Genomic DNA, 288,358 nt, shown 5'->3' with positions numbered 1-288,358 from the left:
TCAAGGCTAAAATTACCTACTCTAAATCCCTGCTAACTACTTCACTTACAAAAAAAATGATGAAGAAAAAGATCTAGGCGGGGTTTTTTTTGTTCCTCCAGGATTTTCCTGGGCTAATGTCCTCAACCCCTAATTGAGGCTAAGGGAAATTAGATCACAAAAACCTATATTAAAGTAACACTAAGAATCTGAAGTGAAGTTGCAATAGTGATGAATTTCAAAGATGGAGCTGAAATTCCCACTGAGCAGCCTCTCCTTACTGCATCCTTAAGCCCACAGACTTTACACATTTGGAGTGTACTGCCTGTAGATTGGAGACTCATGGATCTGTCCATACTGGGAAACCAAACTGGGCTGGGCTGGGCTGAAACTCCACCTGTGAGTATCCACAGAGTTTACACCTTAAATTAAATTCTTGATTCTGCCACAGAGCATCTGTGCATGGTCCAGGAGCAGCACTGAAGCCTGGCTGCCCTTGTTAGGCTAAATGGGAGAGGATTCCCCTCCCTGGGAAAAGAAATCACATCAGTGTGGGAGCAGGCAGTGAGAAAGAGCTTGCTCCTGTCTGTTTTCTTTCTCAAAGCAGTCATATCTATTTAGTAATTTTATAATGATTATAAGAATGATAGGCCCATTAGGTGACAGTTAACACCTTTCATTTTGGATCTTGTTTCTGAAGTTCCTTTCATTTTTCTCCCTCCTGTCCTTTCTGCTTTGCATTTAGCTGCATCCTTCCACTCCTCTCGGCCTGACAAGAAACTTAACTGAGTCTGACTGTGCTTGGATCAAGCACAGCTCCTCAAGGGACCTGTGCAACCCAAATAAAATTAAATGCAGGGATTAAGATGAGTAGGGGAGGATGTGATTAACACAATCAATTAACCCAAGTTCTCCTGTGTGGAATGAGACCTACCGCATCCATGGTAAATTCTCATTAAGTTACTAATTTTATCGTGGATGAACATAGAGATAACCCATCTCAGGCCCTTTTTGTAGCAGATGTTCAGGAGACACCAGTGAAAACGCGCAGAGCCACGCTGGGCCTGGTGCCCCTGAGCTTGGCCAAGTGCTCTGGCAGGCAAGGGAGCTGATTTGCCCTGTGACAGGACCAGCAGCAGCTCAGGTACTCACATTCCCAGACCTGGAGAAGTCTGTCTGTGCACACTGAGCATCCTGCATGTTTGTGAGGGGGGAAAAGGTAGGATGGGGAGCAAGAAACATTCCATTTTCTATTTCAAATATACATGAACCCCAGCATCAACAAGCATTGAGAGTTGGATGGAGCTCTGCCTCCAGGGGCTGCAGGGACAGTAAATATTGTTTTCTTCAACTTTCACATCTTCCAGAGAGAACTAAAAAAACACTTGGATAAGCCATTCACAGACCTTCTCTGGCACAGGGAAACAGGGGAGCAGAGGAATTTGGGAATGACAAGAAGCAGCCCCAGACACTTTACTGACTCCTCTCAGTCCCTGGCCCTTTGCACTTCCCCATTGTCCCATCCTTTTTTCCATTCTATTCCCTCAAACCCTGGCTGTGCTGTCACCCCTGCTCTCAGCACCAGTTCTGCTCCTCTCTTCCCAATCCTGGCTGTCCTTTTGTTCTCATCCAGCCACTGCTGCCCTGAGGAGCTGCCAGCCCCATTTCAGCTTCTCCTGTGCTGCCTGTAGTGCCCAGCAGCGTGAGTGTGAGTGTGAGTGTGTGAGTGTGAGTGTGAGTGTGAGTGTGAGTGCACATTGCCCACACTGTGCAGTGCAGCAGCCTGCACCAGGTCAAATAATTCCAAAATAGGCAAAATTGGTTCCTCCCCCTCTGATGAAACATTGAGAATTTTATTTCTCTCCTCACCTACTCTTTCAAAAAGACACAGAGATGGTGCTCTGGGGCTTTTATAATCATATCACAGTTAGCATCTTAAATAAGTAACATTTACTCTGATTTCAAGTTCCTGAGGAGCTCCTCACATCCACCACCCAGCAGACCCCAAACAATGAGGTCCTGCTGGCCTGAGCAAGGGTTGCTCCAGAGGTTTTCCTGAGGAACCAGGAGGTGCTGCATGAGCAAGATTTGGGGTTTCAGTCCTGATCAGCTTCACAAGGGGCCATTTCTGAGCCATGACAGTCCCAGCCCAGCTGCTTTCCATCCCACAGCATTTCAGCTATGCCAAATATGTGATAACACTTAAAATTAATGCCAGTTCTAGAGTTATTCACAGGGTTAGGCATATTTATTTCTGTAAATTGAGATCTTATTAAAACCTGACTGCTTTAGGAAATACTTTGAGCACACATGGTAAAAGAGACAGTCTCTCCAGAAGGACTGAACATGGGTTAAAAGCCAGGTAGATATTCTTTCATAGAATATGTAGATGCATCAAAGGGGGGCAAGGCTGTTTTTCTGCTCTTTTTGTTTGTATAAAAGCTGTTTGGCACCTTTACTGTATGTGTTTGTTTGTTTGGGAATTATCTGCCATATGGCTTTTCTCTTTTCTTCCAACCGCAGCTCTATGTTTCCTAAGAAACAGAAATCAGAATGACAGGTAAAATAACTGAACTTTTGTCAAAAATAGATGCACCTCCAGTCTTTTAAGAGCATGTTGATATAGCATGCAGATATAACATGCATACACTTTGTTTTGGAGGGGGTCTGGAGAGAGACAAATTCACTTCCACCCCTCCAAAGCATGATAAAATCCTGTTTCTGTACCCAGGATGCAGGTTTCCTTCTTCTTTTCACTTCTTTGCCTTCCAAAATGTCAATCTTTTAGGTGAGTGTCCAAAACACCAACCTTCTAATCTGCTCCAAAAAAGCAGAGTTAAAAGCTTTTGTCAAAATCCCACTTCCTTCCATTTTTTGTGTTTGTTTTGATTTGTTCCATTTCCCTCAAAATAAGCCAACTTTGCTGTTCCAGACAGTCCTCCTTATGAAAACAGCTTAAAATATTTTCCTCAATGAAACCTGGACACCTGCCTTATTTCAATAATCTCTCAGTGCTTCCAGTGAAGCAGATGCTGTTGAGTCAGACCTGCAGAAATTGTACTCTTCCCAGTCATTTCTGCTATCTAGAGTCTGCCTTGGAAAAATAACACTCTTCATCTGCATGCCACCTCCTTCTCTGAGAGGGCTGGAAGAGACCACGGGAAAGGAAATAGAGCACAACATCTGGAGGCTGCTGAGCTGCCCTGCCCTGCCTCCTCCCCAGGCTGGAGTCAGCTGTGCATCCTGCTGACTCAGACCTGCCACGTTTCCAGAGGAGTAAAATACAACTGAAAAAGTGCTAAAGTAAGAGCTCATATATAATTAAAATTTGCCAGCTATGCCTAAACAAGTTCAAAATACCTTTTCCAGAAATCGCTATTCCTATAAAATTATTTTTTTTCTTTTCAGATCAAAGAATAGTTTTAATAAATGAGGACATTGGTGGGAGTGTTTCTTACTAAAGACAGTGATTAAACTTCTCCAGTTTCTAACCTGATCCCTCTGACTTATGGGAAGGATTTCCTGGGCAGGTGCTGGCAGCAGCCCATCCCTTGTGGGGTTTCTGTGCTGTGCAGGACCTCCAGGTCTGATCCCATCAGCACCACCAGCAGCGCTCAGGGGCTGACCCAGGGCTGTGATCACCAGAAAAGGCAGCAGATGAAGTCAGTGCCTGCTTTGTGCCTCTCTGTTGAGTTATTGATATCAAAGGTCATGCAGCTTCAGAGAACACCAAAATGTGGCATCCTTGCTCCTCCAGAGCTCTCTCAGACAATTGCCCTCATTTTTCTCCATCACAAAGGAGGCTCTCCCCCAGTCTCAGAGCTCCTGGAGCTGCTGGGGGAAGCACCAGCAGCAGTTTTGCCCCAGAGCAGCTGCAATACCTGTGCTGCAACCACCAAAGCCAGGCTCCAAGCTGAGATATTTCTGGGGAGGTTTCACAGAGGCTGCTGTGCAAAGTGACCAAGGTGTCTCTGGTGCAATAATTTCAGCCAGCTGTTTTCCCAGACATGTTTTGTAAAATCACTATTTCTATTGACCTCCAGCAACACAAATAATTTTCCTCTGTTTTATCATGTTTACCCTGTGCTGGATGGCATGAACAACATGCAAATGATTAGAGGGGGAGTTGTAAGGACTTAAGGAATGCAGTTTCCTGGCTCAAAACACTGTCAAGGCCACAGAGGGGCCTTGCCACAAGAAAAGCCACCACAGCAAGAACTTGAGATAAGCACAGAAGAAAGGAATTTGCAGGAGGGCACTGATTCCAGGCCTGGTGAAGCAAATCTGGGGAACCTCCCAGATATTGCACCTGGACAAAAATACCCTATGGCAAACTGTGGGAAAGAAAACAACTGTTTACACTCATGTAATCCCAAGTTATGACACCCATGCCCTGTAGATATCCAGAATTTGGACTGTATAAAGGTGATAGCCCAGAAAAACAACTCTGGGACTCCCACCACCAAAAAGCAGGCTGAAGAAGGACCAGTGGAACACCACAGCATCCGTGGGATGGTGATAACTTTCTGCTTAATCTGTCTCTCCCTCTCTTTGACCCCTTTCCTATTTCTTCCTCTCTTTCTACCTCACATTTACTGTTAAATAAAATCTCTACCATTGACTTCAGCCTGTGGTCTCATTTACACCTTGATTTGGACAGAGGCACCTTTTAATAACTGAATCACAGCAGGAATCTCTGTCCTATTGACATCACTTCAACAGAGTCAGAACAAAATCTCAAGGTAAGCATTTGCTCAGGTGTCCAAAAAGCTATATTAGGAATACAGCCTCAGAGGAATAAAATAAATGGTTCTGTTTTATTTCAAGTGTGACAATTTATTTTTTTATAATTGTTCCTACTGCTTATTACTGACCCAAAACTCAGGGCAGATTAAAATATCAAGAGACAGGCCCATATGGCAAACATTCATGGTTATGCTAAGCATTAAATGGCTGGATGAGCAGAGGGAAAGGGAAGAGCTGCAGATTCTAACACTCAAAAGGACATTGGGCATATTTTCTGGTTTGAGAGGAGGGAGGAGCATGATGAGAATGGTGAATTGGGACTCATAAAATCATAGGATGGCCTGGGGTGGAAGGGACATCAAAGGTCATCTACTTCCAACTTGCCTGCCATGGCCAGGGACACCTTCCACTGGAATGGGAGGCAGGAGCTGAACTGGGACCTTCTCTTCTGCTTTCTGTTTTTTGATGAGAAAGAGGTGGATATGGGAAAGGAGCTGTGCAGAGACAGGGCAGCTGAATCCCATGTGTGCCCCGAAACAAAGAGCTGGAAAAGCAAGTCTGCATTTCCAGAAAGCAAACCAATCTATTTTCAGGACACAGAAGTCTGTGAGTCAGGCTCTTGGGAGCTGAGTGGGGCTCCAGTCTCAGCTCCTTGAAGGCTGAAACCCCCAGGTGCTCCATTCAGTGCTCCTGTGCCCACCCTGGGCTGGGTGGGAACGTCTCAGCAGAGGAAGCTCCACCTGGCACAGCTGCAGCACATCTGGGCGGCAGGCTCCTCAGAGCATGCTTAGCTCTGTTCACCTACAGCAAAGGCCCTGAAGGATTTCAAATGGTCAAGCTGCATTTTTTCACATGTTTGAATCATGCACTATGTTTCCATGCCTTATGTTAATGATGAGGTGGCTGGCCAGCAGCAAAACCCTGCCCAGGCAAACTCTTAAAAGCCACGATCGTGTTTGCCTGCAGTTTGGCTTGCAGAGGTAAAATAATGTAACAATAAATCCTCCTCCCTGAGGAGCTTCAGTTTTCCAGAATTAAATAACTTGGTGGATTGTGGCAGTACACAATTTACCCTTTCAGCATGTGAGTCACAATCCACTTTAATTACTTCAGTAATTCAGTCCCCAAGCCTCGTTTACAGTGGGCATGCAGGGCTTGGCATCCAGCCCGTGATTTGCATCTGAATCTCCCACATGTGTGCAGTGCTCCCCTACATAAAACTTTATATATTCCTCCACTCTTTCCAGGAGTTATATATTATTTACATCATCTATATTGCAAACATACCAGAAGAGCACTGAAGTTTTCTCTGGAGTTCAGCAGCCTTTTCTTGTTCCCCAAGTATATTAAACATTCCTGCTTCCTCTTGTACCTCTGCTTTACTAGGTCCACAGCATGTTTTATGCAGGGGCAGTGCTCCCCCTCTGTGTAGGTGAAAGTTTGTTTACTCACATAATGCAGCTGTAATGACAGTGAGAAACAACAGAAGGAACCAGGCAATAGCAGCATTTCTTCCTTTGAACATTTGAAAGGGTTTGGCTAGAAGTGAAGGAGAACTAAACACCAAAAAGTTTTATGGGATCACCAGCATGAAATCGAGCTGGGATTGCTCCTGCAGTGGTGGCAACTGGTAGGAGCAGTGGCGAAAGGCAGCGTGGAGAAAGATGAGGAAGGCAGCCCTGCAGAGCTCCCAGTGCATGGCTGCCCTGCAAACCACCCCTCCTCGACTGCCTCGAGTTCTGGGAAATTGTTTATGTGGCTTTCGGAGCCTTTGTTCTCAAATGCATCCTTTGCTGCTTCAGATATTGATCAGCTTACAAGATTCTCTGGGCAAACACAAGAGGAAAAATATTGTTTGGGAGACAAATGGAATATTGCAGAAAATAACATTTCTAGAGCACACATTAGAACCAGATGTTCCACTCAAAAGTATTTGTGGCCAGGGACTATGCTGAGAAACTGGCTGCTATAAAGAGAAAAACCCAGAATTACAGCACACTGGATATAAGAAAAAGTTACACCAAGAGCAAAAATACTGCAGAAGGATATATTAGGTGTCTTGCAGTCTGACAAGTCTAATTACAGGTTACTATCCAAGCCAGAAAAGGGCTGGATCCAGCTCCCACCTCTTCCACAGATGTACTGCTGGATTTTGACCAAACCACGTAGGCTTCACTTCAGTGTTGACTGAGGACTGGAGGGCTTTGCTGCACTGAGGGGTTTTATTTTCCTCTCTCTCTGTGCCTTACTCATAAGAACTGGATGCAGCCCAGGGCTGGTTGGGAAGTGCTGGCATGGCAGGGTCTGCATGGCCCTTTCTGTGGGGAGCCACACAGAGTGTGGGGAGGAGGAGGAAGGTGGCTGTCAGTCCCTCAGGACCTTTCCAGACCCATTCACAAAGGGATTGTTAACCCATGAAGAGCCAGCAGACTCTTCCTGGGTCAACAATCCCTTTATGAATGGGGAGTGGGCTGCTTCTCTGCCATTGGGATGAGCTGCGAGCGACAAACACACTGATGCATCTAGGCCTCCCACTTGGGACAGTGATGGAAGATGTGGGAAAAATAAAAATAAAAATAAAAATGTCGGTCATACATTTTAAAAGCATAACAGATGAACAGAGTTGTCACACCAGAGAGCAAAGCCTCACCTGGCTCCATGCCCTGAGTGTGGTAAGACAGGAACACTCAAGGGAAGCACACAAGAAATAGTGCAGGCACTGAGTGACCTCCCTTCTCTCACAGCTTCTGGTGACATGGGAACTTCTGGGGTTTCACCCTGGACACAATTTTGAGCAGAAACCGATGGTCCCATCCTCTGCCAAATTGCCCCACCATTTTTTGAGCCCATTTGTTATTTTGGTCTCCATAATATCCTGTGGCCATGACTTGCACAACTTCAGCACATGCTGGGTGGTGAAGTGTTCTCTTTTTAAAAGCCCAGCTGATTTCATCAGCCCTTATATTGTCAGGAATGATAATTAGTCTCTTTCCTCAACTACCCATTACCACTCATGACGTTATCAGGCTCCATCTCTTCCCCAGGCTGAAAATACCCAGTATATTTTGCTTTTCCTCGCACAAAACTCCATTCACTGAGCTTGCTTCTTCCTTTCTCTGGGGCACTTTCAGCTCTCCATTCCAAGCTGTGGTGATGAGTTCACCGCACAATATTCAGGATAAAGACACATCATGAATTTATGTGGTAGAATAACTAATTTTTTCTGTTTGTTCTCTATTCTTTCCCTAACAATTCCTAACAATCTTTTTTGACCACCGCTGAGCAATGAACTGATTTTCACAGGGACTTGTCAGTAATGACTCCCAAATCTCTTTCCTGAACATCAGAAGCTAATTTAGAAGCTGTCATTCTGTGTCATCCTGGAGTGGTTTTTTCCCCCCATATGCATCACTTTGCATCTATTGGCATTGAATTTCTTCCATCATTTTATTGCCCAATCACTAAGCATTGTGAGATCCTTCTCTGAAGGTGAAAATCAGAAAATTGATATGGGAATTTGGCCAATTGCATGTGAAATGTATTTGTAATTTCACGGGAAGCACAGTCAATATGTGAAGAATGCAACTCAGAGAAAAACACACCTCTTGCTGCCAAAAAGCCTGGGAAGTTCATTTCATGGAGGATCTGACTTTTAAAGAACATAAATTCTTTTCCTCATTTGTGTGTGACTGAAGGAATTACATCTTTCCAGTCTAAACTTTGGATCTGAGATACCTACAATACAGGGAACGTGGAATTTGCCAACCAGGGAATGTCTCAGGAGCAACTAACTCAGCCTATGGAATTCAGAAAGTACATCCCAGTCAGGATAGCCACGTCCTGACAAGGCTCTGTCAGGTATGACAAGGCTGTGGGTTGGTGTCTGATACCCTGGTGCAGATGCACCTCTTGCTTTCCTGTTTGCATCCCCCTGGAAGGACACTTTGAAAATTATTTTCATTAATAGCTTTCTCTAATGATTTTCGAGCCACCTCTATAGGTCATCTGCACCTCCAAGCAGTTATTTGTGTCACCAAAGGGCACTTCCCCCTTGGAGAAGAGCAAAAATGTTCTCTCTGCACAATGAGAGAGATGAAAAGAACTTGTTTTCACTGGAAGAAATGAGTTTAAGTGTGCACAAGGTAAACCAGACCTTACACTGGTATGGGGGTGCCTGCATAAATTGCGAGGTAGCTCTGACTATAGATTTACACAAATAAATCCTGCCCATGAAAAAGTGACAGGACTTGGGAGAGATTTGATGCTGCCTCCTGTCCTTCTCTGCAAAATATTTTCAGCTGCCACACATTTCCTTCCTTCCTTCCTTCCTTCCTTCCTTCCTTCCTTCCTTCCTTCCTTCCTTCCTTCCTTCCTTCCTTCCTTCCTTCCTTCCTTCCTTCCTTCCTTCCTTCCTTCCTTCCTTCCTTCCTTCCTTCCTTCCTTCCTTCCTTCCTTCCTTCCTTCCTTCCTTCCTTCCTTCCTTCCTTCCTTCCTTCCTTCCTTCCTTCCTTCCTTCCTTCCTTCCTTCCTTCCTTCCTTCCTCCCTTCCTCCCTTCCTCCCTCCCTCCCTCCCTCCCTCCATCCCTCCATCCCTTCCTTCCTCCCTCCCTCCCTTCTCCTTCCCCTTCCCCTTCCCCTTCCCCTTCCCCTTCCTTCCCTCCCCATTGCCTTGACTCTAGGAACCTTAATTAAGCAAATGAGCAGACCTCTGCTTTAGCACACACTGTCTTTTACCCATGTTGAATGAGTTTCCTGCATCCAGTATCATCGCAATTCTGAAATTCCACATGGAGCAGTTTTCACTGAGCTGCATTCAATTATTTATTCAGGCTCTGGTTCCATCCCCACTGAATGCAAGAACACTGACTTCAACACAAGGAGTAGCTGGCATACAGCTGGAAAGGGAAAAAATGTGAATTAAAAGTCATTTAATCTCCTTTAATCACATTTCCTCTCCTCCTTGACCAAAAGCTTTAGAAAATAAACAAACTCTCTGAAAAGGAAAACTATTAAGCAAGTTTAAAAGTCAAGTTCATGCCAACTAATATTATCTATTTTAGGACTTCCTGCCCTGCTTATCTCCTTTTAATTAACCTATTTCTGACCTGGAGCATGTGTTTGCCTGGCAGACACAGTCCCACTCTGCAATTGCTCTTGGCTCAATAAGAGTCTGTGGTGGTGTTTGTGATCAACATTGCTGCTATGTATTTCCTGTAGCAGAGCTAAGGGCAGCCTGAGAGGGAGGCTGGGCAGCAGATGTGGAGCAGGAGCATTGCAGAGGGGAGGCAAAGCTTTCTACTCAAAATGCTGCACATTGGAGCCACTGTTAAAACAACGCGGTCAATCTGCTCTGTCTCCCTTTTCCTACAGCTCAGATGTCTGGGCACAACCCTGGAGCCAAGGGGAGCACAATCAGCAGAATTTCTATTCATTCTTATCTTCTAAAGTGCAGATTTAACATCCTCCTGTGCACAGTGACAGCCAGGCCATGGAGGGTGATAATAAATTTGCTTCCCAAATGGAGTCCGTCCCTTTATTTAAAATCTGAAAATAAACCCGATAAAATTCTCAGACTCCAGATAACACCTAGAGGTCTCAAATGTGTGTTATTCAGAGGGCAACAGCCCTGAAAATATGTAGTTTTAAGTGCCAGAGATTCTATCTCATGATTTTAGTAGCAATTTGATGCAGCCCTGGACAGCACAAAGAAAGATGTTAATCCACTTACCAAAAAAATCCCATCCTCCAAAAAGTACAAAGGTAGGGAGGTAGGAAAGGTAGGAAAGGTAGGGAGGAAGGTAGGGAGGAAGGTAGGGAGGAAGGTAGGGAGGTAGGGAGGTAGGGAGGAAGGGAGGAAGGAAGGAAGGAAGGAAGGAAGGAAGGAAGGAAGGAAGGAAGGAAGGAAGGAAGGAAGGAAGGAAGGAAGGAAGGAAGGAAGGAAGGAAGGAAGGAAGGAAGGAAGGAAGGAAGGAAGGAAGGAAGGAAGGAAGGAAGGAAGGAAGGAAGGAAGGAAGGAAGGAAGGAAGGAAGGAAGGAAGGAAGGAAGGAAGGAAGGAAGGAAGGAAGGAAGGAAGGAAGGAAGGAAGGAAGGATTCTGATGCAAGAAAACAAACAGGAATGAGTAGGATAAAAAAAAATGATTGGTAAATACAGGAAACCAATGCTATGAAAAGATAATTTCACAGCTGATTCCTTTTCTCCCAACTCTTTTTCTTAATGTGTTCCAATAATTGAAAGAAAAAACTGGCTATTCATTGCAAGAAAGCTGCATAAGTACACAGCCAGCTATGAGCAGTGATTTAAAAGGAGGAAAACAGGTAACAGACAGTTTAGAAGAAATTCCTGCCAGGAAGGCAACTGATGCCAGGATTTAACCACATTGTGGAAAAAGGGTGTGCCTGAGCTGCCTTGGAGGTGATGATCTCACATTGTGGCACAGTGTCCTTGTGGCCTCACTGCACTGTGACTCCCCTGAATTCCTTTGTTGGACCCCAACACCTTCCATCCTGGACCAGCCACAAGCACCACAGAGTCTTGGAATACAGACAACTATGAATGTGAAAGCTGAAGATAAAAATAAGCACAAGCCCTTCTTTTGCATCCTAAGCTCAACTGAAACATAACACAGTCCCAAGCAGAGAGGAGATAATCTTAGATGCCAGCCTGTTTACTTACTTATTGTCAGATGATAAATGCTGGCAAGCCCTCATCTCCTGTTTTTCCCTTGGAAATGTTGATTTCCAGAGTTTCTCCTGTCAAAGCCATGCTAAGGTGGACATGAGCTAGGGTGGAAGCACAAAGCCAAGCTGTGCCCTGCTAGTGGTGGCAAGGCTGCTCCAGGACCATGCCCCCAGGACACTGTGAGGCTCAGTATGATTTCCTCACACTTCCCTTTCTTGTTCAGGGTAATTGTATTTCCCAGGGATAAAAAATTGTATTTCCCGGGGATGGGAAAATCTACTCTGGCAGCCCAAGATGTCTCTCCAGTGTCAGGAACAGGCTGGGCTTGAGCAGAGCCATCACAGCTTTCACCTCTATACAGGGCAGCCACAAATGAAATTGAAATATTAGAACACTTTAATGCAAAGTAGGGTCTGTGGAAACAAATTGCTCAATGCCAGCTGCTGTACCAGTCAGCAACACAGGTATTTTGTGCCTTCCCTCAGAGCTGAAAGGTAAGGAATACCAGTTCCTGAGAGCAGAATGTACAAGAGCATCATCCAGCATCACTAAAGATGATCAACTGCTTCATCAGCTGCTTGCCTCCAGCACTGGTCAAGGAAGAAGAATCTGCTTCTCAAAATACTCTTTTGTCTCTCTTTTAGGAAGGATTTTCTGTCATTTCTTTGACTGACTGCCACCAGCCCATGCCTCAAACAAGCAAAACATCCCTGGGAACTAAAAAGTTTGTTGTGTAACAGAGCTGGGAATATTACACCAAAACACAGTGTTTGGATGCTGCTTAATCAATGTTTCATCTCAGAAATACCAACATGTTCTGTATGACAACAAAGCAAACAATTTCTCTGCAACACTATTTATCTAAATAAAATCTAAAGCAGAAAAAGGTTAAAAGGATTAAATACTCCCAAAATGAAAAATCTCCTTTTAGTTTAAATAAAGCATTTGAGTTTCAATAAAGAATCCTTTAAAATACCATTCTTGGCTCAGCATCAAATGAACATTTTTCCATTCTTTTGCTTCAATTGCCATTCTGACAAAACTAATATTCACCTCTCTCTTGCACTGCACAAATTCAAAGCAGGAGTACCCCTATCTTCCTAGACAATACTTCATGCTCTCCTAAAAAGGATTTCTTTTGAAATTGAGATGTTTTAAGCAAAAAACCTATAAATAGATGGTGAGGAAGGTAACTTGGGACAGCTGTGAGTTGTATAAAGGGCAATTTTCCTACTCAATGAGAGCAGCAGAATTGGATTCAACTCATAGCCACTTATCCAGATGTCTGTAATTTTTTTGTCTGTAAAATTACCTTCCCAGAATAAGTAGGAAAGGTCCTGCAGGTCAAGGCTTAGAGATATTCATAGAAAGAAGAAGGAAAATGTTATTGTACTTTAGTAGCTGTAGCTTTGCTAGTGAGTTATTTGTGATAAGTCTATCTGAACAGCCAGGTATGATGGAAAATGACAGATTTTAAATAAATCCTCTCACTTATTACCAAGAGAAAAAGCAGCTTTATTTTACATATGTAAAGAGCTTCCACTTAGACATCATACTCACACTGTAATTTCAAATAAACAACATTTAAAACAGCAGCTAACAAGACTTAGAGTTAAAAGCCTGATGATTAATCCATCACTTCACCTGTCTTCCCAAATTATACATGTTTAGCCAAATAAAGTATTAGTATTCTGCATTTTACATACAGCAGCACAAGGTAAAATAATCTACTGTGACAAATATTTCCAGAGGGGGGAAAAACCCATTTACAAACTGTTGAGAAAACTGATGTAATGCACAAGAAGCTCTTGGAGATTTCATCAGCAGAAGGCTGAGCTTTCTAAACACCTCACACCTGTTTTCTGAATGCACTTGTGCTGAATTACACCATTGTGGGTTTGCTTCTGCTGTTCCTGGCAAGGGAGAGGAGAGAGAACCCTGGGATGGTTCCTGCACCTTTCAGTCTCACATCACACTGAAAAAAGACATGGCTGGAGATGGGAGAGGTAAAAACTGAGGGGTAGGAGAGCTGCAGAGCAGGCTGGGGATGGCAGAGGCTGCCCAGCAGCTCCTCATCCTCCCAAAGGCAGCCTGAGACTGTGCAGAGACTGACTCAGAGCAGACCAGGAGCGAGCGCATTAAAAAAGCGACGCCAGCTTGAGGAACACAACCAGAATAGCACAGAGTGCTGTGACACACAGGCAGGGAAACAGGCTCATTACCTCATGCATATGTTTGGAAACTGTTTTCAAGACAGCTTTTCTGGTGGTAGGTACAGTTTGTTCCTCATACTCATTTAGCTAGGTAACATTTTCACTCATTAGGGGAGAAACACAAACCAGTTGGGGCAAGGCTGAGACACATCCTGGCTTGTGTCTAGGCTTGAGCTGGGAGGCTGAAACTGTGTCACCCATCCTGTGAGCTCTTTCTGGGGTATCAGATGTGATGGGGTCAGTCTGCCCACTGAGGCAGACCTGAAAGGACAGGAAAATCAAGATATATTTTTAACACATTTATGCAGCACATCTTGCACTTCTGTATCAATATAACATCTTTAACCCTGGGAGGGATGGTGTACAAGCATGTAACAGAAAGGCAGCGAGGGAAATGGTGTTTGTTGAGGAAAGGCTGATCCTTGTGCTGTAAGTCATTCCTTGGCCTTGCTTATGCTTTTTGCATATTGTTTTGAAGTCATTAATGTGGTCTTAAGAAGAGTCCACAGTTTCACTGATTTTCCTGCAATGATGCCATCATGAATGTTAGCAAGCTCTAAAAACACCTAAAACCCTCTCTAATAGACAGTGTTTTAGACACCTAAAATACTGTCTAATACAGCACATTATAGCTGTATTAGACAGTGTTTTAGGAAATGGGTGGAGTGTGCCATGTTCTGGTTACTCCTCAGCATAGTCTTTCTCAGATGGGGCTATTGCCACCTTGCTGGACCCTTTAACTGAGCACTGCAACCTCAGAGGCAAAAAATCTGGTGGCATTTCAGTCTGTGAACAGCCAAGGCACCACTAATCCAGCTCTCCAGTTTATTCTGGCATCAGTATTTCGAGTCTGTTACAAGGCTTGGTGATTTCAGAGTCCCAGTTTTAGTGCCAGCAGCACGCAGAGTTTACACTGCAGAACGAGCCTGAGGTGCTGTCATTGTGTTTTAGTGCTCTTGATGGAAATTTTGTTCCATTCATTTATTCAAGCACCTTTCGAGCACCAGATAAGATTTCAGCGTCCTGCAGCAAGTCCCACCACTCAGAGAGGTGCTGAAAATCTCCTCAGCCTTTCTGAACCTGCCAATTGTCCCTTTTCCATGCATTGCTCCCCTGTCACCTGGTGTCACCTGGCACGTCCCTACGCCAGAGTCACATTTCAGTGCAAAGTGAGAGTGGCTTTCCAGCCCTTTCAAAAACTTCAGCCTTTCTCAGGCATATTTGTTTTGGCTGTTCCAAAGTTTCCTCTCCCTTTAATAGATGGCAAATGCATTATCCAGCACAAACAGGGAGCCCATATGATGGGGTGGAGGGACAAAACAGATGGCACATGAGTCACTCCCATTCGCGACGCCGGCGATGAAAACATGCTCCTGCTTTAGCATCCTGCTGGAGGCTTCTTGCAAAAGACAATTGAGGAGTTCAGTGCCTGGCACTGAGCCCCCACAGCCTTCCAGGTGACAGAGGGATTGCTGCTCAAGTCCTTTCTGTGTGCATCCAAAGCAATCCAGGAAAGGGCTGGGGCCTGTGGCAAGCCCCTGGTAATAAACTGCTCAGAAACAGCCAAACTCTCCCAGGGCCACAAGATCCCTGTACTTCTTCAGGGTATTAAACTTCCTTGTTGTATTTTTTCCCACCAACTTTGCTGTTTGCTTTAACTCCCTGTGCCTGGAAACGTTAGGAATGCTCCCTGTTTTCTTTTCTCTTTTTCTTTTCCTCCCCTTTCCACAATCCTTCTATGGGTAATGGATTTTATATGCTAACTCACATCACTGAAATGCCATGAATTACACAAGTAGGAGTAGAAGGCATTGGTTATGCTCTTGCCAGGAAAGATCCTCAACCTATTGGAAATAATGATTATTTGCACTGTATAAATTGGATTTCTGCCATGAACAATATTAGAAGGAAAAGGCAGTGAGCAGTATTACTCTGCTTCTGAGTATTCATTGTGTTAAAACAAAAATAGACATAATATCAGATAGCTACCACCTGGAAACTGCATTATATATTTGGGTGAGAATACAATCCCAGTCTGCAAACACATTTGCACATGATTACTTTTACATATTGCAAGAAATTTCCTTGAAATTCAGTGTGTGTAACATTATTAGTCTTTATTCATATTTGCAGAGGACAGCTTAGAGGAAGAGGCATGAGATAGTTCTTTCTATCAAGAAGGTTTAATTAATTTTCTCTCATAATTCAGGGAAGGAGGATTGTTGGAATCAAAGACATATAATCAATGAACATATTATTAGTTATTTCTAACTTAACTGTCCAAATGTAAAATTCTTTAGACATCAAAAGGCACTTCACTGCATAGCTAGAAGGGATTCTTTTTTCCTGAAAATAAGGCAGACTTATCCTCAGAACTCTCTGAAAATTAAAATTTGTATTTCAAAGAAAAATTGTTATTATTGTAAAAAAGGAAAATTTTTTGTGAAACAAAAAGCAAACAATGTGAAACCTGACAAATTCAAGATACATACACAGAGAGAGACTTTCTCCCTTTTTTCCTGTTTCCCTTTCACACTGACACTGTAAAATCGATAACATCAAAATTGTTCTGCTTTTGCTTTTCATTTTCCTTTTTATTGCCTTCAATAATTTTGAAATTTCCTCATCTTTGAAAAAGAAAAATGGAAGAGTCCCTTGTTTGTGTCACATTTCAAGCACTAGAAAGACTTTTTAAAGTTCCAATAGCAACCAGCAGCAGAAACATTTGAAAATGCAAAAAAAAAAAAAAAACAAAACTTGTTTGTGTGGGCAGAGCTGCCTGTTCAGCTTTCATTTTACTGTCCCCAGTTTCAAAGAAATATTTGACACTGTTAAAACTTCAAAGCAATCAGACATTGGTGTTTCAAAGGTTTACAAGAATTCCTTTTGAAGAACTGTGTAGTGTCAGACAGAACAATGTTCAGACAGAAAACCCTGATGGTGGCACATGCTGCTAATTTGAATTGGAGTCCCAATACCAAAGAACATCAGTAGAAACAGCTCTTCCCAAATACTCAGAGCAGCAATGCTCCAATAAAATAAAATAACTTTTAAAAACCCTATAATTCGTCTCTTACAGTGTCTTCTAAATGAGGAGATCTGGCAAGGAGAAAAACATTTGTAAGTCGTCACTGATCCTGCATGAACTCATCTTTAGATATCTAAGATGAAACTTTACAGGGATCTGATTTTCACTCACCATGCAAAATCAGACCCTTAAATGTGTTCCAAGTTCAAAGCCTTGAACACAGCACATTTCTTGGCCCATGAAACACAGTACATGGAAATTACACCATGATATAGACATATCTGCACAAAATTCCACAGTACACTGGAAAAAAAAATCATAAACTGAGGGAAGAAATTGTACAAATGGAATATCAGAGATACAAAAAAAAAAAAAAAAAGGAAAAAAAAGGTCTAGAACCAAAGCATCCTCTTTTTTTTATTGTTAATGATGCAATCTGATTTTGCACCAGTAAATTTGCTCTGATCTTTGATCTGTGTCACCCTCCTATGCAGACAAAAACAGCAGCTGATTTCTGCTGCGGCAGAGAGGGGAGGGAAGGGCTCGTGGCTCCTCAGGCTGGGGCTGGTGCCTGATCATGGATCTGCTGCCAGACCCTGCCTGGGATGGGTATGCAGGAGTCACAACAGCCCCTGCACAAGGACTGCACCTGCACAGCTCAGAGAACTCAGGTAGGACTGAATGTACTTTCTCAGCTTCCACATCCTTTGTACACAGCCAGGAGACGGCCTGAGCCTCACAAGCTATGCTGAATAAGCAAAAGAGGGGAATTTTAGAGTGGAAAATGTAAAAGAAAATCCTCCTTTGTGTCACATGTGCACAGGTGAAGGTGCATTCTTCAGCCAGCCTGCAGCTCAAAGCCTGTAGGACAGAGAGGTTACCAAAATCAGAAAATATCCCAGATTTAAGCAGACCTGGTCCATCTCAGAATGGCACTATAATTTTTGAATCTAAGCAAAGCTTTTTTAAAAAATGGAAATTGGACAAAAGTGTAACTGGGAGGCTTACACAAAAGTAAATACCCGCAGAGGTGTACCCTAAACCCACCATGGTTTCTGCAAGTAGTACAAAATGACACTCTAAGAGACACAAATAACCTTAATATATCCTCTTCAATAGATGTAACTAAGGCATTGACACCATATCAGTGCTTTCAGACTTAATGAGATGTCAATGCCTTTGTTGCATGTATTGATCTGTTCAGACTACAGAATAAAGGCATGTGAGCACATGGGGAACATCTGCACTGCCCTTTTGGATGACTTTTCCACCTTGACTTTGGCATGGGGAAAACTTGATATTCATACTATGATTTCATTAACATTTCCTCCATCTCATCTATGTGTTAAGGAATCACAAGTTGCCATGTTATTAGTGCTTCTACTCGGGAATTCTTTTTTGGACAATAAATCTTTCCTTTTCATGTTGCTCCACATGAAGAACACTTTCTAAGCAAATATTGCGTGAATTTTTTAACTTGATTTGAAGCAATGAAGGGTCTGAACATGTAATCCTGAAACTTTAGCACCTCCATCTGAAGGTGAAGAAATGCAGTCCCAAGATGTGTGGAGTCCAGGAGTGTGGAGACTCCCTGCTAAAGTCCAAATAAATTTCAGATTATGTCTCCAATTCTGACAGACCTCTTGCCAAAGGGTTAAAGCAGCATTAAATGTTCATGTCCAGTGCCTGGCTTGGCTTTACAACTTCCTTTCATTGTATGGTCAAAATCCACATGGAAGATTTCAACTCAGTCAAATGTTTGTTGTCATTAGGATTTACTCAGCTCCCTTCAGCTGTAAAGCAGGAAACAGACCAAAGGATCACCAAAGGATCACCAAAGTCAGGACAAGCCTCTCACTGACTCAAACCACTTGGCAAAAGTGACGTCCTTGGGTCTGGGGATGCATCCCACAAATGGCTATAAAGTAATAAAAATGTAGAGCCTGCAGGAATACAGTGAAATACAACAATGAACTCGAGCTGTTGGATGACCAGCATGGCCAGCCACCCCCAGCCTGGTTCCTTGGTTAGTCAACACCAATGCAGAAGAGCTCCACGTGGATAATTTATGGTTCACATAAATATCACATTATTATAACATTTTCCTGTTCTCTCAGAGATAATAAGAGACATACTCCAAATCAATATTTATTATTTTAGCTTTCCTTCCTCCCTGATGTTAAGCTTGACATCCTTCTCCTCCCCCATTTATAGCCTGCCATTGCTTACTGAACCCCTCCACAACCTCTGAGATAAGTATCTGGAGGAGATTCATATATCATGATAGCAATAAACCAATCCTTCCAGACACATTTAACCACAATGCAATACTGTCAGGCTCTGAAGACAAGTTGCTCCCTGAGGAGCAGAACTACTGAACCCTGATTTCCTGCAGTTCAATGTCCCAGAGCTTTCCTTTTTAACCCCAAACATCTCTCTGCTTCCAGCATTGTAAGTTCACCAAATGCCCCCTTGGACCTTGCCCCTGGAATATTTTGCCTTGCAGTTTTCTCCAGTTACTTTCATATTTCCCAGACTTTCTAGTGACTCCATTGTCCTGATTTAGGGCAAATTTGGTAGAGAATTTCCAAAGGGGGCCCCTCCAGAAAGCAAACCCACATGGCCCCTCCCTCCAACCGGTTCAGGAAGAATTCCTCGGAGAGAAGTGGAAAGAACCTGTTTATTTAACAGGCACAGCACCCTCAGCACACAAAATGAACAATACAGGATGACACCACTCTTTCACCACTCTGGAAAAAGATGACAAATTCAGAAAGTCTCTCTTGGGGGTGGTCGCTCTGTTCTCAGTCCCTCCGGCGCTGGGGCAGCTGCTGCCCAGAGTAGGCCCCGCTGGGCCACAGGGTGCAAACTCTCGGTGTTCCCAGGGCCCAGCCCGGAGCAGGTTTGAGTAGGTCCAAAAAAAGGAAAGGAGAAACAGACCAGGAAGAAATTTGGACTGTTTAGCTAAACTAGCTAATGAGCAGAAGCAAGAGCAAGCAGGAGCAAAGCAGGAGCAAGAGCGAGAGAGCAAAGCGAAAAGCAAAAGCAGCGAAAGCAAAAGCCGCAGTCTCTGTGTCCCACCAGGCTGATAAGAAAACCAAAACAAAACTTTCATCTTCAGAGCCAGTCTTAAAGGTACAGAGCATAATATCCAGCATTAACAGAGCACATGAATGGGAATACAAGCCTCATAACGTCACCCTAGGACCTCCACTCATTTCTCCTTCCTGCCCTTGCTGCTCTTTTCCATCTTGACACTTGGGCAGGAGACAGTGGGACTAGGGTGGAAAAACAGCTTGGAGATTTGATCTGCCACCTGGCCAGCTGTGGGGCCACCAAACCCAACACAGAGCACTAATTTGTTCAGACAAGAGATGAAGAAAACCTCTGTCCTTCACTCACCTGCCAGGTGGGATTGATGAATTAGGATGGCTGGAAAAGCTCCCCCTTCCCAGGTTTGGTTTGAAGTTCCCACGAGGGTCACAAGTTCCCAGAGGGCCACCAGACAGGTGACAGAAAACCCTCACCCTCTTCTCACAGTACCACAGAGCCAAAAACTTGCAGACTCACCCCAAACTCTGCTTTTCAGTCAATAATCAACTGACTCACTCAACTTGATCTTCACTAGACTGACTGCTTTTCTTCTTGAGGCAGTTTTACATGGCACCAATCACCTTTTTGTTTTTTTGATGTCTAGTAGTAAATTTAGATTGAATATATCTGTTGGTTATTATTGTCAAAGTTGTCAACCCAAATCCATAAGAATGTCAAACTTGGTTATGCTGCTGATGTTTTGCTGTCTCTGAGGTGGAACATTTCTTTCATTGTTGTGTTATTTACACAATTTCCTTGTTCAAAAAGAAGGGAAAAAACCACTGAATATTACTTGGTGTATAGGTAAAGCCTTAAAATGCCCAGTTAAGACAAACAAGGCTGCAGTGTGCACATTTACTGGTGCTGCTCTTACAAACAAAGTTTAGCTGCCTGAATCCTAGTGATTTATACACTTTGGGCAAATATTGAGCTAATATGTGATTCATGTCCCCAGGCACACTCCAAAGCTGCACTGTGTTCCCTCCACTGAGTTTGAGATGCGTGCAACAGAATGTTACTGTTTGATCCAAAACATGTGTTATGACTTGGTTCCTTTTCCTTTGGTGCATTAGCAGAGGTTTTTGGCAAGCCTAACTCCTTTTCAAAGATTATCAGACTAAAAGGGTCAGATTATCATTTCATTTGCTTGGAGGAAACTGAGAGGGTGGGAAAAATAAATTTTATGTCCCTCTGTGAGCCAGTAGCTGTCCCTGTGGGCACTCTCTGGCCCTGTCTTTTCTCCCATGACTTAAGTTTCACCTTCAAGTCTTGGCTTCCACCAGGAAGAAGTGAGAACATATCCTGAAAGATATTTTGACACCAATTGATCATTTTGCTCACCTAAGACTATCATTTATATGCTAACAGAATGTTCAAGGCTGCCATTCAGCAAGTCCCCAAAGATGTTCTGAAGTTTTCTGGGGTCACCTCAGACTTGGCTCACTCCAGACTGACAGATCAGCCAGGGCTCTTGCTGCAGTTGGGTTTCTGGGAGGTGAAATACAGCCTGGGTGTGGGAACCCAGAACATCCCTCTGGCTGTCCAGGACAGCCAAGACTCCTGCCAGGGGGCTCAGAAACCCTGGCACAGAGCCCAAAACACCTGTGGGTTTGATTATGACCCATGGGGCAAATTACCAACTTTATATGAAGATCAGCAAGCCACAACAGTTTAGGCAGAATAATAGTGAAGTTTAAAAAGTAGATTTTGGGGGTTTTGGTATGGGGGTTCAGGAGGCAAGATGGAGGGATCTGGGTGTGTCCTGCCTTTCTCCTTCTTCTTCTTGGCCTCCATCTTCTGCTGTGATGTTGGCACTTTTGGATTGGTTTAGAGTAGAAGCTCACTGTCTAACATAGGTGATAGGTATTGGAAAGTAATTGTAAACATTGTACACGTAGTTTTTAGTATAAAAAGATAACACCTCCCTGGGGGCAGGCAGAGTGCCTGGAACTGTCCTGCTGGATGGAGAAAATTGGCCCTTGGCAGGGCAGGAGAAAATTTTTATAGATGAGAAACAATGAACCACCTTGAGACCGAGAAATTAAGAGCTCTGACTCCTCCTTTGAGCACTGGGCTGGGAAAAGAGACTTTTAACATTCTCAGGGTCACAGTGACCCGAAAGACCCCGAGACCTGGGCTCAGTGGCCAGCTCCAGTGCAGCAACCAAGCCTGGAGAGGGACAAAGAGCATCTTTCTGCCACTGTGGTGTGAGGCAGGCTCTTCCCCGAAAGGAGCAGCCTGGTTCTGCTTTTTCCTCTGCTTCCCAATTCCCAGCAGAGCCCCTGTGGATATCAAAAAGCTGCTCAAGAATGTCAGGAGACACTGTGCCAGTAGCTGATGAGTTAATTTCTGGAGTGAGACTCAGGAGGAAAATAGCTGAGGCTGTGGTCTCATGGGTGGTGACAGATCAACTTCACCCAGCTAAAATCATTGCCAGTGCTGTGCCCAGGGCAGCACAGCTGTGTGTGCTCACACTGGGAACACATCACGGAACAGATCCAGATGGAAACAGCAAGTTCCCAGCATTTTTCAGATCATTAGGCATTTCTGTTGGCAGCCAGACACAGGGTGACAGGGAGACAGAAGAGACAAAGGAGGGTCAGTGGGGAGGAGTGGAAATGATGCTTAAATGGCATCATGCTCAGACAAGGGCACACAGGCCAGCAAAGCCTAAATGTTACCTTTAAGTCACTTGGCATTCTCCAGATATCACTAGAAATGGGGATCTGAATTTCACAGGCACACAGGATTTTTCTTTAATATTGCCCAGAGTCCATATCCCTACATCACTGTCATTTCATTTCAGCTTTTGGCCTGGAAGCACATAGACTATATATATATATATATATATATATATATATACATATATATGTATGTGTGTGTGTGTGTGTGTGTGTGTGTATATGTATATGTAAATGTATATGTATATATATATGTATGTATATATATATGTATATGTATATATATGGGTATATATGTGTGCGTGTGTGTGTGTGTGTATGTATGTATATGTATATATATACATATATATATTCATGTAAAAAATGAGCAACAAAGGTAGAAAACAGACAGGATCAGACTGAAGTTTGCACCTTCTGTGGGTGTCTTCAATAAATATATCAACTTTTCTGGTAGGGACAAGCCTTAGTTGATTGCAGTTCACATCACAGTATTACTGTATAGCAGATGTTTGACTAATGTTTGAGCAAGCTATAAAATATATGAGATTGTCACTTATTATTTGTTGAAAAACATGCCTACATCACCGAGAGGAGAGGAAGAGGAGAAGGAGGAATCCACACTTCCCTTGGCATTGTGTGATGCATTTGAACAGTGGGCTTTCCTCACGCCTTGTAAGGTGAATTTTCAAGGATTCCAGTTATTGAACAGCCTATAAAATCCTTTCTTTAGCTTTAAATAAAAATAAATCCAAGCCCCACTCTCTGCAGAACAAAATGTGAGAGAACACATACTGTGCAGACACATATTGTACAGTGCTGCCAACAGCTGTTGCCATAATTAAAGAGAGGAGTATTTGAAATAGTAATAAAAATTAGAAAACAGCATGGAAAATGTGACTTTTCACTGGTTTCATTCTGGCAGGCAGCCTCATGTGACACACCTGAAGAGTAAGAGGCTGTTGCTTATCTTTCTGCCATTCTGTGATTCAGCAGCTCTTGTTATCTTCAGACTTCTACTACCCTTTATATTTATATGTTTTAGAAGTAGATGAAATTCCTATCAGACCAATATGCCTTTAGCTTCTGTTGAACAGCATTGCCTCCATGCTAGATAATATGTGTTGCTCATACATCCTCATAAAAACTTTTTTCTTTTATATAAGATTTTAGGAAAAAGAATATTTTTTTAGTCATTACATTAGTATGTTGATTAAGTTTGTCAGATTAAAACAGCAACACTTACATTGAAAGATCCAGCAAGTCCTCACAGGCATTTGGGTTAGACTGACTGTGGATATTCTGCTGGCATGATATCACATGAAAATTTTTGCTGCTCTAATGATAATCATCACATAAAATCTCATATAACTGTGCCTAAAAAGCAAACTACTGAATTTCTTTCTACAGCCTATAATCTGAAATTACCTGGCATGCTTTTACTGTTTATGGACTGTATTGTCCCATTGGTCTGAATGGCAGATCACAAATATAAACATAAAGTCTTTGTCCCAGGGAATTTGCAGTTTACTAGATGTGTTATCTTAGACATGATAAAATAACACAACCAGTAAGCAGGGTTTGGTTGGTTTTTTTCTTGTTTCTGTTTTTTAGCAATAAGATATCACCATATCACTAACAGGAATTTGCTACATTTTCATTTCTACTAGGCTAACAGCTCACTAGTGCATCTGAGAAATGTTACCATTACAAAAATATTTCTGATAATTAAAGGCAATGATTAGCTCAACAAGTGGAATATGACATCGTCAGCCAGCACTGGCTGGATTTAGGATTTCTCATTTTAGATGCCATAGTTTTCATAGGTGATGCTCTGAGTTACCAAGGAATAATAGATTCTTCATTGAAAACCTACTCAGATTTTCCCACCTGGGAGTTCTAAATGAATCTAGACACAGTTTGTGTCTTGTTTCTATCAGCCAATATGTATTTTTCAACTAGAACCCAGGGTAATTCTCCAGTGCCTGAGAATTAAGGAGACTTAACATGTCAGTTTTTATAACTCAGTGCTTTACAATACAATCCCATTGCCGTATAAATCACCAATAAATAATAACCTCCTTAACACTATCTTCACTTTCCATTAACCAAAATGTTCCTAACTTTAAATTGGAAAATTAAATAAAGGAATATTGCTGTGTCCAGCATTACCTGCACTGTTCATCATCTCACTATTCAATAAAATAGAATGTAACAGCAGGATTCAACCTGTAGGTTCACTGTTAGAGAATTCTAATCAACTTCCATGTTGCACTATTTCAGCAGGAAACAGAAAAGTCTACAGACAAAATTTATATTTAAAAATATTTCTAAGTACAACCACAATTTTATTTGGGTGACTATTTGGAAAATGCAGTTATTCTGTAAAAGTGTAAATCAGTAGTAGCTGTCCTTTTACATATTTGCTGTTGACATTACTGTTACTTTCAGTATTTTCAGTAGCTACTTTCAGCAGCTCTGCATCTATTTCACATATGCCAATTACATATCATGTGGGCATATTTGCAATGGATTATAACCAAAAATGCCATGTAACAGCCTAACAAAAATAAGGCAAATAACTCCAAAATACATAAAACATATCAAAACCTTCAAACAGGCCCACCACAAAACAAAACTAATGGCTAAAGAGTGTGCATTCAGGCCTCCCTAAAAGGTCAGCAAATTCAGCTTTTGATAACAGAAAGGATGTTCACTATTTAGTTGTGAAGTAAGGTGAGAAACTTTAGCCATTGTCACTGTTTGTCATGAAAAGTAAGAAAGATGCGCTTTGGTGGTAAGTTTCTTAGCAGATTTCATCTAGATATAACCTTTTCTAAGAGATGGTTTACTCATGATGAGAATATACCTAATGGCAGCAAGCCCTTAATTTGATAATGGTTTTTTTTTAGTTTTCAAATATGTAGCTCAAAAGAAATTCTTAAAAGACATGAGTACCCCATAAAATTCACTGCTTACATATTCAGAAAAACTCCACATATTTCACTTAATTTCCGCTCTACTTTTTTTCCTTCTACATCTTCAGTGAAGTTATTCTGAGCTCCATCTCGCTCTTGATAATTCGTATTTCAGTTGCATCCTCCAGTTTGTAGCTTCTGTATTTTTTTTCACTTTTCTTCATAAAGAAGGTACAAAAAGTCCTTGTCTTGGCAGCCAGGGGTGCACCTGCATTTGTTAGGAGTCACAGTAGCTGTGGATGCTGTAGCCCAGGCATTCCCTGGCTGGGAATTCTCCCTGGCATCATTTACCCCGCCATTCAGGGCTAGGATAGGTGAGAGTAGCTCACCTGTTGCAAGCACCATTTCCAGCCAAAGGAATTAGTTTCCAACCTCGTGCTTGGGAGAGAATTATCAGTGTAAGCTGCATTAAATTTCCTTCATATGGCAGAAGATTATCAGGGCCTTTTCCACCCCATTTGTCACAGCAGCTGCAATCAGCAGTGGTTGGTGTCTGCTGGTGCAGCTTCAGGGGTGCACAGATGACTCAAGAATCCCTGTAGATCTTGAAAGCTGTGCCAAAAGCTCCTGTGTTTGCTCGAGATCAGCAAAATTCTATTAAATATAATCCCTTTGCATGGGTTTTAAATTGCCAGAATTCCTCTGGCTTCAAAAATATCAACAGTGTTACCTCTCTAAAAGGCACACAGACAACCAGTGGCTTGTCTGTGTGCAAGTACCAAGCCAAAATATATTTTATTATTCTAAGGGAATCTTTCCCAAGTCTACCTTCTGGTTTTCCAGTGCACTGGCAAGAAATAGATTTGCTGAGCCCCAAAATAGATCACTGTTTTCAGCAGTGACTATAACTGTTTAAATCCACCATCCCAGAGCTGGAGGACAAGCACAGAAATTTTCTCACCTGCCTCCTCACTGCAAGGTTGGAGAAGTTGGGTTTGTCACAGTGATTGCTGCTTGGCTGGGAGCAGAGACATGTGCCTGAGCTCTAGAGAGTGATGTCATCTCTTTTATCTTCCAAATGCCAATTTTCCCTCTGTCTTTGAAAAAGAATTGGATGAGAAGTGACTGATTCAATTTTTCTCCACTACTGAGTCTTGCAGCCCATATCTGCAACCACAGACTGTGTGTTTGCACATCAAGGTATTCCTCAGCAGCCTCTGTGCTCCTCATGCTATCAGTCATTTTTGAAATGGTTTTGCTAACTGACTGGCTAATGAGTAGATCTGTCTTCCAAAATAGTTTATTATACAAAAGAGTCCAGATAATCAAAGTAGTGATGGGGTTTTAAAATCACATCTGGCCTGCTTCTCCAGACAACTTCATTCATTCCAAAATAAAGTCTATGACATGAATGTAAGAAATGCAAAACATTATTAGGTTTTGGGTTTCAACACCTTTTCATTATCTGCATTATACTCTAAACTGATGCATGATTTATAAAAATGAGTGAGTAAAAGACTCAGTCAAAATGGTCTTGGCAGATATTATCAAAAACATTGTTGATCCATTCAAGCATCACTTCCAAGCAACATCAAATATAACTATTCTGTAGCCAAGAAAGGAATTAATTCCATGCTAATCTAAAGAAGCACTTCAACTCTAACTGTGTCAAGCCTGACAACACAGGTATTATGCCATCCCTTCAGCAGCTGCTGGATAAAGCCTCCAGCTATGATGCCAAATTCTACACATACTCCTCACAAACATCTCCTGGAAATGTTTGCCAATAGTAAACACAAGATTGCAAATGTGATTTTGAAGTCACCACCCTGGTAATGCTTCCATGTATCCCATGAGGTTATACATGAGGTTGTATCCCAAGCACGTGGCCTCTGCACAGAGTTTAATCCAAAACATTTATATTGGCAGATTCAGTATTTCCAGACATGTTGGTACTTAACATCCCTGCCTCTTCCAGAGGAGATGGCACAGGGCAGGTGGTCAGCAAAATGTTGATTTATTGTGATTTATTGCTGGGTTGCTTTTAAGGTGACAACAAAATAATGTCTTTGTCAGGTCCCCTCCTGCATGCACTACATCCCTGATGAGCTCTGTAATCTGAGAGGGCCCATCCCATCCCCAACCCTGCTAGTTGTCTCTGACGTTGAGTGTCCCCTCTTTACATCTTACAGCAATAAATTGCAAGTTTTCTGCATAGAGTGTGAAATTTTCTGGATAGAGTCTTTCAAAGAGCAACAGAAAAAGAACTCCCCTTACACAGTATCAGGAATTCTCCCAGTCACATCCTGAAGGCTACAGAATTCTCACACACACAGTTCTGGCACAGAAGGAAGCAGCAGCACAATGCCTTGCTGAGAGTTGATGGCAGAAGTTGCCTTCCTATCCTGTTCCTGAATGAGGCACAGGATGGCCCAGTCTGTTTAGTGTTTAAATGCTGTTCACCTTCCTCATTAACCTCAAGTTGAGACTTCCTAAAAAGCAGCAGTAAATGTGCTTTAGGAGATGAGTTTTTCCATGTGGTACTGTAAAAACTGTAGTGGCTGAAGAAGTCAGTGTCTATCAATGGAGACTCAGGAGTCACACGATTTCTGAAGATCAAACTTCAGATCTGCTGACAATGCTGTAAATTCAGGGATTACTCTTCTGAGAGCAATCCCCATTTACAGTGGTGGGAACTGTTAGTTATGTGATGAAGAGTTAATCAGCACAAGCACAGTACCAAGCAGAGGAAGCCCCACAGCACCTGGTCCTGGGTACTCCCAGGGACCTCAGCACACACAACCCAGCTATGGTCTGGGTGTTGGACAAGTCTGCAGGAGCTGCTGCCACCAGACAGCCTTGCAGACTGAGCAGGGTCATTGCCTCCAGGTGCTCAGGGCTCACTGTGGGATGGGCATTTGGGAAATGATGTGAAATGTACTCCAGGATGTCTTAAAGGAGTTATTGGGAATGTGTGAGGCTTAGGGGTTTTTAAGGGTAAAGACCAAAGGCAAGAAGAGGAGGGTGAAGGCTGCTTGCAAAGGAACAAGCATTATAAATACAGAGATAAGTGGATAAAAAGAGCCGGTTGCATGTGAACAGGCTGCTGGTCATTATGCTTGTTTGGTCATGCCCTGATTTTCTTGTTAAATTGCATTTCTGACCGCTTGCCTGAGTCAGGGACCACGTCCTGTGTGCATGTGTGTGAGTGTTTGTGTGCAGCAGCTGGAGTCAAACCGTGCAGCAGAGGGCCTGTGTGTCTGGGCACCAGCATCTGGAGAAACCAGTGTGTGTTTGTGTGCTTTTCCCTAGGGAACGTCAGTGCTGGGAGTGCCCATGCAGGATAAGGGGTGTGGGAGGCAGCTCTGGGGGAGGCTGGATACCAGAGAGACACCAGAGGTCTGGCAGTCAGATCTTGGCATGGCAATAGGTCTGCACAAGTTACAGAGGGACCCGTGTGGGATAGATATGTGTGTGTGTGTGAGCTGGAGCTGCAGACCCATCCCTGCAGTCACATGAATGTCCTGGCCTCCAAAAGATCAGCCAAGAATAAATCCCTGGCAGAGGCAGAGGTGGGCAGGGCACAGAACGGTGCCATGTGTGACCCTGGGACTGGCACCCACCCTGCCCAGCCATCAGCTCAAAGCTCCCCACTGAGCCAGGCACAGGAGGCTGCAGGCAGAGCTCCACTGGTGGGGCAGTCACAGCTCCAGGAGACGGGGAACACAGAACTGCCTGTGCAATTCCTGCTGTCCCAAATCAGAAGGTCCCAAAGCAGAGATGGCCATGCAAGAGCAGCCCTGGGGTGGAAGACATGGGTGGGAGCTCAAGTGCTTTGCTGTAGGGGGATACAATACAAGCAAATAAAGGTAGTATAGAAAGTAATCTTACCCCCTAAAGAGTTGCAGCTGAGCCAATTATTACAGATTAGGAGCAGGCCTGACTTTAACAGGCCACACCTGTAGCCAATAAGAAGAGTGTTATAAAAGAGTGGATTGGTTGGTTGAGGAGACTGGAGTCAGTTGGCTGCTGTGAGAATGAGGAAAAGTTAGTGCCTTGAGGAGCTGCCTACAAGAAACATCAAGGAGGTACAAAACTCTGGCAATATGGAACCCTTACAATCTAATGATAACAGAACTCTTGCACCATAATGACAACACTTTGCAGTATTGTACTGCCCAGGGACAGCCTGGTGGAAAGCCTGGCAGTGGCACAGCCAGGTGGGCCATGCTGTGTCCCAAGGGTGTGTTGGTGTTGCAGTGATTTTCAGCCCTTGCCTCGCAGGACAGTGCTCAGATATGAACTGAGGCTGTCCTTCCATCTCTGGCTGTGGTGGCACATCTGTCTCCTGATTTAGGGGGGGCCAGCAGGGCCAGCCCTTCTCACCCCACAGTTTGCTGGTACAAAACAGGACAGTGGGAAGTACAAAACAGGACAGTGGGGACACTGCCCTCAGGCTGCCCTGCTGCTCCTGTGCCTTTACAGCAAAGCCCTGTGCTTGCATTCACTTGTAGCTGGGGCACTGGTGCTGAATTCCCAATAAAACAGACTCTGATAGGTTCCAGCTGAGATGCAAGCAGATGGCAGAAGGCTTTGAGCTCAGCTGATGTGAAGAGCTGTCGGAAGGAGCTGGGAAGTGCTTTCCATTTTCAGGGTGGTGGGACTGGGTGGCTCCAGGAGATGCTGCACATCCTTGCCAGAGGCATCACAGCTTCCCACTGGTGCATCTGCAGCTCTGGGCTCCCAGGGAGCTTCCTTGGGAGCCAGCATGGGGTATCTCTTAATGCAGGGAAGGTGAGGGACAGGAGATTTGCTTCCTTCAGCAGTTGGCCTCACTCCAGAGCTGCAATCTGATCCAGGACTCTGTTTCTAGCTCAGGAGTAGAGGAGGATTTAACTGCCCTGAATTTTGTATGAAATGGTGCATGTTATAAAATCCTGTACACATCTGAGAAACCACAAGCCTAGACATTAAGAAAACATGCTTCCTTAAAACTTACAGAAGTAAGAATGTTCACCTTTGAGCTCTCAATTACAAGTGTTCAGGGGACAATAGAGCTGTGCAAGGAAAAGGCAATTTGTAATTGATGTGATTTATTAGATTGTTTTTCTGCTTTATGAATATCCATAAACCTGCTGCAACTGTTACATGCATTTGTTTATTCAAATACATTTGACTAACAGTGTTCAGAATCTTTGACAAGGTAGATTGATCATAAGTAATCAAAAGCTGAATGGTGCTGCACTAGTAATTTGCTAGGAGAAAAAAGAAATGTTTTAACAAACCTGGAAACCACAGAAGTATTTGTAGGTAGTAAAAGCTGCTTTCAATGTTTGCTTTTTGTGGTTTCAAAACTGACTCCCAAAACTCCTGCCAGGATAACAATTGTTCCTATAGACACAGCATGCAAACCTTGAAGTTGGTAAGCATGTTCCCTCAAACTGAATTAATTTAAAAACTCTGCCACTGTTTGCATACTTTTAATTACATACAAAGAACTGGCAGTGCAAGTAACAGAAAATTTAAAAAAAATGCAGAGAGAAAAGTCGTGCCTCAAAAATTAAGCTCCTTCTTCAAGCCCCAGCAGACAACATCAGAGCTGGCCCTGAAGAATAATGAGTGGAAAAAAGAAAACCAGAAAACAGCTCTCATTTTCCCCAACTTCCCAACTTGCATCCAGTGAACACTCTTTGCTTTGCTCTCACTTTGTGCAGACCACTACTGTGATAGTGAAGGCATTTTCTTTGCCTGCAAAATGTGAATATTCCCTCTGAAGAGCACTTGAAGCATAGCAGGAGGAAATACTGCGGGGAAGAGAGGTTTCTCTGAAACTAACCATAATGGATTCCTTTTCATTCCTGCACTAAGGGACTTGCTTCAGAGCACAAGAGTAGCCTGGCTCCTTCAGAGATAATGTTTCTTGTATCAAATGGAGACTGAAAGGGGAAATATTTTTTCCTTGGAGCACCTGTCTCTGGTCTTCAAGGTCTCTGCATTGTATAGGGCCAAGGCAGGTGAAGGATTTGTGGTCTGAGAGTTAAAGCAGGAGGAAAGAGAGATGGGACCCCTGGATTACAGCCTTTGCTCTGACACAGAGGTAAACAGTCAAATTCAAATAAAAACTTCCCCTTTGAATTATTTTTTCCATTCCCTACCAATCCCAGCTTATCTTCCCATAATGGTCTTCACTTCCAAAATCAATTTATAACCGATCAGACAGCTAAAATAACTTCTTACAGTAGGTGTCTCTAGTCAATGACTGATTTGCATTAAGCAAGATATGACAGCCAAGTGTGAAGAGAAAAGAATGATAGTTTAATTTTAGAAAAATTCCACATTCATCTGAGAAATGATTACTAAGCACTGTGTATATTCATACATAAATTACTTCTAAAAATGAGGAAAAATATATTAAAATGCTAAATATTTTCTTGCAGTGGGAGCAGGAAGGCCCCAGATCAGATGCTGTGGTCTTTTTTTGTGGGAAAAAAGAGGGGAAGCACACACATCCAGTGGCCCTGAGCAAGGACAAGGGGAGCAGCTCAGGGGGATGCAGGAGCAGAGGGAGGCTGGGAGAGAGGGGCCAAAGCACCTTCCAGCCTCTCTGGGGAAGGGTGAGGAGCCTTGTGCTCTGTGTGTGTGTGCCCTGGGACACCTTTCCTGCCGGCCCTGAGGAAAACGGGGACGTGTAATTATGGGAGCAAAAAACGAGGCTCCCACCCAGGGAGTGCCAGCCCACCCCAGCTCCAGCCCCTACAGAGCCAAAGGCAGCTCTGGGGAGTGTGACACAGTCACAGGGGGACGTGCCAGGAGCCAGGTGCCAGCTCCCAAAATAAGCCCTGCAGCTTGTCAACAGAGCTCTGTCATCTCTATCCAGAAAAAGACTAATAGTGGGCTGACGCCTGGCACTGACAAATTACCAGGTTGCTGGGACTGGGATTTGGATTGGCTGCTGAGGTTTGTTTTGATTTTTGAAGTGTATCTTTATTTTACCAGGAAAAGCTTTTTTTCTTTGTCTGCTCGTGGTCCAAGCTGGCAAAAAGCAGCCTGGGATGTCCCACAGAGGAAGCCCAGACCCTGCCAGGGCACTCAGAGGCAACAGAGAGCAGGAAGATAAATTGTGGGCTCACAGCCTGCAAGGGAAGGGAGGAAAAGAGTCAAGAGGCAAGAAAGGTGCATGAGGAGGCAGAAAGACAAGGAGAAGGTCAATGCAAGGCCATTAGAGCATCCATTATGGTTTTTTACTGTATGTGTCTCATTTTTCAGTGTCAAGAAGAGAATGTGCATGCAGACTTTGTCCCACGCTAACAAACCCTGAGAGAACAGACATCAGTCACCAGCTGTGTCACGTTTTTATTAGCTAAGTTTCACAGAATCATCCCTCCAAGTAGGGAATAACTCCATGCATCACAGCTCAGGTTTGACAGGAACATTAAAGGCAATATGTGCTTTGATATATCAATCCAAATTTGTAGGCAGCAGAGGCCAGACTTGATGTAAAAAATTATTATTTCTTATTAAAAAGTTAAGTTTGTGGCCCTCTAATGAAGATCTCACTACCTTACATAAAGGTCTGTTTCAAACAACCATGGTTGTGTTATCTGACATTTTAATTAGTTCCATTTCATTGCCTTGGATTCACCCAGTCTTCTTGCATTATAAGTCCTAGAGCATTTGACACTCTAATGTATAAGATCATCTTAGAAAGACAGCAAACTTTTATTAATGTTGACTTGGTTTCTACACACTGGAGCTCTGTTATTTGACATATCTGCTCTGCACATCACTTAACTTCCCTGAAATGTAACGGGAAACTCTTTCCTGGCTTCATTCAGGAGAAGAAAATTACTGTATAAGCAAATCACATGGAGGACCAGATCTTTTAGTTTTTTTTTTTTCTCTTAGGAGACAACAGAGAACAGGAACTTCCCAGAAGTGCATAGCCATGAGTGCCAACAGAATGGCTCCAAGTTCCCTCACACAGAATTCTCAACGCTTTTCCCACCAGAGGCAGGAATAAGTAATTCTTTCATAGATGGACTGGTGCAAAGGCTGAAAGGCAAAAGGAATCTCCTCAGCAGACGGGAGAGCTCAGCTCACTGAGAGCAACGTGGGTCCATCATCCCAGTACAACTGTACAGAGCAGTCAAAATACTATATAACAGAATGGTTCTGTGGTAAAAGGATTATGTTGGCTTACACCAAAATCTCTATGTCTAATTTAGGACTTAGGCATTCTGAGCAATAAATTTTTAAAAATCATGGGAAATTAAATTTTTTTCAGTGCCAAAGGTTTCCAGACGAGTTTGAGTCAACTGACTGAAATTGGACTTGAAAAGCACCATTCCCCATCCAGCAATGGCTCCAGTTTTCCATGGTTCAGGGCACAGCCAGATTCCTGTGAGAAATTCCTACACAGAAATTCAACTCTCCAGATTCACATTTGTTAAATCTCTGTTGCTAGACACAATGTATGGATTTTCACCCAGGACTTCTCTGCGACAGAACATCCTCACCGCCTTTCTTTCTGTTGATCAATTATTGCTGAAATTACATTCCAGTGCTTCTGAAAACAGCTCAGCTGACTGAAACCTAACAGGAGCCACATGCCAGAAAATTCCTCAAAGATTTTTTTTCCTCTCTGGATGAAGCTAACAGAAAAACAACTTTTCCTTTCTTCCCCAAGTAGAAGCCTCTCAATTGACCATGTGGATCGGAAATTAAATTAAGCCTTTTCTTTTTAGATGGTTTGCTCTTTTTTTCAGGGCTTCAGGAGGAGTAGTTTGCTCTGGACCCCTGCCTAACACAGTTTCTTAAGGCACTTAAAATATATTTCTGTTTACTTAAAACTTACATTTCTATTTCATGTCTCTATGGCTTAATGTACTTCAGCTTCTCTAAAGGCTCTAATTCAAACCCTGCATTTCTTTGTCTCTCTGAAGGACTCAGAGAGGCTTCTATTCCATTCATTCCAACATGTGCCCTAAAGATCTGTGTGATTAATTTTTGTTCTTCATCTGAGAGCACAGAAACAAGGCAAGACCAGCTCAGGCCTAAACCCCACCAAAGAAATGGGAATTTGAAGAAATGGGGAAACCCTGAAAGTTTGCACAGGACACACACAGTGGAGGACTGGCTGCAGCTTCAGAGAGGACATCTCCACCATCTTTAAAGGGCAGCTCTGTGAGGACTCTAAAATATGACAAATTTCTTGCTCTACTCTATTTCTTGGTATCTGGAGACAAACAAAATAAAATATAATCCTGACATTGCAGTGCCAAGTCCCTGCCATGGTGTGGTCCTTGCTTTGGAAGCCTCCTCCTCTCCTCCCTGATGCTGCACTCTCACAGTCAGGGTAGAGGCTGAAAATCCAGCCCTGAGCACCCCCCGCAATCACCTTAAATGACTGTCTGGCACACTCAAACAAACTTTTCCTTTCCAGGCACATCTGAACAGAGCTCTGGATTTTTCCTTTGCAAGGTGACATTCTGTTATTAATATGTGACTCTGGGAGCCAAAACCCTGCAGGGCCCCACCGTGACCATGAAAGGCACCTGGCCGCATGAAAGTAGCACTGCTCTTCCATTTACCCAGCTAAAACCCAAATATTTACTCCCAAATTGGGCTGATTGCAGCTTGTCTATACCAGCTGGTTATCCCATTGAGCAAAGAAAGGAGGGAAATGGATTTCTTCCTGTTTTCCTTGCTGGTCAAAAGATTAAAAGCAATATAGTTGTGTTGGTCCCTAGGTATTGTCTGATTAATATCCTGCTAGCCTGCTGGCAAATTGCCAGGATCACTTCTCCTTAAATGAAAGACTGTTCCATGAGCTTAAATGGATTTTATTAGCATAACACTAATAATTCAGCACTTCAAACCCAGAGAAAATATTATAAATAAATCTAAGCATTCAGTGCCTACTAAGGTTCCTTCCTGCTTTCTTTCCATGTGGGCAAAGAACTGCAGATATTTCACCACTACAGTCAGCTCAGAAGGGTCTAACTTTCACAGGAAAGGGGCTAGGAAGCTGAAAGAAGAGCAGCCCTAAAAATTCCTTTTTCCCAGCAGCACCTAGCAACTTGTCCCTACTGGTTTTTAGTGGTGTTGATCAGGTAAGATGTAACATAGAGAAGTTTTCTTCCCCTACCTTCAGGTTCCTTGGCCACAACTTGGATTCCTTCCCTCTCCTGACTCTTCTAGTATGTTTCCCATTAATGACCGTTCTGAATTATCCAGCTTCTCATTTCCTCTACTCTTCTTTGTAGTTTGTTGCCAATTTCAGTTTAGAAACCACTGGCACAAGGCTGGAGTCAGCAGCCCATAAGGAACCTGAGATTGCTGCATTTATTCAGTGTAATTCCTGTGTTTGGGAATGCAGCTATGGCAAGCCTATCTTCTGCCTACTGTCTGCACCAGCCATTCCTGTCAACAGGGATTTCAGAGGAGATAACTCCTCCCTGTCACCTCCAGCAATGGTTGCTTCCCAAATAGTGCTCCCTGAGGGACTGATATGCCATAGAAGAAGATAAATGTTCTGAGGACACTCACTAAAAATACCGTGTGTTAATCCCCCCAATTAAAAGCCTCTGGAGGAGAATAATGAGTGATCTGTTAGCAGTTCTGTAGGTTTTCAGTTGTCTGATATCCCACATCTGGGAGCTACTGCCCTCGGGTAGCAGCTAATTGGCCCCAGTTACCACAGAGCCTGCAGTCCTTAATGCATGTATCATCACTGCTGCTCAGTAAAGCAAAAAAGGACTGATTTCAGCTCGACAGACTTGGAGCTGCATTTCAGAGAAGGCAGGGAACTGACTTTACAGTATTATACTCCATGTATAAATCACAGGACGAGGCAAAACCCAGGTCCTGACAAGCACTTTCTACCCAAGAGAGAAACTGGCTGCAGAAGATGTTTCTTTGGGTCAAATACATTTATTTACGAGGACTGCAAAAGTGCTGCTTCCTTGTCAAAATCAAACAACCAGCATGTTCTTCACCTAGCCCCTCTTGGCCAATTCTGTAACCAAAAAAAAGCTGTTGCAAGGCCTTTTCTTGAGCAGAGATACAGTGATTGCTCTGTCTCCTTAGGTTTGCGTTACTTTCTGCCTCTGTCCCTGCAGAAGTCCTGCTGCTCCTTTGGCAGGCACAGGAAGAGCATTACCTCTCCCTCCAGGCCTTGCTCTTTTATTCCCACAGGCCTGTGTATTTCAGCCTTTGTGGATCTTAAGAACTTGCTCCCGTGGTTTTGGAGGCTTGGTACCACCAGAGAGCCCTGTTATTTGTAAGGCTTATCTCTGAGCCCACTCACCACCCCCTGCAATGCACCCAGGCTGTAGCAGTGCTGAGATACCTCAAGATTTTTTTTTTATTTTTTTTTTAAATGTTCCATCCGCATTGGTTTCAACAGGAGCTGGATGCCTAATCTGCTTATGCACTTTTGAAAATCCTATTAAGTGTCTCTTTACTGCTCTAGGTTCCTAAATATACTTTTCTTAATTTGGCTCCAAGTGATTTGCATCCATCATCAAGATTTTCGAGAGCGCGGCTCGAGGGGAGAGGCCTCCCTGTCACAGCCCCTCCGTGCAGTCTGTCACTTGCTCAGATACCTACACTGGGAGCTGAGAGGATGCTGTGGCAGTGTGAAATATGTGAAATATTAAACTGTGAACACTCTTGCTGAAATAAACACGGGCAGGAGATCTTTCTCCTTTTTAATGCCTTTATTAAAAGTGATCAGCTCGGGTGGGGAGAACCGATGGGTTGCGCTCACACCACCACTGCTCCCAAGAGTGACTCAGAGAAAGAGTACAGCTTTTTCCACTGCTCTGTGGGCAGAGCTGGGGCTTCCATCCTCAGGAGAGCATCAGGAGCTTCCCTTGATTTTTAGTTCAACATTCAAGGTCTTTTTAGGTTAGGGTCTGGGGTAAAAAGGGTCTTGGTGGCTACTAGATTCTGTTCCTCACGTCTACACATTGCTTTGATTCATCAATTCTGCATTGGCTCGTTGTTTTTAGGGGTTTTAGGCTAGCTTTGGTGAGGGGTCTCTCCCATTGCCTGCTGACTCCGATGTCATTTCCATGTCAACTCCAATGTCCCCTCCTCTTCACCATCTGGGTGCCATCCTCCAGGAAGCAGCAGGGTGCCACTCGACAAAAGGGGGAATTCTTAACCATCAACAAAAATGACATGTGATTACAATAACAAACAGTTTGAACTCCACCCTGACAGCAACTGGCCCAACCTGTGAATTCTGCAACTTTTTAATAAAAAATGAGCAGCTTTTCCCACTCATAACGCTGCTGCTGCTGCATCCTTGTCTCTCCTGTGCTGAGCACACACATCTCCTCCCACCAGAGCCCTCACCACAGGCTTGTCACAGCCTCACCTCCCTTCCCACCACTGCCTCAGCCACAAACAGGGTCCTGCAGCAGGTCCCAGCTGCAGGTGGAGACGCAGCTCCTTGGTGAAAGTGGGGAAACGCATTTTGGGAGCAGGGAGCAGGACAGCATCAGTGTTTTACCTGGCAGTCCTGGAGAGTTCAATGCCTGTGGCTCAGAAATGCCTTTGCTCAGCTGTTTTCCTTTTCCTCGGTTTGCACTTCCTAAAAGGAAGTCACAAGCAAGAAAAAAATGTGAGGATTTAGATCAGAGAGGCTGAAAAGAGCAGTTTGTGCTAAGCACTTCTCAGTTTGGAGAAAGGGCACTGAAAATGGGTCTGTGCCTTTAGGACCACCACGGGATGCAGGAGCTGCTTCCTGCACTCACTGGACATTGAAGTGGGGCCAGGGAAGGAAAATGGCCATGGCCAGGCTGGTCCCCACCCATGGACAGCTTGGGGAAGATGGGCCCTGCTGGCATCCTCAGCAGCTCTGCAAGTCTCAGCAGAAAGGAGAAAAAAGGAAATTAGCACCTCAAGAATTACAGTTTAAACAGTCCTCAGAGCACCTTTAGCTGTTCTGAAGATGAAAAGAAACTTTGAAAAGGGATTAAAGGTAGGATGGTCTGGTTTTGATACAGAAGAACAATGATTTTAAAAGAGCAATGAAAAATGGGAACGTATTTCAGGATCTAAGCATACATTCAGAGGAATCTAGAAAAGTGCAAATATGGAAATGTTCTGAATCTGGTCAGATCTTTCTCCTCTTACAGGCCCTATGCTGCAGCCCAGAAGGCCTTAATAAATCAGAGCCTAAAAGTCCACTTGGCCTTTGCTACTGATTTCTCCCAGTATTATTTGTTTGCTATGAATCACAGCATCCTGGATTGAAAGATGATGTGTGTATTCTATTGCCATCTGTCAGAGGTGGGGCAGTAATCTCTGTTAATTGGGCAGTTTTTCCTTTATCTCTTCCACACCCAACCCTCCCTTCAGAAGATCTCTTCTGTCCATGGCCAGTGAGTGTCCCTGCATGGCTGATCAAATTCCATCATCCCACTGGGAGAGGCTCCACCCAGGGGAGGAGCCAAGCATTCCTACCTGGGTACAGTCTGAGGTTTGGGACACCACAGCAGCCTTTGCCCCCTGCATTGCCAGAGGAGCAGCTTTCTGCTGCCCTGCATGGCCAGAGGGAGCCCAGGCCCATCTGCAGCAGCCCTGGAGCTGCAGAGGAAAACTCCCCCCTTGTGCAGGATCCCTGCTGCAGCAGAGCCACAGCTGGCACTGCAGGAGAGCTGAGCCACCATGGGATGGGGCTGGGACACCACCCTGACACACAGAGGGGCAGGGCATGCTCTGACTCTGTCAGTAGGCTTTTTTGTTGTTGTTGTTGTTTGTACTATTACATTTGCATTTTTATTTTTCCTCGTAAAGAACTGTTATTCCTATTCCCATATCTTTACCTGAGAGCCCCTTAATTTCAAAATTATAATAATTCAGAGGGAGGGGTTTTACATTTTCCATTTCAGGGGAGGCTCCTGCCTTCCTCAGCAGACACCTGTCTGTTCAAGACACACAGGCAGCAGCTGAAGTGCACCAGCACTCTCAGGAGCCCCATTGAGGACCCAGCAGTGCAGGATCCAGCCTGGGAGCTTCAGTCAGCAACTTCTGAGCTCTTGGGTCTTTCCTTGCAAAGTGTCAGCTTGGGCAGGCCTTACAGCACATCTGTGCTCCAGTCCCTTGTCTGCAATGCTGCAGTAATAATAACAGTGGATCCTATGCAATCCTTATGGATTGTTTAGCTACCATTTGCAGTGGATGGTCACAGCTGTGCTGAGGACAAATCACCTTTTTGCAAAGAGTGAGTTAAATGTCCATGCAAAAAAATCTAACCATTTACAACTTGCTGATACATACTGAACAGGCAGACAATCCGAATCCAGAAATAAAAAAAAAAAAATTAAAAGAACAAAAAATATTATTTGCTCATCCTGCCATTGCAACTGTGCAGTGAGCAGAGAGAGGAAGAAAAGGCTACCCTTGTTCTCAGTGGAAAGTGGCAAGAATATTCTTGCCCTTGGATCTGTCAAGCTTTCAAGGAAGATCCCGGAGCTGGATATCCTCAAGGAGCAAATGTTAACTAACAAAGAGAGAGTTGGACAGGCTCTCGTTCCTGGGGGAGGAGCAGGGCTTCCCTCAGTGCCACTTCGCATGAGACCCAGAGCCAGCGGCCAGAGCATAACCTAATTAGGCCAGAAAGGGTGATTAGCTGTTTATTTTGAGGATGTTCAAACCATGCACTCACATTATACACTGCCCTGGGAGAAAAAGGATGCTGTTTATAGTTTCAGGCCTACGGGATCAGCAAAGTTTATTTTTCCCTACAAACGAAGGCCTGTTCTACTTACATTCTTTCAACTCAGATTGGATCTGTTTATTTTCACTCATCTGCAGGAAATGGGAATATTTCAGTCTATTATTTTGAGTCCAGGGAAGCAGTTTGTATTGCTTAACCATGGGCAAAGGCAAATTAGTCACAGCCTTCACATATTACCTCAAAATGTTTGTTTAATAGTAGTACTATTAGTGGAAAAAATATTTGCAAAACCCCATAGTGCAAATTCTGCTTCTTGAACCTTTTCTAGAAGGCATGAGAAACTTAGTTAAACCCCCCAGATGACTGGTACTCCACTGTGGAATATGGAGATGATCAAGTTGTCCTTCTTCCCAGCAGGCACTCCATGTATTGATGCTGAGCTGAGGGGTTTAATGCAATATTTTCAAAGAAGCTCACTGCTTCTTTATTGAATTTAGCTCCTGATTGTCTTGAAACAGAGCACTGAGAAAGGAAAATGCTGGTGGGAGAGAAGGGAGGTGCAATGATGATCCACACATGTGGCTTCTGGTCAGAGCAGTGGCAACAGGACAAAAATGTCTTCATAATATATAAAGCACACCCTGCCAAAAGCTACAATGGGTTCTGTCTTCAGTGTTTCCAAATATTTGTTTGAGTTGGCTTCATATTTAGTTATAAAACAATCCCTGTTTGTTAGGGTATATTAACAGGATTTGTTTGCGGGCTTTGATCTTCTATTTTTAATCATCTCTCATGTCCACGAAGCCTTTAGTAAGATTCCCTGTTGATAAAAGTGCTCAAATTATAGCAAATGGACTGTGAGGTGCCAATATATCTTAGAGAGGGTTTTAATTCCTTTGAAGTTAAGCTTTTTGACAGTCAATTAAATTATTTTAATTGTATCTTACTTATTTTAAACTTAAATCAAGATTATTTTTCAACTGCTGTAATTTAAAAATTCTGCAGAAGCCAGGCAACTGCAAGTGCTGTGAATGTAAATTTTATCTGTTGCCTGCATTCAGCAGAAGAAACAATCAAAAATGCACCAAATACTGTGATGAAAACAGAAATTACTGGCAACCAATTATGAAGATATGGAGCAGCAGAAGGTACAGTGTGTTACATACATTATGGGGCTGCCAGAATAGGCTACTTAGGGATGTACAATAATAATTTAGATTGTTGATCATAATAATCTCATGCTGGCCATAACTGTCTGGCTGTTACTTTATGCTTCCCCAGCCTGTTTGCTGAATCTGTTTGCTGATTTCTGCACTTGTTTATAGTTTGCAAATTGTTTGAGGCAAAGTGAATTTTGCTGTTTGTTTGTTTTGCTGGCTCTCGAGAAGGGAACGGGAACCTCCGCGATCTCCTTCGCTGAAAATAATTTAAAAATCCCAAATGGATGCTATGTAAAAATTCTTCTCTAGGAAAAACAAACTCAGCTGAACTCTAGCTAAATTAACTGATATCCCTCATGATCCACCAATTTTCATGATGGATTATGGGGAAGATTTCTGAAGTTCAGAAATGGCCTCGTGTTTCCTCCCTCCTCCTCCTCCTCCTCCTCCTGGCAGGGTCCTGCCAGAGATCGAGCAGAACTTCCCCACTGCACTGACACAATCCTCCACTTCACTGGGTTAAGGGAGCCTAGAAGGATCCTTTTTCAGAGTAATGAGGGTTAGATGCTTCCCAAGAAAGCAAGAGAGCCTCCATGGGTTTTTAAGATGAGCCAGTGCATGAGAAGTCAGTGCCAGTAGACTTTACCTGGGTGCTTTTTTCCCTTTTCTTGCTCTGAGACATCCAACTTCCTGTGAGCAGGTTTATCATGCAGACCCCTGGGAAAAAAACTTCATGTTTTTCTTGCTGTTTTCTTCCAAATAGATTCCTTTTTGTCCCGTTCTTGTAAAAAAAAATAAAAATTAAATTATATCTGTTCCATTCTCAAATATCCCCTGTGATTGCCAGGACAACAAACCATACCAAGGTAGAATCAATTGATTTGCAGGGTTTTCAAACAGCTTTCTTGTGGAATTTTGGTTGTTCCTTGTATATGATCAAGAGGTCCAATGCAGACAGTAATTTAACCAGAAGCTTGGTATCAGCTCTTCTGGGGTAGGAATATTTCAATATTTCAGATTTTTTCTATTGTTCATAAGAAAAAAGTAGTTAAAATCTGATTTGCTAGTTAATTCTCCTGCAATACATGACTGACAGGCATTCATAATATTTACTTATGATTATTAAGTCATTTCTAGCCTTGTTAAAAATTTTCGACATTTCTGTTGAATTTACTTGTAGGTTTTCTGAGGCATTTTGACAAAATCCATTGGAGTATAGCTGCTTTCTCCCAATACACGTAGGAATTTATGCTAAATTGGATAACAAAGCTGCATGGGTTGGAAAACAAATTAATCCACCCAGTCCTATATGAAATGCCCAGAAGAAACAGAAGAATAACAGCTTTTCTACATTTTCCTTCTGTGAAGAGAGAATGAAACATTCTTGTCTCCAGGGGTCTTCGAGTCCCTGCTCCCATCCTTCAAGCTTTATCTTCCCTCCCCAGATTCAGAATTGAAGGAGCAGAATTAAATGTTTTAATGAGAAGAGGTGATGGTGGCAAGAGGGGATACTGTCAATCAAGGAACAAGTCCATGGCCACATGAACATCCAGGATAAAATGCTCAGTGCAGCCAGACAGGCACTCCAGGGGCTTCTGGGGGAGAGCAGAAGTGGGATCTGAAGGTCTGATAATCAATGGCAAGGTGATCAATGCAGTGCTGGTGGTCTCAGGCAAAAATAGAAGCTTAAATGCAGGTGTTTCTCTCCAGTGACTTGGACCTCTTGCTCACATGAAAGCATCCACACTTAGTAAAACAAATCCCACCCTCTCCTAAGGCTGCTTGCATTCCCTGAATTGCTCAGGAGGGAACACACTTCCCTTTCTGCTGCACTTGCAGCTGCCCAAGAGGAGCCTGGGTGCTCAAACTTTGTTTGGAAAGAGCAGTGCCTCTGATGGGGAGCGCTGGGGAAGTGCTTGCCAGGATTAAAGGAGAAAGAAATTGCACGTGTCCAAGTAAAGAGTTTCTAGCAGAGTACAACAGAGACACAAAGGCATCAGAAATTCACCTCCGGGGAAATCCTAGGCTGTATTTTCTCTGGAAAAAAAAACCTAAGCTTTACATCACGGATGTGCCTGACAAAGGAATCGGACTGGCAAAGTTCATCCACATCTGCTGTCTTTTAAGAGAGGGGTAAAAGTATATTTGATGCAGCATTCAGTTATTTGCTCTTTGGAAATCCAGTTCCCAGGGAGTTTTTTCTCTCATTCTGCTTTATTGGTTTTCACTGTCTCCCAAGATCTGTGCAGTTCAGCTCCATGGTAACTCAGGAACTTCCTCAGTCACTTACATATTGATGTATACAAGGAAAGCACAGAGCTAATACACTGCTTGAGCATCTCTAAGGTATATTTAAAATATCTAAGGAGTGTGGCAGAGTAGGATTTATAGAGGATACAGAGCAGTGCTGCCTTGCCTTAAGTGGTAGTGATTGTCTCTCGGGAAGTTCTACCAAGTCACTCCAGGCTTTGCAACAACTACTCATGCTAAACTCCTGTCCACACTGTTAAGCAACATTTGTTCTCCCTGTCCTTCAGAGACTACAATAAAAAATACTAGGTGATTAAAAAGGGGAAGCAAAACAGAGGGAAAAGGACTGGCCCTGCAGTAATTAGCCTTGTCAAGGCTTACTAGACAGGTGCTACTGATTTAACAGCCAGGATATGAGCCCTGTAATCCTCATTCTCTGCTGATCTACAGCCCACCACCACTCTGCCCAGCCTGCCAGCCCTGGGGTTTTTTTACAAAGAACTGAAATGCTAGAGAGGCTGGTGCCTGTCCATGTTCTGCTCTGACATGTGCATGCATAATCAGAAAGCACTTCAGGCATTAGGAAGCAGAAAAGCCTTAACAATTCCCACACGGGGCTGAAATCAGATCCCTGCTTCCTAAGCTTTCATCCTGGTGCCCAGTCACCAGCTGGCTGCTCCTGAACATGACACAGGTGCAGTTACTTTGAATGTCTGTGTGTTGATTTTTACTAATTATGATGGGGTTCAGACAACAAAATGCTTACTGCAAGCTGCAGTTCTTGAGGTGCTGTGGGGATTCATTGGTTAATGCCACAAGGACCTGGTGTAGAGCATTTAAAGCTTTAGCAGTATTCTGCACCTTCTCACTGCTGTTAGCTTTGAATATCCTTGGGATTAATTTTTTAAATACTTCAGAGAAGATGACTCAAGAAGTAGAAATTACTATCAGAAGGGGGGAAAAATTCCCACATATTTTGGGAGAGAAATAAAGCTGCATGTTGCCCTTTAAATCTTGCACTGAGAACAGGAGAAGGATCACCTTCTACTATTTCAGTTGCAGTGAGGGACCTGCAATGAGATATTTGTACAAACACAAGGGCAAGGAGCTAAAGATTTGTATCAACATGTCCTGAGATCCTTTGGAATGGGTAATTTTTCGAGGAATTGTTCTACATTTTAAAGCCCACCTTTGAAAATTGGCAATGAGTAACCAAGGATGTCAAACAAAAGACCATTGCAGCTGGCTATGCTGTTGAATATATCAGAGCAACCACAGGATCCCCACTCCCTCCAGTCACAGCAGGCAAGCACCACTCTGCCTTCAGATCTGGAGATGGAGATGTTCCCTGGGGATTTTCACAGAGCTCCCAGCTGGTCCACATCACCCTCCTGCTCTGGAAGTGTTTGCTTCTGAAAGACACAACATCAGGGTCATTCAGGGTGAGGTTCACTTGGTGGAATGCAACTTTCTGCATGGTGTATATTTATCTGTAATCCCACAGCTAATTTCTGAAGCTGAAACAAAGCCAAATGCAGGAAAAATGAAAATGGTTGGGTTTCTGTCCACATTATAAAGTTTGTATGGACCATTAGCACAAAGCTCTTTATTCTAACTGTTACTACTATTGTTATTATATTTTTCATTTTGAAGTGAAAATGGTAAGGAAATAAGTAGGAGTTCATAATTAGTTTGATTAAAAGAAGGGAAACTCACCCAAGTATATAAAACATATTTATGTATAACTACAGAAAATACATTTACATGGTCAGAATCCTGATCCAGCCTGTGCAGACAAAAATGGTGAAAGAAAGCCCACTTCACTTCTGGAGACATCTGTTGTCTGCTGCTAAATAGGGAACTAACTTCTAATTAGATAGATCTTACAGAAAATGTGTGGCAATACTGGAAGCATCCTATATGCTGCATCTTGTTTGAGCTACCTGACTCATCAACATTTTGCTTTTGCAGTTAAGTTTAGCCACACGATGCCAATGCAAAAATAAAGAGTCATCTGACCTGTGAGTAAATAATAATACAGTCACAGGAGCTACCTCTTATTTGAGGTTTCAGAACAATTTTGGTCTTAAAGTTCATTTCATTAGAATGCTTCAGCACATTCCTCTCTGCACTGCTCCGTGGTTAGATCCCAATCACAGGAAAATGTTTGCAAGTTGCAGGTTTTAGGAGGAGCTGCTCTTTCAGGACACAGAATCAGCAGTTTGTGACTTTCCATACTAAAATTTGGTGCGTTCATAATTCAAAATAGGCAAAACTGAACAGAAGATTTCTCACTGGTCATGCTGGCAATGAAGATATGGAATATTTTTTGCCAAGAACCTGGGGGACAAATAGGTATAAAAGTGATCTCACCCAGTATAACCCCATGAGAAGTTTAGTAAAAGGGTAAAAGTAAATCACCTGTCCTGTTTCTAATTCTATCCTACTTTGATTGCTGGAGATACATTATATTTTATATATGTCTGGGGGATTATATTAATCAAATTTCCATAAAAGTCCCCTAGCTCTGCCCTTGTATCTCTCTAATGGAAAGTGAAGGCCTCAGCCTCCAAAGATCATCCTGAAATTCACATCTTGCCTATCTCTTTTTTATGAATATTCTTGGCAGATGCTGGCAATGAATACACTCAAGCAGTCATTTAAATTCTGCTACTTTCTCAGGAAGGGAATCCTTTACAAATTATATTTGGTAGCATCTACTAATTCATTCATTCATTCTCTTTCAAATGCCAGCTATAGCCTGATCCTGTATGAATGTTCATGTAAAACTTCCCCTTTAAACATTGAGACTCTAAGACTCAGCAGTGAAAATACTTGAATTGCTGATTTTGTTTTCTAAAAAAAAATTATCCTGAAAACAGCACATTCCTATGCGATGTTTCCACCTTGATTAAATTACACACTTCCCACTGGAAAAAAAAATCCATTTTCCACTCTCTATTTATGGAAGCATCAGTCCACCTTCCTGAGGTTTCTCTGCAGCTCAGACAGGGGAAGTTTGCACTTTGCACCAATCAGCTGTTTAAAAAATTTGGCTTCCATAGGATGAGTCACCAGGCCCTGGAAATCCAAAGATCAGTTCCTTGGTCCCAACCAAGGGAACACTTTACTGTGCCTAATTTCATTGCTAAAGTATATTTAAATCCTTCTCCAAGTTGGAGTTCTCAGTTTGGACCACAACATTCAATGGACAGCAGGTTTGGGTAGAAATGCCATTGTGCAAAAATCAAAGGCACACTCTGGAGTGACATTTCATTTAGTGACAGCTAATTAGGAACTTCAGCTGATAGATGATGGACATAGGGTAAAATTTAGGACATTGCAGACTTTGCACTGCCTGCTTCTGGGATTTCTAATGCTTTTTTCATCTTTGTTAAACAACCTCATTATTTTGAAGAACAATAAATTGTTCCTATTAAATCTTCTTTACTGTTGTCTTGTTTGGGAACTTTTTTTATGGATCACAGTGTTTCCTGAAATTACACTGTGCAAATACTATTACTTTTGAGATGAAATTAAGCTTAGTGAGTAAACCAAATAGATGCACAAATAAATAGACATTCTTCAGTGAGCAACTTATTTCTGAATAGTTTTGGACATGTCGATGAATTTGTCCTTCTGCAGGCAGTGAACAATAATTTCACCACCCCAGTTTTGGACACTGAGGAGCAGAAGGCTTCAGCAGTCCTTAGGCAACCTTTTATAATCACCCACATTTTTAATCAGAACCTGAAATACTTTCTAAGCAAACATCTCACCATAGACTGCAATTGTTCAGAAACATCCATGTGGTTATCATCCCATAAGTGCAGTCTAACAGGTAATAAAAATCATAAAAACTTCCATTTTTGCATCTGCTGAATTCCTAAACTTACCCAATTGCAAAGCTAGTTATGAAATGAAGAGAGAGAAAGTTATAGAAAACTGCAATAAACTCTGAAGTCAACACTGACAGAAAAAGGTGGCAGGTGTCAGATTAGATAAAACAACTTGTGATTGCATACCACAATGTGACTTCATTAAAGGCACAAACAAATTTAAGCCTGAGGTTATGGAATTTACTTTAATTTGTCTTTATAACAACACCTAAAACTTTCAGAAAATGTTGGCAGAAAAAAGCTAAAGACAACTGTAAAGAAGCTCTTTTTTTTTTTTTTTTGTCAGTATATAGTCAAAATTGAAATAAGTCTTTAGGTTGAAAATCAGAAATAAGGTCTGGTTTCTAATTAATTGGGTAAAATCATGTAATTAGGTAAAACTTAATTTATGCTACTTTGAGTTGAAAGGAAAAAAAAACATAACTAAGTGAAGAAATGCATTTTACCTGCTGTGCTCAACTGAGTTCATGTTGCTCATCTGTTCAAAGGTATTTATGTTTTTTACGTGAACCATGTCAGCAAAGGGAAATCTGTACTTTTAGAAGAAGGAACCCACTGACCCAGTGCAATCACTGATCACTCCTGATCATTCAGCCCAGTTAACTCCTGGGACATTGCCTCACAAGATCAGTTTTGGGCTGTCCCAGCCAGGCATTTCCAGCACTTGGAATTGCTGCTGAGGAACACACTCTTAGCATTTTATAAATTCAGGCCCTTCCACAGAACTCAGCTGCAGAGTCCTCTTGGTCTCCTTCCACTGAGCCATCCAGGCACGGTCAGGGTAAGCTCTGTCACTGCTTTTCAAGGGGTTTTCTTCAAAGGGTTTTCTTCAAATAGTGATCAGAGCAAAGCTCTGCTAACTCAGCCACCCCAGCAGAGATGCTGCAGCCCAGGGATGCTGCTGCACTCTCAGCACAGGTAGGATCTGCAGGATCTGGTTCATTTTGCTCCAGAAAGCAGAGCCACGGGAAGTTCCCAGTGATTTTGTTTTGATTTATTTTGCTTTGCTTTAATCAAGTTAAGCTGCAACAGCAAAGTTGAAGTTGCACAGCACAAACAAGGGGGGATTTCTTCAGCTCATTCCCATCCATTGCATCAGGCCACACTCTTGCTCATTCCCATCCATTGCATCAGGCCACACTCTTTCTAATGTGATTTTAAAAGCCAAAAATTTCCTTTCTGACTGCCTCCTGTCTTAGACAAATTCCACACATCTGAATACAAAGATCATTCCAGTATTAGATATGAGACTTCATTATTAAACATTACTGAGGTATTTAATCTCTGTTTGACAAACAATATTAAAAATGATAAACTGAAGTGTCTGACCCACAGGAGGGTCTCAAAAGGTTCATTAGATAAAAAACAACAGGAATTTAGCTCCTAACCCAGAAGGATAATAGCAAATTGCTTCTGTTGGCATTTCAGATGGATTTTTTTCAGATTTCTCTACAGGTTAAGAAAAAAAGACTTGGAAACAGTCACTCCTAAAACAAACTGAACAAAGATTTATATCTATTTGCAGAAGTATTAGTTCTCAGTGGGTCTGTCTGCATTCAGCAGTTTCTATATTATTACATATTTTCAGTGTTGCCAGAGTCTGCTTGCTTACTCTAAATTTCTTTTGCTCAAGTATATATTTTATATCTCTTGATGGGAAGATCTGAGGCTTGTGACTTCCTGGGCTACAAATTCATAAGTGACAGTCAGACACAAACAAAATTTCTGCATCTCTTCATTACCTCAATAAACAGAAACGTGGACATTTTATTTTAAATGTAAGCAGAAAATACTCATGTTAAAGTGTTTCAAAAACTACTAGGAAGAAACAAAAAAATCACAGGTATTCAACACAGAAGACTGAGAAAGGGGACTAAATTAATCTATTTTCAGCCACAGAACATGACACATTTCAAGAGGCCCGCAAAACCAAGCTCATGAAATGGGATTCCTCTAGATGGACTCTTGAATTTGAAAGATGACAGTTGTGCAAAAAAAGCATCAAAACTTAGGAAATTATTCTCTTCCTCCACTGATTATTTCTCCTTCTGAAACACCTCCTTAGAGGAAAATGAATGTATCTCACCTACTCAGCTCATGGCAGCTGAGATACAGCTCTCCTGTGCAGAAGACTTGAATTCAAAGGACTTGAATAATGCTGTAAAATAAATAAGGTGATGACTACGACAGAGGTTTTGACAGGTGCAGAGAGCTCTTTATCTCTGTAGTTCTTTTCAGAGTAGCATTAAAGCTGCTAAACAAAGATTCTAGATTTTACTCAGCTCTTGCCATTGAATTTCCTACTAAGACTTGTAAATGTGCCAGGGCTAGAAAAAAGAATTTTTTTTTAATATTCTTTTAATTATTCTGAAAGTGAAACAATTATATAAAAAATACTTGGGAAGGTAATGGACAACAAAAAATCAAATTCACTTAAATAGAACATGATTTTTTACAAGTAATATGAAGCACTCACAGAGCCATAGAAGAATATTCTACACCAATTTTGTACACAGCATCAGAACAGTTCTGCAATAATCTTTAAGTGTGATATCTTTTAAAATGAACCATTACAAACATATGGGAGAAAATGGGATCTATCTACAGGTCCAAGTGGTATCCTTCAGCTTCAGAAAAACACAAAGGTGCCAGCAGTCACACCTAGACACCACAAATATATTCAACGAGAACACAAGAGCAGATAAGGCAGAAGTGCTAAAACAACAAAGAGCTTTGCAGGATAACACGTCCCAGCTGAAGCACTTGCAAGGTAAAATAAAATCCTGTGAGGCAGCTGCACTTAAAGGCTCCACACTCACACTGAGGGCCCAGGGATCAGCTGGAGGTCAGGCCCTTGAACCCTCCATCAGCACTGCAAGGAAAGGAGCTGCCACAACCGAGATCTCTGTGCTCCAGCACAGCACACGCTGCGGAAATAACAGAGGCACATTAGAAAGCACAACGTGATAACAGGTAGTGAATGCTGACCTCTGCCAGTGACTGTGCAGTTTTTGTTCTTTGCATTTTTAGCTTCACATCTTGCCTGCTGAAAAACAGGTTTTTCTCCAGGCTACCTTTGAAACGTGCAGAGAAATCTCTCCTGGCAGAGAGCATAATGTGCGTGACCTGCTGTGGGGCACACGAGCACGGCTGGGCTCTCTCCTCGCTGTCTGATCCCTTCTGGCTGCTATTAGAGGTGCCAGCTGCCCCCCTTCTGCATGTGGAACACATTTATCCACCAAATATTGTTTCTCTCATTGAATCTCTCCCAGCACAGCAGAGCTTTGGCTCCTCTGGACACGTCTGGAAACGCCGGTAGCCACAGAGACTCCAGCATGGGCCATGCTCCAGGAGCTGTCTTTCCTCCCTCAGGGCTCCAGAGAGGATCCCAGCTCCTGCAGCCAGTGAAACATCCAGCTCAAGATGTACCTCACAGCGAGGACTAAAACCTTGGGATGCATGCAGAGAATCATGCCAGAGACAGCCCTGCACAGCACACAGGGCCTGTGCCTGGGGCTGCCATCCCACCCCAGCCCAGAGGCAGCCCCAGGCACAGGCCCCGAGAGAAGCAAATTGGCCACGTGTGGGACCATTGCTCCAGTGAGGAACAAAAAACTGCACAGGGGAGAAAATGGAGCATCAGACACAAAATATATTGGCTGATCTATTTCTATTCTGACCTGAGCACTAGTGAGGACCAAAGCCAGCTGCGTGATGTAACAGAGACCTCTGTCACTGCTGCCAGAGGAAATGGTCCCTGCCCATGGGTCACATCAGGCAACCATGGTGCAGAAACTGGTCCCAGCTCTGATACAACTCAAACCAGAGTTTGGGGTGGGTCTGGGTGATCAGCAGGTGCTCCTGAGCCAGCAGGTGCCCATCCAGCACACACCATGCTAGGTCCTGGCTGCTGCTCCCCCGCAGTGCCGCAGGGATGGGGATGGCTTCTCAGGAGACATTTTTTAATTGCCACCATGAGCTTCACATACAGCAGCCAGATGCCTGGGGGGAAAGGAAGGGGGGGAACTATAAATGAGTGACTAAGTAATGGAGTGTTGGGCTGTGAAATCCATAGGTTACCCTGGGAGAGGCTCTCTGGGCAGCTGCATTAAGGCCAGCACAGCGTGCAGCTGTTTATCGCTCTGAAACAGCTCCTGCCTCTCACCACAGAGGCTGCATGGGGCTTGTCTGGCCTCCTGGAGGCTCTTTTCATCTTCACCTCTGGCCATGAAGAATTAATTCATCACTGGAATGTTATAATCAGGATCTCAGGCTCCACTAACACCTGCTTAAATAGTATGACTGTGCCTGGAATAATATGACTATGCCTCATGTTTCACCAGCCTCTCTGGTCTCAGGGTGCAGCCTGGTGCTCACTGCCTCTCTGAGGAGTTTTGGGGGAACAAGAGACACAAAGGACCACCTAAAATCTGTTTCTCCTCTCACACTGAGCCTATCCCTGGCATCAGACACCCCAAGGTCACAGCAATATTACACACACTTGAGATAAACCTGTAAGAGGATTTACTGGTCTTGGAGAATCACTTGTTTTGGATGAACCACTGTTCTTGGATGAGCCACTCCTGGTTGTCAAGTAGGGACTGATGTAAACCTGCAGCCTCTCTAGGTACTGCGTTTTCAGGGAGGAATTAAAAACTCCTTACAGACACCATCAGCAGGCAGCTGCAGGCTCAGCAGGTGCTGGTGCTGTGCATCCTGGACCACCCAGCAGAGCCACATCCATCTTCCCAAAGATTCCTGCCCCACAGCCCCCTCTCCCCAGGGCACTTCTGGGATTGCTGGCACCCCTTGGGCAGCAGCTCACCCGGTGGGAAGCCCCAAGCCTGTTTCTAGCCCCTCTCATGCAGGGACAATGCACCCTTCTCCTTGTCCTGCTGCCCAGCTCAGCACAAGACCCTCTCCCATGTTTCCTTGCTGAGGGCAGAGCCCATGGAATGTGGGATCCTGCACTGAACAGCAAAAGAACCTCACTGTCCAGCACCCCAAACCTACAGCTTCTCTCCATCCACATTTTTCCTGTCTCTCACCTATTTTTTAGTGCTTCTCTGACTGATTATCAACTTCCATCATGAAAATATCCATGTGCTTTGTAGTTACTGGACTTTATTCCTCTGCCAAGGGTGCTCTCAAGCTCCTGTCACTGGAAGCACCCTGTGTTCTCTTTGTGCCACAGATCTTTAAATGCAGTAGTTATACATTACTTAGGCTGCACATATTTATCCCTAAAATAACACAGGCGTCTCTGCAGACCTTCACTGGGCCTTTGATGCACTCCAGACATTGCTCTCCAGTCTATTATTCAGTAGCACAACTAAAATAATTGGTACTTTCCAAGCCTTTGCTGTGGTTTTTTTGACTCCTAACAGTGTGAGTGATCAGGTGTGATACTGAGCTCAGAGGAAGCTGAAGAAAAGAGAATAGATGAGTATGTGAGGAATAAGCTAGTTCTTGTTGTTTGCCTCTGTAGAGGGTGCAAGGCCTACTGAGCAGAAAATCACAAATAAATACCATTCTGAAAGCAAGTGAAGAAGGTGAGTGAATGACTTGGAGTTAAATGTTTATTAATAAACCAGAAGAAAGTCAATACATATCTTTTTAATGCAGTCAAGATTTGAAGTATTCTAACTTAAAAAGACAAATTAAAGTGCTGAAGAGAAAAACCACAAAATATCTGCTTAAAAAGACCCAGGGTCTGAAAAAGATATGTACTGGTTGCAAACATATTCCATTATTTAGCTGTACCAAGGAAGATGCCGTGGGATATGCTCCTTACATGCTCTGCTCTTTGCCAGGTTTAAGGCATCAGAACTGTGGAAGAAAAGATCCAGCTTCATCCAAGGCTGTCAGATAAATGAGATCAGGAAGTTTTTTGCTGAATTTGGGTAAAGGGAGCTGGGTAAGGCCATAGGATTTCTCCTCAAGCAAAGTGTAGCATGCAGTAATATCCAAAGCAGAAAATGCTCTAGCCATTAAAAAAAAAAAAAAAAAAAAAAAAAAAAAAAAAAAAAAAAAACAAAGAGAGAGAAAATAACTCTAGAGGCAGGCTCTTGTTTTATTAGGTGTAAATCAGACGTGATATTAAATCCATATGGTAAAGGTTAACATGTAAGAAGGATTGCATATTGATTGCAGCACTTTAGAATTGGACCATTTTCCATTAACATTTTCTCAGCTTCACAATAGGCAGCAACAGTGATACAGAATGCCTAAGAATTAACCACAACAGTAAATGCTAATGCAACTTTTATAAAGATAACAATGCCTCCCTTACATTTGTGATGGCAGCAAACAACAGAGATCCTTAATAGCAGCATCAATTCTGCCTCAGAAATAAGGAAAAACTAACAGCAGAAAAAAAAACTATCAAAACCTACTAATAAAATCAAACTGAAAGTAAAATGATCCAGCAGCTGAAGAAAATACAAGATCAATATAAAATATACTAATTATTGCATGTTCCATTCTGCTGCATATATGTTCTACTCTGCTGCTTGTAAAAGTAGGAAAGATTGTGATATCAGTGCTCCAGACTCTAAAGCTCATCTTTCTGTGACTGAGCAATTGTCCCTGAAGGCCACTAAATTAAACAGAGGGAGACAGAGCAGTAACACTTTTTTCCCAAGGATATCAGGGGATGGCAGGATTAGACATCTCCCTGGCACTCCCCTCTGTGCCTGCCCTGTTTCCCCCTTTTCTACGTGTTAATATCCCAAACCCTCCAAAATACCTCCCCAGTGGGTGAACTGGACTCCTCCCAAGCCGAAAGAGTAAGGTCAGACCCTGTTGTTGTGCATGTAAATCTTGGAAAAATTCTCTTTTTGGCCTGCTTTCCACCCATCAGCACTGAATTTCACCTGCTGTTTCACTGCATGGCCATGCAGTGTCAGCTCTGCAGACAGATCTGCACTGCCCTCAGTAACTTGGTGCCATCAGCCAGAGATGAAGTTATTTTGGCAAGTTATCTGAAATGTCTCCTTATCCCCACAAAATAAAATCATTCTGTCAAATAAACAATCTCTCTTCTGTGAGCACACCACTCCAATTAATGGAGGTTAATTGTCTATAACAAACAACCATTCAATGTATTCATTACACTAATGAGATTTCCTTTTTAGAGGATTTATGAGTTGAAAAGTACAGTTCTGTTCAGTCAGCTTTTAACTGCAGGAAGGAAACGTGCTTGAATTTGGGAGAAACCTTCACTGCAAGAGAAAATTACAACCTCCTCTTAAGAAAAAATAGATATTCATCCACTAGTTGACAATTGGATATACCTGAGCAAAAGCCCAAAAGAACTGATTTCAAACACATTCATTTACTCTGTTTTTAATATGTGTGATACCACAGTTGCACCCACTTGTTACAATGACTATGAAGATTTTTTTAAAGCATAACAGACCCTGATGAAGCAATCTGTGTTCCTGTGGCACTTTTAAATTGCCACCACAGAGCTGAAGTCACCTGGCTCTAACAGCAATCTGCTGGAAAGCAACAGCTATGGTATTTCCAGTTCTCTTCCTTTAATGTTTCCACAATGGAAATAATTTGCCTGATTAACCACTGTCTATTAAAATTAAAAGGCAAGAATCATCAGAGAAATTACACTGAGCTTGGCACTGCTACAGCCAGACCACTGCATTTTGTTAATTCACAATTAGGCTGTGGATTGTTGTTCTGCTCTCCACTCACACCCATGTTTGCAATGCAGGCTATACCCCAAATCAGAACCTAGCGCTTTCAAGATTAATAAGGGTATATTTAAGCTAGTCCAAAAGGAAAAAATAAGTTATTTTTGTACTGGAGAAAAGGAGGCTCAGGGGTGACATTATTGCTCTCCACAACTCCCTGACAGGGAGAGTGTAGACAGGTTGGGGGTTGGACTCTTCTCCCAGGTAACCAGAAAAGAAGGAGAGGAAATGGTCTCAAGTTGTGCCACGTTAAGATTGAATATTGGGGAAAATTTCTTCCCAGAAAGGGTGGTCGAGCACTGGAAAAGGCTGCCCAGGGAAAGGGTAGAATCAGTCCTTGGAAGCATTCAAAAAGACACAAAGGTGGGGTGCTTGGAAAAAATTTAGTGGTGAAATTGACAGGTTAGTGATTGGGCTTGATGACTTTGGAGTTTTTTCCCAACCTTAGTGATTCCCTGGTTCCATGAGTCCTTGCACAAATGCCTGTGCTGATCCCTATCCATCAGTGCGGGCCAAAAACTGGGCCACTCTCACCAACAAGGCTCCAGGCTAAGCAAGGCCAGGTGCTCATTCTGCAAAGGCCTGCAAAGACACTTTATCCCAAGAAATATGAAACTGAGAAACCTGATCACAGGGATGATAACTTTTATTCTTATGCACATGACTTTATGGTATTTACCTGCCACTGGTTTAGATTGTGCTTGGCCTCACATTTGAGACAAACTCCACCATGAAGGAAAGTTTCTCCAGTGAGGTTGTCCACATGGAAGTGGACATGCAGTCATCACTTGTTAAAGATGTGTAAAAGCTACATGACAGTGTGTGAGGGAGGTGCTCTACAGTAATGAAAGCAATTTCAATTTGACGATAAAAAAAGACATTTGTAGCATGGCAAATATCAAGAGAAATGGGAAAGAAAAAATAAGAGTGCCCCACCAAAAAAATAGATTAAAAATCTCAGGTGTTTCACTATGCCAGAAGTCAACTCATTCTGAGTCACTTTTACAGGGCCAGTTCCCCTTATCTTTTCTAAATAATCTGTTTTCAGCTTGGCTGAAAAGACTGAAAAGTAGCATGGGCCACAGGGCAAAGAATGGTGCATGAATGTTTATAAGTGTGCCTACTTAAAAGTAAAAACTCACTTTCATTGTATGTGCAGGTTCATTTCCCACTCTAGCTGTCTGTGAAGAATAGATCATTAAGAGCACAGGCATGAGAGATGAAAATATTTGACTGCAACTAATAAGATGTTAAACTGAATGAGATGTGGTGGGGAATGCACCTCTGGGCATGGCATGGATTCCACCACTGCTCCATCTGGGCTGAGGGAAGCAAATACCAGCTTGAAATAAATTGTTTTAGTCCAGGAAAAACTGCTGTGGCCTTATTCATGATGCTCAATTGTTCTTCACATCTCACAGACAGCTCCAGAGAAGAGCCAAATGCCCTCTGTCAATTGAAAAATACCTTGGTATTTTTACCAAATACGAGTTCCAATATGCTCTTCCAGACAATTCTGATGCAGAAATAGTTCTAAATATAATCCACTTCTCTCAGCTCCCCTTTCTAAAGCCTTCCCACTAGTCCCAGAAGCAATCAGTAAAACTAACATGAAACATTACCACATCCAAATTTACACTGAGATTACATCCTGAGGGTCTGCTGCCACCCAAGAGTTTCCCAGAACTCCCATTTCCAAACCAAACCTTTATCATGTGCCTTGGATATATGATACCTTCCAGGTGAATGGGATTAGTAACATTTACATTTTATTAATGCCAATGAAACAGCAGGAGTAGAAAAGGCATGTTGTTCAAAAATGAAATATTTAGTAAGAGTAAATAAAAAGAAAAAAGTAGGAAAAAAATCTCCTCACTGTCACTTGATGAGGTGATACAACTGTAATCAGCAAATTGCAATCTTATTTCAGACTGAAGATTGTTTCCATGCAGAGCATAAGAACAAACTAAATCATCTAACACTTATTTAAAATGCTGCAACACCAGCAAGCTTATTGCAATATAATACAGTAGTAAAGCAATTACACTCTGAGATTAATATTTATAGAACATAATCAGGTTTTCCTTATTTAAAATTTTATTCAATAATTTGTGCTCCTTAAAAGCATTTTCAAAGTCAAAGACGGGTTTGAAATAAGTCTTTAAGGGAAAGTATCAAGACCCTGGCAGGAGTCTGGAACAATGTTCACTGCCCCAGTGCAGTGTGGGCTCTGCAGGTTTGGCACTTCAGGATTGAGGATGTCCCTTTGTGACTTGAAGGAATAATCACAAGAGAGATCAGGGAAGGGGTTGAAAAATGGCATTAATTAGGTGATGTGAAAGGAATTTTCAACACAGGACATTCCATGACAAGAAACACAAAAACCCCAACACAAGTCAGATGTAGAACCTCACCAGGAGGAGGGAAAGGAGGGTAATTTTTGAATCCAAAAGACTGTGGCAATGACACAGCAGCCAGAGCCTCAGAAAATCAAGTGTGGGCCTCCAGCATGACACAAGGACACGGTGACAGAGTTCTCCAGGATTCTTTCCTCCTGGCTGGTTCCTTTCTCAGGCAAGAGCTGTTGGTCACTGGGTACACAGTGCACAAAGCTGTGACTAGCCTGAGCAAAAGCCTCTGTGGGCTATTGGAACACAAACTGTGGGCAATAATGGCTATTATTCCTGGAATACAGTTAAAACTAACATCAGAGCACTCAAAATATTCACTTTTAGTGTGGAAAGCTGTGGTGTCCTCATCTGAGTCAGAGCAAGAACAGTGCCCAGATCAGAAAAAGGCAGGTGGAGCTACCAGGTAGCAAATCCCTTACACCCACAGCACAGGGGATCGGGGTTTGCTTTCTGTCAGCAGGAACTGACAGTATTTTAAGGCTCTGATTGTCAGTACTGCCAATTCTGAGCTAAATGTCTTCTGCTGCAACAAGCCCTGCTTCAAATTCCAAAATGCACACACACTTTATAACAGGGTGTGGGAGGGCTGTTAATTGCTTAACTGCACTCCTCAGGACGGCATTTCTTATAGTTGAGTGTGTATAAATCCTGATCATTTTAATTTTTATCTTATAATTCTCACTTCTTTTCACTGTATAGTAAATTCCCAAGGTGCCTTATAAACTTGGTATGTAATAGAACTGATCAAGATATGATCTTGCTTTACAAGCATGTGGGGAGAGTCCTTCAGTTTCCTTGTCTTCAAGGCAAGTCCTGCTTATAGACAGGACAAAATATCACCTGGTTCTGGGCTGCTCAGCATCCAGTTTATCTGGCATTAATAAAGATTCTCAAATCTCACCCCTGGGACATCTCAGTCACACCCAGCACCCAAGTACTGCTGGTCACTGCCCAGTGAAACATGAGTTCAGCCCAGCAGCCCTGGTGAAATCAGGGGTGAAAAGCCTCTCAGTGTGGTGAAAAGCCCCTCAGCGTGGTGAAAAGCTCCTCAGCCTGGTGAAAAGCCCCTCCTCTTGTCTCTGGAAATGGTCTGAGGCAGCAGTGGAGCAGAGACAGACAGAGGAGCAGAAAGTGCAGCCAAGCATCTTCATCGGGTATAATGATAGGTCACAGCAGACACAGAAACTGAGAAAACAGAACACTTGAGATTAAATGAATTAACTTCATTGCTGACACAGCTTCTGGCTTCAGCAATCTCGTGTTTTCACATCTCACCAAACACACAGCTCCCGAGCCTCCCTTTTTTGTCTTCAGACTGTAAGAAGGCACAATTTCTTGTTTGTATTATCTGCTCAGCTTCCTGGCAGTGGCTGTCAGCAGTGGACATCCCTTAACACCAAGTGACTAATGGAGACAACTTGCAAAGCATCAGTGCAATTCAGAGCAAAAGGAAAAGAATTTAGCATCCACCACATAATTCCCCTGTACAGTCCCTGTTCACTGCTCAGAGGTTCTCTTTGGAACTTTGGAAACCATTGGGATGAAAGGGCATTTCCCTCCTGTGACTTGATCCAAACAGGCCCGGGCTGATTGGGGTTGTTGGTACAACTGAAAACAGGGGTTTTTTGCCCTCTGCCTTTTTTAAAACAGCAGCCAGCTCTATCAATCCAGCGTTGTTTGTGACATGAGTAGAAGCTACAGCCAAGGCACTTCTATTGTTTGGGTTTTTTTTAATTTCCCTCCATCAAACAGTACTTTATTTCCTTTCACCTCCATATCTTGCCAGCAATCCAGTAATTCACAAATGTATCTTTTCATATCTTTAGTAAAGATATTCTATTAAAAATATTAGCTTGACTTGGGTGAACAATGCTGAAGTGTACTTCCAAGTGTTGTCTGGATTGAAAATCAGGAATTTGCTTGATATTCACAGCATTTTTTGTCCCTGTAAATATTCCTAAAAATGTTTTATTTCAAAAAAGGTAAAGGCAAACAATATGTTTGTAAGTTCATGTGAAGATATATGGTTATAAGCAATAATTAAAAAACAAAACAAATGGCAGAGGGTCTAAGTGGCTGTTCCAGCTTTGGAAAGAGTAAGGTACAAATGGATGACGATATAAATATTAACACATGCAGGAAAATAAGGTTGTGACTTCTCCTCACCTCTGTCAATGTATTAATCCATATGAAATGGATTATGGATGAAACCAGAGAGGACCTTGTAATTCTGTTTTCAGAAAATGAACCAGACTGTGCTGGATCACTGATTCTGCACCAGAGCTCACATTTCACACAAGCACAGAATATCTCAAGTTGGAAGTGGCCCATAAGAATCCCCAAGCCATTCTCCCTGCTCCTTTCAGAACTGCCTGCAACTAAACCATATGACTGAGGATGTCATCCAGATGCTCCTTGTACTCTGATGCTCTGGCAGGCTTGGTGCCACGATTATTTCCCTGGGGAGCCTGTTCCTGTGACCAACCACCCTCTCCTAATGTCCAGTCTGAAGTTCCCTGACACATATTTAGTTCCATCTATCAGCAAGCTTTCTTTTCAACTTTTCATTTTAATTGTTTCTCCTTTTCACCTTTTTTTTTTCTTTCCCTGTCTGAAATAATCACTTGTGTTTTGTGTGTGACCCTGGAGGGTGCATCAGCCAGAGCATATTCATTCAGCAGTTTGACTGGAAAAGTGCATTCCTGAACGTAGACTCATTCCAGAATGTCAGCTCCTGGTGCCTTGTGGAAGGCAGGGAGAACACTTCATGGTTTGTCACCTGCATCCTGAAGGGAGAGCCCTCACAGAGCCTGATCCTTGTGCACTCCCAAGGAAATCACACCAGGCTGCAGACCCAGCAAGGGGCTAAACTTGAGTTCTTCACTTGGGGGGCATGAAGCAGAGCAAAGCTGCACATGGCAGTGCCACTGCAGCCTGCTCCTGGTGTCTGTCCCCTTTTCCTTCCCCCTTCCTTCCCACTGCTTCAACAGTGAGGATGATGGCACTGATTTGTGACATTTTTTTGCTGCCTATGAAATGCTTTCCATGAAGTCTTTTTGACAGGTAGAAACTCCTGTGCATCCAAAGCGTTCTTTCAATTTTATTTTATTTTATTTTATTTTATTTTATTTTATTTTATTTTATTTTATTTTATTTTATTTTATTTTATTTTATTCTTTTAGGAATTCTTGATTTTAACAGGAGGATCCTGACTGTTGCAACCAGGAGAAAGGTTACATGGTGTCAATCTCAGATGTGATGTACAAGGAACTTGCACAGAAAAGACTGCAGGCAAATTAATGCATGCTGTCAATCTAAACTCACTGTTGCCAGGCATTTATAGCCTGTATCTAAATTATATTAATTTTTGACTGTCCACACTGCCAGTTTGACAGACTACTGGTTCATCTAATTGTTGTGTTTTCTTCTCATTAAAAGATACTTGCAGAAGCCCCTCTAAGCAAATACACAAGCTGCACAAGAAGAAAGCAGTGTTTTTCCAGCAACCTTTGCACTGCACATTTCTGACAGGTTTTTTGCACCACATTCCACATCAATAATGCTACAGCAACCAAAAGGCCATGCAGGCATTTAATCTCTGAGTGCTGAGGGCACACAGCTACCGGCCCAATACTCTGCAAACATTCTTCAAAATGTGCTTCCGCTCCCGGGAGTTGCCATTGGAGACTCCTCAAAGTCTAAGTTGGACTTATTTTAAAATAAAGCACTTTTTTGACACTAAATAAAACAAACTCCTAGCTTTATTGGAATACAGGCAGTGCTAGAGAAAGAAGAAAAATTATACCTTTAAACCATATTCTTGTGTCATCTGAGAACAGCTACCAGGAGAAGAATTAAAATTTCCAAGTGATGGCAAGTAAAATACCCTTTGTACAATTTATAATTTGTACATATCTAAATAAATACAAATATCAACTTTCTTACTGCACCCAACAGAGCCAAATAACACAGGTCAGCAGGGCAAGAGACAGTGGAGAAAGGGAGCAGGGCTATGGAATGAAGAGAGTAAGGGACAGACAGATTTTCTCTCATCCCAGGAGACTGAAGCAATATAAATTACTTTCTCCAATGGTGTCTCCCAGACACAGCTGGAGATGCTTTGTTTGACCTTGCCCTATGCTTTGAGATTGTTCATTTCATTAGACCAATACACAAATACAAAAAGCAATTATTTTCGAGAAACGTGCCCCAAAGAGTGAAATATTATTGACTATAGCTGGTATCCATTCTATACACATTGCCAAAGTGCAATTAATCATAGGCAGACATTGTAAACATTGTAGTTGTCAACATTTAAAATCTATATAAATGCTTTTCCAGGTAATTAATATAAGGAAAGCATTCCCTCAGTTAAGGAAAGAAAACACCTAAGGAATAGTATGGTAATCTTATGTTCTCTCAAAGGCAAAATTGTAAAGATTTTAGTGGTGACACTGTCTGAATAATAAATGTAGGCTGCCTGAGCTGAACACAGGAGAATACACATTTTCATATGTATACACACACATATATACACACATATATATATCACAAAATTTTAAATAAAAGTTAGGTTGTTGCCCTCAGAAAAACAAGGGGGTTTTCTGGGTTTTTTTTTTTTTGTTTCTTTTGGTGCTTTCTGACTCCTGAATACCATGAATTTGAAAAAGCATTTAATAGTAAAAATTTGCTGTCATCACATAGTGAATAATATAATATACAATGCCTCTGACACTAAATCTTAAATAAAAATCCAGTACACTCAGAGGACCTCATTGGAAGTGGTATTGTGCAACTGCAAAGAGGGACACACAACCCTTGGGTTTTCTTCTCAGTCCCAGGAGCAGAAATAAAAATAGAAACTCCAGGGGGAGCAGGGCCAAAACAGCTCAGAGGGTGAGGAACTGGGCAGCCTCTTCCCTCTCACAATGTCACAGTCATCTGCTCCTGCTGTGATCCTAAGGATATTGCCACTGGAAGGTCAATCCTTTAGAAAAAAAACACACTGTGGTTTACCAGAGGGAAAAGATACTGAGAGTAATGAAGTGAAAGGAAAGTCCTTCCTACCCATGAATACACATACTGTAATTTATGTGTGGTGTTTCCAGAACACCCAAGAACTTGGTCTTTGCATGTTCTTTGATAAAACAAGTGTACATAAACATGTGGCAAACATGCTCCCAGAAAGAGAGGCAGCTGCTAATAAACAAGCACTGAATGAGGTGACAAATAAACGATTTAGGTGAATTTGTCACTGAATTAGGTGACAAACCCACTGCAGTGGAAAGATGAAGTTGTAGCCCCACTGCAGCCCTGGCTGAGGGAGCTGGAATTGCTCCTGGCAGAGCAGCAGCGCAGGTCTGGCTCTGTCTGGGGTGGGCTTGGCAGCCCCAGCTGTGCTCAGAGCTGCAGCAGCAGCAGCTGAGAGGTGACTGGAAACCGACTTGAGCATCCTCCCAGCACTTCAGTTACTATTAAAAAGTATCATAGCATTACACATAAAATAATGATTCGTGTACAGCAGGTAGATGGATGTTCCTTAATTACTTTTTCACATAAGCCAGCACTAACACAGTTTCAGTAAAACAGAAAAGAAACACACTCAGATTTGCACACGAGGCATAGTTGTTGATAGAGTTCACATTGCTAGGCATAAAAAATTAAAATAATTCCAGAAAAGCGTAGAAGTTTGTATAACTTCAAAGAGACAGATCACAAAGCATTGAAAAACACTAATGCAAAGCAAACAGCAAAAGCTCCCTTTTAACTCTGCGAATTTAGGAAGACTACACATGAAACATTTCATTGTTGTTTTCTACACCATTTCTTAAATTGTTTGGAATGGACTGGTGTCAGAAACTACCAGTGTACTGGAATAGGGGAGTTTCCACCAAGGGATTCTATGAAGGAAGTGCTAATAATACTGGGAATTAACACCACAGTTGCTCAGCAGGAATTCCTGGTGCAAAGCAAGTCCGTGGATGCTGCTTGTGAGCACAGTTCTCTGCTGTGCAGTGCTACACTCAACAGCCCACTCCTTTCCTGTACTGTTTTTATAGTCTTTAAAGGCCTGAATATGACTCTCCATCTTTCCAGCAGTGCCTTTTCTTTATTGCTTGCATGAGTTGTTCCATTTCATTATCCAGTGGCATAGTAGATCTTCCTTGTTTTGACAGGGACTGCTCTGTTACAATTACCTGCTGTCGTTGTGGTTCAAGTGAAGGCGCTGCCAGCTGGACAGAGCTGTAGAGCAACATGAGAGAATTTCCCAATGTTAAGGATTTTTTTTTTAAATCCAGGAAGCAATTAGCCACTGCTATATTTAGAAGCCTGCTTGTCTTGTAATGAGATGCTGCCAGAGGTTGGGGGCAGACAGAGCCTTGATGCCTCCCAAACTTCAGAGATGCTTCACTCTTGCATCACATTTAAAAACTCTTCCTCTCATCTGGAGAATGTTTAGCATACAGGAACATGTGACACTTTGCCACAAAACCACATGGGGATAAACTGCACCAAATCTTTCAAGAAGGATGTTGCACATGAGGGGAAACAACAAGTTCATGGCAGGCAGCAGAAGTGGCAGAAGGTGTCTGTTCATCTGATGGGCTCAGCACCTCTTTTCCCAGCTAATCAGAGCAGGAACTGGCAGGGAACAGACTCTAGGGATGACCAGCATGACAGGTGTGGAGAGGAAGAGGAGGAGGAGGAGGAGGAGGAGGAGGAGGAGGAGGAGGAGGAGGAGGAGGAGGAGAAGGAGAAGAGAAGGAGAAGGAGAAGGAGAAGGAGAAGGAGAAGGAGAAGGAGAAGGAGAAGGAGAAGGAGAAGGAGAAGGAGAAGGAGAAGGAGAAGGAGAAGGAGAAGGAGAAGGAGAAGGAGAAGGAGAAGGAGAAGGAGAAGGAGAAGGAGAAGGAGAAGGAAGAGGAGAAGGAGACGAAGGAAGAGGAGAAGGAAGAGGAGGTGGGACATGGCAATGTGAGCTCATACAGGTCACCTGCTCCTCCACCAGTGGAAATTCCTCATGGCCCTGTGCACTCTCCTGGAGGGACACTGCCTCAGGACATACATGGCCCCCATCATCTCTTTAAAGGCTTGTTCACACACTAGAATCATGAAAGAAAAAAATTAATACAGCCTCATTTTAAGAAATGAACAAACACAAGATTTCAAAGCTACTTTTCTAAAAGACGACTAGAGATATTTGGAGACCATGACAACCCCAAAGCCTTCTACCATTAAACCAGATGAATTTGCAAACAAAACATGCAGCTAAAGAATCTGCAAAAGGAATTTTCAACAAAAAGAATTTGCAACAAAACATGCAACTTCAGCAACAGATGAGTACAGAAGGTTGAAGCCACACATGAGAGGCCATGATCCTACGCTTGAAGAAAAGGAGGAATTTCAGCTCTAATGTGGCAACTGAAGCTAATCAAAGTCTGGTACAATTATCTCAACTTTTTCCCAAATGGACCTCAATTATATAAATTATATTTATTTTCCTCAATAAGGCATAAGAATGGTTTTTGACATTTTTGCAACTAGTTTCTATTGAGCTACTAAGTACAGAAAAAATCATTACCACCTGAAAAATGAAAATTAACATAACTTACTAGTTCCCTCTAAAAGTTCATCTGTTCATCATAATTACAATATTTTCCTTTTGGCAGAATACAGTAGGAAATATTTTCCTTCTCCAAAGCAGCTTTGGTTTCAGAGAAACCTAGAGAGATTTCTGTAATTTTCCAACTATTACAATCCCCAAACACTTAACTGTTGAACATGATTATTAGATCCACCAGTTTTGTCTTTTATCTGTGTGTTCCTAACAGATGAGCTGGTTTTGTGCCCCATCATAAGCTTACAAATTAAACTCCTACATGCTCTCCTGCTTCCTAATTTGGTGCTTTGGGACAGCACTGCTGTTAGCTCTCTTAAGAACAAAACCATTATTCAGATGAGCTACAGCAACTCATCTTCAAACACTAAACTGCAACTTACAAAACAAAATTGGATTGCACTCAGTATTTAGCTCCAACATTCAGCACCACACAATACAAGCTTTAGAACACTCAATTTAACAATACATGGAAGAAATTCTTGCCAGAGAAGGAAAGTGAAATTTTCAGGAGAAGTCTGAGGGAATCTTGTGCTTGTGAAAATGTTTTTGATGGGTCTTTTACATTCAGGTTCACCACTGGTGCCCCTTGCAGGCAGTGATACAGGCAAGGGAATATGGGCAACTCTTCTCAGGAGCAGCCTATAATTGTCACTTGTTACAGCATAAATAATGCTTAGGCAGCAATAAAAAATACAGTCATGTGTTTTCCCTAGACTTTAAATTGGACTATTAGTTTTTTTTCAACCTAGAGAGACATACTGCAGACTCCCATTGGAGTGTGGTTTAGTAATGAGGTAAAAGAGTAAGGAGACAAGTTAATCCATAACTCCTAAAGGCAATTAGGGTGCCTAAAAGTGCCAACAGCCAGGATGCTCCCAGTGGTGTTCCAGTGATGCTCAGTAAATAGAAAGTTCAGGGATAGCAAGAGCCATGTCTTCACAAGCTCCTGTATGTTCCAGGCCCAAAGGCACCAGCCATTTTAGGGGAAAATACAGTGATATTGGTGTCCTTGGTTACATGAGAACTGGAGTGTGCAGGGTCAGGCTGAATCTTGCTCTTTCCCTCACCCTGCACTCTTGTTACCTGTGGTCAGTAACTGGTTGGGAATATTTAGCTCCATTTTCTAACACTTGCATGACTACAAAAAGCAAAAATTATTGACTGTGCTTCCAGAGGGGTTTGTGTGCCATGGAGAGGGAAGCTGTGCTGGAAAATGTTTGGTCCTTCAGTTTCTTCCCAGAGATATGAAAAGGCATGCAGCAGTCCAGCGTGGGTCTACAAACTCAGAGACAGAGGTAAATTTGATCTCCTGGTGTGAGGTTCAGAGATTAAACCAAGGACCCTGATACCAATGGCAGCCAGGATGGGAATGTGATGTTACCTGAATAAAGCCTCCATTTCTTCAATTAAAAGTTGTTTTCCTTTCAGAAGAGATCTGGGATCCAAAAACCTGAGTACCCAAGCTCAGGTCCTGCCTGAATGAACAAATTCATCTGTCCTGTGTCCTGCCAGGATGGCTTCTGGACAAATCCCAAGGCACAGGGGCCAGAACAGCACCAGGCTGCTGAAAGAAGTACTATCATGAAGGAAACAAACCAACAAAAAAAAAAAAACAAACAAAAAAAAAAACCCCAAAAAAAAAAAACACCCACTAACAAACAGAAAAACCCACAAAAAAAACAAACAACCCTCCCATAAAAAAAATATAAACCCAAAAAACCAAACACCAAAAACCAAACACCACCAAAATGAAAACAAAAACAAAACAAAAATAGAAACAACCAAAACCTCCAAACAAACAAACAAACAAAAACCAGCCTGAAAACCCAAACAACCAACCTGGCCTTTGTTAAAAACTCCGGAGGTAAAATGTGGAACTTTGATTATAGAAAGTTAAAATCTTTCTGTTTCAAATTCTTCTTAGTAGGAGTACAGGGAACTACATGGAGGTTTCCATAAACCAAACAGCACTGCATTTATGAGGGCTTATGATGCAGCAATGCCATTTTAATAATAATAGTGATGATTATCATTTTAGTTTTGTAAAAATTATCTCTTAATATGATTTGTAACTCTGCAAAGAAGCCTCTTGTCTAGATTGCAATTTAATTTTTCATAATAAATTATCAACAGTGTTAGAATTTGAATCAGTTGCTATTGAAATAGACACAGAGCTTTGAGCACATAATTTTTCACATGATTTAGTTTCATACGTGTGTATATATCTTAGAGGGGAAAAAATGTCAATTTTTTCTCTTTGGACTGGTAGTTGATGGGTATGGCTCTCTGCACCCTCATCCAGGTGAAATCAGGTAATAAAATCACTGTACCACAGGGGTCTGGGTACCTGTGGTAGGCTGAACCTCCTGTCTCCCTGCTGTCCCCCCTGTGTCTCCCCTTCCACCTCTCATCTCTGTGAATCCTTTATTTAAGAATTATCATTGCAATCCACATTCATCACACAACCTTCATGTATGTCAACAAACCCAACCAAGAAACCAACAAAAAGATTTCCCCACCATAAAAAACAAAATAACATCAATGCAACACAGAACAATATGGGCAATTTACACAAAACCAAAACCACCCCTTGTCCTTTCACCACAATTACAACAGAAGAACCCTTTGATCTTCCTACTGTCTAACATTGTTCAATCTGTTTTCCCCATTATCTCTCCAAATTACCATCCTTTCAAAATCCTCATGATCCTGGGTTTCAGCACCCAAAACACTGTGGTGGGTTGACCCTGGCTGGATGCCAGACAGCCACCAAAGCCACTCTGTCACTCCCCTCCTCAGGTGGACAGGGGAGAGAAAATATGGTGAATGGTTCATGAGTTAAAGACAGGGAGAAATCACTCACCAAAAATTATCATAGGCAAAACTGACTCGACTTGGGGATATTAATTGAATTTATTAGTAATAAAATCAGAGCAGGAAAATGAGAAATAAAAATAAATTGCAAACACAACTTCCTCCCCTCCCTCCCTCCTCCCTCCAGTAGCACAGGGAGATGGGGAATGGGGTTATGGTCAGTTCATCACACACATTGCTCCTGTCACTGCTCCTTCCCCTGCTCCAGTGTGGGATCCCTCCCATGGAGACAGCTCTCCATGAACTTCTGCAATGTGAGTCCATCCCACAGGCAGCAGTTCTCCACAAATTGCTTCACTGTGGGTTATTCTTCCATGGGGTGAGTCCTTCAGGCACAGCCTGCTCCAGTGTGGGTCCCCACAGGGTCACAAGTCCTGAGGAATCCTGCTCCAGGATGAGCTCCTCTCTTCATGGGCCTCCCATGGGTTCACAGCCTCCTCTCAGCATCCCTGTGCCCCTCTCTGGGTCTCCTTCCTGGGCTGAGGTGATCTCTGCATCCCTGTGCCCTCCTGGGCTGAGGTGATCTCTGCATCCCTGAGCCCCATTCTGGTCTGGGGTGATCTCTGCATCCCTGAGCCCCATTCTGGTCTGGGGTGATCTCTGCATCCCTGAGCCCCATTCTGGGCTGAGGTGATCTCTGCATCCCTGAGCCCCATTCTGGGCTGAGGTGATCTCTGCATCCCTGTGCCCCCCTGGGCTGAGGTGATCTCTGCATCCCTGAGCCCTCCTGGGCTGAGGTGATCTCTGCATCCCTGAGCCCCATTCTGGGCTGGGGTGATCTCTGCATCCCTGAGCCCCATTCTGGGCTGAGGTGATCTCTGCATCCCTGAGCCCCATTCTGGGCTGAGGTGATCTCTGCATCCCTGAGCCCCATTCTGGGCTGAGGTGATCTCTGCATCCCTGAGCCCCATTCTGGGCTGAGGTGATCTCTGCATCCCTGAGTCCCATTCTGGGCTGAGGTGATCTCTGCATCCCTGAGCCCTCCTGGGCTGCAGGGGCACAGCTGCCCCACCAGGGTCTCTCCAGGGCTGCAGGGAATCCCAGCTCCAGCACCTGGAGCAGCTCCTGCCCCTCCCTGTGCCCTGCCCTTGGTGTCTGCAGGGCTCTTCCTCTCACACATCCTCACCCTGCTCTGCTCTGGCTGCAATTACATCTGCACTATGACTTTTTTTCCTTCCTAAATTTGTTATCCCAGAGGTGTTTCCACCTTTTCTAACTGGCCCAGCCCTGACCAGCAGTGGGTCCATCCTGGACCTGACAGGGATGGACATGGGAGAAGCTTCCAGAAGCTTCTCACAGAAACCACCCCTGCTACCAAAACCAGGCCATGCAAACCCAATATAGTGCCCAACCTAACAATGACATCTCAAACCAATGCCAGGGAACACAGCACTGAAAATTCATTGTCCAGGAAGGCACAAGCTGTTTGGGAAGGAACACTCACACAGTGACTGATGTCCATAGATGTGCATCTCCTTGCCCTGGTTTAATCTCTGCCACCCTTAGCTCCCACTTCTACCCCTCCCTGAATTAACAAGTTGTTCTATTTGATGCACCTTTCTTCCTCCCCACCTCTTTCTCTGTGTACTTATCAGCTTCTATTTGCTGTAAACCCACTTCTTATTTCAGGATGAGAATTGTGAAGTTAAAGCATTCTTTTTTTTTTTTATTTCAAATCCTGGGAAGAGTAAACATTCTTAGACTGGATGAAGCCAGGCAAGGAAGAGTTTGCATTTTTTTCTTCACTCTGCTATTTTTCCTTAGGGAATAATATTTTCCCCATTGTTACATCTCCCATGTAATTTTCCTTTACTGCCCTCTTCTGATTTAGCACTTGGATATTAGGCAGATTAATAGTGAATAGATAACCTGCAAGTTGTCCAATATTGTAAATAAATTGTAAATACTGCTGGCACTCACCTCACTCTGCCCATTAGCAGTGCTCACCATTTCATCTCCAATGATAGCATACACATAAAACACCACCAAGGCTGCTAGACAAAAGAAACCCCAAGCAGAGTGGATAAATCAGAAAAATTTAAACAATATAAACAGGAACTTCCATACCTTCTACAAAGTTCCATTACTGCCAGCAATACATTTTGGGATGATGTCATAACACATACATCACAAATACCCAGATAAGCAAGGCTTGTAGCAATCTCTCTCCCAGACAGCCAGCCAGCATGTGTATTTGAATATCTTTTTGACAGTACTTAGGCTGGAGGAAAAAACAACATTTTTTCCAGCCTCATCAAAAAGCAATTGACTTTTAAGCACAGGGGTTTCATCCATGGCTGTTTATTTAGGGGACTTTATTGGGTTTAGTATTTTGCCATTTCACATTGATACAAACAACTTATTCTATCTATATTTCAATTTTTTTTCTTTGCTCATTATGAAATTAAATAGCCTGGTATGAAATCTGAAATTACATACTTTTATTTCTGTGTAAACAGCATCTCCCAATAAAATAACCTGTAATACAGTTATGGAAGGAAATTATTTAAGAAATTGCAATTCTCAGTTGAATTTGTCTGCTTCCTTTATAGACTAAGTCACCAAATCTTTATAGACAAATGTTAGTCTTCACTACATTTTGCTTTTGGAGTACTGGGAGCCTAAACTGGGGTGTCTTTATCAATCAGTGGACTTCAATAATCTCACTGAAAGTCATTAACTGTGTCCCCAGTTCAGAAATGCTGCTGCTGGTCATTCAGAAGCTAGAGAGAAGCTCAGTCTTCACTTTCTGGATACCTTTGCTGAGCTGATGTCTCACAAAGCATCTGACACACACAGGAACAACAGGCAGGCTTCTGGAGTTTATAACCTTTATAACCCAGTTTTATAACCTTGTCTCAGTTTAGAGCTGCAGGGTCCTTACAGCACTTCTGGCCAGGGGTTTATTGAGTGCACAGCACGCTGGAAACATCCCTTGGTCTGGGTGGCAAGAGCCAGGCTGAACGAAGGCTCACCCACATAGAACTGGGAACTTGGGGCCTGACTCTTGGGAATCCTTATCAAACCAGCTGGATTTCTGGGAGGGGATTGTCTGAAGTCAGCCCAGACAGACAGACAGACAGATCCTTCCCCAGCCTGCCAGACAATCTTTAAAGCAGCTGCTTTAACCTTGCTGAACCAGATCTAATCAGAGCAGGTGAGACTCACCTTCTAATCACTGAGTCATAAAAAAGCCTTTGTGGCACCATGTGAGAAACAATCCTGTGAGCAGACAGGACCGGCAGAGAGAGGCAAGGGGGCACTGAACAGCACAGGAAGGTGGACATAAAGAAGCTGAAAGGCCCTCACTACACCCTGATATGAGGTGAGTGCCTAAAGCATGGTGGGCTGTGACCTCCTGCTGGTGGCATTTGGCCCTGGCAGTGCCAGGCAGCTGCTCTGAGCCACAGCAACCATCCAAACCAGGTAGGGATTGCTCACACCCCACTGCCACCCTGAAAAAACTCCCACGCTGAGGGCTGGAGCGTTTCCAGGGCCCCAGGCAGTGTCTCACTGACAATACTTCTGGTGTTTAGAAACCACTCTCCCCTAATAGCCAAGTTAAGATGCTGTGTATTATTCTTACAGCTCTCACTCTCTGACTCTTTAATGGCCCTGCTATTAAAACCAATGGGGTTTAAATGCAACAAAGGTAGAGCTTAAAAAAGAATCCCCAAAGCCCTACTACTGGTAGGCAGTAATGGCTGAGTTAAAAGGGGAGGTATTTCTCAGAAAAGATTGCTCAGAGGGAAATTAGGAAATTCTGGAAGCCTGAACTGCCCATTAAAGAGAAGGCCCTGACAACGGGAGTGAAGTGTGACAAGGCAGACACTGGCTGAGTGAGGCTCATGCAGGCTGTGGGATAAACTGAACAGAGGGAGAAGGGATTGTAGGGAGGTATGAGAAAAATGTAAGAAATCAGGTAAAAATCAGAATGAGGCACACAGACAAAGACAGGAATATTCCCTAGAAAAGGTTTCAAAGTTCAAAACTGTAACCTTTATCAGGATTGATGTGGACAGAGGATCACAGACACCAGGATTAAGAGAAAAAATGTTTTTATTTATAGGTAAGACTAAAGAACAAAGCTATGCATTTTTGGGCCAAAGAGAGGTCAAAGGGAGCTTAGGAGTACTAAAAACCTGAAATTAACTCTGAGGAACTGTAAGTACAGAACTAAGAAAAGACTAGGTATAACTATAGGCCTTGTTTCCATAACAGGAGACCAAGCTCTCAATGCAGAATCCCTTCAAATTCAAGGAGCTCAGCTGTGAACATCCCAAAATAAGGATTCACCAGCTTACGTCCAGTCAACTTCAGGTCTCTAGAGCAAGAGCTATAAAATGCCATAGGGGATGAAGGAGTTTTTAAATAAGCTTTAACACCTGAGGAGGTGTGGAATGACACTTTTATGGCTCCAGGAATGCTGTGGAAATACAAACTGGTGTTTTGGCAGAGGTAGAGCACATTCATGGAGCGCACTTGACACTGTAGAGCAGCAAATGGCTGAGCAGACACATGCCCATGTCTTCTCCTCTGCCTAACACCTCCTCCTTCATCCTGGTGGAGTCTGAGCAAATTCCAGTGCCTTGGAGCACAGCAGTGGAGCAGGATCAGCTGTGGCAGGAGAGCAAAGGGGTCCCAGTGCAGCTGCTGTGGGGCAGCAGTCAGCTGAGTGCTCCTGACTGGAAGCTGTGACACTGGCACATCCTCAGCAGAAGTCCCTCCATACTGGGTAATACAGCAGAAGATAGGAACCAGCTGTTTTTCAGGAGAAATTAAAAAAAAACCAAAAAAGAGAGAAAAGGATATAGGTATGGACTGAAGAGCTACAGCAAGCTACTGAAATGCAACTCTCTAAGTGCTAATTGAGCTATGTTTTAAAAGCAAACTATTCCTCATTATGAGAAAAATGTAAACTCTTCAAGCTTCTGCTGAAACACAGTTCTTTCGTGGGGGCAAGGTGACTACTTTTAATAAGGTGTCTAGGTAAAAGCAGAGTGGGGGAAAGGCTTCTGTAACACCTGGGTCAGGAAACTCTGGTTATTTATACCCAGTTCCACTCAGCCAGAGGCAGCCCCAGGCACAGGGGGGGGTCACAGCCAGGGCAGTCACTTCTGCCACCAACCTGAGGTGCTGCTGAGTTTTATGTGACCAAAAGGACTCAGGTCACCACACAGGTCCCCCTAGTTATGTATTCTGCCTGCCCAGCACCCATGACATGTGAATCTCTTTCTGAAGGCAATATATGCTAAAAAATCACATCTGTGCCGCTTAATTCTTGCCTCCATTCCAATTACATCAGAAAGTGAGAGCTGTCTTCCAGGAGATTTATGGCCTTTATTTCACATTGCATTGAGCCCATCAAAATTTAAGATCAATTGACAAGACACAGCCCATGAGACTTCTCAGTTTGTGGACATCCACACTGTTAGGGAAATGGAATAGACACAAACTCAGCAGCACAAAAGGACAAGGTAATGGACTGGGACACACCTGAGGCACATTCTGCTCCCTTCTGCAGGGTGGAAAACCCAGCCACTAAAACATTCAGGAAGAAAACAAAGATGGAGACAGGAGTCTCCGTGGCTCTGTGGGATAACCTGCTATTCTGCAAATGATTGCTTGTTTTAAATGGGAATATTTCTGACCTCTGGTTTGCTCAGATAGCTACAGCAAAACCACTTTGTTCTGATCCTTGTTCTGATGTTTATAAGACAGTTGAGGATTTCTGGTTATTAATAAATTGGCCTTTGCTGCATTTCCTTTCTTTTATGAAGTGGTTGAGTGAGGCAGATTTACCTTGGCGTAAGAGATGGGCAGATGGCAGGGTATATAGGTCATGAGCTCCTCAACCTGATAAAGGAACTGCTCTGTGCCTGTACACTGACTGTCTCCTGCTGACTGAGACTGAAAATGTCCATAAAAGCATTCTTTACAAACAGAAATACCTGAATCTAAGTATAAGCATACTGCCTAAACTAATTATTATAGTTAATTTTATATACCCCTTGTGAAAATAAACTCCCTGGTTAAAAAGAATGAAGCATCTGACTACCCCAAATATGAAAGTGGTTCAATCTGCTGGTTTTTTCTATTGTTCATTTTCATTCTTCTAATTAGCACCTTTGACTTCCAAATGGGTAGACTCAGACACCAGCTCATCTAGGATCATGTCAGCAGATGTTGACAGTCCCTGGTGCTTCAGATGAGGAAGGCAAAATCCATTTTTTTAATGCAAAGATGAAATAGCCTCTCCATTTCCTTGTTTTAAGGTTTGTTTTTACTATCCTTTCTCTTCAGTTCTATGCATCGTTTAGTATGTTCTAATTGAGGACATAAATATCTTTTACATTCCTCCATCTGGTTCTGCTCCTGGCCTCAGAAGTATAGTACAGTATTGCATCCATTGCTACCTATTATTCATTCTTCAGTTAACTATGATGTTTTATCTTTTTTGTTTGATGTTTGGATTGTTTGAACATCTTTTTGCTCTTGTATTGCAATTAAAAATACAAGAACATGAAATATCTTCCCTTTTTTAACGTGCACTCTACAGCTATATATTCTCTTCTAATCTAGATAATCCTAATATGGAAATCCTTTATATGGAAATTTTTCCACGTCATTTGTCCCAGTTGCTTCTAAACTCTTCTTTTCTGCCACTCATTCTTTTCATATGATATGTAGAACTGCAAGGTTCCAAATAAACATACCACAGATTTATTCCATATAAATCCATAAATTCTTCCATGCCCCTCCTAGGTTTGCACCAGTGTTTTCACTCAATTTTTTTTCTTTTTACTGGTTGTCATTAACTTTGACCTCTGACAGCAGTTCAGGTAATTCTTCCAAACTGCAATACCCACATTAATTTTCATCTGATGCTCAGTGACCTAGCTGAGCTATCTCTGTAGTGCTCTTTGGTCTTCTCTTGTTTTAATTATCCCAGACAATTTTGTCGTATTGCAAACGTTGCCACCTCACTGACCATTCTTTTACAGATTGCAAATTACATTAATCACCAAGTACTGGTACTCAGCCCCAGGCCATTCTGACATTTCTGTATCCGTCTCTCCGTGTTTCTGTAACAACTTTCTCTTCCTCCACAACAACTAGCTTTTATTCGCAGGTTTCTACAAAGAATTTTTCATAAATTAAGTATTTTTTAAATTATTATTTTCTGTAGAAAATCTTGCATCTTCCTTGATGGAAAAATGTTTGTTCCTACCACATTATATCCTCTTAGGTGCCTCGTACCTATTCATAATTGTTTAATCCCATTTACCCAGCAGTTAAGCAAAGCTCACAAGGGCTGTAATCACAAGATTGTCCAGAGCACTTACAATCTGTTCAGCTGTCTAATACCTTTGCAGTGTCTCTCATTTCCCATTTGAGCTGCAGCTCCCTGGAATAAAAGCCAGCCTGGTGATGAAGGCACAAGGCTCAGAGTCAGCTCTGGATCCTTGCTCTGCCAGCTCCTGGCAGTGTCACCTTCAGTAGGTTTCCTGACCTTTCCACACCTCTCTCCTTTCTCCAGTGCAGGTGGTGCTTTAAAAAATCAAGATTTTCCAGGTCCCTGTTTGTCTCAGTGCTGATTCCTGCGGGTTTTTTCCATAATTCCATCAGAGCATCACAAGCCAGGGGAGGTGAGCACAGAGCAAGCAGCGTCCTGCTCATCTGCACATCCCTGAATGCTCTGACAGCTCTCCAAGGATTTCCTCTCTGGGTGGAACAGGGAGCACCAAGCAGAGGCACAGCTTCAAACCACCCACCTCCAGGAGCAGACACATCTGGAAAAGCTGTGCTTTCATTTTTTTATGAGGCCTGATTATTAATGTTCTGTAAAATTCTTGGGGATTCCTGGTAGGAAAATTTTACCACCTGGTAGGTATTAGACTTCTGTAAATATTTCCAAGCAGGGCACAGTTGCCAAATGTTTGGGTTCAACTTTAACCATTCTAATGCTGGGCTGAAGGAAAATTCTTATAAAAAACCAAATATTCTTTCTGTACAAATGTTTTACATCACTCATTTTTCTAGTTTCTGTGTCAATAGCCCCACTGTTTGCTGTCCTTCAACTGGTCCTTGTAATTGTGTATTTAAATATTTTTTGTCAAATCTTCCTTTTCAAATGCAGAATTAAAGCACTGATATGCTGCAGATATTAGTTTCAAGGTCTTGACATATTTCACATAACAAAGAATCTGAGCAGTTTGTTCCAGTATTGCCATTTTAGCACTGTATTGGCTTTTGACTACATGAAGTGTTACACAGTACCCTAACTGCAGAAGATCTGAGATACATTACACCACTTGAACTTTTAATATATTTACCCAGGCAGCAGCTTGAAGGAAAGTTCATAGAAGCAAATCTATTAGGCAAATCAGGGTTGTAACTTTTTGGCAGCTTCATTTAAAATATTAGTCAAAATTAGTGAAGCAATTTAGTCCTATTCAAAATTATGCAAGACCAATATGCAAATAGAAGAGAGAGAGCTTTAGAAATGTAGAACAATTACGATTTGAATACACAGGTATTTAAATAAATGCACCACAGAGAGACCAGCCAATGACAGCTGGTTATCCTACAGTGTAGGCTGGCTTTGATCTCCATATTCCATGAATTTCTTTCCTTATTTCAGAAGAACTTTTGACTTTCTCTCTGCCAAAGCATCTAAATGGCTGACTTCAGAGCAAACTTTTTCTTTTCCACATGCTGATACTTGAATCAGAAAATATTATTCTGATTTTGTGTTATATTTGTGTAGGACACAATTCCTCCTTACCTCTGTATGCTGTGTTAAAAACAGATTAGTAAAATTGTTTGATCATTCATGTTGAGTTCCTGGCAACAGCCCCTCATACTGTAAAGATAACTTTTCACTGAGTATCTCTCCCATAAGTGCATTAGGAAGACAGGAGAAAAAATAAATAGCATTGTAATAATTTCTCCATGTCTGTGTCCAGTCTACATGACCAGAAGGTGCACTCTAAAGGCTTGGTGTATCCAGCAGCAAGAAGCAGCAACGAAATAATCCAAGGCAAGGCTATATACTGAATTTGGTGGGGGATTCCTCAGTTAGTATTTCCCCTGCATTATCTCCCCTTTGGAGAAAAGTCTTTTTACTGCAGCGGTTGAAAATGAGCCAGGCATGCTTTCAGAGGGTACTTGGATTAAATTATCACCATCCAGAGGGCTGATTCAGGTAAACAGACAACACAAAGTTTTCAGATACTTAAACACACACTTAGCCCTACATATTAGAGGTCCCAAGTTTAAGAAGCAGATTACACATGTGATCTTTCACTGTGCTACAGAATTGAACCCCAGGGGTTTAGAACTGTGTGGGAACAAGCTTTCTCTGTGCTATTTCTCCTCAAAATGTTTTCCAGGACATTGTGCCTATCTGCCAAAGAATGACAAAGGTGCTTAAAATTGACCTTGAGTCAAACAAAGAGGAAAAAAAAAGATTTAATTTTTAGTCAAGAACCAAGTTTAATCAATTATTTTAATAAGATTAATTTAAGATGGTCTCATGAGCAATCTTCTGCTATATTTAGGGCTACTGTGTCATTTTTGTAACATGGAAAATCAAAGAATAAAGAGGAAAAGGTAAAATAAAAATCAGGCAAGTGCATAATCCAGTATCTAAGAAACAGGGCAAACAATGTTACCAGCTTCCTCTTATTTGAAGTGAGAGGTTAAACTTACAAGAAAACAAAAATCAGAAGTTCTTTTGAAAACCTTTCTATTTCAAATGTAATTCCAATAAAAGCAGGGTCTGCTCTGAGGGTGACAGCTGCTGAGACCTGCGATGTTTTTGCATTGAAGATGGAAACCCTCAAGTGTTGAAATGGAAAATTTTTAATTACTTTTAAATTGCCAGCAGGTTTTTTTTGCCTACCCACAGTAAATTATTTCTGTAAACACTTTCAGCATTGGGGAGAACGTTTCAGAGATGAGTGATTAGTTATGAGTGACATCCAGAGACTTCAAAGGGCAAGACCTGAACATTTTCTGAGCCACAGCTACTGTGGGCTGACAGTGGCAGCTGTAGAGCAGCCAGGGCAGGGAACCACAGCTTTCCAGAGATCTGGAAAATGCCAAGAGCTGGAGCACAGAGCCAGGTTAAGCCATGGCAGGAATGAATCACTCAAACATCTTGGCTCTGTAGGCTTAGAAAATAAAGCCCAGGACCAAAAATAAAACTAAGGGTGTAACTACACTGAAGGCTGCAATGGACAGTACAGATACCTGAGGCAATTTGAAATCAGAGAGCTTTCAGGGGAGCAAATAAACCCATGCACAGCTTTGTGCTTTCATATACAACCAGCTTAACCAGTGGGCACACTCTCAGAAATTTTGTCATAGCTGCTTTAGTTAATGAGGTTTAAACTAAAGCATATAATCTTAAAACTGGGATGTGGGGGATGCTTAGAGACCAATAGACATCCATTCTGGTTGTGGCAGTCATGGCAGAAGCTCCTGTGTTCAGTCAAAAAGGAGCTGGGTACCTTGAGCAAATTAAATAATAAGTCTTCATTAATCCGTCTCATTTTCTAGAATGGTTTAGGAAATGATCACATGAGGGAGGTTGATGTTATCATTAGTACACCTAGCCTGACAGACAAGAAAGGGTTTGAAGATTCCTTGAAGAGACAAACGTTGCATGCAAATTTGTGCCTGGCAGAGCTGCCAGAACCAGCTTTCTAAGGCTGGCACTCTGCAGAGCAGAGGACACAGCAAAGCACTCCAGGAACAAGTGCCACTGCCAGTCACAAAGCTCTTGAGGAGCTGAAGCAGTGAGAGGCCTGTGAAAGCAATCACAACATCAAGTTTTCCTCCTCCCACTCCAAGAATGAGAATGGTGCAAGCTCTCTCCCAGGGATGGTGCTGAGGCCCTGGCACAGGCTGCCCAGAGAAGCTGTGGGTGCCCATTCCTGGGAGAGTCCAAGGCCAGGTTGGATGGGGCTCTGAACAACCTGGGATAGAGGAAGGTGTCCCTGCCCATGCAGGGGAGCTGGAATGAGATGATCTTGAAGGTCCCTTCCAACCCAAGCCATTCTGTGACTCTGTGATTCTCTTTCAGCTGCATGTGGGTGTCAATAGTTGCCAGCACCACAACTAAAAAGGTTCATGCTCCCATTCCCCAGAGATAAGTTTTGGCTGAAATTGGCTGTCTGCCACAGGGATCTGGGAAGTAGTACTTTAAAGAACAACATTCAGCTGCAGAAACATGATTTGCAAGTTAAAAGTAAACCTAGGAAAGTTTTGGTGGCTGCAGGCACACTCACCCACTTAAAAACTGAGCTGTGGTTCAAGGTCCAGAGTCAGATTTTACATGAATCAAGCAGATTAAAAAAAAAAAGTAAACACAGAATGCAGACTTTGTTTGTCAAACCTGCTCTTACAAACAAGTTTTTACAAAACGTAATTAAAACTATTTACATACTGTGCCTAGTATATTATTCTGTCTTTACTGATAATCTTTATCAAGCTCAAATTGGGGGGTGCTCTTAATGTCAGATGGATGCTTACAGAGACTGGAGTGATCATTTTTAAGATGTCTTTGAAAAATTATAAAATGAGGGAAGGAAATTCATTTAGGGATTGAAAACTCTGAGAAAAGGGTACAGAGATTTGTCCTGATCCTAAACAAATGAATTCATCAAGGAAGTGGTGAGACTTGCCATATGATACAGCAAGTACTTGTTCCCAATGCAAAGGAGAAACGAGCTAGCATGTCCTGGCTGGAAAGGAAAATCTGCAGTCAGCAGTCCCTTATCCTAGATGCGCATTGAGAGTATTCTCATTTTCCTGGGACAGTGCTGCTAGAAAAGATAACAGCTTAGAAAGATGGCATCCCAAATTTGAACCCTGATGCTAGGCCTGGCATACCTGATACAGAAATGTCTGACATCTATTGGGATCCTGTTTAACCATTCTATTCAGAAATATAAGTTTAGTCATATAACCATAATCTCCATCATCTCCAGCCTCTACAGGCCAGCAGAAAATGTTAAAGAACACACAGGAATGGATGCCAATTCTGATCTGTACCTAGTGCTGTTAATAATGGAGCGGCACCATTGTAACATGACTTGTTACTGCTTACATTTTATTCAACTGAAAACTGAAGAGTGGCTGCTCTTGAGTGCTTACTAGGAATTCATGTCAAAGTCACAACAACCAGCAGATAAATGGGAAAAAATATGAAGTAGGGGAAGGTAAAAGAGAAGCATAATCTGGGATACAAGGAGCTGTCACCATTTTGTAAGAAACAACGGTGGGAATGAAGAGCAATGACTGCAAACAGCAAAGATGTTATAAGAGATATCCTGTGGCCAGAGACAAAGCTTGACACAGCAGGTGGACAGATGCAGAGGAATATGTGACACTTTCTCCAAAGGAGGAGTCCCAGCACTGCCATCTCACCTGAGAATTTCTGACAACCAAGAGCCACAGCAGACTGTGACACTGCCATATTTTCTGAAAAATCCCTTTGCCAGGATTTCTTCTCCTGGGAAGCTGAGAAACCTCAGAGAAAAATGAAAACAATAATTATCTGATTAGCTTTTCCTGTGTTTTGTTGCTTTGGAATGTGGTTTGGACATTGTTTACCAACTGGTCATTGATTGGTTTCATGTGAATTGTTTTAATTTAATGACCAATCAAGATCCAGTTGTGTTGAGGCTCTAGAGAGAGTCACGAGTTTTCATTATTACCTTTTAGCCTTCTGTCTGAATCCTTTCTCTATTCTTTAGTGTAGTTTTAGTATAGCATTCTAGAATAGAATAGAATAGAATAGAATAGAATAGAATAGAATAGAATAGAATAGAATAGAATAGAATAGAATAGAATAGAATAGAATAGAATAGAATAATAAATTCACCTTCTAAGAACATGGAGTCAGATTCATCTTTCCTTCCAACGACAGGGACCCTGGAAAATCCCACAGGCTGAGATGAATTTGTTTCAGGACATGGCAGAAGTGGAGCTAACAGACCTGCTGCCATCTGACAGCAGGAGTATTGATACTCTGGGAGATATTTCCAACTCCATGAATCAGCGCAGAGCACCTCAGACTAATTGAACATGTGCTTGTTCATTAAGTTAGATTAAGTTAGGAACTGAACTTCCTTATTATGTTAATGTTTAATTTCAGGATGCAGAGGGAAGTTGCTGAGAACCTTGTCTTTAAGAGGTTCTGGCTTGAACCAGTTGTTAAATACAAGCTACAAATTGCACTGCTCTTGTTAGGAGCTCACACTCCAAGTCAGACAGATCCCTATCAAACTCCGTGGTGCCTGCTGGTTCCAGAACAAGGGAATATTGAGGAGACATTTTTTCATTTCTGTGAAAGCCAGACAAGGAAAAAATACCTTTCTCATTACTTTTTCAAAAGCTAGTAATCTCCTTTTCTTTTAGGGCATCTATTACTATATTAACAGAAGAGTTTAAAGCACCCCCTTTTGAAAGATCAAAGGAAAAAAATTGCTATTTTTTTAAGGGAAACTTGCTGGAGCTCTTTACTGCCTCCCCAGCACATCCAGAGTGATTATGCCTCAGAAATGTCTCTATCTGTTGACTGTCTGTCAAGGAAATCCAGACAATTAGCTGAGATGGAGACCATTGAGGCCTAAAGTTCATGAGATGATTTGTATTTGATTCTTTGTTAGAAACTACAGGATGAGAAAACAGAATTGACCACTGCTTGTCAAAATCTTGGTTGACCTGACCGGCTGGGCACTGGCTGTATCTGCACAGCAGAGGCAAACCAAGTGCCTTTCCCTGTCTATAATTCATTCCTGGTCTTTGTGCCCTTCACATCCTTGAGCTGACACGATTCTGGACAGGTACAGCTACTCTGGGCCACATCTGCTCCCTGATTATCTTCATGCTTCCAGCCAAAGGCACCAAAGGAAGGACAACACAACCCCGTGTAAACCTCTTAGTACTATGAGTCACAGCTTCCTCACTTATGATGGGATTTACCCACTGATCTGACAATTACTGTAAATAAGTACTTAGAAGATTTTTAGACATCTCCTGTCTTCTGAAAGGAGAAAACACTTGGTCCTGTCCAGCCCTTGTTTGAAATAACCAATTATTACGACAGAACTCAAGCTTCCAGTCTAAGAAGCCCTTTATTGACATCAGGCACAGCCAAAGTCTGTGGGTGTGGAGCACAAAATGGACACCATGGCACTGCAAAATCCCCAAAGAGAAGTCAAACAGCAAGGGATACTGAGGGATCTGAGGGAGACAGCAGGAGAAGGACACAAGTGTGTATTTCTGTTCTGTCCCTGTGCCTCTTATAGGACAGAAGTTTGGATGGACTATCAGCAACATGTGTTACTTCTGGCTATTTTCTTCACAGAAAATTTAATTATTCCTAGAGCTTTTTCCTTCTTAAGTTACTGTAAAAATATAATTCTGAGAACTTAGTTCTGTAAAAATATAATCCTGAGAAGTTAGTTCTGCTAGATTCTTTTGTATTCCTTGTGCTAAGGAATCACCAGCATCAAACAGAGCTTCTGATTAGGAGTCACCATGCATAACATGAGGTTAGAACAGGCATTTGCAGCTCTGTATAAAGTGTTTACATATTTCCATGATCCTTGGTTTTCCTCTGCTTCTAGGATAACATATTTTACATTGGTGAAGGAGCAGAGAGATGTTTGATGATGCTGTACACCTGGAGCTGAAAGAAAATTGAGGGCAAGTCTTGTCTCCAGATGAGCACTGATGGCCAAAAAAAGCCTGAAGCTGAGCATATTGGCCTGATGTAAAAACACCAGGCAAAGCACCACTGAGGAGCACACTTTACAGCATAAATAACAATTTGCTCTCCTATGTGTCACTCTCCTGTCCTTAAATCAAGATCCTTCTCCCACTTCTTCCCACCTCCTGTTACATTCTCCACTGATGTTCCAACAGTGAGAGCAAATAGGGCAGCAATCACAAAAAAAGGCTCATACTTAGCACACAAGTGCCTTTTCCCAAGGGGAAAAAATGCCTTAGTAGAAGCATTTCCTCCTTAAAAATGAAAAGGCCCCAAGCTACTCACAGAAGTCTCTGCTGAGATTTGGACCCTGTGCAGCACCCAGGTGACCATCAAGGGAGAGTGGCTGAAATTTCTTCAAAATAAGGGAGAGCCCATAAAGGGAGTGATCAGAGAGAGGTTGTCTACAGGGTCTAGACAGAGCTGTTATAGAGTGTGGCAGGCTTTTTCTCTCCCTGCTGTCTCCAAACTTCACTTTCACAACAGCTTTTCAGCTGCAGCCAGAGTGCCAGGCCCCAGCACAATGGGAATGCTGAGGACACTGCCAGGGATGAGGCTGCCCATGGCCAGTCCCCTTGGATGGCTCTCAGAGCCCTGCTGCCAACATCAGCCAGAGGAAAAAAGAACATTTTTCTCCCAGTTTTTCCCTTTGACAGACATGAATAGAATTTCATGGGACATGGAAAACCTTACCCCTTTGCCCTCCAGGAGTTTTCCTCCTGCTAAATTTCAAAGATCTGTTGCAAACCATCTTGGATTCCTACAGGTAAAAAGTTTTACAAGAATTTTCTCAATGGCAACTTGGCCAGTCTGAATCAGGAAGTCAAAACCAACTCTTTCCATTGCAGGTGGTTTTACTCATGAAATATAAAACAACCTTGAAGTCTGGGTGTGAATAATCATGCAGTCCCAGCATAATACTTCAGAAAAGGAAAGCATAAGAGAGAGGAGGAAGTGGGAAGTAGCTAAATGGTGAGGCAGAGGGTGTTCACTCTTCTGTGAAGATTTTCCCCATCTGAAAGAAAAAAAGGAGGCTGAGAACACCAGGAGAAAAAGAAAAAAGCTGGATAACAAAGATGAAATACTTAGTAAACAACGACTTACAGAATTAGTATTCTCTTCTAAAGTTTTAAAATATGGCAAGCTTAGCTTACCCTGAGGCTATAGGATAAGTGGTAAAGCCATAGCTGTGTCTTAGAAGCCTTCAACTGTAAACCTTGTCAGCTTTTGTATTGCATTACTGCACATTAATGGTGATCTGGGAAATGCAGTAAGAAAAATTAGGTATTTTAAACCTCATAAAGAGGGTTTGGAAAATAAATTGGTGGCAGAATGGGGACAAAACAGAGGACAAAGTTTGGAATGAAAAATGAAATACAGAATAAAACTAAGAGGCTGAGAACACAAGAAACGCCCTAATGGGTTCACCTAGCCCTCGCTAGCTGGGAGGGAACACTGAGATCAGAAATGTGGCCTTCCTGGGTAAGGAGATTAATTGAACTCCAGGTGTGCTGACTCTGGGGACTCACCTGGATGTGGAGAAGCTGACTGTATAATTTAAAGTGAAAACTGAGTTTACACCTTCAAAAATTGAAACAGAGCAGTGGCACTAGGAGATAGCTTTGAAAGTGCATGAAAGCCTGGTCCCAGCCTGCAACCCTTCCTTTTCCCAGCACCTTCTGTTGTTGTACCAGGTCTGCTCCACCCCTGCCTATTCCATCCAGGAATTTTTATAATGATGTGTCATTCCTGAAATGTTTTAATTCTTTTTTGAACTATTGGTGTCCACAACTTCCTGTAGCAGCAAATTCTCAAAAAGTTTGCTATCCAGTGTGTGTGTATAATATTTTTTGAAAGCAGGGTCTGTCTTAAACTACCTTCCCACTTCCTTTATGGATCATCCCTTGGTTTCAGTAGTGCAGGGTTTGAACACCAAGTCTGTTTTCGCCTTCATGCTTTTGTAAACCTCAAGTATACCTTACCTCAGGTGTCTTCTCTGCAAATTGACAGATCCCAGCCTTTTTCCCTCTCCTTGCAAGGCAGCTGGCTCATCCCTGAGTTGGTTTTGTTGCCATTCTCTCTCTGTTCCCTTGCAAACTCCTTTGCCATCATCCTGGAGATGGGAAGGCCTAAAACATCCCAGGCCTCCAGCTGTGGGTGCACAGGAGTTTTATGTGCAGGTAAAATGACACTTTCTGCCTTGTTTTCATGCTTCTCCTGACACACCCAACACTGCCTTGGCTTTTTTTTTGTCACTGTCACTGCACCTCACAGCAGTGGTTTCAGAAAAATGCCTGGAAAAATGAGTCTGAGGGATCTTCCCAAAGCTGCAACCACCAGTTCCAAGCCCAGCATCCAGCAGTGATGGTGTGGATGAGGATTTCCTCTCAATGAAGTGTTCCCTGCCATTTATCCACATCAAAGTTCCTCATTTGCTCTGCTTTGTGGGGCCCTTCTGGAGTTTCTATGAGGGTGGCACCTGTCTAGTCAAAAGAGCTTAATAATCTTGTACAGAAGACAGGAGAGTGACAAATGCAAGGAAGAAGGAAAGACAGACATGAAAATAAAAAGGTAACTAGTTTTCTTTTTTTTGTGCTAGTACTTAGCATTTTGATATTGTCTTTATAATGTGATTTTTAATTATTTTTCACTGTATAGGTGCATGACTGTAGCATATGGTTGCAAATATGAAAAGATAACTGGAATTTTCAGTTGGTTTTATTACCTGGTTTTAACCCCTCTAAGACATTTTTAATTTTAAAAAGTTTCAATAAAAGCTTCCTGGAGAGATTTCCTCTACAGTTCTTATAATTTAATCCATACTCATCAATGAGGAAAAGCTGCAGCTGTGGAGAAATAAATAAACACCTCCAGTAATGCAATCAAGACACAGCTATATGGTACACAAGGAAGGGGAAAATCAGCAGAATGGCAAGGAATAGCTAAAGAAACTCAATTAAATAAGGGTTTGTGTAATTTTACACAACAGGAATAGCTAAAGAAACTCAATTAAGTAAGGGTTTGTGTAATTTTAAAGAATTCCTCTCTCTTTTGATATTGTCAGCTGTTCTTACCTGGGGCTGTTTCATCTTTGGAAGTTGATTTTGAAAGGTGACTTGTGATACAGAATCAGATTAGGTCAGCTTTGTCTTAGTTTAATGCCCATCTTCAATAGTGTTACCATAATTTCTGTTTAATTATGAGCAAAGTCTAATTGCAGATGAGGAAAGTGACCAAGACCTGTCTGGTTACTGGGTCAGTGTGAGCCATGCCAGAGGAAGGGAATGTGGCCACCACGTCTCAAGGGCAGTGAAAGCAAATTCCTCATTCCAGAGGCAGCTCCCAGCCTGCTTTCCAAGGAAAGGAGGTTTTGCCATGCTCACACTGCACCCAGCTTTCCCAGGAACTTTTGAACCTGGCGGTCAATTCCAACAGAATCCGTTGGGGGCAAGGTGCAGAGGCCTGAGATAAGCTCCAACTGCTTTTGGAAGAGAAGTGGCTGCAGAAAAGAGACCTGGTGGTGGCTTGAGAGAGGAAAGGTGGCACAGAGAGTCCCCTTCTCACTGAGCAATGGAGAACTGACACTGTGAGGGAGCTCAAAAACAACTCCACTGAGGGGGAAAATGCAGCTGGAGATATTCTTCGTAGACAAACTTCACTCACCTGTTAAGACAAGCATTCAGGGGAAACCTGGCCTCCTTAATTACAGTGTGGCACAACTTGTGTGCTGCACCTGAGCTCTGCAGCTGCAGCCTGCCCTGCCACATGGCAGATTCTGAGCTGATTTAATTACAGACTTTTGCAAGGAGTCATCCAGACCTACTCCAGGTCAGATGATGGCTTTTGAGGGTTCTTTTCACTAACAGTTTTTACAAGGACTGAAAATGTCTGTGCCTGTGATCAAAACACCTTCTCTTTTCATTTCAACCCAAACACATTTCTACTGCCCAAAGTATGAACTGTTTTCAGCTCATAAAACTTGCACACCTAAACAACATTGCAGTTTGTCACAAACCTGGTAGGCCTGCAATGTTCTCTCTTACAAATTACTAACAGCTCATACTCATCTTCAGGGTTGTTCTCAAACCTTGTAAGAGGGAGGGAATTATCAAAGCACCCAGGAACCTGTTACAGTTGGAATTCCTGTTATAATTGGAATCTGAGGAACGGGATTTGGTGCTTCCTACATCTGTGGGATAACAGAACGCTGGCAAACCACTGAAATTTCTTGTTCTTCATCATCATGTACCTTTTACCTCAAACTTCTAAGTGAAAATACCATAAAGATTCTTTAATAACTGATAACTACTGTTATCAGTTAAACCAACTTTTGAACAACTTACCTGCCCTGTGGTTCGTGCTGTGCAGACTGTATGTGTAAACCCTGAGAAGAACCTGAGAGTAAAACTTGAAAACCCCACAGAATTTTTAGAAATGAGTTTTCTAGTGCCCAAGCCCACAATCAGCTAGTCCTTAGCATATTTTGAATGCAAAACTGGCTAACCTAAGCATACACAACCTTAACCAGCCTGTCCAGAATCTCGCAGACAGGCAGCCCAAACATGTGCAGTGCTCTGGGGAAGGGCACCAGGGGCTGTAGGGCATTTCCTCATGTGAGCACTCAGTGTCCTTCTCTTGCTCCTTCCTGATCAAAAAGTCCTTCTCCCACCTCTGAAATAACTGTTTTCAGACCATTACCTTGCCAGTAAATCATTTCAGGTCTCAAGTGCAAAGTTTCTTCTGCTCCTATGTCAAACGTTATGGTTACACACTTTTTGATGAGATGTTAGATGTACATGTTTCAGATTTATTCATTTAATCCCAGAATCTATGAGGATCCACACTGGATACATGGGTGAAAATCAAGAATGCTTGTTTATGAAAGGGAATGACTACTTTTGAACCTGTGGCTGGAATTTCTGATCACAAACACACCGGTAAATGCTTTCCTTGGATTATCCTGCTGCTGGGTCCTGGCTGCTGGCAGGCAAACGCTCACATTTTCCTGAGCCCATTCAATGTGAAACAGAGTTACAGCACAGTTCTCAATTGTTCTAGTAACTGCTGATGCAGTGGTGTCCTTGCTGCGTTTGCTGCCTCGCCGTGCAACTTTTTATGATCCAGATCTGCTCACAAACCCTGCCTCAGAGAGATTCTTCTCATGCAACTCCAACGGGAGGCAGCACCCGAGCTCACCCTCCCCTGCACTGGGCATGGACAGCTGACAGGTTTGATGGACCCACCTTGCTTCTTGCGAGCCTAGAGAATGCTGGGGCTGCTCTAAAAAGCACATTCTTTGCTCAAGGGTGGAAAAAAAAACCAACCAAAAAATAAACAAAAACCCCTCAAAAATTAGTAAGCTCAGTCCATCAGATTAAAAAAGCAGCCACTGCCCTCGATCCTCAAGTAAGCAAGATGCCAGGGAATGGATCACCTCTCTTCAGCAAAAGCCTATTTTTGTTCCATGTCTTCCAAGTTCCTTCCCGGGAACTTCCTTCCTTCATTCCCAACTAACCCCCAACCTGGGCCTCAGGACCTTGTCCTTTAGCAGAAAGCCATGTTTATTTGTTTCCTATTCCCAAAATCAATCCAAGGGTCTTCCCAAGCTCTTAAAGGGTTTAAGAACTTCTGTTCTTTGCTCTGTTACAATATTTTGGCACAAAGGCCCCCATATACTATACCTGGTAAACTTTTATTCAGTTTAAGCTGTTGCATCTGGGCATTGTGGCCTGGTGTGACACCAAGAACTCGGCATCCAGAGGAAGCAACGCCTCAGGTGATGCTACTGGAGCAGCCAAAGCATTTGCCCCAGCTCAGGAGGAGATCCATCACCAGCAATTTTCTTCCTTGTGCACTTTTTGATTTTTTTTTATGGTAACTTCTCACGATGGCTTTGCAGACAACTTCAGCTCAAAGCATAAAGTGAACACTCACCCAAATTCTAAAAATTCTTACTGAGTGACCTGTGTGGGACTCAGCCTTGTGGGCCTGCAAAAGGAAAAACATGGGTGCCCACGTTTAGCTGTGCGAAATTTAGAAACAGTTTAAATATATCAGCTTTTTGTTTGCAGTCCAAAGAGCAGATGGTGGTTTAAATATTTTTAAAAGGTTTGTTATGGGATGGGGCACAGACCCACAGGAATGTCTCTCACCCTGGAAGACAGCACTGTGCAGTGATGTAATTATTGGACATAACTAATTAGATGTAATTATTTTCACTACATTTTCTTGGGTTTTTTTCCTTTCAAATTTGCCTGGAGACAGGAACAAGGTAAAGTGTTGTCAGCTCTATGTTTCAAAGCCAACCTTTAACCCATTTCATCAGATAGTTCCACTCTGACAGTTTTTTCCTTTGTCTGGGGAACAATTCCATAATTTACCTCTGTTAAGGAGCTTTAGGAAGTTGCACGTGTGCTAATGTATCTGGAGAGAAACACTTTTTGTAAACTGCACGAGTTCCTGACTAATTCCTTCAAAAAGAACTTTCCTTTCTTCCACAAACCAGCCGAGTTTTCAAAAACTTGGAGAAGCACACCGGTGCAACATGTTAAAAACCGTGTAACCATGAATGGGGAAGGCACTGGGGTGTTTTAAGGCTCACCCGGTGTCTCGCACGGTGTTTTTGGGGCTGTTGCAGGAACAGCAGCCAGCGGTGCCGCACAGCTGGAGCAGCTCTGAACGCGCATCCCCAAAGGTGAATTCGCTGCTCTCGGGGATAAAGAGCGGCTTTCCCTGCGACAAAGGCGGCTCAGAGCGTGCTGCAGAAAACACTCACATCCCGCTGGAATGCACTGAATGGGAATAAAGCACTGCACAGAGCTGTACGAGCCGGGTTCGCGCTGAGGTTCTTTATTGCCGCAGCCTGGTTGGTGCGCACGCGGGGAGGCGGCGGGACTCCCCGTGCCTGCCGCGGGGCGATGGGGGCGATGGGGGCGATAAGGGCGATAAGGGCGGCCGGAGCGATAAGCGCGAGCGGCACCCGCGCCCCGACCCCCTCCCCGCGCCATGACGTCACACCCCCCCCTCCCCGCGCCATGACGTCACCGCGCCCCGCGCCTGCGCGAGCCCCCACCCCACTCTCGCCTCGCGCCTCCCCGGACCCCTCGAGCGGGCGGTTGGGGGCGTGGCCCCCCGCGCGCGTGCGCGCGCGCCGCCGGCGGCGCCCGCCCCCGTGACGGGTTTGCGTGACGGCGGCACCGGGAGCACGCGCGCGCGCCCGCCCGCCCTTCGGTACCGCGAGCGCCTATCGCGACCGCCTGTCGCGACCGCCGCCTCTCCGCCGCCGCCTCTTCTTCGCGCCCGGGAGCAGAATCAGCGCCCGCGCCTGGGCTCCCCCCGCCCTTCCCCCCGCCCTTCCCCCCTCCCACTATTATCCTCCCTCCCGGCGCTCCCGCCCGCCCGCCCGGGAACGCGCGCCCCGCTCCCGCCCGGCGAGGGAGTGACCCGGCGCTGCCGCCCGCCCCGATCCCCTCCATGGCTCCCGCGCCGCCCCGCTGAGCCGGAGCCGCCCGCCGGGAGCCGCGGCTGAGCGCGGGAGGGAGGGGGCGGGAGGGGGGTGGGAGGCGGGGGCGCGGGGGGTGCGACACGCGCGGGGAGCGGCGGCGGCCGCGGCAGGAGGCGGAGGAGGAGCGGCAGGAGCGGGGAGTCCCGGCGCGGCCGCGGGAGCCCCGGGCGGGCGGGCGGCGCTGGGAGCGGCCGGGATTTACCGTGGTGGCGGTGGGCGCTGAGCGGCGGGGGAGCCGGGCGTCCCCGGGGCCGCCGCCTCTCGGGCTGAGCCCCCCCGCCCGGACCATGGCCGACGACGACGTGCTGTTCGAGGACGTGTACGAGCTCTGCGAGGTGATCGGCAAGTGAGTGCGGCGGGGAGCGGGCAGGGCAGGGCTGGGCTGGGCGGGGGGAGCGCTGCCCCGCGCCCCCCGCCCGCACCGGGCACCGGGATGCTCCGCCCGGGACCCACCTGAGTCGCCGCCGGCGGGTCCGTGCGGGGTGCGGGTCCCCCCCGTGGCCGGTGCCCACCGTCCTCGTCACACGGGAGGCGGAAGGGGGAGAAGTGACCCCATGTTTCCTCAGCCACCATGATTAACCACCTCGCCATCGCTCAGCCTGGCTGCAGCAAGCGGCAACCACTTCCCACCCCTTTTCTTCTCCTCCCCCCCGATATCCCATTCCTGGCACACCCATCGAGGATTGCCTCTTGGGGAAGGGAGAGGGAAGATAGCTCTCTCCGTAGATCCACCTATTCGCTGGGTGTCTGCATATTTGTGCGCCAGGTGTTGGGTTTTCCTCTTCTTTGCTGCATAATAACCGGCTTGCTAGTGGCGCTCGGGTAGTGCTCGGTTCTCGTCCAGATCCATCACTGTGGCTCGTGTGGAAATGGAGATGTACAAGGCAGGAGGAGTGCTTGGCCTTTTGAGTCTTATTATGCAACTGCTGTTAAACCGATGCTCGAGGCTTGTATGAAACCTGGGAGTTGAGGCAGCGGCTGCCGTTCCCCAGCTGCTGTTTCGGGTTACCGCTGTTGGATGAAAATGACAATCCGAGTCACCAAGAATGTGCAGAGACTCCCCCAAATCAGATGGTGATAAAGAATTAAACACGAACTCCATTCTCCCCTGCCCCCATATTTCCGTGACTGCTCAGTTTTGAAATCCGTTCTTTATTTCTTCGTCGGTCTTTCATGTATTTTCTGTAGTTGTGTCTGTGTTGCAAAAAGGACAGGGAAGATACGGTGATACTGAGACTGCCTGATTTTCTGTGTGTCTGATTCCAAAGCTGAGATTGCTCTGCAAGCCTTAGTAGTGACACTGTTCAGTGTGCCTGGAGTTTTCTTCTTCATGACAATGGATTTTATGAGAATAATTGAGCGTGTTTTGGTTATAAACAAAGAATGTTTCCTGCATGTATTCTCCTGCCCGCTCTCCACCCTGATGCTTTTCAGTGTATGTGGAGTGCTGTCTGCTTTCAAAGCCAGGGCTAAAAATATTCCAGAATTAATCTTTTCTCAGGATTATACTGAAATGCTGGTCTTGGACATAGCAGGTGGCTTTGTTGTCAGCAGAAGTTTCAGCACTCAGTTGTGTCGTTTCACAAGACACCACCACCTTGCTCCTAACACAACTTTTAAAAATATTAAGCTCCAAGGGCCTTGTTTGCCATCATAAATGGTGTATTATTATAACTTGATGCTGTTGAGGGGCTTCTGTAGGAGCAGAACTGTTGCTATTAAAGGTGTTTTGACTGCAATTTTTGGCACACTCCTTTCACAAGTGGTTTTATGGTGAGCACTGCAGTTCACACTGGGATTCATTCCTGCCCGGTTGCCATTAGCAGGAAGGTGCAGTGCTCATGCATGACCGCACACCCTTTCAGAGGATGGATGATCGATTCACACGGGGCCAGATGTTTGCACATCTCCACCGACTTTTTCTTCTGAGGCTGGAGAATTTCGAAGGGAGAGCTCAAAACCGGTGGATTAGGTGTAAGCTGCACAAGTTCCACACGAGATTTAGGTATTGTAGAGAGTGTTGTGATGTAACTAGATGTAACAGATAAATATTGAATCACAGCAGCAGGGTGATGCCAAGAACACTGTAGCAAAAACAGGGTGTCTCACTGAAAATAGCAGCAGTGGTGGTGTGAAGGGCTGATAGCTGCTTGTGATTACTCAGGTTTTTCCGCACAGATGTCAAGTCCATCCTCTAAAAAAACCCAAACATTTAAAATATAAATACACAACTTTCATGTACAATTCATGAGTGGTATTCCTGTTTCTTTGCAGTGCTACGCAGGGATTTTTTCCAAGGGACCAGAGGTGCAGCATCTTTATTTAGTTTACAGATTCTGGCTACCACCTTGTCTGTCCATAAGAAACATCAGGAAAGCTGCTGTAGATCTGCTTTGAATTGCTCCATATGCATCTGACCAAACATCTTTCAGTGAAACATACAGTAAATGTCTGCATGTCCCTGGGATTTGTTATTGATTGATACAGTGATTTGGTTCTTGCAGCTAGCACATCTGGCTCTCATTTGCATTTTGGACACATAAAATACTGAAATGTAATTTATCTTTCCTAAATAGGTAGTTACCACTGTCACTTAAGGTAGTAAAAGGTATTTTCATAAAGGATGTGGGAAAGAGGTCTTTGCCTGTAAAATGTCTGAGTGTTTAGTCAAAGTTTTTATACAATTTACTAGAGAAATCAGGAGATACTTTCTTGGCTGACAGTAGACAGTCCAATTTGTTGAGGCATATTCTGATCTTTAGGATAAGCTTTAAACACTTCTAAATACAATAAACTGATAAGACTGACTTTGAGTAAATGCAGCAATAATAGCTTTTGGTGAGGAACAATTACAGGGTAGTAGTATATGAATGAATTGATGGGAATGACAATGATAAACTGTTTATTATGTGACATTTAGGGTGTTTAAGTTCTGCAAGCATGCATTTTTCATTTTTAAGGGGTGTGGGTGGAAAGAAAGGCCAGGAGGGATAGAGAGAAATTCTAATTCATGTTTTCATTAGAAGAAAATGTTAGGGGAAATCTTATTTTGCATATATTTCTAGTATACCTTTCCATTGCTGAAAGCTATTTGAAAATACAAATTGGAATAACAATCCCAATTTCTTATTGAACTTTTTAAAGCGGCATTTATGACACTAACATTAGTCATGTATTTTTACTTAACCAGACATGTTATGTTTGAGGTTAGCATCTCTTCAACTTGGCTGACACAAACATTCTTCAGAAAGAAATAAATTGAGGATTTCTTTTTTAGCCTTCAAAAATGTGTTAACATATCTCAGGATAAGTGATGGTGATGAAAAATACAAGTGTGCCATTTTTTTTTTCCTAACTTGCTTCCAGGTGACTTTGAAGAGATCCTCCCTGTGTATTGGTTGAGAAGTTCACAGTGTAAAATCTTTAAGGCTGTTCCTATGTGGATCAGACCATGTGTTTGATTGACAGCTCACGGATAGTAGTGCTAAATGTACATGTTTATTTTTTATTAGAATTTTCATTCAAAATGCTTGGAGTAGTTTATAAAACGTAGTAGATGTAAAATTGAAACTTCTTGGCTACTCATCCAAGGTGCAGACTGTTCTATCAGAGAAGCTCCACGTACACATAGCAGGAGTTTTCTTTATGCCAGAGAGAGAATGCCTGTCTTCAGTAGGTGTTGAATCTAGAAGAATGAGGCAAAGTTTTTATGATAGAGCCTTGTTCTGCAAGGACTTTATTTAAAATTATCTGGTTTTATGTTTCTGTACCTCTTAAGATCCATATCAGTTTATGTTAGCATTAAAGGAGAACCATAAAGATTGTCTGACCTTTCTAACAGTAGGACTTACTTAAAATTTCTCCAAATGTTTAAGTTGTAAATACAATGGGATAAAGATGATAGTTGTTTATTTGTGTTTGAAAGGGCTTTGGTCACAATTGAAGTCATTAATCCTGGGGTGCATTAGGCAGAGCATGGCTGGCAGCTGTAGGGAGGGGATCCTGTGCCTCTGCTCAGCCCTGTGAGGATCACCTGGAGTGCTGTGCCCAGTTCTGGGCTCCTCAGGACAGGACAGACATGGAGCTCCTGGAACTGATCCAGTGAAGGGTGACAAAGATGATGGAGGGACTGGAGCATCTCACTGAGGACAGCCTGAGGGAGCTGGCCCTGTCCAGCCCCGAGAAGGGAGGGCAGAGAGGGGCCCTGATCCCTGTCAGTGTCTGCAGGGGGGCTCAGGGCATGGACCAGGCTCTGCTCCGTGGGGCAATGGGACAGGAACTGATGGCCAGGAAGTCCCACCTGAACATGAGGAAGAATTCCTTCACTGTGCAGTGACCGAGCACTGGAACTGATTGTCCAGAGAAGGCATGGAGTCTCCCTCACTGGAGATATTCCAGACACATCCTGTGCCATGTGCTGTGGGATGACCCTGTGTGAGCAGGGAGGTGGGACCAGATGACCCACAGTGGTCCCTTCCAGCCTGATCCATTCTGTGACATTAATAGTCACTTAAACTACATTTTTGTATTTTTTCTCTTCTGTGTGTGGGCTGTATGTGCCATCACTGTGTGTGTAGTAGTGCAGTTGTTGGCGTTTCCAGTACCCAAGGATACCATGATGTTTGGTGCTAATGCTGTCAGAGCTTCCAGGACATTCTCTGCAATCTTGGTTGAGGCTAATCCTCTCCTGCACTGCACGTGTGAGGATTTTAGTTTGTTGTCGTCCCTCTTTGCTCTGTGATGGGATGAATCTCTCTGCTTGGGCTCTTCCATCTAGTAAAGAGTAGTTAAAGGGCAAGAGCCAGCAGGCATTGCTCCCTTCTCCTTCCAGACTGATAACACAGCTGGAACACCACAGATGAGAGCTGAGGATGCAAATCATGGGGCAGGGTTTATTTAGTTGTTTGGTTTTTTTCATTAAAATTTGAAGGCCTCTAGCCCACTGAAGTCAGACAAGGGGATGGTAATTGTAATTCCATCCTAAGCTCTTAGCTGGAGTTGGAGATGTTTTGGGTTTATGCCTCAGTCTGGGAGTGTTCAGGAAAAGGATGACAGAGCTTGTGGATTCCTTGTCCAAGAAATACTGAAAACTTTTAATAATTGTAATTATTGTGGTAACAAAACTATGTAGGGGTATTTTGATGGTTTCAGTGGTATTGTTTTTCATTATTGCCTCCATTTTCACTCACAGGAATTAGAATGCTGTTGACTCTCAAACATACTTCTAGTCTAGTACACTGTTGGGATTTTGCATTTCCTGTAAAACCAGTGCAAATAACTGATGGGTGTAATTAATGACAAATCAAATGGAAATGTGAAACAACTGTAGTATGTACTCACTGTTTGTAAAGGGGGGGGAAGGGAGTTTCTTTGGGGTATGTCAACTGATTTGTCTAGTTCAGCTTTTGAGTTTTTTAGTGCTGTTTGAAACTCTCTGTTAATAAAACATTCTTGGCTGTTGTCACTGTTACAGTACATAAGAGTAACAGATTATAATAAATATTTGATTTAAGCATGAGGTCATGATGTGCACTTCTTCAGGAAAGTAGTGGTTGATTATTTGTAGTGTATAATTGCTAGAGTATAACCTTAGGTAAGTTATTCTGCCATGGATTTTAGCTGTAGCAGTGACCCATTTCTACTTAAGAGGCTCTGCCTACTTAAGAGAAGCAGCTGAACACAGAATAGAATGAACAAACCTGGTTGCAGAGTACATTTCAACCACTGCTCTCTATTTGTGCAGCTTTTTCTGATATTGATGACCAGCAGCACTCCTGTGTAGCTCCTTCTTGAGGAGAAATTCCTTTGTGGAAAGGGTTGCTGAGCCTTGGAATGAGTGCCCAGGGGGTGGAGGTGTCACCATCCCTGGAGCTGCTCATGAGCTGACTGGATGTGGCACTCAGTGCCAGCCATGGTTGAGTTGACAGGGTGGGGATCGGTCAGAGGTTGGAATTGATTATCTTGGGGGTTTTTTTCCCAACATAAATGATTCTGTGATTCTTGTGATGTGAACAAGACAGCTGTAGTGATTGGGAAATTGAGGATTGCTTAAGAGGGGAGTTTGGAGGAACTCAATCTGGGAAAATACAAGCTGAGAAAGGTTGTGTAGGGGCTTTGTAAATATGTTTATGTGTTTAAACACCCAAGAGAAGGAATCCTTAAAAGTGAGCAAATCTGAGCAGACTAGTCCTGTGTAATTTCAGCTTTCAACCTGAAAGTTTGAAGATTTTAGACCAATTCACTACTGAGATTCTGGATCAGATGTCTGTGAGAAGTTGTGGGATGAAAAAAGTGACCTTGACTTGAAGATTTGATAAGTTAGGAGTTTGATCATTTTATTGAAATAGTATGAAGCTTCAGAAAAATGGGGGCCAGGCTTCAGGACCCAAGTAATTCTTGATTCAATCTTTTGAATTTCAATTCAAACATAGTACTTAAGATAAAATGCTCTAGGATAAAGAAATATTAGGGAAAGAAGAGAGACACATTTTATGTCAACAGCCACTCACCTACTTAGCCCTCTGTGTGATACACTGTGCTTTTTTATAATCTTTTATGCAGATGTCACTACTATGAAAGGTAATCAAGCATTATTAACCTCAGTATGATGTTTCCAATGATCATTTCTCAGAAACTTGTAGTCATATTAAATGTGTCATCTAAAGAAGGATGACTCCAGAAACGAGTGGTTGTTATAAGTAGGTATTTCGCGCCGAATTGAGGAGTTGATAAAAATAACTCTCATGAATGAAGGGAGTATTTTTTTTAATATGCAGCATGACTATCAGCATGGCCAGAACTATCATCCCTACCTGTTTAAAAAATTAAACTTACTTCTTGAGATAGTGTGTCAGCTATTCCTACCAAAAGAACCCCAAGGAGCTTTTATTTTTCTTTGCCTACATCAGATAAGTGTGTAAGAGGAAACCTTGGTGAGACATGTAAAGCATGGGGAGAGAGTGCCTTGAGTTCAGCATGGCTGTAAACTGAACTGTGCTTTGTGTGCCAGGTTAGTGCCTTCTCTTCATAAACTTGTGCTGCAGTCAGGGTGGGTTGCAGGGTTCCTTGGGAGGTGTCTGTTGGTGCAGGGAATGCTGCCCTTGTTGCAAGCAGCAGTGCACAGCAGAACTGTGGCTTTTCAGTTACCTCTGTGTTGCTGGGTATTTAAGATCTCTTTTACCAGTATCTTTTTTTGGAGGTGGAAACAGTGAAATAAGGTTAGAATAATTTTTGGAGCTTGACCATGAAAGACCTTTACATTGTAATAAGGTTTTATTTTTTTCACTTCAGTTTGTATGAGAAGCAAAGTCTTTCTGGAGATATTACTAAAAACCTTTTACAGGATAAATTTAGGACTAAAAGGACTGAGGACTATTGCCTAATATATTCTCACAGGACAGAATTGAATGTACCTTGGTTAACAAGTGCCTTGCTCTTTTATTTTCATCACTTTTTTCTAGAATAGGATAAGAAGGGGTAGCCAGCAAGTTAGTCCATATGTTCTGTCTTTGTTGCAGTGGGGCTGTGCTTTCCTTCCAGGCTTAGGATTTGTCAGAATTCTTGTCTTATCAATATTTTGCCAATTTCTGTTTTGACTTCACTTTTTCAGGAGTCAGTAGTTAGAACATGTTTTCAGCACCTGAAAACATCAATAGTTGATGCATAGTTCTTACAAACTCACAAAGTTCATTGTATGTTTAAGAAGTTCTGAATATTTGCCTTCCACCAGGGATTCTAAATAGCATTTGGTTGAATAGATTTTTACTTGGCTCCTTCACCTGTTTCTTTGACTACCCAATGGGAGGCCACTGCTTGCAGCTACTCTGATTTCATTTTTAACTAACATCTCCATTTTCTTTTCTGGATTATGTGGGCATAAGCAGTTACTCCTAGCATTTAATAGTGAGTAAATTTCCTAGGATATGTGGACTAAGAAAGTTGTACAAAACTTTCCTCTGAACAAATTTTTTAGAAGTAAAAGCTGGGGTGTACAGGCATTTACAGTGGTTCAAAATGTGTTCTGTTCAGTTGTTTGGAAGCACTTTAAGGCAAGTTGCAAAACTAGTTTTATCTTATCAAAGTGTCAGTTCTGCTGCAGCTGAGATTAAGAAACCCTTAGAATTTCAAAGTGTGCCTTTCCTAGGAACACGTTATTCTAGGGTAACTTGTGACTTCATGTAAATTCAGCTACCAGAGTTTGGAAGGCAGTTGGCTTTTTGCAAGTTGAATTTTTGATCCAAAGATCACTAGGAGTAAGGAAGGAAGTCTTAGTTGTAGAGAGGTTGAGGCTTCTCAGGTACAGTCTGTAAGATATTCAGAACTTGATGAAATCTTGAAATCTTTTTCTAGATGTCTTGTTATTTGGGCCTGTGAAGTAGACATAACACCATCAAAAGAAACAGACAAACAAACAAAAAAACCCCAGAAAAATCTAAAGAACTTCTCCTAAAAGAAAGTTCAGCTTGTCCTGACCATCTCAGAACTTAGGCATGTTCCTCTGCCTCCTTTTTTCTCCCACTTTCATTTTGGGGACAGGGTTTACAACTGGAACCTTTGGCTGTGTAACTGCTTTACTTCCACACTGCTCCAGGGAAATCCTGATCATCCAAATGGAGTTGTCAGCTGCCCACTTTCTCCTTTGTATTTTGGCTCCAGATGTTGCTCCCATACTGAACAGAGGGGAGCCGGTCTGAACCGTGGGAAAGCACTCATTTACACTCAATTAGAGGGATCAATACACCTGTAAATGGAAGGGATAGTGAGGAAGCAAGTGAGGTAATCTTATCTCCCTTCTTCAAACCACTCCTCCACCCCCCTCCTTCTGGTTAGGTGATGATAGAGGAGGTGGGAGTGAGGGTGGCCCGTGAGGATGACAAACAGTTTAGGGAATTATGTATTAAGTGATATGATCTTTTCTACATCAGTAGTGATCCAAGCTAGTAATTTTTCCTAGAAAAGAGCTTTGTGCAGATCTTTATGTTTGCCAGGGTTGAACTTGAATGCAGCAGCAGCAGATAGGTTGTGTTGGATGTGTTTAGAAGAGACCTGTCTGCTCAGCACTGGTCTGGCTGCATGCAGAGCAGGAACCAGGGTGGGAATTGAGGTGAAATCTGCACCTCTGTGATCCTGCAGCCTCAGCAAGTGTATCATAGTTCAGGAAGGAGAGCTGTGACAAGCTGTAGCTGTGCTGGAGGTTGTTTGTGTGAACAGGGCAGTGGTACCCTTTCTCCTCCTCGTGCCCTGTGTGAGCAGTGTGTGAGGGCAGCTTGGTGACAGGAGCTGAATTCAGTTTGCTGCTGCTGGAAGGAGGAGGTGTTGCTCTCGGAGATCTTGCTCTCTTTATGTGCCCTGAGTGATCCACCCTTCCCCTGTGTACACTCCTACATTCACCTGTCTGTATGAGCCTGGTGCACCACAGAAATTGTGGTTTTTCTGCTGTTTTCACTGGCTTGACCAGACCTACAGTGCAGTCAGGGCTTGCTCAGGGATGGAGAGAGATAAAGTGTGCAGGCACCTCTCCCCTCTTCTCACCTTTGGCAGCAGTGAATTACTATGACCATATCATAAAATGCTTTGTGTGGTTTTTCTTAAAAGTATGTTTGGGTTTTTTTGTATAATCAGGAAGTTAGCTTCCAAACCCTTTTCTGCAGTAATCCAGACAATGGTAAGGAAAGGGCAAGAAAAAAGGGAAATCGATTACTTTTTTAGAGGGGAAAGGAAACATTCCAAATTAACATGCAATTATTAACACACACAAAAAAAAAAAAAAAAAGAATTGTTTTTATGGTCTTAATTTGTTTTTTTCTTTTTCCTATACACATATTCCTATTCCCTGTAACTAAAACCAAGCAATAACTTTACATCAGAACCTCATTTCATTTAGGATTTTAATTGGTGACACAGCCAATTAAAATTAGGAAGGTAACTGATTCTGGCATTTTTATTTGTTGAATATTTGAATTAATTCTTTGAAGTATATTAGCTTCTGACATGGTTAGATGTTCTTCAAATGTGCATGTGCCTTGTTGGGTCCTTCAGAACATAAAAAGTTCACAGTTGAGTGTGCTCTGAACAGCAAGTGTGCTTTGATGTTTGTGGGTATTTCTAATCTTTATAGAAACCAAATCTGTTACTTCTGCTTCTGGTGTGATTGTGTGCAAAAGCTCTGATAGCATATTTAGGAATGTTGAAGAAATTCAAAACCAAAGTTTTCCCGAGCCACCTATTTTCAGATTTTGTTTTGCTCTAAACTTAAATGTAAAATGTATTGTATTGATCAAGAACTTGTTTCAGTAAAAATATCTGCCTATCTGTCAATTTGTTTTGTTTGGGTTTTTGTTTCCCCTCTTTTTAGTAAAAGTTCTGTGTTAGTGCATCTGGATCAAGTTTAGATTGAAAAGTACCAACTTCCATTTACAGAAAACGGTTTACCTTTCTACAGCCCCTAAACTAGGAGTAACCTTTTTTCTTAGTGTGTTTCTACAACTATCTTAATTTCAGACCTTCATCATTACAGACATTACAGGAACAAAAGGAGCTTCCAAAACAGAAGGTCAGACAGAACTGTATTGCTCTGTTAGAGCTATTAGATTATTTCTCTTACTTTTTCCTTTCTGGAGAAAGCAGTTATCTGTTGGCTGAGGTTCTCGGATGTTCAGCCCTTAAGGTTCAATTATCTTTAAAAGCATAAAGTAAACAGGGTGCTTAAAATATCAGAAGTTCTTTCCCTAATCTTAGATCTCAAGTGTGTCAATTTTTTTATCAGCTGCAGGCACTTGTAATTGTAAAGTATTCAAAACTTCCTAGCTGCCATTGAGATACACTTTGAGGATGCTTTCTCAGCTCTTGCAGATGAATCTTCTTACTTGGATTCTTGGTTTGAAGTTTTCAAAAGTTCAAGTTGTCTGTTTGCTGTGTTGATAAGAGGTGTTTTCAAATAGATTGCTGAGTGTAGAGTTGTTTAGTGTTGTGTGTTTGAAATACTTAAAATTTGCTCAGAACAGGGACTGGGAATGGGATTTTTGCTTTGTGAATGTGATGATCATGGGTGCTTCGTTTCCCTTCTTAGTGGGTCTGGTGATATTTAAATAATTCCATAAAACATCAGCTGTGAGTTTTGATTCCCATATTTCCTAGCCTGGTGAGTGCTTTCACAGGCACTGTGTTTTGGGGAAGGGTTTTAATTTGAGTGTCCTGATTTTGGGAGGATTGCTCCAAGCACTGGTGATGCAGTGGCATGGGCTGGCAAGTTCTGAGAACATGTCCCAGGTAGCAGAGGCAAAATCCACAGCAGGATGTTGGTTTGGGTCTTCTCCATGAGCTCCAGTGTCTCTTGAGATGGTGCTTTTCAATATCCAGGATCCTTTAGGTGTTGTGTTAAACAGCAAACTCAGAAGTATAATCTGAAATTATTCTCAGGGATGCAGTTAAGCAGAAAGGGATGAAACTTCTGTGATTCTTTCCCTGAATGTTAGTTGTATTTCACAATGGGACTTAGTTTCTCATATTGCTAATGTATTTTGTGAAAATTTAAAGTGTTCCAGAAGACTAATTTGGGAAATTCTCTTCTCAAAACCCATCTGTATCCAGCTTCCCAGTATTTGTTAAAGCTGCAAAGACAAGGAAGAGTGTAAGAATAATACCTTCCTGAAATGTGGTTTCACATATATGGCTGGAACATTCAGAAATCAGTGATTTGTGAGAATATTGATGCATATTAGGATTTAAACATGTGTGCTTTGCTGAAAGCTGCTTTAAAATTCTTTTTCTCATATGTGCTAAAAATTGATCTGTGATGTTTTTGCATTTAAAAATAGAGCTTTGCAGTGGTTTGTAGCTGTTCTTACTGATAGGTTTCCTTTTTTTGTCACTGTTTGTAAAAGGATAAAAGAAAAAGCAACTTGAAATGTTTACCATTTGGATAAAGCTGTAAGAATTACTCAGAACTTTCCTTTTCATTTAACTTTCCCTCTTACACTCAGATGCTAGCTTGAGACTTTGCTGCCATCTCTAGTTTCTTGATGAAATTTATCTTGAGCTGCTGTTTAGTCCTGCATTTTCATCTGTATTCTTAAAAAGACAGATTTTGGCTGGATTTCATGGCTGCTGTTAGAAGAATTTGTTTTGTAAAGCTTGTATCAGTGAGGAAAATAGATGTCCCCTGTGGTTTTTTCCCCTGAGAATACATTAGGGAGTTTTTCTAAGGAGAAATATCTTGTATTCTTAATATCTTGTATTCTTCTTTGTTTCACCTTCAGATACAGCTTTAGTTAATAAGCCAACTTTCTGCATTTTTGCTCTCGTTTTGTCTGTTAAATTTTGTAAGTCATACTCCTGTTACTGTATTTACTGTGATAAAGACAGTAAATTCTGTTGGTTGGTTATTGAATACAGAACAGTTTTGGGTTTTGCTGGTCTCTTCAGTACCAGCATTTGACTTCCAGTTTGAGTGTCAATACACCTGAATGGTTTTTAAGTATTTCTTTGCCAGTTTTCATTCTTTTAGCATCTCCTTTGTAATGTGACACTCCTCGGTAGCTCTGCCAAAGCTTCATTCTGGATTTTTTTCCCTTGCTTTGCCTCATATTTCTTTTCCTATCAGTGACAACTTTTCCTAACAACTTCTATACAAAGTTTCACATGGTGTGTTCTGGCTGAGATCTCCTTCAGTTTTGTTCATTCTCCCTGGGCTCCCAGCAGACTCTAGGATGGCTGTCAGTCACAATTTTGCTCCCATGGAAACTGGCTTGCTGCAAAATCAAACTGCAGTTCCAGTGTCTGAAACCTGAGCTAACAAAAGGTTTCTCAGAGTTACAAGAACCTTTGAAGAAGTGTCATCATTTTACAGTTTTATCTTTGAATCTCCAGCCAGCTGAGACTGTAGTGTTGAGATGCTGAGACCTGTGTTTGTTTTCTGTGGAGGGGGTGGTACAGGGTGACCTGTTCTGTTGCTGTCTCCAAGTCCTGATGACAGTTCAGGTATTTAATGTGATATTTAATGTGATTTTTTTGTTGTTGATTTGGTTGGGGTTTTTTTCCCTGTAAAAGCTGTAGAGGAAAGTGCTTTTCTTTTCACAGGTTGACTTTGCCTCTGCAGCATGGAAAAACTAAAATTATGTGGCTTCAATGCTTCTGCCTATAATTCAAGGAGGAGAGATGGTTCTCTGCAGTGGAATTGTGTTCCTGTGAGCATGTGTGGAAGGAGGAGGTTTATCTGATCTCTTCTCACCAGGGGGAAATAAGATCTTGGCCTGCTTGTCTTAGCAACCATTCTTCTCTACCCAGTCAGTTTCTGGGAAAATAAGGGTTTTTCAGCAGCAACACTTATAAACCAAGTGTTTTATACCTAAAAAGTATAAACCTGTAATAAAGTTTTAAGAGTGGAACCTGCTCCACTCTTTCCTGTATACTCTAATTAGAAGAAACCGCTTTTTGTATTTTTCACATTTTCTACCTTTTCTAATCACTGTGATTTTGCATTAAAAAATGCTGCTTTTTTTTTTTTTTTCCTTGTTGCTTTCTTTAGGCAACATAATGTCTTACAGGATAACTCTTGAAATCTCAGGAAAACTTACATACCTACTGCTCAAGTTAAAGGACTTCAGAAATACAAGTCTCCAAGAGAAAGGAGAAAGTTGTATCTCCAAAGTCTGAAGCATATCTTGTGCAGGAGCTCGTGTTTTGTGGAAAATATTACAGCAATAAACTCATTGGAAGAGCTGTGTGATCCTGCCCTGTTAGTATGTCAGAGCTGATACCAACACTGTATGTTGGGTTGGGTTTTTTTTAATTTATACACATGTAAATGGGCTGGTAAAATGCTTCATTTTTTTTGCCCATTCTCCTTCACTTCTAACAAACATAAATATTACCTTCTATCCTGTCAGCTTAAATGCTCTTTGGAAATGTGTTGTTTATAAAGCTTCAGAAAATATTCTGTTCTTTAATGATGTGCAAAAGTCTTTAATCAGCATTCCTTCAAGCAGCTCAAATGCACAGAGGTGTGCCAAGTCCAAAATCACATTTGACTGAGTGCTAATTAAGTAATTTCACTTGTTTCCAGTCAAGACCCTGCAAAACTTGCAGAACCCCTATAGTTTTGTCTGCTTTAATGGATGGGAGCTGAGTTGTTACAGCCAGAATCAGGAGCACATTGTTGATCCTGGCATCATTACTGCATGCCAGGAGTGAGAAAGAGGACAGTGTGGATCTGATGTGAAAATATCCTCTATTTTTGTGGTTGTTGTTTTGTTCCCCAAGTAGTTCCAGGTGTTTTCACAGTCCTCTCTAGCTAGTCCTGTTTCTCAGTGGAGCATGTTTTATGTTATTCCTTTTGAACAGGTAGGTTGGAAAGGGCTATTGTTCAGTATTAGTGAGCTAGTAATCAACAAGGTAAATATGATGATAGTGTGGTTTGGAGTGACCCAGTGTCCAAAATTCTCAGTGTATTTATGAATGTTTGGTACTATTCAGAGTGGACTGAAAAAAGGGTTGTGTTCAGCCTGCTCAGTTTTATGTTGAAGGTGAGTTGCTAATTAAAGTTGATTAGCATATACTCTTTTACCAGTTAAAATGGTTTCTTGATTTAAGTTCTTGAGAAAAGGTGTGTAGTAGTAGAGATTCTAACTATAGTCAGACAGTTCTTATAAAAACAGTTCATTTAAATTGTAGTCCATGTTAGTTTATGTAAAGAGTTGGTAACGTTTATGCAGTGTATGAAAATCCTACAGCTTTCTGTAGGCAATTCTGTAAAATGGGAATTATCTCCTTGTGAGGAAGTTGACAGCAAGTAGTACAGATATTCACAATATTAATATCACAGCTCAAGTTTATCTTTGTCTTGTCCAGGAAGGAGTTTCTGTGCAAGTGTTCATTTTCAAGGCTTTTTATGTAGTAAAGTGTGTCCAATGAAGTTCTTAAAAAACCCCAAAAAAATCTTATCGAGCAGTGTTCCTTGAGATGTTTTCTCCCACCCCTTTTTCTCATTTTTGTTCATGTTCTTGCTCTTTTGGGTGGCTAAACTAGACTGATGAAAAAAAATCAGGATTAAAAAATGTCTTTCTCCTCTCACCCCTTTCATAAGTTTCCCACTCAGTCATTCTCTTCAGGGACTTTGGCCAGTTTTCCAACTACAGTGCAATTACTCTTAAAACTTTAATCTTCACCTGGATAGAAATTAGGGAGCAATGGAAGCCATGAAAACAGTTAAACCAGGAAACCAGTTTATCAGAAAGAAGATTACAAGTCTGTGTCTTTGGAAGGAGAGCACAGATTATAATTTATTTTTTTTTAATGTCCCAGACAAATACTTTCTGCTTCTCAGTGGATTGATTACATGTGGTTGTCATGTGCTGGAAAACATCAGTGGGAGAAGGGGCCTTTCAGTGGAGCTGCCTTAGTGGTACTTGGAATGTAATTTGTCACAGAGGGGTATCACATAGTTAACACAATTATCTATTCCTTGAGTGTCACATGTGGAAATTCATTTGTTGAGAACCAGACCAGCACCTTTCTTGAATGATCCAAAGGAAAAAGAAAAAAAAGTGTGGAGGAGGATCAGGAGGTCATTAGCAGTTTTGAATATACTTATTTTTTTAAAGTGCTTTTAGTTTGGCATAGCATTCTTCCTGCTTGTATTTGAAGTCACATTTGGACTAAACCCTTGAGAATAAAGCAGTTGTTTTAAAGCTTTGTTTAGGCAGATACCTGCAGAAAGGACAAGACTGTAAAGATGGAATTTTCTAGCCATATGGAGTCCTTTCTCCTTAAGAGATGAAATGAGCAAACAGTTGGAAATAATCAATTTTTTAAGTGTGGCTCAACCCCAGGTTGCTGCTACCCTGGACACACAATTGAACTGTGACATCTGTGAACTATCTAAAATGATTTCTAGATTCCTTATAGCACTCTTTTCATGGATTGTTTTCTTTCTGGTTTTGGCTATGGCAGTTGGTGTTGAGTAAGATTTCCATAATAAACTGGGGAGTGGGAATCACCCTCTTGGTATTTGGAGAGAGCAGATCCAAGGTATACAGGAGTTTGTATTTATTTTGCATTCCAAGTCTGCACCCAGAGGGAAGGGAAGAAGCAAGATCTGACTCTCAAGAGTTGTGTGCAGTATTGCTTTAGTCTTTTCAGTTGAACTTTAATTTAAAATTGGGGAAGGGGGCTTTGAGTATTCAGTCTGTAGTATCTGTTTGCATTGGGAATCAGAAGTGGGATCTCCATTAGTAGGGGTAGTTGAGGTGGCAGCTCTTGACCTACTCAGCTGCTTCTCACTTGAATGTGGAGAGGAAAAGCAGATAACTGTGACCATCATCCTTCCTGGTTCTGTCACTGGGTCCTCAGGTAGGAGTAAATCAGACTCAGTTTTTTGCAAGGTAGGGTAGAATTGAAATAAATGCTTGAACAAACTGATGAAAGAAAACCTTGCTGAGCTGCTGCAAATCCTTATTTTAATTAGTACATTCAATTCTGAAATATGGCATAAGCTTACCCAAGAGAGTTTTATAATAAGCTGATAATGTCTGTGGGGGCAAAAACGAGTTTGTTCTTTTGCTTGTTTTTAAAGCACATGCATAGCATAATTTTCAGCATATTGGGGGAGAAAAACTAAGTTTCATACAAACTGCTTGGCCATAAATCCTTCCTTTCAGCATTCAGCCTTACTCCAGCTGGGAAGGTTCGTGTGGAACGGCCTTGAAACTTTTTTCTGCTTGTTGTTGCTGTCCTGAAGCTGCATCTGCACCGAAGGCTGTGGCAGATTTACATCTCCTGCCGTGTCTATAGAAGTCTTTCACCACAGTCCCAGTGTGTATTTCAGTTGTCTTTTGCCACTTTCTCATTGCTGAGACTGAGCCTTGTCTGCACCCAAATTTGAGGCAGGTAGATGCATTTGCTCTAGCATCTGCGAGCCTCTTTTATTTTGCCTTCTACTGTTATTATTGTTGTTATTGTTATTATTGTTATAGAGGTAGCTGGATGTTATGTCTTGTGAGAATTTGTTTTAATTCCATTTCTGGGACTTCCCCCCTCCTTTGTCTTGTCTTCAGGTCTTAACAATGGCTGAACACTATCAGATACCTTACATCAGAAAAAATAATATATACTCAGAGAAAACTACCTGCTGAAATATTTTCATGCTGCTCTGTCCAGGCCAAAGATGTCATTTTTTGCTTTTTTTAGACCTATCACTCATACTGTGCTGCCAAGTTTTATCTTAATTAGTATTTTGCCATTGCTGCTTTAAGATGAATAAAACAATTATGTTTTTCCAAATATCCTTAGTGCAGATGTTTTTGGAACATATTCACATCTCTTATGGGTTATTACACATAAAAGCAAATTAAAAGTTTGAGCTTTTTTATTGTGACAAGCTGAAAGGATACTTATCTGTGGTTTAATGGCATTGAGTTAGTCATTGGGCTTTTTGGCCTGGTAGCAGTAAATAGGCAATTTCTAGGGATGAAGTTCTACATTAAAAAAAAATAACACAGCTTGATATTTCTACATTGTCATTTCATTCTTTTTTCCCCTCAGAATTAGCTTTAGTCCTATAATGTGCCTGCTAAAGTAATTAGTGAGTTCCAGCCACTGCTTTTGACAAAGAATCTACATCTGTGTATTAAATGGAATTGATTCAGGGCTGTGTTTAGACCAAAGGTTTTGCCCAAATTCTACTTGGAGAAGCCTGGCAGAGCCTTGGCTGTAGGCTGTGGTTCACTTTGTAAGTGTTCTGGTGTCTTTATGTACTTTTTTAAAGCTTTCTATGTACCTTAATTTCACATTGTGTTGAAAAGAATTGATAGTAACATTCTGGAGCAGTCAGGTGTGGAGCTCTACAATCCTGCTGTTCTAGCTGGGTGATTCTGTACCCAAAAATACACAATTCTACAGGTAGTGGGGGATTTAGGTTATATTCTTGCCTGTGAAGGAAGCTGCAGTTTACAGGTTGGAGCTTCTAATTCTGTTTATTCATCTTGTTCTGTGCTGCTCTAAGGAGGAGCACTTCAGTCCATTAAAGTGTGATGTGCTCCTTCTGGCTGTTTGTGTAGAGTTCATCTCATGAATGCTGGGTTTTGGTTTGGTGTTTTGTGGTTTGGGATTTTTATTTGCTCTGAGGAGTCCGTTTGGTTTATTAATTTTTCCAGGTGAACTGTCTTTTGTGCAGTAATAACTGGTTTAGCTTGTATAAAAAGATATAAGGTATATAGTAACAAAAGTAGTAGAGGTTAATACTGAAGAATGTTATTGACAGTCATAAAGAGAGCTTTAACAAATCCAGAAAAAATGGTAGAAAAAGGAGAATAGATGCCAATATTTAAAGAAAACTGACCTAGAATTCTTTAGAATTGATTATAGTTGCATTTTAGATCCAACATACAAAACTTCTATAAGGTGGATAAATACAAAAAATGAAGACTGTAGGAAAGCAGAAGCAAAAATGTTCTAGAGCATACAAGAGTAAAAATTCCTTTGTTTTCTCACTCAGAATTACTGTGTTATAATGTTTTATGGAAAGGTATGAAAAAGCAGTCATTGGTACAGACAATACATGGGAAAAATAATAATTCTAAAAGTTCCTGCAGCAGCTTTTAAATAAGTGACTGATTCATTGTTTATGTGTGTTTGGTAAGTGAAGGACTTCAAGGTTTAGGGCTTCTTTAACAATTTGTGAAAAATCTACATATTTTATTTTAAAACTAAAGCCTAGTTTAAAAAAAATTATCACGTCTCAGTGCTTTGCCTTTTCTCTTTTTTTTCTGTTATTCCTGAAGGGGAAGGAGCAGGAATCATTGAAATCCTGGCCAAGTGGATTTTTGGAAGCTTGTTTTTTAATTGGAGCATGGTCCAGCTTCTGCTGATGCTGCAGGATGAGAAAGAAGGGGAGCAGAAGTTGGATTAGGAAGCTGCTGAGAGAAAGATTCCTGCTGAGGGTGACTGTGGGAGGAAGAGAGAGGAAAAAAGATGAGTAAAGTAGGTTTATAAGAAGGAATAAGGAACAGTTTGAAAAGTGAAATTGAACAACCAACCAGAGGAGATCTTGTGATTGCCAGCCTGCAAGGATAGACAAAGTGGGTTGAGGGAGAAAAGCAGCAGCAAGTAGAAATTGATTTACTGGTTAATAACAGGATATTTGTAAAGGTCAGGGGGAAAACATCCCAGATGAGCTAAAGATTGTGGAAAAGACACAGCTGGTGCTGGAGAAGGGGGAAGAGGAATGGAAATGAGATTCATGAAAGACAGGATTAGGATTAGTGAGGTGATAATCAAACATGAGAGAGACCATTTTAGCAAAGTAGAGTATGCAGAAGGGCACAAAGACTGATTCATGAGTAGGGATGGAATGTTTGACAAGGTTATTGCCATCAAGTCTTCAGCATTCAGTGGCTTTTGAGTTGAATGTTATTTAATTGCAGAGATTTATTTCTTTATTTGTGTGCCATTTTGCCAGAGGAGCAAAGAGGGTAGAGATTCTTAGTATGTTAAAATAAGAACAAAAATGTTGACTTCAAAAAATTGTACTGAGCTGAATCATGGGATAATTGTGTGTGGTAATAGTTGATTGTTGTCAGCCATCTCAAGTTATATTTCCCCTGTTTCTTAATCCTTATATTTTAACTGATTAGATTACTCCTGCTAAATCTTCATTCTTGCTCTTCCCTCGTCTCCAGTGCTTGTGGCACAGCTCCCTTCATTTTAAATAAAAAAGGTTAATTTAAATGTTTCACAAATTCTGTGATGTTAGCCTAGCTTACCAGACTAAAGCAGGTTAGGGAACAATTGCAGGAATCCCAAGGTGAGGAATGGAATTGTGTTCATCTCCAGTACAGGAAACAGCCCTTGGTTATAGCTCTGTTTGAGAGCATGGATTACCTGATCCTGTTTGCATGCACTCTACTGCAGCTGTCTTATGAATACATAGAAATTCTCAATTTAGCAAAAGTCATTTGGGCCTTTTTTTATTAATGCAAACTTGCTAACATGGTATGAAAACATTATTGGCACAGCCGACCTTGAAGACATTCGCTGGACAAAATTTGTCAACTCATGCTCAGTTGCCAGACTTATTTTTAGACAGTGTAGAAAATACAGAAGAATTTTGTACCTCTTGACAGACTTTTCTAAAAATCTTGCTGTCAGAGCAGACCTTTCCTTTGTTTGTTTAGTTTGCTTGAGTTTTGCTGGGGTTTTTTTTGGTGCTTTGGGGTAGGGGTTTGTATGATGGTTTGGTTTTTTTTAGTCTCCTGAAGTTGAGTGATCAGTGTATTCTCTATTAACATCAAAATTCTGAGTCCTATGAATTTCATCTATCTACCTACTGGTAATACTTCTGTCTTTCTTCCAAAAGAGTAAGTTTCTCCACTTTTTGAAATTCTTAGTATTTTGGTTTTCGTTAACACTTCCATATGACGCATGTAAGTCATCAGTTTTAAAAAAAAAAATCCTGCTAGCATTGCAAACTGAAAAATTATACAGGGCTACTTAGTAAGTGTGACTTTTAAAATTAGCAAGTATGACACTTTCTTCTTTTCCTGTGATGTGCAGTGTGAACACTGTAACCAGACTGGCTTTTCAATCCAGTGTCTGGAATTGAATGAGTGGCACAGGAATCAGCATAAGGCTGATTTGAATCCTTGTATCCTGATTTCCTGTATCCTCACAGTGTTCCTGAGTAAGGGTGGGATTGTGCAAGGTCAGCAACAGACAGAATTCACCTTCAGCTGCTTTTGGCATCTTACAAAGAAAGAGTTGATTAAATGTTCTTGGAAGGATGTTGCCATGTAGAAATACTTATTTTACAAACATTAATCTGAAAATTAGCTTTTGAAGCACTGCTTTTCTGTAAAAGAACCTTCTGTATAGACCTAATAAAAAATAGCCCTCGCTCATATAGTATTTTTGTATAGTGGCTTACCAGAAATCAGGCATTGTAATTTTACATTTCCTTCTTAGAATTGTGCGAGACACTGTGATGCCATTCAGCTTTCCATGTCTCTATAGAATTGTGTGATGCTCTTATCTGTCACTGAAAAGGAAGATTCCAGTGTATGGATGTAGTCAGAAGATGGGGTTTTGTGTCAATCAGACAGTTATTTATATTCGGTCAACAATAGAAAATGGTGCTCTGTCCCTCCTCCCTACAGATTTTTTCTGTCTTTTATGCTGCTGGAAAGAAGCAGGGCATTGTCACCTCTGCCTCAGACTAATAAGGCTGGAGATGCTTAATGTATTGTATAGTAAAAAATGCAGTGCAAACTCTCTGGCTGCTGGCCTCTTTCAGTGTCTGAAGATTTATTGGTGGGGGGGAAAAAAAAAAGAATATCCCTTTAAACCTTTTTTTGCAGTTGCAGTTTTCTCTCCTGTATAGTGACCCATCATTCCAGAGGCAGTAGAGTGGATAAATAAGATTTGTGTTGCATTGTTGCTTGGGCAAAACAAACAAGAAAAGCTTGAGGACTCAGATAAGTGAATGAAGTTTTGGAAATGAATGAGTTACACCATGCATGATCACTGTGTGTGTGCTGTTGGACCAAAGCAAAGAGCTTGGCTGTGTATTCCTGAGAACCTCTTAGCTGCTGAAAGATTGGTGCCAGCTAGTCCTTTACACTTCCTCTTCTCTAGGCCACACAAGTTCATTTTCCTCAACTTGCCCTCATGGAACAAATGTTTGAAATTTAATTGAACAGTTGATTTGTCAGTTGTTTTCAGGGATCTTTGGTCTACTCACAGCTGGCTCATCTTTTTTTCCCTGTAGAAAAAGAAATCATGGTAGATAAAGAGAAAGCAAAGCATGTTGCCTCTCTAGATTTCAGAAGGGCCTTTGAAAATGTGTCCCTTAAGATTCTTGAAGAAAATGAAGGAATAGGGGCTGGTTGAGCACACAGTGAGGAGGATTGAACATGGTGCTTATCGGTGCCACAAAGTCCAGCTGGAGGCCAGAAACCATCATTGTACCCCGTGGTCAGCCGTGGGTGCAGTGCTGCTCAGCACCCTCATGGATGGTCTGGGTGATGGCACAGTCTGCCCTCAGCAGCTCTGCTGGTGCCACCAAACTGGGACAAGGGTCTGGTGCCCCAGAGGGTGGTGGTGCCACCCAGGGAGTCCCTGGCAGGCTGGGGCCATGGGCTGGCAGGAGCCTGGTGCAATCCCACCAGGATAAGTGTGGAAAGTGGGGAGGAACAACCCCAGAAACCAGACGGGCTGCAGGGGGTGTCTGCAGGACAATCTGGGCTGGTGGCCAACAAGGTGAACACCAGCTAGCCATGATCCCTGGTGATACAAAAGGGACATGTGTGGCATCCTGGGCTGCCATAGGAGGAGTGTCACCGGGAGGCTCAGTGAGGTGAGAGGAGCAATGGGCTGGAACACGAGACTGTTGGGGTTTTTGCTGTGAGGATGACTGAGCGCTGTCCCAGATTGCTCAGAGGGGTTGTTGAGTCTCCATCCCTGGAGATGGCTCAGAGCAGATGGATCTTGGCAGCTCGCTGTGTGTGGCCCTGCTTGATGCTGAGGGGTGGACCAGATGACCTCCAGAGTTTCCCTCCAGCCTCAACCATTCTCTTATGTGTGCACATGATTTAGAGAAACATCACTCCAGGTTTTTATAAGGTCTGGGACAAGTTTCTCAGCAGGAGGCTGAAGCATTGAGTTTTTAATTGGATGCAGCCAAGGTTTGCATGTGGCAGCTGGTTTTGATGTTTCTAAGGTGGAATGGCCTCTGTACTTCATTCAGTATCTTGCAGTTTATAAAACCAGTGGGAATGGGATGCACAATTCTGCATGCTCAGATTTGCTGAGATCAGAAATGCGTTCAAAATCTGGCTGTAATAAACCTTCAAGTTTGTCATCTTAAGTTGGAGCTTTCATTTATTACTAAAAGTTATTAGACAGTACTTCAGACCTCATATCCTAAACCTGAGGGCCATACACAACTTGGAAAACATTTGGAAAGTTTTTCTTATGATGTGTCAATTCTTAATTGTCCTAAACCTGAGGGCAATGCACAACTTCCAAAAGATTTGGAAACATTTCTTATGATGATGTGTCAGTTCTTAATTGCTGCCTCATTCACTGTGTGTATCTGGCAATGCTTTCTCCCACAGTGTGGTGCTATTGTGTTTAACTCTGTAAAGCTGGTAACAACTGGAATAAATCATTCTTTAAAAGGGTACAAGACAATAAAGCTGCAGCTAACAAGGATCCTGTTTTCCTCCATTTGAACAGCATATTCCAGTTAACATTTCTTGTAGAAGCTGAGACTAGACAAGGTTTGCATGCAGTTATGTGATAGTAAACCTAATTATTTTAAAAGTTTTAGTGGCTTCTCAGCCTCCTCTAATTTTGCATTGTAAAGAAAAGCAAAAAATCAAATGTTTTTCAGAGCTTGTGTTTCACTGCACCTATCACAGAAACATGAATGAACATGCATTGTCTCTTGGTTTTCCATGTGGAATTCTCTCAGGAGGGGAGATAACACAGGTAAAACACCTGGGTACAAGGTAGCTTTTCCACTGAAATCTCTGCTCAATTAATGTAGACATTTGACTTGGTTGCTGGACCATCATTGCTAAACTAGAAGTAAATAGTCTTCTGCACAGGAGTGGAAAAAGATGAGCTTAACTTAAAACCATTATATAATTATGGAGTTGATTTCCCCTTTCCTCCCCTTCAAATGATAGTGAAATTTAAACTGAAATGTAAACCAGAGGGATATTATACAGGGATACACCTCACTTTGAAAGTCAGGTGTAAAAAAAGGGTCATCATTAGTTGTTTTATTTCCTGTAACAAAATGTGCTCAGCTGCTTGCAGTTCATGGTTTGTTCTGCTTGTTCTTTTCTTCTTTCTTTTTTTTTCTTTTCAGCCTTAATTGTGACTCAGGAATTTTTGTTTCCTAAGAGGAAGTTGTTTCTTTTGACTGATTTACAGTAATGTGTCCATGAATGATTATTAGGGCTTTATTTGCCTTTCTGGCACACAATTCAAGTATCTTATTTTTCACTCCATTGTATAAAACCAGTTCAGATTATTTTTAATTTTTTTTTAAAATCTGATCATCACATTCTTCTTTTTCCAAGTTGCATCCTTCTGCCTCCAGTGGCATCTGTGCAGCAGTAATGTTTACTCTCCTCTGGTTTAGCCATGTGGGTCTGTGAGTTTAAGATTCTTTCCTGCTACTGAGACCTAGTGCCAAAGACCAAAATTAGCTTATTTAAATCCAGTTACAAAAAGGTATTAGTTCTTGAATTTGTCTTGCTGATTTAGTGTGCACATATAGGCTTTTACTTGAAGGTGGTGTAATGAAAGGCTTGTTTGCTGTGATTGTTGGGGTTCAGGAGGTCCTTTAATGCAGCAATATCTGCAGTTATTAAAGGTGTGAAAAGCTTTCAAGGGTAGTGTTGCTAACAACCTTAACAGGGTGTTGCTTAAGCTTTAAAATGTTTTGAAGAAACTGAAGCTTATGCAGTTATTTTTAAGCTACTGCATCTTAAATAAACAGATCTTCAAATAGCTGTTAAATAGGCTAATGAGACTTATCTGGCCTTCCCCATGTTTATGCTATAAATAGATGTAAAGCCAGTCCTTGGCAGCAGGCCCCTTAACAGGCTTGTGGTGCTTTACAGCCTGACCTGTGTCTGGGGGACCCGCCTGGTGAGTTAAATCACTTTTTCAATGGACCTTTTTTCAGTGGTGAAAGTAAATTAGAAAAGAAGTAAAATTTTTTAGTTATGAGAAGAGGAGGAGATGAATCCATCTAGTGATTTTAGCTCTTAAAATCTTCAGGAGTTAGCAACATGCCTCAGTAATTAGTTGGATAAATTCATTGTCAAATATCCAGGGAGTGTTCAGCTCTTCTCTGAGTATACCATGCTTCACCCATCACAAATGATATAATTTATAATTTCCTCAGTGATTAAAAAAAGATGTAAGTATAAATTGATATGTATAAGAGCACAAAGGATCACCTGTTTCAAACTTGCAGCTCCAGAACAGTAAATGTAAAATACCTTTTCCATAGTTAAATTATACTTGAACTTGTGTGGTAATTGGAACAAATGTCCTCAAAATTTGCTACACGAGAGTGGGAGACCAGAGATCACCTGAACTGTTTATATATATAATTTAAATTTTTACAGAAATGTTAAGGTGATAGGGGGGTTGTCAGGTAGAAATAATTTTCTTGCCAAGAGAAAAAATTTAAAAATCCTTTTCAGGAAAGCATAATGCTATTTCTCTAATTTAAATGACCTTGTAGGCACTTGATGAGTAATTAGGTCTTCAAAGAAGGACTATTTAGATTAATTTCGGGAAGTGGTTAAACACATATGTATACAAAGTGGCAGAAGTGCATCAGAGTTATTGTCTATTATGCTTTATCCATTAAAAATATATTTGTGATGATGTGCTGTGCGGTGTAATTGTTTTATGCAAAGCAGCATGTCTTGGTTTCTGTGCAGTGCAGTGACACACACAGGGAGGAATTCCATGGGGGGCAGAGCAGTTCCTTCATTATCAGGGCCAAGATTTGTGTTTAGGTGCTAGCAGTGCTGAAGCCTGTCAGTTATGTGCTCTCTGCAAGCTGGTTTGGTTAATAGTGGAATTAGTTATTGTAGTCACTTACTTGGAACTCTTGACCATGTAGGAGATTAAGGCACGTTTCTGATTTGCAACCCAGTCTCAGAGAAATTAATTTTAAAACAAAACTACTGAGACTAACAGCTGGAAAACTAATAATATCTCTTTATGCTTATGAGCTGAAAAATAGTATGGCAGTAAATTAAAATTTGGGAGAATCTGGGTTTTTTAAATCTGTGCTCCTTTGTGCAGTGAGTATTAATGTGTGCTTGCATTTCCCCCAAATGTAATTTGTTTGGGGTTAAGTACATGGTTATAGCCTTAAATGCTGGCCATGATATAGAAAATACTGATATTCTGTAACAAAACTGTTTTTTAACATAATTGTGGCAAATACTTTTAATATCAGTACATAAAGACAATTTCAGGAGCACATTCCCCCTGCCAATTCTTACAAGTCCTGCTTTGGCAAGTACACAGGGAAATAAAGAAAATAATTTCACTAGTAATTGGAGAATGTATTATTTGGGCATTTTATTTAGAACTCTTAATTTTTTTCTAGTATAATTGAGAAATAAAAAAGACACCAGATCCACATTGGTATCTCCAAGCACAATATTTTAGAGCTGTGTTTGTTATGTGTACTGTGTATGCATATAAACATAATTTATAGGGTGTCTAATCTGTCTCTTAGAAAAATATACATAATTTTTTCAGAAGGTTCATCTTATAACATTATGGAGAAAAATTAACATTTGTCATCACATTCTGGCATGGCTCTTCTTGGGAGCTCTTGGTACCTCTGAGAGATTTTTGACAAGGAGCATCACTAGCAGAGGCAAATGAGTGTTATAAATAATCAGATTCTGTTGTTTTGGAAATAGTGCAACTTATTAATATAGACACTGTTGAAGTGGGTTTGTCCTGTGTATGTTAATGCCTTAGAGCTTAGTCCTTGGGCAGTAATTTTAGTGGTTTTATTTCTTGTGTTCAAGGTTCTCTAAACCCAAGGTTGTGGCCTGAGCAGATGCTGCTTATAAATGGCAAGACCATTTTCAATTAAGTGCAAACAGAAATGAAATATTTTCCAAATCAGCCACCAGTGAGCAGAGCTTCTTTAATATAAACCAAGAGTGCTACTGGTTTTGATTGCAAGCACAATGGTGTAAGTTAGACAAAATGACAACTTTCTTAGCAACTTCCTTAACTCTGAGTTTTTCTTCTTTATAACTTTTCCTGTAGCTGCTTTTCTTATATTCCTTATGGGTCTGTTAATCTGTCTGTTCAAAACTGAAGAATAATTTGTGATACTGAATAAAACTAGATGCGAGTATGTACCAAAGAGCTAATGATCATTGAAGTGCCTGTGGAATTCCTGTACAATTTCCAGGTAATTTTATTGCATGCTGTAGAAATTTCTGTACTACTGCTGTTTAGTAAAATAAACTTATCTCCATACATCATCTTCAATGGCCAAAATACATCTCAAAGTAATACTACAGGTTTTTTTTCTAAAAGCAAAAATGTTTATCCTGTGCACAAACTGAAAAAGGATTTTCAAACACAACAAAATAAAAACACAACAAAATCAAACAAAAAAAAAACCCCACAACAAAATAAAACCCCACAAGCACACACAGCATCCAACCCTCCCTGCATTTCTTGTTGAAGAGCCACATTATGTGTGTACAGAGGCTGTGGAGTCATTCAAGTAATGAAATAACATTAAATGCATTAGGTGACCATAAGGAATATGTGGAGAATTTAGTTCTATGTATTTAGTTCTCAGTGTGTCTTAAATTAAAATACATAGCACTGCAAGGGGCTTTATTTTGTTGTGGCTGTTGAGGGTAGCATCTTATTTTCTGTGTTAGATATGCAGACTCCTGGTCTCTAAACTCCTCTTTTGTGTGTGGCTTTTCTAGCACTGACAGATGGTTCAAACTGGAGCAGAGGAGAGAGTGCCCCTCTTTGTGTGGTTTAATGTAATCATTCCTGTCTGTGAAATTTTGTGAGTGAGAGCTGCTTAATCTTGTTTCTGAGACAAAACTATTGGTTTCCTGGCATTTTTATTAGTTTTAACAAGGATTTTGGCCTTGGACTTTGTGTGTGTTTTGGGAATTGTTAGAATTACTGCTTGTTCATGATAAAATATTCAAGCAGAATTGGAGTGCAATCAGTAAAATGCATGTTGTTATGGGATTAGAGGTACATTAAACTCTACTGTCAGAACTCATTAAAGGAAGTATTGTCTTTATGATTTTTCAACCTATATGAATAAAACTTGTATAACTTCTTCCTACAAGCATTGTTCTTCCATAGTTGTTATGGCTTGGGCATATTACAGTGTTGGTAGAAGTATTTGCTTTATTTCTTTAATATTGGTAACACTAAGTCTGTCATTCAGATAAGCAGTAGGACTAATTCAGATAATTCAGGTATATAGACATTTCAGGTAAATCAGGTAATTCAGGTATACAGACATTTAAGGGATTTCACCATTTCTGGACTATGGCTTGCTTTACACCTGCAGTTCACATTCTTTGGGTAAATTGAGTTACATCTTGCTCAAATAGAATTCTGTATTGTCTCTTTTACATACGTAGAAGTAAGTATAATCTATCTCAAGGTTGTGTGAATATAACTTAGGGTTGACATTTTCATTATAAAAAACCCTTTCAATGAGCTGCATTGTTTTAAATAAAAGTTGTGCCCTGGCAGTACTAATAAATTGAGAAATGTTATATCTGGCAAACTTGGCTTACTGATTTTACTAGCAAAACAGGTCTGTGTTTTAAATCTCTAACATCCTACGTTATTCTGTTTCTAGTATTGTCTGTACATAGCTCTGCAGCTCAAAGCTGATCAAGCATTCAGTGCAATACCTTTTGTTCCAAGCCCTGGTTACAGCAGCTTGCTCTTTGCTTTGACTGACTCTTCAAACTGAAGAACAGAATGAATTGTGTGCTCATTTTTTGAATTTGTGGCACATACTGAAGTTGCTTTCTAGCTGAAACATCTCTTGTTAGCTGATTCTTACATCCTGATGTTAACTGAGGGGGGAAAAAGCACATCAAGTCTGTGACTTGAGCAGCCGTGCCTGGGACCAAAACTTCTACAAACTTCTGTAGTGTACAGCTAAACAAATCCCACTTTCTAGAGTGTCATTTTTGGAAAACTTCTTTCTACATTGGTCACTGTCCTGCTTTCAGCTGGGATAATTTTCCTCCTTGTGCCTGGGACAGCACAGTGTTTGGGGTTTGGGATCTTGGTGCTGTTGCTGAGCAGCCCTTCCAGGGAGCCAAGGCCTTTCTGGTGCTCAGCCCATCCCAGCAGGGAGAGGCTGGGGCTGTACAGGGGATGGGAGGGGACACAGCCAGGACAGCTGACCCATGGATATCCCAGGCCATATAAAGTGCTCAGTGTACAGACTAAAGGGAGGAAGATGGCAGGAGGCTGCTGCTCAGGCTGCTGATGTCAGCCAGCAGGTGGGGAGCAATTGCATTGTGCATCACTTGCTTGGCTTGTAATAATAATAAATAATTATAATAATGATTATTATAATGATTATTAATACTAATTTCCCCTTTTGCTTCTGTCCTATTCAGTTGTCTTTATCTCAACCCACAACTTTCCTTTTTCCTCTCCCCCATCCTGCTGGGGATGGGGAGTGAGTGAGTGCCTGTGTTTGCTCCTTGCTGGGTTCACCGGATGCCTTGTGAAGGCTGGCTTAGAACAGAGACTAGATGGAGCTCAAGAATAAAGCAGGGATTTATAAAAAGGCCTCAGTGGATCCACCTTGGGCAGCACAAGAGCCCAGCCAGGGCTGCACCCAAGATGGTCACAAAATGGACAACCAGTCACGGGGTCTTACACTTATATAAAATTTTGTCCATTTGCATATTGGAGTTCATAGTCCAATTACAGATTTAGATTATAAAGTTCTATCCTTCTTGTTTTACTCTCTTCAGTCTATGTTGTTTATGCTCTTGGGCCTGAGATTTGGATCATTTGTCCTTGGTCCCCAGCTACAGAAGGAATTGTTTTGTCTCCCTACTCTCTGCAGAGAGCTCACCATCCCCTCATATGAGGCTCAGAAATACACACTAAAACAGCACAGAATATGAAAAACATCAAAGCTAAAAGCTGAGGCATCAAACCCCCAACAGTTACCAACATAGTGCCATTATTACCTAGTACTGAGAATATGAGCCTGTGAGAGTAATTTTCTTAATATATCTGTATTTTATACTCATGCAGTGAATGTGGCTAAATTTCATACAAATTGCATGAATCTTGCCCTCCAGATGCTCCAGCTGGATATTATGATTTAGGACATATACCTGTGATCCTAAAAAAAGCCTGGAAATAAGTTCAGATAATACTGGAAATGTGAAAAGGAGTGTAACTGTTTCTGCCCATAGGTTACATGGTGTGTCTCCCCATAGAGTGTTTTTAGAAGATTGCTGCCAAAGCATTGAAATGTTGAAGTTAATTTAGCATTCAGGTTGTGAATTCAGAAAAGAAAAAAGGAAAAGCAAGAGATTAATTATGCAATGTAAATTTGAAAAAGAGCAAATTGAACTCTTCAGTCACTTCTTAATATTAATTCTTCAAAGGGAAACAATTAGATTTTTAATAGGTGTTACAGTTTTGCATTTATCTGATATTTTTTCTTTTTAGTTACTGTTTCTTCCAGATGTCTGCCTAAGAGTGGTGTGACTTAATGTTTCCAAGTCACATCACAGTATCTTAATGGTGTTTGAGAGGAGGATGGATATTAACATGAGATTTTAACAGAACTGTGTAAACTATGTGACACTTCTGGCTTTTCTCAAAGCATCTTTAAACACTCCAAAATTTACCCATCTAGTTCTTGAAAATGAGCCTATCTTTCCCCAAGAACAAATGTGCAAAAAAGATGTAACAGTGTTAATCCCTTTGTGTTTGCAGTTTAGGCTGTTTTGAAGTGATGTATTTTTCTCTGTTGCCAATATAAGATTTAGATTTCTTTTTAACAGAGAAATATTGTTTAAAATCAGTAGACCTGCAGTGTGTCTCCATTGCTGTTTCTTCTTTTTTTCTCAGTTCACAAGTGCTCTTTTGAATTAATTCTCTTGACCATCCAACCTTAATGTGTTTTTTGGTTTGTGACAACGCAGATGTTGGTTGTGGTGTGTGTCAAGACTCACACAAACCTGATGGAGTGACATCAACACAGATGTGAAGAGACAATTTAATGTGTCCTGCTAGCAGAACAAAACATTGTGGTTTAGTGCTCTGTGCATTCTCTTGTGTAAATATTGTGACATTACTGGAGAGCTGGAGAAGGGGAGGCTCAGGAAGGATCTCACTGATGTACAAATATCTGAACAGGGGGTTCAAACAGGGCAAAGCCAGAGGCACAAGCTTGAGCACCAGGAAACACTTTTCAACTGTGAGGGATCCCAAGCCCTGGCACATCCTGCCAAGGGAGATTCTGGATTGTTGGAGACACTCAGAAGTCACCTGGTCATGATCCTGGGCAGGACCATGGCTCTAGGAGGCCCTGCTGGAGAAGAGGCTTGGACCAAATGGCTTCCAGAGGTTCTTTCCCACCTGAGAAATGCACTTTACAGTTAAAAAACAAATATGGAAGCAAATGTGGAAAATGCAGATGGTCCAAAGTCTGTGGGAAATAGCACTGGATTGCTTTAAATAGTTGGTTCTGTTCTAAAAGAAGGGGTTTGTGCACATAATTTAGGAATTTGTTTATATGTACATATTGGAAAGTCTGCCAAGTAGTGCTCACTTAAAATTATTTTCTATTTGGCTTGTGACTTGGGAGATTTTTTCAGGCAGGTGTTATGCCTAAAATAACTTCTGAACTTGCATAATTACAGAAGTGCAGTGTGGGTTATCTAATTGATAGTGAAATAAGTGTTTTGGAGAGCTGCTTTTTAGTGGTCATCTATTTGTATACTAAATCATTAAAATTTCAGGATTTTTAATAGCTGTAGGAAGAGCAAAATGGTTTTGTTTCGGCATTTTGTATCCTGTGATTCTCACCTCATTGAGATGTGGTTTTGAATGATGGGTTAACTCTTTGAATCTAAATTTTAGGGATAAGTGAATTAGCTTTTGATAGAAATGTCATGGGATGGGAGTTTTGCTTTCATATGAGTGAGATCTTAGCTTTTTTTAATAATTAAGCTTCTGGCTGGAATAATCTTGGTGTAATTTGAATTAGTGTAAAATAGAAGAGCATCAATATAAAAGAGAAGCCAAACCTGTTTTGTAAATAAAATTTTTCAAATATTTTTGAGACCTGTCTGATTCTGCTAACAATCTTTTGTCCTTCAACGCTGGCAAGCACTCAAGTTACACTCTCCTTTCCTTATTCCAAGCTGATGGCAGTAACATCTGTTTCTGAAGGAGATGATCCTTTTCAGGGACCAGAATAGAACTGAAAACCAACCCACAAATGCCCAGTTCTTTGTGATGGTTTTGTTTTTTACTGGGTCCCTTTCTTATCCGTCTCACCCCTGTGGCCACACCTTTGCCCAGGAGGAACCTGGCAGAAGGGGAAGGACAGGATTTCCTCATTTGCTGAGGAAATGGGATAATAAAACCTGTATAATATAAATAAATATATTTAAATTTATATAAATATAAAACCTGTATAATAGTTCTTCCCGAAGCACCCACCCAGCCGTAGTCCAGGTGGCAGCTGGAGTCACTTTTGGCATTTCCCCAACTTTTCAGCTCTTGTAAAATGTCCAGAGGTGCAGCAGAGCACAGAAAAAGAGTCATTGAAGTCTGGCCAAAATAATCTGCTTGCGTGTAAAGTAGGTACATAAGAGTGGAAAGCTCTCTGCTTGTGCTGGAAATTCATGTTCAGTAATAGAGTTTTTTATTGGTGGTATTTGGTTTTGACCCAAAACAGTGCCTAAATTGCATTTAAATTACTCTAAGGCATGTACAAAAATGTTTATACTCTCTTTTTTTAGTAAATGTGTGTTCTGTTTGTTATTTTAATGCATTAAGGACAGCTGCTCCTGCAGTCTGTCCAATGCTCAACCTGCTCTCTGGGTGTTCCTGGGAAGGAAGGCTGCTAGGAAGGCAGCCAGCCCTGAAAGACTTCTGTTCAGAAGCAGTGTGAAAGGTTTTGTAGCTTTGTTTTGTGCATTTGGCTTTGTCATTCGGCCACAGCTGTAACATTCAGGCACTTTGGTGTGGCCTGTGTTGATCTTAAGGTGCAAAGAAAGATGCTCTGTGCGAGGCAGAGAGAGCTTAAAATGGAAAACAATGCATTTCCACGAACTGCAGTTGATAACCTGTGACTAATTCAGATTTTTTTAGTGTTTAGCTTTTAAGGATAACTTTTTAATTGTGTTACAAATACAACAGAAAAAACATGTACTGAAACTGTAGCTCTTGCATATAGGAAGTGCCTTCATTAGTGAGGTGTCCTTAGTCAACTACTGAAGGAGCTTATCTCTGAAGATTTCAAGAAAATATAGGAGTTTTGAGTGCTGCAGGGAGGCAACCGAAGAACTGTCGAATTAAGCTTCATGACCGTGGAGGAGAGAAGAATTTTAGGAGCTTACTACAAAGTTCTAATATGAAGGAAGTGAGAGCAGGTTCTCATCTGTTGCTGTGTTGGCAGCTCTGGTTGTTTTCATAACTTTCAGTATGACTTTTGGCAAACAGCAGAAGACTAAAATGCTCTGAGAAAAGGAGTCCCATCCATTTGTGTTTTCTCTGTTGGTAAATTTGTGATATCTGTATTTCTTCTAGTGTACACGAATGCACAGAGGTACCTTTTTCTTGGTTGGTATCACAGGACTTGAATTCCAAATAAAAAACTTCATAAACTGCTTTTTTCTTCTCCCAAACTGGCCTTATCTGCCCTCAGTAGAGCAGTTGGAAACTTTAATTTAGGCAGGCTGTGAAGTGGCTTTTAAGATCTTTGCAGTTTTTTCGAGAAATTTTTAAAAAGTAGGGAAGGGCTCTCCTATGTCATTTTGGTGGATGGCAAGGTCCTGTGGCTCTGCATTTCACTCACAGCTCCTGAGGAGCTGAGAGGTGAAGGAGAGATGTCCCCTGTAATTTCCTTCTGTGGCTGGAACCAGGGGTTTAGCCAGGGAGAGGGGATGTGAGTACCAGATACCATTGCATACCTGCAGTGAGCTCCTGTGAATATCTGTGCTTATCAATGGGGAAACATAACCAGTTTTCAAAGCCTTTGGCACAACTTTTTTTTAAGAACTTTGGAAATGAGAATTTGTGGTACTCAGATAATTTGTTGTTGTTAAATTATGCCTGTGGATTTAAGTAACTTAGCTGTTGCAAATAGTCTGTATTCTAAATGGATCCTTCTGTTTCACTTCTGCTGTCTGTAGAGAAATTTTCTTTTGATTCAGGGCCTGTTGTTCCCAGATAAAGATCTGATGCACAACATAAAAATATTGATTAAAATATTTGTGTAGGGCTGTCTGTTGTTAGATTGTGATCTGAAGCTAAACCTTTGTCGATAGATGGGAAAGATTGATAGGCAGACAGAGAAGATGGGACAAAACTGTGCATTCTAACCAAAAATCCAGATCTGTGCTGGACTAAAGAAACTATTATAAATCATGAATATAAACTTCACAAAACTGGCATGGGCGCCTTGTGTTGCTTTTTAGCTTGCAATTTGCAGTAGTGGAGCTTTCCATGTGCTAAATAGTGATTTCTGCAAATTACACATCAGTAATTATTAGGAAGAATGGTGGATTTCAGCAGTGCCATGAGTTTACACTTTCATTGGGATTTGACTTCTTTAACTTTCCTGAAGAAACAACAAAAGTCTGTCCTTGTTTTTCTGTTTGCACTAATGTGCAGATTTTAGCTAATGGGTGAAGAGAACACAGAGTGCCAATGAAAGAGCTTTTAGCAGCTGACAAGAGATATCAAAGTCAGTCCTGCTGAATTGGGTTTTTGCTGTTCTGAGAAGTTAAATCTTGATGTGCTTCAGACATGAACACTTCTCTGTCTTTTATTCAGCTAAAGTCTATCACTGCTGAATTTTGCTCAACTCTGATTTTTACAGGAAGGCTCAATTTGTTGTCTGATCAGCACTGCATTGTTGATAAAGGCTTTCAAACACTATCACATTTAATATAACTTAAATTACTGAGGTTTTTTTTCATGGTTGACCCATTGTGTGAGATGTTTTTGTGCTGGTGTGCTATAATAATTAAAATATCTAAGGTAGGGGAAATTGATACCTCAGATGTGCATTTTATGCAAGAGTAAATGAAACTGAAAACATGTTTGTATCAGCCTTTTTTGTTTGTGTTTTTTTTTTTTTTTTTTGTTCAGAAGGCAATAACTTGGTCTGGTATCTTGTATGCTTGGTCTTTGAAGAATAGGAACTTCAGTAAAATTAAAATATAGAAGAATGATCTGAGCTACTTAATGATGGCCCGGATGCACTTAATTTTCAGAGAAGAAAAGCAGATTTTAAATTGATTGCAAGAGATTTGACAGGAACGTGTATTTGAATTGCTTTGCTACACCGCATTTTAATTATGTGTGCATATATGGGGGGAGGTTTGGGGTGTGAATGTATGCATCACATATATTTATGCCAATATACATTACAAAAAATGTACTCATTCAACTCTTGGAGAGGCTAAATCTGGCTTGGAAAGGCTAAATCTTTCAATCTCCTTGAAATTGCTGTTGTTTTGAATGAGTTTTGAATATTAGAGCAGTTTTACCAGGGAATTTAGTATAGGAATTTCTCATGGTGTGCAGGAACTGCTGCTTTAAATATGTTGCAATGTGTTCATTTTGGTTAGAAACTTATTTTAGTGCTATCAACCAATAAAGTTTCACCCTTCAGGAGATTGCTGGGGTTCCAGTGAAGCCATCCCTTGTTGGAGGAGTTTATTTGGGGAAAGCTCACCTGCAGTGCTGCTTCCAGCTCTGGGTCCCCAGCGTGGGGAGGATTTGGGGCTGATGGACGAGGAGACACCAGGATACCCAGAGGGCTGGGTCAGCTCTGCTGCCACGAGATTTGAGGGTGTTCATCTGTGGGATCTCAGCACCTCAGGACAGAGGTGCAGAGTGACCGAGACCACCCTTGGGGGGCTCGGGAGTCCTGGAATGTTGCCAGAAGTGTCTGGTGGCTGGACTTTGATCCTGCATGGGAGATGACACCTGTATGAGGACTGGGAGGATTTCACTGGGGTGAATGGTGAAGGGATAATTAATTAGAGTGTAAAACACAGGGTTTAAGATTTCGGTACAGGGGGGTCTAAAGAAGTAAGATGGAGGAATTGGGGTGTGTCCTGTCCTTCTTCTTCTTCTTGGCCTCCATCTTCTGTGGTGATGTTGGCACTTTGGGATTGGTTATTACTAAAAGTGCACTGGTCAATAAGGGTAAAAGGTATTGGGGAAAATTGATAAATATTGTATACATAATTTTGAGTATAAAGATAGGTGACCGCCCCGGGGGCTCTCAGTGTGCTCATGGCTGGCTGCTGTGCAGACCTCTGTCGGGCTGGGAGAAAATCTTTTAGATAAATAACTAATAAACACTGAAGACCGAGAAAAAACCTGAAGCCTCTTCTCGTCCTTTGAAGCGTGGGCTGTCCAAGGCCACCCCGGGCCTTTCCAGGTCATTAAAACAGCCGAGAAACCGACATTCATCCTGGAAAAGGCACCAGGGCAAACTTATTGTGGCCTTTCAGTGCTTCAGAGGGGACTGTAAGATGTAGAGAAACTTTTTATTGGCTTATGGTGACAAATGTGTGCAGCAGTTTTAAACTGAAATAGAGTAGGTTGGACATAAGTTTGGACATTCTTTGCAGTGAGGGTGGTGAGACATTATGCTTTGGTCCTTATTTCCCTCTCAGTCCCAAAACACATATTAGCTGCTATGAAGAAAATTAACTGTCCCCAGCCCATGAAAGCACAAAAGTGTACAGTGCTCATTTTCCAGGGTGGTTATACTGTTGGCACAGCTGCTTTGCCCTGGTTTTGTGGAACCTGACCCTTCCTAACAAGCTTGAGCTGTCAAAGTTGATCTTGTGCTCCTAAAGGCCAAATAAAGCTTTGCTGACAACTTCACCTGCATAAACAGCTGCCCAGTTATTGACTCAGGCAGTGCTGGATGGGTGTTGGAAGGGACTAACAATCATCATAAGCTTTCAAGAAAAGTTTTGGAGGTTGGTTGTGGTTGGGTTTTGGTTTTCACTTTCACATGCATCACACAAAGTACTGAGTGTTGGGTATTTATATTTTCACATCTTTGCAAGCAGTGTTGTGTAGTTATTTGAGAAGCATGCCAACAGGGAGTTGTGTTCTGTGGTTGAGTAATGCTGTGTATTCTCTGCAGTCTATAGCACTTGTCTTTCTCTTTTTTTTTTCCCCTCTTCAAATTGTTTTGACTAGAGAAGCATAATAAAGAAAATATAGTATGATAATTTGATTTCTTAGTCCCATTTCCCTCTCCCCCGTCTTCAACTGCCAGCGCATTTCTCCTCGTTCACTTTTCCTAAATGTTGCCTTTCTTAGCAGTTAACTTCTGGTTCTGTTTTGTGTAGCCTTCAATTCATCTAAAAATATGGTTAGGCTTGAATTTTCCATGCAATTTCTAGTGTAAAACAGCAGGCTGCTATGGTAGGGCTCCATAGTGTAGGTATATACTATTAGTCCATAAGCAATTGGCACTTCTAAATCCTGGTTTTATTCACATTTGTAACCCTATTTTTTTGTTACTTGGGCTTCTTTATAGCTTCAAGAATACACCATCATTCAAATCAGAGGAGCAGTTGAAATCTCTGGTTTTGCCTTTTTGCAGCCAGGGAGGTTGGTGTGGAGATGTGCTTATTTCTCATGTGTGTGTAGCCTGGAACAAAGCTGGAAGCTGCATTTCTGCTGCTGGACTCCTTTCCAGTGACAGCAGCACCAGCTGCTTGTGGCAGCCAAGTGAGCAATGCTTGGCAATGTCTCAAATAGGCTGCAGAAAGTTTCTTACTGATCAGTCTCTTAATTCTTCTTCAGGACTTCTACCAGTGTCACTGGATATTTTAAATTTTGTTTTATTTTAAGAGCATCGGTGCACAGGTGGTTTGGTGCTTTGAGACACCAAACCAAATTCTAATTTAGGGAAGGAATTTGATTCTGTGGCCCAAATGAGGAACCACAGCATTTATCACTTCAGGTGAAATCACTTTTGGTTTGATTTGAATTTGAAGTGACATTACTGAAAGAATACTTCAACTTTCTGCTTTTTGGTGCGAGAACATAAGGAAACAAACTGAGATCTGCTCAGGGACCCAAGGTGTTTCTTGGCTGCCTCGTTTCACTGTTCAGTCCTTGAATATAAATAAAGGGCAGCTGGAACCTGGTGAAATGCTGGTGCTGTTCCTGACCTGGACCATGGATTCAGTTTCCTATTTTTGTCAGTGTCCCAAAGGTCAAATAATCACTTTCCGGAGTCTGGGGTGTTTCAGCATGAGCACTTTATTTGGTCGTGCACTGATGGAGTCAATGGTCTGATTCCTGCTTTTTGTATTTCCAGGATAAATTTGTTGTTTGGTCTTTTCTGAAAAGCAGTAGTAAAGGCCTTGTCCCCTCCTGGCACCCTGTGCTTTCCTCACAGTGGTTCTGGCACAAACCTGAGTGCAGCTGTGCTCAGAGCTCACTGGGAAATTCATCCAGGCAGATTTCCCTTTTTGTAGTGGACAAAAAAAGAGAGGAATATTTTATGTGGCTTTTAAATAAAGGCTTCACTTAAACTAAATTAGTTTCAGTTAACAGTTCTGCTAAATGTTTAGCCATTAGAAAACATTGTGGGTTTTTTAATAAAGGAGTTGTGAAATGCTCATGTAATGCATTGTGCTGCATGTGTACTAATGATTGTCATGTAGGTGGTTATAGTTCACACAGGAGTAATTGTCCTGCAGTTGATATGACAGATTCTCTACAGATTCTCTTCATGATGGCAAGATTTTGCTAAGGACAGACCTTAAACTTTACTTTGGCACTTGGAGAGAAGAGGTGAATTTAAAATTCATGAATGCTTGTTTTACAGGAAGCTGTTATTTTATGTTTAAATGCTTAGGGAGGGTATTTGTTACCATCCAGATGTTTCGTTAGGTAAATAGTTATTTTCAGCGTCAAAGTTTTTTCTAGTAGCTGCATTAGCTTTTCCCAAGAATTGTAGAATCATGCAATGGTTTTAGCTTAATTTTTGAAGTTAGCAAGAGAGATAATATTTCCCAGAATCACAAAATATTCTGATTTTGAAGGGACCCCTAGGGATCATAGAGTCCAACTCTAACTAAACCACTTAAATTAGCTTATTTGGATGCAGGAAAAGGCTGAACTGAATACAGATGATGTATAGACTAATATTTTTCTCATAGAGATTCCTAGACTGTTGAAATATAATATATTCTTAAAAGAAATTTATAATCTATACTTAAAAATTAGAAAAAAAACACCCCAACTATAAAATAATACTTTGACTTCAAACAGAAGTTTAAATGCATTAAATATTTAAAAATACAAGAAACTGCTGTTCAGAAACCCAACAGATCCAGACAGAGAAAATAAATTTTCCTCATCTGTGACAGGTTTTTCATTTCAGTACACTGTTGAAAAGTTCAGACCTTAAGAGGTCACAATTCATTCATATCTCTCCTGCAAAGAGAATTCAGCAACCTTCTGTGAAACTGGAAAGGTTTTTCCCAATATTCAGCTGAATGTTCTTAATAAATCCCATAATCCTTCCATAATTTAAAATGTTATCAATGACCCTAAAGGCTCGTGATTTGAGTAGCAAATTCAATTTCTGAAATACTGGGAGTCTTCCAACATTTTTTAAAGAAAACCTCAAGTATTTGTGCTTTCCATCACTTCATACACAATTTTGATGACAAGTTATGAAATTTAATAGTTTTGAAACACACAAGCCAGACTTTCTTTTCAGGATACTTTTCCTTTTCCTAGCACATGAATGTCTTTGGCATTTCAGAGGCCACACTCCTGTAAGAAGTACAGGAAAGTCTGGATCAAGATGTTTCAGATAATTTGGCTTTACTGATCAGTGCTGCAATGGAAAACATCCTCACTTAGAAACTTGGCCTCAGTAATTTCTCTTTATTGCTTCTAAAGGGTCTTGTGAATTGGGATGCACATGGAAATATCCCTGAGCCTGGGATTGTTAGTGACAGCCAGACTGAACTGAGTTGTTGGGTTTGGTTTGCTTTTGTTGGCTTTTTATTTTTAAAATAAGAATTGATACTGAGCTACACAGAAAGCAATTTTGATTAAACTGACTATCAGAGTGAATTCTGTTTAGCTCTATGTGTGTGTTATAAAAGTATTTTGTTTGACCATTACTGTTTTTCAGGTTTCAGACTTTATTGTGGTAGCAGGTTAAATGGCAGTTTTGTTGTTAGTCAAATACTGGGAACAGAGAGGCCCTTAAAAAAGTGCTGATTTTTTTGCATATAATACAATATAAAGGTTATACATCTGCAGTTTTGAGGAACTGTCATATGTTATCACAGGCATAATAGCAATATTTAAATTAGGTTATTTCCATTAAAAATGTTGAGTTTCTTCTCTGCTTCTGTGTTGGCCTCTGCAAATTAGATGTAGCTTTGTCCTTTTTAATGAACCTGTAGGAAGCTTCTGATTTTGTAAGGCATTAGTGTTGGGCAGCTGAATTAGTGCTGGTGTATTTCAAGCAATAAAAAAACCACTTTTATGAGTCAGATCTTTCAGTGCTTCTCTCTGACTTCCCTCTTGTACTTTGAGCTGCTGGCATTTTTTAAAACAAACAGAAGGATGGCAATATGATAAATCTAAGTAGTCTGTATTGGATTAAAGAAGAAATTAACACAGGGCATTCAGAGAAGGAATAGTGTAAAAATGAAGGTTTTTCATTATCCACTTTTGATTAGATATCTGTCAGGTTATTTTAAAATTTAAAAGTGCTAAATTGAACTGTGCTATTACAGTTTAAGTATCCTTCTTGCAAGGCAACATTTGAGGACAATGCAGAGGAGGATCTGGACACCATCCAGAAAGGACTTTAGTAGTGGAAATGATGAACTTCTAAAAGAGGACTCACCACTTGAGAATGGAAAAAGTGGTGACAGCCCGTGGGGTGGGCTGAGGCTGCTTGAGTGTCAGCAACTCACAGAAGAACACAGCTGTAGTAGCTGGCTCAGTGATCTGTGTGTCAACAAGGCGAGCACAGGACTGTGTACCAGGCACAATATTTCAGCAGAGAGGGAAATATTGTTAGCATTGTGCAAACTCTTGCTAAGACCTCATCTGGAGTTCTACTCACAGTTATGGTTACTTTTGTTAGGAAAAATTAGAAGTGCAGCAGGCACTAGGAAGAGTTTCTAAATGAGAGACCCTGACATTAAAAAAAAAAGTGTTTTGTTGGGGTTGCATTGATCTGTGAGAGAGAGTAGAGAAAACAGTTTGTAAGCTCAGTTTTGTTAGCAGGACTGATAGATTTAAAGTGGATATTAAAAGTTATGAAGGAGAAGTCTAAAATATAACCAGAATGCAAGGGGAGAGATGATATAGGGAGTGATTAATGCATCTGCATTCACCCGAGGGTGTAATTTCATGAAGGAGTTTTTGACAACAGTGGTGGCTGACATATTCCTGTTTTTATTACTCATCTTGCTGTGTGTGCTGCATGCAGTCAAAGCCAGTTGTGGCTGCAGCACAGCTAACAAACTCACTGGGGGCAGCTGTGTGTGGATTTACCCAAGGCTGCCAGATCAGGTCCTTTGCTCCTCTGCACGAGTGCAGGTGTGAAGGAGGGGTGCAGGTACCACGGGGGGCTGTGGGACCCTTGCAGGATCATTGTGGGACCCTTGCAGGATCACTGGGGTCTGAGACAAGGCCCGGCTTTAGCAGCAGCAGTGCTGCTTTGTTAGACCTTTGTTTGACCTCCTGTTCCTTCCTGGGTCCGACTATCTGGACACGGCTCTTTGCACAGCTGTGCTTCAAGCCAAACCAAGCATCTGCCCTGACTGAAAAACAACACAGTGAAAAAAGGAAGAATTGGTTTGTTTGGGGTATTTTGAGTAATTTTAGTGTCTCCTTTGATTTGGCTGAGTGTAGCCGTGCCCAGGCTGTTCTGGAATGGTGGGGCTGCTGGTTTGGCCAGTGCTCTGCTGAGGAAATCCTGGTGAGGCCACAGCCTGGGATGGATGGAACAAGGCTGTGCTACACAGGAATGGGGTAAAAAAATTCTCTGAATGGAAAAACAGAAAAACAGTGATCATCATCTCCAGCTGATGAACTGAGTCTAAAGGTGCTCTACAACATCTCTTCTTTTGAAGGCAAAGCTGTTATTTTTAATATATTCCCTTTTGTTCCTGTAATTGAAGTGCTTTTTCTGACACATTTGCTCATTCTTTTCTCCTCACTGTTGAATGATTTAATACCAAAAGTAGTTCTACTTTTTTTTCTCTCTGTTTTCATTCACTTCCTCCTGTTCTTCTTTTTCTTCACAAGGAAGAGAAACAGGCAAAAACACTTGGTTATGTATTAAAGGAGTCTGTTAGAACAGCATCAGCTTTTCTGAACACTCTTGAGCTGATGCTTTTGATTCAGCTGCTGGCATCTTGTGAAGTGTTACAGGATGTTTGAGTGTAAAAATAAAATTTTGAGGATTTTGAGTCTATGCATTTATTTCAATACTCACAGTGGAAATACATCAGTGGACAAAGCTCTCCTTACTTCTCCCCTCTCCTGTTTAAGTACTAGAATCTGTGCTTTGGTTATCACTCTTCACTGGCCCAAAATCACTTCTTGTGTGAGCTGCAGATTCTCATCTACCTCAAGGTGAACCAGAGAGAAAGTTATATTTGTCATCAGTTTCTCGAGTTCTTTATTGCTGAGGGGACAGAATGTTTCATTTCAGCATAATGAACCAATTTTGATTCTTCTTTCATACCAAGAGTTAAAAAACTAGTCAAAAAAACCTTATTGCTAAGTTCCATTTTCTGAGATCCTGATAATTATTTGTACCTCAGGGAAATGTCTCATCATTTACCTGTGTATGCTTATAGTACATACATGCCCAAAAATCATTTTTGTTCCTTCTTTCATCCACCTGGTAATGGGAATCAATCACTTCCTTGAAGATTAATTCTGTAATCATAGTTTTGGACCCATGTGCTGTTCTAGGAAAATGAAAAGAGTGTCCAGCGTGTAATCTTGCAGGAAAAAAAAAAAAAGTAAATTAGCAGTGAATCATTGGAAACTACTCTCAAGGAGGAAATGAGCTGAAAAAAGAATCTGTGGAGCCAAGAGCCTGAACTCCTTAAGAAGTTCTACTTAGTAGCTACTTGAATTTGAGGTCTTGACCTTTGCTAGGAAATGACCTTTAATGAGTTGAAGAATAGGGAGGGAGGGTTCGAGGTTGGGCTCTTGGAGGGCTCTCCTGTGTCTGGAGCTGCTGTTTCTGTTTGGGGCAGCCCCCAGAGGGCAGTGCCAGCCCTGACCTGGAGATGCTGTGCCTTGGGGCCCTGGGCAGACCCCCAGCAGCTCCTCTTGGACCTTTCTCCACAAGGCCTTGGCAAAATGCATCTCCTGTCTCTGTACCTGCCACAGCTGCAATTCTTTTCCGACCTTGAAACCTCTTACTAAAATATTTATTGAAAACAGATTTTGCTTGTCTCTGTGTTGGAGTAAATCATTATTTGGAAATGCTTGTTTTTGAAGAGGGAGATTGTTTGTTTTCTTAAAAAAAAAACAAAACAAACCATGGATGTATCATTTTTGATGGCAACAAGTGCATGTTCTGGTAAAATTTATTAAGCACATCACTTCAGAAGTACCCTCCAGCTTAAACCCTTTTGTGACTCCGTGAATGAAATAGGAGAATTGACAAGGGTAAGGTCAATGTTAACAGGTGGAATTCAGAAAATGAAGTATATGTAAACATAAAAATACTTTTTGAATCCCTTGTGTATGAAGAATTTTGCAGGTGCCTGGTGCTGAAATATTTATTTCATGATAATAGAATAGCAAATTTAGTGAGCATCTGATCTCAGTGTTCTTCCTTTTCCATCCCTTCAGCATCCCAGTCAGTGTAAAAGAAGAGTTGTTTACAAGCTATAGATACATTAAAGATATTTTTACATACCAGCATCTGTTTATAATGGATGCCTAATGGATGCCTAAGAGATTTAGTAGATATATAGAGTGACTGATAAAATGGTTGTGATTTTTTTGCTTGATAAGAAGAAAAATCAGACCACAAACTTCCCATTTTATTAGTAGAGGTGGCTGATCATTCATCTGAGGATAGCTTATTCCCCTTTTAGCTTGGAGATATGAAAGACAGGACAACAGAAAAAATCTCTTTTGGCCTATATTTTGCTTTTATACTGACAAAACCATGGAAACACAATTCTGAACTACTTCAGAAAATCTCTAAAATTGAAGGTAAATATTTTTTCAGTTTGCTGCATGAATTCCAAGCATACCCTAAGGTTTTCTGGGGGAGTATTTCCCTTTCACAAGCACTGGAGTGCTGCTCCTTCTTTGGGTTTCTTGTGGATGGAAAGCAATGGTTAAGATTTGGTGTTAAATACTCTTTTTTTTTTTTTTTCCTCTTGAAATAACATTAAAGTATCTATGGATATTCATATTGGGGTGAGATCCAGTGAACTGCTGTCTTGTTCTTTGTTCTTTATAGGCTTCACCCTAAAGCTGAGTTTAAACATAGACTTGGTTTCAAAGATGTGAGCAGTTGAAAAGTAGAAATAGATAGAATGTGATAGAAATATTGCTGTCTGGGAACTCAGTTTTGTGACTTGCACTGGGATATCTAATTTTCCAAAGTATCACATCTTCAACCCAAATGTTCCTCTGTGCCATAGTCATCCTAATGCATTCTTTTAAATTTTCCTTTCAGAATAAAACAAAAAGTGTCAACCCAGCATTGCCAGTGATGGCTTTCTAAATGTGGATGCCTTCTAATCTGAAGTGCTATTTCACAGAAAGGTTCAATCACTATTTTAAGCTGCAGTGCCATGTGTAAATGAGCTGATACAGCGACTAATTGGAGGTTTAATTAATTCTGGAAATACTTAATTTTCTAAAAATTTTCTAAAGAGGTCCAATAGAAGGCAAAGGGAAAGTTAAAGAACAAATCTATGTTATAAATTTTGTAGATGAGTAAAGAAAGAAAAAGATTTGTCTCTTTAAATGTAGTAGCAAATTGTTTTCTTCCCAATAATTTTCATCAATTTGAATACAATTGTTTTGAAAGTATTAACCACATTAATACAAAGCAGTGTTTGCTGCTTAGGTAAGCAAATGTACAGCCTTTAAATAAAAAAAAAAAATAATCTTGGTATAAATGTATTTTTTTTAATGTGTATACTGCAGTGGTATCTTATTCCAACAAACTGACAAAACCTTTTTTAGAAAACACTGATCTTGATCTAAACACTTGATCTGAAGTATTGAATTAAGGTGACTTTAAGACCTGTGTTGCATGTTTCAAGTTCTTAACTATTAAATCTTTTTAAATAAGGAAAAGGAGTCCTGGGCCTTTCACTTGGGATCTTCTAAATGGAAGATCATTTTTAAGGGAGGAGATATTGCTCATTATTTGAGGGGTTTTTTTCTGTCAAAATGTTCAATTTGTATTTCTTACCTTTTTTTTAACTTAATGAAAAAAAATTAGAGAGCCAAAACACCTTATTTAAATTAAGTTCCTCAAAAATCACTTGGAAGAGATGTTGAGCAAGTTCATGATGGTCTGAAATGATCTAAAATCTCAAATTTTGAGGCTCTGAAGCAAAAGGGTTCAGGAAATGTCTTTAGAGGAATTCCAATCCCACAGGTGGGCTCATCTCATTGAGGGACATGGGAAGGCAACAGGCTGTGGAATATTCCAACCACAACCAGTTCTCCTTCTTGCAGAGCACCAGGGATTGAAGGAAAGGAGGCAGGAGGCAGAACAGACAGATAAACTGACAAGATTTTAGTATAAAAAGATAGTGTGCAATATATTGGTTTATGATCATTGTCCTTGAAGTCCCAATGACACACAGAGTAAAAATACTTAAAGTGAAGGAGATGATAAAAAAGGCTTTGATGTTATCAAAGTTTTAAGGTTTTATTCTTATTCAGGTGATGTATTCCTGAAGGAAAGAGTAATTAATAATTGATTTTCTTCAAGTTTGTGTCTACCTGATAGAAAATGAACTGCTCTGTAAAGTTACCATCAGAAGATAGTTTCAGTAGGGTTAAGGTTACATCAGGTCTGCTTTGCTAATTTGAAATTTTTGACTAATGAAAAGACCTGAGCAGCCTCTTTAGCATTGCAATCCACATTTCTGGCTTGTATGTACTCACTAACCTCCTCAGTAATGTAACTCTTGATTTTCCATCTGCATAAGACAGAAAAACCCATCATGCATCCCAGCTTCAGTTTAAGCTCATACATTTTGGATTTTGGCTTGCACTGTAGGTGGCACTCCAAGTGTTCCAGGTGTTGGAGTGTGCTGCTGCCAACCTTGATAAAGTATCAGTGAAGGAATCATCTGTCCTTAGTGCTTGCTTGCATGTTTTAAGGATCCTCATATTGGAGCTGCTGTAGTCCCTGGTGTGCCAGCTGTCTGCAGGGAAAGATTTTGTAAGCTCACGTTATGTCTGTTAAAGGTAGCACAGAGAGAAATGAAATATAAAGCACATGACAGGATTACAGTTTGTGTGACTTAGAAAATGAAGTCTTCCACAACTCAACTCAGTTACTCCTAATAAATAAGCAGTCTTATCTATCTCTGACAGCTTTGGTGATCTGTGTCTGGGGTTACAGTTGTTCCTTCCCCAGTCTGTGTCACCTCTGTACTTCAGATCTGTAAGATTTGAGCTGCAGGGTTGGCAAAATGAGCTTTGGAAATTGTCATTTAGCAAGGATGTGATACACATTCCCCATCTGCAGGCACAACTGTTGAGCAGGAGCAGCTCCTCATCTCAGCTGAGAGATGAATTGTTGTGCTTCCTTTCCTCACTGGGTGGTTGCAGTGCTGAGACTCAGGGTGGCCTGAAAGATTTTTGTGTTGGGAAACAGGGATTCTGGTTTCCTGACTCAGGTTATACAGCATCACCGTGGGCTGTTAGAACGTCATTTGTAAACTTGCTGTGTGCCATTGCAGCTGGAGAGGAATAACTGCAACCATAATTTATTTAAAAGTTCCTTTGTGTTACTTGGCACATGGAAGTGATGGTGTCTGCTTAATTGATCAGGGCATGTCTCGTGAGTGATTTAAAATTACCTAAAATTGGATTGTACAAGCTTTTGTTGTGATGCTGTTGTCATGGAATGCATTCATTTAATGTAGTGTCTTAGCACTATTTTGAGGCTCTGTATAGCTTGAGTGTAAGAGAGAGAGTTTTGAAAAAGTTGCCAAGTGTGAGGTTTGTAAATAGCTAAGTCTTTCTTCAGGTTGTGTTTTAAAGTATTTTTATTTCTATGAAATTGCTGTATTGTTTCAATAGAATGAATTAATTGTGGGTGTCACTGAATTCACACAATCATAAAATGGATTGGTTTGGAAGGGACTTTAAAGATCATTTGGTTCCAACCCCAGTTTTTGTATTCTGTATTCTATTCTATTACAGCACATTTCATTAAGAGTCTTTGACATTCCTCAATCAAAGTAGAGAAGCTTCTGTCATAATCATAGTGTAGTTTCAATGTGACCATAAATTTTGAGACTGTAGGGGTGTCTCTGTACCTTTTCTGTTACAGAACTGAATAAAATGCTCTAAATTTTTGTCCCAGATTTAAAATGCAGGAAGGACATTGCTCAAGTCAGGATTTTAAAATGTTAATAGATAATGGAAGGAGAAATCAGGGCATGGTGGTACGAGATAAAGGTGGGTTGCACACAGATCTCTCAGAGCTGCAGTTTATTGTCTCCTTTTTGATTTATGATTCCTCCAGCTCTTTGCCTGCTCAAAGCGCTTACACACACTGTGGTGGCTGGGCAAGCTCTCCTGCCCAGGCTTGGCAAAACCAGGAGATAAAAAAGTAGCTCAGGCAACTGAGAATTTCTAGTATTTGTAGAGTTTGGGTGAATTTACAGAATTTGGGTATATGCCTGCATAAGGATATGGTCTTGTGAGGTGTTTGCACTCCAGTGATCTACTTTTCTATATCAGAGTAACGTTAAAAGCATTATTTCATGTATCCAGAAAGGCTTTGTGGGGTGGAAGAAACAATGGCAATGAAAAGAAAAAGCATCATTTTAATGAAATATGTTTAGTTTCTAGTTATTTATGACAATTAGGAGTGAAAGGAGGTGTTGCCAGCATTATTCCAAAGCTGTGGTTTAGGTTTTTAAATATTTTAGGTTAGCATAATCTAAATGTATTGATACTGTTTTAAAGCAATTTTACTTTGAATGCTAAAAGAGGAAGCAGGAACTTGGAATAAGAAGGTGACACTGATCTGTATAAAGTGGAACTTTTTAATAGAAAATCACTTTTTTGAAACATGGAGGGGGGATTCTTAGTCAATAGCTGTATCCTTCCAATGCCAAATGAAGGCAGTTGAATCTTTTCCATGTAATGATGAAAGTGGATTTCTATGCATTAGAAGCTTAATTGATCATAGTTTTAAAAATATCTGTGGTCATTTTTGGTAAAAGACCAAGTACTGAATAATAGTGAGGTGTGGATTCAGAAGAGAAAATAGTCATCAGTATGGGGGATTTCATCGTGTGTAAAACAAACATGCATTTTCTTGAGTAACTTTGAGTACATCACGTGTCCATAGTTGTGCTAATAAATATCTTCCTTACTGTGAATATTTGGACTGGCATTCATTGACTACTTTTGGTATTCATGTTCTCTGTCAGAAATAATCCTTTTTCAAGAAATCATTGCAAGTATGTTGAACATTGAAAGAGTACAAAACCTGGAGTTTAGCTCTGTGAGTACAGGTTTGGTAGTGTGATGGATCACACACTTCAGATCATCTGGTGTGTAAAGGAATACCAAAAGCCAGTTATTAAGGCTTGTAAGTGCCCTCAGAGGAACATTTCTGCCTCCTCAGGGTACCCTTTATTTTGAGAGTGGTGTTGCTTTGCAATCCCATTGCTCAGAAACATGTCAGCTAACTTTCAGTTGGTTGTTTGAATGGAAGAATTTTTCTTTCAAGCTGTATTAAAGCATTTATTTCACTCAGCAGGTGAATGTTCACTCAAACTCTGAACAAAGGCTCTTTCCATCCTCAATTTTTCCCTCACATCTTTTTGAGAAGACTTCAGAATGGATTTCTTTAGAACTCACATGTCTGTCATTACATAAGTAGCAGTAAAAGAGGATTCATTTGCCACAGCTAGTGCACTCCTGAAACAATCCTATTATGTTTTCATAACACATTTATATTTCACATTTGAAAGCTTGACATACCCTGTTTATCTGATTGTATTGGTTGTTATTAACATTGGACAGAAGATTCCATACTAGAAGTTAAGGCAACAAAAACTTAAATCACCTACTAAAAGGTGCTTCCAAAAATACACATTTGTGCTGATGGTTTTTAAAAGGTTGTCATTGTTCTAACTGATGTTTTGGCAAATGTAACTTCAATATCAAAAAATAACCACTCTTTTTTATTTGAGTGCAATAGTGACATTTCCCTGAAATAATTTTAATCTTTTAATTTCTAACTTCTGGGGTTCTCTAAGTGTCATAGATGAGTTTTTTTGGAATTTCAAAATATTGTCATGGAGTACATTGTGATGTATGAGATGCATCACAAGTTTGTATCTAGTGATGCCAAACTTGAAATAAACCTAGTTTGTGTAAAACAGACAAACTGAAACAGCTCACAATTCTGTTACTCTTGTTGTTGTCCATTATCCTTTTGGATTAGGACTGAAAGAAGAAATTGGTTTCTCACCTCTGTTTACCTCCCCATTTGGATTTTGCCTCTAAATAAGGTCCACTTAAAATTTAATAATGATGATGTCAGTTGCATATTACATAAGGTTTCTAAGAGTATAGCCTTTCTGAAGGGGCAGGGCAAGAGAAATGTCTTTAATACAGGAAAATACAGAACTCATGATGTTCTTCACACCAGTCAATGGTCGGAGCCATTAATTTTACATTTAACAGGCAGCAAGGATGAGAGGTATATTCTGTGTAGATACTACACCTGAATGCACAAATCAAAACCCTGTGGGGAAGCAGGGGAATTGTGGCCCAGTGAGGAGGAGGAGGGTGGTTTTTCATGGCTGGTCTCTGTGTTGCAGGGGTCCCTTCAGCGTCGTGCGGCGATGCATCAACAGGGAGACGGGGCAGCAGTTCGCTGTCAAGATCGTCGATGTAGCAAAATTCACTTCAAGTCCTGGATTAAGCACAGAAGGTAAGAATTAATAATTAAGCAAACTCCCAGCAGACAGATTTTTTTTTTGATTTGTCAGCCTTTTCTATGTTTGCTCTCTTTATGATGCTTTCTGGTTTATGTTTTCTAGAAGTTTTAAAGCAAGGTTGTATATCTCAAAATTAGCCTAGTGTTTGCATTTCTAATTATAAGTGTTTCTACATGTATTCAGTGGTGATTATAAATACTAGAAAGATAGTTAGGTCTAAGCCATTTCTATTTTTGTTTGGATTTTTTTGTCTTAATGCAAATTTTGTAAAGAAAAAAGGTAGTTCCGAGTCAAAAAAGCATACACAGGAAGTAAAGCAAGAACATGAGTTTTGGTTATACTAGCTTTAGCAAGTAATTTGCTATAAATGGGTGAGGACTTGCTATTAAAGTGCAAATTATATAAAAATGTATTTTTATGTAGTCAGGATTACAGGCAATGATGCAGAACTGCCACAGTGTAAACCCAAGGCTGTAACTCTCTAACATTTCCTGCTTTAGAGTAAAACAATCTATGTTGAATACTCAACTTGTGTGTGCATAAAGTTCTTCTTTTACCCTACAAGGAGAAGAGCATTGCCAGCTGAGTGACACTTGCTGAATTCTGCATGTTCTGTATATTTTTTTCTGGAGATAATATTCTTTTGTACAGTACTGTTTTTGGGGGGTTCCACTGATGCCATCAAAATCCTTGTAAATCCTACTTCAGCAAAAAAGGATCAATTGATTTTGTTGGTGTTTATAACAAACAGTATCTTGAGCCTTAATGATTAGCTTGATTTATAAGATAAATCACAGGTCTTGCTTCAAATTTTACCAGATATTTTCATTTAATCATACCATTGTTGTTTCTTTTTTCTAGCCCTATAACAAAATATAAGCCACATTTTCCACAATATTCAACTTCTGATTAGCTCCATCATGGTTTTGGCAAGTTATACCAAACCCATGGCATTCTGAGCTACTGAATGTTTATTAAAATGATTTGATACCTTTTAAATAAATTGTGCCCAAATTCTTTTTCTTCTAAGCCTCATTTGAACTGCTGATGATATTACACATTTCTGCCTTTGGTGGAATATTACCCTCCTGGCTCCATGACAGTAAAATCCAACCTTTTGAGGCCTTGAAGAATTTCTGGAAGGGAAAAGTCATAGGCAAAAGAGAAGGGACTCATCAGAAGGAAGAGAAAAGCCAACAGTAAAAATAGACTAGCTGAAAAAAGGATAAATGTGGATGGTTTGCAATTTGTGCCTGGGTCTAAAGAATAGGCTTGGGACTTTATTAAGAAGTCTGGGGTTTTTCCAATTCCACTTTTGTTGTATTGTTGTAATTTTAATTCAAGGTAGCAGATCATTGAGGTACGATCACAAACGTTTTCTGGGTTTAGTGGTGCTTTGGTTTTTTTTTGTGGTTTTGGATTGTTGTTTGGGGTTCTTTGTTTTTGTTGCTTTGGGGTTGGTTCTTTAAAAGGTTTTGAATTGTTATGCCTTAAATTTGTCATATTAAGATACAAAGACACATAAATATCTGAGCATGGAACAAGTTCTTACCTCTACATAAGAATGTGAATTTTTCACAGACTCTTTCCATCTTCTGTATTTTTTGTTTTTCCTGTTTTTCATTGGCTTGTTTTTTAGTTGGGTGTTTTTTGCACCTCTACTCTATCTAGGTTCTAGGGGGGTTTTAAAGATATTTTTTTCTAGTTTGTTTGTTTATTTCTGATGTGGCACTCCTTAAGCACACTGGTGGGCAGCCACCATGGTGGTATTGGTATAAAGTAAATATACCTGTGAGGAAGCTGTGTTTGTAAACTGTGTTAAGTGTGAGCTGTAATGAAGTGATAAGATTAACCCTTGGAGATACTCTTTACCTTGAAATTTTGACCTCTGCAAGTTCAATTTGCTCTTGAAGGTTATTTTTGCACAACTCTCCACCTCCAGTCTTTCTTTGAGGCACAGGAGTGGGAGAACAGGACATTCTGCATGTGAGGGAGCTGATGACAATTCCTTCCATTAATTCACATAGATCTAGAGTGCTTAGAGCTAAAGGTCCCAATATGCCTCTACACTTTGAGATTAAATCTAAAAAGTCTTTGTTCTTGAGTGCTTTTACATAAATACCCCTGTAGGATGGTGTGTTTATGGGTAAGAAGTTCATTTGTGTTTGTCAGCAGAGTTCTCTTGTGGCAAAGGCAGAGCAGAGCATTGCAGAGGTGCAGCCAGCGAGGCAAAGCAGGAGATTGTTCCCTCTGTTCACCTGGAGCACTGTGTGCAGTCCTGGTCTCTCCAGCCCTGGAAAAGCAGTGATCTGCTGGCAGGAGTCCAGCAGAGATGGACTGAGTTGGTCAAGCCTTAATAAGAGAGGCTGAGTTGAGATTTGGTGCTGTCTTCAATTACTTCATAAAAGGATATGGAGCAGATGGAGCCAAACTCTTGATTTGGGCACGCAGTGAAATGACAAAAGGACATGGACAAATGTCCATTTGGACAAATTGCAACGTGAAGAAATGCCAGTTGGAGACAAAGAAAAGAAAAATCTGCACCTGATTCCACAGAGAGCTCATGGAGAACATCCTCAGAGGTGCTCAGAAGTGGATTGCACCAGGCTCCAAGCTGCCAGGTCTATTTTGACCTGCTTGGAGCAAGAGTTTGGACTAGGTCACCTCCAGAGGGTCCTTCCAATTTAGATGATCCTGTGGTTTTTGTAGCAATGTGTAATCTGTGGGCCAATATAGTTCCAATTCTACACAGGGAGAAAATTTAAGCATAGCATTACTGTGCTAAAAAGGAGATCATTTAAAACTAGTTTTGATACAATTTTTTAAAACTAGTTTTGATTTCTTTAACCTGTGAGGCAACTGAGCACTGAATAGATTTTAAAGGGACTGTTTTCTAAACAATTCATTTAGAAAAATACATACTGGTGTCTTACAATAATGGTATCTCCTTACCAGGGTAACAAAACCAAGCTGAAATGCTTCTGTAGGCTGATGTGTTACCAGTTGGTGTTATTGTGAGCATTTGTGGCATATGATGGAGAAGCCTCTAGCTCATAAGACAAACTTTTATCAGGTATGGTGTTCTTTCCATAAGGCTGCTCAGTACTCACAGCATGTGTAGACACAGACATCTCAAGTGATTTTTGTGTCTCGCTGCATCTCTGGAGTGGTTTGATAATGGCAGGGAAAATTAATGCCATGTAACGATGCCAGACAGCTAGCAAATCTAATCTAGGCTAAATTCTATTGGATTTATGTATTAGTATTCATGGTCTTGCATATTGTGTATCATCAATCTCTGTAGTGTTGTAATTCAGCCATATTAATGAAGTATATTGACACCTTGTCACTGCTCAAGTGGCCACGTGGTCTGCTGGATTAATGTTGGATATTTTACATGTTGACAGATTCTACTACAGTTCACTCATATCATAGAGATACAAAAGAATCAAAAATAAGAAAATGTGAAGGTTGAATATTTTTAGACATAAGAGTCTCTTTTTTACTGTTCAGTTGAGAGAATCCATGTGGAAGAGCACTTGATGCTCTCAGAAGCCAGTAGTAGCAGACTCATTGAGGTCTAAAAAAATATATCAGTGTAAATAAACTTATTTTCAAGTACAGCTCTTAGTTGCTATACTCAGAACTTCTGGTATAGAAAACTGTGAGAAGCATATTCCTTATTTCTGAGTTTGTTACAGCTCACATCTTGGTTTGATTGTCCATTTCCTCTGCAGCTCTCTTCACATCCCATGCATTTTCTCTTGTCTTTTTTCTCAGCTTGCATGTCTGATTTTAGTTACCTTCTCTAACACCAAATATCTCTAAGTGCAGCCACCATTTCTCAGGAACAGAATGGTGATCAGTCCTTACTACTTAGAAGCCAATGCACATTACTTATCTGCCTTTTCTTAAATCCAGATTGCTTTCTTGTAACATGCTGAGTGTTTTTAAAGCAATTTAAAGGGCAGTGTTTTGTGCTTATACTGCATTGAAGTTGTTTTTCAGAATTTCATTCAACATATACAAGGTTCTCTTACCTGTAATTCATTTCTATAGAAATGTCCTCACACAGAAACTGGTTACCAGTTCTTCTCCAGCCTTCTAATACTCTACACCTTATTTATTAGGGTGGTGTGTGTGGTTGATACGCGGGTTTGTATGCAGTCAGGCCATGGGGAGCTGAATGAATCAGCTGATAAGGGCAGATTGAAGTTTCCTTCAGAACCCAAACTGGTTCTTCTGGAAGCAGGCTGTGAAAACAGTCTGCAAAATACCTTTGTCTGTGACAAAGGGCAAAATTGTAACCAAGAAAGCAATGTTTTAAATACAGTTCTTGGACTACTTCTAGCACAGAGAGGGGCATGATAATTGAATCAAAAGTGGTCTTGCTGTGCATCATCCACTTTAGGAGAAAAATTCCAAAATTATTTGATGGGGCATTGGAATAAAAATTGGGAGGGTTTTATGATGTTTCAGTTGTTGTCTTCTGGGTTTTTTTTTCCCCACAAAGGGGCCCACAGATCTTACCCCTGACTAACTTTCAGCTTGTGAGGGATTTTCTTAAAGTTGAGACCTTACTCTTGTTCCACTTATTTTATTAAACATCTTACCCTTTTCAGTTTTCTTGTTTTTATTTATTTAATCTATTTCGATTTCCATTTTTTAGAATAATTTTGTGGGGGCAGTGTTTGCAAAAGGCTTTATTTAGTTCATAGTGGAATTGCATGACAGTATCTTTAGCTTTTGGAAGCTGTAGTGAATCATAAGTTATTTTTCACAAAAGTATCTGTAAGATTCTGCACTTCCCTCTCTGCATGTTTTCAAGGCTTTCAGAAAAAACTGTACTGTCAGCATCGAGCTCATCTCTTTTGAGTAAAAAATACTACAAGTCTGTATGTCATCATATTTCATGATAGTGTACCATATATAGACTGAATTTGAAGAAAGAACGAGTGACTCATTGCCTTTGATTTGGAAATACCAACTAATCTGGAATTTCTGGTCATTGTCAGTTCTGTGTTGTACCATATTTCACAGATAAGGGGAGGTGCCTTCCTGCTGTGTGACATTATTGGGCCCACACCTGAACTATTGTGCCCAGTTTGGGGCTTCATCATTTGAGCTGGAAAGGTCCCTGCGAAGGACAGGATAATCAGGAGCCTGCAGGACACGATGGCAAAGAGAGCTGGGTTTGGTTGGTCTGGTGAAGAGGAGGCTGAGAGGGTGTTTAATGTGGTCTTCAACTACAAAAATGTCAGAGCTGAGCTTGAGTGGAAGCTGCTGGAACGCAGGGAAATGGCCAGGAATTGTTGCTTGGAAGGCTCAGGGTCAGGTTGGACATGGTTTTCAAGAGTTTGCTCAATGAAATCACAGCAATCCCGACCCAGTGTGTGCTGTAATCTTATGTTGAGTGGGGGTTGGACCCAGAGTCCATCAGAGATCATCTCCTACCAGCTTTTCTGTGATCTAATGAAAGCACGAGGAAGGCACCATTATAGGTTTCATTTTTTTCATTGAAGGCAGAAAATATGAGGATATTTCAGAGAATTAATAGCTCCGTACCAGCTTGACTTTGCTTTGAATTACCATTTTAACCCCACGAGAAGCCATAATCCAAGTATTTAGTGACTGTAGTGTTGCAGGTATAACTGTTGCACACGAGTTTTCTTAAAGATTCATCTAGAGTGTGTGTGTGTCTCAGTGGTGAAGAGCTTGAGGCATCTTTTTATAGACCACGAAAATCACATGGTATTAGTGACACCTCTGTTCATAAGAAAATGCACTAATGTGGAATTTTGAAAAGAAACTCTAAAATGTTAGTAGCTGACTGTCATGGAGTTTATGTTGCTGGTACTTAAAATACCACTGTAGTTTCTGTGTGGGCTGTACAAACAATAAAGCAAGTTAGGGTAAAGAGGTAGGGAGAATTTAACTTAGTCATGTACCTGTGGTAGTATAAAATAAAAATATAAAAACTAAAGCTTTTTAGGATTTTTTTTAAGACTATCTGGGTTATGATGGAAGGGACCTGTAGTAATTTATGCCTCTCAGGAAGACCTGAAGATCAATACTTGAAGTCACTTTTGATGTTTGTAATCTCAAGACTCTGCCTTTCTGGGGAATGCATTGTTCCTGTCTCAGCTCTCCTTCTGCCACAAAGGGATAGGACCAGGAACTGGTCCTGTTTTGGTACTGGAAATGTTACCTGAGCCTTTCTAAGGGGTTTGCTTCTTTTAACTTAATGAAGGATTTGGGGTTTCTTCTTTGTTTTTCTGGAGAAGCTGTCAGCTGGTTTGGTTATAAATACAGTTCTTTCTATGAGGAGTACAAATTTCATAAATATCTAACTTTAATAGCTCTGCTGTGACTTCCATAGACAAAGTGTCATTAGAATTAAATTCTTCAGTGCAGAAATGTAACACAAGAGATGGAAGCAGGCCTTTCCTGCAGCAGACACTTCTGTAAGTGTGGCAGCATGTTAACCATAGAACAGATCCATGTAAAGGATCACAGGAATGCGTGGACACTCAACAAGGGTTTCTTTCTAAGGGCTTATTTTATCCTTGTTACTGGAAGTCAGTTCACTGCAGAAATGGTCTCCGTGTTTTTCTGGTTGTAAATACAGAATTCAGTCTTGGGGCCACATTTCTTTTTTTTTTTTTTTTTTTTTTTTTTTTTTTTTTTTTTTTTTTTGAAGTGTGAAATACAGCATTTTGTATTAGGGATCTTCTCTTTTTTTTAGGATTTCCTGACATGTGCCCAGATATAGGCTTCCAGGAGAGGGATACTAAGTGTCACTGACCAAATGATCATTGTTCTGACCTTGTTTGGAGTCACACATGCAAATTTGATTCATCCCAGGAAGCAAATACGATGTTCTGTAGGGAAATATAGCCTGTTATCCAGATCATAGCAAAGACTTATAGAGATCAACTACATGGAATTACTTTACTTCAAGAACATAAAATTTCTGGAACTACTGATTCAAGCATATTAACAGCAGTGTTCATGAAACATTTTTCTTTTCCATCTTCAGCAGTGAAAGCTTGGGAATTTATTACACCCACTTTAAAGCATAAAAGCACATTTACCTAATTTTTTTAAGCACTGTTGCTTAAGTAAAAGGAAAATAATTAAGTTTTTATGTGTCTCAAGCAATTGGTTCTTTATTCCTTCTAATCTCCAGAAAAAGGACAACTTTGTTTGCTGTGTGACTTCAGTCCCTTGCCTTTAACATGTGTCTGATTTTCTGGGTTTAGTACAGCACTGAACACACAATGGCTCTGTAGGGGTGCTCCTCTTCCTCCCTCTCTTTTAATCTTTGCTGCTTGGCTGCGTGCTGGCTCTGACAGCTTTGTTCTTCTGCTCTTGGTTTCACTGTGGTGCCAGCAGTGTGAGAAATGACTGCTGTGCCCAGTGGCTGAAACCACTGTGGATTTGCTGCCAGATGTTTGCCTGACATTTTCGTGAAGCTGCTTTTGAGAAAGGTGTTGTGCAGCTGAGCAGCAAGTGCAGGCAACATTTACCAGCTTTATAAATAAAAATGGTACACTTTACAGGTTTCAAAATGCAATTACATCAAGTGTATTTAACTGGCATTTTAATAAATATTCATTCTAAGAATAACTTATTAGGGTGCTAATTAAAAAATTGCTGTATCTTGGAATTCTTAGAACACATATAATAATGGAAATGATTATGTAATTAACACTAAACAGAATTTATGCAGCAGATAATAGATAATTTAACTGTTATTTTTGTTACATAACTGAGTATTCAGTTGGCCTAGTTTGGGGATTTTTAAGTAATCATAATTGATTAAAAAGTGCTCCTACAGTAACATCTCTGTAATCTTTTTTCTCACTTTATATGAGATGCACTAGAACAGGTTACCCAGGGAAATTTTGGATGCCTCATCCCTAGCAGTGTTCAATGCCAGGTTTGATGGGGCTTTGGGCAACCTGGTCTAGTGGGAGGGGGTTTGGAGCTACATGGTCTTTAAGGTCCTTTCCAACCCATACTGTCCTGTGATTTTGTATCACACTTCCATGTATGTGAAATAAGAAAATATATTCACATTTGTAAACAAGAAAAGAAGACCAATGTCAAGAAATATTATTATGAAAATTTCCTTTAAACTTCATGTCATTTAACTCAGTGAAATAAGGTTTTTCAATTAAAAGTGAATTCCTCTTTATACATATAATATAGGGCTTAGGGACCATTTGATTAAAATCTTTACTGAAATAACTAGTGAATCTATTTGAGCAGTGTATAATATTGAACCATTTTTCAAGGAAATAAACATAATTTATGCTCATTTTGGTAATTTCAAGTGTTACAGGGTATTTGCTAATTCAGGAGAACTTCAGTGAAGATTTATGTTTGTACATCACCTCACCTGGACAAAAACTGGCTGGTCCTTGAAACCTGTTGTTTGAATCCCATCTGTTCCAGGAGCTGACAACCATTTAGAATGCAGGTTTCACTGAAAATTAAGCTTTAACATGCTTTAAATTCTTAGTGGGTTTGGCAGAAACATTTTCAGATAGGGCTTGTGATCCAGCATGAATCACAGAAGTGAAAAGGTATGCTGCAGTTAATACCAGTTATTCCAAAGAGGATGATGCCTGTGGGTGTACTGAATAGCTTACAAAAGTCGTGGAGATGGCTGTCCCAGGCTTGTTCTGTGGGGGCTTTGCCAGTGGTAAGCTGTCATTGAAATGCTCATCCCAGTCAGCCACAGGTGCGCCCTCAGTCAGGCACTCTGAATGTGACTCTGCTCTGCAAATCATATCTCCCAAACCACAGTGTGAAAGATTGTAGCTGAGCAAGATTCTAAAGAGCCTAATCCTTGCTCTGCCCAAAAATAAAATATCACAGGCACACTTCACTGCTATTCAAAAAATGCTTTAAAATCTCATAGTATTTCAGCCTTGTCTGTCCCTTTACTGAGTGTTAGTTGGATGCACAGGACAGTTTAAGAGTATGATGACTTATGTATTTGCATTTGGTATTTAAATATGTGAAGTATGCAACAAAAGAGATGTCTGAGAACTCAGTGTTGTGCCAGTCTGAAACAGGCCTGAAGTACGTGAGAATAATGAATTGTTAAATGTACTTAGACAGATGTGCACCCAGATGTGATGGTTTTCACAGAGGTCTCAGGATGAGGGAAGAGATGAGGATCTGACTCCATGTTTCAGAAGGCTGATTTATTATTTTATATGTAATATTAAAACTATACTAAAAGAATAGAAGAAAGGATTTCATCAGAAGGCTGGCTAAGATTAGAAAAAGAATGATAACAAAGGCTTGTGACTGACCAAGACAGTCTGGACAGTTGGGCTATGATTGGCCTTTAATTAAAAACAACCACATGAGACCAATCACAGATGCACCTGTTGCATTCCACAGCAGCAGATAATCATTGTTTACATTTTGTTCCTGAGGCCTCCCAGCTTCTCAGGAGAAAAAATCCTAAGGAAAGGATTTTTCATAAACCTTGTCTGTGACGCCCAGAAGTGCTGACAGAGCTTAGAGATACCACAGAGAGGACATTCAGGATAATCTTGGAGTGAATGAAGACAGGGAGAGGTGCCCAAGGAGTGGAGGAGAACAGATGTCTCTCCTGTGCTGGCCCAAGGTGAGCAGGAGCCAGCCATGAGCTTTACCCCTGTGGTAAAGAGGAGCCAGTGGCATCCTGGGCTGCCTTGGGCAGAGTATTGTCAGCTCTTTTAAGCCAGGAGAAGGAAAGGTTCAGGAGGGATTTGTCGATGGGTACAAAGAGGACAGAGCTCAGGGGTGCCCAGGGACAGGAGCAGAGGCAGTGGCACAAACAAGCACAGGAGGGTCAGCCTCAGCACCAGGAAACACTTTGCAAACAGTGAGAGTGACCAAGCACTGGTTGTCCGGGGGGATTGTGGGTTGTTGGAGATATTCAAAAGCTGCCTGGACACAGTCCTGGGCCATGGGGTCTTGGTGGCCCTGCTTGAGCTGGACCAGATCACCTCCACAGGTCCCTTCAGCCATTCTGGGATCCCACTTCATAGCTTTGGTGGGTTGGTGGCTCTGCTGTGAGCCCCTGGCAGCAGCTGAGCAGGGCCGTGTTGGGGCTCTCCCCTGCCCTGCATGCCATTGTTCCTCTCTGCTCCTTTGTGGGTGTGCAGATGAGGTTTTATCATATAACATAATGTTTTTCTTTTCTAAAACCCTGTTTTTCTTTTCTAAAACCCAAATTACAGCATCCTCCAGTGTTTGGGACAGAATTTGAGTAAAGCAAATGTATTTGAAAAAGAAATTTATGTTGGAGGGATAAGGAAGGATATTCCTGCTCCAGCTATCCTAGAGCAGTAAACAGTGCTTGGAGCTTTTACCAAAACAATTAGCCAAATGACAAAGGTGTGTTTCTTCACCCTCTTTGCAAATCAAAGTCTTATATAAATTTATTTTTAAAAATCTGTAAGTACATTTTAAAAAATATTTATTCTATAAACATTCTCAAGACTTCATTCTTAAACATTGTTGTCTTTAATTTCTGCATGAATTCATGAGGTATGTCCAACTCCTGTTCTGAAAAATTAAAATGTTTTTCAAAACATTTCTGTCTCTTTACACGCTCTGTACTCATCTAACGAATCCTGGTTCTTGCCAATAGTCCAGAAATAGGCTCTAGCTGTGCTTGCTGGAATTCAGGCTGGTTACAAACACAGTGGAGGAGGATAATAAGCATCAGCTGTATTTTCAAATATTTTCTGTTTGGATGTGCTAGCGTGTATTCTGTTCTGGTTTGTGCAATCAACAAAATTCAAAATTCATTGCAGCTGAGCTGCAGTTTCTGTTAAGTCATTGATCCACAGAGAACCTTTTTTGACTCTTAAATGCTGGGATTTGTTGTTTTGTGAATCTAAAAATATATGTCACTGTGGTATGATAAATAATGATCCTTGTGCAGTAGCACTGTTAGAATGACAAACCTGTGTGCTGCCATAGCAGTAGGATGTGGGTAAAACCCCTCCCCTGTCTTTTGGTTGTGTGAGTTTTGGCTGGGACAGTTTCAATCCTTTGCAAACCTTGCCTAAAATATTTATTTATTTATTTTATAAAAACAGAATTCATGGTTTCTGATGCACAGATTCCTGTTGTTTTGCAGTGTCCAGGGTTTTCTGCTAAGTTTGCTAGGTATGTCACAATCTTGGGCAATTTTCCCATCAGTCAGCTATGAACATTCCTCTTGGAGCTTTTCTGCACTTACTGATGTTTTAATGAGATTTGAGAGGAACATGTTTTTGAGCTATAGGCAATGGAAATTTGCAAAAGTAAGGATGTGTTAGCAAACCTTAATAAACCCCCTAAAAAATTAGTTGGGAGTGAGAATTATAGAGTTTAAAATGTGGGGCATATTTTTGATCTGTACTGTATATATGTCTGTATATTCAAAATAAATTGAACACACATAGCATAATCCTCACATGATCCAACTGCTCTTCCAGCTGAAAAATGAAGCAAGGAAAAAATGAAGACCAGTGACAGAGTGCCACAATTGTACTGCAGTTGTAGAAACTGCACACTGATCTCCATGGAAATTTTCGTTCTAACATCTGCATCAGCAAATACTTATGAGCAATACATGAAATATGTAGAAGCTGAGAGCTCTCCGTACTATGTCATTATGTAGGAGAGTGTTTAGTCCGGTTGTACACAGTGCCAAGCAATGGCTCTTTCCCAGGGTAAGAGTTGCTTCAAAAGGGGGAAAAAAGAATAGATTTGTAATCTTTTTAAGTAAAGAAAATATTTGAAAAAAGACAAATATTAAGAGAAACAATTAGGTCTTCTTCATATGTAGGCAGATGGAAATATTTGTGTTTGCAAACTATCTTGTAAAAGTATCTGTTGGCTGTCATACACAGTAGAATACTGAAGCTTTTTAGCTGCTCGGTCAAGAGAAGCATGAAAATTTAAATAAGTCTAAGACCTGAAAGTCCTGAGGACATCTATGAACTTGTTTCTTGAAGACTTTGTACATTTTATCTGATGTTGGAGTTCTAACATCCCTACCATCACTTTTCTTCCAGTATAGTGAGTGCAAGAAGTTAGGTACCAGCAATAAATTATTGTCTGTACAGTTACATTTTAGGTAAAAATTCACTTAATAAAACATAGAATGAAAATGTTTTATATTAACTAAATTTTATCTTTAATACTGCATTGATTTTTTTTTCTGCTTCTGTGTTTTAAAACATATATTAGCATAAGCTGGGGAGAGAGATCTGTGTTAACCAGCTCTGTGTGTTACAGCTCTGTGTGTTGCTGAGCCCTTTCTGGCATGGCATTTTCCAGCTACAAGCCATTTATTTTAATGATGACATTTACCAGGGGCAGGGTACTCACACTGAATATATTGTATGCATTTGATTTCCTAATATGAATCCAACCAACAAATACACACAGTGACAGTGAGTAAATTGGCAATGTAAGTAAAATCACTGTGATCTATGGTTGGTTTACTTAAAATCTATGACACAGATTTTCATGGGATTTTTTTTTTTTAAGATGACTTCATATGAGTAAGATTTATGGTGTGTTTCTTGGTTGGGGGAGGGGGTTTGTTCTGTGTATTTCTTTGTCTACGATATTCAGTGGTCAGGGGTTTTTTCTGTTTTTTGAAGTTGCTGTAGAAGGAAAAGCCCAATGCAAAAGAGGCTAGTGCTAAAAAGCAATGCTTTGTTGTTTCAGAGTTGTTAAGGCAGTTAAATGAGAACTTAATTTTAATACTTTAAATAACTAAAAAATTGCTTAACAGATATATTCTAAGTTCCACTGAAAGCTTCTAGCACAGTCAGCAGTCTAAACCCCAAGCTTCTTGATTTCCTTTAGAAGACTAAATAAAATTAAATTTTAAAAATACAGTTTTATCTACTGTGACAGAACCAGTTACTGCAGATTTCTTAATGTCTTGTCACTTTTAAATTGCCTGTGATATAGTGACAATTTACATTTGCAGGTCTTACTGAAAATATTGCCTTAGTTTATAGCATTAGGAGTAGTGAAAATGACTTATGAAATACTACTTTGCCTGAGCAAAGTAGATTTTTTTTTCCTTTGCCAAATCAAATTAGGATTTGAATCCAAGTTGCTGCCACAGAAATGTTTGTTACAATAGGTATATGTTACACATCTCTTTTCAGGTCTGTCCAGGTTATCATGGCTGTTTCCTCCTGTGTCCTCCATTCTCTTTGAAAAGCTGTTCCAAGCTGGAGCCTGTGTTTCCAGCACGGGCTGGACAAGTGGGGCTGGCAGGTTTGCAGAGCAGCTTTTCATCTCTGGTGTTGTAGTTCTACAGGAGCCAATCTTGTGCTGCAGGCTCATAGGGCACCCACCATCTCCACCTCTGAATGGCTTATCTGATAGAGGGGAAACCAGTGAGGAGCTGGGCTGCCCTGGAAATGTGGGATGGTAACATTTGTTAGATGTCACTGTCTGTGCAGTGTGTGGGTGAGTTTTCAGTGCTTTGCATCCTCCCCTTCCCCCTCAGGAGGACTGAACAGATCCTGGCTGCTGAAGGAGAAGGCAAAGCTCTGTTTCTTCATTCCACCTTCCTTACTCTGCACTCCTCTGGCTTCATTTGGATTTGCTTGGTACTTTTTTTTACCTTTGGGTTAATTTATTTTAATTCAAGTTGGGGGAGAAAGTGAATAGAGGACTTGCACCCTAAGTCTCCTGGTCTTTACTGTCTTGTGGATTGGCTTGCTTCCTTTTTTAAATGCACCTTATTTAGAAACCTGTTAGGTTTGAAGAGGAATTATCCTCTTAAGGGGGAAAGCACAAGCAAACATAGTTTGAGTTTGTTCAGTTGAGACTTTGGATATTTCCTTTAGGGGAAGATAATTCTGCGTGCTCTGCGTTATTCTGGAATCTGAGATAAACTGGTGTGAGATGGTCAGAAAACAGATTTTTCTCTTCTTCCAAGGGCTACCAGTGACTCTGTTCAGGACAGAAATGCAGGCTGGGTTTTTGGAGTAGGAACTATAGGAACATGTATTGTCAATAGGCATGGCTGATACCTCACTTCTTTCCTAAATAGCTCATAGGCATTGTTCTGGCTGTTCTTGGGGGGTTTTTTTTGCCTTAAACTACAAGCACCCTAGCTGGACAAAGTGCATGCACAAGGTAACACAATGGAGGGAGAGGAGAAAGCCTCAAATCTTATCAGAACTGCGATAAATAGTAGCTTATCTGTGTTCTTGTCTACTTGGTAGGACTGGTCAGCAAATAAATACCAATTAATGATTTGAAAATATGCACTTTATTCTAGAAATGGTGTGGGCTACCAGCCTTTTTGCCACCAGTTTCCTTGTTTTGTCATATCCTGTTCAGTTGGTGTGGTCTGTCTGTGTGATTACCTCCTCTTACTCTGGATTACTGAAGGTAATTCAGCACCTTTTGTGTCATCATCCTCACTTTCCCCTATCACATACCCAAATGAAGAGTTCACTAATTTGGAGGGAATTCCAATCAATTAATTAATTGTCAGTTAACAGATTTTTAATTACTGATTCTGGTATTTAAACAAACACATTCAAGCTTAGGCAAAACATCCCTCCCCCTCCCTGGTCTCCATCCCAGCAGCCACACATTGGCTTTTTCACTCCTATGTGAAAACTTGGGCATTTGCTGATGCAGGCCATTGCTTTGTTCATTGCTTATCCTTCTGTGTTTTAGAACACAATCAAATCTTCTGCCTTGGTCATGTTGTATTATTTAGTAACTACTGAGGAATTATGGGCTGTACAGTAACAGTCAAAGCTATTCACAGCTTCAGGGCAGGTTAATCTGCGTTGCAAATGCTGGTTTGAGGACTGAGGGCATTATAATATAATAATATAATTATTTTTATAAAAATAATTTACATTTTGAAGTCTTTTTCTGTCTTCCATGTAGTAATAACTACTGCAAGATTGTTGTTATAAACCCAGATGGGGAGAGAAGGTCTCTTCATAAAATTGTGTCTCTTCTGTGTCAGCATTTAGACATGTTATGTTGTAGAACAGAGCTTTAGAGCTGGTCATGCTGTGGTGACAGTTTGTTTGCTGATAGGAAGGCAGGTTCATATCCTGAATCAAATCTGTATTCTCGTGTGGCACTGCAGTAACTTGATTCCCCTTTGCTCTCAGCACTACATTTCACTTTCGTGTTTGCCTCTTGCAAACTGATGGCTGGATTTGCACAAGGGAAGAAGCTCCTCTGAAGAGTGTTGTACCAGGTGAAGAGGATTCTGCAGTCCTTTGTTTTGCTGGATTTGCAATAACTCTACTGAATAACAAGCTTTGGACTTTCAGAACCTGTACATGCTTTGTTGCCACAGTTTGAATCTGTATTTGTGATTGTCCTGGTTTGTCTGCTGGCCCAAAACAGGAATCAATTACAATTGGTCTGGTTCTGAGGTTGCTTTTAATGAGTAGGAACTGATAAATGTGGGGACACTGGCTTTGCTGAGATAAGGCAAATTTCAGGATTTGTTTCATATGTCTTTGAAGATTCTGCCCTCCTGTGTCAGTTGGTACAAAGCTTCTAAATTTTGCATCACACCACTCTTGCTCCATTTATGTTTTGTAGGTACTGGGTGCATAGTTGTGCACTTGTACATGGTTTTGTTTTGCCCTTCTTGTAATTAATGAGGAGAAGGTAAGAGTTCCTTACCTCACCAAGTGAACAGATTCTGGCTTTGTATCCCTACAGATTGAACTTTCCACTGCAGCTGAACTTTCCACAGTCTGAGACTGTGAGCTCAGTGATTCTTGTTCCTTCCATAGTTGGATGGAGCCTGTCTGGCAGCAGTCTTGCTGTGTTAGTAGTAAGTTAATTGATGCCACTTTGACATTTGCATACAGGAAAAGTTGAACTGAATGAAGAAGGGCCCAGTTCCTGACAAGATTTAGAGACTTTAAGGACTACAGTGATGTAACTCTAATTTTCTTTGTATGTGGCATGTGTTGTTACTTGTTTGTGTAAATGGAGATCCTGGCAGCTGTTGGTTCTCTGAAGCACTCTGGGAGGGACAGAGGAGCAGTTTTGTTTGTCTTCCTAAATTACTGAGGTGTAAAGTGTCGTTTTCATCTGGTCTGGAGGCTTTTGCACAAAGTCAGACACAGGAAAAGTGTTCTGAGATCTGCTAGCTGGCTTTGGTGGGATTCTCTCCACCTGACCTGTTTCCAAGAAGGACTCAGGAGAGCTTGTTCAAACAAGCCAGCTCTGTTCTGGGCCTTGCCTGAGCCTCCTGTCTGGGCAGGGCTCTGGTGGGTCCTGTTGCAATTCCATGGCTCCTTAGATCTGAAAAGATGATAGAAAGTCAGTGGTTTTTACCCTTTCATCTGATGCTATCCTGATGAGTTATTTCAATGTCCAAGTCCATTCTCCATCAGATTTTACCCATTCAAAGAGTGATCAAACTTCAACTCAATGATCAGTTATTGCTGAAGGTTTTGTAACTTGTAGTATGAGGTGAGTACAGTGAACAAGTGTTAGAGCAGTGAGGAATATCTGTATACCAGGAAAAGAAGAAAATTATTTCATTTTTAAATTTAAAAAATTGAAGCTTTTGTAAATTTTCTTACAAGGCTGGGAGTTCTTTGTGCTTGTTAATTATACTATGTGTAAATAATAGATTTGTATCTCAAAATCCTTTTCCAAACTGGAGATGGTGAATCAGATTTCATGACTACCAGCAAGCTAATGGATTTGTCTAATTTTTATCATGTGAACCTTGGCAGTATTTTAAAGTTAAATTTGCAGTAATAAAACAACAAAACAAAGAAAATACTCTATAGAAGAAATGGTTGCTACATTTGTGCAGTAGTTACATTTTTACTTCCATTTTTACTTTCATTAACATCCATTGTAGCTGTCCTCAAAGTTTTATTTGCTACGTGTGTTTTTGCAAAAACTCTTAAAAATAGATTATGACAGATGTGTTGTTTGCTTTGATTCCAGTATTCATTGCTGACAGCACACAGCACTTCTGTGTCTATGATTGTTCTTTAAGTTGGCACAAGTATCACTTGAATTATATTGCTTGTGGTAACAAAAGGCTTAAATGGATTCCAGTTTCATGATTTTCTGTGGCATTTGGGAAACAAAAAGGAGAGGAAAGCCACTTTAATAAATTTTCAAGATTGCAGAAAAGTTCAGAGCTTTAGGCTCAGGTTCAGTGCTGATGGTTCAAAGCTGTAAAAAATGTGTTGAGTTTTAATTACTCTTCTTTCAGCTTAAGAATGTTATGATGCAGTTAGGCTGTTTTTAAATCCTACTTACCTAGGAATTATGAATAGGCTAGCCAAACTGACTGTAATATGTAGTTTATAAATATATATATATGTACACACATATATATAGTATTAATTTCTCTGTGCTCTGAGGCCATTTTATTTCCTTAATTAGTTGTTCATGACTGAAGATTTATGGAGCAGGATGATTTAAGCAGTCAAGTCTTAATTCTCCATGTAAATGGAGACTGAGGTGTACTGTAGCTCATAAGAAAAAACCAGATGCAATAATACTGCTATTGTTAGAAAGCATTTGGATGTGCAAAACATGTACAGTGTGTTTTTATTATCTCCTAAGGTTTGTGAGCTGTACCATAGCACCAGTCCAGGACTGACCCTTTGGGGAGTGGCACCCCCATTTTCCTGGCACTCCATTTCAGGGGGTGTTCATTGGCATTTCCACAGCTTGTGTTTAGCTGGGCTAATACATCCTCAAGAATCAGGGTTCCTGTGACTTTGAGGTGACCCTGTGTGGTGCTAACTCAGGTCCATCATGGTTTATTAATCCAGGTTTTGACTGGCAGAGACTCTTCTGTATCATCGTGCCCTGAAGCAGCAGAACTGCTGTGCATATACTGCATTTAAGCTCATAAATTCTGCTAGGACCTGAGCTGACTTTTAATTCTGTTGCAGATGCATATACAACCAGCATAAACAGCTCATGGGTTTGCAAATTTGAGTTTTTATGTCAAAGTAGCAGGTGCATAATTCATCTCCCTTCTGAGTGAAGTGTTCTGCCCCTCCCTGCCTCGGTTTCTTGTTCTGGAGAATGAGAACAGGTTGTGCAGCCTCAGACACACTGGACAGGTTGCTTCACCAAAAGAGGTTTGTGAGGAAAGGGAGGTTGGGCTCTGAAATACTGTTTGCTTCTTCCTTCAAGAAGGGGTGGGGAGAGCACCTTGTGCAACTCCCTGGGCTTCAGATTATTCTCACAATCCGGACAAGGCTGCATTCAACCTGAGACTCATGCCTTGTCATGTTAAGAGAGTTTTAATTTTTGTTGTGCAGACAGGAAAGGTGCTCTGAAAAGTCTGTGGAATGGGTCAGGGCCCTCCTTAACTCAGATGATTGATGTGTCACGTTTTACATTTCCATGTACCCTATCATGTCAGTGATTTTCTTTATCCTTGACAGGCATTAAACTTGTGAGGAACAGAAATGTGGGTTTATTTTAACAAAAGAACCCTGCTAACAGTTTCTTACAGTGCTCTTGTAAAGCTATTTTGCAGAGAGGATACAAATTATCATCAGTTATTTTACTTCTGTGGACTTCTAAAATATAGTTGTGGATATATGTTTTGATAATTTTTTATATATGCAAGCTTATTGTTGCTCTTGCACTTTAGAGCAAGAAAAACTGGCAGAATTTTTAAAGGTTTGTTCTTAGTCTAATGGATCATCATTTCAGATTTGGACACTTGTGAAAGAAATTTCAACAAATTTGAGTCAAACCTTTTAGCACCTGAGAAAGGCTCAGTTTGAAAGGGTTTATATGCAAGTACTTAAACAATCTTTGCTCTGTCTAGCAGGAGGAGCAGTCCATTATTCCCAGCTGGCTACTACAAAGCTTTATATATCCATGTCAGTCCCTCAAAAATACCCTGTGTCAGTGAAGGAAATTGTGTATTACAATGTGATTTTTGCTGATGGCATCACAAGAAAGTACAGAGGCAGTGGGAAACTCTCTCAAAAGTTAGGTAAAAAGCCATGCAGGTGCACTGTTTGCAAGTCCCATCTCTTTGATGAAGTTTCCAAATTCACAGATTTTGTAGCTGATCAAGCTAACTAGTTGAGTTCTAACTCAGCTTTTACCAAGTATGAATTTGAGGTGTATTTTTGCTTATCAGATAATAAAGGAGGGAAATGAAATACTATTTGCTTAATGGTTGGTTGAGATTAAAAAAGAAAAACTCTTCCTGTCTGTATTGGTGAAGAGAAATTGTCCTTTAAATGACATGAGAAGTGTCTGGATGTTGTGAAAGAAAATATTTCTTTGATGACCTGTAATTGGGCTGGGACTCAGTTAATAGGCAGAATTGTCACTGGATTGGTTCTTTATGGGGGTATGTTACCTCTGTCAGGTTAATCTGTTTTAGAAAGGAAAGCATAAGTGACAGTCTGTAAAGATTTGTGGTATTTTCAGCCTCTTGTAAAATCAGAGACAAATCAGGCAAGTTAAAACCTTATTCCTTGAGCTGTGACCTCAATGTTGCTAGAAACAGGCTTGAGCTCAGTTGCACTGCCTTCATCATTAACATCTGATTTCTGTGGAGTGAAAGGAGGAGAGTGTGTTTTAAGAGCATTGGTTTCAGAGGCTTGGAGGAGTATTGCAACTGCACAAGCACAAAAGGGACAATGTGCTTCTTAAAAGCGTTACAAACTTGGTATGCAGAATTACTTTATGGATATTTGGTAAGTAGCAGCAAGTCTAATTAAAACGTTGTTGGTTTGTTGGTATGGAATCCTGAAACTGCTGCTAAAAAGTTCATTCTGTAGTGAATTTTTTTAATGACTGAACTAAGACCAGTTTTACAAAACTTGCTTTATAACATGTCAGTTAACAAGGAAAACAAAAAAAGAGTCTTGTGGCTTTTGGTAATATTTGCCAAGAGAAGCATGTGCAGAAGTGGAACAAACCAAAATTAAATTTTCTTATATCCTGGATTATTACTGCCTGAGAAGAATTTTCTGGTTCCTGACATTGTTCTATCACTGAACCAGAAAACAAGTTTTGCTAAGGTAGTTGTTCTCCAGCATTCAGACATCATTCCACTACACGATTTCCAAGTAGAACAGAATTGGCATCATTCTTACATTTGCTAGGCAGTTGTCTATTACTCAGAGTGCACTGTAGGTGCTGTTTGTGCTTACTTCCCTGTGCTGTGCAGGGACTTTGAGAATTCAGCTGTCCCTCACAGCAGCATTTACTGCAGCTCGTACTATTTTACCTGAGAAAAACTAAATTAACCTGAGCTGTTTGCCCATTAAAACACTGTCAGTCACTGAGCTCTGTGGCACTGTGGAGTTGGAGTAAATTTTAGATGCTGCTGCTGCTTGGTTTGTCTAGACTTGGGTAAAGTAGATTATTTCCTTTTTAACATTAGTGTGCAACTGGCTTTGTTTTGTATTGGCTGTGCAGAGCCCAGCAGTTCAAGACCAAAGGAACTTTGATCAAAGCAAACAAGTACATTTGTCTGCATGAGAAGCATCTTAGGCAGTCATTTCCCTTTGTGGGTGCCTTTGGGCTGTTCCTGACTGTGGATGTTCAGCAGCAGAAGCAGTGTGATGGATTATTTAACCCTTCCTCGAGTAGGAGTTACAGACAGTTTGTCTAGACTAGCTGAATGTGTTATAAAGAGATTTGCTTTGTATCTTTAAAATACCAGAGGTTTTCTTGTAAAACTGAAATTCTCTCTTAATATCAAAAAGTAAATTTGCCTGTCATTACATTTAAGTAAAGGCTAAGTCACAGAAGAAAAGACATTTCAAACAAAGAAAAGCCAAAAACCTTCAAATGTTAGCATGATCAGCAAGAGAAATCACTTAATTTTTCAGGATCAGCTAACATCCTTTTCTTGATAATGTTCCATTGCCTCTGAGGGCACTTACTTGATTTAATGTCATTACATTTTAGTACATGAGTACTAAAAACTCACTTAAAGGACTGCAATGTCTATAACCTTTAGTTAACCTGATCAGCCTAAGTGAATTCTGGCCAGAAGATATCAGCGTTTGGCACAAAAACGTTGTGCCAATCTAAGCATAACATTGGTAATAATGCTTTTAGCACGTTCTGAGATAATGCATTGCCTGTGCTGCCATGGCCAAAGGTTGGAGAGGAACCCTGAACACACACACACACATATACCCACACCTGCAGCAAAAACAAACAAATGTACAAAAAATGAAACTAAGAACTCCACTCTGGGTGACTAACCTTTAAAAAAGGAGAAATTCCAGTGATTTAAAATGAACTTCTTGCAGGTTTTGAGTTTCTAAAGCTTTTTGGTAGACGTAATAGCAGTAAACACACTCTGTGTTATATTTTGTGGATTAACTGAGGAACTCCTGGTTTTATGAGAGCAAACTAAATGTATTCTAGTTGTATTATACACCTCTCGATGTGTGCAGTGTAGCAGGATACTGGTGTGTGGCCATCTCTGGTTGAAAGCAGAGCAGAGACTGGTCTTGCACAGAATCTGAATAAAAAGGCACTTAGCACTGGATGTACCTTAAATATTTTTGAGTGGCATCTTTTCTCTGCTCTCAGGCCTGAGCTGTACTTGTCATTAGTGAGATGGAGGGTGCAGAGCTGGCCAAACAAAGCTCTTTGCAGCTGAATCCATGCAGGCTCTGTGTGTGTTCAGCTGCTGACTGCGCTTGGATCAAAGCTGGAACTGCGTTGCCACCTAGTGAGAAATCTGCAGGGACACGGTTCCACGTGGAACTGCACAAACTGGACACTACAGAGGGGGAAAAGAAATATCACCTGACCTAAAGTTCATGTCTCAGTTTATTTTAAACTAAGGCAAGTTAGCATTTCCTGATAATGTTGTAAAATCTGGTTTTGTGGCTTCTTTACTTGTTAGAAGGACAGCAATGTACAAACTGTTGAGATTTGTCAGATATGATTTGCTACTGTAATCTGGCCATTTGTTTCTATTGCCCGGCTATAAACGTTGTTGTGCTCAGAGGTGTTTGTGCACGTTCCCAGGACTAGCCAGAACCAGTCTGGTGGAAAAACAGCTCAAGCAGGGCTCCACCAAGGGCAGAGAGAATAGGATTGTTTGCAGTTGAGGTGGGAGAAGGATTGTTTGCAGTTGAGGTGGATTATTCCTTGATTGTGTTAATGCTGCAGTTGCACAAGCTTTGCACCAGCGTGAAGGGAAAGATGCTGCAGGAGGGGAGAAGGAGCTGGCAAAAGAGGGAGCAATTGCTGCATTTAATGGGGCTGTTGCTTTAAAGTGTTAGTTTTCAGTACAAGAAAGCACAATCAGTGTAACTTTATGACATTACAGCCTTGCAATTATTTCAGTTAAGTCCACTGTGACCATAGAGGTGAGAATTTTGCCAGTTCAGTGCTTCAGCCAGCATGTAGAATTATTTTATCAAATACACAGCTTATGGCAAATTATTTCTCTGGGTTTTTTTGTTTGTTTTTAAAAGAAAGTTCACAGCATACTCTTGACAGATCTGCTGCTGCACTTCATGCTTTTAAGGAACTCATTGTATCACAAAGTGTTTAAAATTGTGGTCTGCAGTGTAAAAACCTGTGGTCTGTTGGGAAGGTGTTGGGTTTCAGGCTGTAACACAGTGCTGGGAAACAGGTGGGAACGTGGGATTTAATAAATGTGGATATCAGTAGTGAACCTGCTTTCATAACTTGATTGATCACAGCTTGAGAGTCAATGGCTATTTTCAATTTCCTTTCATTAATTATTGAAAACAGTGCAGCATTAGAAGTGTTTCAGATTTTACAGCACAGGTTGTAAAATGTCTTTAGCAACAATTCCATTTCTATTTGGAAGGCCAAGCTCACAACAGAGAGAACCCTTCTTACACCTTTTAAAATCAATTTATAGAGTTTGTAACTCCGCTTCTGCTTGAATTCTTTCTTCAGTTTGTTAAGCACTTCAGAAACTGCTGCTTTGCTGTAGAGAAAAGACAGATTGTGCATATAATTAATTAAAAAACAATAATAATCCAGAAAGCGTTGCTTTCACATTCTTAAGTTTCCTCTTTCCCTTTTCCCCCTACCTCTGAACCTGCTGTTGAGTATTAAGCAAGAGGGCATAGAATGTGGGAAGTCTTAGATAAGAGATATCTAATCTTTGTTCTTCCTTGAAAAATGTTAGATTTTTTTTCAATATGGTGGGTGCTTTGTAAAAAGTTGCTAAGAATTACCATTTAATTAAATTAAATGGACTTAGATTATCTGCAGTAGGCCCCTGTTAAATACTCTTTTGGGCATTCTTAAACATTTTTGTTAGTTCAACTGGATTCATTTCCTAAAATATGCCATTTTATTTATGAAGTATTGCTTATTTGTATGTCAGTGAAAATGAGGAAGTGAATAAAAGGAAAGGGTTGTTTTCATGGACACAATCATGGAAACAACTTGTACTGTCTGTCAGATACTTGATTCTGGACAAGTCTGGTGGCTGTATCAGAAGTTGAGAGAGAAGTGGGATTTTTTCACACCCAATTTCGTGTTCATCATAGCTGACAGAGTATAAATTGAGGAAGGAAAATTGCCTTTAAGTCTCCTAAGACACCCAGCTCCAGCTAAAAAGCCAATAAGGTGTTTATATTTGTGTCCAAACACTGAGAAAGAGTAGAGCAGCAAGTGAAAGTTACTCAGAATTTAGCAAACATCTACAAAGTCTAATTCCACAAAATGAAGATTTCCATGGATTTCTTCATGGAGATCACAGAAAGGGAAATATTGGCTATGACTGCATTTTGTTGTTCTTGCTTCATGCCAGCATTTTGTTTGCAAACTACAGTTGCATTAAAACAAAAGATACTGATGGGAGATGGATTCTCTCACATTGCCACTGTGCTTGTTGATTCCCGTGGTGTTTTTATCAAGGGCCACACCAGCCCTTTATTTCTTTTTTCTTTTCTCCATGCATTTGTTTCTTTTTAGTGCATATTTCGAGCATGTTTGCTAAGGTACAGATGGATTATGCAATAAGGATTTGGTAACAGTGGAGAAACTTTCAGGGAAAGGTGTTACTTGTTCCATATTCCTTCTCTTTCTTTTAAGTCAAGTTCCATAATTGAGGTTTGCTCATGAGCCATTTCCTGTGCTAAAACTGCAAAACAGCGAGCCAGTGGAGACAAAAATAAATTTATATTTTCCTTAACTGAGTTAATACTGAACTGGTTTTGGTGTGTGGTGTGACAAGCTGCAGGCTGCTGGAACAGAGGGCGGGAATGTGTGTGGGATGAAGGGGGAACAGCCAGCAGTTAAATCAGCTTGGCTACCCCAGAGCCTCAGCCACCCCAAGGTGTGTGGGAGGAGAGGCTGGAAAAGCTTTTAGTGCTTGTTGGGGCAAGGAGTCATTAACTGGTCGGATGTATCTGTGTGATGAGGAATCACTCATGTGTCCCAGGAAGGCAGGAAGTGCTGTTTCAATTAAGGGAAAGGGGAATACTCTCATGGAAGGAAAAAAAATACTTAAAAAGAACAAAACTTTGGGGCTGAAACATTGCTGTGGTTCTGCAGCACAGGAGTTCACTGCCAGTGGCAATACAGGATGTTCCCACCTCCAGCTCCTCGTTCCTGTTGCGGTGTGTTGGCTGCACTCAGAGCTTTTATGACTTCCCTGATGTATTATTAGAAGAATAGAGCCTAGAAGTAATTTTCACAGAGCAGCAAGAATGGGCAAAGAGAGGAGACAGGGAAATTTTTTGAGTCAGTATTTCCCTGGAAGCGTGACCTCAGGTAGGGTGTGATGGTTCAGCTGGAATTTGGTGTTGTGCAGGATGTTCCATGGGGCTGTTGCAGGATGATCTGAGGCACAGGTGTGTGGTGTCTACAGCAGAAAGGGAATTAGGTCTGGATTAGATATAAGTTTTTGATGACAGGAGGGTGCAGGGACAGCCTTTGTGGGAAGAGGCTCGGGCCTGTGGGTTCCCAGGACAGCCCCAGTGGGCCCAAGCTGAGCCCATAGGCCTCGTGTGTGGTGCTTTGTGCAGATACATTGCAGGAGGGGTGGGAAACACTGGGACAAAGTGTAGGGAGTGTGGAACAAAAAGAGGGCACAGCAAGGGCAGGGAAGGAGGAGATTGGCCATGGCAGAGCAGATGGAGGAGCCTTGCTGGGGTAGCAGAGCATGGCCCTCACCCCTGCACCCCTCACAGCTGGGGCTGGAGGGGCTGAAGTGAAGCAGTGGAGGTAAGCCCATGAAAGGGAAGAGGAAGTTTCTTGGTTTCATGTTTATCTTCTTTTAATTGGCAAAAAATAAGTTAATTTCATCAAGACTGTTTGGCTGAAAATAGCTGATAAACAATCTCCCTGTATTTATCTCAGCCCATGAGGTTTTTTTATTCTTGCTACTTCTGTTTTCTACCCCTGCCCAGCTGAATGGGAGTTTAACATTGAGCAAAGGTTAATAAACCACAGGACAATTGTCTGTAGGGTGAAACAGCTGGGGCTGAGATTTCAGTGTCTCCCTTGTCCATGCTTCAGGCACATTTCAAGACACACAGTTCAGTTTAGCTGTTTCTGGAAAAATTCCATTTGGGTGGTAAGGAGCTTCTCCATGATGCTCACCTAAGGATGGCTGGTGAGAATGACATAACCAAGTGAACAAAGCATATTGATTTCCCTTTAAAACTTAGTACTACCAAAGTAGTACTATTTAAGTTATATATAAGTATATAAGTAGTACTATTTAAGTATAACTATTTAACTATATAGTATAACTATAATAATATTTAAAAACATATAGAAGCATTTTAAGGAAGAAGCTTACTGTTGAAGATACTCTCTTTCAAAATACTGTCATACCCAAGCTGTGGCTGGAAAACTAATCCTTTAAAGGACTGAACCTGGAAAATCAGAATAGTGTATGTATAAAAATGAATTGTGTACACAGAAAAAGGACATGTGTCTTCCATCATGCTAAGAAACTTGGAACTGTCTGTCCCAAAAAAAGATGGGGCTGCTACAGTCTGTGCATGTTACTTTTAAAATTATGAAATGGTACTATTATGTAGGCTGCTAGAGATCATCTAATTCTTCCATTAACGTACTTTGAAAATGTGTTCAGTATATTTGAGGTGTTTTAAAACCTTGGGTAGCAGATTTTGAAAGGAAATTAGGTGTTTGCCAGAATTGTCAGGGATGTATAGGATATTGGGTTGTTAATTCCTGTGGGAATTTTAAGTGATACTCATGTTTTATGTTTTTTATCAAAGACTGATATATCTTTCTGTACAATTATATAGAGCAGTTATCTTTTTTAGTGCTTCCAGCAATTCACTTTCAGTGTCACTCTCCACACATGAGGCTGCATTTTCTCCGTGTGCTGATTATGGTTGGGAATTCTCTTTTCCATCTTTGAACTTTTCTTCTTTGTTACTAAAGTCTGAACTTTCCTGCCCTTTAAATAACTTGAGCGACTCTCGACTCTCTAAATAAGTAGCCAGGTCTAAAATGGAAACTTTAACGTGTCTCCAGTTGCTAAAAAAACCCTCAAAGTTTTGTAAACAGACTGAAATTCTGGAACATTTATTGGTAACAGTTGCGTAAAAGGATAGCTTGTAAATGCTTTTTAAATTGTGATGTAAAGTGTGAGCCTGTGTGTTAAACAAGATAAATGGAACACCAGGTTTTTGTCCCTCTTCCTGATTGTATGACAATACCTTTCATGCAGCTGGCAAAGAAACTTCTAAAACTTGTGCTTTTAAAACTTGCAGTTCTATTTATTATCCCTGTTGTCAATTATGTTTAATTTTGAAAAAAGTGCTGGCAGGGAAGGTTTAAAGAATGAACCAGAAAGTAATTTCTTCAGCCATATCAAGAACAAGAGAAAAATGAATAGATGAAGGGCTCAGAAAGGATTCAAATGAAGTTAAATAGTCCAGCCAGTAAAAGATGACAGTTTGGTTTAGATTCCAAGACCTGCAGGGTGTCTTCTTTCAGCTAAATGTTGTTTACTAGTGGAGGAGACTGCTGTAAATATGGAACACATGGCCACTACTAAATGACACATCACCTCTTGCTGCTTAAAGCCAGCTTTCTCCATTGGCAGATTCTGGAGTTGTCTTGAATCTTTTGTAGGTGTCTGGAGTCTGAAAGGTTAATTTGAATATGGGATATGTGTTTGGGACCTTTATTACTACACAACGTGGCTCAAATACTCAGCAGAAGTTTAGAAAGCTTAGCAGGAGGTAGCAAATAGTTCATGCAATGTGGTATTCAGAATGATGCCACAGATAATATTGTGGCTCCCAAGACAATAATGGGATTTTTCTTGGGATATCATCTGCTTGGGTTTGTGTTGCATTCAGAATGTGTCTGTGGGTACTTGGGACTTTATTTACCTCTTTGACTTGCAGAGGTAAAATTTAATTCAGTCTAGAAAAAGCATTTGCTAAAGGATTGAGTAGATGCTGATGTCATTTTTTTAAGTGCAAACAATGAAACATATTTGTCATCTCTGCCTTTTCTCCTCCTCCCCTTTCCTTTTTACTGGTCTGAAACATGGCTTACTTTGACCTTTGGGTCATGGTCCAAATGTACTTCAGAATCCATCATCTCTTTCCTGCCCTGTGGCTTTGTTGAATCAGTGTGGTATGTGCTTGTCTGTCTCCTTATACCTCATTTTCTTTTTCTTAATAGGCCTACTGTTGAACAAGTCCCTGCTGTGTTTAAAATAGGACTTTGTTCTGCTCTTAGCCCCAAGACCCCTTAGTCATAAAAAGCCTTGTTCTGTAACTTCTGTTCATTTGTTTTCCTGTTTAGAGATTTTATTTTCCACTTTGTTTCTCCTTCCTCATATGCTGGTGCTCAGTCTGAGCAATTGCTGCACTCGTCCAATATTACACAGAGGAATGAGGGAAATGGCAGCATATACTTTCTTCCTTTCAGTTCTAATTCCTTTCAAATAAAGCCCACAAAATATCAATAAAGGGAGCAGCCCAAATAAACTATTTTGAACACACTTCTTGCCTGTAAATAAAGCAGAACTTTCCTGCAGTTTCATGTTGGTTATTTCCACTTGGCTTTCCATCTGAAATAGGTATCAGATCCACGGTGAAGTGTGGTGGCATTAAAGTTGTTACAAAGTGAGAGACAAAATACAAGCAGCCAATTTTCTGAAGATCACAGTCATTCACAGAATCCCAGATTTTCATTCCCTTACCCTGCTCCTCAGAGTGCTCATCTCTGATCCTGTTTGGAAAGGACTGGATGTGTGCTTGAGTGAACCTCTGTGCTAGGAAAGGGATGGGAACCATTTAGTGTCAAATCATTGCCTTTTGTGATGGAAGGGAAGGTTACAGTGTGGCTTTAGTAGTTATTCTGCATCGAGGTGGTGTAAGAACTGATATTGTGAATATTTTCGTGAAGGACACACAGGTGTTTCCTTAGGTTGTAGAATTACATGTAAATAAATAGATGGACAAATTAATTTCTTGATCAAAATTTCTCCTGTATCACTGACTGATATTTCTGTTTGCTGTTCAGCTTGCAGCTCCTAAGGTGCCATTACATGGTGGTTTCTAAAGCATTGCTCTGTCATTTTGCTTTTAGATTGTATTTGCAAGGTTGTGAGGGAGGGGACACAAATTGCAGGTGTCATATGAAAGTTCTGGTAACAAAATTTGCACTTTGTGGATCTGAACATTTTTTTTGGATTGAAATTCAGTCATTTCCAAACTCTCAGCTTTTCATCTGAATTTATAGATGGCTGAAAGATCCAGAGTCTAGCATAAATCTGAGTTACCTGTTAAATGTTTCACATTTACAAAGAAATCTTCATCTTGCTGCTTGCATTTTTCAATATAATTGATTCCTGTTAAGAATGTAGGAGGGCACATGTGAAAATAGTGCATTGTAAATTTCTTTCTAGTGTAGCCCAATTATATGGAGAATATTCTCAAGCCAAGAAATGATATTTTTATTTCTCCATAAATGCATGTGTAGGTCATTCTTGAACAATGACCAATTGTATGGAAAGGGAATAGAAAAGTAAAATGTCTGCTTCAGGATTCAGACTGATGTTTTCCTCACTTATCAAATTATCATCAAAGCTATTCATTAAAGATTTTGCTATTTTTTCTAGAATACGAGTCAATAAGTGAAAAGAAAAAAAGTTTAAGGATGATTAAATAACAAAAATACCAAATTGTTTCAACAAAGAAGAAAGAAAATTAATGCAGTGTGGTTTGGTGTTGTGCATTTCTTTTTGTGCAGAAGGATTGATTTTTGATCAGAAAAAGTAGGACTTGTTTAAAACAAAATCTTTTAAGCTTTGAGAGATTTCAGAGTGATTTCTGCTCTTCTTTTAGCTGCAACTTTTCCTGCTTTATTCACTCTTCTCTAGAGCAGAAATGCAAACTAATGTATGCTGATGAAAATTTATACCAGTGTCATTTCATATAATGTGATTTTAAATAAATACTGTTGAAGAAGTAAACTGCAAGAAATTTAACCATAAGAAAAACACTTCTTTATTTTCTGAGGATGATCAGGTACTGGTGTAGGTATTCTGGGTAGGTTTTTGAGTTTCCATACCTGGACATGTTCAGAGCTCAGCTGGGTGTGACCCTGCACAATCTGCTCCAGTTCACCTTGCTTTGAGCAGAGGATTTAGAGACCTCCACTTATTAATAATTCTGTAGTGTGGTGAAAGTCTGTCTTGTGCATTTGGAGGGAATTCTGCAGTGTTGTTAAATGTTTGGGATGAAAATCTCAGTGTAGTCTGCACTGTACATTGAAGGAACTTCTGTAGAGTTCCTCAGTCTATGACCAAGGAGATCTTCTCTTAATATGTGAATTCAAGAATCTGTTAAATTTTGAGCTATATGTGAGTATTTGAATTAAGCATTATTAAATATCCACTTGTCAGATTTCTTTATAAAGATTAATGAATTTTTTAGAAATTTCAAATGTGTACATCTTTCCAAACATTGTGTTCTAAACAGCTTGAATATATAGCTAACCTGCAACTACCTTCTTATCTTCCACAGATCTGAAGAGGGAAGCCAGTATTTGTCACATGCTGAAGCATCCTCACATTGTTGAACTGTTGGAGACATACAGCTCAGATGGAATGCTTTATATGGTCTTTGAGTTGTAAGTTTCTCTCCTTGATTCTACATTCCATGTTGTCATTTGCTAAATAAAATCCTAAAAGTATGGCTGCTCATACCTGTAGGTTTTATAGCTCAGATGGCTTGAGTACTTTGAAAATATTTATTTCTGGCAAGTTCAGGTTGTCCCCCCCAAAAAAAAAAAAAAGGCATTCCACTGTCTAAGTGGTGAATACCAGGGCTTTCCAAAGACAGGCATGATCTTTTTTGATGGCTACAGGGTAAAAGGACAAGTTGAAAATCTGCTGGTAGACATCATCTTTGGGTAACAGAGGGTATTTTGTTCCAGTTGTGAAATTTTATTTATTTTTTTCCACACTGTTGCTTCTTTAGCACTGCTTTCCTATTATTAGATAAGAAAGTAAAGTTATTGGTGTTTTTAAGTGTTCTTGTAAATCAATATACCTGTTCACAATATATGAAAAGAGGCTTTTGTCTACAAGATTTGTTTTGAAAGCTTGAATGTAAGAGTTTAGTTATAAGAAGCAACAAAATATGACTTTTCAGCAATGGATAGGTATTTTTATTCAACATCAAGAAACCAAGAAGAGGGGAGCCCTGAAATTACCACATTCTTTCTTTGAGAGAAAATTATTAGTTCTTCTTGAGTTAGGTTTTATCTAAATGGGAAGGATACAACCATAGATGTGAAATCGTCTTTTGTGCATGTTTTGTATTTGATCTTCTTTCTCTCTGCCTACCAGCTCTTCTTTTTATGCTCCCCATATATTCATTCCTAGTCAGTCTGGGCATGTGTAATTGTACCTCCTAAATTTCTCTGATCTTCCTCCATTGTGTTTTCTGGTGGATTTGATCTGCTGATGTTGGAGTAACCACATCACCCAGGTTTGTTAGGTAAAACTGGCTTACCCACTAGAGCCAAGAATTTGATTTGAGATGTCCACATAAAAAATAATTCTCACATGTTTTACCACTGAGGTAGTAGAAAATCCACAATAAAAACCTTAGGTAAAGCAGAAAATTGTTGTTTGCAAGTCTTCTGCGTTTTTTAAATGAGTTTATAAACCTACAGTTTTGTGAAATAATTGTTATATGCTTTCCTCTCTGTACATTTTGATTCAATACTGACTTGCATTTTATTTTGAAAATCCCAAAGCATTGACCGAGACACTTTAATTACCCTATTATGAAATAATTATGTACACCTTGGGTAGTCATACTCAGATAATTAACAAGATTCTGAAATGAAAAAAAAGGGGTTGCTTCTATTTTTAACATGCTGATAGCTCAGAAATATGAGACAAAAGCAGTAATTATTTTTTAATGACAATCCAATTTTCATTTATGTTTGTACACACAAAAAGCAAGTCTGAACAATTAGAATTACTACACAAATACTGCACCTGACTTCAGGCCACATGAAAGAAGGAATTACAAAGCTAAATTATTTGAGGGATGATGATTGTTTATCATATGTATGTCCTTGTTTCCTTTGTACACAAAAAACATCAGTCTTTTGTAGCAGTGATAGAAAATGAGAAAGTAGGAGCACCTGTGCTTGAGATGTGGGAGGGAATGGAAGGGCTGTGGCAGGATGTGGTGTTGTGCTGAGGGGATGCTTTGGTACAGGGATCCACAGCAGGCTGGTGTTTGTGTGGAGTGAGACTGCATGGTCTGAGTCTGAGCAGTTAGGGGCACACTCTGTAGCTGTGACCAGAAAAACAAACTTGGAGTTAGCACAAAAGCATCTCTGTACATGTAGGTAATTCATTTTCCTCCATTCTGCTTTCTGTTCATTATGCTGTTACTGTAACCAGCTCAACTGATTTGCAGGAAATTTCTGTCTACAGTAATAAAATAGATTTCATTAGGGTCTAGTTACTCTGAAGGGACTGAAAAGGGGAAGAGAACACAGATCTGCAGAGGAGACATAAACCCATCTGTGATGAGTGATTTGTGGGCTGGCAGGTGCTTTGCATGGAAACTAAGGCAGGCCCAGCACATAAAATGTGTGGAATAACCAAAGCTAAAACTTGGTGCCATCACTTGCACATAAATGATACATTGGTTCACTGCTGTTCATGGGCTGTGAGCTGCATGGGGCAGCTGCTAGGAGAACCCTGAATACCTTGCCAAACCTATGATACAGGAAAAATACAAGTGAAATAAGCAAATGTAGCATGTACCTGGGAACAGCTGATTGAACCACTCAGGAAAATGTACAATTTGTGCCCAATTTTCAAAGCTTTTGTGAAAAGAAACATATTAAAAATCAAACTGCAATTCATAGAGGCACTGATGAAGATGCACAGTAGCAATGAGGTTTAACACCAAAAAATGAGCTCTGTTTTGAGCCCCTTATTCATGCACAGCCCCAAGCACTCTTTAGACTGGCCTATATCTCAGAGTACCAGCAGGCTGCATGGTGCTGCTGTAATAAATTGCAGTGAAGCACATGGCCATAATAGATGAAGTGCCTGTTTAGAGTAAGAAGCAGACCCTATCCCACAAGGCCTTATTGCTAAGCTGAAAATATTATTTTAAAAGTATTTAGGTGTTACTGCATTGCAAATGAGAGAGGATCTACCTGTGCAAAATGATTTCCCTCACACACATCCCAGCTGCCCCCACAGAGGGGCTCTTTACTCTGAAAGAAATGATCCCTTGGAGGCTCTGGAGACACCTTACATCTGGAAAAGGCCAATTCTACTCTCTGTTATAAAGTTGCAATTTTCTTTCCCATTTTTGGTGTTATTTGCTGGCAGCTGTATAGAATCATGAGGTCATTTAGGTTGGAAAAGACCTCATAAGATGATCAAGTCCAACCATTAACCCAGCAATGCCAAGTCCACCACTAAACCAGGTCCCTAAACTCCCCATGTACACATCGTTTAAAGAACCCTGGGGATGGTGACTACACCATTAACCTGGGCATCCTGTTCTCATGCTTGACAACCCTCTCAGTAAAGAAATTTTTACTGCTATCCAATGTAAACCTCCCCTGGCACAAATCAAGGCCATTTTGCCTTTTGTGATTGCTTTTGTTACCTGGGAGAACAAACCAACCCTGACCTGGCTATAACCTCTTTCAGGCATTTGTAGAGACTGATGAGGTCCCCATCAGTCTCCTGGTTTAATTTAGAATAGTGTTTTCTCTGTGGTATACAAGTGTCACTTAATATTCTATTGCTTATTACATTTTTTCCTAATGATCATTGATTTTTATCAGTGAGAATACTTTGAGAAGGGTCAGAGCTACTTGCAATATTTCTAAAAGAAAGCAAATATTCATTTTGAAGGGTCTGAAAACTAGATTTTAGATTTATGGGTACATTATTTGCAGTTTATCCTCAGTATATGTGGACTGAGAGTACTTCCATGCTGAAGAGCTCAGATACAGGAGCAGTGAGTGCTTTCCAAAATACCTTGATATTTGGTAATTTGCACAATATTGTCTCACCACTATACATAGGTGGATTTGTTTTTCTTGGTGTATTCTAAGAGAGATTTATATCTTGGGGCATTAGAAGAACTGATGTGTTAAGATTGAGCAGTTAGGATGCATATATAAATATAGTTGTGTACACATAGCATTGCCATTTAATGTAGCTAGCATGTAAAAATGCTTCAGGTTTAAAATCTCAAATTCATAAAAGCAATATTTAACAGGGTTGTAGTTGGCCTATTTGAGGTAAGTGAAGATGGCAAATATATAAAAACTGGCCAGGTGAGGGGGAAAATGCCATTATGCACAAGCCTTGAACATACATGGTACAAAACTCAGTAAACTCAGTAAGAGCTGTATGTCAACTCTGAATTTTTTTCTCTTATTTTCATTAAGTAATAATTCAGTTCCCTAAATGAAGCAGTGCTTCTAAAGCTTTCTCATTCTTCATCTATAAATCAAATTGTAAGCCACATCCCTTTAGGTCTGCAGATTCAAAGCTATCATACCCCAATATGAAAGCACAGATTTCTTATGCAGTATGCTGTCTGCTCTTCAGTCACTGCTGGTGTCAGAGCAGATTTTATATATATATATATATATATATATATATTTACTTATTCTGTGTATTTTTTTATTTATGTAAAATACATCAGTCCTAGTCAGTTCATGTCCCTTCCATGAGCTCCCTCTGCTGGTGGCAGGGAATTCTCTCAGGTTATAACTGTTCTGATGTTTCCCAAATTTTTTTTTCATCATCCACTTATGTCTTCAATATGAATATATTTGTATGTTTACTTCAGTGGATCTTAACTTATCTTTTTTTCTTTTTTTGTGGTTTTCACATGCTTATGCTGATAGTTACAAAGCCTTGAGACTTCCTGAACTTCTCTTCCATCAATATTCCAAAACTTTATTGGTTTTTTTATCATACAAGGCTTTCAGTTTCTGCAAACTCACCTTGTGATTGAGCTGTTGCTGAGTTTTTAGTCACTGAATTTGCTGGGATTTCTTATAACTGAGCTTGACTCTGGCTTTTTTCCAGCCTCAGCTAGACAAAATTCTCATGATTTTTAGTAAAATTCAATGTCGTGTTTTGAATATATTGTATCAAATGGAGTGATAAAAGCCCTCTTTACACATGAATCACAATCTTCTCTCTAAAAAAAAGATTTTGTCTTGAAAAAATAGTCAATTGAAGTGAGAGATTAAAGTACACCTGACTCCTGTTTGTGCTTGGGAGGCCAACAGAGTTCATCTTAATGGAGTATAACTTTCAAACATATTTGCCAAGAAGAAATTCAAACTGGCACTTACTGGTACAAAATTTCAATTAAAAATGCTGGAATCTGTAAGTGGGAGGTGAAATACATGTTAAAGACCATGCTGATAATAAACACCTTGTGTAATAGAAAAATTAATGTAAAAACATCACACTCCTCCCTCCCTGTCTCAGAAACTATTGATGCTCTAAAAAGCTTGAGTGCCTCTGGATCTTTAATTTCACTGACTTGTTATAAAGTACAGATAATTCGTCTTCTAAAGGGTTCTGCTGCTTCATGAGAATGACATCTCCTTATTTTTGGTAACTGATCATACATTTTATATATTCTACATTTGAGAGAGGGTTGAGAGGTTGACATGAGGGATTTTTTCAAATGAGCCAGTAAATTCCAGGTCCCTGCCTCATGGCTCCTATATGGACTCTGTGATATCCTCTGGGTGATATTTATGTATTTTTATATATATATATATATATTTATTATTTATATTCTCTGGGATGTATGGACTCTGTGATACCCTCTGGGTGATATTTATATATTTATGTATTTATTTTTATTTTTAAATATTTGCATCCTCTGGGTTGTATGGACTCTGTGATATCCTCTGGGTGATATTTAGCCCTGTATGCAGACCTGGTGTCAGGAGCTGTGCAAGACAGAAAAACTGCTGGGAATAAAACCTACAGAGAGGAATATTGATGCAGTGAAGAACAGTCATGGTTTGGCAATATGGGGCTCTTTGCACTCTTCTATGTGTTTTTCTTTTGGTCACCAATCCCTCTTGCAGTTGTCAGTGCTCTATCCACATGATAGTGTATTTTGCATGAGGGACACCTTAGGGATTTATTTGGGAGTTAAAGCTTCTGCACATGACTTGTGGCTCCCTAAGCAGAGGTTTGGTGTTGCAGGTATGTAACCAAGCAGAAGGGATGCTGATATTCTCAATAACTTACTGAAACAGCCCTGGGAGTGCTGGCTGTCCAGATGCCCTGGAAATTCTACCTTTTGGGTTTTTTTCCCCCTTTATTATTTGTGGAGAGTAAAAAGAAAAGGTGTGAAGCTGAAGATGTCATGTTACATTCAATATTTTTGCAAGTGCCTTATTAAACATGAGTTATGTGATTTTTATTGTTCTGTTAACTCGTGGCTCTCTTCTTGCCCCATCAGGCTGAGAACATTTCTAGATAAAAATCTTAGGTCCCTTTCAGGAGAGGGAAAAGAAGGGCAGCACCAGGCTGCTTTCATTTTAGAGAAATGGCAGCCTAATTTCAGACTAAGGTCTGTGAATTTGTCTCCATCCAAAGTGTAGTGCTGCTCATTGTGGGAAGTTTGGTGATCAGAAAAATGAGGAAGAAGAGGAAAAAGGTATCAACTTTCAGAGCTGGTGATACAGTATGTGGGCTGTCAGTGTTCTCAGGTGTTTGTGAGCTGTAAAATCTCATCTTGACTGCTTAATTATCCAGAGGAGAATGCCAACTGGCAAGACTCTACTGTATTTCTAGAGTATTTTTTAAAGTCTTAATTTAAAATTCAAATTGAGTAATATTTTTTTATTTCTACAGTTGTTAGTATAGAGTTGCACTTGGAATGCTTATAAGAACACACTTAACCTAATATCAGGAGCTAATTGTTAAATTGCAGTGTCCTTTTTGCAGAGCATTGACTTTTCTTGCACACCTTGTTCAATGAGCAGTTTAAACAATTAAGTAAATGTTTGGTATTGGTAATGCTTTTAGAGAACTGTTACATGACTTGAGGGACATAAAATGGTTAACCTGTGGCAAGCCATTTTCTATTAGATTACCCATTAAATACTGTTTTAATGAGTAATGCACTGTACTTGTATCTAGAGTATAAGATTTATGTAAGGGAAATAAATACATTTTTAAAGCATTTTTATGTAATTGATTGTAGTTACCAGTTTTAAGCATTTTTGCCTCTTTTTACCTGCAGTATGGATGGAGCAGACCTGTGTTTTGAAATTGTGAAGAGAGCAGATGCTGGATTTGTCTACAGTGAAGCTGTAGCCAGGTATTTATTATAATTTTAATGAATCCCTCAGGATAAATAGAAAAGAATGGAATATTGTGTTGTACAATCTGTTAGCTAAAACTTGAAAGTTGTACTATAAATAATCCTGTTTCCACACTCTAGATGTTTATTGCAATAATTAGCACAATCAAAGTAGAATTTTGGAGCATTTTGCCATTTACTAGTTACAGATTTGGATGAGATAACTGAGTAAAACTCTATTTCACATCTGATACATAATTGGCTGTGTTTGCCTTTATGGATCTCTCATGTGATGGTATTAAGTGACTTGCCTAACAGGGTGAGAATTTTACTGGTGGAGTTGGTTTGGTTTTTTCTTTCTAGATGGAGTTGATTTGGGTTTTTTCTTTCTAATGTATCACTGTATTTATAGTCACCTCACCTTTTCACTTATGAGATTAACTAAGATGAGAGACTCTATAAAATTTCAAAAGGGTAATGAAATCCACTGTCCTGATGGCCTGATAGTTGAGCTCAAAGCCCACAGCATTCTTTGTTTGCTTTTCTCAACACTGTGGATTTTTTAGCATGCTAGGAGCCAGGTTGGAGGAGACATCAATGTCTGTGTTTGAGGCTCCTGCTCAGGCTCAGCACAGCATTTGTGTTGTGCTGCTCAGGCTTTGTCCAGTGGGGTCTAGAATCCCTCCAAGGAGGGAGATTCCACAGCCTCCCTGAGCAGCTTGATCCAGTGCATTGTGATGTTCCTGTGGGCAAAAACATTGCCCTTAACCAGCTGGAGCCCTCAGAGAACAAGGATTGGCTCCCTGAGCCACAGTGATGCCCTGAAGCATCCCAGGGTGCTGCTGCACATGTTGGCCCTGCTGTGGTCTCTTTGGGCGTCCTTTGGACACAGTGGAGAACAGGGATCCTCTCCAGTCTGCACCAAGCAAGCCAAGACCTTGGTGCAATCCTTTTCCAGATAAATTAGGCACTGATACTCACTTTTTGCTTTCTTTTTTCCTTTGTGTTTTGTTACAAAAAAAAAAAAAAAAAGGAGGGTCCCTGACTTCCTTGGCATATCAAGCAGAATTATTGAACATTTGGAACCTTTAAAAAAACCTGGAAAACACAGATTTTTCTTTTCTAATTTCCCTCATCTTCGATCAGAATAATTCTCAAGCTTTTGATTGTATTATTCACTACTATAAACCTAAACTCCGTTCTAAACTGCATTCTCCATTCATCTCTGTGTATTTGAGATTAAATTGGTTGATTAGTTTTATACAGTTAGACTCTTAATACTTAGATGGTTAAATGTGTATAGTAATTTTTCCTGCAGGTTTGTCATGCATAATGTGTTTGTTTTTTCAGTCATTACATGAGACAGATACTGGAAGCTCTACGTTACTGTCATGATAATAATATAATTCACAGAGATGTGAAGGTAAGGGGGCTTAATTACTTTTTTTTCCCTTCACCACAATAATGCAAAGTGCTGAATTTCAATTTCAATAATTTAGAGAGGGGGAGGAGCTGTAGAAAAGGAATCTCCATTTCCTGAGTGTGTTTTGACTCTTACTGTGTCATGTAAGATTGAAGCCCACCCTAATTCCATCAATATAGAACATTTAGGAGGTCTGTATTCACAAATTGTACATGCATTTGATTACAACATGCTTTGAAAGTCAGTTTAATTTCTAGTTTTTGAATATGCATAGGGAATCTGCTTGCATTTTCTTCTTGTTAGGAAAATGTGTATATAAATTAATTGCATAAATTCAACTGGAATTGGTAGTTTATTGGCATCAATTTGACAGCATAATGACAGCCCTCATTCACACTGAGATTTCATAGAGATGCACAGGCTTCAATGCTACAATATTAGTAATATTATCTGCTTCTTGGAGACAGTCCAATAAACATTTATTATTATGAAAACTTCTTTAATATAAATAAGTTTGGGAGGATAAATGCAGTGTTTAAGACCAATGTGTGTGCATACTGGTTTTAATCTGGTAAATTTTGTGCTGTTTCTATGGATATTTATGGAAGTAGTTTATCCTAAAGTACTTCATTGTAAGTAGCTGGGAGTTTTAACCCAAGTGGGCTTGACTCTCTTCAATTTGAATATTCATATTAGTTGTTAATGTCATTGCCTAAAGTAGTTATTCCCACTTCTCCAAGAGTTTGGTTTCATCCAAAGTGAGTCAAGCACACTGTAGGAAGTAAGAAAAATACTGGCAAGCTCTGATGGTGAAGTTTGAGAAGTGACTCTTGGATTTTAATGAACAGAGAAGATGGAGGGAGGGTAAACTGTGCTTCAAACTCCTGCAGGTGACCTGTGAGGGGAGGGAGTAGAGACACTGAACTGGTGATTTTCATGAGAAGTCATTTGGTCTTCTGTACCCAGACATTGCAGACCATTCACAACCTCTTACTCCTTTCCTTTTAAAATCAAGATGATTATTAAGAGGCTTTCTTTTGAAGTTTTTTTGTTTTAATAGTCATTTCTTAAGACAGAGTCTAAAAATCAGAGTTTTTGAATGCCAGCTCTTAATTGCTGGTAGAATGTCTCATCCTGTTGTGTGTTGAGGGTTCTAGGTACTTTTAATTGCTTGGTTTTAGTACCTCATGAATTTCAGAATTAACTTAATCTTTATGTTGCTGTGTGTTTGTGAAAGCTCCACTTGCTTTTCTTGAAAAAAAAAAAAACAAGTGTTAGCTTCAAGGGCCTTTGAGGGAGGCCTTTTTGCTGAGGGTAAAGTGGGGATTTATTTTAGTGCCTATCCTGTCTCTTAGAACCTCAGACTCACAGGATTGTTTTTTTAAAACACCATACTTAGAAATGAACCTGTTCAAATTACATGGGTTAGGAAAAAAATGTCTGAGGTATCGGTGTAAAGCTGTTTAAACCAGCAGTGTTTTGTTTTGGCAAAAACAGTGCAGAGCTGTGGGACTTGGGAGTTGAACACAATTAAGTGCAGTATCCAGGCTCTAGATGTCACTGTAGATGTTGTTTTGAAAGGAAATAGACTAAATGACCACTTTAGAAATTACCTGAATGACCACTTTAGCAATTACCTGAATGGGTGAAAGTGCTTTGATAAAATCTGTAAGGCTGATATAGTCAGGCTACATTTTTCTCCCTTTTAGATGTTCTGTGAATGTTATTTTGAAACGTAAAATGCTTGGTCATTTTTTGCTGCACAGGAAGATCAGCACCTTCAAGTCCACGTAAGGTTCAGGTGTCTTTCAGCTGTTTTTGTGCTCCCTTAGCTCCTGGCTGATTAGGAAGTTAGACAGTTTATAGCATACAAAATTAAAGTTTACTGTTGTCTGCTGCCAGACAACTCACCTGACTTTTCCAAGTGACCCCAGCCTGGGACGAACTCGCTGTGCCCAACATTCACCTCTGATGTCAGAATGAAAATGTGAAAGCTTTCACAGGATGGCCTGCAGTTGTCCTAATTGCTCTGTGAGACCAGATATTTCTTGAGCCTGTGTATATCATTTGGGCCCCTTCAGCATTGCTTAAAGGCTTTATAATCAGTGACAATTACAAATCTACTTCACCCTCAGCGAACGTGGTCCTGCAGTGCTTGGAAGCTGGATCTCATGGTAAGGAAAACAGAAGGTGCAGGAAGGTAGAAAACTCAAGACAGTTGTGCATCAGAAATGTGAATGGCAAGAATTTTTTCCCTTACTACAGCATTTGTTCCTGTTCTTTAACCCTACTGATAGAGGACTCAGCAATTCCTTTTCTTCTGTCATAACCTTGCTGTGTCAGGAATACCCAGAAGGTGACTGTTGAAAATAGCAGCATTGAAAGGAAGTCTTTTCCATTACCAAATGTTATTACAGAGCAGTTTGTGTACAGAGAAATCTTTTATGTAAGAGAGCAGCAAAAAGGAAAGGGGGGGGATATGGCTCTGAAGTGAGATTCTTGTGTTTTCCTGTAAAACTCCTGCTGCAATTTGAGTACCATTTGTTACTGGCTTATTTTTGCAATAACTTTAACAGAATGGTTTTTATCAGTAAAACATCAAGAGGTTTTGCAATCCTTTCTGAGCCTTTATTGTTATGCAGAATTTTTCCATAGTTGCAAAATTGTTGCTATAAAAATACCTTTTAGTATAACTGAGGGATATAAGAGTGAGAGTATATAAGATGTAAGAGTAATTTAATCACATCAAGAGCTTTAATTGCTGAAGTTTCATCCTTACCTCATTCCAAGTGCTCCAGCTTTGTTCCATGATTTCCACATACCTGTATATGTTACTGATTAGCAAATTAGTGTGCAACAGGGGTCAGGGTAAGCCTGTCAGCAAAATGCAGACGTCCAAAATTTTAATTAAGGCTTTATCTGGATAGGTATTAATGCTTGTTCCTCCATGTGATCATCTAAATAGCAAAATCTGCTAATGCAAAAATGCACATATTCTACCTTCTCTGTCATTAAGATTCAGTTCAATATTTCTGTGACTCGAGTCAAAACCAGGGAGTTTTTCCAGGGAATAGGACCAAGTATTATGCTCTGCACTGTGTGTCACATACACATATGAGTTGGTGCAGGTGACCTGAGACTTGACCTGTGGATAGATTTGCATGCTGATTTTTGCATTTCACAGAACTTAACCCATGATATGAATTCTGAGAGCACACTCAGTTACCACTTCTGTCTTTCATTGCCTGAACTGCTTCTAGCTTAGCATTTCAGATTTTGCTGGTAGAGTTCAACTCCTACACTTCTTCTTTTAGGCATTTCTAAAAAATGAGTAAAAGTAGTATATATATGTTTGTGTGTGTTTATATAACTGTATATTTGGCTATTTTATAAATTACCAGGATAGAATCTGTTCTTTATCTTTTTCCATGTTTGAATACCCAGAACAAGAAATCTGTTGCGTGTTACTTTCCTTCCAGTCTTTTCACTTTGAAACTTCTTTTATGCTTTCTGGGGGCATACAGTAATAATTGCTGTTTTTTCTGTATTTTCTAGAGCTTACTAGATCCTTGAGATCCAGTAGCGACTTCTTGGTGAGGATTTTGTTACATATTAAGTTGTTAAAAAGTGATTAAGGCTGCAAAATCCCCTTTTTCAGAGGTGCAATTGAGTGTCCTACCTGGCCACATTTTTTTCTGAGATACACTTCCTCATTCAATGTACAAGAGACTCCAAAAACAAAACTTTCAGTATCATTTCTCAGTGTTTCTTCAGGCAATGCTCTTTTCCCCTGTTTATTTTCACTCCTGTGCCCCTGCTTCCTATCTCAAGGTCTCTGTGCTTGTTTTGTCCAGCCCTTTTCCTGTTGATCTGTTAGTATGTTCAGAAGCAGTTTGGCTGAGAAAAGTGTATTTATTCTGCTTGGCCTACCTGGAGTTGAACATTTAAAAACTTTATGGTCAATAAGTTTATATGTTTCAGTCATTTGCTCACACAGTCAGAAAACTCGTGTCTTCTGATTGATGAGCTGGCTTCCCATGCAGCACATTTGAATTACTTAACCAAGAATTTGACAGGCTCTTGTGGTCTCTAAACTGCTTTGCAAACCAGGTGCTGTGCCTGTTTGCCTTATGATTTTGTGTTCACTGCAATAGAAATGAGTTGTTTTATTGTTTTTATTAAACAATTCACATGTCACCTGCTAACTTCTGGTTTTGGCACCAGCATGTCCAAGCAATGAAAGAAATTTTCAACATGAGCTCTGTTTTGCTGTAATGTTTTCTAACCCTCCTCATCCTTCATGCCTTTAAGTTTTGGGGGATTTTCCTCCATGAACTCTTCTGTCAAATGCTAGACCAGTGCAGGACTCAATTTGTAGTTTCTCAAATTGCCTGTACTGCAGAAAAGGTTTTCCACTATTTGAAACAAGAAAAACTTTGATGCAGTTAAGAACTTCAAAGGACATCATCTCGGGCAGATTACATAGGAAAATAATCAGGCATATATATAATTTTTTGTGCTATGTAGAAGTGTTGGAATGAGATCTTGCTTAGAGTCTGTCACAAAGTTGTATTTGATTAGTAGTTCCTAAAATTTCATTCATTTTCTTGCCTTTTTGATAAGCACTGGGGAACAAGTGGTTGTGACTAGAAAGGTTTAGGGGGAATGTCTTCAGCCTATGCTGCCCTCAAAAACTGTTTTAAGAGAAACAAGACCAGGCAGGCATTTTGCTGAGATAATTCAGGTACATTCCCTATAAATTGTACTTCAGGAAGGACAGAATTGGTGGGGTTTGGGTTTAGGTTTGTGCAGATCAGAAGAGCACTTTGGTAGTGAACAGCTCTGCTCACCCAGAATGCAGCTGATGATCTAAAACCAGTCCTGCCAGCAGCACTTTGTCATCTGGAAAGCTTTGACTGCTCAGTTCTGCCTTGCTGTGGTTACTTGGCTGTTGGATGTGTAGCACAGTTGTGATTCACCCATCCCAAGGAAAGTGTCTGTGCTCTGTTCAACCATCTTGGAAAGGAAACCTGTGTCCAAAACTTTTGCTGATAACAAGAGAGAGTGGGGTCCTCAACTCCAGCCTAGTTTTTGCCTTCTTCCTTGACTTTTTAGGTAAAAGGAAGTGTCCATAGGCCAAATGTAAAACATCTTTTGTATTACATGGATTAATGGGTATTGCACTGTTCATTCTACAAACTTGGATTCATTTGGATGTACACATAGGATTTATTATGGCCAATGTTGATGCAGCAAGCAAGATGATTTGAAAAGGAAATGCAATATGTCACCATTTTATTTAAATATTTGCCATTTTATATCAAAGCTTGCCTAAAGGTTTAAATTAGTTAATTATTATTTATAGTCTTTTAAAATCTTTCCATATTCCTTCCCATTTCAGTGAAAATATCATCATTACGTTCTTGATCTTCTGGTGTGGGTTTTGTAAATAGGGCATAAAAACTTTTCTTAAATGTTTTATCTAACAGAAGGGTTATAAGTGGATCTAAAGTGCTTTTAGTAGCAGCAAGACAAGTAAGGACATTTTTAATTTCTACTAGATAATTTAATCTTGGACAGTCATTATCTGTAAGAAATCCATAGAAAATTGGCCTGAAAATATGATATGGAAGAAAACAGGCAGTTAATATCACCTGGATGACAAGAATGTTTCTTTTCACTGTTCTGTAAATGAGATGTTTTTCTCCAATGCAGGTGTTTTTTTGTATTCTGCTCAGATGTCTGGTAAGAGAATAGTACGACCACAAAACGGTCATAAAAGCCAGAAAGAAACACACAGTGGCAAGATAAGCTGCAATCATTGCAGCACGTTCACCAGCTTCTACCTTGATGTTGTAGCATGTGGGGAACTCTCCTGAAACCCTCTCCTGGATGTTGTAGGTGATGGCTGTGACTGTAATGCACAGCACAATCAGCCAGATAACAGCACACAAACATTTAGCGAACTTTGGCCGCCGGAACTCGTGCAGGAGGCGCCCGTGGAGGGTTCCTGGCAGAGCTGAGGAGTGTTGTGGGCCACAGTTCTTCTTCAGGGTGGCATACTGGCTGAGGGCAGTGGAGCACAGGATGGTGATGGTCACGTACATGCTGACTTGCATCACCAGCGTCCCCAGGTGATGGGCGATCCTGCACGCCACCGACTCGTAGGGCCAGCGGTGCCCCTCGGCAAAGTAGGCGGCCAGGAAGGGCATGGTGCTGCAAACCAGCAGATTTGCAGCCACCAGGTTGGCCAGGTAAATGTGCTGAGTCCTTCTGGTGGGCACTTTACGTAAAAATATCCAGGCACTCAGAATGTTCCCCAAGATTCCAGCGGGAAACAGGCAGGAGTAGAGGATGGGGAGAGCTACGGTGGTAGCTGGCGATGGCTGAAGACATGATGAGTTGTTCATTTATGGCAGGATTCCTTGAGTGGTCAGAGCTGAAACACAATTTAATAATATTTCTATAATGTGCATCTAACATCTCTTCTTTGCTCTTATCTGAGCTGTTTCTGTCTCCCTCACTTTTCATGCTGTTACCTTAAGTTTGCATGAGGTTACAGTTTGGCCATTCTCTTCCACTGAAGTTTTCATGAAGAAAAATTAAACCCCAAAGCTTTTATGTGCATAGAATCTAATAAAATAACTTAGGAAGCTGAAGGTTCAAGCTAGGGGCTGGCAATAACTTCTATGATCTTGGTTTATTTCTCAGTCTTCTGGAACGTCTGTAACCTAATTTGGAAACCACTTACAGACCATTTAAAATTAAATGAGCAAATTAAGTGCAAAGAATTACTTTAATTCCAGAAATGCAGAAGAGTATCTGTACCTCCATTTAACTATAAATTAATCTGTATACTGCAAGAATCTCACTATATATATTTATTCTGTGCTCATTTCTATATGTGGTGTTACTTTATCACAGCTCTAATGTCAGATGTACATTTAGCAACTCAGTCTATATTTTTTCGTATATACAATGATTATTGAAAAATGCAGTACATTAATTTCTTCCAAGTTCATTTTTCAGTCTTTTCTCAATTTCCAAACTGAAAATAAGAAATGAAAGTTCTGTGCAATGACTGTGTGTAAAAAATGACATTTCAGCTTACAACCCTGTAGTGGAGAGTTTTTGCTGTTGTATGCTTAGATATACATACATATTTTAGTGGAGTGTATCCTAGTTAGTTTTTTTCCCCATATCAAATCATATTAAAAAAAAACAGATTTTGAACTTAGAGACTAATAATAATTTTTTTAAAACAGCTGTAAACAAATGAACTCAGATGCTAAAGAGGGTTTGGTGTAGCAATTGCAAAAAGCCCAGACACCAAGTGGAAAAACTATGCTTTTGGCAGTGTTTGACAAACTTGCAAATTAAACTAACTTTTATAGCTCTTGCATTTTAATGTACACCAAGTTCTATATGTATTGTTGAACCAAAATGTATTAAATTATTTTATTATAATGAGTTGAATTCACAGAGTAATTGTTAATTTGCTTATTTAGAAGTAAATAAGTAAATTTTGAATGAATGAATGAATGAATGAATGAATGAATGAATGAATGAATGAATTTACTTATTTTAGAAGTCTAATGAAATTTTTTGTAATTGACTGAATTTCATTAAGGTAAAACAAAGCAGTAATTTTAAGCTTACCTGTACAAGTTGCAGGCACCTTCTCTTGCTGACAGGAAATATTTCTGTCTGGTATCTGTTTATTCTCCACTGCTGCAGTGAAAGTGATGGCACTGGAACCTGGAGAGCGCAGTTAAAAATTTCTCTCTGACATAACTAGGTTTTCAGAGTGTACACTTTCCTTTTACAATGTCAGGAGGCAGGTAAAGTTCAGAAAATATGATGTCTGTACTAAAAAGGCTTTGAAATTAAATCAGGATCAGCTCCATTAGGGAAAAAAAAAGTTGGAGATAGCCTGGAAGAGCAGCTGTGACAGTCCTTTAGGTGCAGCACAGAAAAAACACCTCACAATCCTTTGTGTAGCGCTTTCCCCTTCTGGGGGTGGAGGAGTTCTCTTTAGGACTGCCCTTTTTTTTCCTTCACTCTGCTCTTTTATGCATGAAAACTTGTCCTTTCAGTCATATTTAACAGGTTTTCAGCTCCACCAGTTGTCTGTTCCCAAAGGCCGTGTGCAGTGTGCTGTGTCCATGTCTGTCCTCTCATGAGTGACCGTATGGACACATCTCTTCTGTCTGGTCAGGTGGTGGATTGTGGGGAAACAATTTACACCTGATACATCCAAGGGTGCTGGCAGGGAAAATGGACTCAATGGACTGTCCAAGAAACACAAAGCATCCAGAGGTGTATACAGGACAGTTTCTTCCTCCACAGCATAGGACAAACTCTGGTCACCTCTACAGAAGTTGAGACTTTTAAGCTTTCTGATACATCTGTGGTGTAAGATAACCTCTAAATAAGTTCCTTTATGAGAACAGAAGTTTGGTAGGGTTCTTGTTTTGCCAGTTTGGCTTTATGTTTAAGCATAAATTCGCCTCATGATCTGTTATCATTGTTCAGTCTCATTATTACTATTTTTTTTTTCTAATATAATGGACATATAAGCTGGCTTCTTATTCTGAATTCATAGCTGAACTCATTTACAATTACATTTATTTGCTGTGGAGTATTAGTAATTAGGCTGTGAAGCTGTAATTAGTTTGCATGTGCTTTAATTCTTGTTCTTGTTAATTATACCTCATTTTCCACTTCTGAATGTATATTATATTAAAAATCATTCTAACAGAGAGAGTCTTCTATTTATTACATGTTTAATACTTTCTTAAATGGTATTAGAAGAACTTGTTGCTGTGGCATTCCACTGAGGTTTAGATACAAGAATGCATATTTTGAAAAGTTGCTGAGAGTGGTGTGAACAATTCCAGTTAGCAGGTTTTTTTTTAATTGCTAGTATTATTTGGTTGGTTATTGACTGTTGCCTGTAGTATTTATAATTTAATAATTCATGCTGTAAGAAGACATAACTGCTGCATTTTTTTCTGAATTATTGTATCATAATAGATTATTGTAGTGAACTAGAGTCTATCAGACTTTATTTTGGAATGGATTATTGAGAGCAATAGCAAAGTAATGAAGTATTATATAAGTTTTTTTAAAATGCCAGGAATACAGTTGCAGTTGGTTCTAAGCTGTAGCAAGCACCTTCCTTATTCTTTTAGTGGACTATTTCCTTTCACCTAACTTACAAATGGTGTGCTTTATCTAAATGTGTTTGAAGATACTCAAATGAAACACATGCATTTTTATGCCATTCACTCTTAAGTTCTTCATAATTATTTTTAGGTGTATTACCTCAATGATTTAAATTTTCTCTATTCTTGAACCATGATTACTCTTAGTGTATACATGTTCTAGATTTTATATTGCCAATAGGCAGCAGATGTTGCATTTCATCATATGCAGACAGCTTGTTTTCTGGCCCTAAAAATACAAAAGCCAGGAAATTCCCAGTGGTGGAATTCCTCAACTTGAGCAAGGCTTTGACACTGTCTCTCACAGCCTTGTGTGCTGTCAGAGCATCAGACTAAATCTTCCATGTGTGAACCTCCCAGTTTTGGGAATAATAGGATTCTCACTTGTTTTTCAGTGGTATAAGTTGCACTCCTCTTTTATAATATCTGTTTGTCTCTTCTCAGAAACAGTTTGCTAGTAAAAGCCATGATTGCATTTAATTTCAGTGCAAAAATGGAAGTTTTTGTGGTTTAACGCTGGTAGGTGGGTGAGCCCTCAGAGCTGCCCACCCAGTCCCCCTCAGTGGGACGGGAAGAATCAAAAGGGTAAAAGTGAGAAACCCTAGCTTGTTATTTTTGCCTCTTCCCCCTCTTGTTCTTGTGGCTGCTGTGCTGCAGAGCAGGACCCCCCCCTTCTGGTCTTCCTCCTACTTCATCCGAAACACTGATCAAATCTGCCAGTGTCTACCAAAGTTAGATGGTAGTTAGATGGTTGTGGTTTATCGTTTATCCCAGAAAGCTCCTAAATCCCACACATTCACTTACTTCCTCTCCAGTGGGCTGGAAGGCAGAACCAGTAGGGCAAAAGTGGAAATTCATGGTTTGTGAGAAAGAGTTTATTAAGCTTAAAGAAAAAAAAAAAAAAAAAAAAACAAAAAAAAAACCAAGTGATAGAAAGCAACCCCACCTGACCAGTGCCCAGTGAGTTCCTAAAAACAGCAACACAGCCAGGCTTCCTTCTTGGCTTCTATTGCTGAGCATGGCACCATGTGCTCTGGGATATCCCTGGGGCCAGCTGTCCCTGCTGTGTCCCCTCCATGTCCTTGTGCACCCCCAGCCTGTCTCTGCTGGGCTGTTCTTAGGGACAGTCAAGTCCTGCTTGTTGTGCAAGGGCTGCTTAGCAATGGCTGAAGCATCCCTGGCTGTCAACACTTCTGTTCACAAGCTCAAACCACAGCCAAAACCAGCACAACACTGGTACATGTTGGTACATCAGCTGAAATTCATGTGTTTATAGATCTGAGGAAAATGAGGTTCATGCAGTTATATAGGGTTGTGTGTTGAGTTAGCCCTTAAATACAGAAAGCAAAATAAATAGAATTACCTTCATGTTAAAATTCTTCTGGAGACTCAGGTAATCAGGAAGCACTGGGAAGAGGGAGAAGTAAGACACACTGTTTGAGTGACTGATTCTGTGGTCATTTGACACGTCACAGTGTGGCTTTCAGCAGGTTTCCCAAGATGTTTCAGGACTGTTTGTTATTCAGTAATATTTTCTTGTAAGGCCTGGTGTGTTACCCTTTAAATTTGGGAAAAATGTTTGCAGAAAAAAATATGTAAGGATTAATTTTTTTCTTTAAAGAGTAAATATACCTACTTTTGTTTCTTGGTCAGTCGTGACTGCTTCCTACATGACAGTGCTGTCTAGTTTCAGATCCCATTCTGAGCCAGTTGATACATCTGGCCTCTTACATCTTCAAGCACTGATTTATAGAGTTGTAGAAATCCAAAAGTATTTTCTGATTGTTTTTTGTAGTTGTCTCTTTGTTGTGACTGCTGCTCCCTTAGTGCTGCACTTGCCAAGATCAAGTGGTCATTCCTGTTCCCCTCTTCTGTGCCATGTCTGCCCTTAGATTTTCTTATAGACCTGTTCCTTCTCAGATTTTCACTTCTGAGCTGGAGAGTTGATTAATGTAATGGAGTTTGGATTATCAGTATCAAAACCCTGTACTACTACTTGATCTTCTGAAGAGATCTGAGTTTATTTTGGCAATACTGCTGTGTCCGTGAATTACAAACCTTGTGAATGAAAATTCTGGTCTAACACTTCATTCAAAAGAATTTTAGAAATCACATTTTGTTCAAGCTGCTGTTGTTCATGTCTGTCCTCTCCTGAATTCCCTAGCCCACACCCTCACCCCAACCTGCTGTTCAGAATCATCAACCAACTGCTCACAGAATGAGCATAGAAAAGAAAGAAGGGTGAGATAACATATAAATCTTGTGAAATTATGGTTTATAAACTCCACTAGATGTACCAGAATTGATGTCATTATGTAGAACGACAGTATTGCATAATAAAATTGCATTGGACAAATACAAAACAAGAGAAGCTTTAATAGAATAGGATGGCAAAACAATAGATAAATGATCCTGAAATGCAATTTCTGTGAGAATCAGTCAGAAATTATTGTACAAACACCTCTGTTGTATGCTGCAATATTTAAGAAAAAGTCAGTTACCATCATATTTTTATGAAATTACACATTTTTAGGAATCTTTCTTTTGAAGATAAGGAAACCCTCTAATTTTTTATTAAAAAAAAAAGGGGCAGAACAAAACAATTACTGGCTAGTCATTGTAATTTCTTTGACATGTATATATCCAGTTCCATCAAATCTGAATGATATGAATTTTCATCAAAATTAAACCAAGTTTATATCTAGCTGAGGTGAAGCCTTATGTTTACTTTGTTCAATCAGAGTGTTATGAGTATCTTCTGTAAAATCAGAATATTGTATGAAATTAGTAAAAACCCACACATTTTGGCACAGATTTGGCATTAACAGTCACATGATGCATTAAAAAAGTTACTGGCAGTCATATTAAAACCAACTTGTTTACACCTACTTATTTGAGCAGTATTGTTTGTGTGTGTAAAGACAATAAATCCTTATTTCACAGAGCTTGATGTCTGGCCTCTATAACTTTCACCTTTCTGGTCTGTTATGCCAGACATTTAATTTATTCATGGTTGTGCTGCTTTAGTCATCTTGGTGCCAGACATTCCCCACCTTCAGCTCTCTGGTTTTTGAGAAATGTTACAGTTTGAAATTTGTTTGTGCCTAAATACATAAAGCTGTTTAGTATCTGAGAACGTAGCTGTAGCTATGAAAGGTTGTCATTACATTGCTGTTTACATGGCATCAGCAATTATCAAAATTATTTTAATCACATGGAAAGAAAAGTCTCCTGCCAGGGAAGAAGCATGCAGCTGGAATGTGTGGCTTTGGAAATCTAGGAGTAGACCAGTGCCTGAGCCTGGCTGATATTTTTACTCTACTCTGTGAGTTGATGTTCCTTGCTGAACTACTTTGTGCAGTCATCAAATTTGTCACATTGAAGGAAATCTTAGGAAATACCCACATCACCTCTCCTTCATTTATTTAGAATTTTCCAAAGGCGTTGCTTGCTTTTCCTCAGGTGTTTGACCTTGACACTCATTAAAATGTTGGAAATGCAAGTGTCTTAGTAGGATTGAATATTTTAATTTTGCTGCTTAATAAAACTAAGAGTGTCTTCTGTACTTAAAACTGAATTGATGTTGTATTCTTCACCTCATTTTTAAGATACATGTTACTAAACTCTCAAATATTTTCTTTTAAAATGCATTTATAAACGTAATAAAAATACTGATCTCTTGGAAACCTATTAAAACAGAAAAAATATACATAAAATCTTTAATGGTATCTAAATCTTTCAAATAGGACAGAATTTACTTTTTGCAAAATTCATCTATTATTTACACGCACAAGTTACTAATATTAATGTATATATACAAGTTTACTTTTACAGGTTCAAACCCCTTTGTGGAAATGTCCCTAAAGAGTTAGTGTTCTACTTTAGTCCAACACAAAAAAGTCTGAGAACTTCCTAATTTGTTTTCTTGGATAAACAAGAGCAAAAAAATTCTTCTGAAAAGTAACTTCTCATTTTCACAAGCCAGAAGTACGACTTCTCATTTTTCTTAACAGGAGGAAAGAGGCAGAATTAGTAACTCTACAGTAGAGGATTTTGTGATCTGAAATCCGTGACCTGGAGTGACAGAGATCCATTTAAACATTCAAATCACAGACTTCTTCCTTGAGTAGCTGGAGTGAGGAGTGGTGCTAGACAATCGCTCTTGAGCGTATTGGCCAAGTTTTATGTCTGAAGTGCTCTCCAGGTTTAGGCTTTTCTCTCCATGAAATTTTCTGCAAATCAGTTGGAATACAGTCTTGCGGACACTTCTGGACATTAGGAAATACATAACTGGGTCTAGGCAGCTGTTAAATGATGAAAATATGAGCATCACCTCATTGCACGTGTGAATGATCTGCCTCCAGTAACAGGATGGGGGTTGTAACTGTGATGTGATGTAGACAACCCTGAACATGTGATAAGGCACAAAACAGATGGTGAAAATTATGAGAACAATGAAGGAATTTCTTGCTGTCTTGGTGTATTTTCCCGCATTGGGAAAATTTGCCCTTCTCCTCGAAATTTTCAGAAGGTTCTTGGCAATTTTAACATACGAAAGTATCAAAAGGATAAAAACAATCCAAAAAATGAACACAGTGATATAATTTAAAATTGCTTCTATCTTCTCTGCATTCTGTTTGCTTCGGTAATGAAAGCACTTGGTAGAGTTGCTGTCCTCAGTCTTAAAGGAAGATGGAACAACCACCACTATAAATCCTGCCAGTGCAATGGCCCACACGGTGCAGCAGATCTGCACGCTCCGGGTGGTGGTGAGCATCCTTGGACGCCTCACAGACTTCGTTATTTTTATATAACGATCCAGACTAATTAGTCCCAGCAGTACTATGCTAATGTACATGTTCATGTAGAACAGAGTTCCCACAACCTTGCAAAAAGCCCTCCCGAACATCCAGCTGTTGGTGACATGATAGAAGATCCGGAAGGGAAGGCAGAAGATGAGCAGGAGATCTGCAACAGCCACGTTTAGCAAGTAAACTTGGATAGAATTCCTCTTCTGACGAATGCCCAGGAAAGCAAAAAGGGCTACAATATTTCCAACCAATCCAACAACAAAAATAATGGAGTAAAAAACTATCAAAGCAAGTGACAGTGAGTTGCTGTCATCCAAGGAACAGCTGGCATGATTGTGACTTTCGGAGACATTTATGGTCAGGTTGGTTTGGTTACTCCAGAATTCTTCCTTGTGTGGACCAATGGTTGGTAAAGCAGCTGAAGTTGCATCCATCATTTGAAAAGGGGTTTTAGCTGTTCTGCCAAAAGACAAAGAGATATTTTAAGAATTAAATCTCCATTCAAGTATGTTTGCTTTATAGCCTACAGTCTAATGTGATATAAAAATAAAAGGCAGTAGCTAAAAGGAATAAATGCACCAAGTATTGGTGTAGCTGAATAGAAGACGTTTCTTCATAAAATAATATGTCTAGGTAATCTGCAGGCAAGAAAGAACAGATATGTAGAGTACTCACAGATAAATATTTCTGTAATTACAGTGTTATTACTGTTTTGTGTTGTTTTAAAAGTCAACTATTACAAAAATTTTCCTACAACTATTTTCCTGCAAACTTAAGAATTTTCTTTATAAGAGTAAATAAGTTTTTTTAATTTACTTCTTGGGACCAGGATTTCTAGCACAGAAAAAATTTTATCTAAGGTGCAGGGACAGGTAAACATAGCTAAGTATTCTCAGTGTTGACACAAAATATATTAAAGGAAGTCTAAACTCGTCTGTGTTAATTTTAAATAATTCACATCTCTCACATGCGACTCACTGGTTCTCAATTAAAAAAGCATTCATCAATTAATAATATTTATTTGGCTATGTGCTGTGTTGTAAGTAACCCTGTGAGACAGTTTGTTGCAGTGGCTTGTCTTTAATAATCTGTACCTTCACATAAATGTAAGTGGTTTTTTCCTTTTCTCTACTATTCACAAATCAGTATTACACAAATAAACTACTATTAGCTGGAGATCACAAGAATGCAGTAACAGGTTGTTTACAAACCTTTCTTGTTTTCATGTTTTTCTTTGCTTTCATTGGATAGTTTTTATTTCACTAAGCTTATTGCTGACCAGGAAGGTACAATGTGAAAGATAAAAATCAGCCTTGACCAACAAAGGAAAACCAGAAGTGTGTGGTTTGCAGAGCCATCACGTGAAGGCGTTTAGAGAGATGTTTACTGATAAATAATGATAAAACTTTAGCCATCGACTTGTTTGTCATAGCAACAAGAAATGCCATACAAAAGTTTATTTAGAATATTTTAGTTTTACAGAGGAAAGAGGTTTTTTCCTATAATCTCACAAAATTTTCAGAAGTGGTTTTAGCACTCTGCACTTAGTTTTCTGGCAACTGTTACAGAAAAAAAAAACCAAAAAACCATATACATACTGCTGTATATGTAATTTTAAAATAAATTTTATGCTAGCTCTGTGTCTAGGCGATGCAATTTGCATGATAGGTCTTGAAAAATGCAAATTTACATTTAATTCTGTGGTGCAGCCACAGCAGTGAAAATGGCAACATTTGGGCAAAATTCTAAGAAGACCTAATGTACTTACAGAATCTGAATTCATGAGAGGAGAGTCTAAAATATTTTAACATCCTGTGTTGTCTGACTCTACAATTACATTAAACTGGTAGGGTACATTAGCAGTTTCCAAACCAGCTGTTCTCATACTTGCCACTTGATATTGTCAGGGCAAGTAATTTCAAGAGATTGATTTCAAACTGCAATGTTTTCAAATATATCTTGAAACCCATCTACTGCAATGACTTCATGTTTAAATTGCTTTTCTGTGAAAATGTTTGATATGGGGACTTGTATAAGGAAGTTTAGATCAATTAGGGAGAAACTTGGGTTACGCTGCGAATGGATTGGGAACAAACTTTTCACTCTCGTAAGTTGTGTCACCTCTAAGCAAGCAGACGTGCTTAAACCTAGATATTAAGAGAATTGCAATGAAGAGAACTATAGCTTAAGTATAAAAGAATTCACTTACCATTTATGTGCTAAGAGGTTCTGCTGGTTCTCAAAAGCACTGGTGAAGACGGGGAGGAGAAACGTGCAGGTCCTTTTATTAGAAAGCTGCAGCAGCAGCTTCTCTCTGAAAGTGGCGAGCTCCAGCTGACTCGCACAATTGGCAACAGGGGGAAGTTTTAACTGGTGTTGCAACTGGTTTGCTTTGTTTTTTTAAAGACATTTTTATCTGGCTCTACCCAGTTTATTTGTGTTCTGCTGAGAGAGGTTCTGTAATCAATTTTTCTCAATTTTGCTCTGATTTGGAGATTGGAAGTTTTTTTCTCAGAGGTTTTGTTTCTGGTGAGCCGTGCCAGTGGTTTTTTGGGTGATGATGATGTTGGTACTATCTGTCATCTCTTTAATACTTCGTGGAAGTAGTGTCACTTTTTTCCAGTAGAGGGTAAAGATAAGTCAGCACCACAGGGTAATAGTACATTTTGTAAATGTTTATATAGTTCTCCTATCTACCTTTCTCCTTGCATGGGATTAGAATTTTAGAATTCTTTCTCACTCCAAATGACAATGACAAGAGGATGTGAAAGTGCCCAAAGTGTGCATCTGAACCATTTCACTAAGGCAGAAGTGAAATACAGTATGCAGCAATAATACCACCTGCTAATACTCTTCCAAGTGGTGCATAGGAATTGAAAATTACATTTATAAATTGGAAATTTAGGAGTGGATTCTAGAAGACCTAATATGACTAGGCCTAAATTAAATTAAAATCTCAAGAACATTGTTTTGAAGGTCTTTGTTCTCATATAATTTAAACTTCTACAAAAACACGTGGGTAGTTAGAGATGATGACTTCAGAGGTAGTCAGAAGGAACTTCTGGTAGGTCCTGTGCACTTTTTTGAGTTCTTAGTTTTGCAATTTAAGCAGTAATGTATTCTCAGGAAGTAGTATACAAATTTGAGGTTCTTCATTTTAAGTAATATGGTATTGAAAAGAGAGGCTTTGAGTAAATGCAGGAAGTTCTACATTAAATGCAGTTGTTTGGGTATGTGTATTTAATACCAAATTGTGTTCTAATAGATTTTGTCTGTACGTTCCTTCCTCCTGCAGCAGTCAGTACCCATCTGAATTGTTGTATAATCTTATTTCATTTATATATTTATTATATAATTATAATTCATTCAGTTATTTCATTTTTATTTGTTACACCTCACTGTTATTTGTGGAAAATCAAAGATATAGATGGCTATGGCTGGAATCCACTTTAGACACCTGAAGAATATCCCTCACTGGAATGTTCCAGGGGTGTTCCTTTTCTTTCCTGCACTTGAGAAGTGCTGAGTGAATCCTGTGATTAAGGCTCAAAACAAAGTTTTATGTTCTCTGTGGAAAAGATAAGACCCCACAAAACATATCATAGGCAGGATATTTCAGCTGGGGAATTGAAACAGTGTAAGGGTTAATAGGATGGAAGACAAAAATGAAAAGTAATACCAGGTAAGAAATTATACACATGAGTTTTTTATCTCCATTTAATCATGATTTCACTTTGTGTTCCTTGCTAGTTCTGATAAGTTCTGAAAGGATTTTGCTATGCCTGGGGCAATAGAAGGGAAGCCAATGTAGAAAGAGGAGTCCATGCAGAAAAGAAGATTATGGAAATTGAGACATTATTTTTAAAAAACAAAATCTAACCTCTGCTCTCAGCTTTATGAAAATAAGTGCTAAATTACAGATTGTTTTTCTCAAACAGTGTAATAATTTGTCTGGATTTTTGTCTTTTCAGCCACACTGTGTACTGCTTGCCTCAAAAGAGAATTCAGCCCCAGTAAAGCTTGGTGGCTTTGGGGTAGCAATTCAGTTAGGAGAGTCTGGGCTAGTTGCTGGAGGTAAGACATTTTCCTTCTAAGTTATTTAGTATTGTGCATGTTGTACTGCAGAGTTCTGTTCTTCTGACACAGCCTGGCCTGCAAAACAAGAGCTCAAAAATAATATTTCACTACAGACTAAGTTAGCATGGTAAATGCACACAGCCAAGCTAAATTGGTAGTGGAATGTAATGTGCATTCAAACATTAAATCCCTGTAAATGTTACTCAACAGGAGCTCATGCTGGTTTGATAAAAATAAATCTAATAATACCCAAAGAATTTTCCACTTTAATACAAGCTTTGGCTTAATTCTGCCATGCTTGGTAAAGCAAAGAAAATAAAAATGCAGTCATTGAAGCACTTGAGTAAGGACTTACTGCAGCATCCTCAGTGCTGCCCTGTTGGATAGGCAGTTCCTGTCAGAATGCTGTGGTGGTTAATAGCAAAATCTTACTGGTTTTCACATGTGATTCTTTTCTGTGTTTTAAAATTTCATTGTAATTATTGCATAAGACATCAATATCTTGATACGTATGTATATTTTTTGACCGTGTTTTGTTTTCTGTGGATTTTATTTCCTCTAGCTGCCTTCCATATTGTTCCAGACAATAGGGTTATGCTTTAATCAGCCTGCACAGATGAAGACCCAATCAATTTTCTGATGCTTTCATTGCCAGAGTAGGAGACCACAACAAAACATTTTGTTAGTTTTAATATTTTTTTCTTCTGAATTAATAACTTTCTTCAGTACCATGCATCTTCAAAATCTCAGATTTCCTAATTTAATCACTTAACATTCTGTGTCAATTTGAGTTTTGTACATTTTTTTAAATAAAAAGCAAATCAAATGTAAACATATCAACAGCTTCCATTTCCTTCCAGATATTGCTGATACCCTAGAAATATCCAAGTATCTTATTAACTAGAGACATATTTTCCAAGAAAATACCCATTCGGTTAAGCTGTAATAAAAAAGTCATTGCTTTCTTTACTTTTCTTGTGTTACTCAAATTATCAGTCACTGCTTTTTTTTAGTGGCAGTTTCTACACTTTTGTTTCTAATTATCTAATTTTTCTTCTTTGTGTTCTGCTGAGCAACTTTACCCACTCCTTCTGTTTCAGCCACTCTTCTGGAGGTAGTCAGTTGCAGTGTGATTTCAGATTACCAATTGTCTAGCAAGAAACATTCAAGTTCAACTTTGAAAAAAAAAATTACTGCATTTTTCCTGAAGTTTGCCATGGCCTTCCTTTTGTGTTGCTGTTCCCAGTGCTGTGATCCCACTCACTGCTCCTGTGCTCAACCTGCAGCAGTGATCAGTGCTGGGGGTTCTGTTTGCAGCTCTCACAGAAGATCCCAAACCTCATCACTGTGATATTTATCAGTATCTTTTGCTTCTTCCACCTCAACTTCTGCCATGTTGGTCTGCCTTCACACAATTATTTTTTTCCTTATTTCTCAACTGGCATCCTTTGCAGCCTTTTCGTTGGCAGTTGTTGCTTTCAGCTTCAAATTCCACTCATTTTCAGGGATACCCAGAATAATTCCATTCCATTTATTTACTGTGGAAAGTCTCCTTAACTGACTCCTCTCTTTCTCCTCATCTTCCATTCCAGTCTTTTAAGCACAAACTACCTCTGTTATCTGACAATTCTTTTCCCTGCCAGAACCCTACCTGAAGACAAATTACTAGACAGTTCCCTACACAGAGCTGGCAAGGTCTTATTTATTCAGTTTTACAATATAACACATGTTTTATATGAAATATTGACAGCTGTCAATACTGGATGTTTGAACTGGACTATAAATTCCTTATAAATCAGTGTTTATCTACACATTTGTTTAAGGGTGTTATTCATATGGAAAAGTTTTGTCATAATACTAAGAATAATTTACAAGCACTTCTTATTTCTCAATTGTCTCATTAAAAAAAGTAGAAATTCTCCAAATAGAGAAGTCTGAACAGCATTATAACCAATCTGTTCACTTTCACATTGCTTTTCTAATTTTTAGTGGAAAACATTGATTCCTCTTGACGTAGTCAATTATTTCCCTTTTAGCATAGCATTATTTCCCTTTTAGCTTGGCAATTCCTGCATTTGGTGGTTAGTACATAACAAAAGAAATTCTCTATTAAATAAAATCTATCATGGCATTAAGATAATTTTGCTAACCCTGTGCTTTGTTTGTGCTGTTTTTCCTACTTCTGTACACCTTGACACACCTGTGCCTGGCAATCCCAGATTGTGTGTAGCCTCAGGAGAACAAACTAAAGGGAATTTTCTCCCTCAGTGTGTTTGAAGCCAGCCTTCAAGCTTACAGCTTTTGCTTTGTTTGGGACTGTAACATTTTTTGACTTGACAAAGGCATCTTTATCAGAGTGTGCATAAATTGCTGGGGAAGGAATTTTTGTTTTGGAGTTAAATTAAACCTCAGTTATTAAAATCTTTTTATATAAGTCCAAAGACAGACTTGTGAAGTTTAGAAGGATTGTAACTATAGGATTCTTTCTTTCAAGCAGGTAGATGGCTGTTTTACAGAAGTGTAAGAGAGCTCATGAGAACAAGCTGTGACATCATACTAGATGTCATTGATGAAAATGTGTATGGAGGAGATTTTAGGAGTGACTCTATTTTATCAGCTAACAACTCAGTTGACATTATTTTTAAGAAAGTTCCATTATTAGTTATTATTTACTTTTTGTAAGTAAAATAAAGTACAAAAACCAAAAAGTATGTAGCCATAACTCATTTCTTCATAAGGCCAGAGGGGGAAATGTAAGGAAATATTCTTTGTTCCACTCCATTTGCCCCTAAGCTGCAATAAATGGCTAAGATTCATGTGTTGTCATCTGAGTTTGAGGTAATAGGTTTCATGAGCTACCAGTCTCTGAAGGTCTCTTCTTGCTTCAGTTCTTATGATCAGTAGTGGAAAATTGTGACTTGAAGCCTTGAAGTACTTTATAAAGGACCTCTGGCAGTATACACAGGAGTTAGAGAACAACATAATTTATAAGTGAATTCCTTTAAGGAGCAGCACAGTTCCATAAGACAATAAACAGTCTGTGTTGCATTGTTATGATGCAGCTGGAGTAGTGGAACCTCTGGGAAGTCAGTGATTTAACAGACTAATCTCACATTATGATCTCTGTCTCCTTCCTTGAAGAGTTTTCTTGCAGAGCACAGTATGAATTGTCACAGTATTTTCTTAAATGTGACATCAGATTTATCTGATATCAAATATCTTAGATGCTAAATCTTGGGATTTTTAGCTAGTATATGGTATAAAAGTCTGAAGGAACAGAAATCATCAAGTTCACAACTGATATTTCCTTCACTTAATCTACTTAATTCCACCTATTAGTGTGACCACAGCATCTCAGAAAACTTACTTCCTCTCAAACCACTAGTTGGTTTCAACTAGTGCCAAGATAACTGTACAGACCTAAGTAGGATGAGGTTCTTTATCTGGGGATAGTTAACTGTCAATAGTTAACTTTCACATTTTACCTTCAGCAGCAAAATGTCACAGATACCATAATGCTAATCCAGTCCAGTATTAATTTTTAGGTATTATTAGTTAGATGCCCTAGGCTGCCTCAAAATCCTGTAGTATCCTAATGTAAATTATTCTCTTATTGGAAAACATCTTATGTGTTCTTAGTGTCAGTACAGCCCATAAATACCAAGTGCTCTTGGTTCCTTGTGAGCTGTGTTTTAGACTTACTACAAAAACAGCAAAAGAAGGCATTGCCATAAATTTCCCTCTAATTAAAACTATGATATGGGGGGAAAGGGGGCAGAATTTTTTAGAGTTCCTTATTTTTTGGTTTTTTTTCTCATCAATGTAAAAATGCTCATAGAATGGTTTGGGTTGAAAAGGGACCTTTAAAGCTCATCCAGTCCAACCCCCTGGTAGGAGCAGAGCACCTTCCAACAGATGAGGCTGCTCAGAGCAACCTGATCCTGAATGTCTCCAGGGGTGGAACATCTGCCGGCACTCTGGGCAGCATCTTCAGTGCTTCATCAAACTGGAGCTTGGTGGTTTTATAAGCCCCAGGTTAGAAAACTCTTTCTGTTTGTTTTTAATGTTGGAGGGGTTTTATACTGCGCAGACGCTTTTTCCTTTTCATCATCAGAGTCTGGCATTTCAAAGCTTTCATTTGTTTTCCAAAGAGAAGTAAAATTTTGTAGGCTGAGATCCTACACTACTATTCTTCTTTCTCTTACAGGGTAGTGTTTTCACTTCTTTTTTTTCCTGAAAAATAAAAGAATGTGACTCACTTCCCAGCTTTGCCTTTAAGAGATTTTGTTTTATTTAAAAGATACAGCTGTGGTTTACTTTCTCACAGAAATGTCACTTCATATCTGGGCTGATTTGAGAGTGCTTACAGGAGGTTAATGTGTTGAGAAATCATTAGGATTTACTTCCTCCATCATAGTTTTATGACAGAAAAGGCTATTGAATGAATTATAATTAATCTCATTAACCTGTGAGCTTTGCTTTGTTTGTTTTCTGGACACTCATATCTAGTGATCCAGTTGTCTGCTGATGCATCTTTTAAACACATTTTCTTCAGACAGTCTTCTGTGCTGAAGTTAAATTACCCCTTTTTCTGCCCCCTTTTTTTCCTTTTTTTTTTTCTTTTTAATCTACTCATCTCCTCTGTAGACCTGCTTTAAACATCTCTATTGTCTGGAGTAATGTGGAAAGGAATTAATAGTAGTAAAGTACTGCCCTCTCTGATCTGTTGTGTGTGATTCTTTGATTCCTTCCACATTATTCTGGACATCCCACTCTTTTAGAAACACCTTAATTTGTGAGCATATTTCTTATTACACTATTGTGAGAGGTCAGATGGTGATGTTTATTAGTACCTCACATTTTTTTTCCTAAAAATTATTTGTTCCAGTTGTTTCCTTATACATCGTTCAGATACTACTGCTGTTGAAAGACTCTCCTTCTGATATCTTGGTCATCAATCCCCTGCCTTAGGGATGACAAAATCTGATTGGGTCTCTGTATATACTCTTCTTCTTGTGGAAAGCATAGCCCTATTGTCTGGAATAATATGGAAAGAGTCATAGAAACTAAATTACCAAAGGTAAGTCAAAATTTATCTTTAGTGCTTGTAAATGATGTCAGTTTGACAGCACCTGAAGACTGGGCTGAGCTGTGCCTGCAGTGATCCCATTGGAACTGTCTGTGTCTGGCATGGGGCAGCTCCAGCCCCTCCTCACAGAGACCACCCCTGAAGTCCCAGTGCCAGCACCTTGACACCTAAATTCCTACACTCCATCATGCTATTGGATTGCTTTTATAGCATGTGTTGCTGCTAAATATGCTATTTACACCAGGAGAAAATGTAGCTGTTTGCCAGGACACAGGATATTCTTGAGGTTACCCTTCACTGAAATACCCAGCAGACTTAAGTGCATTGACAAGAAACCCCAAAGCCAAAACCCAAACCTTTAAGTGCTGTTCTCACAGCACACAGTCATTTTTGCACCATGTTCCCCTCTGCATTTTTTTATTGAAAACCACAAAAAGTTCCTGACCTGAGAGGGCTGGTACATAATTGTTGAAAATACACATTAAATCAACTTAGATATCATTTGATATCTAAGTTTCATGGTTTCATTAGCTACTTTCTCCAGACAACTGTACCTTAATGCCTCTTTTAAATAGCTTGTTATCCCGTGTGATGTTTTGTCTTCTGCTGATTTCCCCTCTTTGTCTTCAGAGTAATCCCTCTTTTCCACACTTGTCAGATTTTATAACAGCAATTTTAAAGCATGGTGGGAAGGCAGAATTTTCAGAGAATATACAATTTTCCATTTGTATTTATGAAAAATATTTACGTGCATTTTAGTACCACAAAAGATTTTTTTTTCAACATGCAAGAAAGATTACACCTGCTCCAACATTGCACATGGGTTCCTTTGCACCCAAGCCTCAGCAAGCTCCTACTCAGGCAAACAAGCTCTCTGTGGTCTGTGATCATCTCCTGAGTTAAAGGTTTCCAGTCTATGGTAGGTACACCACAAACATCACACAAGCAGTCTGAGGGATAAGAAAAATGCTCTTTGAGGAGGCAGGTCAACACCTGCTTATGCACAGACATGGCCTGATGCAGAGCTGGAAATGCTGATGCTTTTCCTGTCACCAGTGATGGCATCCAGAGGGGAAAAAAAAGAGGAAACTTTGTAGATAAAAGTTTTTAAGCACATAAAAAAGGCAGAAAAAAATCACAGCAAGTTCTGCATACTGGATGTGTGTGTATATGATTTCCATTTTCCTTGTCTTCCCTGCCACCAGGCATCTAAAAGAGAGAGAATCATCTAAGGAGATAATTCTGTACCTCATATATGTGATTTTGAAGATTTGGCCTTTGAGGTTTCTCAGGCTGAAATTATGGCATACCCCTCCAAAGTGTGTCCAGCCCACAAGAAGAATGACTCATCTTCCCCTCTGTGGATTCTTTCTCTGTCCAGACTAAATATCCTTCCTCCTCCTCCTGTGATATGAGGGATGAGCTGGACTTGCAGCATCTTGGTGGTTTAATCTTTTTTAGCTCAGGAAGGAACTGGCCCTTGCTGTCAGGTCAGCCTGGACTGCAGGGACTTGTTAAGATGCCAGCTTAGCCTAGCCTAGCCTAAGCCTAGCCTGGTGGTGATGAGGTAACATCCCTTTGTCACAGACAGATCCCTAACATTTGTTTGGCAGAGGAATTCCCTGCTAAACTGGGATTGAAAAGGTTTAACAGAAAGCCACATGAAGAATTTTGGCAATTGTGGTGTTTTTTTCTTAAGACTATGGTTGAAAAGCTGCCGTCTTTCTGACAATATTTTAATCCTTTAATGCAAAAAGGACTAATTAAAAGAACATGGTCAGATAAAGTTCCTGGATTAGGTGGGATAACCAAAGGATGGTCTTTCCTGAGGAAGCCATGTCCAAATAGTCCCCCAGGTGTTCTCAGTGCTGTGACTTGGCTGACTCCCATGCTGAGGGTGAGCAGGACAGGTTGATCAACAAGAGTCTCTTTACAAAGACAAAATTGAGTTCAATATATGCCCTGCAAACACCCTGGATCCTCTGGGGTGCATTTTAGGCTTTCCTAACCAGCAGGTGCTGCAGGCCTGGAATGGAGCCCCTGAAATCCACTGTAATAAGCAACAATAATTTATGAAGGAGTGGTGAAAGTTTGCTACACTGATGTTCTTTTTCTTCTGTTGGTATTTGGTGGAACCAGGGTAGTCCAAAGACTGCAGTGTTTGAAGTGTCAGTGATAACCTGAGCATTCCAAGCTTAATTTTTGCAATGGAGACAAAACTCTTTACAATGGGAAACATTTATAAGGAGAGTTAAAATGTTCATTGTTTTATTGGTGTTACATAGAAATTGAATGAGATTATTCTAATCAGTTTTATCTGCTCAGAAGATCAGTTGGTGCTTAATACATTTTGCTTTCATAGGAAAGCATTAATTACACTCAATGAAAGCCCTCTGTGAAATTAGCATTATCTTTTCATCTGCAATAAGAAACTTCCCTCTTCAAATAAATGAATACCACATTTGCTGGCATTTTGCATTTTTGCTGGCAGTTTTAGTAGACCAGCCAAGGTATGGGCAGAGCATCAGACTCTGCTCTTGCCAATTAGCTGCAGTTTTTTCAAATTATCAGTGTGGACTAGAACTTTACAGCATCTTTGTATTTGCTCTCTAAATAATTCCTGTTTCAAAGATTGTCCAAATTAATGGGTTACTTTTATATGGCAAGTTTTACTGAAGAGTCCCCGTGCTCTTACAGGTCTTGTTTCACATTCTGCCAGCTTGGGTAGACTATTCCTCAGTTTATTAAAGTAAAAATTAAACAAAAGGGAAAACGCTGATTTATCTCACTACATATATATAAAAATATAAATTGTGTTTAAAGCTTTAAACCATGAACAAAATGTATTAAAACTGGTTTTTTTTTTGATGCACTGATATTCTTCATTTCCGTGTTTGACACACATCACTTTGACTCAATTTTCTTTTTATTTCCATTCAGGACGTGTAGGAACGCCTCACTTTATGGCTCCAGAAGTGGTAAAAAGAGAACCATATGGGAAGCCTGTAGATGTTTGGGGTTGTGGTGTGATCCTGTTTATCCTGCTAAGTGGTTGTTTGCCTTTTTATGGAACCAAGGAAAGATTATTTGAAGGCATTATTAAAGGCAAATACAAGGTAAATGACAGCATACATGAATCCTTTTCCAATGAGATGAGCTCTGTTGGTAACATTTCTGAAAGTTGATGTTTGTATTTAGCCTGATTTAAATGTAAAGTTTATGGAAATCTGTCACACAGGAAGAGAGATTATTTTCCCTCCTTGGTCTGTCTTGTACCTGATGTGTTTTGTGTCATTGCTAGGAATTAGAATATCGAAATATTTGCTCAGATAAAATAATAAATGGGTGTTACAATCAGCCCCTAAGTGTACATTGAGCCCTGTAGGAAGACAAGAGGTTTAGCTGTGAATTAGAACATGCTGTAACCTCAGATTTATAAACAATTTAAAATTTTTGATCAGCTAACAGATCAAAAATTTGATCTGTTATCTGTTTATAACAACAGCTGTCATGAACATTCATCATCATCATATTGCCTTGATTTAAAACAAAATGCATGTTATTTTAAAAATGCAGGCAAGCATTTTTCTTCTTAGTGCAGGGTAGTAAAGTGCAGCTGATGATTCAACAGGAGCCACTTGCAGCCACAGCAGGTCAGGGTGCACACAAGAGAAGCTGTCACAGCCTCAGCCCACAGACCATTGTAGAGACAAATTTAAAACTGAAACTTCTCTATGGGTTTGTCTAAGATCAGCTTTTGGACCAAGGTCATACATGAGCTGTGCATGAGCAAATTACAAATGAAAACTCCCAAAGATGTCTGTCAGTCAGATTTATTATATCACCTTATCAGCCTGCTACAATGTAAGTGACAGCAATGTTACTGTACTTGGTCAGGAGCACATATTTCATTTTTTCCATTTTATAATCCTGGAAACAGCAGCATTTCTCCATAGCACTAGTTTTGGGATTGCACAGACTGACAGATATTTCACTTTATGGAAGATTTCTTTATGGAATCCCTTAAGCAGCTAAAACCTTCTGGAAGGATACAAGTTAACTTCTCTTTTAAAAAAAAAAAAAATGCTACAACCAGTACATTGTGTCCTCTTAGTTCCTTTTTTGTTCCTGTTTCCACAGTAATTTGTCTATTCAGTGAAAATCCTGTCAAATTTGCAATTACCTTCATTTCATTAGAGCTGGAAAAAAAATTTAATCACAGCTATAAATGTGCATTTCATAGCCAGATAACATTGCTGAGGGCCCCCATTCAAAGTGACCATTTTTTGTAAATACTTATTTAAAATAAAATGGACCTCTTGTAATGATCAGATTGTAACATTGAAAAGAGTCTTGTCATAATTTTGAATTTGCATTCAATACTTTGTAAAGTTAGCTGTCTATCATTTAAATAAAACTTAGCTTCTTCATAATTTAAAGAAAGAAATACTAAAAATACCTTAAGGATATTATCCTTTATATCACATAAAGAATTTTCTTACTTTGGTATGGTTTTATCAGGTGTCCATCATTTTGACTGGTTGGGCACAAACCTGCATATATGCACAAAATGAAAATATATTTAAAATCATCCTTCATATTGTATCTCCTAAAGTTCTACTCTGAAAGTGTTGCAATTGCTGGTATTGTCTTGTCCTTTTAAGCTTTCCTATGGAAAGAAAGGAAAAGGACTTTTTCATTTTCCTAGTGGAAAAACTTTACCTGTTGTGAAGTTGAAAGGGATTTATTGGGAAGAGGCATTGTCCCATAGCACCTTCAGGACAGGATCAGCGTGGTTCACAACAAGCATTTCCTTATTCCCTTCTTTCCCAGAATCACTGGCATGAAACTGTGGGTTGAAACAGATAAATTCTCTTGCCATATATTGATTTCAGGAGTAGATTTAATTTCTGCATTTATCATATGCGTCATTAACAGTTAAACAGAGCTTAATTGTGTTTTGCTGTATCTAGTGAGTGGTGACTTTTATCTGAGCAGAATGTAGAGTAGGTAGAAATTACACTGTGATTATAACATAATAAGGACATGTCAGGGTTTATGTTTTCAATTTTTGTGCCATTTCAGTAGTAACTAGTGTTCCATTTTTACAAGTTATTAAAACCCTTAGAAATTTCCTTTTACGTTCATTACACAGAAATGTTCGCTAGCACCAACCACTATTAAATCTCTGCAATTATTGTAGATAAACACTAGTTCTTTTGTACATTCTTATTACTAATTTAATTTTTTTTCTTGCTCCTAATCAGATGAATCCTAGGCAATGGAGCCATATTTCTGAAAGTGCCAAAGATCTGGTGCGCCGCATGCTTATGCTGGATCCAGCAGAGAGGATAACAGTGTATGAAGCACTGAATCACCCCTGGTTAAAGGTAGTAAAAGCAGCTGTTTACATGCTACTTTCTCATTTAAGGGAGAAAACTATGGATTTCTTTGTTTTTCTGAGCTTTTCAAAGTAGACATGAACTGTACAAAATGTGGGATATTATGCTTTAAATGTTTTTTAGGAGTAGAGCCTGAGATTTTGATAATTGCCAGGCTTGAACTCTTGCTTAAGAGCAAACTCAGTTGGACATCTTCAGCAGCACCAGAGTGCAGGGAGCAGGGCTGCATAACATAAAGCTTAAAGAAGGTGTTAATGTGTCTTTCTGTGGCTATCAAACTCCAGAGATAATTTCTGATCTCCTTTTTGCTCAGTCATATCTAAACCTCTTGCCTGTTAGTCATGTAGCCATGCACTCTACTGCTGTAGGTTATGCTGCTGAACTGTGCTGCTTCTTTACATTAGATTCTTGAAAATATCCCTCCAAAAGGGAAGGAAGTGGTGGAGTGTTGCCCCAAGGCCACTGTGACTGCATGCAATTATATGACATCTGGTAATCAAATAATTTTTCAGTGATGGCAGAATTTACAACACACTTTAAGCCAGTGGAAGAGTAGTTGCTACACACTGAAGGTTTACAACTGGAGAAGGAGAAAATACACCTGTAGCTTCTCAGCAGTCCATCACTAGTCTGTGCTAAACATTGGGGTTGGAGAATGATGGATTGTGCTACAGAATTAAAAGGTGAAAAGTGCTGGTTCAGAGCACTGTATTTTCTTTGGCAGAAGCTGATGAATTGGCAATGTCCTTAGTTATGCTTTGGTTTTCTATAGTGGGTGTCCAGGGTAGAAAAGTCATAATATCATCAACTTAAACAGGGCACTTATTTTGAAAGGGGGCTGATCTGGTGTCTGCTGCTGGCCTCTCTCTGCTCTTCATGACACAAAGAGAAAGCCACAAAGACAGAACCTGGGAAGAACAGGATCCTGTGCTCTTCTCCCTCCAAGTAAATGGTGTAACCACCAGTGAATGGAGTCACTCTTCATTTCTCTGCTCTCTTTCTGCCTCTGACTCTTTTATTCCAAGCTGGAGAATGGTCTAGCTTATCAGAGGAGGTTGGGAGTGTTCATCTCTCAGAAATGACAGTGGTAAAGGCAGCTCTTCTGTGTGTTGGGAAACTGCAGGTTTCAAACCATTCTGCTCAAAAAGAGGCGAAGTTCTGTCTTTGGTCTGCGATGTACATAGTGTGTCAAATATCAAAGGGTATGGAAATGAGCACAATATTTTGGAATCCCAGAATATCATACAAACACAGATGATCTGGTTTTACCTGCTTGTAATTGGAGTTTTTACCTGCTTGTAATTGGACTTTTTCTTCACTTTGAGAGCATACCCACATTGAGATGCCAAAGCTAGAGCTTGGTTGAGGATCATTTTGGCAGAAAACCTGTAATTTTCGTTATTTGAGCAACTAAGCTAATTAGGTTTGTTTAAAAGACAATTCTGTAATGTGCATGTGCAAGCTCTGCCTTTGCAGCTTTGCACTTTTGGTCTCTGTGGTCTCTTTTTGACCATGTTGTTATTTGTTGGAAGTCACATGGTTTAGTTTATGACAACTTTGTTTGCCAGGCATTCCACCAGTCAGTCCTTTAATTTTTGCCTACAATAAACTGCCTTCTCTGCTGACTCAGAGCTTTCTAAACCATTTATAGATAGGAGCAAATACAGCATGAGACAGAGACATCTTTAGTGCCGTGGAGGGACTGCTGTGGTTTCACTCTGATTCAGGAGAAGAATGTGATAAACACATTAAATTAATGTTTTTATGTAGCTTCAGGGGGAAAAGGTAGATGGCTGCTGCAAGTTTTGTCCCTTCTGTCACTGCAGTTGTTCATTGGCACATTTTTCATTTGCACCTACAATGGAGAATTCTTCCTGCACCATCCCCTGGCTGGCATTGGGTTGGCAGTTCCTGCCCTGTTGGACACTTACCCACCCCCCAACCTCACCTGAAGTACCCAGCACCCTGTCAAGGAGTGCTTGAGCTTGTTCCTTCACTGAGGTTTGTGAATTCCAAACAGCAGAACTGCTTTCTGCTTTGAAGTTCAGTGCTGGACTCAGACTGACAGCACAACAGTAAAACAAAACACTGGGGTCTTACTGCAAGGTGGGAAACAATTACAAAAAGAAAATATCCTTGGCCCAAGTTAAGAATTCTGTCAAAGCACTTTAATCCCTCTCAATTTCTGGAAGTTTTCCTTAAGTTGCAGCAACTCCTCATTCTCCTTAGGATATTTATGAGCTGCTGCTTTTCTTGTCTGGTTTCTTAGTGTTAAGAGAATATTAAAAGCTTGTATTTAATGTTCTTTTGGTTTGTTTTTTGTGGGGTTTTTCAAGGAGAGAGATCGCTATGCATACAAGATTCATCTTCCAGAAACAGTAGAACAGTTGAGAAAATTCAATGCAAGACGAAAACTAAAGGTAAACTCAATGTAGTGTTAAAACAGTATAATTACACAGCTTGAATTTTGTGTGATACTTGATTCATTTAAAAAGTGTTGAGAGAAATCCATGCTTCAAAGTCAGCAATAAAATAAAAGGTTGCAGCAGGCCTTGACAGATGTTTATTGAAATGATGTCTTAGAAAGGCTGTTTGTCCTTTCTTTCTTAGTGCATCATTTTCAAATTTCAGTGCAAATTGTCTGGTATCAGCCAAGGTGTATATGAGGCCTTCATCTTCAATAATTCAGTAATTCTGTGTAATATGAATTACTGGAGAGAATTGTGCAATCACTTCTGTTGTTATTGTGTTACATTTAGAATAAAAGGAACATAGTAATTTTTAATGTCTTTGTTGAAGAGTGAATACATACTCTGCAGTTTATCCTATTTATGTTTAACTATATACTAGTTTATTTCTTAGCCACGTTGAAAAGAATGTTAACATTTCACCCCAAAACAACTTGGTTTTCCTTCTGTTCCTGTCATGGAATGTTTAACAGAAACATTTCTGAATTCACCGAAAGTTTCAGAAAATTGTGACAGAAACATGGAGCATTACAGTTCATGGGCTGTTTTACAACTTGTAATAGAACTCAGAATCAGGTATTCACACTGAGCTGCTGCTTTGCAAAAGTTTCATGTGACTGATGGTGAAGATGCACAGCTGCCACAGTTCATGAACAGCTCTTTCTCTTAGGTGGTTTGTGTACCCAGGTAATCCTTTCATTAAAATGTTATCTAGTACATTTCAGAATATGACCTGATTCCTGTTCTAGGTGCAATTTCAGATATTTCCTGGATTTCTTCCAGAGGAGGCCACTATATTTAGTTTCCTGAGCTTTTGTACCTTCATTATATTTTTTATGCCATTTTATCCAAAACACTGTTCTGCAGTATGTTTCATTAAACTCATCCATACTTCCATAACTGTGAGGCATTTAAACATGAGTGGTTAAAGTGTAATTTACTAGAACAAGTAAATATATGTCAGAGGAGGTGACCATTTTCTGGGTTTGTAAATTCCCCTGTAATGCTCAGCAATTTTCTGTATAACTGTGTTACTTTTATATTGATGCATTATGGGTGTCAAAGTATTCTAGTGCTGTCAGAGTCAAATTATGACAACTTCTAAAATAAAAACATAGTGTTTTGCTTTAAAAAGTGAATTTTTATTCCTGCTAATCCACTCAGTCTAGGTAAGAGGAAAAGATAAAGAGATTAGTTCTTTTGTTTACATTGTACTACAATGTGAATTTATGCTTCACCGTTACTATTTCAAAATGCATTCACATAAAGAACTGTTCTGATGAATCCCCTTGCAAAGAATATTTTTACTGTTTATTAGTGTATGCCCAGCTCTTCTGTTAGATATGGTCACTGTGAAAAGGGAAGCAGAGGTGAAGACTAGAAAATATATTTGCTCTTTACTGAAAAGGTCAACAAACAAGAGACCTCAGGAGACTGAGTGATCCAAGGGGTCTGGAAATGTTTTGTTATCCTGCTTTGTGTAATTGAGACTGTGTGGGTATTTTTATTCAGGGGGCAGTACTAGCAGCTGTGTCAAGCCACAAATTCAACTCCTTCTATGGTGACCCCCCTGAAGAGCTGCCAGACTTCTCTGAAGACCCCACCTCCTCAGGTATTTTAACAGAAAGTGTATTTACTGCAGTCAGCATGTCCATACTGACCAGAGTACCAAGTATTTACTCATTTCTTGAGATTCCATAAAATTGAATATTAAGTTAATATTTACATGTGAAAGGATGAATAGTTTTCAGTCACAATGGCATTCACAGCTGGCAAAAATGGAGAGAAAAACTCGACACAGTTTTAAGCTTCTACAGAAATTCTGTTTGATTTTTTTATTTTTTAGTGTATGCACATTTAATTACAAATAGTGTTATAATCTCACATTTCTCTTTATATTACTTGATTAAAAACTCTTATTGAAATTTTGTCTTGAATTCTTAGGCAGGAGCAAAGCTCTAATACCTTACTAATAGTTATTTAGAAAAAGAAGCCATTATGTACAAAAGTTTCCTGACTCCTGTTTTAGAGAACAATATGACTGTGTCCTGTTAAAAGCACACTGGACAGTATTTCTGACCCCAAATCTTCAGGGAGAGTCAGAAATGTACTCAGAGGGGAAGATAATACTTGTGCTGTGTTCTAGGCCTTGGACAGGACAGTGAGATTACCAAGCAATCCTTTTGTCCATAGCCCATATTCAGAAATTTAAATCACCTGTCAGTCCCTAAACTAACACAGCCCTGCCTTAGTTAGTATCTTAATTTTGACATAACATTGCTCAAAATATTTGCAGTGCAAAAGTCTGGGTTGGTTTGTCTGATCTAAAATTAGGATTTAGGATCAATTTAAATGATCCTTAAAGAAAAACCTAAGACCAAAAGGGCTGTCTTTAATTTTTCTAAACAATTTAGGAGTACTGGCAGGAAATTTTAGCTATATACTGACTTCTCTGGAAGACATTTCAGGAACTTAATTGCGAGTGTTGATCTGCTGTGTGATAATTCTCTGTCTCAATATTTTTATAGGTGAGAAAATTATGTATTGACTGCATAAATTAATTATTTCATTTAAGCAACTAATTTTTATAAATTATTTCAATGTCATTAATATAGGAATGATATGCCCCATAAGAATGGGGCCAACTTTTCTTGGTTGAAATTCTCCAATTTCACTTCTTGGAATCCAACTTCAAGTACTAAAATTAAAACATTTTTTTGTCCTTAGACATGAACACCATTCATAATTCCCATGGAAATGAATGAGGATCTCAGATCTTTTATTGCAAATGGGTAATCAAAGCCTCATGGCTTAAGTTCAGGCACACAGCTTTTGGATACTTGTACTTGCAGTGAAGGATCCACCTATTCTTTTAAAGAAAGAATAAGTCAGTTTTACTTCAGCTAGAACTACTTGCAGTGCCTTAATTTTTGTTTCTATCTACTTCCCCCATTTCAGTGGTGAATGGCCACCAACATGACTGGCAGTGGCAACTTTCCTAATCTGGAAACAGCAGTTCTGCTTTCCAGTTTCAGTCTCACATCAACAGGACATGTGTCTTCCTCAGAGTGATGTAATTGCAGATAGCACTATACAGGAAAGTTCCAAGTTCTATTTTTTTCTGCTCACAGAATACTTGAACCCAGTGCACATGTAAATTGTAAGAATATCTATGTTGGATCCTTTGTTAGCTTGTGTTCATCTCTGAAATAACTGAAACAAAAGTTTGGAATTCTCAGGAAAGCAAAGTTATTCTCTAACCTGACATTGTTGATCAAACTGATGGGGGATCACAGTGATCAGGAGACCATCCTAAGTGGTAGTTTTCATCATGTTTCTCTGACCCACTACTTCAGCTGACAAAATATTTAATATTGAATACTAAACCTTGCAAGAAAAAACTCTACAACTCTTTCAGCTTTCTCTTTCAGAGATTATAACATTTGAGCTGGAATTCCTAGATACCGAAATCTATTTTGTTTCCTCTTCAGAAGTACACTAATAATATTTTCAAATACTTCTGGCTTGGAGGATGGGTCTTGTGATGATTCTAAACCAAGCTAGTTTTGAGAAATTAAAACTCAAGAATTGCAGTAGAAACTTGATTATCCTAAGGTTATTTAAGTTTCCTTCCTAGTACCTCATAATGTTATTCCAGATCATAAACTCTTAATGAAGACCATTTAATATTTTAGATGTGGTTGCCAATTATTCCTCCTATAAAATTTCATGAGGCTTGTCACTGTAATTAAATGGTTTGTCAGAAGCAGACAAATACAGAATTCTTACAGAGATAAATATACAGAAATATAGATGCTTATTAGGTTATGCAAATCACATTTCCTGTCTTCCAGGCTTTCCAAACACAGAAGCAGAAAAATTCAGTTCTCTCTTTTTGCCCAGTTAATCCAGAGGTGTTCTTTCTCAAAGTTCAGTATGGAAACCTGGAGTTGCTGGAACCTTGGAGCATCTTCCTGTGCTACCAAAGGGTTATCCCAGGATAGGAAGGCACTAAGTGCAGCCAGTCAGATGAGTTCTGTAGATGCAGAATCACAAAGGATCTTCTTGTTAGAGAGTCTTCAAGTGAAAGTCAGAAAATTGCATAGCTAAATTAGATGGGAATGAACAGAGATAAATTTTGTTTGAGGTCAGTCAGTTTTTTTTTCTGTACACATCTTTTCCTTTGTACGGTGTTAACAACTCTTGGTTCCAACCACTTGCTGACCACTGGGTGGTCTGTTTCCTCTTTTGTCAGCAACCATCCTCTGAAAAACTTGAATTAATCCTGCTACCATCCTGTTGGTAACATGGCAGAAACCAGTCTTGCTGAATTTTGAGTGTGACAAAACCTTTTAAAATACTTCTAAACTACAATGCTGCTTTATTGCTGACAGTCTGTGTTCAGTAACTTCTGCAGTAAAGCCACCAAGCAGCCCAGCTGACAAACCTGCTGCAAATGGTCTTCTCTAGAATGTGAAACATTTGACTTTCAGGTTGCCTATCTTCAAGACATTCTAAATTGTGTATTCCCCAAGGCAACAAATGTTTTGGATATTTTTAATATGCTGAAACAAACATAAATCAGAAGTTAGCAATCAGCAGCTCTGAAGGCTAAATCTGTCACAGGAGGAAAACTGGTCCAGTAGGAAGTATTTGAAGTGGACCATGAAATCCATAAGGTGCCAGAGAAATTCACAGCATTTGCTCTCTGCTGCCCTTCCCCATCTGCCTCCCTCCCTTTCCCTGCCCAGTGCCTGACCCTCCTGATTGCACATTAGCTCTAGACAGGATTTCCTCTCCTTCTGTCATATGCTGGCCACTTGTCCCCCAGCTGAATGTACAGACATACAGTTTGCAAGTGTTTTCATAACAGTGCCTCAGGCTGGGAATGAACAGCACCAATGTAAAGCTTTTAATTTTTCCTCTTTTGCTTCTTAGAGTTTGGCTTGAGAAGCTGAGTTGAGGACAACTGTTTCATATGGGGTGTTAAGTAGATTCAAAATGGTTACATTTTCAGGCCAGCAGTTAGAAAAACTGATAAATTGAAGAGGTTTTTTGTAAACTTTATGTTTCCATAAGCTTTTTGTAGCCACATTTTCAGAACCCAGTCAGTGCTGCAGTTAAGCTAATTGATAGTCCATAGGCTTTGGAAAACTGCATAACTGATTTTGAATTAAAGCAACCCTTACCTTTTGTTAAAGGCTGTTACTCTCTGATGTCTGCTGGAATTGCTTGGGCTGTGGCACACATTTCTGAACTGTGACTAAGAGGTTTCAGAGCAACTTTTTGACACAGACAGATCTGGATTCCTGTAAAGGATCCTCAAGCTGTGTTTCGGGGTAACCTCAGAGCAAGAGAAGAGCCTGAGTGGCCAAATGTGCTCCTGCATCTGTGCTGAGCAGTGGCAGTGCTGCAGTATTTTCTGCATTCATGTCAGTGCTGGCCTCTGTGGTCACTCTGGAAGCAGATAAACAGAAGCAGAGTTTTGCACTGCGCACAGAGCAACCACACTGAGGCTCCTTCAGTGCTTCTGCCTCAGTTTCTCCACACACAGCATTTTTGCAAATGCTTTTTGGTATTTTGTCTCAGGGTTGATGTGTGCAAATCGAAATTTTCATCCTTTTCTATTTTGTCAGACTCTGTAATGTTGTGTCAAATGAGAAGTTTTTAACAGCATGATATCTTGATTTTCAAATTTGGTAATGAAAATGGGAATAAAGCTAAATCTCTTAGTCCTTCAGAGCAAGGTCAAACAGCGCAGGTACAGACAAGTTGTGAGCTCACTGTTTCCAACATACATGGAAGTAGCTGAACTCACAAGTTAAAATGATTAGTTGTTTCATGGGATTTAGAATTCATGAAATATTGTCAATACAAGCCCATATCTTAATACCCATCAGTTTCATCAGCAGAAGTAAGAAAAAAAACACCTTTGTTGTGCAAAAATTAACATTGATTTTGTAAGTATTTGCAAAGGGTGTTGTGTAACATTTTAAAATATGAATGCTTGGGGGGAAAAAACTATATTCACCTTATAATTGTTACTAATTCCTTTGCTAGTGTTACAAGTGCAGCTGTCAGTTTTGAGATCGTGAGTTTGTGTGTTTCCAACATTCCTTTATTAACTTGATGATTTTTCAGCTATTGAATCTTTGCTCTGATATGTTTAATTTTTTTTTAAAAGGGCATAAAGATACTGTTAATTAAAAGCAATAAAGAAGTGGTTGAATTTCTAAATGGTTCACATAACATTTTTCACTGAAACTTTTGATTTCAATATAACATCGCTAAATTTTGCTTAAGTATATTAATATGTTTGCATCATTTGCAGTATGTTGAATTATTTTATCACTTCAATTCTTACAATATTTTTACTGAAAAATCCCTTTTTGTCCATGAGTTTTTTAAAATAGTTTAACCAATGTTGGGAAAAGTCTGGTATTAATAGATCTCTAACACTGCATCCATGTGCTGCCTTCCCAATGCCAAGTGTTTGTTTTCCTCCCATCCCAGTCTGCCAGTGCCATTTGCTTCACACATAGAAGATCCATATTAAAAACTGGGGGGATCCTTGTCACTTGGTTAAAACTATTTTGTGGCTAAATTAGTCTGCTAGGTTGCAGCTTTATAAATGGCTTGTTCTGAAATCTTCATACTGTTTGTTGTTTGTCCAAATGCTGCCTTCCTTCTAGGACTTCTAGCAGCAGAAAGTAGGTATCCCTTTGTTTTCCTTTAAGGCATATCAGTCAGCTATGGTGTGTGTCTTTGCATGTTTAAAAATCTGCTTTCTTTTGCTTCTCTCTGCTCTTTTCAGTTTTAATACTGCCTGTTCAAACAAAATTATTTGCTATTGACTAAATCTGTCTACAGTGTAATATATAATCAACAGTATAATAAAGCAGAAGGATGATTTCCAGGGAATTCTGAAGGTTCTAATTTAGAGGCAGTATTAAAATGACCTCAGTTTTGGGGTTTTTTCCCAATATTTAATATTTGCAACACAACTGAACTAAAATTTAATTTTCATTGAATTGATAAAGTATATTTTGGGTTTGCATTTTCATTCCAAAATTGTTTTCATGGACTAATGTTTGCTTTTTTTTCTTTCAACTACCAAACATATACTGTAATATTAGTCAAATATTATATTCTTGCTCTCAGCTTGCATGAACTTTCTTGATCCTTCTGTGTTGATATGTGTTATCTGATTTATGCATATGCACTGTGCATATGCATACACCTGATTTCAATAACTATCCAAAATGTGTCTCCTCAATGAAGGAATCTTGTTCGCACACAGGGAAGAGGTTCTGCTGCAAAGCAGCTGCACACTTTGTGAGAAACTGGGACCACAAGCATTTCTAAAACCTGCAGACTATACTAGGTGGAGGAGAAGCGGTGAAATTTTAGACCCTTTGATACAAACCACAGCCATTTCAAAAGCAACTAATTCAGCAAAACTAATTCCCCAAAAACAAGCTATAGAAAGTGGGGGTTTCCTGCAGCAGTTTGAGACTTGTAGATTAACAGCTCTGCTCCTGTCCTAGGTCAGGACATGTCAGCAGGGCATGTGTCCTGTCTCCATCTCTGATCAATCATGGATTTTGTGGTTGTTGTTGTTTGGTTCATTCTTTTGATTTTACAGATTGTGGGGGAAGTTGTTCCTTTTCCTCCTATTTCCTCAACTCAGAGTGCCTGTCCAGTAAAATGAGAGTGAAAGTTCAATGGATTTCTGTAAAAAAGTTTCGTGATAGTATTATTTTTAAGCAGTTGTAGGGGAAGAGAAAAAAAACCTCATAGAGAGCTTGTGCTATGATTTTTGGGTTTTTGTTCATGCATAGAGACTTTTCTTCCACAAACTGACTATAAGGGTGTGCTGCCTTCATGCTGGTCAGAAGGGGGGTTTTAGACATTTTTGCAAGGAGGAAGAAAGGATCTAAGGAAGGGGTAGTGAAGGGCATTCATCTATTAAAATAGTCATTTGTTTAGTTGCATGTGAGTGCACTTAGATGTAAGCTACAGGTCTGGTGTGTAAAACAGCACTTCTGCATGTTTCTTTGCCACCACACTAGGCTGGCTTCTGTCATATCTGTGGCTGGATTTTCAGTGAGGGGTAGCTGGGACAAAGAGTTGACAAACTGTGTGAGGGTGCCAAGTATGGAGACAGGAGAAAGTGGAGTCTTGCCCACTGTCAGTGCCCCTGTGTGTGCAGGATGCAGAAAGTCTCTCTTCAAAATTAGGCATCAGTTTCTTGCTGCCCTCTTTGTCCTCTCCCCCACCACTTCCTCTTCCCCCCCATCCTTTGTTGTTTTCTCCTCTATGTTTTCTCCATAGTACTCTACTCAATGTTCCATCTGCTGTTTGGAAACACTTAATCTCTTGTTTTCTTTTCCTTTTTCTTTTTTCTTTTGTTTAGTCCCTTTCTCCCTCTTTTTCTCTCCTGCACCTATTTCCTTTAGTTTCTTTTCTGACTTCACATGCCTTTCTCTCCTTTCTTGTATTCCTTAGATGTTCCTACCTTTTTAAATGTAGTTGTAAATCCCAATACCCTTCCTTTGCACCAGCAGTCTTCTTTCTGAATTGTTGCTGTCATCTCCATAAACCTCCACCTTTCTAGTTCTCTTACTACACTCTTCCTGATTGTTTTATATACATGCAGTGTATGGATATACATATATTTCTTTTATCACTGCCTTATTTGCTTCCCAGTAGCATTCACAGAACTGTGTGCATGTAGGAGCTTATTTGTAAATTTATAGTGTGTCTAAACTTCACTGTTTGATTTCAGTCCAAGGAGGAAGAAGTCATGAAATGCCATATAGCTCAAATTTGAGCAGGACAGAGCCTTTACTTGCCTTGCATGTTAATTACACTGCTGTGTATATGTAAAACATGTATCTGCCACCTTATTTTAAACTGTTACAGTCATGTACATGTGTACACCTGCTTTGGCTGTCATCTGTGCCTGCAGAGTCAGTTCCTCTGGAATACAGTGAACAGCAAAGAGCAGCAAATTACTGTGTGAGATCAGAGGCATCTCAGCTCCAGTGATTCTTGCAGATGTTGTAGCAAGTGATGAAGAGCAGCTGGTGCTCAGCTGGCTTTCTCTAAATCTGAGAAGTTACATCAGTTAAGTAGTGGAAGGATCTGCACTTTATAGTAATGCCCATGCTTGTTTTTTTGTGAGGTTGTATCCTGTGACTTCGTTTTGTCATTCTAATATTTGATCTCTGTAAAATTTAACAATTTCTGATGATTTTTTTTGTCTTTTCTTGCTGGATGTACTACCCTCAGACCTCTTCATAAACAAAGTAGAATGTAAATCCTACCTTCTCAAATGGCTGTGCTTTAAGAGCCAGGATTGGTCTTTTAACTTCATTTCCAGAAGCTGCCCATGAGAAGGCAGCCACGAGATGAGGCTGAGAGAAATTAGCTTCTGTTTATTGTAGATTGGCTGGCTTAAGGACTGAACTGTGACATATAGAGAAATTGTAAATGACAGCAAAGCCTTTCTTAGTCATTTAAATACCACTGTGAAATCTTCAAGACACAGTTACTTACCTGTTTACACAACATGAAGAATAGTTGAAAAACCAATCAAATAAAGATAGTTTATAAGAATGAACAGGATACAAAGGAGTGGCTGGTGTCATGAACTTCATTTCATGTGGTTCTACAAATCTAAGAGATTTAGACTTTGCCAATGTCTCTTTCATAAAAACTTGCTAATAGTATAATGATTATTATAAGTTCTTCTGCAGAGTTATTTCCTGGCATAGTAATTGCAGGAGAATGGCAAAAAGGTGTTTATAGTTTTGTGTTTAAACAATGTCAGGCTTCTTGAGTTCTGGGTTTTCATTACTCAGAAGTGAATTTCTGATTTTTATGACGCTTTACATGAGGGTTTGTAATATTCAGTGTTAAAAAATAAACCGAGGAGTTCTTTTGCTCTCTGTCAGAACGTGTTTGCACTCAGGATGTAGTCTGTGCTTTGTAGCAATAGCTGAGTCTCTTTACCTAAACCCTTTATTCAGTTGTACAGTGTTGCAAATCACATGTCACATGAAAAGAGGTTCCTGATTCTGTTTACTGCCTGTTACATAACAGGGGGAGCCAGTTATACCTCCCTGGTGTGCTGAGAAGCCTCAGAAAAGCAAACTTTTGGGCTGCTTTGTATACTGGGGGGACACTTGGCTACTGCAGAATATGTGGGCAATTCTTGGAATAGTATTTAAAATTCTCTTTTACTCTGTTCTGAGAAGTAAGCAATTCCTCCCTACCTTTAAAGTTCAGTTTCTCTAGTCAAACCACCTGTTCCAGACCAGAATAGCTGGATGTTGTAGTAACAACACTACTTTACCAAGGCTTTGCCTACTTCCAGCCTGAAGAACCTGTGTCCATAGCAACTTCAGGTGCACTGTATGACAACTACAGACTCTAGAGACAGAATTCAGCTGTAACAGAAAACTATTTTTCACTGGCCATCTCCAAAAATGTGGTGGCAGAGCCTTGCACAAAATACCCGTGGAAACTTTGACTACACAGTGTGAAGATAAATTCCCAAGTTTCTGCCTCACAAGGCAAATGTGTTTCTGATAAATAACAGATCTGCCTCAGCAGGCAGAAAACTGCTCAATTCATCTCTGTCTTCTCAGAAGTAATTGGGTATCACCCTTAAGAAGTCATTCCACTAACTGTAAAAGCATTTTATGTACTAGTGGTGACTGCAGGAGACTGTCATAAGCATTCTAATGTGGTTTTTCCTCTTTTTTATATATGACAGCTCATAGTTTTCAACTTTTCACAGTTGACAGTCCCCAGGAAACTCTGAATAGCTGCAACCATTCTTTCTTAGGTTTTCTTATGGGAATACAGGGAAGACAAGGTTGTGTTGCATGGCCCAGAGTGTCCCTGCTCCTTTTGACACTGAGGTCATTTCTGTGCATTTACAGGAGGATCCAGAGTCTTCTCACAGAACCATGTTTGGTGTGGATTTTGTTACTGTTTCTGCAGAGAAGAGTCTTCTATTTATATCACTGGAATTGCAGCCTTTCCTGTGCAATTGGATCTGGTTTTATAGTAACTTCAGGTGCAGGGTGAGATTCATCTCACCCAAAAGTTGGGGCTGCTTGAAAATTCTGGGACAGTGAGCAGGATTTTATAACAAAGTGTAATTTCTGGAGTCTTAAAAAACAAATGAAGCCAGTTAAATTAGTCAACTTCCTAATTTTTCCTGCCTTACTGATATTTATGCATCATTCTAATTTTCATATTTCTAGATTCTGTCTGTAACTGCTACAGACCATGAGAAGTCTGAGATTTTAGTTTGTATGACTGTAATAATTCACTTAAGTCCTTTATCATCTCTGATAGAAGTTAAAGTGGGTGCACTTGCAATGTTGAAGAGTTTAAATCCTATTTCAAGAGGATATAAGTTTTAATTATAAATATTGAGCAGCTTTACACTTTCCCCAAAGGTTAGAAATTCAGCTTGAATATGAATCTTTTTAGAAACGCATGTGCTGTAAATGTTGGTTAACTTCATTTTATGTAATATCTCTTCCCCGAATTTAAAACTCTTCTGAAAGGGACTTTTAGACATTTTAACAGATGTCTGTAACAAAGAGAGTTAAAGTGTTCACAAAAATTCCTGTAAAATTGTCCTCTCACTCTTTTTAAGCACTAACATGCTGTCAGTATATTGCTGCTATGCCATTTTCTCATATAGGTGCACATTATCTGTAAATGAGTGAGGGGCATGGCAGTAGGTGAAGCATAAGATTATAGGTAAAAATAGAAACATAAGGTAAAAACTGTCATTTGTGAGATTAACAAAGCCACTGTCACAAAGTCCCATCAAATTTCTTAAGGACATTCTTGGAAACTTTATTTACAGCCTCCTATTCAATGTGACCAATGGACAGGAGAAAAAAAGACCTAATGATCAAACTCTAATTTTTTTTGAATTCCCAAATATTCAAGAGGTTGCTGAGATGCAAATATTGAAAAATCATACTTTTCATTTCTATTTCAAAGCCCTCAGAGTATTCCACAAAATAAAGTTTGCAAAGGAAATAAAACTGTCAGATAAGGAATGTGGTGGTCCAGAGCATTTGGTGTTTCACAATAACACAGCACTGCAGGCAACTTTGAACACACTTCTTACTGGTTCCAGATTTGGCTCAGGTTTTGGGGATTATGGGCAACACTGAGCAGTAGTAGAGGCTCTTAAGATCCTCAGGCTCTGAAGTGAATCTTCTCTTGAGTTTTCCTTAAATACCCCCAAATACACAGAAAGGGCTTTGAACCCAGAAAAAGAAGCTTTGCTTGAAAATAAAATAAATAAAATAAAAATACCTCTGAGCACGAAAACAGCAGAAATAAAAGAGAATTTTAACAAATTTTCTTCTGCCAACTGGATGCTGAAAGTCAAGCACTTTTCTTCAGGCTTGGAGATCTCTAATCCCATCAGTCTTTAACTGATGTGCTGAACATGGAAAGGAAACAGTGCAGTCCTTTTGGGGTCCCTGGGTGGGTTTTTTTCCTTGCCTTTGACGCTTAGCTGTGATCTCTCCATCCTCTTACCAGCAGATCCCCAGTCCTTATATTTCCTCAGGTTTCCTGCTGTGTCTCTGGCAGAGGGATGTGAATGGTTCCTTTCAGATGAGCATTCTTATTCATTATCAAAGAGGAAGCAAATTTTTCTCTTTTTGCAGTGCACCCAACCTCGTGCACAGCAACTACTAAAAGTCAAACCATTTGTTTTATTTGCTGACAGCCACAGATTTTTGAAAGAACATAAATTAGTCCATCAAATAGGTGTAAGTAGTCAGACACTTGATGGGAGAGAATTAAGTTTTATTGTTCCTGAGACAAGAGCTGTGAGTGAGGGGGATATTGTGGTTCTCAAACCTTGTACAGAGAACTGTGAGGAGAATTTTAGGCTTAGGTTTGTACTAAATGTGATGCAAGAGTTTCTAGATTTGTAATTTATTTCTCCTCAACCATGAGGTTGCAAGTCTTCTATAGTAGTTTTTGTCTATTTTGTTATGTTTATTCAACTTTTTCAAGATTTTCAGAGAAATAAGTTAACTTTTCCTTGTGTAGTTAAGAGGCAGTTTGGTATATTGTTTTTATTACATTCTGAAAATGCAATACAAAAGCCTTTGAGTTAAGGAGGGCTGATAAGAATTCTTCATGCAATAGAAGATAGAATTTGAAGGAATGCAGCAATTTTTTTAGATGTTATCTATCTTGTCAAAAAGACACAGGCAAATGTATAAGTAAACAGAATAAGCATATTGATGAGAAATTAGTGAAATAGAGAATGTCTAGAGTTCAGTATCCAGAATTAAGAATTTATTTATGAAAAAGCATTCAGTTGTTCATTGCCAGACCACCACAGCATTGCTGCAGACTCTGACTGGATATGCTGCCTCTTACCAGATGCTTTTACCACAGTGGGAAAGGTGAAGACATGATCCATGGGTGTTGAGATAAGCCAAAGTTGGCATCCTAGTAAAGCACACAGGTGGCAGCCACTACTGATACTCTGATTTTTAAACAAGTTGTTTCACACAGAACCACTGTGGGGTGGTTTACTGTGGGTTTATGTTGTGTTTCTTTGTCCTCTCCTGCTGAGAGTTCAGCTTTCCCTCATGGACTTGCACCTTCCATAATGCCTCCCATTTCTCCTTTTTGTCTCCATAGCTCTCACTTCTCTCTCACCCCCGTGCCATATAAAAATCATCCCCATCATCCTCTGACCCAAAACCATGCCCTGCTGAAAAAGCAGGGTAGGAGATAGCCAGGCAAGCAGGACAAACAGAACAAAGACACATCACAGCCTTTTTTGTCCCCCAGGATTCAGCAGTCAGGTGTTTCTCCCTCTTCCCTCCTTTATCCCGATGCTGATTTTAAAAATATTTGTGAAAGCATTGGTTCTTCCTGATTTTACCAATGTTTGGGATTTGATTTCAAAATAATTCTTACTGATGTTTCAAAATTGTACAGTATGCATTTGAAGTTGCCTGGCAGTTCAAAAAGAGAAGTGAAGGTTGGGGTGGGAATGGTGAGGACCGGCCAATAATGCAAGTGGCTCCATGAGACATTGTTGGGAGCGAGGCTAAAATAGAACAAAGCTGAGCTTAATAAAATCAGGTTTTGACCTCTCTCCCATTAAGCCATTTCTTATGTATAATTACATTATCTGTGAGCACTTTTGATATATGTAAAATTTATTCAGTGATTTTTCCTGTTAAAACTCCAGCTTTTTTAAGATCCTATTCCAGTTGTACCAGATGAATTGAAAGTTTCCTTTTCCAAAGTTCAGTTTACCATGAGCCTTTGCTTTATTGATTTTTTTTTCCTCTTTTTTTCCCCTGTCTGTTGCCCCATAGGAGCAGTCTCACAGGTGCTGGACAGCCTGGAAGAAATTCATGCACTTACAGACTGCAGTGAAAAAGACTTAGATTTTCTTCACAGTGTTTTCCAGGATCAGCATCTTCACACATTACTAGATGTAAGTTTTCTGTGATAAAAATTTGAATGTGTTCCTGGATCTGTTGTCCATTGGATAACATTTTATTTTATCCTTAGCATATTCTCTTTTCTTGTTTGATATCAAAATCAATTTCTTTATTTGTAGAATGTAAGAATCCTCCTGCACTTTATGCAAAAATACATTTTTAGGACTGCAATATAGAGTATTGTAGGATGTGTAAGTGATTAAGAGTTGTAGTTAATAGATTTGCTTTAAAATAATTAATCAGAATATTTTTTTCCCTTAATAAGGGCTAGATTTTAGTTTTTATTTTAAACATGAATTACAACTTTATAACTGTGCATGTTCTATTTTATCATTAAATGTACTAACCTTAGGCCAGGTCTGGGGATATTCTTACAAGTCTGAAATTTTTTGTGTGATGCACCAAGGTGTGCTCATTTCTCTTTCACACTTGGACGTGGTATGTTATATGCTCAGTCATCTAAAATCTGTATTTCTCTGTGGTTCTGGAGAGCTGCCAGTCCATAAAGCAGCAGTGTCTTACTGAGTGCCAAAACACTCACTGAATGACAAATTCAAAAGCACACCATGCTGTCAGTGACTTTGTATATGCACAGCACAGAGGTCTAAAGTAAAAGGCAAAAAAAGTAGCAGAAAAAATACTTCCTCTGATGTTTTTTTCTGGGATATGTGGATACTTCATGTTGAAGACAGAGGACTTGCTTTTAGGGAAGACCAGCTTTTTCTAAAGCAATCTACAGCTTCCACTGAGAAAAAACTCCAGATGGAACCAAACGCACAGGGGCACCTTGGCAGGTGCTGTGACACAGCAGTGACACATCTGCAGAGCAGCTGGCACTGAGGAGCCAGGGCTGCCGGTTCTGTGTGTTCTGACTGCTTTTACTTTATGCCAGTTGTGCTGCAGTCCTGTGGGTTGAATAACCACTGGTAGGTGAACAGCATCTTTTATTTTAATGTTGTTTGAGAGTAAATATGCTCTGGTAACAGTGTACAGTGAAAAATAAAAAATGGTAGGTGGGCATAATGAAATGAATTTAAAATATGCACTCCTGGATCAAACCAAAATGTTTGTGTGATCACATGGATGATGACCTTTTTAGTACAATGTCTAAAACTGCACAGCTCAGTGAATATCACAAATCTAACAAGATGTGTGTGTTTTTCACCCAGTGAAAGAGCCACAGGAGTAGAAGTCATTCTAGCTGTCTGATCTGCAGGTAGATGATGATGTTTGTAGAGGCTTGAGAGTTTCTGCAAAACTGTTGAATGCTCTGGTTCCTCTGTGCAGCTTTGCAGGAGCACAAGCTGAATATAAAAAGTGCCACAGGTCCTGTGGTGTGCAGACACTTTAGAATGTAGTGAATGATTTGTACACTTGTTAGTGTTTGATCAGTCACTTGAATTCTGTGCATTCTTGAAGCTTAAGGGATTCCAGTCTGGAGGTGGCCCCAGCTGCTGGCAGACCTCCCCCACAGCACTGCTGCCCCTGGGACTGGAGCATCCAGAGATGGGGATGGCTGCTCAGTGATGGTGGCATTGCCCTGGCACAACCGTGCAGTTCTCATCTTTGTTCTCTGATAACTGTTCGTGCATTTTACATCAACAGGCATTGCATAAAATTATATGGGGCACACAGGAGGAAGGGACTAGGAGCTCATGACTTCCTGATTGCATCTCCAATAACTCATCTTTGCAATTTGCATTAAAATGTGAATCTTTTTTCCCAATTTTAAGTTCACCTAGCTTGTGTACCAGATGCTTAATTACTTTTTATATGGCATGCTGCAGTACAGAGGGGTGCTCAGTTAATATGAACAAGAAATAAAAAATCTGGAGAGGAGTAGAATAAAATGAGTGTAGTAAGAACCAAAATACTTGTGTCACTCATGCAGAAAGGTTTTAGATATTTATTAACCATTATTGTGTTATCTTATAACTTCTTGGGCTTTGATAAACCACATGGCCTTAGTTTCAGTATTTTTCAGGGTAATAGGTCTGCCAGACATTAACTCATGCTTCTGCAATGCTTTTGCTTTTTTCTGCTCTTGACAGTACCAGTCAGGTTCCTGGTACTTCATTCATGACCTGGTAATGCTGTAATGATATATTGTAGCTTTTCAAATAAGAAAAACCAGCAGTGAAGTTGTAGAATTTTCACATTCTTCATCAGTTATTCTCATAAACAGAGAGGGATGCAGGTAATTGCACCTTATAAAGATATCTGTGAGAACAAAATGACATCAAAAAGCATTTTTCTTTCATTATGCTATGTGGAAGGGCAATGATAGAATCCTCCCAAGGATACTTTGGTTAGAAAAATACAAACTAAAATTGTGAAACAATGCAGTGTCCTGAAATAAGTCTTTTAAAGCCTGAAGCAAGTTTCAGTGTTATTTGGAAGGGTAGCTTTTTCATGTCAGTAACTTACATGTGGGAGATTGATTTTTGGTTTTGTATCAATAGTATTCCAATTTTTTTCCCAGGAAAAAATCACCAGTTGTACTTGGATGAAGTTCTGCCAGGGAAATATTTTATTCCTCTCAGAGAATTTGGGGTTACTGAAGCCTCCAGACCAAGTAACCCATAAACCATTATATCCCACTAAGTAGGAATTTTCTATTCTGTTGTGAAGTTGTGGCTGTCACTTTGCATTAAATACTCTTCCTCTTCTGTGGCCATTTTCCACAGTTAAATTTGTTCTCGTGTTCCTACTCTTTCTCAAGAGTTATCCTTATTTTTAGATTAAGCACATGATGGTAGATCATGCCTGCTGCTGAAATATCTTATTTTGCCTCTGAAATAACTTTTTCTGAAGGCCAAGAAGGAAAGAACAATCATTTTGTTAAGGCTGCAAGTTACCCATCTGTTGGGTTTTTTTCAGATTACAAAATAGAAATCTTCTTTCTCAGTAATTCATTAACTTGGGTGTTATGAGGACAGGCACCTCTGAAGGCCACAAAAGGCATCATCCTATTGATTCTTTTTAATTGATTAATTTGTTTAGGTAACTGTCTTAAGGCTCTCTTCTGATTTACTTGGTGGCCAAAAGTGTTCAAAACAAGGGGAAGAAATGTGCCAACTGCTTAGAAAGTAGTTAATCACTCTCAGCCAAATTCTGCAATACAGAAGCATATCCTGATGTGGGTTTATTGAATAGTTTCATTGTGTGTTTTTTCATCATTTTATAGAATCCTATTATTTGTGTTGAGTGGGTTTTTTTCCTGCACAGAAGTTTCACATTTCATTTTTAAAAACTTAATTGTGTTTGCTGCAGAGAGTAAAGGCCCTTCTAGAAACAGCTATATAGAAATATTTACTGCCTAGAAAACATTTATTGTTTATTGATTGAATTTTTTTGTTGGTTTTTTGTTTAAGTAAAAGAGTAACTTTGGTTTGGACAGATTTTTCTTTTCTCCTGCTCTGTTCATCTCTGATGATCAAAATTTTGGTGAATGCTGTAGGACATTTCTCTGTGTCACTTAGAAATGTCTGGATTTATGACTATATGAAGCTTTATAGACTGTTTCATTCCAGCATCCAATTTAGATGATAAAGAATGCAGTACAGTATATAAATAACTTTATGGAAAAACAGAGTTAAATTTAAGTAGTGAACGCAGTTTTTTATTACCATGGACAGATTTTTAGAAGCCTTATCAAATGCTTGAATTCAATTCTTTTTTATTGACTTTCATGAAAGGCATCCTGGGAGACACTGCTGTCCTGTGTTAGCAGGACTGATAAAGAAGCTGGAAAGAATTGTAAAGAGGTTACTAATTTTGGAGGTCTTTTACTTCAATTATTATTTGTTAAAGTCTAGCGGGCTTCAAGGCTGTGCTTAGGGGGGGTAGAGTTTTATCCATGGTGTTTTATCCATGATGTTTCATCTCTGTCAGTGCATCAAAGGGATTCTGCTCAGATGGAAACCCAGGAGCTGCTGCTTGGTGCAGCTGCCTGCCCTGAAGGAGATGAGAGAAATCATTCTCCTGTGCTTTGGTCACCTCTGCAGGGCCCTGGCTGGGCTGACTCTGAATGCACATGTCCCTCAATTTACAAGTGAGATTTTCACCCAGCAGGAGAACAATATCAGCTTTTGTGTGGCTGGGGCCTCTCTGCTGGCTTTGTCTGCATCTGTCTGTCCCAAGGCAGAGATAGTTCTCTAGGCTGATCTCTTTTGGCAGTGAATTTTAAAAGTTTGTTACAAATTTTCATAGAGGGAATCATTGAGGTAAGTGTTGTTATTTCTGTGATAAAAATGTTACAAGCTTTCAAGAAAGTTTATTTTACTTTTTGCTGGATTAACACATTACACACATATGGTTTTAACTAAATGAGGATAAATAAATTTTGCACTGGCCATTTGTATCATCTCTATGTGTGCAGCCACTTCTTTCTTTTTTTAGTTTAATTTATATTCACAGTGCATATATTTAAGGCATGCTGATTTCTCAAGAGAATCTCACTTCTGTGTCTGCTATCCTTTGCTGCTCATGGTTGTGTTTCACAGGAACCTGCATCTGTGCACACTTGAGAGTTTCCTTAGGATTTCTTTTGAACTCTGTCATCCAAACAGATTTGGTCCTGAAGTCCAGACTTTTAAGGAAACATATTTTCTCTTTTGCTAAAATGAATGTTGTTGGAACCTCAGTTTAGCTTCTTAGATGTTTGGCTAAAGCTTTCTGCTGGGTTTATTTTGGTTTGTTCTGTTTACCCTCCCAGGCTGGATGTTGGCACAGTAAATTTGAATGTCCTTTGTAAAAGTTGCAGTTATTCAGCAGTGTCCAGGCAGGGCTGATACTATAGTCCTCTGCTTGACAATGTTTTAAACTCTCTATGTATTTATTCCTGATCTGCTCTTTTTTCAGCAAAGTGTATTATTTTAACAATTTTAATATATACTTTATAATTTTAAAAAGAGGGGGGAACAAAAAACTTTTAGATTTTTCTCTTCAGGTTGCTTTCATTTCCTTTTTTCTTTTATTTTAAATTGTGAATAGTCTGGTGGAATATCTATCATATGATGTAGAAATTAAAACTAGCCGATAGGTATAAAAAGCTTAAATATTTTCCTAGATCATCCAGTTTTACTGTGTTTTGATGTGAATAGAATGATTTTATATGTGAATCACATAGTGTGGTGTGAGTTTTTTTGGATGCTCATTGGTCCTTACCCTCTTGAATACTGATTTTGTTAGCACTTATAGGAGGAACATGTTTTAGTGAAACCTGAATGCTTCTCTTTTGCAAAAACAGACCACAAAGTGTGTTATGGATGCCTTGCTTAAAAGCCCTCAGAGCATGTTATGCTTAAGTGAAATATTACCTAATCATTTTTAAAACGCATTGTTTTCATATTTTTAATTGTCCTTTATTTCATATCATTGTAAGACAAAAACACATGGAAAATATTTGTTTAAAAAAAATACCAGAAGAAAGTATGTTGGCAGGAAGGCACCTTGCTATTTGGGGAATCAAGTCTGGCTTTTATCCCAGAGCAAGGCAGCGTGCTCAGCCCAGGAGTGGGAGGGACTGTCCCACACTGCAGTGGGAGCTCCTTTCCCAGCACTGAGACAGAACAATGGCCAAGCCTTAGGGAGAGCTGGGGAGGATTCCTTCAGCAGGTGGGCTGGATCATCACCACCAGAGCAGTGCATTTGTTCTCCAACAGGTAACTTCTCTGGAAGCTCTGTCTGAAAGAACACAAAAAGCAGAAGCTGTCCTGGAATTCCTTCTGCATTATTTCATAATCATTCTCTAAAATACTTTCAATTTTCATCTTCCATTGTACCTTTGCATTTCATATTCTCTGCTGCTGGAATAGGTGGATCACTTTGCCACTCAGCATCCTCTCATTGTTTTCTTGTTCTTCCTGTTCCTCTGCCTTACAAATGAAATGGGGAATTTTTTTTATATTTAGTCTTCAGAGCAGAAGGCACTGTTCCACATTTTTATAATATGTAATCCTGATAAGTGAGTGAATCTCTTAAACCCAAGGCTAATACAAATAGGAGCCAACAGTTACTTTTTTATTAATTGAGAGTAATTTTTGAGAAATTTATGTATCCACCACTTTCCAACAATGCAAAATTCTGGCTCAGTTTTCATGATACTGTGAGAGTTACTTTGTTATGCTTAACCTGTTTTCTTTTTCACTAATATTCTGTCATTTTGAATATTTATAAGCTTGATACTGATGTGGTGAATTCTCAAGTGAAATTCAGCTTGATAATGTATTTTAAATAGGAATTTCAGTATGTAGCCCGTTCTTCTTGGCCTGATGTCATCTCCCCTCTGTCATTGTGTCTGTGTGCACCAACATCTCTTACTCCAAAATCCACAAATTCTTTTTTTATGTGGAACTAAAAATTCCCATTATTTCAGTCTGTTTTTAAGTTACTGGGCCCTGATACATCAAAGAACAATAGCATTGTGTTCCTGACACTTGTGAAATATTTAATTAACTTCATTGATATTGTCTTGAGATAAAGAGGATCACCTTCATATTTAACTTTCTACATTTTCTTCACTTCTTGTGTTGTGTGCAGTTCAAGTTTCTTTTTAACCATGAGGGCTACCTGTTGTGTTTGGGATTTTTTTCCTTATAAACCTTCAGATTCTTGGGTTTATTGTTTCTCCTAGAGTTTGGGATCTGCTCTGAGAAATGACATAAATAAGGAAATGCTGCAGCACCTGGGCTGCAAATCTTGAATAATGCTTCAACTTCTTAGTGTTGGGAGCTTAACTTTGCAGTGATACTTCAGTCTGCACTTAGTTTGCATTCAAAAACCCAAAGGCAATGTATAAACAGCCCAGTGAGCTCTGCCTCTGTCTCTGAATTCAGTCAGTCCTCTCTGCCTCCTTCTTCCAGTCCTTCAGGTTCTTGGCTGGGGTCTGGTGACTGTTCTAGGTGCTGGTGATCTCATTGCAGTGTATTTTTATGTATTTTTATTCTCAGAAAATTGATACAGAATTTTCCTTGCAGAAAAATTCATGTGAATAGGGAGAAACAAGAATAGTTGTGAATTCCAGCATTAGCACCTCCTGGGGCAAGGTATGCTCCACATCACAAAGCAGGGGAGGAGCTGTGTTCTTGTTGGTTATTGTGGATTTTACTGGTTTTATGGGTTCTGTATCCCCCTGGAATGAGGTTTGTGGTCATTAGCATTTTCTCTTCGGGGTGATGGTCCAACCCTGTCAAGGTACTTTGGCCAACAGGTTTGGGAATGAAGCCCAAATTCAGGCCTAACCCAACTCTGTTAGTTCCTGTTCTTGGTTATTAAAGTCCTTATTGAAAGGTGGGGGAAAGACAGGAGCAAAGGTTATTCTGTGGGGTGTAGCAAGGTGTTTTCCATGGAATAAATCTCTTTATAAAGCCCTTTTGTACTGAGGGAGTTGTTTTTCCTGGTGCTTATTGAATCGTTGAGGTTGGAAAAAATCTTTAAGTTCATCTAGTCCAGCTGTAAACCCAACACTGCCAAGTGCACCCCTTTACCAGGCAGCCTGTTCCAGTGCTTGATAACCCTTTTGGTGAAAAATTTCCCTAATATCTAATCTAAAACCTTCCCTAGCACAACTTCAGGTTATTTGCTCTTGACCTATCCCTTGTTACTTGGTAGAGGAGATCAACCCCCAGCCTGCTCCTCCTTTGAGTGAGTTATAGAGAGTGATAAGGTCTCCTCTGAGCCTCCTTTTCTCCAGACTGAACACCCCAAGTTCTCTGCTCCCTCTGTTTATACTTCTGTTCCAGACCCTTTATCTTAAACTCCCTCCAGCACTTCAATGTCTTTTACATTTACTTTTATCTGATCAGCTGCATGGTGTCATCTCTAAAAAGTGCTCTGCCTTGGTTTTTTTAAGATCAGCTTCCATTATATCCAGTGCAGTAAAAAAGAAGAAAAAAAAAGTGACTGTTATTGAAATAATGGGATTTTTGTGTCTTTGAAGTCACTAATATGGCAGAGTACTTTGGGAAATACTGTTCTAAGCCTAAGTTTTTCCCAACACTACTACTGGTACATTCCAGAGTGACAGTTTTGCTTTTTTTAAATGGGACCTTTGAATTTTGGTTTTCCAACTGCTGTGCTGGTTTTGTTGGTACTGCCATGTGCAAATCAGTACCTTTATCTCATCCTAGTTTGGCATATTTCATCTTTGCAAAAGATGTTGAAACATTTGCAGTGTGAACAGAATAAAGTCTGGTTATGTCTGTGTACTGTCTGGCATGTCTTCAACATCTGCTGTCACTGGTGGAGAACTGCAGCTTCTACAGTCAATAACATTTTTATGATGAGTATTAATGTGGGTTTTCCTTAAAATAGGAGACAAATTACTAGGTTAGAGTCCTGCTTTGTAAGGAATTAAAATGCTGTCAGACACCAGTGTCTGAGTTCATCATACATGAATGAGGCATTTAGGGACACCTGAAATTAAATAGAAGAAAATAATGTCTGCTGTGGTTTTGAGGAGTAGCATAACCATAACCAGTAGCATACCATATCAGTATTTCTGTGAGACAACTTGAAATAAATAAATATTAATCCTTTTGGTAACTGTGAAGCAAATCCAGAGGCAGAATTCAAAAAGTCAATTGTGGGGGAAGAAATGCACACACCTGGAGTTTTATTCTGTACAAGTATAGTGCTTTCCTTGGCTCTTTTGCCTCTGAAGAGGTAAGGCTTAGATTTCACAGAGTAAGTGCATAGCACTTGATAATCTCTGCTAAAAAGAAATATGTTCCACAACAGAGCTAAAATTTGTTTGTAGCTCATTTACATTGAAGGTAGAACCTTCAACCCTTGCAAAGAAATAGAATATACAAGTCAGATACTACTGAATATCTGTGGGGTCTGAACCAATGTAAGCAGAAATGTGTCCTTGAATCTGTTTGTCACTGTATCAGTGTGTGGAGCTGCAGGGGTTTGTGTAGTCTTTGTTTCAGACTAAACTTTGTGTGATTTCCCCACAGTTCATGACTGCCTGCAGTTTTGCTACAGCATTATAACCTTTTGAGAGAATTTAAACTTGGATACATTTTCACTTCTTAAGGTTTTGATCAAAAGATATACAACAAGTGTGCCAACACTTAGCTACATAACAGGATGAAAAACCTTTTCAGTGTTCTTTCCCTGAACCTTCTGGTTCCCCTCATGTCTCCAAGCATACAAAATATTTCAGTGGAAGATATCCTTGATAAAATATTGGCTGGTAATGTCTAATGTCTCCCTGCTGCTGACACAGGTGAAGGGCTGTGTGCTTTCCTTACAGCTCTCATGTCACCAGATTGCCTCTGTCAGACCCTGGGAAGGCAGTGAAGAGCATTTTTTCTGGGATCCTTTTTACCCTTTGGATCACTACAAAGGCAATATATGCCCAGTCTTTGGCTGTGGCTAGGGGATGTGTTTTCCTTCTCAAAGGAGGCTAAAATCATTTCAGGGTTCCACCTTGACTAAAGGGAACTGTATCTTTCACCTGTCAATTGTGTTCATCCTCAGTAAAATAAACCTTCATAATTTGTGTTTTACCAAGATGTTGTTCTGTCAGCTCTTCCTGTCTGACAGGCAGTTTGTCCATACAACACATTGAAGGGTCAGGAATTTTATTCTATCAATTCTTGAAGTAAATCAGTTCATGTATCTCCTTCTTCTCCCGTAGCAAGGCACTGACTCCTAAGAAGCAGGTATTATCTTCTGTGCCTCAGAAATGTGGTCATTAACAACCTGTTAATACACATTAAACATTCTCCAGTTGGCATTTAGCTTCAGTGACGTGCCAGGATTTCAGGGTTTGTGCAGTGAAGTTTGTCATTCCCACTCCTTACAATACACTTGTTTGCCAGTCACACACAGTGGGAACTGAGCTAATGCTCAGAGAAAAATGGTTCTGTCCAGTTGAGTTTCTCTCCTCTGTTCTTGCCTTCAAAAAGTTACATTTTGTTTTATAACAAAACAAGTGAAGAAGCCCAGATAAGGAATTATAAAAAAAAAAAAAAAGAATGCACCTTCCTGAAATTGCATAGGACTGACTGAGTTTAGCTGCTATCATTTTCTCCTACATGTAGTAGGTAAAGGTGTAAGAAAATCTGATTTTATGTTTATTTCTGATGCAGGTATCACCAAGTGTCACTCTGTTCTAAAAGACACATTATGAGTATGTAGGAATATAGGTGACTTCTTAAAACAAGGTACAGTTGGCCTGCTTTTTGCAGATAAAAGTTCCTCTTTTAAAATTTGAAGAAGAGTATGTATTTCTGTTCTGTCATGTGAATGATCAAACTTAAAATTGAAATTCAGGGTCCAATTGCTACTGCAACATTTTTTACTGGAAGGATTATTCATGTGTTGCTTGAATGTGAATATGCACAGAGGAATTGAGTATTTCAAATCTGCATAACCCTTGTCAGGGTTACTGAAAGTCTCAGTGCTTCAAGCTGCAGTGTTGGCAGCTGCCAGTTCTGGGGCATGACAGAAACAAACACCTGTTCAGACAGAATTCATGTTCTGCTTCAGACTGTCTTCTGTGAACACTCCGTCAGAGAATCTTGTTTTTAGCTGATAAACTGCTTCCTGAACCCTTTTGTTGAATTGGTTTTGTTTGAATTGCTCAGCATTTCACTGGGTGAGGACCTGGCATGCAGATGTTGATTATGCTCCTCTTCTACAGTGAGTATCACAGAAAAATATTTGAAGCTGTAGCCAAAATGCTCTAGCAGGCACAAATTAGAGTCTGAAAGATGCTTTGGACTTTGATACAGGATGGAACTATAACCTGTTCTGTAGAATTATGCTGGGAAGCAAATGTTAGGTCTGATGCTGAAATGGTAAAAATTAACTTCATGCACAGTCCTTAATAGTGGAGAACAGAGGGTTGGAAAGAGTAAACTCTTTAAACAAAGATAAAGCCTCTGCTGTGACCTTGCTACTCTGTGTTTTCCAGTAAGTTATTAGCTTGAGGGATGTGTTTCCTTGAGAGCTTAGAATCCCAGGAAAAGAGGCACCCATGGGAACATTATAATATTTTGCATGGAAAGGAGATGTGAAACAGAACTGGCAGAAGAAGGAATTATGTGATCTAGCATAAATCTCATTGGCCCTTTAATTTTAGCCATTCTTTGATACTTCTTCTTGTAAGTATTATTTATTCAGTGGGTCATGAATTTCTTTCAGTCTCAGAGCACATAAAACCTCTGGGGTGGATGGAGAATCAGGACAGGGAACTGTGGGAGGTAACAAAGCAAAACCTCTCTTTGTTAGTAAATGCTGCTGTGCAAGGGGCAGCACCTCTAGACAAGATGTTTTTAGATGGCCCCAAAACCTAAAAGTGATGAAAAACAACCCTCTAATATCACTGTGTTGCCTGTGGTTAATCTGTTGAGAAAGTGAAATATATAAGGACATACTGTAATGATTATTTTTAGATGTTTCAGTGTTTAATATTTGAGGTTGGCAGCCAATTACCTGATCTGAATTGCAACTGGATCCCCACAAAATGTGTGTTTGTATTGAATGATCAGGAGGCTTTATGCTCTAGCAGTTCAGTAGCTCTTGTTTTAAGAAGTTTCTCACTTGCCCCACGGGAACTTTGAGGTTTGGGTAGCTAAAATAGTGATTTCATTGTGATCTGATCTTTATTACCTTCAGGATCAGACCAGGTGGTGAAGATGCATTTCTGCTACTTGTGAAATATCTAAATTTTTCAGTGTGACATTGAATGGGAGTTGCATTGGAGCAGTATTCTGACTCCTCTTGCAGGAAATGGTTAAAAAGGAATTTCTGCACATCTGAAAAAGTAGTCAGAAGAGCAGAGTTTGTTGTTTTGTCTCGACTGCCTGATTGTGGATTAGGCTTTGGGCTGTCTGCTTTAAATATCAGAAGAGAGGAGCTCCCTTTGTACAGGCAGAAGACAAAAAGTCTTGACACTGCAAAAGCTGGTGAACTGATAGCAACTCAACTTGTGGGTATTCTCTTCAGACCTTTTGTGTTCTAGCATGCAAAATTTAAATCAAAACTTGTTGTTTTGATAAGCAGTACTATACTGTTTATTAACTATAATGTGTTTGTTATATCAAATTTATTAATACATCAGTTGGGATTGTTTATCTTGTCAAGAGCAAGCTCTCAATTTCAATTTTCTTTCTACGAAGTGCAGAATAATTGATGCTGAGGAGTGAGAGTGACTTACAAAGTATTCAAAAGTCTGAAAATGCCAAAAGTTACATATGCTGTGTCATTTTACTTTTTTTTTTAATTATTATAAATTTTTAATTTATATGTTTATGCTTATTACTGAGTGGAATTCTTGGAGGTTGAGTTTCTGGGCTGAGGGGGCAGAGTTATTTGCTGGAAAATAGAGACTCTCAGCAAAAAGAAAGCCATGATTAGGGCACACATTTTGTCCTGCTGTAAGTCTGTTGTTATTGCATAGAAAAGTTTTCTGCAGAGAGCAGTGAAGAATGAGCCAGTTCATTCTTCTCTACAAGAAACCACCTTTGGTGTGCTCCCTGTAGAACTTACATTTTTAGGGTTGCTGAAAGGAGGCAGCATTGTGAACAGGATGGGTTTCTGTGATGGAAATGTTGTAGCTAACTGCACAAAGTAATGTGTTCTCTACCACAGGGAGCATACAGAGCCTGGCTGAATATAATTAATGTTCACTTTAATCTCTGATGTGTACAAACAGGTATTATTCAAAGTTTTCTTATACACTCTTTTAAAACACTCATGTAAATGTGTGTTAGATTCTTACATCCAAGGGAGCAAATATTCTTTTTAATGTCTGAATGAAACCTTTACATTAAAATGCTTTCACATATTAATTATGCAAGCTGTAAATTCCTTAATTCTAAATTGCTTTTGCTATAGCTAGTATTTAAGTGTAAAAATATTGAAAAATATTGCAAAACCAGTCTTCTTTCAAAGATTGCAAGGGAGGTAGAACTGCTTCACCAGTTCTGGTGCATTAGTGCACGTTATAAGCTTTGCTCCTCTTGCCTCTTGTAAAAAAAAATCCATGAACTAACTTAAATTAGAGTATGCCATTTCAAAATGAAGAGATCTCCTCATGCAAGTGAATCTACCAAATTCACATCCATTCTCTGGGTGAGGCCATCTTCTAGATCCACAATTAATAGATCCCTTGCCTTGGGTAGTATATCATCCTTAAACCTTAATGTAGATATGAAGGTTTTTCTTTTAATTGCTGTCAGAGTTCCTCCTGATAGTTTGGTGCCTTCAGAGCAAACCTCAGTAAGCAGAAATCCTGGAAGATGAAATTTAAGTGCCGTGCCTCAGCATGAAGGCACTGTGGAAAAATGAATGCACTCTTGTTTAGTCTGAACTTTGCCTTGATTTTTTTTTCTAAACATTCTTTGAGGAGCTCTGCTCCCGAATTTTCTTTTTGCCTCCTTCCTAATCTCAGAAGATAACTCTCCCATGTTAGTGGGGGAAAAATTGTTTCTGTAAACTGCTGGTTGTTTTGGGTCACAGTAACGAGGGAAATCAGCAACTTCAGACACTTAGCTTCTCCACCATTGCTAGAAATAACTAATAAAAATGTTTTCAAGGTAGCTTTTCTGTAATTTCATTACTCTTAAGAAGGAAAAAAAAAATCAGTAATATTCATGGTGGGTGTCATGCATTTTCTGCTGTGCTTTGGTCAGGACACAGTGCTCAGTGCAGATTGTTAACAGGCATAGAAGGGTACTTTGTAATTTGCAAGTGCTGGAGTTTGGGTAGATTTTGTTAATTTATTTAAGAAAAGGTAAAACAAATGATTGTGTGCACAAATAAAATGTCTCCTGAACTACAAACTAGCAGAAGGGTTTTATCACAAAGCTTTCAAGGCTGCTTAAACTGTGGAGTTTAGTGGTGTTTTGGCAGCACAAGCTGAAGTTGTTGCATTGGAAGAAACTGATTTATCTTGACTTTTCTACTTTTCTTTCCCCAAGAGAGTGGTGTAACTGTCCTGCAGGGAATGTTTTTTTGGAAGTGACACTGTTTGCTGGTTTTGTGCTTATTTATGTATGGGCTTGAAATGTTCAACATGTTTGTTAAATTGTTAACCGAGGGAAGTGATGGTGATGGTTGGGTTGCATTTATGGCAGTTTATCTATCTAAAACTGAGTGGTATTTCATGTTGTGTGAGAAAGAGAAGAGGGCAGCTCTGTGTCCTGGCAGGATTCCCTTTTTCAAACATCCAAGGCCATTCTGAGCCAAACAGTGGAGCTGAGAACTTCCAGAGGAAACTCCTGAGCACTCCTTGCTGAGCAGCCTGAATGGTGATTTCTTATCTTATCACCTCATCCTTGGCAGTGTCAGGGTTTGCTGAAGGTTTTAGAGTCACTTTCGTATTTTGAATGCTTTTTTATGTCCGTTATTTTGAATTTCAGTTAAATTTTGAGTGTTTCCAAAGTTGAGAGATTCCCCAACTTCCCTGGGCAACTTGTTGCAGTGTTTCACCACCCTTGTTGTGATAAAAATTTCTCTAATTCTCTAAAACTGTTATTTGTGCTTTTTTTCTGTCTTATATATCAAAGAAATAATCTAACATAATTAGGAAATATTTACAGACATGACCATCTTTATATCACTTGAATTGTAAGCCAAAAGGATTTAATTGAAAATACTGCTTATCACAGTACCTGTTTATTCTTAAGTATACATTTTTTCTTTTAAAACATGCACAGTGTGTTAGGTTTGTATGAGGAAGAGCCTGCAATGTCTTATCTCTAATTTGAAACTTCAAGAAAGATCTTTCTTCTGTTGTGCTTTGCATAGTTGAATGGTTCTTAAAAGGGTATTTTTAAAAAAATAATTAATGTGGAAGGTTTGCAGTAGCCTGTTTAAATACAATGACTTCTGTCTAACAGAAAGTCCTAGTAAAATAAGGTTACCCTTTTTTATGAGTGCTCATTCTTGGAAAGTTTGTTTTTCTGTTCTCAGAGTATTTGGCTTTTGTAATGTTCTGTCTTCAAGAGCATTTTGCCATATTCCAAGGTTTGTTTAAATTACTGCTCAGAATGTTTGATTTATTGAGAAAAGTGAGATATGCAGATTAACTTGATTTTATAGCAGAATGTTTGGTTTATAGCATTTATTCAAGATTCATAGGGTCACTTCTAGTAGAAGAATATAGTTTCTGTAAATCTGTGGCAAAAGCATGGGAGGTTTGCAGAAGCCCTTAACCTCTTGAACTTTCCCATGTCATCCTATGAACTCTGAATCTATGGCACTGCTCAAATCAGGAAATGTTTAAAAATGAAAAGCCAAAACCCTAGGCTGCTAGATTTTGTATACAGAACATCTGGGGCTTTTGCAGTTTAACAATCATCCTAATCCTGGTAACATCAGCAGGCTATTGTAAACACTTATTAATTTATGTAAAGTAGCATATGATTTCAGTAGTTTGTTTTCTTGTTATTTCAGCTTTATGACAAAATAAACACAAAATCTTCACCACAAATCAGGAATCCTCCAAGTGATGCTGTACAGAGAGCCAAAGAGGTAATGGCTTTAAAGTATGTTTTTTCTACTTTGAAAGGTTGATTGTATTTAAACTGTAACTTACTTTTCTTCATTAAGATGTGTATTCTGGCTCATTATCTGAATTATTTCTGGAATATTACCATTGCTTACCCAAGTTACGTAAACAAGTTGCATAAACTTGCAGAATTCCATTATTTGTGTAAGGATTATGAATATTACTCAGTTTAATCATTTAACCTTTTCTTCAACTGTAGTGATGTTAAAAAGAACATTCCTGCTGGGTAATTGCAGAATCTTTCATGTTCAGGTTATTTATCTGCACCAGAAATCTGATGTTTATAAAATCTAGTCACAAAAAGAAATATTTTGAGGTGTCAGCTTTTTAAATTGAAAAAAACTCAAGTTTATCATAGATAAGTCTAAGAAGAGCAGACTTGGAAATTGCAGAGAAGGTGGCCCACTAAGACCAAAGATAGACCCAGATGTTCTTAATTCTTGTACCTTACAAATAGTGTGTTATTTGCTTATTTATGGCAGGTAATAAAAAACCCAGACCCATATTGTATTATGTATTATCTGTAAAAATTCGTGCAGTTGTTCGGGGTTACATCATAGGAAGACTGGTTTTTGTCCTATTAGAGGAGGAAGACTTTAAAACTCTATGTAATAACTAAAGTCACACTGATAGATGCCCTCAAGTCCTGTTCTGCAAAATTTGCTGTCAGTTTATCCTGGAGGTGCTTCCAGAAGCAAAATACTCTGCTTTCATTTTCCAACTAGCTGCATGTGAAAAATAAGGTGTAATAATCAGGTTGCAGGCAAATGAGTTAAATCTTCTTTACTCCTCCTTCCCTAGTGATAAAGTGACTCAGATTTTATAAAATCTGGAGCTTGGAGGTGGGGTAGCAGATTGCCCACCTAGACTTGGTGTGTTTAACACTTGATTTTGGAGTGTTTTTAATTCTGCTTGTAAATCATTTGTTTTAATAAATTGAGACCATGTAAGAAAGCACAACTGGTGGAGGTCTTGCTTGTCACCTGCTTGCACTCCATTCCTGTCCCCATGTATTAAGCTGTTGGAGGAATGCTGTCGATCTAACAAACAAAAATCCTTCAAATTTCTGCTTTGATGTTTCAGAGAAAACATTGAAACAAGGTATTTTATTCTCTTGGGGCAGCTGGGTAGGGGCACATTCTCTTAAACCCTTCCCTGTATCAGAAATGTTGGTGTGTATAATCATTTGGGGATATTCTGACTGAGCAGTGAGGGGTTTAGTTTCTTCAATAGCTTTAAAAGAAAATTACTATGGGACATTTCTGCTGCTTATTTTGCAGGTATTGGAAGAAATTTCATGTTACCCAGAGAACAATGATGCAAAGGAGCTAAAGCGTATTTTAACACAACCTCATTTCATGGTAAGCAGATCTTACTCTTGTTTGTGGTTTTTTTCTATTTTTTTAATATTCTTTATGTTAGAAAACTTCAGTAAATTCTCAAAATCTGCAAGGGATGGAACTGCATACAATACATCTGTTAATAAGTATTTCTAACCTGCTGCTCTGGCAAAAGAATTGGCAAAAGAATCAGTATTGGTCCTCATTACTGTGTAATTATGGAGCAGTTTCACTGTATTTTTGGAGGTTTGTGTTGTACATGGAAAGAAGAATGAATCCTTCTGGATGTCTCTAGATAGAGCTGGGATCCTCCTTTTTCTTTTTCCAAAGGTCTTCTTAGGATAAAGATGTGTGAATTCATTGCAAGACGTGTGAATTCACAGCACTTACTGTGTCTGTTTCCCAAATCTGATTTGAGGGCAAAAATTGTCCTAAATTCAGGGATGTTACTGCTTTGTAACTTGGTTCAAGTTGCTGCAGTCTACTAATTTGAAGGATTTCTTTTGTTTATGCTGTAAGTGAAGTTCATAAATTGAGAAATAAACATGTTTGCTTAAATCTGCTATACTATTGTCAGGTTAAAATCAAGAATTTTACTTTCCCTACTCAGCTTCATTTGGAATCTTCATTTTATTTACTTTTTTTTGTGTGTAATTACCCCACAGTATTGCTAAAACATTAAGCACTGTTGAGAAAGAGCATTTTTAAAGGATAAATTATTTTCAGAGTGGGTATCAACAAAAGTGATTGTGGTATATAGAAATTTCATATATCAAATTAAGTGACAGGAAAATTGAGTTGAAAATCCTCTTTTTTAGGTATCTCTGTTCCCTGATATGATCACAAATCCAAAACCATTTTTCAGAATTCTTTTGCTGCAAATCTATGAAAAGGATTTTTTCATAAGGAATAAGCTGCAATTCCATAACAAGTACTTTTGATGAGGAGTAATTTCAGCAAGTGAATCTGTGATATCCCAGGCTAAATTGCCAGTTGCTGAAGTCCCATTATCCCTTTTCCCCATCTTTCATCCTCTCCCTTGTAGTTCTGGCTTTCATCTAGAACTGCACTTTAATGTTGCCCTCAGCTGAACTAGTAGAAAATTGCTCCAAAAAAAAAAAATCCCCAACTAACCATTTAGCAAAAAGAATTTAGGATAACAGGGATGCTGGAGAGCCAGAATGAGCAGGGGAACAGAAACAGTTTGTGTTAGGGAGGAATGTAAAGCAGCAATTAAAGCAGCATAAGTTGGTGTGGATCCACACCTGCAGATCCCAGAGTCTCCAGATGCCAAAGGGACAACTCCATCCTCTCCATCATTCCCACTCCTGCTCCCAGATGCACCTCTATGGGTTGCAGACTTTAATAAAATTATTTTTACATTTGTTGCATTCTGCTAAACTTCCCTTCAGAGCAAAAACCTTTATAAGGAAATTACTAGGAAAAGGAATAAATATAAGTATATAATCTAGGAATAATTATAATGGAATAATTATAATAGAAAGGAATAATTATAATAATATAAACCAATATTGTTGACCCACACTGCATGTGTTTGCCAGATGTTGTACAGAGCAATATTCTGGTTATTAAAGCACATCAATTCAGTAATCAATTAGGTGTAATAAGTAGGAGTGTGCATATATGGTAATGGACTATTTTAGTATTTTTTTTAATCTAATGTGTATCCCTAATCAGAAGAAAAAAGAGTATAACCTGTCTTGTTTGCTTAACCACAGTGTTAGTGGGTTAAACTGTGTGCAGACCTTCACAGAACCAAAGCCAATGTGTTTGTAACACATCTTAGGGTGTTCTGTTCTAATTTTCTTTTGCCCTCATGTGCCTTATGGCTGCAAAAATAAATTATCAATTTATTCTGTGCATGTTTAACATTTTAATTTGAAGAAATGTTTGTAAATCTTGCATGAAGGCCTTTCAGTAGATAATTAATTTAAGAATTCTGAGAGCATTGTCAAGTACCTCATTTGCTATGTATGTACACATTTCAAAGAGCTTTTATTCCATTTCACAATTTTAGTAGTTTTTCAAATATGCCAATTTCATATGTAAAATATTCTATTATTTAAGTTTAGTATGTTGTAACAGTTGAAATATTTGCTAGGAGACTTTTGTTTAATGACATACTGAAGTTTTATCTATCATCACATGCCTTTCTGTGCTGTTCTCTGCAGTGATCCTGCAGTACAGCAGAAAGCAGTTTTCTCATTAAGCTAAGTTTTAGCAGGATTATCATGTTCTACAAAGTAAAAACAGACAGAAAAAAACACATTATCAAAATTAGCAGAAATGCCTGAAAACAGGCATCTGTAAGTAAGGTCTAATAGGAATCGTTTTATTAAATGTTTTCAATATTAAATTGAGGTTGCTGTACTTTAATGTATTTCTGAAGTAGTGTTCATTTTTGTGAACATATTCAGAAGTCATTAAGTATAATTATGGACTTTAAAAAATACTGGATGTGCCAAATTTTAACCTCCTACAAGGTGAATATTATTGCTAAAAATAATATAAAGCAGGGCAAATATTTTATGTGATAAAATGTAAGCCCCTGGATTGCATAAGAAATGTAATATTAAAGTGTGGAGAGTGTAACAGACACAAGCAGGGGCACTGAAGCACCTCCAAGGTCATTGTGTCCAACCATTAACCTACATTGGAGTACCCACACATTAATGGACACACAAATAAATTTTAATTAAATATTGTTTAAGTAGTTTCACTTACATGGTCCAGATCTCTAATATAAAATGTTGCTGAGCAGACTAATGCAGAGGAATTGTTGGGAGATTGAGACTAGTGATTGACAAAATGAGATGAAAAGTAGGAAATGCAGATACAGGTTAGTATTTAACTAAAGATAGTATATATGTAAGTGGGCTTGAAGCAATGGGAAAATGGAAGGGAATATGGGCAAAGCATTGTTAGTTTAGAGAATGTTGTTCCATCATTATAGTGCTGACTTCCCAAATATAGTTTCAAATCGATTAGAGAAATGAAAACATACAGTGTTTAGGAAGTTACCTTTTATCACACAGTACACTTCAGAAGTGTACTGAAGTAGTTAATGAAAGCTAATGAAGCAGTATTTTAGCAGTTTGCTGCTTTGCACTCTTAATTTTTGTGAAGCATTTTGAACTCAGTGGTGTTGTGCTGGACCAAGTTGTAGGGGAAGGGGAGAGTATGGAGGCAATTATGGTAGCAAACAACAAAAAAACAGTATTTGGTTCATTCAGTTGGTATTGATCTACAGTCTGCCTTTATTAGAGTGAGATATCATGGGATCTGAGTAACTTTCCATTTTACTAGAGTAATTATTATAGAATGGTTTGCACGGAAAGGGAGATTCCTGATTCTCTGTCTGTGCACATGAAGATGGATTCACTCTCACCCTACAGATGTCGAGAGGATGAGGGGAAGGGAGGCAGCATCATTCTCATTGAAGTCCCTACAGTAAAAATCACATTAACTCTGGCAGGCTATAGAGTCTCAGTGTGTGTAGGTGTTTGCAGTCTGAAAGTTTATCTTACTCCTTTAAAGGAAAAGTTCTTCAGTAGGAAATGGGGCACAAATATCTTGGATTTCCTTGAAAATCTTCAAAAAAAACCCTTAAAAGAAATGAGCAAGGGACATGGGAGATGATGGAAACGTGACATTTTGTTGCTGTGCTGTCCTGCAGGCCTTACTTCAAACCCATGATGTAGTGGCACATGAAGTTTACAGTGACGAAGCGCTGCGGGTGACGCCTCCTCCCACCTCGCCCTACCTGAACGGGGACTCCCCCGAGAGCGCCAACGGTGACATGGACATGGAGAACGTCACGCGCGTCCGCCTGGTGCAGTTCCAGAAGAACACAGACGAGCCCATGGTAGGGGGGGAGCCTCACTATTTCCCTCTGTGCTGGTAAAGACCAGTGTTGTGATGATTTTAGTGTCATTTCCTCACTTTGAGGTGGGGTTGTCAATTAACTGGAATAGATGTTTATCCTCCTTGAAATGCTTTGTGTGCGCTCACACTGCTGCTGTGCCACTAGGGCTGGGTTTGTTTAAAAGCTACAGCAAATTAGTTCTTAAACCCAACTGGAGCCTTTACACTTCAGTATAAAATCACATTTTTAACAAACCAGATCCTTACATACTCATATGTTGAAGTATTGCATCCTCACTTATAAACAGTGTCTGATCTTATTGCTCATCTCGAAGTGAGTGACAAAGATTTTATTTTAATCTTAAAATTTATACCCTGCCTTCAAGCTTTCAGGAAACGTGACTACTCTTAACCACTCAAGAATCACAGTGCTTAATATTTTATTTTAAAAGTATAAACATTCCTTTTTTTTTCAGGGAATCACTTTAAAAATGAATGAGCTGAACCACTGCATTGTGGCAAGAATTATGCACGGAGGAATGATTCACCGGCAAGGTAATCACATCTCATGAAGAGCTTTGTCTTCAAACACAGTTATTTTAGATCATTTTGTACAAACTGTGTACATTCTCCTGATTTTGATTGCTGCTATTCCATAGCAGTGTCTCTCTGTGCCTTCATGGACTCCTGCTAACTGCTTTGGTTACCTTGCAGTTGCAGAAGTCTGCCACTGTTTTGAGGTGAGGGCCCACTGTGTTTCATTTAGGTCTTAATTAGGATAATTACCATCTTATTACTGAGTATAGCTCAGCAAGGGATAGGAACACCAATAATTTTGGAGCTGTACTTATTTAATCCTCTGTTTAAAAAAAAAATCCTTACACAAGTAGCAGTACTTTCTCTTGCCAAAATGAAAGAGCTTTGGCCACACAGTTCTTGAGGATCTTTATATTTTTGGCGTTGAGAATCACAAAAATGCAGTTTGAAATAGAAATATTACTTGTGCCTAGATTCTAAAACTTATTTTCAGTTTTCACTACCATAAAAAAATCCTACAAACATGCTTTTTTTTCTCATCCACAGTCTTCTCCTTTTTGTCATTTTGTGTGTTCAGATCAGATGTCCAGAAGTAACTGGGTTTTGTCCTGCTTTAAACAGATGAACTTCCCTGCTAGGTTGTTGACTGCAAGTTTGGATTGCAGCCATGGAAGGGTTACTTCAGTTTTTTCAGACTGCCATCTTTTTCTTGTGATGAAAACAAAAATTTTCTTAATTTTTCAGTCAAGAGTTCTCTCTAGCCTACTGTTCTGTTTCAAAGGGAGCTAGGAACAGGTAATTGGGAAGACAAAACACATTCACTTTGTCTCACTGATATGGTAAAATCTGTCAGGAAGCAGGAAAGGCAAAAGTTTTAATACAAACAAAGATGCAATTCAGAGAGAATTCTATGTCTTTGGAGGACCTTCTGAATTGAAATTTATTTTGCTTCTGAAAGTGAGTTTTAAAAGGAGATTGCTCTAAGATTCACCAAAGCAAGGTTTTCTTCCAACTGTGCTTAGGTAGTGTTGATGCTCTGCACAGTATTGCTTCACATGACTGTGTTCCATAATGGGGCTAATAAAACTTTTAAAAGCTGCTAAATCTGGGTAAAATATCCAACTGTGCCCATTACAACTCTTGTTTTTAATTATACAGTATCTTTTATTTCTAAAGATTTGGGAAATTTAATTTAATCTCTATGTGCTTCGTCTAACTAAGGTAGTGCTTCTGCACTTGAAATTGAGCTTTACTTCAGTGTTTCTTTAGTATGGTCATCTATTTTTTTAATGCTTCTAATTCTGTTAGTGCTCTAGATGCCTCTTAGATTCACTGCTTCATTCAGCATAGCCTGTATTTAAAATATTTTTACTGAATAGAACAACACCAGTGTAATATGACAGTGATCTCAAGCACCATCTTGAATCCTGTTGGTAGGGCCTGTGTCTTGAATTGGTTTTGGGGAGTGTTAGGTCTTTTTTTTTTTTGCTGTATGGAAAACTGCCAGGTAACATCAGCAGAGTCTGGATAATAGGCCTGCTCTGAGGCTTACAGGAATTGTATAATTTCAGGTCCAGCAATATTAAACACAAACTGTGCAGTTCCTAGTCACAAAATTGTAGCTGCTGTGAAGTTGCCTTCTGTCTCTAGGCCAGCTCTGCCTAGTCCTAGTGATTGAAATTGTTCTTATTCCAAATGTGGCAGAGTTGAAACGGGAAGAAAAGCTTTTAAAGACTCCATCTACTCACACCTTCCAGAGAATTCAGTAGAAATGAAACACCAGTCTCAGTCATTAAAAATTGTCTGTTTGTTGTTGACATGTCTGCCATATGTCCATTCTTTATTCCCAGTTTTTATGTATACTTCTCCTTACAGTCATGAACATAACAATATTCACTTCTGTCAGAGTGACAGAAATGGGAAGTGATGCAGAAAAGGGGATTTTATTTGATACAGGGATGTTATTGAATCTGATTCTCAGTCTAATATGTAATTCCATCAGTTTTATGTTTTGAATAGTATCAGAGAATCTTTATAATATTCCAGGCCATATGGTGGTTTTGATTCAATATTATTGTTTGATAACAAAAACATGTTTTTCCTGTTTACTGAGGAGATGCCTGGGCATCTCTTGCTTTGTATTCACTGCACTCTGAAAGACAGATTTGTGGCTAATACAAAGTCCTTTTCTGAATCTAGCAAAAAAATTATTTTAATGTTGTTTTCTGTTTATGCCTTTGTATGAATAACAGTGCTCTGTTAGAATTATTTCAGTTTGTAGAAACTGAGGTGACTGTGTGTTTGTTAACTCTGCAGGTACGCTACATGTAGGAGATGAAATCAGAGAAATAAACGGAATCAGTGTGGCAAATCAAACTGTAGAGCAACTACAAAAAATGCTTGTAAGTGCCTGAAATCTTCTTCATATCCTCTATAAAAGTACCTTCTTATTTAGTCAAAACTTTTGTGTAATTGTGTTCTAACTTCCCCTTTTTCTAGTGTTTTTGATAGGCTACATGTCCATGCAACAAAAAGTTCTTTCAGTTTATTACAGTTGAGCTCACAGTTAAAAATATAAAAAAACATTCCCTTGAGCTCAGACAGTCTGTCTTTTTCCAGTAAAACTCCACCTTTGTCCTTGCTAGTAGAGTCTGTTTGATATTTCCTTTCTGCGTGCAACGCTAACCTTGATATCTTGGATGGTATCACTAATCCTAGACAAGCTTCAAGGGAAATAGAATGTTTTTGGGGTCACAGTAAGCCAGCCAAAGAGAGAAAGGGGAGAAACTCTGAGATCTCTTGAAGTGATCTGCTCAGATTTCTGTCCAGATCAAGTCCTGCAGTTGTCAGCCACGTGGTATTCATGAGTATTCAGATTGCCATTTAAGAAAATATGTTGTCACAATCTGCTGCTATTCTGGAGTTACTACTTGTTATAAATATTCTTAGACAATAGTAAATGCAGAGTGGCAGGCCCCATGTCCTGTTTTGATGAAAGACTGTTTTTGAAATTCCTACCTTCAGTAAAATGCAGCTTTCTAGAAACTGCATAGTTTTGCTGTTTAACATGTATTATGAAAGGGAAGAAAATGCCACTTTGGTAGAAAAGACTGTAGATGACAAGAATATAGCTGCAAAGAAAAGGTTAACATGGAAGAAACCTACACATCTCTGAATCTCTCACATAAAAATACAATTCTGGATTCCAGGCATTCAAAACCTGGTCAGGTGAAAAAACTGGTAATGCATGTTCATCGTTTAGATTAATGGGGACAATATGAATGTTTGTTTATAGGTGATATGACAACTCATCCATAGCATTTTAGCTTTTCATACTTGGACTATGATGTTTTCCTTTCTAGCATTAACAATTTGGAGATTTTCTCTTCGGTGTTAGTCTCAAAGTGCTTCTTTTTTCACAGAGGGAAATGCGTGGAAGTATTACCTTCAAGATTGTGCCAAGTTATCGCACGCAGTCTTCATCCTGTGAGGTAATGAATTTAATGAGCCATCCCCTTTCTTCCTCAGTCCTGTAACTAACTGCCTGCTGATGGCTGAATGTTCCTGCTTTCTGGGAAATTGTTTCTGCCTGTCCTGTTAGATCGCACACCAATTTTACAACAAAGATAACGGAACACGAGTAGGTCCCACCTACCTACTCAGCCCTGCCTTCATATTCATCTCATCAGCACCTTAACTAACTCTTTACAGCCTATTAAAGAAAAAAAAATTAGGAAAGGGGATCCTCAACTTATGCATTTTAGGAAGCCCCTTTAAAATATGACCATTTAAACTCATGCTTCAGTAAGTCTATTAAAGTTCCTAAGCTGAGGAGCGATCCTCCTCTTTTTTAGGCTTTAAATATTATATTGCTGCTTTGGGCTGTTAAGGGTTAATTGAAAAACCTGTTTCTGTATAACCCTGTTGAGGTAAATTTGTGATGGTCGTGTGTAACAGTTACATGTGGCTTAATATTATGTTTCCATGAAAAAATGATCTGTGTCACTACAGAAGAAAAACAGATTCCGAGTTGTTGAGTTATTGCTGAACTAGAAACTTGGTATTACAGCTTTTGCACAGCAACGTTTAATTCCCTTCTGCTCACAAAGTTAGATTCCAGATTGCAACTGAAGGGGATTAAATTGTATGAAATGGCTACTTGAGCTCCCTGTTCAGTGTGAGCACACAGATGGCATTTGCAGCGTGTGGATGGTGCCAGTCTCAGCCGCGCGCTTTGCTGCGCACACAGCTCCCGAATTAGAACTCCCCAAGTGAAGTCACAACCCCTGCTGAAGTCAAGCACCTTATCTTAATTAGAGCTGTGATTTCACCCTAATTGTTCTTATGGCTCAGCAGATGCTAGAATACACAGAAACTGCTATTGTGGTTGTCAGAACAATCTGTTTTGCAAGGAAAAAAATTACCGCTTTTTTGGTTGCCTTCGGTTCTTCTAGTAGAATTCAACAAAAATTAAAAGGTTTTAGAGGTAGAAGGTTTGACAGATTTTCACCTCTGAGGCCAATTTCCTTAAAATAAACATGAAACCAAAAGTTTTTCGTGAATTGCAAAGGCTTTTAAAAAAACTGCAGCGTGCTGACAAATTCATGTATTGACTTCTGTGCTGCAAAGAGGACTAATATTAAAAGATACCTCACTTCCCAATATTGAAATACAGAAACTGGTGAAACTGCAGACTTGCTGAGAAGATGATTATTTGGAAAGACTCAGCATACAGCTTTAAATTAATACTATTAGTTGTCATTTTAGTAATAGCAGATAATCTCTTTGGTTTTGTTTCTTTAGGCTTTTCATGACTATTTATTTCACAGAAGAATGGAAAATATACTCTTACCTTTCTTTGGAAGAAAATGGCTAAACTAGAAATGTGTGATCAAAGAGAAAAAGAAATCATGTCTAATTATCCCACTTTGTAGCATTTAGCATTCTTTAATTCAGAGATGGATGAGTCCTTTCCACCTGCTCAGCCACACTAAGGCTTTGGCTTGATTTTATTCAGTTACAGGTGTACACAAAAACCCCAGTATTCTTAAATCATCCTGTTAAAGCATCACTAGTCCTTTGACACACAGAGAATTTCTTTCACAGAATTTTTCAGGAAGGTGATTCAGAAAATGAATCAAATCCTTAACCATTGAAAAAAGCTAAAATTCAATGTTGACTGACATTACTAACACAGAAATCTTGCTTCTCATGTCCTCCAGCATGATTAATAGAGAGATATTGGGTCTTCACTAATATAATCTTCCTAGTTAAGGTATTTTTTGGCAACAGTTCAGTCTATATTTGGTTCCCCCCTCCTTCAGTCATGGACTGGTGCTCATGTAGTGTAGTTTTATGAGAAGAGGAATATGAAACAGAACTGGGGACTGGGGGCTTTGAGGCTCCTACCAGGATCACATAATTGGACTGCAAAACATCTTGTTAATCTTGAATAAGAAAAAACTACATATAAGTAGAATCAGAGATGATGTGCTTTTGTTTACTGTCTTAGGCCTTCACAAAGGTATGAGGGCATTGAATGTTTGTTTTTTAATAACTGGGATTTGAATTTCACTTGCCATATTTGTCTTCTTTTATAGTCATTTAAAATAAGTGTTATTTTCTAAATATTGAGCCATTTCTGCATATATATAGGGAAGTCTTTTCCCTACACTATGTAAGTCAGGGTCACTAGGCAGTTTGCAAAAATCTCAGCTGAATAACTTCAGGTTTTTTAGGTATTTGTGGCTTTTCCTGCACTCATGCCTTCCATTCAGTTACCAGATCTTTTATTTCATGGAGCAGACCTTGCTTGAAGACAATAATTTTGAATTCCCTTGTGTGAAAATTGGATCAGCTGATGTGGTGTGAGGTGACCTGTTTAGTCACTGGCATGGCAAATGACCTGACTTAACACACAGACTTAGATAACAAGGGGCCAGGGTGTTGTTTTCTTTATCAGATACCAGGAAAATTGCAGATTTACATAAACATGAAGTAACTATTGCAACACATCCTTCTTAAGGCTGATGGCTATCTACACTATTTATGGGTTTCAGTTTTATCCCAATGATTTAGCATTTTGTTCTGGCTACATTTGCATTTTTACTTTGCACTGACACAACACCCAGAGTGCCTTTTTATAGTGTCAGATATGTCAGAATGGTAAGAGAAGTACATTTTTTCTCTTTTTTTTTTTTTTCTTGAAACTAAAAAAATCCTTATAAACATTCTTTATGTTTCAGATTCCCTTTGTGAAACTCTTAAATTGTTTCATTAAGAAGAAAAGCCTTTATACAGGGAGTTTTTTAAAAGCCTGGTGATAATCACCAGGGATTTTTTCTTTTATCTTCCATGATTTCCATTAGTGCTCAAATATCAGGAGTTTTTATTGCCTTAAACCTTTTTTAAATTTGTATTAAAGATACTGACAGATGTGTTCCTTGAGCAAGACAGAAATGTAAAAGTATTTCCAGAATTTTGGAAATTCTGTCTGTTTTTATTGGAGGTTTTGGTTTTATTGGTTTTCTTGTTTGAGTTCCTTTTTTTAAATCTGGCAACAATGTCATTGCTCCACCTGTTTTTGTCAGTATCTAATTTGATCAGGTCATATTTATAGACATCATATAGGTTTGCATCTCAAATACTTTAGTTTATCATTCAAAAACTACACCTCAAAATAGGGAAGCAAGAGGAAACTGGGTTTGCCATCATTTTGAAATAATTGTGGTTGTTTCCTCTAAGGCTCTGGCTCTGTGGCTCTTCAGCTGAATAGTGAGGACCCCAAAGGTTTCTGAGTTTTTTGTCTTGGGGCTGGAGAAGACTGGGAAGTCCAGACAGTTGAATTTACTAAAATATATTATAATAATCTTTCTACATTTCTCAGAAACATTGGATCCTCCAAGTGTTTTTCTGCCCCTGTTCCCAGGATAAGAAAGGCTTCTGCTGATTTAATAGAGAAACAAACAACCCAAACTGAATTTTTCCAGGCCAGTCCATAATACAGTTTTTTCTCCTAACTTTAGAGTCTGGTATTTTTTGAAAAAGATTCTGTCTCTAGAAAATTAAGAATCGAAATGTTTTTGAAATTTTGACAGAACAGCCTAATTATGTAAAAGTCATACATAAAGAAATGTCTCTTGACTAACTTGTTAGATTATTTCTGACAGTAATGAAATCACGAGTAGCACTGAGAATATATATTTTCCTCAGTATGTTATGATGAACATTTGCTTTGAATAATATGCTCTCTTGTGTTGGGAATTGTTGGAGGAATACAAATCAAAACATTCTCAAACCAAGAAAATTTCCTTCAAAGGCAAAATCCTTCAAGACAGTCCAGAAATAGTGGCATTCTCTAAACTTGTTTTTCTCCACATGATCTGGGTGCTTGCATCAGTTTCCAAAGCTTTCCCTTGCTCTCTTGCTAAACCATCACTGACAAAAGATCGTAACAAACCATGTTTTAAAAAAAGTTAACATTTATTTTTCACCTCTTGAAAGTGAGAAAATAGCAGAGACAGAATTGCAGAGCAAGCATATAATCTCTTTATAAAGCAAGGGACTTACTGCCCTTTTGAAAAAGTTCTTATGGTTACAATTTCATAAAGTTGATGCTGATAATCCATACACAAAAGAAAAAAAAGGAATACTGATTCCTTTAGGCTTCTCTCTTTTTTCTTTTTTTTTGCATTTTTTACATTTTTAAATATTTTTTCAGTAATGAATGGTTTATTTGCTCTCATTTGAATATTTTAAACTTGTGCTGGAGTGATTTTGTAATTAGAATTAGGGCTGATTTCCCCCAGTCCCTTACACATTGCAAATACTTGAGGGGGGCCAGTTTTGTTCTTACATATGTGACATTAATCCCTGATTACTGTTGCATGAACAGTTTAGCTCCAGGTTTTTAATTATTCACAAAATAATGGTATTGATAAAATATGACAGGGTTAACTTTGTTTCCTTAGAAAACTATTTTAGCCCTTTTGCTCTGCTGTCCTTGTTGTTACACAAAATGGCCAGACATTCCTAAGCTGACTTTTGACATGGAATATTATATTCCAGAATTCCTGTGAGGGTAAAAGGGATTTTTTTTAACAGTATATGAGTGGATTATTTTATTTTCAGAAGAGATGGCTCAATTATCTGACCTCATGGAGTTAACCACTGTGCAGTCAAAGTGGCATGTGAAAAAGATGGCTCTGAAAAACCCACCAGAAGTTCCTGTTATCCTTCCTGTAGAATTTCCCAGTGTGCTCCCTGTGTCTGCTGTCTCTGCACTGAGGGGTAGGGCCACACTGGTAGTCTGGGTCAAGGGAACTGGCTTTTTTCAAGTGCTGTATTTTGGCAAGGTTTGATGCTTTCAAGCCCATAAGAATGTTGGAGGAAAACCCTCGTTGTGCTGTAGAATGGATGAGAAGGGAGGAGAGAGAATCCAGCTTTCTCCTCAGTGGCTGTGAGGCACTGCAGGGAGATGCATCTTGCTGAGTAGAGACTAACAACCACCATAAAGCTGAAAAAATATTCAGAAACATCTTTAAAACAGGATATGGGCCTCATTCTATTCCAAGTACTGTTCAGGGTATAACTTCCAGGTGCTTTAACCAGGACTGGTGTGTGACTGAGGGCTGGTTGCGTTATCAGCCATGTGAGATCTCTGAAGTCCCAGTTATTTATTAAAAAGCTGAAGGCAACATAGAAATAATTATTACCTCAGATAAATCAAAATGTCAAACCTGAATCCTAAGCTGTGGAAAAGCTTTACAGAGTTTGTAGAGTGGAAGCTTTCGCAAATGAAGCAGCTAAGCAAATGGTAATAAGGCTGTGGATGTAACTGTTCTTTGAAATATTTCTGTGTTCCTGTGATAGTGTTGTGTTGTTAATGAACCTTGTGTCTTATTTCAGAGAGATTCCCCCTCTACATCCAGACAGTCCCCCGCTAATGGTCATAGCAGCACTAACAATTCTGTTTCGGTAAGATTCCAGTTCCACACAGAGAAAGTGTGAAAGTTTTGTTGGTGCTCATCTGCCATTACTGTTATACTTATCGTGTGGTCAGTGGAAAATTCTGTCCTGCTGAGAGAACCCAGGTTATTGCATATGTAACTCCCCATTTTCTTTTTTTTTTTTTTTAGAGGGCTTTTTCCAACATGTTCTTCTCATTAAAAGCCATACAGTGAATTAAATGTTAATAACTGTATTGTGACACTTCAGTCATCCTTAAATCATTGTCAGCACTTTCCTCAAAACTGAGCAGAGGTTTAAAGTGGAAGCTTTTATTTCCATCCTCAACTTTGAAAGCAGAGTTTGAAGGAAGAGAGTAACTGTGCAGTTCAGTTGGTATCCCAAGACATTTTAGATCCTTTTTTTTTTTTTAAGTTTTGTGTTTGAGAGCCCTCTGGAACGTGTACTGGTTTCCGCTATCTGAGTTAAGGAATTGGTGTGCTCTCTGCTGTCGTGGTACGTGCACATACTGTGTGAAACATGAGCCTTGCCTGGATATGGAAAGCAAAAGGAAGTGGCTTTAAACTGCACTACAAACCAAGCTATTACCATCACATCTTTAACACAAAGTACTTCTGTTTTGTATGTATTCAGGTAGAAAGGTGCTGTCGATCTCCTGTTCTTCCCAAAGTACATTGGTGTTAAAATTTGTCTTGTTTCTCATTTGTTGTGTTTGGACCAATGTAGTAACTGCACACAAGTTTCTTCAGTGAGTGCTGTCAATATCATGAGTTCATGGGACCAGCTAAAAACAAACCAAAAAAAAAACCCAAAACCAAGTAACTATTTCTTTAACTATTGATAAAAATTGCAACTTAGACATAATTTGCCACAAGGTAAAGTGCTTATTAATTAGTAGAATGAAAAATAATTGTGTGAATGAAAAATTTAGGACATTTTTGTGAATTAAATTAAATTTATAACATGAAAGTAAGTAGTTATAATCTTAATTCTCAGCACAACTGATCACATTATACATTTTTAATCATAGGTTTTTTAACATTTATATTATTCTCTCTCTTTTGAAAGCAAAACTTGATACTTAAATGGAAAAGGCATTCACATAAAGAGCCTCTTTCACGTGGTGGTGCTTTTGTGTTGAAGATGCTGAATTATTTATTAAAAAGCACATTCTCTATCTGCTTAAACTTTTTACCTGCTTTCCTCAGCTTGCTGCTAAACAGCCTGGGTTTGATTTTTCTTTAAGAAAAAAGTTATTTCTAAACATGGGTCAATGCTTTATACTTTTGTCTAACTTAACATTTTACTATAATGTAGAATGAATCACTAACAAACAGTGTTATGTACCCTTAAAAAGTAAAATGAAAATTTCTTCTCCTGGGTTGACTTTATTCTGCAGGACTTGCCATCGACAACACAACCAAAAGGACGACAGGTGAATAGATATCCTCCATGGGAATTTTTGTACACTTAGCTGCTAGCAAACATCCCTGCTTACCTTTTCCCCCCACTCATATTCTGTATGTGCTGGACTAAAACATTTACGCTTGAAAAATGTGTTTCATTTTTTTCATTTTTTCTTTTAACTCATTTGTTTGTAGCTAATTTAAAATACTTTTTTTTTTTCATGTGTCCACATGTGTGAGAGTTGCAAATTCACTGAGAATTTAACTGGAGATGTTGATTTAGTTCAGAATGCATTAATAGACTTCCTGTTGTGCAGTGACCTGTTCAGGTTTTAATATTAGAGGAAAGATGAATTTTCTATTTTAGCTGGAATGGAGACAAGTAGGGCAGGTGTCTAAAACTCTAAAATATTGTGCTGACAAAGATTGTAAAGCTTGAGTTTATCTGAAACGAATTATTAACATTAACAATGTTTTTCAAAGAAAAACATTAAGGATAGTTTCTGTTAAGGCTTGATAAATCTGAAGATGCTCTCTTGAAATTTCAGTCCTTAGTCCCATTTTCAATAACGTCCATAAACTTTGTTACCTTGATCTGGTGGTTGTGCAACTCAGCACAGACCACAGAAAGATCTTCCCTCTCATAAAATTCCAAGGAAGCATGTGGGGCTCATCAGAGGATTCCCTCTCTTTCTTTTTGCAATTTTAAGAATTTTTGTTCTTTTTCTGCAGCCTCCAAATGAGCAGATACCATCAAGTGATTTGTGATTGATCTCCAGTAACTGCTCCAGTTATTTATAGTCTTTCCAGAATCTACCTCTGAATTTTTTACTGTGTACTCAGCCTCCTTCTCTGCCAGGAATTTTTAAAATAGCTCTTGCAATTCCATTCAAGAAGTCAATCAGCTACATTAACTCTTGTCTTTGAGAACCTTTTTATGTTGCTGTCTGGTTGAGTTGGCTGGAACTTCTATCACAAGAATGGTTTGCTCTTACTTCACTTCCCATTTTTAAAGCTCTCTATGGTTCTTTCAGCTTTCCATTTTCTTCTCCAGCTGCCTGAATGTAAACCTGGAGAGGCTCCATGAAACACCTTTATATTAGATTTTATATTAGATTTTCATTTGCTCATAGGGTTTTTTTCCCCAAAAGAAGAAACTTTTTTCTAGGCAATATAAAAATAATAGTGTTTCTCTTACTCACAGCATTTATAATTACATTTTTTTTTTCAATTTTTACCTGATTTTTCCCATTGAACCAGCATATTTTTCTTGTCATCCTTGAAACCAGTGAGGGCTTGGCTAATGGATATATTCTTATGTGTCAGGAAGTCTGTAATGTTCCATGAGCTGCCAGTATATGGTGGATAATGGCTCAGACTGGAGCAGGGACTTGAAAAGCAGGGAAGTGTCTAGATAGTAAAAGTACTGCTGATGTTTTTAGACTTGTATGAATAAGCTTCAGGCAAAATAAGGGGTTATCTCAATATTGATTACTTCATGAAAAACAAATTACTAAGTAAACATAATTGGTTTCAAAACATCCTATTTCTCAAGTAATTAAAATAAGTTGGGTTGCTTTTTTGAACTCAATGCACAACAGAGCAAGGGTCAGATTTAATATATTAAAAGTTGAGTTCTGTATTGGTCTTGTCATCTGATGCTCTCACTGCAAACCAATAAAAATACATCAGATGCAAGAGAAAAGTGATTAGCCATTTTAAGTTAATTTATTCATCTGTTGAGGTGCAGATTGGATTACTTTTTTAAGTGCCATGAATAGTGCTAACACTGCACAGTTACAGCTATTACAGGAGCAGAGTTTGAGCAGAGTTGAAAAGTGATTGTTACATTTTCTAGAGAAAGATATTAGTTTGTAATTGTTGGGGATTTTTAAATCTAGTCCATTTTTAGGTAGAAAATCAGCAGTAAGTGTATACAAGGCTGGCTGAGATGCTGCAGGGTGATGTGGGAAGTTCATGAACTGTAGAAATTGCCCATCTATGGCATGACACTTAATTTTGATTTTGAGTTCCCTGGGTGCACAAGGGCTCAAATTAGCAACCAAACTGGGTATCACTTTCATTTTCATTTTCTAGAGCTGAGAGCTCAGTAACACACAAGGAAAGGATTGGTATCATCCTTTAAATTGTGAAGTTAGAGTCTGGTTTCTTTCTGTTCATGTTCTTTAGAGAATAGCTTGCTCAAATCATGAGTTTTATTTGCATAGGAGCAGACTTTTACTGAAAAACCCATACAGAGAATTCCCACATTCCTCCTGAGTAACTCTGTGATAGGTACAATGCAGGACTTCCTGAAAAATATATTTTTTAATGTCTTAAATCTTAAAACTTCTCATTCTAAAGATCACTAATAAAGCCAAAGTCCTATATAGCACCCAGTAAAACTTCCTGTCACAGAAAGTTTTAAAACATACCATGGGACTTCAGTTGGAAAATACATTACAGATTGAGTTGTAAGGTGCTGGCTTGTGTTCTGGGATGATTTGTGATAGTTAATAACTGTTTGAGGGACTCCATGAGTTTATTACATTTTTGCTGTTCAGGTTTTATAGAATGTAGAAAACATGAGCTTTTGAAATAACATCATATGTCTCCATCATTTGCTGGAGTGGGCATTTTCATTTTCAACTATCACTTATGCTTTGGCACCTTCCTTTTTTATTTCTTTCTTTGCTTGTTGCAACCAATGTGTGTAGCTGCATTCACAGATCAGATTTTCACCTGTTACTCTGAATACCATGGCAGTGATGATACTGCAGTGTCTCTTATAAACTCTTTTTTTTCTAGATCTATGTAAGAGCACAATTTGAATATGATCCAGCAAAGGATGACCTCATTCCTTGCAAAGAAGCTGGCATCAGATTCCGAGTTGGTGATATTATCCAAATCATTAGCAAAGATGATCATAACTGGTGGCAGGGTAAACTTGAGAACTCCAAAAATGGTACTGCAGGTCTTATTCCTTCTCCTGAACTTCAGGAATGGTATGACTTAAGTTTTCTATAAAAATTAATTTCGTTTTGATTTTATTTCTGTCTTTCATACTTTTCATTGTTGTATAGCCAGCCTTTGAATTATTTTCTCTTTTTCTTCCTTTTTTTTTTCTCTAAGTCTATATATTGACTCAATTTGTGTGCTATTAATTTTTTTCTCATGTATGCCTAGCAGTAAGGGTTACTTGCAATTTCATATGTGTGATTATATTTTTAAAAAATACCTTCCTGTGTTAATAAACATTGTGTTTTCTAGTATACTGTGGGAAATTAGGATTGAAGATGGCTACATGCAAATTGGTTATATAAGAGGGTCAAATTAATTTCTCTTTCAGCTTCTAATCAGGGGTTTCATTGGTACTGTTTACATGCAAGTGCTGCAGGAATAGGATTTTAGCAAGTTGTCAAGCAAAAAGGTCATTGAGGGAGTTTAAGGGTTTTCTTTCCTTTTCATTTTTCATATGAATGTCAAAAAGCAGAACAAAATCACGGTGCCAGTGGCAGGTTCAATGAACAGCAGTGGCACTGTACAATGCAGAGCCTTTAAACAACCTCTTGCAGGAGCTGTTGATAAAAAATTTTAAATGTATCCGCACAAATTGTGCCAAGCAAGTCCTGGGCCTCGGAAGGTGTGGCCGTAACTCAGTAAAGTTCAGATAATTTAGCACAAAATACTTCATACAGGATTTTCTGTGTAAAAGAGCTGGAGATGTGCACTGCTCCTGGGCTGGATAAAGGAGATTGTGGCAGGAGAGGGACAGACAAGAGGCAGACGAGACCTTTGGTTCCATGTCCTGAGCTCTGTGCCCACCCTGTGTAAGGGAGGCGCAGTCCACAGTGCAGCAGGGTCCCTTGCAGAGCTCCACCCTAGAGATCAGCTCCAGACAGTCCCCCAGCACAGCACCACTGGCTCTGCAGGAATTTGGACCATGGTGGTCATTCCAGACCTTGTGCTCTTCTCTTCTGATCTGCTGCAGAGCAGTCTGGATTCATTCCAGCAGCTGCCCTTCCTCCCATGCTCACTTCATCTGTCAGCTTCCATCATCTACCTCTAAGAAAACATTCTTACATCATAATACCCCTGTATATATATTCTTTAAGGTCATTAAAAATATTTTTAAAAATTTTACTGTACTCATGTTCTATAAAAATTTCTTGCTTTTCTAATTCATTCTCTGCAGCTCATTAAAGATCCTTGATTACAACAGAAAATGTTTTTTCTCCTCCTTATGTCAGGCGAGTTGCTTGTATTGCCATGGAGAAGACCAAACAGGAGCAGCAGGCCAGCTGTACTTGGTTTGGAAAGAAAAAAAAGCAGTACAAAGACAAATATTTGGCAAAGCACAATGCAGGTATGAACAGAAAATGCAGGTATCTGTAACAGGTTACATTTTTTGCAGTTTAAGCCTTGCCATTAATTGTTCAGCTGGCAGTACTATATAAACCTAATGAGTTACTTAGGAAAATATAAGTAAAATTCCAATTATGCCAACATTACTCTGCTTGGTCTTTGCTATTTAAGCATGGAGCTTAGTCAGTGAGGGGCAAGCTGCCACAAAAACAGTGCATCATAGTATATCCTGATGGAGGCTTAGATTGTTTGGGATTTATGTGTAAAGCAGCATTAGAAACAAACAGGATATGATTTTTGCAACCTATATAACTGTACTGTGCTCTACAACAGACTGTTCTGTAGCATCCTTGTTAATATGTATTTATAGTTACAGATTACATATGTGAAAACATCATGAAAGAGCATTTTTGTTGAAGTGGCACAGCGGGAAGTGGAATAAGAGCCATTGCATAGTCAGTGTGTTATTTACAGCTACCAGCTACAGAACCAGCTGTGGAGGTTTATCCTCCTTGCAGTGATTTCTGCCTGAATCCTGAGTTTGGGCTTCTGTTTAGAGTGCTGAAAAAATGAATTGTTTTAGAAAATTTTAGAAGTGTAGAGTAAGAGATCCTTGTCAAGCAAAATTCATTAGTTTTAGTAGTAAAGAAGAACAGGCCTTGTCATTTATGAGCTGAATTTGCTTCTTTTCTTCTTTTAATATAAAATACTTAATGTGCTGAAACTGCTTTTCAACACTTTTCTGTTGCTCCTGCTTTGGCAGCGCATTTTGTGATGCTTATGTTGTTGTGGTCTCCTGAGAGACTTGCAGAGATTTTTATTAGAATCAGAACAGATACCTGTCCAAGCAGTGTAATGAAAGTGTTCTGTATTACATTCATTTCTAGGGTTTTTTTTTCAGTTACATTCTTGAGCACACTGATTAAACAATATAAATCCGTATTTTCAGGTATTTCTCTTTCCCTGCACAAGGTGTGCAGGATCAGAGCTCATAATGTGTCATTATTACAGAATATGTGTTTCCTTTAAAGTAATTTGGCAGTGAATTCTAAGAAAGCCTAAATTCTAAGACAGTAATTGTTGTTTATACTCTTTAAATTCACTGTTGCATTTAGGATGTTCACAGGTGAATATAAAGCTATTTGTTACCCTGAAAGCTCTCACAAGCAGAGATTGAAAGCTTTAAGTAGGTTCCTTCCTTTTGCTGCTGTAACACCCTGCTTGTTCTAATGTTTCCCCCTCACTGCAGTAACACTCAACCACATTTTAATAATTACAACAAAAGCTGTTGAGAGTAAACTGGATTTTATGAGCCAAGGCCTTTCCACAGTACTGGTATCATCTGCTCCCAGCACACATTCCCACAGCCTTGCTCCCTTCTCTTGTGGCCATGCTGTGAACTGGATCACTAACAACCCAAAAAAAATGGATATTTTTTCTTTAGGGCAGGTCCATTTCTTAATGCATCTCTCAATACAGAACTGAAAATGTCTTGTAAGTAAGCAGGGCCTGCTGCAAGGGAGTGAGCTAAGGGAAGGAGAGCCAGGGAGGAGGAGGAGCAAGCAGCACTGTAGGAGCAGACCTGGCTCAGAGATTTTCTAGCAGTAAAATTCCTGAAAGGAATGTGGACTTTGCAGTCTTGACTTAGGGGGACATTTCAGAGTAGGTTAATGGCACTTTGATTCACACAGTTCACCTGCCTTCACCAGCAGTGTTACATCTTTATTTGTTTTATATCAGAGCAGGTGTTTGCCAAGAATTAGAAATACCAACGTTAAAAATTATGATAATGACCATAAAAGAAACATTTCCCTTTAGAATTCAGCTTCCTCTTTCCCCTAAGTCAAAAAGTTAATGCAAGCACAGATTGAAATCAAGATTTCTTGTAGAAGTGTTACTGATCTTAGTGTCCCTGAGGTACTGAAGGTAATGCCAGTAATATTCCAGGGAATGACCCCAAATATAGAATATTCAATATATGAATATTATGGATTGCTTTGGTGCTCATGTGAGTTCAGGTTTAACTGAGGTGGCACTGAATTCACATTCTCTGAAGTGCTCTGTCACATCCAGGATTGTTGGTCAGAAATGTGGCAGCACTGGCCCTTGCAGCCTTTCAGTGCTTCTGTTTCAGAATAAAAACCAGATCTTTTCTTCTGCTGGATCCAAAACAAGTATAATCATTGTCAAAATGTTGCTCTTACAGGAAAGTAGAATTTATTTCTCTTTTATGCAAGTATAAAATTAAATAAATTGATCAGCAGTGTGTTATTTATTTGAACTTGTGTGTTATTTTTCTCTTAGGGGTGAGACTGCTCTGGGGTGCTGAGAAATGACCCAGTAAAATAATTCATAGTCAACTCAGATTTGTGATGATTTGAGAGCTGGTGTGGCATGTTGGGATATTACTGGAAGTAGAAATGAGATTATTCTGCAAATCAGACATAGTTTATGAAGTAAACAGGAGATTATTTCAGTTACTTTTTAGAATTAGAAGCAAATACATTTTCCTTTGCAAGAAAAATGTAATCCTGTTGTTCTTTCCTCCATGCTTCATATTAGAGTAACAGGCAATTTCATGATCATATGTTTTATCAGCACAAAGTCAGTTTTAAACCAAAGCCCACAGAAAAAATTAAATATCTCTTCCATTATTAGATTCACTGACATTTTTATAAATGCTCTAGAGATATGCTTCAGTGATATCCAGATACATTTTTCATTTATTTTGCTGAAAAGTTATTGCAGGGATTCAGAAAAGAGGAGAACATACCAGAACTATGCTCCATATTATGCATAATGTAGAAAATTGCCAAGCTTTTATAAAATATGTTTATCATTTCTTAATGTGATTTATTTGCCTTGTGTTTAGACTATTGCATGGTAAAGTTTATTTTGTGCATATACTTTTTATTTTACTAATATATTACAAGCCATATCTCAATGACCCCTGTACATTTTTCATGCTGTCTTACTCCCAATGGCCTCTGTGCATGTAAGTAACCTGTCAAGTGACAATGCCTCTTTATTTGCTTCTTACTGTTTCCTTTCAAGAACTCCTTTTCTTTTATCAGCTAGTAACACAGAAGCATTGAAGTTCAGTCTTTAAGTGTGCCCTGTATTCCTCCTATCTTTGTATATTAAGAAATGAATCATTTTTCTTTTGCATTTGAGAACCCCACAATCATTAGTTAAATCCATGTAGACTGAGACACATTTTCTCCATGCTACTACTTTGTGATGAAGGCATTAATATGTGTCATTTCTGGTGTTTGTTCCTGTTGTTTGTATCTAACATAACGTGGCTTTGTTCAAGAAGAAAATAAAGGATTGATTTCTTTTTTCATTATTATTTTTCAATGGAAAAAGACACTTGCAGGCTTAGGTGGTTAGCATGGTAAAGCTGTTTAATGTGTTGTAGATCATTATTATGAAATGAATTATTGATTTGTTTAAATAATGTTAAGTTGCAAAAAGGACAAGAGTAATAATTCCATCGTGGAATGAAAGAAAGATATGACCAAATTCTTGCTTGTAGTATTTGGGGAAAGGTTGAAAGAGATTCTTCTTTAGGATGAAATTCAAAATGCTTCAAATGGACTAGGAAGTTTTCATATCTGTATCTTTTCAAGGCTTTAAAGAGTTGTGTGTGTCAATTGGCTGATTTGTAGCCTCACCAAATTGAAGCCATTGGACTCTCTCAGGTGAAAAGACTGCCATCAAATTGAAAAACTGAGAGATACCCACATTCATCCTAAAAGATGGATTGGATATAGCTGAGGTGGATACACCACTTAAACCTTGGAAACACTCAGAGAGAGATTCCACAGTTTGGATGGAGTCTCTCCTGCCTCCTTTGGATAGCGTGCAGAAATACAGAACTGAAAACTCTTGTTCGTTATTCTGCTCCACAATTGTTGGTTGCTGCAATCTTTACAAATATAAATTACTGCCTCCTGCCTGCTTCTGTCATTAGAACTCAGCAGGAGTTACCAGAGATGATGTGTTGCTGGGCACAGGAGGAATAAGCTGTTATTAATGAACAAAACTTGATTTGTCAATCACTATATTCCCTGGCAATTGATATCAACAGATTGATAGGCATGCTGGAATTCATCCAATTTCAACTGCAGTTGAAATGATATCTGAAATAATACTTTTACAATTTTTCCCTAAATATGGTGGAGGTTCTTTTCTGTAATGCCATCACTTTTCATTAGAATTCTTCATTTTGTCACAAGTTTTAAAAAGCATGTCAGTTTAATTAGCACGTGTGTTTAAAGAGAACTCTAATTACAAGTAAGTTGTGTGGTTTGAAAGAATAAATACCACAAAGTATTAACACTGTGCATTTCTCATAGATCTTGTTGAAACATTATTATTAAAGTATCCCTATCTTCAGTGTAAATAGATGTTCTCATATTGCATTCATGTTGGTCACTGTCCACAAATTTTTCTTTAGTATTGCTATTTCTCAGGAATGCAAACGTGAATGGCATGCTGTTCTAGCTGATTTTTGTGGTCTGCTGAACACTGCATGAAAGGACATGCAAACTTTGCTGAGCATCTCGGTAGCTTTGTTACTGCTCTTAACAATTTCTTAAATGAACACTCTTGTTAAAATTGCATAAGGAATGAATGGTTTTATTTTCCATAACATGGTACTTTGTATTATAAATCTAAATCTTGATAGAAGTATAATTTCTAGCAGAATTAGTTATCACCCTTCATATGCCTTTTTTTTCTTATCCTTTGGGGCTTTCTTTTGTGTTTTAGTGTTTGATCAATTAGATCTCGTCACATATGAAGAAGTAGTAAAGCTGCCAGCATTCAAAAGGAAAACACTAGTCCTACTAGGTAATTTTCAGTTACTTTTCTGAACATAGCATCATAGCTTTGAAGCCTTTCTGGTGGAATATTTCTAAATGATTTTTTTGTGTTGTGGCTCAGGTGCCCACGGTGTGGGAAGAAGACACATAAAAAATACGCTCATCACAAAACACCCGGACAGATTTGCTTATCCCATTCCTCGTAAGTAGCAGGGCTCAGTGTGCTGCAGAATTGTTTGTGTCCTCCTTGACAAGACCCTCCTGCTTCTACTGCCTGTGTTCAGCTCAGCTGAGACAAATCCTGCCTTGAAGGTGGGAGCTGTGTGGGACTGGATCTGGTTCTTTTGCTTTTTCAAAGAGCAGGGTAGAAAGTTACACCACTTTTGCATGAAATGTCCCTTATTATTCACAAAACTTCTTGTTAGACATACTTCTCTCTACCCCAAATTTGTGTTCATTTAGAATGAAGGATAAAAGTTTTCTCATTTTTAACCGTGTATCATTCCCATTCCCATAAGAAGAAATATGAGCTGAATTTAGAAGGAAACTTTAGTGTTTTAATTACTTCACGCAGCCAAGTCTTAAGGACTGGTATTGCACTAAAATAGTTTCAGGTTTCCAGAAAACACAGTTAATTTCACTGCTTGCCAGTGGGTTGTTTTGAAAAGCACAGAGGTGTTTTCCCTTCATGACAATCTCTATGAATACCCTGCAGGAACTGCAGATCCCATTTCATGGTCTCTTGGAGATGCATCCTTTTTCCTCAAGCTGAGCACACCAAAAATAAAAGCATCCAGCCCCTACCTGTTCACTCTATTTCAGACTGAACTCAGAAATGCCATACCTGGCTCACAAGTGACACTCATGTAATTTTCTTCACAGAAAGTAGTGATTTTATCTGCAGATGCTTTTAAAATGGACTCACATATACCATGGTGAGCATGCCTTAGGTTGTGTGCATTGGGTTCCTGCTCTGTGATTCCTGCACTGAAATTGTTTCACTGATTTAATAAGACTAAAAAGATGCATTTTCTGCATCCCTTTACAAAACCATGGTGTAGTAGGTAGCTTTTGAGATGGGCCTTCAATTAGGTGAAGTGTTTGGAAGAATGTTTTATTAAGAAATTACCTGCATACTGAAAACCAGATCAAAAATACCAGGTCAGGCACAATGGCAGTTAATTGTAAAGATTAGTAGGCCATACTTCTCTTACCACATAAGTCTGTAGAAACAATATTCAAAAAGTATATTATTCCTAAGTAGCCTTTACTTCTCTTGATCACAGGTAATCAGGTTTTTAAACAGTTTTTTAGGCTTATCCTTTTCGCACTCAAAAGAACCTCATAAATTTTTTTAAAAAAGGAAAAAGCAGAAATGTTTTTGGGACAGAAGGGGATTTAGGAGAAATATGAGTATTTTAAGTTCAGTAGACCCTAGGGACTCCACTGCTGCTTTTTCCAACACATATCCCTCAAACTCCTGCTTTTCCCAGTGCCTGTCATTCTGACTCCCTCATCCTTCATTGCTCTGTGTGTGTGATCTGACAGGTTCAGTTCAGTGAATAAGTATTGATAAAAAAACAGAAAAAAGAAGCCACATATAACCTTAATATTGCTTCTGTACTAAAATATTTTATATTTTCAGACACAACCAGACCTCCAAAGAAAGATGAAGAAAATGGCAAAAATTACTACTTTGTATCACATGACCAAATGATGCAGGATATATCAAACAATGAATATTTGGAATATGGCAGCCATGAGGATGCAATGTATGGGACAAAACTGGAAACAATACGAAAGATCCATGAGCAGGGACTAATTGCAATACTTGATGTAGAACCTCAGGTAACTAATTAGAAGTGTATAAAAATAGGACTCATCACAAATCCTTCAACCTTGTTTCATTGAAATTTTTTATTGATTGCACACTAGGTAAGTGCTGCATAAAGTGATGTGAAACAAAAGCCCTTGAACCACCAGGATATCAACCTGTGGAATTCTGGTAATCATATGGTTAGAAGAACACAGAGAAGAAAAACACGGCTCTGAAGAAACACTAATAGTTTATTTATTCATTGTATAAAATCTGTGGAAAATTCTGATACATTTCCTTTGAAACATCTGTGCAGTCATTACTTTCAATTCACAGGGATCTGTTTATATGTTTTGTTAAATGAAACAACATGAATATAGACAATTGTGATGTTCATATTATTCTAGCAGATGGAAGGAAATGGGAGGAAGGACAAAATTGTGACCCAGGTTATCTGCTTAAATTTGCTGACTTGTTTCTTCTTTGTAAATGGATTCAGGAAGTTCAGATTTTTCTAAGAATTTCACAACAGAAATGAGATACCTGACTAAACTATTTAAGAGAGTTCAGAGTATGATGGTGTTGTGATGTTCTTAGCAATAAAATCCCACATTTAACAGCATTCAGGGAGAGCAGCATTTTTAATGAGTTCAAATGAAGCAGCTGTTAACAGCAAACTCTCTTGATAAACTTTTTTAATATGCATAATTCAAGAGCTGTACAATTCTCAGAAGAGATTTTAATCTTTGTTGGAATATATTTACATTTGCTAACAGCTGCCTTTGCCACATTTCCTCCAGCTCACGTCCAGCAAGGCACTTTGCTATCCAGCTTCCTCATTCATCCATCTCAGCTCATTGAGGCCAGCCTGTTTGTGGATTTATTCCTGGTTCTCTTACACCCCTTGCCTGTTCTCCCTTGGGCACTCTTATGGATTTTCTTGCATTTCAGTTATGGGGTTTGTCTCTTGTTTGGAACAGGCTGACAGAGGTGATTCCTGGTGGCAGCAGAGATGAAAACCTTTTAGCTGAAGGAGAGGGTGGATTATGTTTTTTTTGTTTGTTTGTTTGTTTTTATTTGTTGGTTTCTTAAAAAGAAAAAGCTTTGGAGAAGACAGTAATCAAAAGAGCAAAGCCAGAGTGACCTTTAGCAGTCTGACTTTATCTTGTCCATCCCTTTGAGTTCAGCTGAGGTGTTTAACCCAATGTCCTGCACTTCAGTCCAGGTCTGTGACACATGGCAGGTCTGTGTCACTCAGTTCAGTAAGGGAACTCTTAATGAGAGCTCTTCTCTTTTGCACAGATTTGGTTCAGGAGCCTGGAGCTGTATTTATTGCATTCAGTGCTATGCTCAATTTTTAAACACTTCAAATTTCTCACATCGCATTTCATTTTTTTTAAATAATAATTTTATAATAATAAAATTTATACTCTAATCAATATTCTAAAACAAGTTGGCTCTTTTCCTTATTTATGGTATACCTGATTTTTTTTACATGGCATTTTATCAGTCAGTTTAAATGTAAACAGAATTCCACACTCTTTGAGACTGTAGGGGGAGAGGCACTCTGAAAATGCTAAAGCTTTTACTCTCTCATAAACTCCCTTTAATTAAGGATAAATACATGTTTTGACCACCAAAAATTTAAAATAATAGAAAAAGCTAGGTGTCTGTATTACTAAGATCTTGACTCCAGTTAAAACAAATCCAGCATTGGTAGATCGTGAATTTGTGTCTTTTGCTTGCGTGACTAAACTTACTTCACATTGATTGTTGGAGATTTCCTCTAAAGTATCTGATTTTTTTTTCCCCTAGGCATTGAAGGTCCTGAGAACTGCAGAGTTTGCTCCTTTTGTTGTTTTTATTGCTGCACCTACGATTACCCCAGGCATTAATGAGGTATGGCACATTGCAATCTGATGTCCTGGCAGGGACAGAATTAAGGATGGGGTTCAAATGTGCAAATCAGACTCTTCAATTGTTTCCTTGTTTGTAAGTGAAGAGGCAGAAAAATAATTTAATCACAGCCTTATTAAGTTGATTGACATACATTTATTGTTTATGAACCAATAATTCAAAATGTGGGCTTCAAGAGGAAGGATCCATGTGCTGTATGCTAAAAGTACATATTCTTATAAGTACATATTCTTACATTTCATTCCCTGCTCCAGCTCAAAGATCCATTTCCAAATCATTGGCACAAATTACTCAATTGTGAGTTGCAATGCCAGCACTGATCCCACCTTTACCTTTAGCATTTTCCCTGCACAGCAAATAAATATCAGAAATAGGCTTGTTCATTTTGACACCTGTCCTCTAAGAACTGGGATCTTTGACCCCAGGGGTAATTGCTTGTGGAATTCATGCTAAGTATTCATGGAGGTGCACATCATCCATTTCCTACCTAGTTTTTATAGGGTATCTGCTCTTGCTGCTGATTTCAAGGATACCAAGCAATTCTGCTGACACTAACACAAACTCCATTTTCACAAACACCTTCCTAAAACCATGATATTAAAGTATTTAATCTGTTGGGTTTGATCATGAATCTGTTCCAAATATCCTAGATGTCTCCTTGATCATCAAAACACAAAGTCAGAAGCCATGTCACTAGAGCAGGTTTCTGTAGAAATGTAACTACACTATCATAAGCATGGAGCTGGGACATCACTGCAGAGCCCGGCAGGAAAGAAGGGAGCCAGACTTGCACATTTAAATGCAAATACCCTGCATGATAATTGAAACCAAAAGTGGAAAGTGAAGAATTTTGGCCTCAAGCTGGAATTTTACTGACAGCTGAGGCATTCTGCTTGTTCACTAAGATACTTTAGTGAGCTACTTCAGCTCTAAATTGGAGTTTTGTTAATTTTTAAGCACCAGTGCTAGAACAAGCAGTGAAAGAGGGACAGGAGGGGGAAGATGGCTCTGTTCACTTTCACAGCATTATATCATTTCACTGTGTCTTAGGGACCCACACCCTAATGGTACAACCCAAGAGTGTAAAAACAAAGATCTCTCAGCACAGCCCAGCTTGCCATGTTAGTGAAGTGACACTTCATGTAGCTGCTGGTGTGATGCTGTGAATCAGTACAATCTGGATAAAATACTAGAATTTTGTCATCTACACTAAATTTTCCTTTGTGTAAACAAATAGCATTGCATCAGGTACCCTGTAAAATTCACAAATGCTCAGGCTTTTTGCCTTCATACCTGCTCAGCTCCCAAATAGTCTTTCCTTGGCCTCACTCATTTGCCAGTGGTACTTAAATTTTAATCTTCCAGTTAGGATGTAATACAGAGATACTTGGGACAGTTCATGTGAGGGAGAAAACATTTTCCCTCATACACTGGGAAGAGAACAGAAATGTGCCTTTTACAGTAGTGGTGGGGAAGTACTTCATGCCAAAGAATTAGTAGAAGTAAAATATTATGTTGGTGCTGTAAAACCTGTTTTAAGCTCCTGTGACAAAAGTCTCTGTGCCTGCAGGGTTTCACCCAGGCACATGAATTGCTGAGCCAAGGCCACACTTACAAAATGTGCTAATTTAATCAATCAATTAAAGCAAAGGAAAGGGAGGAGCAGGCAATGGTAATAGCAACAGCCCTTACCCACACACAGAATCCTGTTTTCCAAGGTTTTCTGGGCAGATAAGCAAAGTGTGTCTGTGTGTAGCAGCCTGCAGGGCAGCAAACAAGGATGAGGAGTGTATGTTTCCTATTTCCCATTCATGCTTCCTTTTTGAAAGGTTCATTTGCATAATGAGTGTCCCTTTCTGTTGATCCTCTTGCCCTGCCTTGTTTTATTTTACTTGCACTTTTTGAGAACATTTCTGTAACAACTGTCCTTTTTTCCCCTCCCCATGTTTTCTTAAAATTCATCTTTGCTTTTCTTTTCATTTTCCTGCATTCGTACTAATTGTACATAGCTGCCAAAATGGTGCAGAAAACTGCCTGTAAGTACCAGCTAGGGGCTCACAAGGTAGTCCTGGTTATTGCAGTAGTTCTAGAATGTAGACCTGCTTGTTCCCATGCAACATTACTTTTACCATTGGAGTCAAAATTTAATATAATAATGACTTTTGATATCTGCACTAAAATTGTCTGCTAGCAAAAGAGAGGCTATGGAGTAAAAAATATATTCTTACAGATATATATCTGAACTCTGTGGTGAAACCAGTGCAGAGGCCTGATCCTAACAGTGCCTTTGAGACACTTGATGATTCTGTCAAAGACCACCAAAATGTCTCAGTAATTGAGGCCCACACAGCAAGAGTCAGGAGACAAAATATTATCGTTTCCAGAGGATCTAGCAATGCACCCTGAGCAGAACTGCAAAGCACAAGCCCAATGTAAATCGTATAGGGAATCTCCCAGAGTGCCTGTCTAATCACAGAGGAAGTTTAAATCTGATGGTTGTTGTGCTAAAACAGAGGAGAGAGCACATGAGAAAACCTTGGGGTGGTTCCTCTTTCCTCCAGCTGTTCCTACCTCCTTTGCCCAGACAGCAGCAAAGAGATCACAGGCTCCATTTATTTGATGTAAACCTTATGGAGCCAAATTCTTCAGACTTTTAGTTGTGCTTCCTCACTTCCTACAGCCAAAGAATAAAAGGATTTTTCTTTAAAAATGTGGAGCCCACCAACTGTTTAAATTGCAAATTTCTTTCTGTTGAAGCAAAACTGGCAAAGGCCTGATGGTGTTTCCACATTGTCCACAGCCTTAGAAGGGAATATTAGTAATTTTTTGGGCTGGGCTTTGATTGCCACAAGTGGCAGCTGTTGTGCTATGTACTTTCAGGCTAAAAAACCCAGCCCTCAGAGAGTGAAGGTGCCACTGGTGGCCTTTATGTACATGGGTATTTCATGGATAAAGCCATGTTTAACTCCTTTCAGCTGTGGTGGAAAAGGAGAGATTATGAAATTAGGAAGAAAATGAGAGATTATGAATTAGCAAGAAAAAGTCTGATCCAGTAATGGACACACAGCAACTAGACCCACATAAAATTCCTATTGCACAAGAGCTGAGGGAAGAAGGAAATGCAGATGTTGTGCTCCCAAATGTTAATTTCTGAATTTGTGGCCATTCATTTGTCTGCAGCTCACTGAACATTTTGATAAATATCTTCTGCCTTGACACTATTGAGAGCACAACTGCTGAAGAATTTCCTTCTTGGAACATAAGCTGAGATGTTAGTATGCAAAATTTAATTAAGACATTTTAGAGAAGATGAGAGGAACTTACTACAGCAAATACTTTGATTACAGCTAGCTTCAAAGATGAATTTTGATATTTAAGTCTTGCAGACTCAAAGAAAACAGCCAAGTCTGACATGTGCAAATAGATACTCTATCGCAAACACAGGTGAAATTTAGTCCCAAAATGAAACAAAAATCAAGAGCTTTGTCTCTTTTCCTTTTGCTGAGCTTAGGAAAGTTTGAACCTATTTGAAACTTATTGCAATGGCTCATCCCAAACTTACTACTGCCCATTAAAGTATATGAAAGAAGTAATGTATTACATTTCCAGCAGTCTGGAAAATTTAGATATTCCAAAATAAAGACCACTTTGGTCCCAGTAAAGTTGGATCTGGGAGAAGCTAAGTCAGAAAAATGCTGAAATTTAATGAATTTTTGAAAGACTTAGTTTTATGGAACCTGTGTGTGCAAGGTAAACTTTACCAGTTCACTTTGTTTTAAGATGAGAGAGCTGTGAGATTTTCAGATTTTCATTGTCAGTCACAATAGGATAGATGCTGTAGTGAGAAAAGTCCAAATCTGTAGGTAAAAGTCGCATTGATGGGAAATCTGAATAATAATTCAAAATCTGCATAAGGACTTAACAGTTCTGAGGCTTCCAGGGGCTTCTCAGGCACTCTTAGCCCTGTGTCCTGAGATCAAAACTCTTTTCAAGGTGCACTATGATTTGGACAAGACAGACTATAAATACAAAATTAATCTTAGCTAGATATATTTAAAGCATTGAAAATAGTCTGCATGACAAGTTACTGACCCTCCTTTATAGGTTAATTTAAGCAGGAAAAGTTTGATGCTCAGCCGATACAAATTGCTGTCTCTTTTGGAATCTCTGAGAATTTGGAAGTTCACCTAACTAGGGTTTTGACTTAAGAACACTGGGCCATATGAAATAATCCACAAAAATATTTAATACTAGTGTTGATCCACATTGTTCTCTTTATTAATAGCATAAATTACATTTGGACACACTGGAATTTTCTACAGAAGTTCCAGGAGTTGCAGGTGGTGCATAATGGCCCATCCAGGGAACATCCCTTGTACAGAAATGCATGTGAGGAGTATTTGCCTGACTTGGAAGGAAATTTGTAATAATTTTCAAGTGAAGACAACCACACCACACAGCCCCCTCCCCATTTGAGGCTGCAGCTTCAGGAGAGAAGCAGAACTGTAACTCTGGCAGAGAACTTCTCCTCCAGAAGTGGCTGGTTTCATTGCTGCAGGGAAGGAGAACTGTCTCAGAGCAGGTTGTTTCCTTGAGGGGACCTGAAAGCTCCTGTTCCACAGCTACTTGCCACTGTAATTACAAATACTTGGGAAACTGAAACAGAAAAAAATAAAGGTGGAGGTCATCTTAACAGCTGGATAAAAATCAGTTTCCAGAATAATTTCTAGTGACAAAGCTGTGGGCACTGTGTCTGTTTAGCAAAGTGTATCCCAGCTGATTTATCAAGTAGAGTCAGCCTATGGATGCTGCAGAGCAGCAGGAATCACTTTGCACCAAATCCACCTCAAACCTGTGGGACAAGAAAGACTTGATTGCTTTCCTGTGGCTATTTCAAGGTTCCTGAAAACAGCAAATGGGTTTGTTGGGGTTTTTTTTAATTCATAAGGAAATTTGCAGGAAGATAATTCAAACTTACAATTGCTGCAGAGCCCTGGGAAGAAGCCTTTTGCATGCAGCTGCCTCAGGCAGGCAGACCTCACTAACAAAGGTCTGATGTCCAAGCTGCCTGGTTCATCTCCAGGATCTCCTACTGTGAGGGGCTGGAAATGCCCTGCTCTGAGACAGAAACCACAGAGCAATGATGTGGAGTGAGAACTTCCTTATCAGTAAATTGTCACTGAAGGAAGCAGACCCAGAGGATTGGTGTGGAACAGAAAACATTACCAAAAGTGGGAACAGCTGATTCCTGACAGCCTCTCCCCCTCCTCCCATTTCTCACATTCTCACTGGGGCCTAGGCCCAATAGCTCTTACTTGTGCACCAGGTCTGATTTATTCATATGTGGTCTCCATTGCTGCTTTTCCAAACTTCCATCCTCTACCTTGCTTTTTTAACTCTAGAGCTGTGTTTTGTTTTGTCTCCCAGAACGTCAATAACCGAGTGCTGTTTGAGTGTCAGCTTCCAGAGGGAGCTGTGCCCTTTCTCCCATGTGATTCCCATAGCTGTAGGTGGGAGAGCTAAAGCACCTCAACTCTCTGAGGCCTTTTTGCCCATTTCCTTCTCAGCTGAGGAGCTGTTGTGGGACAGCACAAAACAATCCAACTTTTGTTTTCTCCTGTTTCTCTCTCGGCTGCCGCACAGGATGAATCCCTTCAGCGCCTGCAGAAGGAGTCGGAGATCTTACAGAGAACATATGCACACTACTTTGACCTAACAATTATCAACAATGAGATTGATGAAACCATCAGGCACCTGGAGGAAGCCATCGAGCTCGTGTGTACAGCCTCCCAGTGGGTCCCAGTCTCCTGGGTCTACTAGACCAGGAATGAGAGAATTGAGAAAAGAAAAAATCTGTCATTACTGGGAACCACCTCATACATGGAAAACCTCTTCGTTATTGACCTTGTGTCAACAGGTCTTGGCCCCTAGAGACTACCTAGATGTAGTGTGACCTAAAATATAATTATTGTCATGTCCGAATAGATAGGAGGAGGGGGAAAAAAAGATGAAACACTAATTTAAAGAGACAGTATCTTTTTTTTTTAATCATTTCTCCTAAACTTTAATAAAATGTATCTTTAAATGTATGTACTATTCAGTCTTTTGGAATGTTATATTTTTGGAAATCATAGCTTTTTATTTCAAGGGCCCCTAAAAACTGCACAAAATAGATGCTGCTTTCTATAATCTATTTTAATAGTAATAATAATATGATTCTGTTACCTTAACTTGGGGGTGGAACACTACATTCTTTTTAGAGTCTGATTTTATGGATTGGAATACTTTGCTTTCCTTTATTTATTTGAAGTAATTAGTCTAGTGATTACAAAACAAATTCATAAATTTTAAAGGCCTTTTTTTTTTCTCATGCTTTTTTTTTTTTTCTCTCCTAGGATAGTATTTTTAAGTACTTTTTTGTGTAACATCCAAATAATGTGATACTGTCTCTTTGAAGAACTCTGTAAAAGTTTTAGAAATTTGAAATTGGGTCTTGACTCTTAATGCATGTGGACAGTCGCAAGCGTTCATGCCGTTGGTGTATCTGTGTTGATAAAACCTGTAATCTACAGCAAAGTACATTCCGTTCATGGGAACACGTACCCAAGGGAATAAAGCAAAATATTATTCTGACTAAGTTGTAAACCTATGCACATCCCTTGCATTTTGGGCAACTTTCTAAAAAAAAAGAAAAAAAAAAAAGAAAAACTGATTTTTATTAATAATAATCATGTAGTGAAATGTGTTTGTAATTTTGTCTCAATTTAATTTGTTGTAAGGTGGGAGGGGGCAATTACTGGTTTCACCATTTCAGATCTGTGTTGTCTGAGAGTATTAACGTTTTAATTAAGTTGAAGCAAAGAAATGCTGATTTTTAATATGTATGTAATTGTTTAAAGATGCACACATTTTAAAAGAAAATACTGTGCAATGAAGAAACCAGTTTAGACATTGCGATAAACTGACTATTCCAAAAGACTCATCTACAACAGCCCTGTAAATTCCTTTAAAAATGGTAATTGACTCTACAGTCTGACCAATTTTTTTTTATTTTAAATATACTTCCTTTTATGTGTTCAACAATTAAATGCTTTTGGGTCCTTCATTTCATCACAGCGAGTTTCAAGAGCAAATCAGTGACTCGTGCAGTGAGTAAAAGTATTAAGGGAAGCCTTTGTAGGGACACAGCCTGCAGTCTGTCCCAGGGGCTCTGCTCTTCCTGGGTCAGCACAGGCTTCCTTCCACAAGGCTGGAATTAGGGCAGAGCCAACTGAGAAGGTGTAACCATGGATGGCCTGGCACTTCATTTTCCTTCTTTGTGCCCTCGCTGGCCCACGTGATCTGCATTTTCTCTGAAAATGGTTAAAGGCAGCAGGCATTGCCACCTCTTTTTAGGTGTCAGAAGCACACTGTTCCTTAAAATGAATTCTCAAAGTTTGGTTGGCTGTGCTGTTGTATAAGATGAATTTTAGTGTTTATGTTTAAATGATACAGGATTTTTTCCTCACAGTGGAACTTGCAGCTGGAGTTGGTCCATGTTCCAGTTGTTTGGGACCATTGCATGTGCAATCAGAAAGGGGTTCTCAAGGTTGAATCTTTCTCACAACAGTAATCCTATGGCTAATTTTCTCCTGCCTGCTCCTTCTGCAGGTTAGTTGGCCAAATATGTTTACAATTCTTGTAAAATCCACAGCTGCAATCTCAGTCTGGCTGTGCCTCCTCCCACCCAGCCAGGGCAGGCAAAGGTGTTTTATTTCCTGCAGCATCCAGAGCCTGACTTGCAGCCCATAGAAGGGAAATTCATCCATCACTTTACCCCACCTGCTGAGTGCCCTTAGTGCCACAGCTGGAATCACAGTTCTGTGCATCCCAAAACAAGAGCTGTACCTGAGTCCCTTGAGGTTGTGGTTTTGGGGGAAGTAATGGATGAGAGTCAGCGTGGGCCTCACGTGGAAGGAAACAGGGGAGCTGTCAGAGGAGTTGTAGGTGCTCATCTGTTCTGGATCTAGCCCCACAAGGAGGGGATGGTGCAAACTGTGAACTGTTCAGTAAGAGGTAATTTTTCAAGTGGTTGTGTTGTTCAGTCCTGGTGAAGCGTAGCTGGTGTCCTGTAGGCAGCTCCTGCAGTGGTGAGTCCACAGTGGCTGAGCTCATGGAAGTGAAAGGGTTAATTCACTCTCAGAACTACCTCTTTTCCCAGCAAAGCACAAAGATGGGAAGACCTACTGAAAATCAAGCAGTGGAGTGTTTCTGATGTTAGAAATACAAACTTCTCTGGTGAGCATTGGTGTCTGACTTCAGTGCCACATTTTTCATCTCAAATGTTTATGGCATTAAACAGGTAAAGTAATTTTGATAATTTGAGTATAGTCCATCATAAATGTTTTAACTACACTTTTGACTCTGTTAATGTGAATTTCTTGGAATTCTGTGTATCCAGCTCATAAGGAAAGAAATCTCACAAGGCCCATGAGGGTGCTTCTGCCTTATGTAGATGACAATAAGTAGTGGTTTGATGTAACTAATACCTTTTCTTCTCTTAAGTGGAACTACCATTCAGTAATGCTACACAGTAGAAAGATTGGAGAGCTTTGTTTCTTTTATTACTGTATAACCTTTTATCAAGAGACAAAAACTGTAAAGCACACACTTAGCATCCTGTCTTGCCTCCTTTACCACAGTCTGTTTTCCTTGTAGGAGCCTTCAGTAGCAAAAGATTAAATTTGAAACCCTGCCTAGGCTTTAAGTTCAGCAGATCCACAGCACACAGTGAGCTCCATGGGCAGATTTCAGCACAGTCCCAGACAGAGCAAGCCCAGGACTCCTCAGTCTGTCCAGTACCTCCCACCCTGCTCAAACCCTTCTGAATGTCTCTGTTGTTTGTGTGGTACATAGAGGGCAAAATTCTGCAGAAATGGAGCTGGAAGCTTCACCTGCATGGGGAAGGCTCCTGCAGGTGCAAAGCTGGTGTTACAGTTTGTTGTTTTTTTCAGTCTCCAAGTGGAGAAGGGTCCTCCTGGTACTGTAAATATCACTGCATAATTTGGAGCACCACATGGACTTCTCTAAATTTATGCTGAATGTGACCTCAGAAGCAGCCCTGGGATTGGGAAGAAACAAATGTTTCTGTTTGCCCCTTTTATACTTTATTTTTGTACAGGGGCTCATAGATTTGTAAAGAAAACTTGATCTTATCAGTATGCTGCCTCTCAGTCTGACTGATGCCTGTGATTTCAAGGTGTTAAGTTGGTCCAATAAATGTTCATTAACCTCTGCTTCCATTTACCTAATAAAAGTACACTAGGTTACTCAGTGTCTCAGAGTGGTAAGATTATTGCATGGAAATGGTAGCCTAGCTTAGACTCCTGGCCACTGCCGGGTGGACATTCTTAATGTCATCACTAAACCCAAATTCTTCCATGTGTTCTAGCAGTGGTTTTCTTTGTATGTGGTTTGGTCAAGAACAATGCTGTGCCATTCACCTCTAAAAGGAAACATCACTGCCTACGTAAGAAACTTCATGAAGAAGGTTTCTCAGTTGACTTTGAAAACACAGCCAAGAAGAATAAGTGTTGCAACCTGAGCAGCATTGGGCTGGGGTGCATACTCCAAAACTGGGTACTAGAGTCACTAGGAGAAGTTAAAGCACAGATTAAGCAGTATTTGTTCCATTTTTATTCTTTTCTATAAGGAAATTATTTCAGAGTCCTGTTACCTAAATAAATAATTGGAAATGCTGCCAGAGTTTCCAGAGGTGCTTTGTAAATCTGAATTGAAATCCTAGATGCAAACAGTTCTGGCCCCATTCTCTTCCACTGCAGATAGTATTCAACAATTTTAATTAAGGTTGTTAGAGCTCAATTTCAGGCTTTAAAATATTTCATAGAGAAGGATTTTTGAGAACTACAGAAAAATCTATCTATTTCCTGACTATTATTGTAAAGTTATCTGTTTTTATAAGCTAAATTGACAGAGGATGAGCTAAAGCAGTCACCATAAAAAGTCTGAGATTTTATGTAAAGCATATTCATTTCCTTAATAGACTTGTCTCAGACTAATTTCTTCTCCACCTTTAATGAGCTCAGAGACAGTCATAACTCTTAGCAAGGAGACTGCTGCACATTATGTCAAACAGTCACATATAAATCAAAATATCTGCACAACAGGAAGCATGTCATTGACCAGCAGAACAGAAGTAAATTCTGAATAATTGTGCCTCATGTCTACACCATGGGGACAAGTGCACAAGCTTAGAATAGAAGAGAATATTTTTACTAATGCTACGCAAAACAAAAATAGAAAGCCACTTCCCACATGTAAATGTTTGCAGTGTTTTGGAGTTTTTTGCTTGCTGATACAGTAAGTGCACCTATAGTAATTTCTACTTTCTTCCCCTTAAGTGATTTTTAACAATCTCCTGCTCTAATTCTGTGAAAGCTGGACTGAAGCAAATACAAACATTCTTGACTCCTTAAACTTTAGCCTCAGAATTAAGCCTCTTTCTCAGACCTTGATGGTTGATGTTTTCTCATGTAATCTTAACCTTTCTAAGCAAAAACAGGGGGAGGGGAGAGTGTTTATGCATTTCCATGCATCCTGCTGAATCTCTTAGCAGCTGTCATGGGACAATCAGGTTCATTAAATCTCGCCACATCTCTGTGTTCTTATTAAAATGTACCTTGAGCCTCCATTGGTGGTGTGGAAGATAACTGAACTAGTAGCTGTATGCTTGAAAGAATTCATTTTGATTATTAGCAAAGTAATACTTGCAATTCTCCCTTAGCAGCAGCCATAGCTTGTTTTAATGTCTGCATAATGGAAGCACCCATGAGGAAGGGTGGAATTTGCTTATTTTTAATTGTAGCCCCTCTCAAAGCTGGAACATGAGTCTGTTTCTCCATTGCTGGCCATCCAGATGGAGCCCTCATCATTCTTCCCAAAATGTAAATAGATGCAAAATAGCAGAATTGCCTCATACTTGGGTCTGTCTGTGTTGCCACCTGCTTCCCCTCAAAGTTACATTCTTACAAACTTGATTTTAAGGTGCATTTTCCTACCAGTCAGGAAGTGTGGTTTATCCCTCAGTATTCTTGGTATCCTTCATTTGAAAGGTGTCTGAAGGTTCGTGTTCATCTCAAGCAAAGAAACCTTCTGTGATCCATGGCACAATTGCAATGGTCTGGAATTCCAGTTTCCAGCAAGGAAAAGATATTCCTACCCTCTAAGGCAAAGCTCTGAAGGGCTGAAACCCAAGTGGAGCAAGATTTTACAATGACATTTCACTCCCAGCCTTCATGACTTAACCCAGGGCTGTTTCAGCACATGGACTGGGGAAAATGATGAGGTGAGACTCTGGCTAAGCTGCCATGGGTAAAGACAGACACAGGAAAGAAACAGAGCAGGTAAAGGAAGGGAGAAGAGAAAGGAGGACACAAAGAGCACTAAACTGGGAAGGTGCCACTCTGAAAACCAAAGTGGAATTTACTGAAAAAGAAGGGGGCAGAAATCAAGAATTCTGACACCTTTATTTACTATCCAAATACAATTTCCTCCTTGTATCACAAACCTCCTCCTGAAAACCAGTCATCCATCATGGCTTCCAGAAGTGCTTGGTTGGAATGGATGCTGCAGGCTGCAGACACAAGGAAATATGGAATGGTGTTTTTCCTTCTCCTCTCAGCAGAGGACATGATGGGGCACCAGGAGAAAAGGGCAGCTTGGGTTTGCTCTTCAGTAGGACATGGAGGGCAGAAAGGTCTCATGGTCTGTCCTGTTCTCAGTGATGTGGAGGCTGATCCCAGACCCCAGGGTCACCTTGAGGTGCCTCCATGCAGGTATTGAAGAGCAATGCGAATTAAAACCATGCAAAAAGTTGGTTTGATTTTGTGGTTATTTTGGACAGGGTTTTGTGGGGTTTTTTTTTGAGAACCAAAGTATGACAAGCATTACTGCTCTCTTTCAAAAAGCCACAAGCCAGCTAATGGAAACCTAAGCTGCTTGTCAATAATTAGTGTCATTCATTGTTTCAATTCCATAGCAATTGTACAGTTTTCTTGTAGTAAAACTTTTATTATGTTAGCTACACTTCATGGAATTCTTCCCAATCACACAGTTTGTTTCAAAGGTCTTACTCTAACCACTAATATATTAGAGAAATCAGGGTTGCAATTTATTTTAAATCCATTTTGTATAACAGATTTTGAAGTTACTGCAATGGATTTAAATAACTTTTTATGTAAACAAAATTAAAAATTGATGGGTCTATCAGGTTTCTATTCACATCAAGAACTTAATCTCCACTAGCCTTTAACAGGAGCAGGAAATTGCCTTAAGGAAAAGAAAAAACTTAGATTAAAGAAAAGCATACATATGGAAATAAATTATGCAGAAAGTTGAACTAATAGAATATTAAGTTATCTCTTTTGGTTTCATTATAAAGCCTTTTTTGAGGCTTTTTAAGGAAAAAGTTAATTTAGCTATTTTTATTTAGATTAATTATTTTTAAATATTTTACTGCAGATAACCAAGCCTGTTATCAACTAGCTCATCTTGCCTTATTTTTCCTTTTCCAGATTTTCTTCTGATATTGGGTCTACCAGACTTAATTTTTAATTCATACATTAGGTAATTCTGAACAATAAAAGAGTATTTTGAGACCCATAGCAGAACGCAAGAGTTCATATGTAACAGAGTCAATTTCCCAGAGAATTTGTGCAAGCTCTGTGTCTGGAGGTTTTAAAAAACTCACATGGATGAAGTCCTGAGCAATCCAGCCCAATGCCAGAGCTGACCCTACTTTAAACCTGAGACTTCCAAAGATTTCTTCCAGCTGAGTTACCCTATTAAAAAAATCTGAAAAAATCAAAATTATTACTCAGTTCAGCCATCTTCAGTTCATGTGAATCTTCATGTGCCAAAAAAAACACATAGATAGAAAAAAAAAAGATCTTTAGTTGTGGTCAAAAAATTTCAGTATTATTTTACCAACAACTGTAGCAGAGGAAATCCAGTTACGGGAATGGTGGATTTCAGGTAATGGAATTTGTCCCCATATTTGTTTATATTTAATATATGCAGGCAACTTCTATTATTCATGTTTAGATTCTGTCATTATGCTACCACAAGTCATAATAGAGATTTGTTCAGCAGGTATTAAAATTTCACCCCAAAATTTAAAAAAATGCACAGCACTGTACTTCTTATACCAAAACTGACTAACTACAGTAAAAAATAAGAAATCCAAAACCAATCCACAAATACAGTAAAGCTTAGCAAGAAAGGTCTACAAGAAGTGGGGGGGAAAGCAAGAAGTTTGCCTTTGCAAAAACAATTTTAAAATATTTAAAGCCTTCATATTAAATTTGGAATAGAAATTAAGATTGGGCAAATGGGAGAGAAAATAAAGATCTATTTTCAGTGAACATATTAATGAAATCAACCTAATAAAACATAAATCAAATTCACTTTTTTTAAATAGCTGCAGGTAGAAAAAGGAACAGGGAAATTCTCAAAGTATAACAAAGCATTTTTGATGCAAGTAAATAATTAGAGAATCAGATACTTTGTAAATTACACAGAATCAGGGAATCATTAAAATTAGAAGAGGCCCCTGAGAACATTGAGTCCAAACTTGGACATCATTATATCAAATAAACCTTTGCTGTCTGTGCCACATCCAGTCCCAGTGCTTAACCATCCCTTCAGTGAAGAAATTGCTCCTGGAATTGCCTGAACCTTGGTGCAGCTTGACCTCCTTTTAAAAACAGCATTAACAACAGCTTTGCTGCTGGCTGCTCTCTTGTGATCTGGCCAAGCCATGTATGTTGGTGGTTTTTTGAAAAGTTGTATATGTTATTGCCTGCTCTTTTATTTTTAATACCCCAATGTGACTGTATTTCTTTTATTTGCTATGAAAAAACTCTTTTAAAAAAACCCTAGGTTAGTGAATTAAATGAAAGTGTTTGGAGGTAGAATGCCCAACATTAGCCAGTCACTTTTCCCATGAAGAAAAATAAGTTTGTTCCTGGCATTAATAGGTATATTAACTGTGGTTAAAAGTGAGGCAGCAAGGCACTGGTAAAATATGTTACATATGCTAATTTTTTCAGTAGATTTCCAATATATTTGTAGTTTTCAAGAGATACCTAATCTTACTGTGAAAAAACTGAACATTCTGAGCAGGTACCAAGCAATTCTAACTAACCCTGTTTGCAGGTAGGTCAGATTTCAGAACCTGGCATGACAACAGCTCCAGGTGTTTCCTTGATAAATGGCAGCTGCACATCCGAGCAATTCAGAGCTGCCAACCTAAACATGGCACAGTTTCCACTGGGAGGCAGGCAGCCCACAATGAGCATGTTTAGGGAAATTCTTATCTGGAAAGATCAAGGGTCTGCAGCATGTGCACAAAACCTCTAGATGGTTTTCCTAAATTCCTTAAAAAACACTTTAAAGAAAAGTTCTGAAGACATTTAATTCAAGTGCCCACAGTTGTGAAAACCCTGCTGCAGCTCCCATTGCTTGAACCAAGGGGGTTGTACTAGATTATTTTAAGAGCTGATTTCCAACCTAAATGACTCTGTAATCAAAACTGGAATTATCAATTGGAAGTATTTTAATTGTAATTAAAATTTATGTAAAAGTGAGTAAAAACTGCTCCTTTTTGTCAAGGATGAATGAGAGTCATTTGTGGAAGTGGGCTAATCCACTGCATGAATTTTCAGATGGCTTCAGCACAATTGTCTGCTTTGCCTCTGCTCAACAACAGTTCCCTGAGGTGAGTTCAGAGCAACGGGATGAAATTACAGAAGCTCTCATCTCTTAACTAACGTATCTGTGGTGTGAGAGATGGATTGTTTGTAGAGTATTTAATTAATAAGCAATTAATATTACAGGTTGCAGCAATGTTCCAGCACATACTACTGAATGCTGAAGAATCCACCCTGGGCTTATGCAGAAATAAAGTTTTTAAAACTCGGTCATTTTTCACTAAATTCAACAATTTCAATGTCTAAACATCTCCTTACTCTGCCTTACAGCCATTTTTGTTTACTAGGGTGGATGTAACAAAAGCAACAAATCTGTGTCAAAACCGCAACCCAGTAAGGATTATTGGATTATAAATCAGTAAAGATTTATGAAGTTATGCCATAGATGAAAGAAGATAAATTCCACAAGGTTGTTTTTTGTTTATTATTAAAACTTTCAAAACTTCTTATTTTCCTTTATTGTAAGGAGGAAAAATGCAGGCAAGTAAAATTTATAAAGGATAAAAAAGATTTTTCTCTGAAATGTACAAGTTACTGATCATGACAACCCTCCTCAAGTAAAATATTCTGTTTCTGCACTCATCAAAATAAGCATTTCAGTAAAGGTTTTAGGGTATTTCCCAAGTGTTAGGAAAGGAAAAGGAGAGAGATCCTGCTTCCAGGAAAATTCCTTGTTGATTTGAGCAGCTGCCCCTGCCCAGAGCAGCCTCCAAGGAATTTCAGTGCCAGCCATCTGAGGGTTCCACTCTGCCAACATCATCAATTTGTGATATTAAGTTAGCAAGATTTCAGGTAGAAAATAAAATGTTTTGTGGGCTGCTGGGCTCAATGTTACCCCTTTGGCTAGAACTTGTGATATTAAGCCTCTAAGGGCAAAGGCTCAAAATAATTCAAGAATCTTTGACTTTCTGTCTTGACATGTACTTTTATTAATATGTTTTGGGCATGTTTATCTGGTTTGATCATTAAAACAGCTAAAGAGTGAGAGATCACTGGAGGTGCCACTCTCTACTTCTCCATTCTGCCTGTCCCAGCTGTGCTGCAGCTGGGTTGTTCTGTAGCTCTGGGGCTGGCTGGGGTCCACATGCCCAGTCTCACATTAAAAAGGACCTTTTAGGATCCACCAAGTGATGAAATCCTCCCTGCCTGGGTCTCACAGACTCAGTGCCAGCTGTGTGCAGTAATGAACCTTGAGGGAAGAGTGACACTGCTGCTCAATCCAAGCTGATAGTTCAGCTGCCAGGTTTTTTATCTCTTGTCACTTGAAAATTCCTGAACTTCACTTGAGTAATCCACTCCACTTCAGGAGTTCATACCCAACCCAATTTGGATTTTTAAGGTACCTGTCAGTAGAAATGGAACAGTAGGACTGAATGAACTGGTAGAAAGGTAAGTACTTCTACTCAGAAAATAAAAAGGCAAAGGCTGAGAAAAAGAGCAGCAGATGTGAAACCTGAGAGCTGTGCAGGAGCCATCTGCTGTGCAGGACAGGCTGAGTCCCTTCACCTCTTCCTGCAGTGTCACCCCTGCTCAGGCTGCACTGGGGACACGACACCACGTGTGACAGAGTCAAGCCAGGGTCAGGCTGCAGGGTGACAACAATCCCCATGGTGAGGATTGTCCCTAGCCCCGGAGCTGTAACTGCAGGCAGGGCCCATGTGAGGGAACTTGGGGTTTCATCAGAGATTTTACCCCATCTCAGTAACTTTGGGGCTCAAATATGGATTTCAGTGGGTTTACTGAAACACTGACTAGCACTTTGCATACTGCTGCACAGGCAGCATCCTGTGGAAGATCTTCCCCTGGGATCCCTTCCAACTCAGAATATTCTGGGATTCTGCGGTGCCCAAAGACTGAGAGATGAGGAATTCCCAGGGCTGGAAGATGGGAGCATAGATGCTCACCAGGAACACTTCACTGAGCCGAGGAAGCTGCCCACAGACCTTAAAATCCAGAACCTTGCAGACTGTGGGATGGATTTAAGTCATGTTTTTTTTTGTTTTGTTTTGTTTTGTTTATTTCCAGTTCACGGCCTTGGGACATTGTTTCTCTAAACCCTGTTCTCCAGTGTGACACCAGCTGCAACTCTCCTTCTCCTGCTGACCTGCATCTGCCTCCTGTCTGGTTTGTCTCTTGTTTTCCAAATTCCTTCTGACAAACACTTTTATTTTTTTTTTTTTTTGAGGGGATACCTCACCATAGCCTTCCAGTACATAAAGGGGACCTACAGGAATGATGGGGAGGGACATTTTACAGGAGAATATGGTGATAGGACAACGGGAAATGGCTTTAAACTGAAAGAGGGAAGGGTTAGATTAGCTAAAGGAAGCAATTCTTTCCTGTGAGGGTGGTGAGGCACTGGCACAGGTTGCCCAAGGAAGTTGTGAATGCCCAATCCCTGGAAGTGTTCAGGGCCAGACTGGTTGGGACTTTGAGCAACCTGACCTAGGTGATTTCTAAGATCCCTTCCAACCCAAACCATGCTGATTTCAGTGATTTGTCCTGTTTTAGCGATTTAATGAAAAAAATTTCCTCTCAAAAAGGTAGGTTCTGTATCCTTGAGATCTCCATGGTGATTTTTATTGGTTTGTGTTGGCATAAGGTAGGTTCTGTATCCTTGAGAGCTCCATGGTGATTTTTATTGGTTTGTGTTGGCAGAAATGCCTCCTGTGCTCTGTTAACCTTAGGCCAAGGGGTGTCCTGAGCTGTGCCTCAGATGTCACAGATCCACAGCTGAGATTTGGTCATTAAGGTTGGCAGCATCACTGGAGGAGCCACCACAGACAGACAAGATCTGAGCCAAGAACACAGAAACCCAGCCCTATTCTTAGGAAAAGAGAAAAGCTCTGTGAATCAAAACCAACTTCACATCCTCAGGGGTTCCTCTGGTGCAGGTCATTGTGCCCTGTGGCACAGAGCAGAGATGTCTCACCCATCCCTAGAATTTGTGGTCATTTGTGTCCCACACTGCCCCTGATCCATGCAGCTTTGGATATCTGGATTCAGGTTTGCTTTCAACAGAGACAAAGGGATCTTTGTAGAACCAGCTTTGTCTGATTGCAAGTTTATCACTTATTTCTGTGCATTGCCCTCTGGCTCTTTACCAGTCTCATACATCAGGAAAGTGCCTGTCCTCTTAGAGTCTGATGTATTTCTTATTGTCACAGCACACTGACACACAATCCTTCAGCACTGGGAGGAATTGCTGCTGCCAATTCCATCCCAGTTTTTGTGGGCACAGCTGGTTGTCCTTTGGTACTGATTTATCACATTTGCCCACCCTGGCTCTGTGCATTCAGCCTTGTTCTCATCATCAAAAGCCCAGAAGTAAAACCACTTATATTTTCACACATATTTTTACATCTGGCTGCATGCCACAGTTTGTTGTGAGTCCAGCACATCCTCATCTCACCAGGGGCTCAGTGCTTACTTGTTTGTCCCCTGCTCTGCCCCCACAAAGCCCAAGAACTCCCTAAGCCTCCTCCCAATATCCTTGTGCCTGTGGGTCTGCCCTCAGCCTAAGCAAACTGAGCAGAAACTGAGCACCATCTTTTCCCATTTAGCTTGTCCCCCTTTCAAATACAACAATAATATTTTATTCCACTTATCCCCAGTTTAACCCACTTAAACTGGCCCAACCTGACTTACAAAATATTAGGGGGAAATAATAGGGAATCTAGACATAAAAAAAAAAAAAAAGAGGGAAGGGTTGAGTGTTGGTTTTGACTGATCCAGTTTCAATGACAGCTGGCCCTGCTGGAGCAGCACAGTGAGGGCACAGAGCAGAAACAAGCAGGTGAGGAGAGGAGGAGTGGAAAGGAGGGTGTGGAATACAAGGGGAGGCAGAACAAGGAAGCCTCAAGCCTCATTGCAAACCTCCAGCCACGCCAAGAAGCTCCTAACACAGGACAAAACCCACTGAACCAGCATAAAGTGAAAGCAGCTGCTAATCCAAATGGCAAATACATAGAATATGCCTGAAGAGTAAACCACCAGGTGTGTACAGAAAAACAAATGGTAGTTTTATGTTTTTTTGAAATGCCTCAGTATTTTTCATTGAGAATTTATGATGTGCAAGTTGAAAATTAACTTTAAAACAGTCCTTTTCAAGATAGATAAAGGAAGAAGTACAAAAAAATCAAAGGATGTGGTGAAGGTCAAAGTTGAGAAGAACTGCAGAAAAAATAAACTTCTCCCATTCAAGGCTAAACCTAACCACAGAGTACAAGATCAGACTGGTTCAAGTAACCACAGGGTCAACAAAATCAGGCTTTGGGTGAGAGGCATAGATAATTCTCTGTCCAGAAATATCTATTTTCTGTATTTATCTTTATGTTGGAGTTTAAATGACCAGCCTTGTCCCATGAGAAATGGAACTTTGGTGCTGATCTTGCACATGTTTAGTCAGGTTGATGTTTTAAATATTAGCTATATTATTTTCTTTGAAGTAATACTTGTGATATCTTTTTTTTTTTAATTATAATTCTGGTCTTTATTCCATGGTTAGCATTTTCTTTAAATTTCTTTTAAAACTGTTTTGAAGGTTATTGCAACAGATCCTTCAAACTCCACCGATCTCTATCAGATTTGGGTGGGGGAAGAGGAAGGATCAGTATTTTAGTGTTTCTGTAAAAATCCCATTCCTTGATTCTGTAAAAACGGGCATTTGCAATCACTGTTTTCTCACCCAAGCTATCCTTGTCTTCTGAAGCTCACACTGGAGCAGGAGTGACCATGACTGGCTATTTTCTTGCAAGGATTAATATCCTCCACAGCAGGCACAAGAATTTTCTGGAATTTAACTCAGTTGATTTGGTTCCTCTTGAATTTGTGAGCACAAAAACTACTTAAGGAAAACAAATTAAAATTCAATTTT

The 288,358-nt window shown here is 39.7% G+C and overlaps 4 protein-coding genes across 10 annotated transcripts; 1 reads left to right on the top strand and 3 right to left on the bottom strand.

Moving 5' to 3' along the window:
- Nucleotides 1-72,031: 72,031 nt before the first annotated feature.
- On the bottom strand, nucleotides 72,032-90,530 carry LOC131096953 (uncharacterized). The gene is made up of 3 exons (XM_058045587.1): nucleotides 90,444-90,530; nucleotides 88,672-88,725; nucleotides 72,032-72,710 (listed from the first exon to the last, which is right to left on the bottom strand). The coding sequence occupies exons 1-3, from the start codon at nucleotides 90,528-90,530 to the stop codon at nucleotides 72,183-72,185; spliced, it is 669 nt and encodes a 222-aa protein (XP_057901570.1). The 3' UTR covers nucleotides 72,032-72,182.
- On the top strand, nucleotides 90,415-275,797 carry CASK (calcium/calmodulin dependent serine protein kinase). 7 transcript variants are annotated; one of them, XM_058018743.1, is made up of 27 exons: nucleotides 90,415-90,587; nucleotides 140,122-140,234; nucleotides 170,271-170,376; nucleotides 177,036-177,113; nucleotides 178,446-178,518; nucleotides 196,528-196,630; nucleotides 204,663-204,838; nucleotides 206,990-207,112; nucleotides 209,461-209,544; nucleotides 211,105-211,204; nucleotides 216,285-216,302; nucleotides 223,992-224,113; nucleotides 239,538-239,615; nucleotides 240,933-241,013; nucleotides 244,690-244,878; nucleotides 245,354-245,432; nucleotides 247,731-247,816; nucleotides 248,837-248,905; nucleotides 254,322-254,390; nucleotides 255,781-255,816; nucleotides 258,596-258,792; nucleotides 260,038-260,153; nucleotides 264,929-265,009; nucleotides 265,103-265,183; nucleotides 266,627-266,829; nucleotides 268,613-268,696; nucleotides 274,358-275,797. In XM_058018743.1, the coding sequence occupies exons 1-27, from the start codon at nucleotides 90,529-90,531 to the stop codon at nucleotides 274,532-274,534; spliced, it is 2,781 nt and encodes a 926-aa protein (XP_057874726.1). In that variant the 5' UTR covers nucleotides 90,415-90,528; the 3' UTR covers nucleotides 274,535-275,797. The 7 variants fall into 7 exon arrangements, with proteins under 7 accessions (XP_057874726.1, XP_057874733.1, XP_057874728.1 ...); XM_058018744.1 differs by having other exon boundaries at nucleotides 90,416-90,587; nucleotides 264,944-265,009; XM_058018750.1 differs by lacking the exon at nucleotides 216,285-216,302 and having other exon boundaries at nucleotides 264,944-265,009.
- On the bottom strand, nucleotides 183,888-184,928 carry GPR82 (G protein-coupled receptor 82). Its single transcript, XM_058018752.1, has one exon. The coding sequence runs from the start codon at nucleotides 184,926-184,928 to the stop codon at nucleotides 183,888-183,890; it is 1,041 nt and encodes a 346-aa protein (XP_057874735.1).
- On the bottom strand, nucleotides 190,059-194,831 carry GPR34 (G protein-coupled receptor 34). Its single transcript, XM_058018751.1, has 2 exons — nucleotides 194,766-194,831; nucleotides 190,059-193,015 (listed from the first exon to the last, which is right to left on the bottom strand). The coding sequence occupies exon 2, from the start codon at nucleotides 192,991-192,993 to the stop codon at nucleotides 191,848-191,850; it is 1,146 nt and encodes a 381-aa protein (XP_057874734.1). The 5' UTR covers nucleotides 192,994-193,015; nucleotides 194,766-194,831; the 3' UTR covers nucleotides 190,059-191,847.
- Nucleotides 275,798-288,358: the final 12,561 nt, after the last annotated feature.

This window comes from Melospiza georgiana, chromosome 2 (assembly GCF_028018845.1).
Source record: "Melospiza georgiana isolate bMelGeo1 chromosome 2, bMelGeo1.pri, whole genome shotgun sequence".
Lineage (NCBI taxonomy): Eukaryota > Metazoa > Chordata > Aves > Passeriformes > Passerellidae > Melospiza > Melospiza georgiana.
Note: the sequence above shows the minus strand (reverse complement) of the source record. Positions and strands in the feature narration are given on the sequence as shown.

Bases quoted from the DNA above. Each gene is read 5' to 3' on its own strand.
- GPR82 (XM_058018752.1), bottom strand. From the start codon at position 184,928: ATGAACAACTCATCATGTCTTCAGCCATCGCCAGCTACCACCGTAGCT.
- GPR34 (XM_058018751.1), bottom strand. From the start codon at position 192,993: ATGATGGATGCAACTTCAGCTGCTTTACCAACCATTGGTCCACACAAG.
- LOC131096953 (XM_058045587.1), bottom strand. From the start codon at position 90,530: ATGGTCCGGGCGGGGGGGCTCAGCCCGAGAGGCGGCGGCCCCGGGGAC. The intron at 88,726-90,443 runs GTAAATCCCGGC...TTCCTTTTGCAG, and splicing joins CAGCGCCCACCGCCACCACG to GCCCACAAGGCTGAGTCCCA. The intron at 72,711-88,671 runs GTGAGTGTTCAC...CCTGAAAAACAG, and splicing joins TAAGAATTTTTAGAATTTGG to CTGGTTCCTATCTTCTGCTG.
- CASK (XM_058018743.1), top strand. From the start codon at position 90,529: ATGGCCGACGACGACGTGCTGTTCGAGGACGTGTACGAGCTCTGCGAG. The intron at 254,391-255,780 runs GTAAGATTCCAG...TTTATTCTGCAG, and splicing joins GCACTAACAATTCTGTTTCG to GACTTGCCATCGACAACACA. The intron at 265,184-266,626 runs GTAAGTAGCAGG...TTATATTTTCAG, and splicing joins ATTTGCTTATCCCATTCCTC to ACACAACCAGACCTCCAAAG.